The sequence below is a fragment of the Phycodurus eques genome, chromosome 11, assembly GCF_024500275.1.
Source record: "Phycodurus eques isolate BA_2022a chromosome 11, UOR_Pequ_1.1, whole genome shotgun sequence".
Lineage (NCBI taxonomy): Eukaryota > Metazoa > Chordata > Actinopteri > Syngnathiformes > Syngnathidae > Phycodurus > Phycodurus eques.
The window spans coordinates 7,231,583-7,519,940 of NC_084535.1; the positions used below are offsets into that span (position 1 = coordinate 7,231,583).

At 41.2% G+C, this 288,358-nt stretch overlaps 11 protein-coding genes across 30 annotated transcripts; 8 read left to right on the forward strand and 3 right to left on the reverse strand.

Annotated features, from left to right (window-relative positions):
• The first annotated feature begins 3,626 nt into the window (after positions 1–3,626).
• adam12b (ADAM metallopeptidase domain 12b) lies at positions 3,627–68,898 on the forward strand. 2 transcript variants are annotated; one of them, XM_061690513.1, is made up of 23 exons: positions 3,627–4,083; positions 12,251–12,363; positions 14,948–15,021; positions 32,023–32,101; positions 35,228–35,304; positions 37,514–37,703; positions 39,173–39,238; positions 39,995–40,066; positions 40,225–40,394; positions 40,996–41,080; positions 42,698–42,846; positions 51,818–51,995; positions 55,100–55,189; positions 56,098–56,293; positions 56,377–56,485; positions 57,022–57,220; positions 57,883–57,960; positions 59,286–59,394; positions 59,655–59,793; positions 61,337–61,445; positions 62,918–63,178; positions 66,926–67,101; positions 67,886–68,898. In XM_061690513.1, exons 1-23 carry the CDS (start codon positions 3,972–3,974, stop codon positions 67,935–67,937), a joined length of 2,883 nt encoding a protein of 960 aa, XP_061546497.1. In that variant the 5' UTR covers positions 3,627–3,971; the 3' UTR covers positions 67,938–68,898. The 2 variants fall into 2 exon arrangements, with proteins under 2 accessions (XP_061546497.1, XP_061546498.1); XM_061690514.1 differs by lacking the exons at positions 3,627–4,083; positions 12,251–12,363; positions 14,948–15,021 and adding an exon at positions 24,143–24,302.
• Positions 68,899–70,260: 1,362 nt separating this feature from the next.
• On the forward strand, positions 70,261–80,126 carry LOC133409514 (putative pre-mRNA-splicing factor ATP-dependent RNA helicase DHX32). Of its 3 annotated transcripts, none has more exons than XM_061689620.1 (11): positions 70,261–70,928; positions 71,448–71,641; positions 72,364–72,745; positions 72,911–73,147; positions 73,987–74,080; positions 74,534–74,761; positions 75,636–75,827; positions 75,909–76,049; positions 76,756–76,946; positions 77,984–78,174; positions 78,928–80,126. In XM_061689620.1, the coding sequence occupies exons 1-11, from the start codon at positions 70,665–70,667 to the stop codon at positions 79,088–79,090; spliced, it is 2,277 nt and encodes a 758-aa protein (XP_061545604.1). In that variant the 5' UTR covers positions 70,261–70,664; the 3' UTR covers positions 79,091–80,126. The 3 variants fall into 3 exon arrangements, with proteins under 3 accessions (XP_061545604.1, XP_061545605.1, XP_061545607.1); XM_061689621.1 differs by having other exon boundaries at positions 71,487–71,641; XM_061689623.1 differs by having other exon boundaries at positions 70,262–70,928; positions 74,534–74,683.
• Positions 75,448–93,924, reverse strand: edrf1 (erythroid differentiation regulatory factor 1). Of its 3 annotated transcripts, none has more exons than XM_061689619.1 (26): positions 93,563–93,924; positions 92,740–92,951; positions 92,354–92,420; positions 92,152–92,277; positions 91,916–92,040; positions 91,690–91,828; positions 90,929–91,030; positions 90,739–90,860; positions 90,301–90,412; positions 90,086–90,233; positions 89,905–90,016; positions 89,719–89,830; positions 86,653–86,940; positions 86,449–86,520; positions 85,367–85,514; positions 85,096–85,287; positions 84,819–85,019; positions 83,799–84,014; positions 83,502–83,731; positions 83,264–83,422; positions 83,050–83,199; positions 82,606–82,759; positions 82,408–82,518; positions 81,553–81,710; positions 81,304–81,480; positions 75,448–76,936 (listed from the first exon to the last, which is right to left on the reverse strand). In XM_061689619.1, the coding sequence occupies exons 1-25, from the start codon at positions 93,638–93,640 to the stop codon at positions 81,331–81,333; spliced, it is 3,684 nt and encodes a 1,227-aa protein (XP_061545603.1). In that variant the 5' UTR covers positions 93,641–93,924; the 3' UTR covers positions 75,448–76,936; positions 81,304–81,330. The 3 variants fall into 3 exon arrangements, with proteins under 3 accessions (XP_061545603.1, XP_061545602.1, XP_061545600.1); XM_061689618.1 differs by lacking the exon at positions 75,448–76,936 and adding an exon at positions 77,287–78,230; XM_061689616.1 differs by lacking the exon at positions 75,448–76,936 and adding an exon at positions 77,287–78,230 and having other exon boundaries at positions 82,408–82,523.
• Positions 93,925–94,541: 617 nt separating this feature from the next.
• Positions 94,542–97,006, forward strand: si:ch1073-143l10.2 (uncharacterized protein LOC565165 homolog). Of its 2 annotated transcripts, XM_061690426.1 has the most exons (6): positions 94,542–94,750; positions 94,827–94,884; positions 94,965–95,043; positions 95,116–95,189; positions 95,987–96,238; positions 96,299–97,006. In XM_061690426.1, the coding sequence occupies exons 1-6, from the start codon at positions 94,663–94,665 to the stop codon at positions 96,375–96,377; spliced, it is 630 nt and encodes a 209-aa protein (XP_061546410.1). In that variant the 5' UTR covers positions 94,542–94,662; the 3' UTR covers positions 96,378–97,006. The 2 variants fall into 2 exon arrangements, with proteins under 2 accessions (XP_061546410.1, XP_061546409.1); XM_061690425.1 differs by having other exon boundaries at positions 94,542–94,884.
• A 314-nt stretch (positions 97,007–97,320) lies between these two features.
• On the forward strand, positions 97,321–99,416 carry tex36 (testis expressed 36). Its single transcript, XM_061690818.1, has 4 exons — positions 97,321–97,371; positions 98,419–98,559; positions 98,916–98,990; positions 99,084–99,416. The coding sequence occupies exons 1-4, from the start codon at positions 97,321–97,323 to the stop codon at positions 99,384–99,386; spliced, it is 570 nt and encodes a 189-aa protein (XP_061546802.1). The 3' UTR covers positions 99,387–99,416.
• A 7,904-nt stretch (positions 99,417–107,320) lies between these two features.
• ctbp2a (C-terminal binding protein 2a) lies at positions 107,321–157,897 on the forward strand. Of its 6 annotated transcripts, XM_061689987.1 has the most exons (11): positions 107,321–107,640; positions 124,316–124,456; positions 149,468–149,622; positions 151,131–151,275; positions 151,824–152,030; positions 152,995–153,209; positions 153,526–153,656; positions 154,028–154,155; positions 154,799–154,916; positions 156,515–156,593; positions 157,346–157,428. In XM_061689987.1, exons 2-10 carry the CDS (start codon positions 124,399–124,401, stop codon positions 156,579–156,581), a joined length of 1,224 nt encoding a protein of 407 aa, XP_061545971.1. In that variant the 5' UTR covers positions 107,321–107,640; positions 124,316–124,398; the 3' UTR covers positions 156,582–156,593; positions 157,346–157,428. The 6 variants fall into 6 exon arrangements, with proteins under 6 accessions (XP_061545971.1, XP_061545969.1, XP_061545968.1 ...); XM_061689985.1 differs by lacking the exon at positions 156,515–156,593 and having other exon boundaries at positions 157,346–157,897; XM_061689984.1 differs by lacking the exons at positions 107,321–107,640; positions 124,316–124,456 and adding an exon at positions 128,949–131,436.
• A 1,212-nt stretch (positions 157,898–159,109) lies between these two features.
• Positions 159,110–177,619, reverse strand: zranb1b (zinc finger, RAN-binding domain containing 1b). Of its 2 annotated transcripts, none has more exons than XM_061690476.1 (10): positions 177,302–177,619; positions 173,966–174,960; positions 168,487–168,674; positions 167,503–167,656; positions 166,395–166,466; positions 164,531–164,729; positions 162,844–162,964; positions 162,528–162,657; positions 160,918–161,147; positions 159,110–160,709 (listed from the first exon to the last, which is right to left on the reverse strand). In XM_061690476.1, exons 2-10 carry the CDS (start codon positions 174,894–174,896, stop codon positions 160,491–160,493), a joined length of 2,244 nt encoding a protein of 747 aa, XP_061546460.1. In that variant the 5' UTR covers positions 174,897–174,960; positions 177,302–177,619; the 3' UTR covers positions 159,110–160,490. The 2 variants fall into 2 exon arrangements, with proteins under 2 accessions (XP_061546460.1, XP_061546459.1); XM_061690475.1 differs by having other exon boundaries at positions 173,966–174,977.
• A 1,133-nt stretch (positions 177,620–178,752) lies between these two features.
• abraxas2 (abraxas 2, BRISC complex subunit) lies at positions 178,753–187,708 on the reverse strand. Of its 2 annotated transcripts, none has more exons than XM_061690466.1 (9): positions 187,614–187,708; positions 185,812–185,902; positions 185,628–185,664; positions 184,382–184,448; positions 184,054–184,244; positions 183,377–183,499; positions 182,787–182,871; positions 182,586–182,703; positions 178,753–182,136 (listed from the first exon to the last, which is right to left on the reverse strand). In XM_061690466.1, exons 1-9 carry the CDS (start codon positions 187,683–187,685, stop codon positions 181,598–181,600), a joined length of 1,323 nt encoding a protein of 440 aa, XP_061546450.1. In that variant the 5' UTR covers positions 187,686–187,708; the 3' UTR covers positions 178,753–181,597. The 2 variants fall into 2 exon arrangements, with proteins under 2 accessions (XP_061546450.1, XP_061546451.1); XM_061690467.1 differs by lacking the exon at positions 187,614–187,708 and adding an exon at positions 187,158–187,607 and having other exon boundaries at positions 185,628–185,704.
• On the forward strand, positions 187,672–192,467 carry eef1akmt2 (EEF1A lysine methyltransferase 2). 6 transcript variants are annotated; one of them, XM_061690470.1, is made up of 7 exons: positions 187,789–187,810; positions 188,205–188,270; positions 188,651–188,764; positions 189,307–189,421; positions 189,597–189,704; positions 191,037–191,247; positions 192,303–192,467. In XM_061690470.1, the coding sequence occupies exons 4-7, from the start codon at positions 189,323–189,325 to the stop codon at positions 192,398–192,400; spliced, it is 516 nt and encodes a 171-aa protein (XP_061546454.1). In that variant the 5' UTR covers positions 187,789–187,810; positions 188,205–188,270; positions 188,651–188,764; positions 189,307–189,322; the 3' UTR covers positions 192,401–192,467. The 6 variants fall into 6 exon arrangements, with proteins under 6 accessions (XP_061546452.1, XP_061546454.1, XP_061546453.1 ...); XM_061690468.1 differs by lacking the exon at positions 188,651–188,764 and having other exon boundaries at positions 187,672–187,889; XM_061690469.1 differs by lacking the exon at positions 188,651–188,764 and having other exon boundaries at positions 187,798–187,810.
• Positions 192,468–199,027: 6,560 nt separating this feature from the next.
• LOC133409713 (protein FAM53B-like) lies at positions 199,028–236,184 on the forward strand. 2 transcript variants are annotated; one of them, XM_061690109.1, is made up of 5 exons: positions 199,028–199,255; positions 216,980–217,225; positions 220,720–220,774; positions 224,170–224,999; positions 235,267–236,184. In XM_061690109.1, exons 2-5 carry the CDS (start codon positions 217,145–217,147, stop codon positions 235,585–235,587), a joined length of 1,287 nt encoding a protein of 428 aa, XP_061546093.1. In that variant the 5' UTR covers positions 199,028–199,255; positions 216,980–217,144; the 3' UTR covers positions 235,588–236,184. The 2 variants fall into 2 exon arrangements, with proteins under 2 accessions (XP_061546093.1, XP_061546094.1); XM_061690110.1 differs by lacking the exons at positions 199,028–199,255; positions 220,720–220,774 and having other exon boundaries at positions 217,145–217,225.
• Positions 236,185–277,434: 41,250 nt separating this feature from the next.
• nkx1.2la (NK1 transcription factor related 2-like,a) lies at positions 277,435–280,627 on the forward strand. Its single transcript, XM_061690670.1, has 2 exons — positions 277,435–277,630; positions 280,023–280,627. Exons 1-2 carry the CDS (start codon positions 277,435–277,437, stop codon positions 280,625–280,627), a joined length of 801 nt encoding a protein of 266 aa, XP_061546654.1.
• Positions 280,628–288,358: the final 7,731 nt, after the last annotated feature.

Consider the following 288,358-nt stretch of genomic DNA (forward strand, 5'->3'; position numbering starts at 1 on the left):
ACGGCCACGCGCCGTGCTCTGACATGGCAGATGTTTGCGGCGGGGGGCATCGCGGAGGGGGAATGACGCCATGTCGGTTGCTTCCAGATAATGAGACACGCAGTCATTCTCGAGAAGAAGGCCTGCCGGGCTGTGGCGTCACGCACCTTCCTCCTCATATTATCGTCATCGTGTGGATGCTGTCTACTGAGGCCTCTTGACTGGCTCTCCAGCTGACTCACATGGCCCGAAGTGCTGGGCGAGAGGGGAAGTGGGGGGTGGGGGGCTGATCTAACGCAGACCATTAGATTCATGCCGAGCTGCTGATTGCAAAGTGTTTGCTCGTTATCACCCCTACGTTATCATCTCCACATCTGTCCTCGCGAATACTGCGGCACACTGATGCCCCACCTCAAACGCCCACCCTCCCACTCCCAACCTCCATTAGAGTCAACTCTGTTTACCACATGCAAAGTATACAGTGGTGTAAAACTCATTTGAAGTGGGCCTAAGTGATGAAACGCGGATTTACAGACTCTGGGGGCAAATACGGACAATCAAAACTGCTGAAAAGGTTTTCGGTATCCCCCTACCCACCCTTGAGGACTTGCATTTGCCAGAACTAAGACAAGAGCGTGCAAAATTCTCTCAGACCCTCCACATCCCGGTCACCAGCTCCTTCCCTCAGGTAGGCGCTACTGATTAATGCAAACGAGAACAAGCAGACATTCCAACACCTTCTTCCCTCTTGCAATCAACTTCTTAAACAGCTAACCTACAATTCCATTGCAACATGCTGCAATTTTTTATTTTTTTTGTCTTGAGTTTGTTGTCACAGTTCTGTCGGGCCAATTATACATACTCGTGCACTCAGTGTAGTAGTCTCGCCACACTGCACTATTTACATATCTGTTATTGACCAATACTGGCCACTCGTGCCAGAGTAGCATGTGCACGTCTTGCACACTGACTGAGGAGCATCTGCAACATTTGCACAATCAACATCGTCCCAGATTATCGCGCCACTAGTTACTTTAAACTGCATAAACTCCTTGAAGTCTCGGCGCCCTTTGCACAATGGTCATTGCACCGGACTGTTGCTATATTAGTCATTCAAACTGCTCAAAGTGCTAGAGGACACGGCATCTTTTTGCACAATTGTCAAAAAAATAAAAAATAATAATAAAATTGTACCGGCATTACCAGATAACTACCAACCCTTTATTGCTCAGTGACTGTTTTTCTCAATGTCTTTGTCTCAAAAGTGTTCTGTCAATTGACTGACTGTTGTCGTACTAGAGCGGCTCTAACTACCTGAGACATATTCCTTGTGTGTTTTTTGGACATACTTGGCAAATAAAGATGATACAGTACTCGTGCACACATCTGTGTCTTTCGTGTTTACAGCCTGTAAACCAGGGGAGTCCAAACATCTTCTTTCAATGTGGAGATAAAGTGTTAAAACAGTTTTTTCACCATTTCACCAGTTTTGGCGTGGCTACAATGAGGCCCAATGATGAACTTGGGCCCTAACATGAGTTGCCCCTTCCCCACTTTTTTAAGGACCCGAGTGCCTTCGATTCATCAATGGTTATCCGGCACCCTGAAAAGTACGCAGGCGTGGCCGCTTTAGAGCGCCTCGTTGTAGGTCAGGGGTGTCAAATTCATTTTTGTCTCGGGCGCATTCTAGTTATGATTTCCCTCACAGGGCCATTAGAACAGTGAAATGTTTAATCACCAAATCATATTATTACCATTACACAACAAACTTGAGGGATAACTAGTTTTGAAATCAGAAGACAAGGATAATAGTTTGTTCAAGTATTGTTTAAGTTACTGTAGAAGAAGGGGTTGGTAACAGAAAAATGCAAGATCTCAACATTGTTTATTATTATGACAATTTGGAATTTGGGTACAGATTTGAGCAAAAATAACGGAAGTTGAGGGGCATGATTTGCTTTCGCGGGCCACATAAAATGATGCGGCGGGCAGCATCTGGCCCCGGGCCTTGAGTTTGACACCCATGTTGTCGGCGGTGTGTGCCCACACGTCATGCAGATAAAGACGGAAGAGTGAGCCGGTAGGATTTCTTTTTAAGTTGAACTTGACACCCAGTGTATGGACGGGGGTTTTGCACTGACGCTGTCACTTTGGAGTGGCTCGTTGTCACGGCGTGGAAAAGCCCCGCGACGACCCGGCGGGATGTATTCCAGCCATCAGAGGCTTTAAGCGGATACATTTTCTCTGGTCAAAGATGTTATGTGTAGTCATAAGAAAGATACTAGACGAAGTCGCTTCCATTTTTTCAGGTCGAAGTCGTGGTATTTGATTGTTATTTGACAGTTGAGCAGACACGCCAACAGTTTTTGAGAGTGGAGAGAATGGCTTGATTTTTCACGAATATGAAGCCTCATTTTATATTCTTTTTGCATTATGTTGCCCCAAGACTGAAAGTGTATGATTTTTTTTAGACAATAATGAGTGCAAATTGTAAAGTTAAAAATACATGTAAGTAGGCCTGTTTTGTTAAAAAATAAATAGCTGCAATGCTTTGTTGCAGAACTTAATTTTTTATTTGTTTTTAATATTTGTATATTCTAACTAATTCTAATTGTATTTGTAATTGTATTTAATGTTTCACATTTACATTTTAGGTTTTTAAGTTTTATTTTAAATTGTATTTTTACTGTTTTAATGTTGATACAGATTTAAATTTTATTAGGATAGAATTTTTAATCATAAGTGTTAGATTTGCGGCACGGTGTTCGACTGGTTAGAGCGTCTGCCTCACAGTTCTGAGGACCAGGGTTCAATCCCTCGCCCTGCTTGTGTGGTTCTCCCCGTGCCTGTGTGGGGTTTCTCCGGGAACTCCGGTTTCTTCCCACATCCCAAAAACATGCATTGTCGTTTAATTGACAACTCTAAATTGACCGTAGGGGTGAATGTGAGTGCAAATGATTGTTTGTTTGTATGTTGTTTTTTTTACAAAAAGTATGAAATTATGATGATGATTGGCTGGCGACCAGTGCAGGGTGTACCCCGCCTCCTGCCCGATGATAGGTGGGATAGGCTCCAGCACGCCCGCGACCCTAGTGAGGAGAAGCGGCTCAGAAAATGGATGGATGGATGGAAGTGTCAGATTTAATTTTATTATAGTAATTTTAATTCTGATTGTAAATATAATAATAATAATAATAATTGAACTTCTAATTGTATTTTTACTGTTTTAATATAACATTTGGATATTTTTTAATGAAATTTTCAATTAGATTTTAATTTTATTAAGATACAAATTTTAAGTATAAATGTCATGTAATTTTCGTATTTGATTCTGTTATAGTAATTTTCAATCTAATAGTGCTAATAACAATAATAATAATTCATAATGTAATTTATTAAATGAACATTTTATCATTTACTCATTAGTTTTATCTTTTCACTATTATTTCAATTTAAGTGTAATGTTTCAATTATTTGTATTCTTTTATATTTATTCTAATGTTGGATTTAATATTTTTAATCTAATTTTAAATTTAGTACTTAGTACTACAGTTTTTAGTACTGACAGGCACTAGGACCCCGCGGGCTCCTCAGCGCACATGGCTCAACGTAGCCTGCTTGCTGTGTTTGCTGTCTGCCGGCGAGTCGTCTGCTTCGCTATTCTCCTCACCGACATCCTGGCTTTCATTCGCTGTTGCTGTTCGCTGCCGTTCCAGCTGTCATGTCTTCAGGGCTCCAGCAACACTCCCCCACGGATACACTAAGCTAACACATGTTTCCCCACCACCAGACTTGAGCGCGTCATTCGTGTGGCGGAGTCAGGAAAACTTTCCCCTCCGCTGCTCGGTGACAGCTTCGCGTTTTGGGGAGTCTGGCTGGTTTAAAGAAGCTTTTCACGTTCCCGCTTTCTACTTTTACCTTGGAACGCTTCCCCAATCTCGCTTTTGTGTCGGCTCAAGTCACAAGTGGGGAGTTTCCACCCGTTTTTCACCATGAGAAGCTGGCGGCGGAGGAAGAACTCTGGCTTTCTCGTCTTCGCTGTCATCTGGTGCCTGACCTCGGCAATCGCTAACGTTGACACCGCGATTTACAACACTCTGGAGGGTAAGTGAAAGCCGCATACCTGTCAGAGCCATTCATTAATTTTTGTGCTACCATTTATTGATTGTTTGTTTATTTGTATGGTTGTTGGTTAGGTTGGTGTGTGATAGATTGATATTGTTCAGAATTAAGATTGATATTGTTCAGAATTAGACTTCCGTGTTTGGAAAACCCCTTAAAATATGAATTATCAATTAAAGAAAAATTATCAAAATGGGAAAATACTCTACTCAACTGCACACAATCTAATGCCAATTTCCCAACCCTCACTGAGCCAACACATTTTTCTTTTACGTTAAAATATTCTCACAGCAAACCACCAACCAAAAATGTTTACAAAAAGTATGAAATTCTGATGATCTCGTCTCGATTTACTAAAAAATTTGCTTAGTGTGGAATCTGGGCCTGTTTAGTTGAACACCAAAGATGGACTTGGAAAATAGACACACAGAGATCTTATTCAACAGCTCTTCTATCTAGTAAAATCACATTTAATTGTGCCTGTCACTATACGTCGTCGCATATGACCAAAGGTAGATTTTATGTATATAGAAAATAAATAATTTTTTCGCCCAATTAAGTGCAATTGGATAACAGTCGTTGGGTATCACTGATCAAATGATATCCAATACAAGAGCTGTATCCAAAACGATGCCTTTACACAAACAATAATGCTCCGTTTGGATTCACAATACTGCATATATATTTTGTATTGTTACAGTTGCAGTTTGCAGTTGTGTAGAAATGCAATGGATCTTATTAAGACTGGTTTCTAATATTTTGGCTGCATTTTGGTAGCAACCATATTGATTATTTAATTGCATTTATATTACATTCCAACATGATCGAGAATGCTATCCAGATGTTTAACGCTCGCATCATCATCTCAGTGGTGTCGTTAAAACTTTCACTCACAGGAGGAGTCAATCCAAGTATGAATGCGGTGAGAAGTAAAAATAGTGTGAAGAGTGAAGTAGGGCAGCACGAGGATTCTTTGATATCAGCGGGATAGCAACTCCGCCGCCTGTGTGGATTGTTTGTCGTGGCTTTCTTCCAATTTCCACCTAAGCCACAACATTAGGTACTAACGAGCTCCAATGCAATAGTAACTTTTTGACCTTATTTGACAGTATAGCTAAACCTAAAAAAAAGTGCGTTTACAAGCTGACACAGGAACTCAGTGGTCTATGTCCAAGTAGACGAGCCAGACGAGCGAGTCAGATTTGCAATGAGAGCCAACGTTGGGCTGTTGCCATGCGCTGACTGATTCGTGCCCAAATCCAGGCCGAGTGCAGTTTAGTAGTTCAGCAACCCAAACATGGCCAAACGCCTGAAATCTAGTCAAGAAAACATCAGAATGTGCATCGAAATGGGAAACCCACCTGGACCGAGTTGAGAACCTAAGTTAGCGATGAAAACATCCATTTTGTATATGTTGTCCTCAAAAAGGTCGCGGGTGAACTGGAGCGCATGCTGGTTGACTTTAGGCAAGATGTGGGGTACACCCTGGACTGTTCGCCAGCCAATCACAGGACACATTGTGTTTAGACTTCAGTGAACCTACCCTGCATGGTTTTGGAATGTGAGAGGAAGCTGAAGTACCCACACAAAACCCACGAAAGCTCAGGGAGAACATGCAAACTCGCCGAGATTCGAACCTAGGACCTTAGATATGTAAGGCAGACCTGCTAACCACTTACCCACTCTATGCTGCCCCCCCTGAAACCAGCACCAGGGAAAATAAATCTGAAACAAGTGAAAGTAATCCAAGCCACCTTTACACAGTTAGAGCTATATGGATTTTTGTCAGGTTGTAATAACTTGCCAGTGACATGATTTTTGTCAGAAATACTCCAAAGATCAAGCATTAGTCTCAAAAGAGCCACTGCTGACCCTGTCCCTTCGACTGGAGGGCCAATGCCCAGTATGGCTCGTTGCCACCTCTTGAGTCCCGAGTCAGAAAAAAGCCAGCGCCAACTGTGATTGCGCACACAAGCCTGTTAAAAAAAAAAAAAAAAAAAAAAAAAAGCATTGCTTTTCATTCATAGACCCAGCACTTCATTACCAAGCTGCCATATTACGCTTTCTATTCGTGTTGCATCACCAGATGCAATATAGTTAAAGGGTTTTTAGTTGTGAGGGATGGGCATTTGATTACATCCCCTTGATATGCAAGGATGGAAAAAAAACCATCAATTAATTGAAGAGTTGTTTTTTGGTTATTTTCGATGGATGGAAGAATAATCATGTCCATTAAGATGGCAAACTAGATGGGGGGGCGGGGGGGGGAACATTACATTTTGGTCAGTATCTAGACAAAACTATCGTTCAAGTCACTATATGGCATCAATGGAACCATCCAGAATCATAATGACACCGCCCGTCGACCACTGTGAACCAGGAAGTAGCCTGCCAAGTGAAAAACAAGCACAAATGCATCACTTTTGTATCACTTTTGTTAACAGTCGGGCCTTGGCGGAGGTCTGCGCTCTATTGGGTGACTTTCAAGTTGGATATGGTCATTAAAACAGTGCTGAAAAAACAAAATCTAACGGTGACCTAAGACTCTTGCGCACTAATGTATCGTCCATGAAACTGTCGTGATTAAATCAAGATAAGTGCGCCCCCCCCAACAAACAAACAAACAAAAAAAAAACAATTGTGCTGTGTTGGTGGAATTAAAAAGACTCATGCAACATTCAATACTAGACTGTTGAACTCATTAAAAAGGGAGATAAAACAAACATTTGTGAGTGTTTAAATCAAGTTTTATCAGTTTTGGCATCGACAATAAAACAGCACAGAAAGTGCAAATAACTTTACAAGTTGTATTTTTAAACTCAGATGAATGTCTCTCCTCGTGCATATCAACGGCTTGTCTGGGGGGGGTTCTGATCTAATTTTTGAGCCGGGAAAGCTCAATAAATAATTAGCGAGACGACCAAATGACCTGGATTAGATTTGTGGATCTGGTCTGGTCCCGTCTGCCGCGTCAGACGGCATTCATTAGAAAGATTAGCGCGCCTGTGTTGGCCAAACAAAGCAAAGGCGACGAGAGCGAGACATCCCTCTCCTTTTCTTGCATCTCCCCCGCGGGAGCGCAGCCCACCTTTCAGCGGCGTGTCGTTCCCCCCCTACCCGGGATGTAAGTCACACATCTCGCTGATGAATGGCTGCCATCCGGGTTAAAACAAGGGACATCTGCTAAAGTCATTTAGGAAATGACCTCGCCGTGGTTTGTCATTCAAAGCCTGCCGGGTGGCCTGTCTCTTGACATTTTGAGGACAGGCTGGCATTGATTTGTCTTCCTCTGTGAGGCATCATTGGTCATCGCGGCCATCGGTGCGATTCAGCGTCTTCCTCCTTGGCCTCGGGAAGGTACGCCACAGATACGCTGATGTTACCAGACGTCAGCCTGGATGTGCGATACGTGTTGATCCATCTGGAAGGATGCTTGCCACATGTCATGAGTACTGACTGCATCTGGAAGACAGACAGTAGACCATGCCCCCCTGGAGTGTTTGATTGATGGGGGTGTAGATACACTTCCTAGATCTGCTTCAAACAGGTGCTAAAGGCAGTTACCAATCTCCATTAAGTACGTAATTACCTCCACCCAAGGGGGTACGGTTTTCGTTTGTATCTTGGCAGGATTACGCGAAAACTACTTAACAGGCAATGTCTGAGAAAAGAAGAGATTCAATTTACGGCTAAAGATGCAAGCGGCTGTGTAATGCTTTATTAACTAGCCAGGCACAAATTGCACAAAATAAGAGGTTAGGTTTTTAAATGCAGTTAGTTTAATGGCAGAATAAAGCAAAACGGAAACTTTGGAACAATGTTTTGATCGCCGTTGATCCATTAAGTAGTTAGTTTGCAAGTCAGTCGGTCAGTCAGTCAGTTAGTAAATTAGTTAGTTGTCGACTGGTGTCACATGGGCACAGGATTGATTGACTGATGTAGTTTGTTTTGATTGCTGTTAATCAGTTAGTTAATTAGTTGACAAGTTAGATCAATTTCAGAATTATGTAGAAACTACACAAGGATTTTCACGAAACTTGAACAGTGGTGTTGAGTTGGTTAATGACCTAGTTAGTTAGCAGAGTTATGTAAAAACTACTAAACCGATTTTCAAGTAACTTTGGTCAGTGGTGTCATGCGGGCCAATGAAGAATGTTTTGATTTGTATTGATTGATTGAGTTGTGCAGTGGCCTACCAAGAAAACAAACGTTCGCTGTGTGTGGCAGTTGTCACCCACTTTGTGATGCCCATTAGCACCACCAACAGGACTGGAGTGGAACACTTCACATCTTTTCACATTCCAGCTCGACTCTGATAATTCTTTTGTTTTGTTTTTACATTTTCTGATTGGCTTTTTCCTCCGGTGAAGCTCAGACATTCTAAATACATGTCTGCCTGTTGACAATTGGATTAAAAGGCAGCACAAACATTCCTTTATTCATAAAATCTGTCCCTATTCCCAGCATGCATTCCGAATCATCTGCAAAATTTAATGTTTTGTTGCTTTGGTGATTATCCAGCATCATCATCCCATTTTTCATTGTTCCATTCTTCATTCAAGCGGTTCATTAGTGAGGTTGTGTGAGTAGAAAACACACACAAACAAAAAGGGCCAGATTGATTTGTAAGCGGTGCATACATGCAGTTGTTATTCTTAAATGCGCAATAGGAAAAAAGGGAATAAAGGTTCCATTGTTTGAAGCATTTTGTGACCTTTTTGTCCTTTTGTTTACAATGTCTGTGTGTGTTGCTAAATCTAAAGAGATGTAAATATGTACAAATATTTGTACTTTTTTTTTATAAATATGCAGGAAAATCATGAAATGCACTACTTTAATGCTTTTTAGAACAAGTCAAAGAAAAAAAAAAACATGACATTGGGGAGGTTGTCAACCCCTTATCACTGACTGGGAGGTGACACAACATGTGTAATAAATTCCCACTAATCCCTAAATCCCCCCATTAAATTCCCATCCGGCCAAAATCTATGTGAGACAAGACTAGAATTGACTCCTCGACCGGTCGCTCCCTCTGGATGACACTTGATAAAACCTCCTACAGCGAGTCGTTCCACCTTAAAGGTTATTCCTGTTTGCTAGGGTTCAGGGAAGGGATGGTGGTGCGGGTCCCACAGAGGGGTGGATTAGCACCTTCTCAATTTATCCACTAATTCCACTGATGTGTTGTCACTTGGGAAATAAAATAGGAGAGCGATGACAGATGAAGTGAGCAAGGGGAAAATACTGACACACGTTAATGTTTTTCCTTGGTGGAGGTACTAAGGCTCTTATTAAATAAAGGTCTTTCCTGCAAACACAACTTGATTTGATTTGACTTGAATATTTACTTGTAGTCGAGAATTTGGTTGGATTTTTTACAAAAGTGTCATTTGTAGAAAGTTGACATTGGGATACTATTGTGAAAAAATGTTTCTTTCCTGTTTGAGCTCTTTCGTCAATCTCTTCAATATTTCTTTCTCAGAAATCAGTGAGTGGATGTAATCAGAAAGCGCCATTATTGTCTTTTGTTTACTATTGACTTAAAAGCAATTCAAGGGAACCCTTTTAGTACAATCTTTAACTGCTTATTAGGCCTCGCCTAACTTTTTTTTTTTTTTTAATTAGGTATTCTATTTGTTCCCAATGACTAATAGTGACTTTCCTTTTAAAGCAAGCTTTTATCCATTCAGAGGTTTGTTTTGTTTACGTGCAACACTGAATGTCAGAGCTACTTAACTGTATGCTTTGACATTTTAATTATATTATTACTATTATTATTATTACATTAATTGCATGACTTTAGGGGCACAGGCAAGTCCAACTGTAATTTGATTACTCGATGAGGAATGAGAAGTTTAATTAACAAGCCTGCATGACTTTGCCTTTTTACAACTCCTTTTGTTTAATTAGCCTTCAAACCAAAGCATGTATTTGAGTCACGCTGATGCATTTCCAAACCAACACATCAAATCTAGTTTTAATGTAGGAGCACTTGCTTTATGGATTAATGCGCACTCATTTCCAGCGTTTGAAGTTGATAGAAATGCAGTTACAACTTGCCTTCAAAGAGGATGACACACTTTATTTACAGACATTATCCTGGCTATAAATGAATAAATGACCGCTGGGGAGGAGTTGGATGGTAAACATTGTAAATGTCTAGGCAAGAGTGGGCCACTGAACTCTCGGTGCTCCCCTTCTTCACCCAGCTTGCATGATGGTCGCCACATATTCCCACAAACACTTAACGCTTGCATCCCGGGGGTAAAACAAGCCGTAGCGTGAGACGTTTTTTGTTGTGGAACCTTGAACATCCCACCGCCGTGGGAGGAGAGCTGGAAGACTCGGCGGGGACAGCGGAGGAAATACGATTCCCACATTTGGCTTGAAGACACTGATTTGTCTTAATGTGTTTCATCACACGCTCGCTATATTTACAACTTGCTCATGTAACCTCATTAATAGTAATGGAAGGAAAACACATTTAAAACCTTCTATCTGATCATGTGGAAGGGGAATTTCCATCCTGTGTGCTGTTTCTTAAATGCTGAAGTCTTTCATACAGTAAATGGTGTGAGCATGTATTGCCGATGTAGTTGTGCTACAATTGCCGAGTTCTGTTGGGATACAGTGCATCTCCTCAAAGCTCTTTCTCACTAAACTCAACCAGCACAATTCGTGATGGCTTTAGGTTTCCAATATACACTTATAAGCCTCTTCATAAGGTTCACCTGCACCACCTGATGAGATGAGATTCAGTACAAGCGTTAGATAGCAAAATTTGCACAGAGGTGTTCATTTAATAATGCAGTGGAGCCTCTAAGGTCCAACACAATCCGTGATAAAAGCACGGCCAAACTCCCAAAATGTCTGGATTTCATCCATACAGTTTCTATACAGTGTTACATTGATGTAAAGGTGTGTTATAAAAAACTGCATTTATTCTGTTAAATTTCCTTGAGTAACCTTTTGGATTTAATGCAACATACTTTTGCTTGATTATGTTAAGAAGAAAAACTTCTTTCACTCCCATTACATTGAGCTACATTCAGTTCGTTAGTTTTGTTTTTATGTACAGTATTATAGTTTTTCTGTTTCACCAATTCAATGTAACCGGTGGCGTCGTTTGAGTCAATTTGAGCAATCAAACGGACCCAGGCAGTCATATAACTGCACACAAAGCCTCCGCGGCCCCGCCCCCTGCAATTGCAAAGTTTTTAAAGTGACAAATTTTTCGACGTGACGCACCCCTGGCCTCACATTCAACCTATGTTTACCTTAACGCGAAAAACAACAGCTATGTCCTGCGCACGAAAAACAACAGCTATTTCATGCGCTGTCATATTTATCTGCCTAAAAATGTCCACATTTCAGCCTACAAGAACTCCACTGTGAACTTGTGCTGTTTCGCGAGTGTAAACAAAGAAAGCTAATGTTAGACCATTTCTTATGGCTAAACTTGTCTTAATTTTAATTTAGTTTATAGAGATTTTATTTAGTATTGTTTAAGTTAATGTGATATTCGCAATATCTTAATTTGCACATTCTAGATTTGGGAAAAAAATAAAAATAAATCAGACCTTACTTATCAGTTACTCAGTACTGGAGTAATTTATGGGAGTGCTATTTTTTACTTTAGTCGGATTAATGTAAAGTAATGGTACTCTTACTTGAGTAGAATTTCTGACCACTATACCCACCTTACGAGTTCAATTTGTACTGCTAACCAAGTTTGTAACATCTTAGTTGACATCTTGCGCGAGTCTTGAGTTTTTGTGTAACTTTAAAAACATATTTTTCCCAAAATCTTTTTCGATATGCTAATTGTAAGACCTCAGGTACACTTCGTTATGGGTTCCCTCAGAGGGAATTATATAATAATCGCATCATATTCATCACCCCACACCGCAGGATGATCGGTCAGGATAATCTTTCTGCGATCTTTCTGATAAATCGGGCCTTTTCTGTATTTGATCGCAGGTGAGAGTAAATGCTCCAATTATCGGCCCGATTATCGGCATGTGTGTAGCGTGATTATCCAAGGAGTTTTGAGGCACTGGATTTTGGGTTGCCATATGTTACAACCCCCTCTTTGGTTAAAATTCATCGCTCATTTCGAGGTCATGTGTTGTCACTCTGTGTTTAACAGGAAGTGCCTCTGCCAAGGTCGAGCAGCCACCTCAAGCAGAACGCTATGGGACCACTGTACCTCTGCTGCTTACTGGCCGACACAGCAGACCCCTCAGCCAACTCGAGCCAGGGGTATGTACTCGCAAGGCCAGTTCGACTCAACGAGCTCAATAATAACTAGAACAACACTTGGTGGACATCCATCAAGGCCAATCAGCAGGGGCGTATTTAGTCATTTTGGGCCCAAGGCAGTTCAGAATCGCTATTTATCTCATAACATGACAAAAATCAAATTCAAGTATACCATACTCTCCTGGAATGCTAATTATTAAATATATTCATCTGTGCAGATCACTTTTTATATGATCCTGCAAACTAAAAACAAAAAAAAAGAATAACTAAACAAAGATGAAAACATGTTCCTTTCCAATCTGTTACCTCTGCCAAGAATATACTAGAACAGGGTGTCCATAGATTTTTTAAATTAGAGCTCAAAACGCAGCATTTGTTTGAGTCACGCTGCCGCGCCACAAAAACCAACAATCCAACATGTGTTCTATTGCTTGTTTAATGTGGCAGTGCTTGTTTTTTGGATACATGTGCATCTATTTAGAGCTTTTCAAAACGACAGAAAAGCAGTTATGAGTCATTGCTCAATTTTGACAACAAACTTTATTTAAAGATAAAGCAACTACCAACAACCATTGTTTTTGTCATTTTATTTGTTTTCAGTTTCTTCCCTATAATTGGTTCCCTATAATTGGTTACATCTGGCAAGGAGGTTATAAGCACGAATACACAAAAGCAGAGGGGCTGCGGATCCTCACAAAGTCTTGGCTTAGATTTTTTTTTTCCCCCCAAATTGATAATTAATTACCTTAAAAATGACACATAATCCTTAAATCAAGTTGAAATAGCTTTCAAATACCACATATGTAATAAAAAAGGCAAATTCTTTATTCCTCTGCAAGGTCTAGAAAAATATTTCACTCATTTTATATATATTCTATCAACAATATTTCCTATTTGCCATAATTTTGCCACAAAAAATGGACTCCTCACTTGAATTATGCAGCATAAATCCAGCCTTCGGTGATGATACATATTTGGATTGTTCGGCCCTTGAGAAGGTCTTACCGCGCCTTTCTATTGTCATTCGAGTTGGATATGAGTTTTTGCCTGCAGGCATCATCAGTGTTGCAACCCACATTGTGTCATGTCTTCGCTGAGTCGTGACCACAATTGACAAATGCTTTCCATATGCCCTGTCAAGCAGCCCCTCTTTACTTGAATGCTTGCAGATCTCTGGAAAACAAAAAGTACTTATCAAACACATCTTAAATAAAGTTAGAAGCATGTGTGCGTAGGTGTTGACAACTCCCTAAACATTTTCCCTATTTCAAGGAACTTCCTGTTCCTGCTCGGTGTTCCTCGCAAAAAGTCTGTCAGTGAAGGGAGGGCACGAGTGTTAATTACTCACACTTATCAGCCACTCTGGAAAGATAGAACGAGGAGCGTATTGAAGATGCGACTTAAAGCCTGACGCGGTTGATTAGTCATTCGTTTTTTTAATTACATCAGATAGGTTGAACCACTGCTGACGCATTTTAAGAGGGGAGAAGTTGACCTTTTTTCCAATTAAGCAGCTAATGATTGTCTTATCTCAGAAGGCGAGCACTACTTGGCTGCAACCAGCGTTGGCGCTATTGATTCAGCATCAACTTGTTGAAAAACATAAACTACATTTTGTCTCTGTCGGGCCGAATCCTCTCATCGCCAAATCACTACTATTCAGGAAATTAAAGAAACGGCATATTTCTCGAGTTACCAAAGCACCATCACCACACCGTCACAACTCATCAATGAAGCCAAGATTTGTGATAGGCCACTGCTCGAGTAAAGTGGGGAATAAGCAGTGCCACAAATGCTGGTGCACTTTCAGTTTATTGAACTCCTGACATGACTCACTAGGCCACAGCCCTGAAAGGGGAGCTATACTAAACCCTATTTTTTGTTGTTGCAAGAATACGTTGTATGTGCCCCCTGTGATTGATATTGCATTCGTGGAATAAGAATTAAACAGAAAAAAAAATTCATCAATTTTCATCCATCTCAGAGGGCCGCCATGTTGGGCAATATCTCCCTCTGCTGTCGATGGAAATTAACGTCACGTCTCTCATGCGTCCATTGCGAACGTCATGTGACCAACCCCAGAAACCAGATAGCGGACTCCCCGTGTATGCTGCGATAACTAGCAGGACTACACGTTGACGACATGATGGTTTGAACCCATTTTGTTTAAACCATCACTTCCTTAAAATGACGCCGACACTGATTATGGTCAAGGGTGAGCTGGAGCCTATCCCAGTTGAGTTTGAGTGGGAGGCGGGGTACATCCTGGACTGGTTGCCAGACAATCACAGTCTTGGGACATATCTCATAATCAAATGTTTTATCAATTCAAATTAAGGACCAACTCCATAGATTCTTCTATTTTCAATTCCTTTTCCAATACTTTTGTCCAACCTCGTGGGAAGTGGATGATGTGGAAGCGGTCTTTCTCTTCCTCCATCTCCATTGTGCCTCTTCACATCCTGCTTTGCGTGTGTGTGTCAACGAGAGTTGAAGTCGGACACGTGCGCCGTTGGACCGGCGGGATGGGTGAGATCGGGTTGCCACCTTCACTGCCCTTATCCCCCGTTTATTCTCATTCCAGGATTATCCGGCGACCCTCCGGCTGCTGGTCCGAGCTGAAGGTGAACAGCTAGTCCTACTGCTGGAGAAAAACGAGTGAGTTTTAATGCGATTCATAGTGGTCATCATGGACAGAGGACACATACATCTTTAATCATAAAAAGATGAATGTGCTACTCTCTTTCTGTGCAAGAATGGAAGAGAAGTCCTATAAGTCTGGACTATGATAGAGTATATTCAAGGAGGTACGAAATAATGTATCCCCTTTTGCCCTTTTCAAAGTTCACATTCTCTGAAGGGCCAAAAAAGAGATGAAAGGCGATGAAGAACGCGGTGGAGGAGAAACTCTTGAGGACAAGCTTGTTCTCGCTCTGCCTCTGCTTTGCCTCTCTCTCTGTTCTCATCACTCCCCTCCGGACTGCCGAGAATAACGGTGGACTGTGAAGCGAGGGGCGGGGATCATGTGGAGTTCATAAATATGGTGATGCACACATAAACACGGGGGGTTGGGGGTATGGGAGGCGGCGGAACTGCGAGACAAGAGTGTGCAAAGGCTAGGTTTCATGTCAGGGGAGAGTTACAGTCTCTAAAGCATGATGCATTCATTGATTCATGCCTTGTTTCTGCCAGTGATTCTTATTCAAAGGGAGTGGAAGCATCATATTTTATACTTTTAGTGTTTACACTTGTAATTTGGTTCTTCTGACGAGAAAACATTTGTTGCCTCACACATTTGGTCTTGGTTTACCATTTAAAACAGGACCCAGGTGTTGTAATAACATGTTTGTGAAATTCTCTGGTCAGTATCCCCAAAGGATCAAGAATAATGGTGCACGTTCCACACCCTTATTGAATGTCCCAGTCAAATGAAAATAAATAAGTCTTCTAAATTTACATAAACGCACTACACAGAAGAGTTGTTAATAACCCTGCAAAATGCTTATAAAATTGTCAAGTAAATACAGTTGAAACCAGAATTTTGCATACACTATTTAAAAAGACACAAACTCACTTTCTGACATGAAAACAGATTTAAATCTTTTCTGTTTTAGGTCAAGTAGGATTACCAAAATTAACGCAAGTATAATCAGGCAAAAAGGCAAGGCAAATTTATTTATATCTAGGGTTGGACATCGAGACTCGAGAAGCGATCGGAAGTGGGACTAACATTCCGGTTCTCCTTCAATCTTTCAAATTAAAAGATTTTGGTTCCCAGTTTTGATGCCTACGGTCCGCTAACCCCGAAGAAGAAAGTGGTGAAGAACGCGTACGAAGACGTGCTTGTGCCCAACGGCAGTGGCGAACAAAAGTATGTCTTGACTATGGTAAAATAAGTGACCAGTCAATTCAGTGAAAAACTTTGATTAAGATTATATTGTGCAAAGGAGGCCACAGCCTACACCGCGCGAAACTTCAGTGAAGTCAATTGGGTGAGTGAAACAATAAAATACGTCTATGCCAACATTGAGCCAGCTAACAAATTAATCGGTGGGTTGCACTCTTGCACTGATGGTTTTTAGCGTTCATTTTAGTCTTCAAACCAACGTAAGAGCTGATGACAGACACAAAAATAAAATATAAATTACCATACTCGAAAGAAAGTACAAACAGTTGCATTAGAAGCTTAACATTGAGCTAAAATTTCACCAAAGGTCAAACCAGCAACTTCACATCACATTGACGAAGTTCACAAAAACGTCTCACAGTATGCCAAACACTAACCTTGTGTCTCATCGGTGGGTAGGTAAAGCAATCAACGTATTACAGAGCATTTGGTTCCATTCATTACTCTCTTTCTTGCGTCTCGTTTTACTTTTCTTTTTATCAGTGTCGTGTGAAGTTATTTTTCGTGCCAAAATGCTGAGTTCCAGTGCGAACCCTTCAAAATAAAAATCTATATGCTTAAAAAGCGAAGTCAAGTTAAAACTTACACTTATAAACATTTTGATGTGATAAAACAGTGGCAAATAACTATTTTAACAATGCTATATTTAAATTTTAGCTGAAACAATAATGAATGAATATTAAGTCAATTGGGTTAGTTCCACACACATTGCCTTTTAGTTTATAGGTTTGATATTGATCCTGGTTATAAAGAACCCTGAGTCAAATGTTCATTTTAGTTTGTGCTGCAGGTAAAGAGAATGGATGTTCATAATTTGGACACCGTTTATATAAACCACGCAAACCTTTTTGACCCATCCCCCTAAAAGAATTGGAATCGAGAATCATTTAGAACTGGAATCGAAATGAGGAACCAGAATCGGGACCGGAATTGCTCAAATTCAAACGATGCCCAACCCTATGTATATCCCACCCGGCCGTTGTGGGGCTTTTCCACGGCACAAAAATGAGCAACGAGGGGCTCTAAACCAATCACGCCATCCAAAAGCCCCAGTCATCACGCTGACTGTCAAGTTGCAAAATGGTCAAACCCCAAGTGGACGGCCTTCGTGACATATTGCGCTATTTTTCGCAATTGTCTTTACGTTGTGTTTTGAATTGTCAAACATACTTTTCTCTCTCCCTCAACCCGGACTTATGACAGGCAAACAAAATGCCTTGGCATCCGCAGCAAAGTCAACAGAGACTTGGAACAACACCCGTGTGTTGGCACCAAAACGGAAGCCATCAAGGTCCACAACATTCCCGGCACGGTGGATTTGTGAGGTTGTCTGGCAAGCGCTTGGCTAAATCTGGAAAGCAACAGTGAGAGATAAGGAAAACCTGGCTATAGATAGACAAGCAGGCCAAGCGTGTGACAGGAAAAGACAACAACTCAACATGGAGGTACACGGGAAGCTGCAATTGTTAGCAGAAGAAGAGTTATACTTATGGGACTGCTCAACAAACTGAGACATCACAGGAACGAACCAGTTTATTGTTTTGTTATTAAAAAAACAAACAAAAAGAGACCATTTTACACACTGTTTATCTCATTTGACAATTTCTGAATCAATGATGTTGCTGCAGACTGGAAATAATACATTTCTGAGCACACTCCGGGAGAGAGTGGCATTGTCGGCTGAGTGTTTTTGTATAGGCCGTGCATCTTCTTTCCCTTTGAAAACACACAGAGGATGTTGCTATGGGGTGTTCTGTCAGCAATATAATGATGTTGTTGCGATGTTGCCATGTGTTTCAAACGGGCCTTTTCCTCTTCTCTTTCCTGCTGCAGAAGAATGAAAGGAAATGTTGTCAATGGGAAGTTAGGTTTTTCTGCACAAGGCTGATCAGAGTACCAACAAACGTATTGAGCTTTGTGTTTAAAGCAGAAAAGTGTGTTGGAATAAGGACAAAATAGGATGGAGAGGACTGCTGATGACGGTGTGCGTTTTAGCTTAATGTTGGAAACGGATTAACTACATTAAACCCGTCAACGGTTTTCACTTTTTGACGTGTTGTCCTGCAGGTATTTTTAACACTTTGTAGCTAAACAACCAATGGGACCTTTGCATTCTAAAGGCAATGTTTTTTGGTTACACACAATGCCCACTCCAGTTCGTGTCAATTGGTGAAACTTGGTGTCGGGGGCTCACTTTTTCTTCTTTCAAGGAGGCACTAATTAGTGAAATTTCAGAAGAAGAGTCATGTTGGGTACCTCTAAAATACAATGGAACCTCGATTTAACGGACTTTGGATTTAACAGACAGAAAATAGTGTCCAGTTGGAACTCAAAATTCCCCACTCCCAGACGTTGGTAGAAAAAAAAAATTCATACATTGTAAAGCTTTATTATATTTATCTACAATAATTTTGTATTGTACTGGGTGTTTTTAGGCCAAGAAAAAAGTACCTAAAAATAATTTTGTGCTGTGTTGGTGTTTTTAGGCCACGGAAAAAAGTGTTACAATTTAAATGAAAATTGGATTTAGCGAACGACTCCTCACTCCTATTAGTCCATGAAATCCTTAAAGGTTCCACTGTACATATATATATATATATATATATATATATATATATATTTCTTTTTACCAGGATGTAGTCGATCAGCATTACACGAATAAGAGTAAGTCACATCCATACGTTTTGCAGTGCAGACTTATATATCAGGCCGGTGGAATAACCTGCAGAAATATTCATACTGACAAAGTGTGTCAGCCAGTCCAGTTGCTTTGTTTTGTAGCTCTGCCAACAAGGAAAAAAAATACAAGACACCACCGCCCTTGCAAACACTCCTGCAAAGTATCAAGACAAGGATTAAAAATACCATAATATTTCACAATGGGTGTCCATAGCTGTCATTGAAGACGGACTGAGGTCAGAGACCACCTGTTCTGAGTGGGCTGCACCAATGGAGCGATATCACAGGACACATCTGGCCTGGCGACAAACGGAGCGGATGGGAATGGCAGCGTGCACAAGGACCTCGGGCTGGTGACGGATGACTCACAGCTGATCCTGCGGTCACTGCAGGCCGCGGTAAGAATAGGGAGTCACTCGGTGGAAGTGGGTTTGCCAGGTGTGTGCAGTTCCTTTTGACGTTATGGAAATCATCTAATTTCGTTGCACAATTTCTAACCACAGTACCGTAAATCATACTCCATCCACCTATTTTCTGTAGCGCTTTTCCTTACTTGGGTCATGGGTGAACTGCACCCATTCCCAGGTGACTTTGAGTGAGAGGTGAGGTACACCCTGAACTGTTTGATAGACTCATTTTGTGTGACTCATTTGGTGTGAAGTCTGACACTGGAAAAGCAGAACATGCATCTGTGTCCTGGCTGATCAGTAAAATATTGCTATAGACTATAATTTTTGTACTGAATAGTCGTTTAGGATTGTGTACATGCTTGAAGCATGGTGTTGATGCTCTATGATTCTCTCCATTTTAAAGTCTTTGCCGCCATCTTGTAGCATCTATACATCCAATTGCAAACTACTTTTGGGGGGCCTCAATTATTCTGAGTTTGCGGGGGTTCATTGTACTATTTTCTCTCATCAGTTCTTTCATTTTCTCTTTTACAACTGGAGAAAGGACAGCAATTGAGAGTATTGTTACAAATGCTGGCTTTTGAAGTTCTTTTCCTCTTTGGCTCGGAGGACACGACGTCCACAATTTCCAAAAACAATTTGAAATGTGGACTCGTCGGACCACAGAACACTTTTCCACTTTGCATCAGTCCATCTTAGATGAGCTCGGGCCCAGAGAAGCCGGCGGCATTTCTGGGTGTTGGCTTTTGCTTCGCATAGTAGAGTTTCAAGTTGCACTTACGGATGTAGTGCCGAAATGTATTTACTGACATTGGTTTTCTGAAGTGTTCCTAAGCCCATGTGGTGATATCCTTTCAACATTGATGTCGGTTTTTGATGCAGTGCCGCCTGAGGGATCGAAGGGCACGGGCATTCACTGTTGGCTTTCGGCTTTGCCGCTTACATGCAGTGATTTCTCCAGATTCTAAGAACCTCTTGATGATATTATGGACCGTAGATGATGAAATCCCTAAATTCCTTGCAATTGTACGTTGAGAAACATTGTCTTTAAACTGTTCGACTATTTGCTCACGCACTTGTGCACAAAGAGGTGAACCTCGCCCCATCTTTTCTTGTGAATGACTGAGCAATTTAGGGAAGCTCCTTTTATAACCAATCATGGCACCCACCTGTTCCCAATTAGCCTGTTCACCTGTGGGATGTTCCAAACAGGTGTTTGATGAGCATTCCTCGACTTTCTCAGTCTTTTTTGCCACTTGTCCCATCTTTTTTGGAATGTGTTGCAGCCATAAAATTCCAAGTGAATGATTCTTTGATTATCAGTTTGAACATTAAATATCTTGCCTTTGTAGTGTATTCAATTAAATATAGGTTGAACATGATTTGCAAATCATTGTATTCTGTTTATATGTATGTTTAACACAGCTTGATTGGAATTGGGGTTGTAAGTTAAAACATGGTTAAGGTGTATGGGAGGGTTAAAGCTATCAAAACATATTTTGAATGTAGTCTCGCTACATAATAGCTTTTCACCTATTGGGTCTGGAACGTATCACCCCACAATAAATAGGGGTTCACTGAATTTCAAATGCGATCAAATGTGCAATTGTCCGGCATTGCTGAATGGATTTTGTTCACCCTTTTAGATTCTGTTGTATTCTACATTGACACTGGCCATCCAAGCCCTGTTTAATAGCATGAACATTAGCAGTGTACAATGATTTTCACATCACAGCCTGTAAGAACCTGCAAATGGGGGCACATCCTCGCTTGAAAGTCCTTAAAAAGCCGCCGGCGCCTGACTTGAGATTTACTCAGCATGATGCGAGTGCTGGTGAGAAGAAAATCCATTATTCGCAGTGGTGTTTTGGAGGCAGCGGAGTGCGAGGCTTCAGATGTTGATGGTGCATAATATCATCCCTGGCGTCATTTATTGACACGAGACAGGAACACATCCTGCCGAGCAAGGCACATGAGAAATTATATTACCTTTTCTGCAGACAAAGATTTCTCAAGATAATAAAATGCACATGTGCGTTGTGCATTTAGAAGTTATTATGTGACAGGATCCAGCCATTAGTGTACTTTCTGTCTTGAGAGATGACAGAGAAGCATCTTGAAGTACCCTTACAAAACGTGTAAGGCTTTTAATAAACCCAAATAAGTAATATCTCTCAATGTACAGATTGCTTTGTGTGTGATACACAGTCTCTTCTCTCTTTTTTTTGTACATTTTATATTTGCAGATGGCACATTTCTGGTGCTCTCATGAGAAATAAAAAATATTCTCACTCTGGCAGTCCTGCTCAGCAGTGGTTTTGCTCACGCCTTTGGACAGTTTAGTATTCAGTGAACCTAAAATGCATGTTTTTAGAATGCTGCCATCCAAAAATAAATATTTTTTTAGAGGGGAAGTAAAAATAAACAACAAACATAATGTGGTTGAAAAAGTGTGCATATACCCTGCTATATCCGGAGATGTGGCTGTGTTCAGAATTAACCAGTCATATTCAAACTCACAACAGTGGCATAACCAAGAACTGGACGTCCCTCCAAAATTGATGAAAGGACGAGAAGCAAACTGGTCTGGGATGCTGCAGGAATTTCTGGCAAGTACTGGCTGTTTTGTCCAACAATCTCCCATCTTCTTCATAAGTCTAGCTTTATGGGGGAGGGTGGCAAGACGGAAGCCTTATCGTACGAAGAAAAAAATAACACACTCCCAAAACCATGTGGGGAAATGTGTTATGGTCCAATGAAACCACGAACATTTTGGCCATACTAATTCCAAAAGCCGTTCTGTCAGTCCATCCTGCAGAGTTTTAAATGTGGTTTCCTGTTTCAGACTCATTCACATGGCGAGCATCTGATATAATACGCAAACTTGACATTAGTCTGCAGTCTCCCCGCTTGATTAGGTTAATCAGTCAACACGAGGCCCGCATGTATCGCTGCGCTACGTGCACGTAAGAGGAAGCATGTGTTCAAAATGAGACCATCTGTGTTGCCGTGGAAACAAAAGTGGGGAGGAAGTGTGCTTCATGATATCACAGACAGGACGATTTTGGTCGGTTGCTGAAGTTGATAACTGATGATAATTAATGGCAGCTTGTTTAACCATCAAAGACTGATGGTGTGGATACACAATCAGGTTGACTGTTTTTAAAATGTAATTAAAACAGTGTTATAGATAGAAAATGTAAAAAGATAAATATGTATAAAATATGACAAAATAGACTGAAATTTCTAATAATATACCAAAATATAAATAGTTTTTGTATCTACAAAAATGTTGAGTTTGTATGGCAAGGCATAATCTTTCATTTTTAGGTTAAGAAAACCCAAAAAGTCTGCTGATTGAAATGTAAAAAGACAGGATTCAAATCTAACATTGAATAAATGTTGCAAACAATTTACAATGATCTATACAACAAATATTAATCAACTATGATTTGAAAAGTAATACATAATACAAAAGTAATACATAAATCTTATATATTTACATACAATAGTTTTATCATTTCATATAAAATTTATCAACAAAAAAGGAGAAATGGGAAAATAAGGAAATATATTTTTTTACTTTTGGATTAAAAACTTTGCAGACTTGCTTTTCAACACTTTTACTATAAAACATAATGTAACATTTAGGATTATATAAAAATATTGCATAAATCAAACAAATATAGCAATTGTATATGGATAAATGTAGCCAAAAATGTCATTTATTGCCTTCCAAGGGGATTCACTGTTTGTCCGCAGTACAAACTAGCAACACAAATCCTCCAATGTTTTAAACCACAATACAGCAACCTGGCGCCCCTTTGTCTAAAGACGATAAAACGTTATCGCACTACATTTCCCTCTAATATCCCAGACATTTGCAAATGTAATGTCATGAAGACATTTTACCTGTGGCTCATCTGATAATTGACATTATCTCCTCATAAGCCGGCAGCCATTATGGCTCATGTTCCACCGCATTAGCATCGGCGACAGATCGTTCACCCGCATCCTCGTGTCAAAAAGATACATCAGCACCAAGCAAAGTTTCCATCGCCGTCATCTTTGCGAGTTAATGAGGCGAGCAAGCGACAGATTGTATGCTATTAGACTCCGCGCGGCGTCCATGAAAGTGTTAAGAGCGGGGTTTAATGGCGCGAGGTATTTTTTTCTTTTTTTCCCGCTCTTTTAAGAGGAGGGGAGGAACACTTGGTGTGTTCTGGGACGGGTTAACTGATGGGCAGTCATATGAAAGCAGTTAAATTTATTTCTTTGTAGAACATTTTCTTAATGTTGCCTCCAAGTACTACGAGTTCATATTATCATTAATATCATAAATAAAAGTCGATTCAAAAATAGGTCGACACAAAATTTCTCAGTCGAAGCTCTGCCAAAAAAAAAACAATGTTCCGCCTGGAACCATGGAACATTGAATGCCCGTGACCTGCGATCCCTCAGACGGCACTGCATCAAAAACCGACATTATTTGCTAAAAACAATCAAGTTTATCAGTTTGAGCGTTAAATATCTTGTCTTTGTAGTGTATTCAATTAAATATAGGTTGAACATGATTTGAAAATCATGGTATTCTGTTTTTATTTAGTTTTAACACAACGTCCCAACTTCATTGGAATTGGGTTTGTATTTAAGAAATGTGGAAAGAGAAAAAGCGAAAATAGCTGGAAAAATAAGAAAACTAAATAATATTGTTGCAGAACAACAAATGGGTGAATGCTCTTTAGCGTTCACAGAAGGAATTTCTCCAGTCAAATTGTGTTATGGATACCATAAATACTGTCGTTATGCAGTCATAAAGCTGTAATTCCCTTCACAGACAACCTCAGGGCTATAAGATACCATTGCCAGCGGCTAATTTAGCACCACACACAGATGATGATGAGGGATGACCTGGATTCAAGTACAAAGTTTGGTTCTTTTAGGTGAGCACCTTCTCAAAACTGTTCCCTTTTAAAGGTCATTTTGGTAATATGACATAATGCCTTTTGAGCAATAGAAAAATCTTTTCATTCCCACGCCACGCTTTAACGCCAGGTTATGGCTCGTTCTCGTTCAGCTGAGCTGCAAGATCACCGCTGTTAAAAACAGGCTTAGTAACGTCCACGACTTCACAGGAATTAGCTGGCGTCCAAACTCAAGTGGACTTTTATTGGACATATAAAACAGTCTTTAATCTTGTTGTTTGCGCTTGTAGCCACACTAACACTAGTGTGTCAGTTCTTAGCTGGTATAAAAAAGAATTGAAAAAATAAAAGAGCTTGCTGATTGTCCCCCCCAAAAAAAGATATATGAGGTTTAATAATAATGTCAGCATGTTTTTATAGCGGTTATAAGATCTGCCTCACAGGAGATCCAGGTTTGAATCTCTGTGGAAATTTTTCTGTGAGGCGTCGTCTTGTTTCGGATACTCCCACAACAAAAATTAAAATTGTTCCTTGGCTCCAGCTCCACAGTCAAACTAATCAACACAAGCCCTATTGAAGAAAAAAGAAAAGTAACGCTCCTGAATTTGGTAAATGACGGTGGTACAGTAGGTAGGTTGTCAAAGGTTGTATTCATCCATCATGCTTGATAGTTCCTACACAAAAACCACCACTACCCTCGCTACGAGCATCCTCTTTTTTATGATCACCCTAGTGTTGGCTATAGCTCCTTTTTATGTTTTACAAAGCACAGTACGCCTCAATCTCGGCTATTCAGTTGCAGCCTCCGTGAGGTTAATACTGTACTAGCTCTTGCTATTCCTACCCACTCTAAAAACGCCTTTGAGTTTGTTTTTTGAAGGTTTGAAGCGGAGAGATACAAAGTTCACTTTGAAACGATATTGTCACCAGATGATGAGTCATTGTTTGTGTCAGTTTTCTAGCACAAAAAGACAGATTTTCTTTGCCTGGCCTTTCATTTTACTATGTGAAGAAGTCCATCGCCTTGGAGTGAATGTGCTGAAAGTGTTTTTACTCTGAATGCAAAATAGAAAATCTCTCATAAACAGGTTTTGGGTCATGTGGTGCATTTGAATGTGAAGTGGCATTCCTCGTCTTTCATAATATCTTTAAACATGTACTTTCTTTTACTGGATTCTGCCAGTTAATCTAGAAAAAGAACAAGCTGTTATTCTTGAGACTTTTAAGACCCAGTTTTATATCATTAGGGAGCTTGTGTCGGTCATTATGTGAATGGGTTCAGCCTTCCAGCCAGTGTGTTCGTTTGAGCATTTATATCGGCAAATTTTAGCCCACTATCTCATTGATCTGTGTATAACTCTGCCAGTGGTAATGTCAAACAGTCCCATGGTCGATTGAGTGGGTATGTGGAAATTTGGCAATGGCACAACATTCGCTCGATGGCCTAAGTGAGGTTGAGAGTTTATATATATATATATATATATATATATATATATATATATATACACATATGCAGCTAATGTGGCCAATATGATATTTCCATGCCCCACCAACACACTAAATAACTGGAGTCTGTTGTATATTGTTAGCTCGCTAATAGCATAATTGCCCAATTCAAATTTTAGTGTTTTTGGAAAACAAGTAAAAACACAAAAAATTCAACAAACAGGTGTCCAGTTGCCCTGATTCAGCCTATGCAGATTACTATGACCTGGATGAATGGGAATCTACACGTTTTTCTTTTTTAAATACACAGCATGTAATGCTCTTGTTTTATGTTTAGTTTGACAGTATACTTCAATTTGGAGTGGCAATTAACAGCTAGAAGTCTTTTTTTAATTGTTTACTATCTGCTAAAATGTTGCTTGTTGTGAAGCGAGTCGAGTTCACATGTAGGTTTGCTAGCAAGTCAAAGCAAAAAAAAAAACGTCCAAACAACGCCTCGTATCTCAAACAACTCATAGGTTGGGTCACTGTATTTACTCTAAGCCGAAATTCACTCGTTAACACTCCCTGGAAAGGTAGAAAAAAATGGCCTCTGTCACCATTCAACATGAAATTGGGTAGACATGTCCATCATAACAGGACGCATAAAAAAGTCTCAGGGCCCATGCCTGAAATTGTAAGTCACCCATTTTGGTTTGAAGCAGCAATTTCAGGCAAATTCCAGGGCTTGACCTTTGACAAATTCACCCAAGTGAGCCCCACTTGGAAACATATATCCAAGACAGATGGGCGAAGTTTTCTTTGTCTACACCGTTTAACGTGGGTGGAGCTTGGCCTCAAAGTTTGTTGACCATTTCAAGGATTCACCATGTAAAAGTGGGTAAAAGGGCCCCTTTGTCACTGCTTGCCGCTTTAATTGAGACCCATTCGCGGCTCTCCTCTTTTTAACTGCTGAGCCCAGCACAACTTTTTTGCTAACCAAAACAGCAGCACCCAATGAAGCATGTTAACAGTCTCATATGAATTACAGTTCACCTAAACCTACAAAGTAAATGTCTGGTCGCCTATACAGTTGAATAAATAAACGCACCAGGCCACTTTATGAGGCTATACAGTAGTTGGTAAAGGGGAACAAAATATTAGCATAGGTTTACATGTGACTGTACCCAAGAGAGGCACAAATGAAGAAAGCTGACAAGAGAAGAAGAGAAGTCAAGCACTGCAGTCCTGAGGATTTTGCTCTTTTCATCTGTGTCTTTGTACACCAGTAGAAATTGAGACGCTGAGCTGTATGTAAATCAATTTGGAACGCGGCCGCATATGGAAATAGAATTAGCGTTGTTGAGCCCACCTCTTTATTTCCTCTCTCTGCCTGTCTAGTAGTACCAGCAGTAGTAATAGTGGTCTTCTTCCAACTGGGGCCTCCAGCTACTACAGTATAGAAAGGCTTTGGGTTGCACTGGTGGTGGAGGGGAAGCGATTAAAAGAAAATCACCGCAGTTAGCAGTTCGTCTTCAAAGGAAGCGTGCACGAGCAGCCACGCTTCTTGCCAATGGTTTCACACTTGAGGGGCTTTACGCGGTGGTGAATTATTACACAGTCACATGTCCAGTATGTAAATGAGGCTAAGATCTACACTGAACACTACTGTTTGAAGAGGTGGCAAAAGTACTAACACTGTGTCTTAAGTTAATGTAGAGATGCACGTGGGTCATATAATATGGCATATTTGTCATATTTGAGCATTTTTTGCAGGCACATTACCCGTCAGTCATTTTTGGAGCTAACAACATCAAATAATTCTCAAAAATAAAGCCATGAATGGGGACATTCTTGCTTCTCCGAATCTGTTGCCCTCGTTTTTTGTGCTTCCTTTTTCACGTTCCTCCATGTCTCTGCTGTCCCTGTTTTTCATTTCCGGCTTGTAAGACCCCAAGGTCTCGATCAACCAAGATCTCAAGCGCGCTTCACTGTACCTCTCTCTATTTACGTCTTTCTTTATGTCGTGTCATATCCGCGGAGATTGAAAAAAGTAACAAGCCTATTTTGACAAGGTAAGGGGTAGAAAGTACAGATACCTAAAAATATGTGCTTAAGAACAGTATTTGTACTCTACTACGCTCTACCCCCTGACTGTATGAAATGTGATCATGTCAAAAAGTGTTTACACAGTTGTAACAAAGCAAATAATCGCATCCGTGGTGACTTTTTGTGAATCGTGATGTCATTTCAGATACAACACATAACAAGTTACAAGGTCATGAGACTCACAAAGCAAGAACTATTTTGTATGGTGCTGCGTAATGAGTTTTCTGCTGCATCCTTGTCAGCGTGATCCCCCACATTGGGATTGTCCATATATCTCTGCCTGGCATTCACACAGAGCGTCGTTGGACGTACACTCTGACTGTCAAGGAATTATGGGCAAGAAATGGGGAAAAGGAACATGTAAGAGAGATGCTGTGGCTAGGAAGTTGAAAGGTCAGGAATAGAATCACAACATTGCTTTTTTTTTTTTTTTTTTTTCCAGCGTTGGTCTGGGTGACATTGACCTGACACTTCGGGAGATGTTGATATGCAGCTTTACTAGTCGACAAGATATTAGTCTGCACAAACACTGCTATTTTTGTAATAGATTTTTTTCATAATGTGCATTTTGGAAGTTAACAATCTGATAATCAAGACCTGGTGCCAAACAAGGAGGTAGTCTCTTCATATAACGACTAGCAAATATCAAGCATGATTGATGAATACAACCTCTATGACAACATCCCTCCTTTATCACCTGTAATTGCAAAATTAAGGAAGTACAATCCCTTTTTGAAACGCTCATTTCATCTTTTACAACCTGAAAAATGACAGCAAGTGTGAGTTTTGTAACAAATTGTTTTATGGACAAACACCCACAGACAATTTAGTCTTTAATTAACCTTCTTGGAATGCGGGAGGAAGGCGGACTCCCCAGAGAAAACACACGCCACACAAGGTGCACATGTAAACTCAACACAGGAAGGCCCACGAGCCAAGATTCAAACCCAGAACCCAGCAACACCCACCTTTCTAACATTCAGCACGTGTTATTCCCTTTTTCCTCAATTCGTCATTGTTGTTATTGTACCTTTTGCAGGCTTCTGACAAGCAAAATGGCCTCATGATTGGGAGTTATAGTGCTACCTTTTACTTCAAATAGCCATTTTCTTGTGGACTAACAACGTTTGTATGGGCGTAAATCATCCGGGATATAGTTTTATGAGGCGCTTAAGTTTATTTTGATCGATGGTTTGTGAGTTTCTACATAAACAGGAGATCGTTTTGAAGGAAAATAAGTGTTTGTTACCCTCGCTATTAAGAGCATCTCATTCATCACAATTAACCCTGCGCGACCATTAGCGCATCCTTAATTAGGCCGCCATGTCTGGAGATTCACAACGCTCGCACTCAATCGATGTGCTCCGGCTCGAGCAATTACTGGAGCGTTGCAAAGGCAAAAGTGATCATAAAAGTAAAGTCGAGGTAGTCAATAAGCAGGGAAGGTGCACAATATTTCAATACAATAGAAATAAAATAATTTGAGTCTGAGACTAAATTCCTCAACGAGATCCATCCATTTTTCTTTAGCGCTTGTCCTCATTAGGATTGCAACTTGCAGAAGTGCTGCAGCCTATTAGAGCTGGCTTTGGAAGCGAGGTGGTCAACACAATGGGGACCATTAAAAACGAGATCCTTGCAGGGAGGATGGTGGTGGATTTTGTTGAAGAAATACCTACAACTATTAACATACCACCTTAAATTGCCATTTTAGAGAGGCGACACACTTGTGACTGGATGATACAATTTTTTTTTCAGACCGAGTACACGTACTAATAATAGTGTAAGGTTTAATAATAATGTCATGTGATGAAAATGTTTCATGTTAATCAAGTATTGTTCAAAACACCAAACGTTTATTGAACATGGCATGAGTTTAACTCAGATATTAGACTTTTCCAAAAATTTAAATTTAATGAAAAAAAAAAATATATATTTGTCTATTGTGTTTGTATATTCATGATTGATGCTAATTTCGCATTTCACATTGTATTAGCTTTAAGATAGAAGACTTTTATTTTGTTTTGTTAAATACACAACATGCACTTCTCATTATTTTGTGTTAGCTTTGCAACTGTCAGTGACAATCAGCAGCTTGAAACAAGAACATATGACCTCTTTTTGAAGAATTATTTGCTAGCTGCCAAACTGCACACCACACGCTCAGGGAGAGCAGAATCGTAATCTCAGGCTATTAAAGTGGTACCAGCGTCTCAGTATCAGAAATTTTTTATGAGTATAGACATACAGTAGCTCGTCTGCCTCTCAATTCTGAGGTTCTGGGTTTGAGCCTCGGCACTGGCCTTCCTGTGTGGAGTTTGCATGTTCCTTCTCATGCTTGCGTGGGTTTTTGCTGGATACTAGACAAACAAGTGTTCACACTCACTTTCCCAACTATAGATAATTTAGATAATTTCTCCAGTGAACTTAACATGCATGTTTTTTAACTGTAGGAGGAAACAAGAGTACTGTGAGGCAGACGTGCTAACCACTACGGCACCGTTCTGCCCCGTCAAAAACTGTGGTCAGATAAAGATCAACTGGCGTGCTATTGCCAAGTAGTTGATTACAGGCAGCTTCCAGAAGATCAAAACCCGTGGCTTTAATACACGATGTATGGTCATGCCACTCGGATCTAAGCTGGCTTTCCCAAACATGCTTTTGCTTGGAATTACAGTGCACGTGCCGCTAATCCAATATGGAGCGCAACGCACATCCTCGCTTGCCCTCATGGCAACAACATCATAGTTTTACATTCTAAAAAAGGATCGCTGAAAAAAAACACAATATTGCGGGGGAACATGGTATACCAAATATTGTACATAAATCTTGTTCCAGACGCAAACTACTACCTTAATCAAAACTGTACAAATAATGTTTAAGTAACTTTTAAAATTCTGAACTGTCAAATAAATGTAAAAATAAGGTAACCATTGTAAAAACAAAACACAAAGTTTTGAGGGGAGGCTGAAACAGATTAATGGCATTTCCATTCATTTCAATGAGGAAGGATGATTTGAGATACGAGTCAGTACAAATTAAACATGGATCTCAAGGCACCACTGTAATTCATTTTTCATACTTAAAGTTCAGTTTTTTTTTAAATTTAATTTCTAAAAACTGTTTGTGTACAAATATGTTGGTATCTGGAACACAACCAAGTAAATTTGTTATTTTCCCGTTTCTGAAAATTTGTCTGTGAGCGAGCTTTTGATTTATTTATTTATTATTTTTTTTTTTGGGGGGGGGCAAGTGCAATATAACAGTGATGCTAATTTACAAAATTACCGCTCCCCACACCACAAGTTGCTGGCGTTGGCCTGGCAGTAGAGGGAGGTGTGGTGTCCACTAGCTCATTTGCATGAGACCAGACCGCCCCCTCAAAACAAACTAATTTTATATGAACTATAAGGAAGAGTTTGTTTTATATTGTGACAATATCACAATATGTCTCCTTTGAAAGACTGACTCATTCAAAGTTGAACAATATGTGAATTCATAATATTTTCGGGTCATTAGGGACAGATGTGTGAGGATTTAAAGGTTTAATATCAATCCGTGTTATAAGAGCATAAATTGTATTTATTGCATGCGACAAATGTTGAATTCTACTGCAGTCAAACATTTTGGGGAAAAGGGATTTTCTGGGGGGAAAAAAAAAATACACTTTTCGCAGCGTCCTTGCAAACTGTGTTAGTGACAGCATGATGGGACTCATTCCCTCGGACTGTCATTTCAGGCGAACGCTGCGGAAATCCCCTCTCTGCACGTCTCCCATGATTGCTGTGCAAAAGTCACATTTTTATAGTTTGAAGCTTTTTTTCTTCATGCTGCACCATGGCAGTTTTGGACAAATGACTTTTTATAGTGTAACTCGCCTTGGGAAATCAATATATTTTCATCGTACATCATGCGCGACTGCAGACACACACGCGCGCACACACACAAATACGCTGAGATCATCCCGCCTGACATCCACATGAGGCAGCTGAACAAGTTGTCCAACACTTAGGGTGGGGCTCCTTATGGAGTAAAAAAACAAAACAAAAAAAGCACACACACGAAATAATTACCTCAACAGAGATTGGTGATGTTCTAATCATGGAAGACATTCACATTAATCCCTTAAATCCTCACCGAATCTACTCTTGAACATCTAAGAATGAATTCTCCACATTCCTAATCCCATCCTGTCTTTTCACAGGCGTCTTTTCGCCAGCCATTACACAGAGACGCACTACCAGAACGATGGACGTGTTGTCACCGGTGCGCACAACTCGACGGTACGACGCCAAACCTGCAAACACGAAACACGTGTAACACTTGAATGACGTCCCAATCAGATTTCAATGGGGGTCGTTTGTCCCAGAATGTTTTTTATCACTGGAAAGTGACCCAGTGCGTACGTGCGTGGGAGCGTGTGGCTGTAGTGGAGCACACCATTTATCCAGTGGCCTACTTGTTGATAAGCTGTTTTTTTTTCCCTCTGCATTCTGAATTCAGCAAATGTTGCCATCAGGGTGTTATTATGGAATCTCCCCTATTAACAGCTGACCCATTCCTAGCTGCTAGTTTCATGACCTCTGCTAAGGATGCTATGTTTGTTTGACCATAGTTTATGTAAGGCCTGCATATATATATGCCAAACAAGTGAACTTTAAACTGCGTCTGGTGTGTGCTAACTCCCATTTCACCTGAGTTGGAATGTGATTGGTTAATTCTGAACACAGCCACATCTCAGTTATATGTTACATTAGTTATATGTATATGTCAGCTATACTTGTAACCAAATTATTTCACTTATTTTTACTTTGCCTCTCGAAAAGACTGACAGAACATTTTCAATTGAGTTGTACAGGTTATAGGTTACATTAATGGTGGAAAAAGTTTTGAAATGATTTATCTTGCTCTCATTTCTTATATCACACAAACCTGGCATTTCAGCTGGGCTGTGCAGACTTTTTATATCCACTGCAAATGGAAATTATTGTGCTTTCTTCTAAATTTACTCGCACATTTTCATACTCAGCGTGAAATCTGGGCCTGCTTAGTTGAACCCATAGTTGATATACTCACAGGAAGACAACAAATGTCAAGATGATAGATGAACAAGCCATTTTTGTCATATAAAAACAGTAAAAACAAAAATCCATATTTTTTTTTGACAGTGATGTGGCTCGCTGACACTTTTTTATTTAAAAAAAAAAAAAAAAAAAAATCTATCCTGCAGTTACCGCTATGCTATCAATAGTGACAATAGCCAAACTGTGTCTCACAGTGTAATTAATATTTAATCATTTATTGCTCACCAAATAGCAAAGATGTGCTTAATATTTGGCAACCAGTGCATCAATTACTTAGGACAATCTTTATACATTGTTCACAAATTTATCAATGACTGCTCCAGTGTAGTACTGTCATGACATCAGATTATTATTATATGATTAAAGGTTGCTTTTGGTGCTTGAAACTCATGAACATGTCATACGTTATTTTTTTAAGGCTAGGAATGGGCTTGCCTTTTGAGGTTAAATGGTTTAAAAGATGCCAAGACACAGCTGTCACAGTTTTTATAAATTCAGCAAGGCAAGCAATTTCTATTAAGTGACAGGAGACACATTTTGAAACATAAAATGTATGTGGTTGCCTTGAATTTCTTAGATAGTGTTGAGTGTGTTATGTGTTATTTTGTGTAACAAGAGCTGCAAACTGCTTGAAACTTTTTGAATTTGACCTCGTAAAAGTTATAACCCTGAATAAATGATTTGCACACATCCTGTAAATTATAATCCATTAATGTACTGTAAACAGAGGGGGTGAGGGGCAGACACGCTCACATAAGTTATTAATTATTTTTAGTTTTAGTGGTTGTTTTTTTCCACTTAAAAATATTTGCCAAAGATGATCTAATGTAGGTCACACATAGCTCTGAGAATTCTATTTTTTATAAAGGCGTGTAATTAAACGCCATTGCATCAGCATCTGGGTCTTGAAAGGCTTGCTGCTACTCCACTAGCTGCACAACGCAATGATGATATCCAGCATCCTCACTAATAACTTTGGATTTAAACAGACCAGTACCCGACTAAAATGCATCCTCGTTCAGCTCGACATTACATTTTAGTCCAGTGGTATTTGACATAAGTGCCCCAAATTACGGGTTTTTCAAGTTACTTGTTGCTTGGTTGAGTCCAGTAGGTACAGTAATTACACATCCCATCCATCCATCCATTTTCTACACCGCTTATCCTCACTAGGGTCGTGAAGCCAGTTTATTGTATTTATTTCAACCGGGAAAATGTATTTGGTATACATACAGATTGAGTTACAAGCGTCATCATGCAACGAATTACACTCTTTGGTCAAGGCACCACTGTATATTTCTATGGCAAGTGTGCTAATATCTTTGTGTATATGGGTCATTTTGCTCAATAACGGTAACGGCATGGCACACTGAAGTTTCTTTTAAAAATCGATTAATTTTACTGATATGAGTATTTGAATTACTGGCAGTAGTTACCATTCAAATGGTAATAATTGTTTCTAAGAAAAAAATATTGTAAAGTAATACTTTTCAAACTTTGAATGCCAAAATGTCTTTACCGTTATGTGTCCGAAATGAAGTTTCATAATTTGCAGCATGTTTTCTGACGATGCCAATTACATTTTTGGATATATCAGATTTTTTGCTTAATATGCCTTTTCCATGAAAACTAACACAAATTCATCTTAGTGTCTTTCAGAGTTCCTTTATTTTTGTTTCTCTTACGAACGGTCCATCTTTGTCACTCAAGCTGTCTTTGCCGTTAATGCCGCTGTAGCCCGCCTCATTATGTTGTTGCAATACACCAGAGGGATCTGTGAGCAGCCATTTTGCATTCACACAATAGCAGACAGCAAAATAAATGGTGTGATTTCTCAGATATTTTTGGACTTGTTAAAGTGTCAGGACTATTGCATGTCTTTACTGTTATTATGATTTTATAAAGACAAGAGTCTAATGGGATTGATGAGTAGTTAGGATCATTTATGCACTTGTAGCGACACAGTCTGAAGGGCAGCACATAATATGTGCAACTCACAATTTTTACAAAGCGTTTTATGTCTTTACCGTTATGGACTTTTGTCTTTACCATTATGGAAGAAGTCTATTTCAGTGGGCCACCACCATTTTCTCTGTCAGTAAGGATTTCCTTTACTATGAATGCCTAAAATTTTAAATAATCAATAACCTTTGGAAAGTAGGATTTTAAGCATGGCTGTTTCAGCATGGGAGAAATTATAAATATATATATATATATATATATATATAAAAGCAAGGCAGTATAAAAAAATTTTTTTGTGTATTTACCGCTACTGATTCAATTATATGAAAATGACCCAAGAAAACATGTTTTTTTTTTTTTTAGAAGAACTGCTACTATCACGGGGAGGTGCAGGCGCATCCCAACTCTGACGTCACCCTCAGCGCCTGCTCGGGCCTTCGGTAAGAAACGTGATCAAGATTTTTGCATTCAGCGCTGCCCCTATCCCCGCTATTCGCCTCCTCACTGTTTATACTTAAGCTATTACTAAGCTCTGTAGGATGGAGGAAATGTCACAGTTTATTGTGTTTATCCACAGAGGCATTGGCCGGCATCATTTGTGCACTAATTGCCATCTCGATGTCGCTAATAATTACCCGTGGTTGGAATATTCCTGATTCGGGGCCTCAGCAAAATGTCTGAGAGGTGACGTGGCTGGTCCTCCACATTATTCAAGAGTAAAGTTGTGGATTTGGCTGCCCCAGTCAGGCTACAGCATCAGTGAAACAGACCACAATCGGGTGATAAAATAAATAAGATGTGACCTGACTGGTCTATCAATACCATAGACCAATAAAGCAACATACAGAACTATTGCAGTCTTTATTCATCCATTTTCTGTACTGCTTATCCTCACTAGCGTCGCATGCGTGCCTGAACCTATCCCAGCTATCTTTGGACAAGAGGCAGGGTACACCCTGAACTGGTCGCCAGCCAATCACAGGGCACATATAAACAAAAACAACAACAAAATATTTACCTACCATGCATGTTTTGGGAATGTGGGAGGAAACCGGAGTACCCATATAAAAACCCACGCAGCCGCGGGAAGAACATTATTGGGGTCTTTTTGTTGTTTCTTTTTGAGGTTTTGTTTGTTTGTCACCTGCTTGATCCAGTAACACAATAGACCTCCAAAGTAGAGTACATAACAATTGGGCTCTTTTTGTTTTTTGCTCCTTTTGGGGTGTTGTTTACAGCGGCACAATGGCCGACTGGTTAGCACATCTGCCTCACAATTCTGAGGACCAGGGTTCAAATCCCGGCCCCGCCTGTGTGGAGATTGCATGTTCTCCCCGTGCCTGCGTGGATTTTCTCCAGGCACTCCGGTTTCCTCCCACATCCCAAAAACATGCGTCGTAGGTTGATTGAAGACTTTAAATTGCCCTTAGGTGTCAATGTGTGCGCGAATGGTTGTTTGTTGATATGTGCCCTGCGATTGGCTGGCGACCAGTTCAGGGTGTACCCCGCCTCTCGCCCGTAGATAGCTGGGATAGGCTCCAGCAAGCCCGCGACCCATGTGAGGATAAAGCGGTACGGAAAATGGATGGATGGATGGATGGGGTGTTGTTTACAATATTTAAGGCCACTGTGGTGAAAATGAAACATGAATGGGAAGCACAACATTTTTTCCTGATTAGAATGGCTTTTGCACAAATGCAAGCACTCACTTAAATAAGAGGAGACCTGGCTGGTCCAAACAATTAAAGTAGCTTACGGAAATACTTTTTTTTTTTTTTTTTTTTTTTTTTTTGCTCCTTTCCTGGGATGTTGTTTACTTCAATCCACATCATAACTGACACCAACAATAACTGCGCTATCACTAACACATAAAGTAAGGATGTGATCTGGCTGGTCGCCAGCTGGATGTCAATTCACTCAACCATTAAAGTGGAGTACAGAATTTAGAAAGTAAGTGATCATGATATAATGTAGAGTTGATAATGGTTCCGAAAGTCACAATAATAAACTATTGGGAGTCATTGTTTTGCTCCAGGGCTCCTTCCTATAGTGCAGGTCATTTATTTCAAGTTAATGTGTTTGACAATGTGTGTCCTGGCTGTTCCGTCAACATTACAGACAACTAAAGTAGCTGTTAAACATATTTACTTATTTAACTTTGGCTGTAAGCTGCTTTAGCAAGAGGGAAATGTCACATCTCATTGTGTTTCTCCACAGAGGTACTGTCCGCTCATTTATGCCCTAATTGGCGTCTCCATTTCGCTAATGATGAATATTCCCGATTTTTAGCTTCAGCAGAAATGTATGCACCGCCCCACTTAATTAAACACGTTTTTCCATGATGGCCATAAGATCGTTAAAGGCGTTACTATTCTGTGCTGAGATGGGATGTCACTTTCAAGAAGAATTTCACATTTAGTCTGGCTAAACGTGAAGTGAATAGCCATTTACAGTGTTGAATGAGATTTTCCACAGCATCCATTTTGACATAAATAGTAGAACGCATACAGGTATTATGCACAAAATACCAAACCGAAAATCCATGAAACTTTGTTGGGGGTCGCAAGGAAGAACCCATATTCTGAACAATCAAAATGGTACCAGTAGGCTGTGCTCTATTATTGCTATTTCCACTGCTTATCTTCGCAGAGGCTTCATTGTGCTTGAAAACAAGTCGTTCGTCATCGAGCCGACGTCCGGCAAAGGCCCGGACGTCCACTTCATCTACCGAGCGGAGGAACTGCGTCTGACCCCGGGGGACTGCGGTCACGGCTTCAACATGTCCTCCGTGGCCCTGGAAAACTACCTGAAAAGCCCCGCCCAGGCCTTCCACCTGAGGGTGAGATGACAAAAAGTGCATCCATGCAGCGGTGACCTTGCTGATGTTAACCTCAGTGTGAATGGTTGTTCGACCAAAGATGTACAAACTGGCTTTTGGAGACGTTCCCAGAAAGTGTTGTCATGTGGGGCTTTGTCATCAGAGTCCAAAATGGCAGCCCCCGTGCAGAGTTTTTGCCAAAGGTGTGCAATGGAGCAGGTGCAGCGGCCATATGTCCGTTTGATCCCAAATATTTACAAACAGGCAGTGCAAGTTTACATGCTACGATGTTGTAATAATACAATACCTGTACTTTACAAGAGCATCAAGTTTTTTTCCGACAAACTAAATACACAGTTATTACCCACCAAGTGGAATGTGTTCAAATGCAGCAGCAACAAAAAAAGCAGTTACAGTATTTCCATAGACAGCATGACTCAATTTGTCATCCACTTAGAGAAGCAACTTCGAATAGATACCTCCTTCTCAAACAGTAGACCAGTAATGTAGGTACCAATTTGGATTCCTTCATTTGTGTTTTTGTCCAAATATAATTGGATTCATGATACTGATAAACCATCAAAACAGCTGGTGTCTTGGCATGCTAAAAAATAAAATAAAATCTAGAATAATAAATTTTAGTATATGTTTTACAATAATATATTGTATTTTTTTCATTTTAATCATTTGATGTATTGGTAAAAAAACACTTTTAATTATTCTTATTATTATTGGTATTATTAATAATAATAATAATCATATATTTCTTTTTTAATTGTGAACAGCAAGAATACTACTATTGTGCATACTATTAGGATGAATAAGAATATAAAAAATATTAGTTTATCATATTATATTGTGTTGTAATGCATCTTATTGTATTATTATTGTTTGTAAAATATGAGTTTTGTTATTTTTACAATTATCAATTAGTCATGATTTTTTATATTCATTATATTGATGAGCATAATAACAATACTACAACAATTATGAACAGTATGGATTTACATAATAATTAACAATAGTAGCAATAGTTGTACATATGTTAAAAATCATATGTAATTTATTTTTTAATAATTTGACGTTTGTAGAGATGTAAGCATTATTATTGTTGTTATTTAAATTTTTTTATTAACTGTAATATTAATTATGTGTCTGTTAGTCTAATAATGCATATGTATTCTATATTATTTGTTTATCATCATTTATATTGTAAGAATTTAAAATATTTGTAAAAATTAAGAATACGAGCTTTATTTTTTATATGAATTGTAATGGTAATTATTATGTCAATACTACTACTACTACCAATAATAACGGTGTATTTGTGTAAATAAAGGCTGACAAATGAATTGATTTTTGTTGATTATATAAAGTGTTCTACTGTTTGGATCTACCTAAACACCTTGTACATGAAGACCTGACACTCAAATGAGATGATATGCTAATTTTTAAACCACCTTTTTTTTTTTATTATTATTATTTCTCAGCACAAAAGGGACGCGCAGAAAACCACCAAATATGTGGAGCTGATCATCGTTGCAGACAACCGAGAGGTAAAGCCACCCGCCTCGCTTCCATTCATCAACGGCACAATGAAGAGAGCAGGAAAAGGGGGATGTGACGGGTGGATGCTGGTGGTGGTGGCGGGATGGGGGGGGGGGGGGGGGGGGTTAGTTATATTAAGGATAGAGCTGCAGATATAGGTCAGTGTGCAACAAGCTGTGTGTTTTACTGCCGGCGGCTTGACAGGAAATGACTCCCCAGTGGAGTGAGCAGACAGGAAAACAGGAAAAAGATCTACGCTGGGTTTCCTCCTGCTTCTGCTAATGTCAGCAAGCCCAAAGGACTCAAGACCATCAACAATCGGGACAAACTAGAAGAGAGATGGCGACATCTGACCTCGCAAATGCTCTGGTGGATGAATGGATAAAAATTCCCACGCATTCACGCCGATGTCTTGTACAAATGGAAAGGAGTGACCAACTTTGTATTTTGACTTTTCGCTTCCTCTATATATGAGTTACAAGTGTCCCAGTATTATACTGTATGTGTTGGATTTATTTATTTTTCCCACCAAATAGTCCTTCTGTTTAGTTAGTGAAAATAACTTAGGTAATACAAAGTAAAAACAAATTCAATTTTAAAACATTTATTTCCATTCGTCTACTTAATTTAATGAATTGAAAAACATTGTTTTTTTAAAAAAATATATTTTTCATTAACAAAACGTTTTAAAATGTTACTTTTGGTCATTTAGTTTCCAGTTCTCCGTATCAATAATGTGTTTTTGTTCTCTCTTTTTTGTCTAGTTTCAAAAACACGGGAGTGACGTGGAGAGGGTGAAACAGAGACTTGCAGAAATCGCTAATTATGTGGACAAGGTAAAGACTCCATAGACAGAACAGAAATATGAGCAGATGCCATATTAACTACGTACATAAACTAGACCAACGGCTTTTATGTTATGGCCTCGAAGATTAAAAGCTACTCTTGTGTCTCTTTTATTTTTGTTTTTTTTTAATTTGCTTCTTCCATTCAGTTTTACAGAGCGCTGAACATCCGTGTGGCCTTGGTCGGTCTGGAGGTGTGGAGCGACCACGACAAATGTCCCATCACGCAGGATCCCTTCACCACCCTTCACGAGTTCCTAGACTGGCGCAAAGTCAAGCTGCTTCCCAAGAAACCTCACGACAACGCTCAGCTCATAAGGTGGACGATGATTTGTCATTTTGTCAAATATTGGCACCCCAGGGGTGTCAATATTTTTTTAGCCATGACTGTGTATTCTTTATCCTCTGCGACGGATGACTAGTAATAGTGTTGTACAGATGAGCTCAGGGAGGAGTTGGCATGTTTCTATCAACAGTTGATCTGAGTGTCTTATACTGCCCCCCATGTGGCCAAGGCGGGCACACTTGCAGGAGCAGCACAATGGCAATTAACTGATTCAGTGTGACTAAAACTTAGTACTGGCATTACTGTATGTTTTTATAACATACAATATTATGGAGTGCTACTTTTCGTATTCAAGACACATTACTGGACAACAATTTTTGTCAATTTTTGGGGAAGGCTGGAACTGATCAGTGGCATTTCCAATTCATGTCAGTGGGAAAAGATGATTCGATTTGATTTCTCAAGGCACCGCTGTTATCGAAGCCTTTAAACACAAGTTCTCACATACAGAGAAGCTGCTGCAATCTCGCATTTGAAGCCTTTGTGTGCACCACTGCAATAGTCCTGGAGATCCTTCAAGCTATAATCTCCCTTTTTAAATAATTGATGATTTAATCCTTCTGTCCTTCTGCAGCGGGGTCTACTTCCAGGGCACCACCATTGGCATGGCGCCCATCATGAGCATGTGCACGGCCGAGCAGTCTGGAGGCATCGTCATGGTGAGCCGTGACACCTTACTGCCTCCTCGTCCTCTATGTCGCATTGCATTCATCTAAAGAGGTGTTGACTCTTCGCCGCAAGGGCGTTCGTGCACATTCTGACACGACGACGTATGTAATGATGTTATTTTGTCAAAGGCCCGTGGCCAGCCAGTGTAACGACCTTGGCAGTCGCGTGGTCGTTCAATTTGTGCTGAGGTGTTTTTACACCCCAAAAAAAAAAAAATATGGTAAATGGCCAGTGTCAGCGCGCTCGTTGCGATCACGACATATTTTCTACGCAAGCTTCGTATAAAAACAAGCTGCCAGCGTGGTCCCGGCTGTCCGCTCGCGAGATAGTCATGCCAGATAGCAAAGTGGTTATCTGCTCAATGCCATTAGGCACCGGCCCAGATGGACCTGCCCTCCCGTTAATAGATGTGTCTTCTCCGGGCAGAGCCTTCTCCAGATGTTTGCCATCCCCATTACTTTACTCGTGGCAGATGGCTGCTGTGAAGATTAAAAGGCTACGAAGCCATCAGTGGCTGATCACAGGAGAGGAAAAATACTTATTGAACCCCAGAAAACACAGTTATTTGGTAAATTTTAGTTTAGTGCATTGAAATTGCCTGTCAGAGCTTTACTATGTTGTTTACTCTTTCAAGGTTTATTTCAGAGTCCACTAAAAGGTAATTGAGTTGAACGCCCACCTCCACTTGGGTCAAACTTATCTGTCCCTGTGTTAGCACTTCCTGATGGCACAATACCATATTTAATTCTGAGGGGTGGGTTCAATTGTGATTAAAAATGGAGGGAAATCATGTACAGTTTACGCCCGCTATTGACAGGCTATAGGGAACGAGCTGGTGTGTAATTAATTGTTAGTGATTGACAACTCCCTAAAAAAAGGTTTCTAATTGCCTATAGATGCTACAAGATTGCACAAAAGCAATACAGGGCTGTGTCTGAGAACCAAAAATAGTGAATAGGTGAGTTTTCCAGTGCCTAATGGAGGACAGGTTCCCAAAAATACATTTCAAAAAGATGAATTAGCGAATATGTAAGGGAAAACTGTAGTGTCATGTTAGGAATACATTCGAATAGTACCATTTACATTCTGGACAAGGGGGAGATTGTTCCATTGTGACAAAAAAAAAACAAAAGTAAATCCCTCGACCTGCATTTTTATACGGCTTTGCAATTGAATCGGCAAGTAGAATGTCACTAAATAGACTGCACACCTCTGCCAAGATTCACAGGACAGTATCACTTTTCCAGTAATGCCTCAGGGGTCAATTGTGATCCCTCTGATGTTGTGGAAGCTTTCTACAGACCACGGCTTGTGCTTTAAGATGAGAGTACACAAATGTCAAGAAAAACCTACTAGACCAGCTGAACTTCATTTGGGGTTAATCAGAGGTACATTAAGGTGGCAGGTGTGTGCTGACGCCGATTTAACGTGCGCTTGAATGTGATTGGTTAATTCCAAACACAGCCACATAACCACTTATAAGAGGGCATTAGTACAATCACATTATCTTTTTGTGTTGAACTGTTGAGGTTATATGTCACATTATGGGTATGTTATTCTTTATTCTGTATTCTTATCATACATTTTTGTTTTTGCGTCCGTTGTAGGATCACTCCGAGAACCCGCTGGGTGCCGCCGTGACGTTGGCTCACGAGCTGGGCCACAATTTTGGCATGAATCACGACACGCCGGAGCGCGGCTGCGGCTGCAAGATGACGGTGGATCGCGGCGGCTGCATCATGACGCCCTCCACGGGGTGAGACAGAACATTTTGGTCCTCCGAGGAGGGCCGTACTGAATTCAAATACAAATTTTTATTATTATATATTGCGAGCATTTGTGGGTTAAATGTTCTTCTGAGGAAAAACAGAGCCAAGATTTTAACCCAGAACCTCAAAACTGTGAGGCAGAAATGCTAACCACTCGTCTACCGTGTTGCCTTCAATTTTTAACCATTCCCCTTTTTTTAAGCAATATCATTCTGTCTCAAAGAAAATATTGTTGTTTTTGAATGACATAGCGGTGGTTAAAATGAAATTAGCCACTGGTGCAATTCAAGGTAAGCAGAGCTGCATAGAGTTGTGTCAGAAGCACAGATTAGTGTGAGCCAACAGCATTATTTTCTGTTGAGCGGCACTTGATTGCTCAGTGAAGTTGTCAAGGCAGTGCACAGCACGGGAGATATTTGTTTTTGATGAGGCGTCCATGCGCCACATACACACAGTATAGTGTATGAACTGCAGCTTACCCGCCTTAAAGTACTTTCATTACGGGCACTTACTTTTTTACCCCCTTCCAAACTCTGTGCTCTGCTCCAGCAAGTAGAAGTCAGCAGCCGGCCGGGGCGCTGTTACAAAATCCAGCCTAATGGGTATCATACTCACAAAAGGCACACTTGCAATTGGCCCTGTGGAAAATGGGGCGAAATGATGGGTGGATCACTTGCACGAGATGCTTGGCCCGTAAAACGGCTTGACAAGAAAATCTCTTTATAAGTTGTGCTATATTTTTCGGGGGGAAAAAATACATAATATATCTCATTTAACAAGCTATATGGAGTCAGACAAGCTCATTTTCACTTGTAAATGATGCTGCAGATTCATTCTGTAATTTCTCTTATCGCGAGGCAACCACACAGGGCACACACACCTACACACACACAGAAGACACAACACACACACACACGCGCACACACACACACACACACACACACACTGTGGCCTGAGACAGAAGCAGCTGCTCCAGTATTCCGCCCACATCGTCTGGGTCGTCGAGATAACATTGTGACCGCGAGCGATGGACTCTCATGTTAGTAAACAGCAAAGCTGATAAGGTGAGTCCAGACGCAAAGAACAGATTATTATTTTTTTTACTCCGCTCGCTCGTTCTGATGCCGGTTTTGCCCGGGCGGCATTCCACTCCACTGCCAAAACGAGCCAGAGAATCCACTGGATCCATTGGATTTTATTGGAGCAAATATTATAATACAGTGGAATTTCAGTTTTCATATGTTCTAGTTTTTGTATGACTTGGTTATTTGAAGTTTTTTTATTTTTCATCTACATTTTTTTCTGGTTTTCGTTCGGCGGATTCCACAATGCAATGCAATCCTGTCAAAAGACAGACCTTAAAATAAACCAAAATAAAAAGCACGCAGTATAATCAAGTATTTTACCATACTTTATTTCACATTGTTTTTGTATGTAAAGCTATAGTTATTCTCTATTGAATATCTTCTTCTTTTCCTTTCGGCTTGTCCCTTTCGGGATCGCCACAGCGCGTCATCCTTTTCCATGTAAGCCTATCTCCTGCATCCTCCTCTCGAACGCCAACTGCCCTCATGTCTTCCCTCACGACATCCATCAACCTTCTCTTTGGTCTTCCTTTAGCTCTCTTGCCTGGCAGCTCCAGCCTCATCATCCTTCTACCAATATACTCACTATTTCTCCTCTGGACGTGTCCAAACCATCGAAGTCTGCTCTCTCTAACTTTTTCTAACTTTTCTCTAACCTCACCACTGTTTTATAAACTTTGCCCTTCATCCTAGCAGAGACTCTAGCAGAGACTGTAACATAACACACCTGACACCTTCCTCCACCCGTTCCAACCTGCTTGGACTCGTTCCTTCACTTCCTGACCACACTCACCATTGATCTGGACGGTTGACTCCAAGTATTTAAAGTCATCCACCCTTGATATCTCTTCTCTCTGTAGCCTCACTCTTCCCCCACCACCCCTCTCATTCATGCCCATATATTCTGTCTTACTTCGGCTAATCTTCACTCCACTGCTTTCCAGTGCATGCCTCCATCTTTCCAACTGTTCCTCCACCTGCTCCCTCCTTTCACTGCAGATCACAATGTCATCTGCAAACATCATGGTCCACGGGGATTCCATTCTAACCACATTTGTCAGCCTATCCATCACCACTGCAAACAGGAAGGGGCTCAGGGCTGATCCCTGATGCAGTCCCACCTCCACCTTAAATTCGTCTGACACACCTACAGCACACCTCACCGCTGTTGTGCTGCCCTCGTCCTGTATTATTCTAACATACTTCTCTGCCACTCCAGACTTCCGCATGCAGTACTACAGTTCCTCTCTTGGTACTCTGTCATAGGGTTTCTCTAGAACTACAAAGACACAATGTAGCGCTTTCTGACCTTCTCTGTACCTTTTCCATCAACATCCTCAAGGCAAATAATGCATCTGTGAGGTTCCACCACCAAGTCTCCTTCTCTCCTTTCCTGCCAGAAGATACACCAAGTACTCTCCCGCCTGCCTCGCTGATCACCTTTGCTGCAGTGGTCCAGTCTTCTGGAAGCTCCTCCTGTCCACCGAGAGCCTGTCTCACCTCTTCCCGAAAAGCTGCACAACATTCGTCCACATGGTTCTCTGCTCTGCCTTTGTCTTCCTAATCTTCCTCCCCACCACCAGAGTCATCTTACACACCACCATCCTATGCTGCCTAGCCACACTCTCCCCGACCACAACCTTACAATCGGTAACCTCCTTCAGATTACATCATCTGCACAAGATGTAATCCACCTGCGTGCTTCTACCTCCGCTCTTGTAGGTCACCCTATGTTCCTGCCTCTTCTGGAGAAAAGTGTTCACTACAGCCATTTGCATCCTTTTTGCAAAGTCTACCACCATCTGTCCCTCCAAGTTCCTTTCCTGGATGTCGTACTTACCCATCACTTCTTCATGACCCCTATTTCCTTCACCAACATGTCCATTACAATCTGCACCAATCACGACTTTCTCTCTGTCTGGGATGATCAGAACTACTTCGTCTAGCTCCTTCCAGAATTTCTCTTTCACCTCAAGGTCACATCCTACCTGTGCGGCATAGCCACTAATCACATTATACATAACACCCTCAATTTCAAGTTTCAGCCTCATCACTCGATCTGATACTCTTTTCACCTCCAAGACAAAATATTAGCGTCAAAATCACTGTTCTGCATGACATTCTTTTTACAGAATTGTGTTTCTTTGTTCTTTTTCTGGGCAAGACTTTAGCCCCATTAGCACGAAATACGCTGGCTACAGATTATTTCCGTCTTGTGAGAACAATTGAGTTCATTCTTTAAGTTTCAACAACACAGTTCCTGCGAAACAAAGTTAGTTGCCTTGTGGGCAAATCATTTAACAATGCCGCAAAATATAATTTACCTCACGATGAACAATAAATGCCACGGATAAACTTAAAGTACCTATTTGAGCAGGACTTATGTCTACTTCATCAGGACAAGTGAAGTCATGCGTGGCATTTGGTGGAAATGACAATATCTAAACACGGCAGCGTGAGTCACAGTGCTGATAAATTATGCAAAGAAATCATAGCTCTCTAAATTCTATTTTCGAAAGAGTTTATCTGTGACTATGAGGTGATACAGTATATGTTGCAGTCTGGTTCTGCTCCCGCTACAATTTTCTACCAGGGTGGTGTTGTTTTTTTTCCCTCTCACTTTAAACTTGCACACGGGAGAGAGGACGGTCTTGCATCTAAATGATGTGATTATCCGTGGCGCTGCCGGTTGCAATCAGGATGACGGCGACGTGCGGAGATCTGCAGAGAGGTGCTTTCACGCCTCGGCACACAGAGCGGACGAGCCAAACGTGGAAGCGAGGCTTGTATTTATCTCTGAAGCAGTGTACACACATACTGATAATCAGACCAAATTGGAGCGTTTTATTGCCCTTGCGATCAAAGTCCTCAAAGGCCTGATTATCAGATGTCCCCGAAAGATTATTCTAGGTGATTGTCCAGTGGACAATCCAGTGGTGTGTTGAATGATTTTTATTTTTTTTTCCTCCCCTGTCCGATCTGCTCAGAAAACGTTAGGGCTGATGATCATAAATGTTAAATCTTTTCAGTACTTAATTGCAAATCTTTGTGTGTGTGGTCAACACTAAGTTGGGCCGGGATTGGTTGTGACGAGAAACAGAATGATAGCCAAGAAAGTGGCATAGACACATGCCGACAGTCGGGTCGAATTTAGTTATTTTCCCTTCCTTGTGATCAAAGTCACCAAAGGTACAATTTTCTGATGTCTCTATAAGATTATGCCGAGTAATAATCTTGTGTTGTGGTGTGTAATCACAGATCAGCTCAGAAAACAGTCAGGGCCAACAATTGTAAATGTTAAACCTGTTCAATATTTACGACTGCAAATCCTTTTGTGTGTGGTCAACACGATTTACATACTCATTGATTGTGAGGTGAAATAGAAAGATAGCCAATCAGGAAGCTTAAACTCGCACTTTTACCAGACACACATAGAAGAGAAACTGTTGGATTGGTAGTTACCAGATGAGACAATAGCTTCTTCTATTTCCTCTTCTGCCACTATTATTTCTTCTTTGTATTTTCCGGCAGTTTGGATCCCCTGTAGCACTATGCTGCCTCTAACAGGTCAGTTTTGTTACTGCAACATACATCATTTAATGTGTGGTGTGCTGTGTTGGTCATCTGTAGTACACCACACACTATAAGAGCAGTAAGAACACACTTGGCGATGTTTTTCCTGGTCATGTGTGGGGCCTTTCTAATGTAAAAAATCGGTATGTGTGTACCACGCTTTAGTCTGTGGTGAACTAGAAAGAAAGGAAACAAATGAGTGTACCTTCATCACAGGCCTTTATGAAAGCAATGACTGAAGCAGACATTTATTAGACTTCAAGAGTTGCAGTACTGTGCAAAAATATGTCAAAGTGAGCTGAAGCAAGATGATGTATGTAATTCCCCGAAGACATCCTGGTGTTGGCACAATGTGTCCTTTCTTTTAATCACCGAAACCCCCCAATGTTGTCGTAGTATAACATTTGCTAAAAGGTCAGCCATGTCTCCCCTTGTTAGCTGAGACTAAATATTTGTCACTCCGCAGCACAGTCACCGGGAAAAAAAACACTTTCACTCTCATCCATGTGAAGCCTGAAGCTGTCAGTCAAGTGACATCCATTTTCTGAACCGCTTCTCTTCACTAGGGTCGCGGGCGTGCTGGAGCCTATCCCAGCTATCATCAGGCAGGAGGCGGGGTACACCCTGAACTGGTTGCCAGCCAATCGCAGGGCACATACAAACAAACAACCATTCGCACTCACACTCACACCTACGAACAATTTAGAGTCTCCAATTAATGCATGTTTTGGGGATGTGGGAGGAAACCGGAGTGCCCGGAGAAAACCCACGCAGGCACGGGGAGAACATGCATACTCCACACAGGCGGGGCCGGGGATTGAACCCCGCTCCTCAGAACTGTGAGGCTGACGCTCTAACCAGTCGTCCACCGTGCCGCCCAGTCAAGTGACAGCGAGCTTTTATTTTGGGTCTCTTTAAAAATGAGATGTAGAAGTTTTAAGAACTTTCAGTGAGATTGCAGCGTTGGAGTCTAGTTGTGGAATTCCTGACGCAGCAGTGTCTAAACCTTTGCCCACCAAAGTTTGTAAACAGGACAATCTAAGGATACAGGGGACACTATTGAACGTATTAAAACCAATGCAACATATGCTAGCGAAACAATTATATGTTGTACCTTGACCTAGGAGCCGTCGCTAGGCTGTTTTTGTGTTGTTGTTTTTTTATCTTATGTTGCGGGTGCTAGATGGTGGCAGTGAACTTCACAACAAGCACAATCCACTAAGTGACCAAGCAAAAAAACGGGTAGCTGATTTCCTTTGTATGCCACGCTAACGAGCATGATTATGGTTTGATGACGTGATTGCTGAACTTGTTAAAATTTAGTTGTCTTTATGGCTGGTGTCTTCGGACACAAGTTAAATAGATGTATATTATTTATTTATACAAATATGATATGTGAACACAACAAAACCTAAAAATTTGCTATTGTCATCTTTTGGGGCTCTGTGGGAACACTTTTTTTTTTTTATTTTTTTTATAAAAGACGTAGATGTTTAAAGTCCCCTTCACCATTCACCCGAGCGAGGAGAAAGAGCTCTTACCTGTTTTGTCGAATGCGGAAGTAGATTACGCATATACCGAATTCTTCCAAAAAGTGCTTTCTTCAAGCTGTTCATTGCGATTCCCAGTTGAAGGTTACTGTAAAACTCAACATAAAACAAAGATACATACACATTGTGTATTTAAAACAACATAACAAATGAAAATCTACTCGGTTAATGCTAAGACAAAATGGGAAACGCCATAAACGTATATAGTGACAGGCAGAACAATTAAAGGCTCTTCCGCAAGATGACAAAAGGTAAATTATCCTGTGTATGCACCTGTGGCCATTCATACAACAGAACAATAGCTTTGCATTCAACTGCACAAGCCAAGATTTTACACTGAGTACATTTTTGAGATTCTCATTTTTTCATTTTATTCTGTGTACAGTACTTACACTACTGTGGGGTGGTCTGCCGTGAGATTGTTCCAAGGTGTGGCATGGCGGCAGTGTTCAGGCTTTGCTTTGACCATCACACTGTAATAACTTCTTCTGATCTCATCTCCTCCGAAGTTGAAATAGTAAGAGTCTAAGCCCCAACACAGTGGTGAGGATCCTTCTCAGCTGACTCTGGGCGAGAGGCAGGGTACACCCTGAACTGGTCGCCAGCCAATCACAGAGTACATATAAACAAACAACCATTCGCACCCACATTCACACCCACGGGCAATTAAGAGTCTTCAATTAACCTACCGTGCATGGGTTTGGAATGTGGGAGGAAACCCGAGTACCAGGAGAAAACCCACGCAGGCACGGGGAGAACATGCAAACTCCACACAGGCGAGGCCGGATTTGAACCCGGGTCCTCAGAACTGTGAGGCGGATGTGCTAACTAATTTTCCACCATTTGTTTGTTTGTTCTTTTTTTTTTAACAAGGTTTGGTCTGAATGCTTGTCGAAGAAAATACACCAGCATTATATAAGGGTTCTTTGTTGTTTTGGTGTCGATGATTAGATTAATAAATAATAAATCAATCAAAACAGAATTTGGTGCATTGAAAGAAGACTTTTAATGATTTTAAAGAGCATTTGTTCTTGCCTTATGTTTCACAGACTAAATCCATCTAGTCAAGCAGACATGTAAACAAAAGCCACTCACTGAAAATTCCAAGAGTGGTATTTAATTAACATTATTCTTCTCACTTGATGAGCATTCCAAAGCAATCCTCACATCTTGATCAATAAAGCCGAATGAGAGCAGGATGGAGCACCGAAACGTTACCCCGCCAACCTTTCCTAAGGCGTGAGATATTATCTTCAACTGTGTTTTATTTTCACTTTGACTGAAAAAAGGGGGCTGGCTAATTAAAACGCGCCTAATTGTTGTGCACAGCCAAATTAGTTCCGCTCTGACAAACTATACACCTGGAGACGCTGCGGGGCTTCAAGCCAATATTATCCAAGGAAGTCAACACTTTCTGCTTGGCTCACTTTCTCTACCTGGTGGCCTCAGCTGTCAAAATAAACGTGTGCAATGTGGATTCACTCCAAACTGAGCCCATCTTGGAATACATTTTTCGGAAGGGTCCATTTCTTGAGCAACGGTGGGTTGACCAGTGCTGTAGAGTCTTGCCTTTTTATGTGAGCTACTGGCTTAAAATACATTTCCAGCTGTCCCTATTTTGATTTGATTAGATTTTTTGATTTGATTTGAAAATCCAATGACTGCCAAGTAGGTCTGACTCAAGTGAGACTAATGCAGAAACACAAGCCATATCGCGGTGAAAGAATACATGTTGACTGAATCGCGTACATTTTTCCACTGATCCTATACTTGAGTTGTTTTGAAATAAAGAGGAAACAGAAATCAAGGCAGGGATGGTTTTGAAATCCTGGCTGGACTTCTTTGTAGGTCCCTAAAGAGGACGCTATTCATTAGTGGCAAATGCAACAAAAAAAAATAACAATAATAATAAAATGAATACTACCTTTTTTCAACATTCAACTGTCTATAAATGATCCATCTCTGCGTAATGATTTGTTCCTATCCATTTCTGGCCATCAGTTGGTTGCAGAATTTGTTAAATGGAAACAAATGTTATGATGGACTTGGGTTTGCTGTTTTCTTTTCTCATGTATCGTGTCCATCAATTTTCCGGTACTGCTTATAGTCACTCGGGTTGTGGGCGTGCTAGAGCCTATCCCAGCTGACTCTGGGCGAGAGGTGGGGTACAACCTGAACTGCTCGCCATAATGCAATACAGTGAACCCCAGTTTATCGCGGGGGAAACCGTAGACCCAAACACAATAGGTTAAAGTCAGCGACATTTTTTCGTCATATACAGTCGTTTTACCTCTCACACATTCTTTAAATGCATTTAAACTAATTAAAAACACTTCTTAAACACATTGTAAACATTAAGTATATTTAAAATACAAAAAAATGCATAAAATATAAAGAAAATACTGTACATATTGTGAAGGAAATAAGCAAGTTTTTCAGTAAGTACAAGAGTTTAAGTTCCCCCCAAAAATCTGCAAATTTGTAAACGGTGAACCATGAACTTATAGGAGTTAACTATATAATATAGAAACTCCATCGCTAAAACAAACGATCGAACACCGTGTGTAATGCACAAAGAGATTGCTCACAGTGAAATTTAATGGGTTGTTTTGGATTCATGAACATTAAAAATGTGCTGTATTGGACTGCAGCTCACACGAATAGTAATAACATATTGAATTCTGCATCATCAGTCTTCCTCTTTCCTAAACGGTCATCAACCTTGTCTCAACTCCTCCCGCCCCTGCTAGATATCCGTTCCCAACGGTGTTCAGCACGTGCAGCAAGAAGGACCTCGCAGCCAGTCTGGAGAAAGGCGTGGGCATGTGTCTGTACAACATGCCAGAGGTCAAGGTGCTCTACGGGGGCCAGAAGTGCGGCAACGGCTACGTAGAGGAAGGGGAGGAGTGTGACTGCGGAGAGCTTGAGGTAAGTTCGAACACTGTGCCAGTTTCAATATTTATTCGGGGAAACAGTCAAGTATGACAGTGAACCCCCGTTTATCGCGAGGGGATACATTCCAGACACTGAAAAATCTGCTCGCTTCAAGCTGTTTATTTGTCACTCCCAGTTCAAGATTATTGGAAAAGTGAATACAGAAACAAGAGGAAAAATAAACATTGTATATCTAAAGGCCCAAATGGTCAACCAAACCATATAATGTCATCTAACGAAAGTTAACTTTGGTAGCTTAATGTGGAATGCCATAGACTGGCTAACGTCGCGCTAATTATAAACCTTAAACAAACAAGAAAAGTAAAACAACTGAGCTGTCATATATATTATAAAATCAGCTTTACCACTGTATAATAAAACTGAAAGTAAAAATACTTAACTTTCATAGAAGTATACAGACAGGTTAACCATTTTATACTAAAACAAAAATAAGTTAAATGTGTCAACTGTATACAAGTACAAAGACAAGACATAATTTTTACAAAAGTCTGTTAGGTCCCTGCTATTATGTAATGCTAAACGCTGTAGACAGCCTAACAGAAATTAGCATAGGTGTTACGGTAATTCTGAAAAATAAAAAAAGTAAAACTACTTACCTGCCATACAATTATAAAGTCACGTTTACTTCTCTATAATAAAACAATAATAAGTAAAATGACCTAACTGTATACAAGTATAAAGACAAGCCATATAATTTCCTCTAACGAAAGACCGTTAGTTTCATGCTATTTAATTTATAATGCGAAATGCCGTAAACGGGCCAATGGAAATTAGCATCGATGTCATATATCATCTCAAACTTTTACTGTTTAATGTCAACTTTTTAAAGTTTCCCCTCACTTTTACACTGTCATTGTGACTTCATGTTAATGTATATATATTTTTTTAAAAACATCTAAAAGCACAGCTCGCCACTCGACTTGTCCTTTCCAAGTAGTTTCCTTCCATCGCACCTTCTGCGTGCCCCACCGCCTGGTGCTCAGTCAATGGTGTGACAGGCTATCGCGCGGGTGTCATTTCCCAGTCACAGGAACATTCATCAAGTCGCTCTCCGGTGGTGTGACAAAGAGCAAATGTTTGATCGGGTCCGGGCTGAAATAAACGCGTGATGCGTGAATCCATCACACACACACACACACACACAGATTTACACACACTGCAGGGCACCTAGTCGACGTATGACTGCAGCCGCTCGTCTCTTAGGATGGCGTCTCGGGCACATATGACAAAGGCTTCAGTCAATCATTGATCATCATTGCGTTTTTGCTTTTTTAAAAATGAACTGCCCCCCTCCCCCCCCCCCCACTACCCCGTAAAGCGCGGACCTCCCTCGAGGCCGAACAGTTCTAATTTCGATCCGCACCTCCAAAGACGCACGGCTGCTGGTCATTAGCGGTCATGCATTATTCACTCAAGAAATGGAGTGTCCAAAAATGCCTTGAGGATTCTTCCTCTACTCGCATAAGGCAACCAGAATATTAGAAACACCTCCAATGAGATATAGTGCAGTTCACAATAATCAAGGTTTTTGACAGTGCCATTAAAAAATTGCATTATAATCTTCATAGAGGCAGAATTTCAGATGTAATGCGTTTGTGCAGATACTGTATAGCTAATGTAGCTTATGAGGGTATTTCACAAATTTTGTTGGGTTTAGCATCCAGTCATAATGGTGGCACACTGTTTTTTTTTTTTTTTTTTTTTTTATTTTGATTTTTTTAATGTAGAAAAAAAAGTGTAGTTTAAAGGTGTAACATGATTTTTTTTCAAATTGTAAATAAATTTGAATTTTACAAGATATCGCAGAGATCTTGCACAAGATTCTGAGCTATCCGAGGTCATGCCAAGACTGTTCGTGCACTGAAAATAGTGTGTAACCCGAGGTAATATTTCTTTTCAAAAATTGTTCGTAAACCAGGTCATTCGTAAACCGAGGTTCCACTCTCTGAGTAAATTGCGTTCCGAGCTTGGTCACGGAATGACATACACTCATCTGTCAAGGCACTGCTCTTTTTCCAATGGGAAAAATTGTCGACAGTCTGGTCAAGTGTAATTTGTGCGTCATGTCACTGCCTCTTTGATGTGGAGACAAACTCTCACGAGGAGATGAAAGCCGCCTTTCATGTCCTCTCTAAAGAAAAAGGCTTCTGTCATGGCTGAGAGAAAAACAGTCTACCTCCTCTCAGCTGTCAGACTGCAACACTTCTCTCCGTTGCCTCCGAGACCCACCAAACATCCACACTTAGACCACTAAAAATCGAGTTAATTCTTTCGCGTGACGGTGGAGTGCATGACTTGGAGAAATAAAGCTGATGTGTTTTGGCATCTAATAAAAGATAAAAAGCAGCACTACTCCCCTCTCGGGTTCTCCTTGGAGTGGGGGTTGGTCGTGTCACCGTGGAGAATCTTTTCCTTGAAAAATCCCATTCACCGTAGACCAAGTCAGTTTATGTCACATCATACTTGAAGATCCCCAGAGAGAGGGAGGCCCGCTACACCCAATTTAGGTCTTCTTCAACCCCCACAAGGGCTCCACAAGTCCCAAATCCAAAACATATGAGACCCCATGTAGTTGTAAAGGTAAGATCCCGAGAAATTGCCATCTTTTCTCTTAACAAGAGACGGTCCTCCAGTATGGAGATCAGGTCCAGGCTTCAGGTTTTTGGACAAGTTTCACAAAAAGTAATGTTTTGATGGACCTGTTTAAAAAAAAAAAAAAAAAAACATTGATTTATCTTGGTCTCTATTTTTATATCATAAAAACCCAGCATTTGAATAGGGGTGTGTAGACTTTTTATATCCACTGTATGTCCAGTCCACGCTATAATTTTATTTTGGTTGCTTCACAAAGGTACGGTGTTGGAAATGGAAGCAAGAAATTAAGTGTTGTTTTTTTGCCACTCTCTGGACAGTCTACCTTGATTTTAAACCAGGCTTGTCTTTTAACGCTGAGTGCTTGGTCTTTTTGTGCTTCATCAAGCATCAGCGACAAACCGATATTACAAGTAGGACGGCTGATATTGTCTTTTAAATGCAGCTATCCTTCAGCTTGTGGTCTTTCCGCTTCCTCCCCTAAGGAATGTTTGAATCCGTGCTGCAACGCCACCACGTGCACACTGAAAGGAGATGCCGTGTGTGCCCACGGACAGTGCTGTGAAGACTGCCAGGTAACGTTTACGCTTGAACTCACTTGCTTGACGTTGACAAATGCTGCTCTCTAAAGTGGGTGCACACATACAGATTTTTTTATATATATAATTTGAGGGTTTAGGTTCACAAAGCAAATTTCAACACATGAAATGTTAGTAAATAACTAATATAACATTAATCAAGATGGTGTTTTAGTCATTGTTCATGCGTTTGTATGAAATGGTAAATTTTGAAATTCATAATTATATTTCAGCATTAAAAATCTATTTGGGTTAGAGAGCTTCTAAATATTGGCGTATTAAGCATTACAAAAGATTTGTATTAACCTTACATTGGACTGGGATCTACCACAGTGATTCCCAATCACTGTGCCATGGCGAGAGCATAAGGTGTCAATGTAAAATTTGCGTAAATTGAGACAAGATCATCATTATTTCCGTATACTGTGTAGTGTTGTTGTTTAAGCCTATTCTCTGTTATTTGCTGTTTTGTGGTCATGAGAAATCAATAGAAATGTTGCTTTGGCATCATCTCGTAGCATCTTAGTGCCAAAGAACTATGTTGAAGTGAGTTGGGGGCTAAATTTATACAAAGGTAGTGCTTTGCTGCCGTCTTGTGACAAGTACAGACAATTGTAGACGTTTTTGGGTGGGGGGATGATTACTTTTTGCTATTCGTTGCAGGACTCTGTCCCAATCCCCCATATGCAATGTAACACTTTTTGTGCCATTTTTGTTTGACGTGTGTGTGACATTTTTCTGATGTAAAATATGTTCGTTGGTTGTTTAAAGGTGGGGAAAACACCGGTCTATTACATTTGCTAAGCATTGTTTAATCATAGTATGCCATATATGTGAAAGACTGAACAACGAATTGCAGCCCTCCTCAGTCTCATGTCCAAAGCTCTCATGTTTCATTTTTCCAGCTCAAACCAGCAGGCACCATGTGTCGCGAGTCCGGCAACTCCTGCGACCTGCCAGAGTTCTGCACTGGCGCCGACCCTCACTGCCCGGCCAACGTTTATCTCCATGACGGCCACGCCTGTCACGTCGTGGAGGGCTACTGCTACAACGGCATCTGTCAGACGCACGAGCAGCAGTGCATCACCCTATGGGGTCCAGGTCGGTTTATTTTTTTGTACTTCGGACTTTGAACACTGCTCTTCATGTCAGTTATTTTTGAACCCGTGCCGTCTTGTGTGCAGGAGCCAAGCCAGCCCCGGGGATCTGCTTTGAGCGAGTCAACTCCGCAGGGGATCCTTACGGGAACTGTGGGAAGGATTCCAAAGGCTCCTTTGCCAAATGCGATGCAAGGTGGGGGCTCTGCAGCTGCACAGGTGGGGTTAGAGCAGGGCTGGACAAACGATCTTTGTGCTCAAGGGCCGCATTGATTTTGAAAACAGACAAGTGGGGGTCAGGGTTGTGTGGTGATGTTGCTGGCAAAAGTGAAGGACCCCAGCACAGGGAAGCAGGGAGGCAAGGCAGTAGTTTTCCAGAAACACTAAGCAAGCAAGACACATGAAAAAATCTAAATACTGAATTAACCCAGCTCCCAGGGAACTAAGTACAGTGGACCGCCGCTAGCGAATATCCGAGGATAATTGATGTCCATTATAATTGCATTGGAATATATATATGTGTGTGTGTATTTGGGGATTTTTTTAAGCCAAAAATGTTTTGAATAAGTGGGTATAAACCACCAATAAGTGTTTTGGAGGTTGGTACCCCCAATGTAAAAAAGCACGGCATCTCAGCAGTTTTTCAGCAGCTTGTGATGGACAAGATGTATTTCCCTACATCCATATCTAAATAGTAGTTTTGTTTTTGTCTTATGTGTTTGCTATATCCAGGGATGCAAAGTGTGGTAAAATCCAGTGCCAGGGCGGCGCCAACCGGCCAGTGATTGGCACCAACGCCGTTTCCATCGAAACCAACATCCCACTCCAGGTGGGGGGTCGCATCCTATGTCGAGGGACGCATGTTTACCTGGGAGATGACATGCCAGATCCCGGTCTTGTTCTGGCTGGCACCAAATGTGGAGACGGGAGGGTGAGTTAGCATGAAATGCAAAGAAGTATTCCAAATTATTTTTATTCTAAAGATTGTACAGTGAACCCCTGATTATACATTCCAGACCCACCCGCAATAGTTGAAAACCTCTCCCACAGACTTTAAACACATTTAAAGTAATTAAAACCTACTAAACCTATTGAAACACTTTTCAAAGTATTAAAGCACCTGTTCTCACTCTCTCGTTGTCAAGAAATAGTAGCCGTATCGTATAACATCACTTTGAGGAAATGAAGACTCACTCGCACAGAGGCGAAGCGTGCTTGCTTCAAGTTGTTTATTTATCACTCACAGTTAAAGTTTAATCCAAAACTGACACATTAAACAAAATAGAATTACACTTTGTGAATGTATTCACTAAAATGTTCAACCAAACCATGTAATTTCGTCTAATGCATGTCCACTAGCTTAATGCTAACATATGATGTGAAATGCCATTGACGGGCTAACGGAAATGAGTATCGATGTTACGGTACTTATAAAACTTCAAACAGCTGCTACTTTAAGACACGCAAGGAGCAGCAACACATACAAACGGCATACAACAATACTCCCAGCCATATGCGCTCTCTGTGAAAAATAACCGCAATTTAACGGGGGTTCAACCAAAATGCTTCAATCTGTGTTCCCCCTCTTGACAGGTGTGTCTGAATCGCCAATGCCAGAACGTCAGCGTCTTCGGCGTGCACGAGTGCTCGGGAAAGTGCAACGGACGTGGGGTGAGTGCAAACTAGCGGGAAACTCAATATTTGGGGCCGCAGCCTGTCTTACACTCTGACTGACTCTTGAGCAAATTGTCAGTTTAATCAGTTTGGGGTTGCTGGGCAAATTAGAAGCATGTTGAGCCAACTTTATACCCTCCTTGTTTTCGTCTTTTTCCTGTTTGAATGGGTTCAGGGAATTAAATCATGATAGTTTGTCAAAGCAAAAACATTTTTAAAACAGTTTTATAAAACCAGTTTCTTAACATGAGATTTTATTGTTTTTTTATGTATTACAGTGCTATTTTTCTTTATTAAAAAAAATAATATAAATGTTTTTGTAAGCCAAGGTGCCACTGTATATTTGAGCAGATTTTGACTTAATGCTCACGTGTCACATTCTTGTTAGCATTCGCTCGACAACTGTAGGAGGAGCCATGCTTAGATTGGCTCTGGTCATCAAGACATAAAACTGCCGCTCATCAAACCTCCCTCGTTGTGCATTTTAACCTCGCTAACCCAGAGCAACATCCAGCATCCATCCAGTGTGCAGCTGCACAACTCCCCCTCAGTCCCTCAGTTACCTCCCTGCTCCTCCTTCCAACATCACGATGACAGCTCACTCGGGAATCCTCTTGGATCGGTGGGAAGTCCCCTCTCGGTTACAAGGGCTGGACTCCCTTTTGCACATGTTTTTTCTATCATTTGACTTACAGCCACATTTGTTCACTCCAAGCTATGTTTTTTTAAATTGTACATTTTTGTGAATGACACATAATTAACTGTCATACCACTTTTTGGCACCCTGATTTTGGCAACTGCATGGAACCATAAAGGGGAAAATTGCAGTGTTAATGTTAGCATGGATTGAATATAGCCTCACTTCACTAATCCCTCAAACATGGCCATTCATACTTGCATACAATTGTGCGTGGTTGTGATAGTGAGAGAGAACGCATTTCCGGCTTCAACAAAATAGCAGCGCAAGGACAACTAAGGTAGCATTAGCACTGTAAACAAGCTGCTGTTAGCCACAGCTGCTTCATTGGTAGCATGAACTATTTGTGATGGAGTGTCAATATAACTCTAATTGTTATCAGGTTGGTGTTTTATTTTATAATCAGTTAAAAATCAAAAAGAGGTGATAAACTTATCTGTCAAGCAGAAGTGAGGGGGGGGGTGCAAACCCTTTATGTGTTTTTAATAAGTTTAAATGTGTTTAAAGCATGTGGGAGGGGTCAAAGTATAAAAGCAAATAATGTCTCTATATCCCAGATTATCCCCATCCCCCACAATAAACGGGGGTTCACATGTGTAACACATTGTTATGTCCACCGTTGCAGGTGTGCAACAACAAGAAGAACTGCCACTGCGAAGCACACTGGGCGCCCCCATTCTGCGAAGGGGCCGGCTTCGGCGGAAGCATCGACAGCGGGCCGACAAGATTGGCAGGTAGCTTGATGCAATGATTTCATTTCTAGGCCGCAGCTGTTATGTTTTACATCTTTTTCCTCGCTGTTCCGCTATGATTTTCCTGGAATAACACAACTCCCAATTGCCCTCGGCTGTGAATTACACCGCGCAGTCTTTCCGAAGAATATGACTCACAGTGAAAAGACGACCCGCTTTTAACACTCTGCGCGTGTCTTCTCTTCGTCGTGTGGCCGTAGACGTGTGTGCATTAATGTGTGTGTTGTCGTATGTGGCGTCAGCCGACGGCGTGCTGCTCATCGTGGCCGTCCTGGTGACCATGAGTGGCCTGCTGCTGGCCAGCGGCCTCGTCTTCCTCAAGAGGAAGACGCTGCTGCGACTGCTCTTCACCCACAGGAAGAGCACCTTGGAGAAGCTCAGGTGATCCCATAAAAACAAAACAGGAGAGAAGGTTGTCTCTATCTACTGTGCTTACTTGGTTTTGGCAGTTTTGCAGCATATTTAAGAATATTTAAATCTAATAATTGCGATTGGCTGGCAACCAGTTCAGGGTGTACCCCGCCTCCTGCTTATTGATAGCTGAGATAGGTTCCAGTACTCCCGCGAGCCTTGTGAGGATAAGTGGCTCAGAAAATGGATGGATGGCTGGATAAATCTAATAATGAATACATAAATGTAAATATGTCTTTTGTTAAATTATATACTAATATATATACAGTCAGTCACAGAATAAAAATTGTCAGACCACTTTTTTCTTCAATTTCATTTCATTTTAATGTCTGGTACCATTAAAGGTATATTACCTGAAGAATACAATGAACATGACAAAATATAGCTGATTCCATAATGCTTTATTTCCTATTTGACATGCTTAAGCTTTATTATATTCCAAGTGATGTTGGTTACTATCAAGAAAACCATGTAAAATGGATATCATCTCTTAAATTATACCTTTGTTGTCATTATTATATTTGTCCAAACAAATGTATATTTAGTTGTACCAGGTACTAAAAATGAACAAAACACTGAAGAAACAAGGGTGGTCTAATATATTTTCCTTTGACTGTATATAACTTACAGTATTATGTTACATCTATAAAAATACACAGACATTCACCTAATGTATTTTATTATATTACATATGTTTTTAGCCAAATAGCATAAGTGTGCAAGTCATTTTTAACTTACTTACCAAGTCAATAAAAAATACGAACATACTTGCTTAAAGGTTTTTCTTGTTTTCTGAAAACATTCAAATGTGACTATACTATTAAGCTAACAATGGAGTAATGTGCACATAAAACAGAAGATGTTTTATATATATATTTATATATATATTTATATTTCTATACAATTTTACAAATGCAGCACTAGACTTCATAATATTTTAGTTTTTGTTTAAATAATACTTAACGATAATTACGTAAACATTTCTGAAGTAAATATATTCTATATATTTTATATTTATTTACATATCATTTAATAAATAATTTCAATATTGATAATACCTAGATCAGACGAAAGGGTTTTATACAAATGTTACAAAATTTAATGTTTTACTCATAACATTCAAATAAAAATACATGTTTAACAACAATAATAAAAATGCACAGTTGTTAGTGCCCGTGCTAATTTGAAAAACATTTGAATTAATTACATTTCATAAATAAAATATAATGACACTGAAGTTATTATTAATGATTTATTTACTTTGTTTTATTAAAGTTACTTGTAGTAGCTTACCTGCACAAGTTAATGTTTCTTTCAAGACTGAAATAATTCCATTTCACAATTGTTAAGGGAGTCCTGAAACTAAAAAAAAAAAAAAAAAGAAACTTTTAACCTACTGTTGCTTTAATCATAAAAATGCTGTATTTCCCACAATAGAGTTGCATTCATAACATAGCATAACATAGTATAAAGTATGTTGATCATGTGTTATGGCCTTTTGCTGCACTTACAGATCCATCGAGGCCAAGAGACCCACCAGCCCTGCCAGGACCCAGTCCATGTGCAGACCGTTCCCACAACGTAAACCTCCTCCTAAACCCTGTGGAGCCAGCATTTACAAGGTGAGTCTTTCTCATCCGATCCATTTCGGATCGTGCGCTTTGTTGACCCGCTGACGTGGAAGTGTTTCATTGATTCAGCCTCCCTTAAAAAGAAATCATAATGAAGTTGACAGAGACACATTCCATTAAGATGAGCTCCTAAAAGCTTCTTTAATTGTGAGCCACCAGAGGTGATGGATGTTGGCAGCAGACAATGAAAACACGTTTCGATAACGACACGCAGAATTTGTTATGGACGGCTCTGGGATGTGTTAGCTGATGTGTGTATGTGTGTGTGTGTGTGTGTTCATTGGTGTGTTCTGGAACCGAGCTGCAACTTTTTCGAAAGTCACCTTTAATGTTGTAAACTTTTATGACATCCACTAGTTCACATAAGTGGAGTTGTGTGTACCCAACTTCATGATGTCATCTTAGATCATTTGACTTTTGAAGACAGGCTGGAACTTTTTTTTTTTTTTTTTTTTTTTTTTTTTTATTTTTTTTTAAATAAATACATCCAATTGCAGTCCAGTTCTTTCATCTCCAAGTTGCCGTGGTGATGTACTGGAAATTTTACACGAAAGCCCAAATGAGGATCTGACATTTTTATCATCAGGCCTGCTAAATCTGGCAAAGTATCAAAGTACCACAACACACACACGCACACACACACACACACACATTTTGACTGTGGCACACATCAACAAACAACTATTCGCACTCACATTCACACCTAGGGGCAATTTAGAGACTTCAATGAACCTACCATACATGTTTTTGGGAGGTGGGAGGAAACCGGAGTGCCCACGCAGGCACGGGGAGAAAATGCAAACTCCACACAGGCGGGGCCGGGGATTGAACCCCAGTCCTCAGAACTATGAGGCAGACGCTCTAACCAGTCGGCCACCGTGCCGCCTATGAGAATGGAATGATAGGAATTTCAATATGAGTGAATGGCACCCAGACTTTTAACCTGAAGGGAGGGGAAAACGTAGGAGCTATCGTAGGAGAAACTGTCGAGTTTAGATTTTAGTGTGCATTTGGTGCCAATGAGAACTTCTGTGTTGTCACTGTTCAGTTTAAGAGAGTTTGCGCTGAGTTTGATTCAGACAAGCATGTGATGAGGGAGGAGAGTGGAAATAAGTTGTTTGGTTTGCACGAAAGGGAGAGCCGGGTGTCATCTGCAAAGCAATGGAGATGAATATTTAATTTATGAAACATGAGGCAGAGGGGGTGGCGGTGTTTATGATGCAGTTCCGGAGCCCCAGGACGGAGTCCTGCAGCACACCTATTGTAACTGGTGAGCGGTCAGATGTGAAGGACTTCAGATGCCCACATTCTGGGCTCTGCGTCCACATGTAGAAGTTAGCAGCAATTAATAGTTTATGCTTTACATTTAAAGCAGTTTCCATCCCATGCACAGCAAAAAAGGATCTTTAGTTTCAAAATATGACGTGTCAATCACAAAACTGATGTTACGCTTCTCTGCCTAGCCGTCCCTCCTGAGTGCCGAGCCCCTGCTCCCGGCGCACAAGTTCCACTCGCACAGCCTGCGCCGCCTGCCGCTCTACCAGCCGCTGCACATCAGCCAGCCCATGCCCGTGTCGCTCAGCGTAGGCCAGCCCACCCTGCCTCCTCTGCCCGCCCGACACAGGCTGCCTCCGGCCCAGCGCCATGACAGCACTCCGTCGCCGCCCGGCGTGCCGCCTTTCTTCAGTCTGCCCCGCCAGCCCGTGTCCTACCGACTGGGCCAGGTATGTTTACAAGAACGAATTGCTTGTATTCCTGCTAGATTTTTTTTTTTTTTTTTTTTAACCAATCATTTTTTAATGCTTTTTATAGTATAGTTACTCACTGTAATACCCTCGCATGTGGGAAAGAAGAGGCACAGGCGCTGTTTGAATGCAGGGAGAACAGTAAAACACAGTGATCACAGTGATGGCCACAGCTCACGCCCAGGCACTCACACGCAGACTTGCAGATGTCACATACCACCCCACCAGGCCCCGCCTCTTAAAGGCTTATGCATACACAGACATAATAATACTTATGGTATTTTCTATCCATTTTCCTGACTTTTTATATCCAAATGAATGTACAAATACTTTTACAATGTGTTTTAAGTGTGTTTAACAAGTTTAGATGTGTTTAAAGCGTGGAAGTGATACAACATTTTATTTTTTATTTTTTTAATTATATGGTCTATCGCTATATCATGGAATTGTATTTATTGTGAGTGACTCTGGGACGTAATTCCGCTCCAGAAACACGTTCACTGTATGCTGCAAACTTTGTGCATATTTTATACAGTATGAGTGATGATTTTCTGGAAGGCAACATTAAAATCATGTCTTCGGAAGAGCCTAAAAATGTGACTGTTCCAAATTAGACTTTTTATTTCCAATTTTTTAGGCCATAGTTGCCAATTCGGCAGAGGATCCCTCGAGAAAAATGCTGTTATTTGTGTCCGGGTTGCATTTTAGCTGTATGGGGGGAAAAACAGGAAGAGCTCTCTTGATGCTGCATTTGGGGACGTGTGAAATGTGAGGATGATTCAAAACAGACCACAGAGGCATAAAAGATTCACTCCGACCTTTTATTAATTCTCATTTTTCTCTTTTAAATCAGTACACCACAACTAAGTCAATATGCATGGACGTGACCAAACACAATTTTTCATAATACAGGATGTCCTGATATGGAAACACTGGGGGAGGAAAAGCGAGTGCCCGTAAAGACAGTTAAAAGCACAAAAACCCGTGGAGGCAGCAGTTCAAACTCTACGCTGTGTATTTGGCACATAGGTACATTACACAACACTATTTTCCAGTCCCCTTTAAGTTCTCCTTTGAATGTGACTCAACTCCTCCGTTGCCAATTCTAGATGGAGACCAAGGAAATCAATCAAATTAAAGAATGCAGTAACCCAGAAAGTGCGCATTGCTGCTCTGCATTCTGCGTGCTTGCCCAACAAGCGAATGCACCTTCCTGCTGATAACAACCCCTCGTCCCCTTCCTCCCCCTCCTCACCAGGTTTGCCGAATCAGCCATATTGGAAGCAGCAGAGAGAATAAATCACCGCCGACTGCTTCAGTCGTTGTCCCAAAGTGTAATTCACTTAGTGTGTCAAGTTTAGGACTTTTGTATCGCGAGCACGGTGATGATGTGAAACCTATGCTCTCGAGCGTTTGATGATGATTTCCCAAGACGCACCGCACCGAGGCGAGCCGACTAAATGCGCATTTAAGCCATCTGAAAGGCGGCTGTCTGCCTCCTGAGAAAGAATGCCGTGTCAAAACAAGGCGCAGGTCGCAGATTGGTCGGATTCTAATCAAGCAGAGAGACGCCGTGTCACACATTCGATAAGAAATTCAATAAAAAGGGCAGCGAGGGCGAACCGAGCGGCAACCCTCAAAGGAAAATGTGTTTAGCCGCTTATTGTGAGATGTGACGCCGCCGCTGTCACTGCTAATATTTTGGATTCGGAAAGGCTTCTTTAAAGGCCAATCACGTCTTTGTGCAGAACAGTCGCTGCCTTGCCAGCACGTTCTGTTGGTGCAACAGCAACGTATTGCATCAACACCGGAAAAAAGAAGAACATTTTCTAGACTAGGCTTTTAGCCTCTCAAAAAAAATATATATATTTTTTTAAATAAGAATAGCACTGCAATATTGTACTTCATGAAAACATACAGGGATGACAATGAAATAGAATATAAAAATAATTAAACAGTATTTGCCACAAATTTTGCTTCAATTCAGTGGACATTGTGCTGCTCCCTATGGTGCGTGCGTCTTGGCCACCTGGGGGCAGTATAATACAGACAGTCACACAAAGAACAGTTACACAACTGACTCACTAAGCTGCATTTTTCACAAAGGAAAAATAATGTTTTTTAGCATTACGATATACTGACTTTACGAGGGATGTCAATTAATCGTGGTAAAATATGATGCAGTCCCTCTAATGTTTTCTTTTCGCTTTCAATTTTCCACATTCAAGGCAACTTTTAAAGCCTCGTCGTTGATGTTGTTGTTGGATGGCGCTCTGCTCTCCAGGGAGCCGTGTAGTCAACGTGGCCGCTCTTGTTTCTGGCTGCTAAATCACATCGGGATGAGGATTCTTGATTCGCTTTTCTTTGTAGTGATCGGTATTCTTTGTGACAGCAGTGCGCCGCAGACCACACATTTTTGCGACAGTGTGGGCGAGCGAGTGTCTGTTATAAAGCAGGTGAGCTGCCGCCGCCGCTCGCTCTCGGGCTCTTCATCAGCCACGCTGGTGAATGAAGAGCAGCCCTCTGGGAAGTGTCACCTCTTTGCCAACATTAACTCATTGTGTCCAAAAGGCTGCACCATTTGTCACTTTTACAACAGAGCTCATACGTCTTGATCACGTCGCCCGCGCCGCGCCACCATCCTTCACGCTGAATTAAGACCACCACCACTCCAACCTGCCAGGGGCTTTGTGGGTGTTCATTTGCATATCGATGTTCTACTCGTACACAATTTCAAATCAAATGAAATATCCATTAGTTTTTATATATATATATATATATATATATATATATATATATATATATATATATATATATTATTTTCCCTTTTTTTTTAACCTGTTCTCCATTATTCACTGAAAATCTCTTCTATTCACTGTTTTAGTGCCATTTGGTGCCATTTTGGTGCTGAAGTGAGGTGAGGAGACAAAAGTTGTCCTTTGTCATCATCTTTTGGCATCTTAAGGCAATTGCAGTAAAGTATAAACTTTTTGGGGGGTTATCAATTACTGGCAGATATACACTATTAGTAGCAGGGTTTCACTGAAATGAAAAAACAATGAAGGGCTGTTTATTACGGGGGATATATCTGCATCGGCACGTATCTGGGCGTGAGCGGTGGCACACAGCAGCATGCTCATTGTGTTTTTGTTTTTGTTTTCCAGAAATCATAATGTAAAAACCCATTTAAAAAAATAAAAATAAAAAAAAATCGCTTAACCCTTGCATTTTGACTCCTGTATTTCCAGAGTTACTTCAGAAATAGAAAATTGATTTTGTCCAATTACTCCCAAATTTCTACCACGTATTTTAGACACTCAATTGCGAGGAATGTGCCTTTTCATTACCGTGTGAGGGTGGAACGTGGCAGCAAAATCTGATAACTCCCAATAATAGACAAAACTTTAAAATATCAGTTTCCCTGAGCAACGCAAATTTTGGTAGGCATGTTTATCATGAGTCGACCCACAAAAAAGTCTTATGCCCGGATAGAAGCAGGAAATCAGCCATTTTGATTCAAGGCGGCCATTTCAGGGTCATTTCCATGCTTCCTTCACAAGTGAACTCGAGAGTGTATTTTACTGCTACCAAATTTGAACCTCATATCCTAGACTTCATTCAAAATAATTTGAGTTTTCATCATTGTGTGTGGCCAGATTCTGGCACTGACTCGCCAACTCAACTCCGCAAGGTCACATCTTCACCAAACTTCTTGGTCACCCGCAGGACTTCGACAAGCCGAGTCCCCCCCAGAAGCCGCTTCCCGCCGACCCGCTGGGCCGAAAAGCTCGCCTGGGTCACGGGGCCTCCGTGTCGGGCCTTCACGTCCCCGGGAGAGGACCGCTGCCCATCCCGATCCCCACTGTGCCCAAGCCGCCACCCGCCATCCCGTTCCCCTTCAGGTCGGTCCGGACCTCATCACTCAATTTTTATTGGACGCCATCGTTCATTATCTCGGTGGTTCTTGAACTTTTCACTCAAAGTGCCTCTTCAAAAAAAGTATATTTAACACGGCAAGTCAATATAGGAAAATGAGAAGCTGTACTTAAATAGTGATTCAATTAAAAGTTTTTGCACATAAATGATCTGAAAATTGTACCTACATAAATGTTTGATAACAAACCATTCGACAAGATCAAATGCATGTATTGTATTAAAAAAGTGAAATACAACTCAACTGTACTCAAAAAGATTATGAATGAAATAAAATTGACTCGAGCAAAAACACATTTTTGCTATAGTTATAGTTTGCTTTCATTTGTTTTGGGAACAGAAAATACAGTTTGAATTAGTTTGTTTCTTTTCAAACGTCCATGCATCCATCCATTGTCTGTACCGCTTTATCCTCACAAGGGTCGCGGGCGTGCTGGACCCTATCCCAGCTATCTTCAGGCGAGAGGCGGCGCTCTTGTTTTGAACATTTATAGTGGTCATGATAAGTCTACACACCCCTGTTCAAATGTCAGGTTAAAAAAATCTTTTTAATGTGGCCTATAACCTGCACAACGCAATTGGGAAAATATTTTTGAGTTTTATCTTTTTTTTTACTAATATTATCTATATTTTACATCTTTATTATTTCTCATATATATATTGTTATATTGTGTGTAAATGATCTGATTATTTTCTTTATTTTTTCCATTATTTCCGATCTAATGAAGACTTGATTTGTGTTGTCGGTTTCAGACCCGCACCAGTGTTGCCCTACAGACCACCAAAGACCCCCAAAGACTGCTGAGCACATCTCCCAGACAGAGGGAGTCTCTCTCGCTCTCGCTCTCTCTCTTTCTCTCTCTCTCTCTCTCTCTCTCTCTCTCTCTCTCTCTCTCTCTCTCTCTCTCTCTCTCTCTCTCTCTCTCTCTCTCGCATACTTTTATTTGCACTAATTCATCACTAAGGCTCAGCTGGACTGGTCATTAGGCCCTAGACTGGACACCAAGTATGTAAAAAGAGCGGCGGAACGTTTGCTTGTGACACTTTTTTGGACATTTGAAAGCAAAAAACAAAAAAATGAACACTGGCGTCACGCCGGTGGTGCTTTCTAACTTAAAGGTGCTCTATCTTGTCCTCGCTCAGGTACCAATGGACTATTTATTATTTTATTTGTGCACGCTCTTCCGAAACCAGGAAGGTTGGACGTTCATGGAGAAGGTGTTTTATACATTTAGGAAGCAAAATGTATGTGTTTTAAAACATCAAGATGCAAGGACAAAAGGGAACTAAGTGAGTTTGTCCTCCTTAATTAAACAAAATCTGTTTGTTCTGTGTAAATTCAGCAAAAAACAACAACATGGCAATTCATGGACTGGTTGGTTTAAAAAGAAAAATGAAGATATTGGATAATCTTCATGTTGAATTTCTTCTTAGTCACAAACTTATCAATACATAATGACACCAATTATTTTGGAGTTTACAGCCACGCGTGATGATGTCATCAGCACATTTTTCTGTCCAGCGAACTGTTGGTTTTGTGTCTGGAGCATTGCGCTTTGGATTTTTGTACAATTTGTGCTTTACCGCAATGTGTTTTCTCCTTAGCCTCCCTTTTGCTTATTCCATCAGCGTGTTCAGTGACACGTGCGAGTAGGCAAGGTCATAGTGCGGAATACTTGTGCAACTTTTGTCTTTATGCCGTTTGTACATCCTAAATGTATTCTTTTCTTCGCATAAAGGCAACAAAAGCCATGTAAGGACCACTGGTTAAGTGTTTAGCTTGTCTTTTTCTAGTAGGGGAAAAAAAGAACTCTGAGCTAGGTTTTTTTTTTTTAACGCGTGGTATTTATTTGCCATGCGGCAACTCGGCCATCTTTGGTCAGTTCAAATGGGTGCTACATGCCTCGCTATAAGGCAAAGAGAAGCACGTGACTACTTCCAGCCAATCAGCAAGGACAAGTTATACATGATCATCACCTCTCCTTTGTGATTGACTTGAAGTCACATGGTACAAATGACATTTCTATACTGACTATGGTGTGTGCGTGCAAGTTCTATAGAAAGCCTTTGTAGTCTGAGGAACATTAGCATTCTATCCCACACTGCCACCTTCTGCAAAACGTGAGTTATTACAAATCTCATCACATTTAAAAAAAAATAGCCATCATTAATGTTTGAATGCGTGAACATGAGGAGTATATGAAATGACATAACAAATGACAGAAATCTCACAAAATGACATTTCTATTGGGTTAAATGAAACATGTACACAACAATTATATCTATAAAGGTATCCCCCCCCCCCCCCCCCCCCCCCAAAAAAAAAAAAAAACTACCAATTGCAAGTTGCATGTCCTTTTAAGTTCTATTATCATTGAAGTGATTGTTTTATTACCAACATAACCATATATTGTAATATTGGAAACTAATACTTTTGTATAAACACACTCAAAACATTACAGAATAAACAGAAAAGCATGCTATGATATATAAAAAATTTTTTGTAAAAGATACTGTTTATGTAAGGACAACATACCGTGCATTTATATATCAACCAGTGGTGGGTGCTTGTGCTCGGCCTGGCCTTCTCTGCTGGGTTAAACACGATTATAAACACTAGCTTACATTAACAACCTCAATTCTAAAATTTGCACAATGAAATTATGTATTTACAACAATCTAGACTCTTCATTTCCTAGTGTTTTTTGTTTTTTTCAGTCCAGTCAGGTTTCAGCCTCTGTGGCGCCATGTCTTCAAGTCTTTGAGAAGCAGTCGTGCTGACCTCTTAAACGATGTAAGCAACGGGACTGTTTCTTTAACCAATCAAATTTCAACTTCGTCATCGAGTGCCAGCGACGTCAACATTTTTTGCAGGGGCGCCTCCGGACATTTTTTGGGGTGGCCGAAGGGGCATTCGTCCATGAGCGGTGGGGGTGGCCACAACTCATCGTCGCCGGCGCTTGAATATTGTATACTATTGATGGTTTATATAATTATGTGATAGTGGTGGTATTAAATGTTGGATTAAGTCTGATAAGTCCCCACTGAAGGCGCAGCTACCAAATTCAAGGCCCACCACAATATCAACGACTACTGTACAATTATACTAAATCTAGATAGTCCCTCTTCGTTCCTATATTACAAGGGCAACCTCTTTATACGTTGACTTACATTGACAAACATACATGAGAATAATAATAATAACTGGAAGAAAAACGTCTCACGTAATGGCACGAGTGTGTGCTTGTCTCTCAGTATCAACACAAATAACACAACAGGATGTGAAGGCTTGGGTCCGTGTCGTCACACAAATTAACAGTTGATACAGAATTTTGTTTTGTAAATATCCACCACCCCCACCCTCTGAGTCTCATTGTGTTGTTACACTAGCGTGTGTGTGTGTGTGTGTGTGTGTGTGTGTCATTTGTTGATGACGACACTTGTATGGGATTAGTGGCCGCATGACAACACTGGGCCAGTCGCCCGGTTAGTCTTTCTTTCCATAGCTGTACAGTTTTCCACTGGTGTGTCGATGAGATCCGAAGCGGCCGGTCCGATGGCGCTGGACACTTTGAGCGTACAGGACTCCTTTGAAGGCTCGGACAAGGAAGAATATGACGGCGTTTTGGAGCTGAACCAGTTCGACGGACTGCCGTACTCGTCCAGATTTTACACGCTGCTGAAGGAAAGGAAACATCTTTCAATCTGGAACATCAAGAGGGACTTCATGGACGCGCTGGTCAAAGAACAAGTCGTCATTGTCGCAGCTGCTACTGCAACTGGAAGGAGCTCTCAAGTGAGTACTTAGCAGATCGCTGAAGTCAACACTACCACTACTACGGTGAACCCCCGATTAATCGTTTGTGTCCCGCTATATCGCAAATTTTAAAGTGATATATCACGTCCGAATTTAGAGTTCCACACCTTCGGTGTCGTAGCTTACCACGTGCCACAACTATAATGCTCCATGATTCTAATTACAGTATCATTTATGCTCATTTGCATTAGCTCGTCGAAGGCGTTTTGTATTATATGTTAGCATTAATCTAGCAGCCTTTCGTTAGCAAAACTTGTATAATTTGGTTGAACTTCTCTTGTGTTTTAGCAGCTAGTTTTACAGTAAACTTCAACTAGGAGTGACAAATAGACATCTTGAGAGAGTAAAACCAGGCACTAGGGAATACGTATTCCAAATAAAAATAATAAAGATTTTCATATAGTCTCTCAACATCACAGATTGTGGTCGATCTGGAGCGTAACCTCCATGATAAACGCCGGTTTAAAGTATTGTGGCGTCATCTGCGCCGTCTTCCAGATTCCCGAGTGGTGTACCGAATTCTGCCTGTCGCTCCAGTTCCGGCACGGCACGGTGGCGTGCAGTCAGACGCAGGCGCAGCAGGCAGTGGACTTGGCCTTGAGGGTGGCCGACGAGATGGACGTCAACATTGGTCACGAGGTCGGCTACAGGATCCCCCTGCAGACGTGCTGCGCCGACGACACCGTCCTCAGGTGGGCGCGAATAAAAAACGCCATCGCGGGGGGAACAGAAACATTAGGCGAGACCACACTGAACCAATCACCTCATGAGATCTTACTTGTGCCTTCAAGCCATCCTGTAGGGGCACAGTGGAGCAGTGGGTCCAAGGTGGCGCATTTGTTATTTGGACTAGAATATTCCTACACTGGTCATGGGTTATCAAATCTAGTCTGCATTCTCAACCACAGTTCCATCTAACCAGAGAAATGTTGGAGGAAAACAGGCTTCAGGCGCAGGTTTTCAGGAACCTGGCAGCCCGCTTGTGGTCTCCTCTCTAAGGATTTTGCTGGGGGATCTGATGGTTGCAGGTTTGAGACCATCTGCAGAGCAAAACCAGATGACCCAGGACAGACTGAAATATGGACAATGGGGACTGGCAGCTTTGCTTCCAGGGATGGCCATGGTGCACTTGAGCAAGGCGCAAAACAGACATGTCTCTTCCCTCATTCCATATCTTTGACCAGCAGCAGGTTTTTGAATGCTGTCAGACCCTTTACTGGAACACTAGGATTAGGATTTCCTCATTTAGGGTGGCTTTATACCTTGCTCAAGGAAACCTGAACATAGCTCAGGAACCAGACAGGTCTCTTCCCTAGATTTGAATCTTTAGCCAGCAGCAGGTTTTCAACCTACTACTGTCTAATTCTCAGGCCAAGACCAATAACTGACTCTTCTGCTGCTTCAATCATGGCAGGTACTGTACAGATGACACCCTCCTGAGAGAGATGATGTCAGACCCTCTGCTGGAGCGCTACGCTGTGGTGGTGGTGGACCAGGTGCACCAGAGGACTGTGGCCACTGACATTCTCCAGGGCCTGCTGAAAAACATAACCCTGCAGAGGCCGGACCTCCGCGTGGTCCTCCTCACCGCGACAAGGCTCAGTCCCAAACATCTGTCTCTCTTCTCCGGAACCACGGGGCCACCACCCGTGATCGACCTGGACAGTCGGACCGCAGGGGAGGTGGTCTACAGCGATACAGGCGAAAGCTACTTCTGCTCAGCGCTGCGTCTGGTCCTGGAAATCCACCGCTCTGAGGAGGATGGGGACGTGGTCGTATTTCTGGTCACCAGTCAGGTAAAATCATGTAATCAATTCTCATCACTCTAGAAAAGTGACTCTCAAAGTGTTTTTTTTTTCTTACGGTCTTACTTGGAGAGCTAAGTATTTTTGGAGCTGGCGTATGGTGTAAAATGTTTCAGAACCACTGCTCTTGAACAAATCTCATTTCCTCGCTACCAGGAGATAGAACTGGCTCTTGACATCCTGCATCATGAAAGCCTGAGCTTCCCCCCTAACCTGGGAAGATTCCTGCCCATCGCCGTGCACCCTGACCAGTCTGGAACCCTCACCACCCTGGGCGAGAATGACCCAAGTCGGACACGAAGGGTTTTGCTCACCGCCAGCCCAAATGAGGACTTCTTTTGGGCTGTCAACTCAGTTAACTTTGTCATCGATGTGGGCTTGGAGAAAAGATACGTAAGTTGGGAGCAAATTTTCTAGAGGCGCAAACAATCTTCATCCAAATTATCCACTCAAATTAAGTGGAACACACAAGTGTTCCGAGTGTGCAGTATGCTCAACCACAGCATTTTGGGGCAGGAATACTGTAGAGTTCACTGGAATCAATATACAGCTTTGGAATGTCCCATCGCCAATGCAATGAATTTGGGGAATTGAGTTTTAAAGTTGTGTAGGTGAGTTTAAAACACCTGCAAAATAATTCCACAAGCAGACTAAATGGATTGAAAATTTTGCTTTTCGGTTTTCCGTGTACTGGGCGCATCGTGTTGATCCTTGGCTTTAGTTTGCATTTTAATTGGGGCACAAGTCACGCCTTTAGCCTTTTTTACACTAGTTATCTAAGACATCTTTTTGTAAATGACTGTATGGGGGAGGCGGCACGGTGGACGACTGGTTAGAGCGTCAGCTTCACAGTTCTGAGGACCCGGGTTCAATCCCCGGCCCCGCCTGTGTGGAGTTTGCATGTTCTCCCCGTGCCTGCGTGGGTTTTCTCCGGGTACTCCGATTTCCTCCCACATCCCAAAAACATGCATGAATTGGAGACTCTAAATTGCCCGTAGGTGTGAATATAAGTGCAAATGGTTGTTTGTTTGTATGTGCCCTGCGATTGGCTGGCAACCAGTTCAGGGTGTACCCCGCCTCCTGCCCAATGATAGCTGGGATAGGCTCCAGCATGCCCGCGACCCTAGTGAGGAGAAGCGGCTCAGAAAATGGATGGATGGATGGATGGATGGGGGAGCCTGGGAGCCAACAAAAAAATATTCCTTACTATGCCTCAAAGTGTAACGTTGCAGGTTTACAACCCGAGGATCCGAACAAACACCGTCACAATTCAGCCGATCAGCGCCAGTCAAGCGAGGAGCCGCAAACAGCTTGTTGGTCCAACAGGTGAGAAGTCGACAAAGTTATACAACATACAAATAGTGGCCCCCACTTGAACAGACAAAATAAATGGCTCCTCTGAATAGATTTTTTTTCCCCTTCAGAAAAAATAAGGTTAGTATTGCTGACTGTCTCAGATTATACACGTTATTGTTCACACGCATCAAAAACTGCTGAGCCCATTTGAACTGTTTGCTAACCAAAACAGCAGCACTGACACATGCAAACAGTGTTTCAGATGAATTAAAGTGTGTTCATGAGATGGGTATTAGTGCAACCTACTGTATCAATAAAGTTGTTTACTATTATCAAAAGATGCATTCTCACAAAGACCTCCCCTGTGATGGACTCCCCACAATGGCAGTTGTGTCACACCGCAGGCCACTTTATGAGTAAATACAGTAGTTAAGAAGCTGCAAACATGTCTGAATGTAGGCTTGTTGTTTTTTTTTCTTGTAGGGAAGTGTTTCTGCATTTATCCCGAGGACAGACAGCTTCCGGACGACATTCGCCCGCACATCGTGGAGTCCGACGTGACCTCCACGGTGCTCTTTTTGAAAAGGATGGAGATCGCCGGCTTGGGCCAATGTGATTTCATCGACAAGCCAGGCAAGATGACACAAAGGAGCACAGAAAAGTTCCCTGTACATTCCAACCCATTAGGGAAGCTGGTGAGCCGTGCATCAGGTGACTTGACAGCCTTCTCCCTGGCAGCTGCCTGCTTGTGTTGGCCAGCTTTTGTGTCATAGATTCATTAAGCAGCGACCCCCAAACACACACACACCCTCACAACAACAACAACACTGAGCCTCCCATTAGCTGATCACTGCATGCTACCGCGTACATGAGAGCATCCAAGGTAAAACTGTCTCATGGCAAACATGTTTACAATACAAACGGATTAGAAAATCTCTTCTTTTTTTTCTATCATAGCAAATGAAATGTTGAGCCGTGATGTGTGCCAGATGTAGTCCAGGATTATAAAATCTAAATCTGCAGCTGCCTTTTTTTGTGTCTCCACCAGTAAAGAATTGCCCTAGTGGGTCACCACTGAGGATTACAGTGTGCACATCCTAAAAAAGCAGGATAATCACAGGCAATTGTTGTGTACTTTTATGGGAAAAAAACAACCACTTGGGTAGTTTACATGGCAAGAAAACAGTACAGAACTGCTATGTGATACGCATATTTTTACTTCTGTTAAACTGAACTGCAAAGGCAAATCATTTGTGATTATTCTAGATGATGTGATATATTAAAAAAAAAAAAAAAAGCTAATTCTGGTGCCAATTGCATCTGCTATTCTTGACAACCTGCCCCGCACAACAGACAAAGGACAGCAAGTCAGCATGAAAAGCAAACAAAAACGCTCCTCCAAAAAAACTTATTTTAATGTATTTTTTTTTTTTCTTCCCCCTCAAATGATGAAGTCATAAGTAAGCGAGCACTTTCCCACACAGCAGAGAAAGGACAGGCAGACTCTGCAGGAAAATCTAACTTTCAATTACATTTGATGGAAGGATATATGGATGAATACATCCATAGTCTCTCTTTGTCCCAGATCCAGAGGGTCTGATGCAGGCCTTGGAGGAACTGGACTACCTGGCCGCCCTGGATGACGACGGCAACCTGTCTGAGATCGGCATCATCATGTCGGAGTTCCCTGTGCAGCCTCAGCTGGCCAAGGCTCTGCTGGCCTCCTGCGAGTTCGACTGCGTCAGCGAGCTGCTCATCATCGCCGCCATGCTCACAGGTGAAATAGTTGCTTTATCAGCAAATCTTTCTAAATAATAATGTTTTTAAAAAAAAAAAAAAAAATTCCTCCCACTTACAGCTCCAACATGCTTCAAGCTTCCTGCGGATGACTTAAAGACGGACGTGTCTCGACGTCACGCTAAGTTCCAGCACCCCGAAGGAGATCACTTTACCCTCATCAACATTTTCACGGCGTTCAAACGTTGTCGACAGGACCCGCGTGAGTTCAGTAGACTCGCTCAATCGATTGTATATTACAGCATAATAACTGAAATAATCAACCCGTTCTTTTCCACTACTGTGTCACATTTCTTCACACTGCTGTCGTAGGCATTGGTGGCTGGCCAACAGAGGGCGCTAGGGCGCTGCCCTACCACTCACTAAAAGGAAATTAAATACAAATTCTATTAAAAAGAATTATTTTGAAATATGTTTATGTATTTTAAGATGAGCAGGAACACTATTAACAATGGTTAAAGTTGTTTTGCTTCTGTGTTGTCTGATTTGTGATGTGTTTCCACCCTACGGCTCAACCTTGAGTTCTTGAAAAACTGCCACAGATTCATGTCGTTTCAATTCATTTCTATGGGAAATTTGATTGATTATATGGGAAAACTGAGTTATCACAGAACGAATTAAACTCGTAAGTCAAGGTACCGCTGTATGCCGATAACGATTTGATACATGGACCAAAAAGTAAAAAATAAGGCTGTAATTGGCCGGCTATTGAGAACAAATGCGAAAGAAAATGGATGGACAGATACTATTTAGAAATTGTGTACTGTAATTCGAGTGTCGGACAGTAACTGGAAAGATGCTTATCCCAGGTGATGTGGCGACAGAAGCGGGATCAACAGGAGAGAGCGCCAATCAGCAAGGGTTATACTGTGAATGGCTTACGGAATGGTTTTCTTTCTTGGGGTCAGGTTACGACGTGGACAAGTGGTGTAGCGACTTCCACCTGGACCGTGGGGCTTTAACGGCGGCAGACATCCTTCACGTCGACATGGCCGACACGCTGGCGAGGATCGAGCTGCCCGTGTCGGCGCCCGCCTTCAGCTCACGGGCTAACAGCGTCAACGTCAGGAGAGCTCTGCTGGCCGGCTTCTTCATGCAGGTTAGATAGACGACGAAAGAAAATGGATCAAATAATCTTGCAGTTGTCTCAAGGTGAAGCAGCATGTGGTTATTCTTCTACAGTATGTTGTATGTGGTGTTGCTTGAGGAAGCAGGAGTCAATTGGTGTTTGTAATAAAATTTAAATATAAACAAAAGTAAAACCATATTTGACTACAACCAAACTGTAATTTAAAAAAGAAAAGTTAAATTAAAAAAAGTAATATTAACAAAAATGTAAATTACATGAAAAGAAACATTTTATTAAAATGAAATTACAACAAAAAATGGAAAACCAAATCAAAATCACAACAAATAAGAGATACTATTACATGGAAAAATATTAATGAAATGATAAAAAAAGTAAATGAAAACAATGTAAATGAGAAGAAATTACAATAACAAAATGCAACAAAAAAGTAAATTAAACCAAAAATAATATACAGAAAAATAAAATACAAATGTTAATAAATCCATAAAAATGGGAAAATAACATTCAATAAGAAATATAATTCCAAAAAAATCAAAACCAAATTAAACAAAACATAAAGTAACACCAAAATAAAACAAAATTAGCTGAAATATACAATGAAAGTTATAACAAGATAAGTCAACAAAAAAATGAAACCTAAAATGTAAATTAAAATTTCAACATCAAAAAATCTACAGGAACACAATCAATGAATAAAATTAAAACATTACAAAAAACAAATTAGTCAATTAAACCTCATGTGGTGTTAATGTTATTGTTACTCAGCCAGTATTCATGGGTCATTTCAAAATCAGTACTATTATAATGAATTACATTATATGACATCAAAATTGATTTCAATTTTGTATCCATTTTGGTCCTGCTTTGAATCTCTGCTCGGGACTTCCTGTTTGGACTTTGCATGTTCTCACTGCGCTTGCGCAGATTTTCTTTGAGGACTTCCAGCTTCCCCCACGTTGCAAAAACAATCTCGTCAGGTTCATTGTACACTCTAAATTGTCCATAGGTGTGAATGTATTAATTAATGAATCAAATTTTCCCACCAGGTGGCGCGTGATGTGGACGGCTCGGGCAACTTCTTGATTCTGACCAACAAGCATGTGGCGCAGATCCACTGGCCGTCGGGTTACTGCGTCAAGAGTCTGACGGCGGAGCCCGTGGAGTGGCTGCTGTTCCACGAGCACTCCTTCTCACTGGACAACTGTCTCCGCATCGTCACACCAATCGCACCAGAAGAGTGAGTGATGGAGCCGTTTCTCCCTGTCCTTTCGCTGCAGTGTGTGGCAGCAGAACCTGTTTTTAAATGAATTTATTTGTGGGCGCAAAAAGGAAAAACTTCTTTTTTTTTTTCTTTTTTTTTTTTTACATTTAATACAGATGAGTGAGATTTTTACTAAGAATTGTGGGGTCAAATTCCATCCCAATCCAACTTTATTTGTGAAAGCACTTTAAAAGCAAAGAAGTTCATATAAAACACAAAGGTAGGTAAATAAATAAAATGAAAGGACACTAATGTCAGTCATAAAAAAGAGCCATAAAATGAATAGGAATAAAACAAATTTAAAGAATGCATTAAGTCAACATGTCACTGGGTTTCAATAGCCAAGGAGAAGAGATGCGTATCAAGATTTAAGAATATGTCTTGTTTGCATGTCTGATGTGCTAATGCAGCACATCTGCCTAGTAACAAGTGTGTCGTAACCATGGGGGAAAAAAATCTATTGTTTGTGTTGTGGCAGATGTTAATTTTTTTAAGTTATCACAAAGACTAATTTGTCCTATTTTGGGGGGCTTACAAGTAATCAGACGATGTGGTTTTTCTTTGGCTGCATGACAATGACAAGTATGGATTTCGTTACTATGACGACTGGGTGTAGAGCTATTGAAGAGGCAAGCAAGTGGCTTGTATTTGTGGGAGGAGCCTAATTTAGAGTTCAAGTGACTGGGAATAACTAATAAAACTACAAATGTCTATCCTCTGTCTTTTTAGGTTCATTCAGATGGTGCCACAGTATTTCTTCTCCAATCTGCCACAGAGTGAGAGCAAAGTTCTCCTGCAGAATATTCTGGACAGTTCAGCATCTCGCTGCGGTGACAAGAAAGCAACCAACTCCCAGCAAGCGACCACACACGACCGCTGCCTTGTTCAGTGACTGGTGGTCTTTTTTTGAGTGATTTTAAAACTCCCATGTGTTCTTGTACATCCATAAAAGCAAAAACAAAAAATAGCTGTCCTGTCCTAGTGTCACTCTAAATATTAGATTACTTTTACAGTTGCAAACTAATATAAAGACTGAAATGTACATGTTATTGATGGATTTAAATAAAACAGGAAGCCACATTGTCCTTGATGGTCACATGTCGCAGTACAACCCCAATTCCAATGTAACATTAAATATCTTGTCTTTGTAGTGTATTCAATTAAATATAGGTTGAACATGATTTGCAAATCATTGTATTCTGTTTTTATTTGTGTTTAACACAACGTCCCAACTTCATTAGAATTGGGGTTGTAGATAGTTCAAACATGTTTATTTCCATAGCACACACAGCAAACATGCCCAATATCAACACATTTGTACACAGTTGCAGTGTTTTGGTTTTGAGGAAGCAACATGAAAAAAAATTCCTCAGCAACAAAGTTTGGCTATCAAAAATAAGCAAAGTCATTATTGATTGAGCACTGAAGGCCTCAATAGCCCCTTTTACACTGCATGTTCCGTATAAAACGGCGCAAATTAAGTGATATTCCACCTTTGGGAGTTAGCACCCTGTTGTGTCGAAAGTCATTTTCCCTAAAAAGTACTGTTTACATCACACTGATGTCATGCATGTCATTTATCCGACTGCGGGATGCCCGCAATATCACACCTTCGCTGGGCTCTGTGTGAAAGGCAACAGCTCTTCTTATGGCTCCGATGCACTAAAATGGCTCATATACGTATCGCACAAAATCTGGCAGGAAATGACACCTATAAATCGGTATCTCCCACGGTTAGTCATGTACTTTTTGTGTTTTGAGCTATTTCTGTACAGTGGTGCCTTGCGATAAGCGTGACTCCACCTACGAGTCGAGATACTAGCCGTCGTTTGACCCTTTTTTTTTTTTTTTTTGCTTTGACTTGCGAGCATATACTTGAGATAAGAGCACTGTATGGTGGCAGTGAACTCGACACACTTTACAATAAGCAGCAATTTGGCAAAATATGAACAATTGTTCAAAAGAGAGGCTTCAAGCTATTTAATGCCACCCGACGAAGCTTACTGTTAAACTAAACATTAAACTAAACCTTGTGTATTTAAAACACCCAAACAACCGCCTAAAGTAAGGGCTGTGCTTGCTAACGCTAAGGAGCATCTATATTGTGGTGTTTTAACCCTTTAAGCGCTTGAGGTCCAGGTAGGACACACCCTGCTGCAAAGAGATAAGGGCTGCCTACAACAGTGGGATTCCTAATAACACCTTAATGAACAGTATGGCCGTCTGCTCCCAGGTGGCCAATACGAACGGGCGCAGCATTTAATTGATGCGGTGTGACAAAAACATTTAATTCTTTTGAATTGTAAATATCTCTATGTTTTTATAAAGTACAATAATAGGGCATTCTATTTTTCCTGATTAAAATATAAATGACAATTTTTGTTGTTTTGGGGCGTGATGCTGGAACGGATGAACGGTTTTCCATTCATTTCAATGGGAAAAGATGACTGGTTTGAGTTACGATCGTGGTCACGGGACAAATAAACTCTTATCTTAAGGCACCACTGTACTACTTGTGAAACCAAAATATATTACATGACTCATTGGATCGTTGGTACAATCGCATACACTATTCACAAAAAGATAAAAATATTCATTCAGCTTTCGGGCAAAGATTCTGGATGAACGTAAAATGCACGAATAGCGAATGACGCCCATTAGAAAATATATATGTTTTTTTTTTGTTCAACCCAAAGGAATTATTGGATAAACCCCCAATAAGTGTTTTGTGGATAACACCCCCCCCCCAAAAAAAAAACAAAGAAAAAAGATAAAAAAATAAACTAAACAAATTTTAAAGAAAATGGAAAATATCCACAAATAGGTGAATCCGCAGGTGCCGAACAGGTGAACTTAATTTGACCTTTTGTAAACTTTTGAATGCACGTGCCCAACTTTTTGCATAACCTGCTGTTCTCCAGCAAGGAGCTAAATGTCAAAATTCACAAAAAGGTATGAGATCTGATTTGAATTTTATCCTGAAAGCTGAATATGCCCAACTTTTTTGGGAGTTGTGCATAACCACCATATATGTAGAAACTTGAAACACAAGTCTACCATCTTCAAAAAGGTGCAAGTAGCTTTTCAGTCTATTTTTCGTAATACCTTATAAAGTGCCGTCATGATACCATGTCAGTGCCGTAGTCTTCTGCGTTGGGCGTAAGCTGCTGCAGTAGCTCGGCGTAGAGGTGAACGCGGGCGAGCAAAGGCGTGCTCTTGTCGCAGCGGAGCAGCTTGGAGTAAACGTTCTTGTAGCTTTGCAGCAGCTCTTCGTCCTTTTTGCTGCACATCAAGAAATTGTGAGGCTCTCTGCGTGTGTAATAGGTTTTTGTTTTGTTTTCCCGGGGTCCTCACCTGGGTTTGCGCTTGGTTTTCAGCATGAGTTTGATGAGCTGCAGGAGCAGGTCGGAGAAGCGCGACTCGAACAGAGCGGTCAGTTTGGTCACCTCCTGGAGGTTGAGTCCTCCTGATGCGAGGCAGCCCGAAGATGCCGGAAGAGCTGCGTCGCTTCTCTGAAAAATCACAAGAGACAGAAGAGAGGTTAGCAGCACCACCTAGTGTCCAAAGTGGACACACAATGGAAATTTTCATTTTTAACAGAGTATATTCAAATAGAGCGTTACCCTGACTTATGAGTTTAAGTTGTTCAGACACCAACTCCATTCTCACATACCAAATAAATGTTCCCCATTTAAATTAACAGAAATGCCGTTAATCTGTTCCAGCCCTCCCCACCCAAAAAAAAACACCATTTTTTGTTATATTTTCAATGAAGAACTATAGAACGGTGTTAAAAAAATAAAAGAGAATGTAAGTAAATAAACTTGTTTCATATGTAGTATTTGTGTGTGCTCAAGTTTTCTTTTCACCCCACTCAACTGGAATTAAAAGTTTGGCTCGCAACACAAAGCATTGTCGCTTGCCTCATTGCAACAACCATACTTGCCCTTAGTTCTGCAGAATATGAGGCAAGGTGAGGGCTAGCTCACTTGGCAAGTAACAGGCTGGGATATTATTCTTGATCCGTGGTGTAATTTGACATCTCACAGACATGTTATTAAGACACCTGGAAACTGTTTCAAAAAGTGGGGGGAAAAGCTGGGGGGGAAATATGCTTCCTTTAGTGTTCTGTGCTGGCTGTGTATAATTCTACTTTTAGAATATGCCACCAGACCATCAGTAAACAAGCCAGTGGGAACTCCTACACACCTCTTTCTGCTCCTCCAGCAGCTCTTTGTGAATAATCTGGAAGGCACAGCGAGTCTCCGCCATGATCTCCAGAGCTGCAGTCAGGCTCTTCTGCTTGGCCGTGCTGCTGTTCTGAGCTGCGGCGAGACACAAAACACGATGAGGTTATTTACAATAGCACGATCCAGCGGCAAGACTGCAGGCTGCAGTGGAGCGCACCTGCCATGGTGAACTCTGCGAAGGCCACCCTCTCCAGTAATGCGCGGAGCAGCTCGCACGGCGCATCTTTGAGACTGAGGAACAAATACACGGCCTTGCTGTAGTGGAGCTCCGCCAGGCTCCGGTGGTGCTTCCTCAAGCGCTCGTCCCCCACCTGGTACACGTTTACGCACGTTAACTTTGGTGTAGTGCAGCGCGAGTTGCCAAATTTCAAAGTGGGAAACTTTCCATGGGGAATTGACAGCAATTTATGGGCATCAACCAGGAATTTACAAAATTGATGGTTAGCTCTTAATAAGCAACAGCACAACCCAAATGAGGAAAAGCCCCACTAAAAAAAAAAAGGATGGATGGGCCTTAATGGTTTGTATATGTATTAACTGTATTTGTTAGTAATGCCCATACAGTATTTGGTTGAGGGAAGTCGTTGCCACCGTTTCCCACCTGGTTGCGGAAGCAGCTGTGGTACATGGAGGCCAGGCGGTGGTGGATGGTGGCCGCTCTGTACTGGTACAGCGGCTGGCGGGCAGACTCTGTGTGGAGGTCGCAATACTTGAGCGACTTCATCATGGCCTCAGTCACCTCCCGCTCGATCTAGAAATGTTATTTTATTAGAACTATATGGCTGGCCGTCTGATGAACGATCGTTAGATGATACCTGTTCCGGAGCCTTCCTGGACAGCGGCGCATAGTCTTGCAGAAGCGTTGCCAGTGTGAAATATGTAGTGGATAGCTCCCAGTTAACACTGTCCCACACTGGCTGGTGATTCTCTCGGCATGACAATGACCTCATCGCACGCAGGTAGTAGTCTATTGCCTGGTATTTGAAAAAAGACGACGGATGTGCAGAAATGCATTTCAAGCAGGGTACACATAGCGCAGGAGTTCAGCGTCACCTTGTGGTAGTAGAGAGCCTCCTCGGGGGAGAACTCCCCTCTGCTGTCATTCACGGAGACGACGCCAGAGTGGCCCTGGGCGCAGATCCTCATCAGTTTTCCCATGTTGCACAGCAGCAGCGCTTTGTTGGTGCTGTCCCCGATGGCTTCAAAGTCCTTCATGCCTTTCTCGAAAAAGGCAAAGCTCTTTTTCCACATCTCCTGCTCGGCGATGGACACCGACATCTTCTCTGCGAGAGTAGAGACGACCGCCGATTCGATGCGGGAACTTTGTTTCCGGTTAATTTTAAGTCTTACCTTGCTCCGTCTGCATGGCTGCCGCTTGGTTCATGTAGTAGACGCCCATCTCGTTGCGGATGTTCCCCAGCCGTTTGAGCAGTTGAGCCAGTTGATCCGGCGCCTCCTCCTTCAAGGCGTGGGAGACGAGCAGCTCGTAGGCGGCCTCGTAACACTTGCTGCTCACAAACAGCTGGTACTCGGGGTCCGTGGCCAGGTCGGTCGCCATGTTGAAGGCTAAGGGGTTACAAGTGTAATTGTGAGTCCTGAATAGCTGCAGTTGGCTAGTCACAAATTCACCTATTTGCGCTTTTTTCCGCGGCGCTTATCCTCAGCTATTTGCTGAAAAACTTGTGTGTGTGTGTTTTTGTGCTTTTTCTGTAACGCCGCAAGATGCCACAAGATTGTGCCTAGGCCCTGAAAAACAGGAAAGTATTCCAATGCTCCCGCACTATTTAATTTTTTACAATGTGTTTAAATTTACATTTACAATGTGTTTAAAAAGTGTTTTTTTTAATGAGTTAATAAATGTGTTTAAATCATGATGGAGGTTTTTTTTTTCCTTTTTGCGGGTGGGTCTGGAACACATCCATGCAAAACGACAATAGGGTTCACTACAATTTGTATCAATGATGTATGTTGAAGTTACACACCTCGACTGAGAGACGATCTTTGTATGTCGGGGAGGAGCCAAGTTTAGCCCGGGTTGTTTGCAGCATGTTTGTGCTCTGTCAAGCAGGTACGAACAAATGACGGAGGTCTCGTTATTGCTTGACAATTGCTATTTTTACAGGTTGCGAAGGTAAAATTCCGGGGCTTTTTTTGCTTAATCTAATCATTAGCAAGCCATTTATTTTGAAGGGAAATGTTGTAAGATGAGTTTGAAATGATATTAAAGTGTAGTGGGGGTCATAGTGTGGGGTGTAACTATGGTTTAAACTGATAAAATACGCAATTATAAAAAAAATGTACGTGAGCCAATTACTAATATTTGTATTGTACTAGTCTGGCAACACATTAGATTGCGATTTTGTTGCCGACCTTGGCAGCTGCTCTCCCTGTGCAGGCTGTGTAAGATCTCCTGGTCCTCTTTGGTCTGGTAGCTGTACTCCTCCTGGTATGCAGCCCTGTTATTGGAATTCTGGGCCAACATCAGCTGGATGTCCCCGCACAGAGAAAGGCCGTGGCTGTGGAACAGCAGCACCTGCGGGTGTAGCGCACCGCCAATGGAACAATAGGCACCTGGACGGAAAAGAGGAAGGAGAAAGGATGGCAAAATGATGGCAATCGACTTCTGGAGTTTGGTTAACAATCTTACCGTAGCTTTGCAGAGACAGTTTGATATAGCGCAAAGCTCGGCCGTATTTCAGCAGGTTGGTGGCGGCGTCGGACAGCACGTAGTACGCCTTGGAGGCCTTGAGGAAAAGCTGCAGCTTCATCTGGTGCTGCCACGTGCCGGGAATCATGCCCGAGCGCGTCGGATGCTTCTGGTCCGCCTGCAAGAGCCCCACTGAGACAGACAACGTTAGAACCTTAAGTTTCGATTATCTCTGCAGCTTTACTGTGGCAATTCCAGATAAGATGGTGACCTCCTTCAAGGAGAGGAGAGATGCCTTTCTCCGCGTCGCAGCTTCTGCCAGCGCTCCCGTCTTCGTACTTGAGAGGGATGGGTGTATTGGGGTCCACGGCTGGGAGGTCACTCTCCTTCTTGATGCTGCTATCTACTGCCTTCAGCCCCTATGCAGAGTCACACAGCCATTTAAAACAGACAGTCATAAAAACACACCATTTTCCCTCAAATACTTCAACATTCTCAATATTATTACGTACAAATACATCATTTTACACTTGACACTACGTGAGTCCCGGGATACATGTCTGGAAACAATGAGTCCCTGCAGCTTAACATCCGGAGAACATATATAGTAATCTTCCGCTATATGATGGTTGTTGCTTCGCGGTCTTGCTATATTGCAGATTTTTATTTGTACGTTTGTACAGTATTTTTGTGTTATCATTCCCTCTTGCTTTCTCCCAATTTATTACGTTTCAGCCTGCCAGGGTGGCAAATTTTTTAGGACGATATCTTTTCCCACAAGCTTTCACGATAAACAATAGTATCGTTGATGTATTTTTATTTTTATTTTTTTAAATGGAACTGATATAACAATATTATAGTGCATAATAATTCAAGTACATCCTTTTTAAGAACAATTAACTTTCAATTCTAAAGAACATTGACCATTGGCAATGTAATGTAGAACTATAAATAAAATATCTGACATAAATCAGAGTGAGGCTCTGTTCGCAAAAACTGCACTTAAACAAACATTAAACATTTAGCACATAGTTATAGAGTCATTAACCCACTAAAGAGACCCAAAATATGTCTTAAAGCCTGGCAAATATGAATGTATAATAATTTTTTTTAAATAAATAAAACACACCATGTATGTACTCGGAAGCATTTGGGCTTTGTCACCGTTTTTAAATCAGATGCCATACATATTAATATCACTGTTATTTTTTAGTCTTCGTTTTTAATTATCCGCATTTACGCCATTCGCAACCGACACAGTGCCTCAAATTAATTGAGACGCTCAAATTCATTGAGGCACTGCATCCCTAAAGTAATCACGTTAAAGAAAATGTAAATATCCCACAGACTTGCCTTTAATACGTAGTTGAGGACATGTCTGCATCGCTCCTCTTTGTCTTGTGAGACAGGGAAAGCACAACCTGGCTGCAGAGACAAAAAAAAAAAAAAAAAAAAACATTTAACTAACAGATAATGAAAACGCAAACACACACACAAACAAAATAAATAAATTAAATTTAAAACAATAAAAATAAAACTTTTAAAAAAAACACCCACTCGGATCAGCTGAGTGGATTTGTATTTCTCCGGGACAGACAGCTCTCCCACAGAGCGGATGACAGCCACAGCTTTACTGTCGTCCCGTGTGCGGCTGTTACTGTCTGAACTGCTGTCGTCGCTCTCCTCCTCCGCCTCCAGGTCCTCGTCATCCTCTTCGCGGTCATCATTACTGTAGCTGTCCTCTGAGCCGCACGCCCGGAACGACTCCCCTCCGTCGTCGTCGTCCTCCTGAGGCTCATCTAGCTGGAAAAGCTCTGACAGCATGTAGTGGGCCGAGGCGATGATCTGCGTGTGTGGAGAGGGAGAGATCAGGACTGACTTGTGGACTTGAAACCGAGAGAAAGAAAGTGGTTCCGTGACCTGTAAATTTCATTTGTTCTGCGACCAAGCTTGTAAGTCAATTTACTCGTACAGTGGTGGCTTGAGATACAAGTGACCCGACTTATGAGTTTTTCGAGGTATAAGCCGTCGTTCGGACGACTTTTTTGCCTTCAAATATCAAACATTTGAGCTACAGCGCTATATGGTGGCAGTGAACTCAACTCATTTCACCACAAGCAGCAGTTTGGTTAAAAACAAACAAAAAAAAGATTCTTTTTAAAGCTCATCAAGCTTTTTGTTTCCACTCCCATTTAAAGTTTACTGTCAAACTAAACATAAAAACAAAGAGAATTACACATTATGTAACTAAAACAACACCATAGCTTTGTCCGAATAAAGTCCGTTTGGCATAATGCAAAAAAAAATTAAAGCTGGAAAATGCCATAAACATAACAGATATTTTAAAAGAAACGGTGGAGAAAAACACATGTAGAGAGACCATATAACAATACTCAGGCATATAATCTTTGCCCTTTGCGAAATATGACTTGTATTACTGCAGTTTACTGAGTCAGCTGTGAGACTCTTCTTCATGTGTGTCACCATGTCTGCAATATTCTGCCCCCAAGTGGCCGAGCCACAAACACCAGAAGGAGCAGCACAATTGAATTGAAAAAAAAGTGACAAAAACTGTGTAATACTTTACATTCAATGTAATAGGGTCAATGACATGACACACATATTTTTTTCCCCCGATTCCATTATATTTACTTTATGACATCTATCACTTTGTTCTATAAAACATTTTTTTTTTCAAAAGAATTTCAGTAAATATAAAAAAAATTCATTATTTTATGTTGGCCTCTCAAGCTCTTAAGATGTCAGGTGGTGCAACTGCAAGTGAGTAGACTAAGAAAACTATTAAAAATCTTATTTTTATCGTGAAGTCCAAATAAAACACTCTGGCATTATTTTACATTTTTAGTCTTTTAGAGCATGTTTTTCCCCCTAATATCCAAACTTTTAAAGCTGTTAAAATAATTGTAAAGAAAAAAAAAAAGTCCAGCAATTTCCATTTCCTAAATGTGAGGGTGGTGCAGCCATAAACAATTGACCAGAGGACGTCAAGTGGCCTCTTTGGACTAAACCTGAAAGGTTTGTAGATCTCTGTCAAATACCGATTAAAAATAACTACTGTACTTTCAACTTATATGTAGGCTGGTACACTTTCTGTGTCAGGTGGTACAACCAAAGTAAAACTAGAACTGCACTATTTGCATATCTGTTGTTGACCAATACTGGTCACTCATGCCAGAGTAGCATCTGCCCCATTTGCACACCGACTGAGGAGTATCTGCTACATTTTCACAATCAACATTGTCCCAGATTATCGCGCTGCTCGTCACTTTAAACCTTGAAGTCTCGGCGCCCTTTGCACAATGGTCATTGCACCGGACTATTGCGAGATTAGTCATTCAAAGTGCTCTAAGTGCTGGAGGACTCTGCATCTTTTTGCACAATTGTCCCAAAAAAAAAAAAAAATAAATAAAAATTTAAAAATATTTTTTTTGTTTTTAATTGTACCGGCATTACCAGATAACTAGCAACCCGTTATTGCTCAGTGACTGTTTTTCTCAATGTCTTTATGTCTCAAAAGTGTTCTCTGTAAATTCTTCTCTGTTGTCGTACTAGAGCGGCTCCAACTACTTTCTGGCAAATAAAGATGATTCTGATTCTGATACATTGCAAAAAGAAGAGAGGAAATACATCTCAACAGAACAATTCATTTTCCAGTTATTATATTATAATGTTCACATTCTTAAATGGGAATTTGTCATTTTATGATTTCTTGTGTTTTACAGTTATCAGAGAAGGAAGAGAGAGGGGAAAAATTGTGAAGCCCCTCATCAGCCAACTGTCTCAAGAAGAGAAGGAAAAACTGAGGCGACAGTGGAAGAAAGATCAGAAAAAGCCCAGGGACAGGAAAAGTCCCATTGAGGAAATCTTGAATTTCACACCACACTCAGTACATCCCACAGTCAAGCTTGAACCTAACTCTCCCAACAAAGATGATATTGTCAGTGAAGATACACTTTAGACATCCTCAGCACCACCAAGAAAAGCACACAGTAGATAAAAGTTAAAAATATTGTTGAAAAAAAAAGAATCATTAAAACAGCGAGAAAAGTTATTCAATGAATGAAACTTGTTCAAACACATTGTTCTGGACCCAAAAATATGCATTACATCTACAGTAGCCTACATTGAAACTACTTTTTAAAAATAAAATTTTATAAGCTTTATTTGTCATTGACACAATAATATCATCAGTGTATGTTTTTATAAAGTACAATATTATAGAATTTCTTTTTTTGACAAAAAAAAGAAATCATTGCAATTTCTTTTGGGGGGGGGGACAGATTAATGGCATTTCCACTTATTTCAATGCGGAAAGATGATTTGAGTTGCAAGTATTTGAGTTACAAGTGTGGTCACGCAACCAATTAAACTTGTATGTAAAGGCAAATCTATTTTTCCCAACAGAATGAATTGAAAAGCTATAAATCCAATACAGCACCCCCCAAAAATTATGTAAAGAAAATAGCACTGCATTGTATAAAACATAATAAATGAGAAGGTAATGAAATAAAAGGGTATTAGAATTCACTGAAATGGCTATGTATCTAAAGTTGGGGGTACTTGTAACACGTTGCCACAACATATGATAGAAAGAAACCATACCTGGGGATGCCTGTCCTGATCCAGAAGTTTGATGCAGTTTAAAAGCAGAGTTCGTATTGTGCCGTAGTGCTTTCTGTTTTCTCTGGCCTTGATCATCAGGTTGCATGCCACTCTGAAGCACAAAACAAACCAGTTAGCGCCATTTTTTTGCCTTTGTCTATTTAACAATGGAAGACATTTTCCTACTTGTAAAGCAACACGGCCACAGGAAGCGTGAAGGGATTGTGGCTTTTCTCCTCTTCGGCCTCCTCGCACAGTGTCGTAAGATCATAAAGCTTCACAATGTCACTCCCGCTAGCTAATGACACATGACAGGAGATTGTTAAAAACGTGAGAACATTTTAAATGCAAGTCTCTGCTGTGCTACCTTTGAAAAGCCAGTAGGTGTGACCCTCTTTGGTGCAGTTGGACTTGAGAAAAGAGAGGATGTTCTGAGCGATGTCTTTCACCACCCTGGTGGAAAAAGTCGAGTTCTCCAGATGTGGGATGTCCTCTGTTTTTATCATCTCGTATTTCTGCAGCGTGCGCGTTGAAAATGTAACAAGGGCAGGATGTCAAAGAGACACAAATTCAGATGTTTACCTGAACAATACCGTTGACGTGAAAGCACATGACCAATTCGGGAACGTTACACATCAGATTGTCGAGCCAGTAATCGATACCCGTCAGGATATTTATGGGTTTATTGTTGTCCCTGGAAAAAAATAACAGAAGCGAGACATTAAGACATGTAGAAACAGCTTCAACATGAATTTGATGGCACACTGGCTTGAATTAAAAGACTCTTGTTAGCTGAAGTTATTGTACAGATTGGTGTGTTAGTGTGTATAATGGAGATATGTTAAGCATTTTTTTTTTTTATTTAAAACCATTTAAAGTCTTGAGATGCTTTTGTCAAAATTCCCCAAGGATCAAGAATTACAGTACACTTTTCAGTGCTGATGTTCGAGCCCCTGACCTCAGAACAGCTAAACACTACTCCGTCGTGCTGCACTTTGACCAACATTCCAAAATTCCAACCTGAGTTTGAGGCTGACTGCCGGGTAGCGGCCCCCTCCAAAGATCGGCATGTTGGAGCCAACCAACATATGGATGTCCTCAAAGGTCCACATGATGTTTCGCACAAAGTCGTTCCTTAGACCCTGTGAAGTACAATAAAGAAGTTAAACTGATGATTTCAATCAAATCTGCTGAGACAGAATGAACTTACCTGACTATTTTCTCCTTCATTAAAGAGTGCTGGGAGGTTTTGCTCTTGGGGCACCGACGTCACCTGGCCTAGAGCGAATTTGCTGTCCATGGGCACACGTTCCTAAAAGGGTTTTTAGTCGTTTAAAAGTCACCTTTTGTTCTGGCTTACAGTGAACCCCCGTTTATCGCAGGGGATACATTCCCCATGCGCAATAAGTGAATATCTGTTAAAAAGATTTTTTACACTGTAACTCCTCCCACAAACTTTACACACACTTTAAACACATTTTAACACACACACACAAAAAATAATTTCAAGCAAAGTGTATAGAAAATGTAACTATTTTGTGTCTGTACTGTACATGTTTTTGTGTGCAGGCCAAAACCATGTCTAACATAAAAGTATTGATTTGTTGCCATTTTCTGGCATCTTGGTGCAAAGGAACTGTGTTAAAGTGAGCTGAGGAGCATCACTTGGTGTTTTGCCACCATCTTGTGGCATCTTGGCTCCAAGGACCTATGTTAAAGGTGAGTTGAGGAGCTTCATGTAGTGCTTTGCCACCATCTTGTGGCAGCTTGGTGCCAAGAAACTACATTGAGGTGAGTTGAGAAGCTTCATGTAGTGCGTTGACACCATTTTGTGACATCTATAGGCAATCATAAACCTTTTTGGGGGGCATCAGTTGTTAGCACATTTTTATTTGGCAGGGTTCAGTCCCGAGCAATGTATCGCGCCAATGAAGAAACACAATTTAGTAATGTCAATCATCGCTAAGCGACCTGTTTACAAGCAGCCGTCTCGTCAGCATCAGAGCCGGTGAAGGTGGTGGGCCATGACGAGCCGAATTCCTGCGCCCCACATTGCTCGTCGTCGTTCAGGTTGTCCGCAACAGGTTCGGCTGCACAGTCCCCATTAATACTACAAGGAACACAAAAATTTGAGTATAAAATGAACCGCAGGATGAGATGGAAAATTATTTTTGTTTGAGTGATTAGAAGAACTTGCCTGTAGTAGAGGAACTTGGACAGGATGGCTTTCTGATACCATTGCTCTTTGCTTTTCTTTTTTCTCTGCCACTTCTGATCCATGAGCCGCTGGTAAAAGTCCTTTAACCACGTCCAATCTCCCGTCTGCAACGTAGACACGAATGATACAGGGTGTCCAAAATACATTTATTCACTAATTGACTGCCAATTACCCATACTGTTTGTTTGTTTGTTTGTTTTGTTTGAATGTGGCACCTGAGAGGATCTCATGAAGAGCTCTTGGATGTCCAGATCGTCCAAAAGGAGGGTACGACCTATGCGGTGAACGGCCATGCTGACGTGCGACTTGCTGTAGGGGATTTTCAACAGCTTCTTGATGTTCTGTCAGATACGACTGTCAGTATTAACGGCACATTTAAAGAGACGCGTACAAAAATGCGTGGTCTTTTCCACGAACCTCAGAGTCTGATACGACGTCGACGTCATCGCCGATGCAGTCGATAAATTCATACGCCATCCCAAAACTGCAAAAAAGCATTTCAGTCACATATTTTACATGACCAAACAAAATGTCACAAGTGGGCACACACTTAATTTTGTAACTTATGCCATCTAGTGGAAGAGCATTTAATTGTTCTGCCTGTCACTATGTCACTACTGTAGATTATTGACCAAAGATACATTATTTGTAGTAAATACATTTCTTAAAATTAATTTCTAGTGGCAGCCCATCACAGTTTTGAGGTTTGTGGTTCGAATCTCGGTGCGGAGGCCGAGATTCTGGTACCTGTCAGGTGTGAGGCAGCAAGCTAACCTCTAGTCCACCATAAAGACATTTGATACCTTGAAAACGGCTTGCCCTTGCTGCTGGAGCCCAACACGGTGGTGCCAGCGGTGCCCAGCTGGGAGTTCTCTCTCAGCCAGTTGGCAGGGGGCAGCTTGAGGTCGGTCTTCTCCTGTAGCAGGGCATACGTGCTGGGAGGTGGGGCGGCGCAGTACTTGACCACAGCACGGCTCTTGATTTCGCTGCTGCTGCCTGAGCACATGGCCGAGTCCTTCACAAGCATCAAGAAAGTGTGTGTGTTGAATTAAGCCATGTCAAACACATACTATGTGTTCAGAATCACTCCCGAAACACTACATAGGGCTCTCAATGTACCCCACAAACCATTTAGAAAAGAAGTGACCAACCGATGGTAACTAGAGAAGCAATAAATCCCATGATGCATTGCACTGATACAGAAAAGCTAAGGAAAAATGGCTAACAGAGACAATCAAACACATTTCAACTAAACTATTTCTAGAGCACTTTTAAAAAAATGCTGTAACAAAGTGCTGTACATAATAAAGATCGAACAAAAATGATTGATTTCTTTTTTTAAAATAAACTCCCTCTTCTGTGTCTTAGACCAAACTGCCACAGTCCTGGTGTTACACATCACAATGCATAAAGGGGTTTGTTTGTATCAATTTTGTGAAATACACTCTTCTTAAAACAATGTTACTACAGTGTATTTATTACCGAAGGTCCACAACTGACTGTGATGCTCTATGTCCGTCTAGTGTTCGAAAACTATTCATAGTATATAGTCTATTTTATATAGTCTATCTTTAGTCCTATGACGTGAGTGAATGATTCTATCCATAGCAGACATTTTCTACTTACATCCTTGTCGTCTCCTGTGGAGATGTTTTCTTCCTGGACATGGTCCCCAGGTTCTCTGTACTCATCTGACGCGCTCATAGTAGACACAAAAGAAAACCTAGACAGGTTTTTCAACGGCGCTGCCAACACACTTTAATCGATGTAGCTAAAGTTGGTCACGTCTCTTAGCTTAGCATGCTGAGCTCCTCCACTGCCACTCGGGACCAGGCTGGTTGTAAAGCGACATACGAGACCACGGGAACAAGGTTAACGCTGATGGAAACTATTTCGTTTCACGCTGTCAAACTTACGAAAGTGCAGTCGCCACATTATGAACTGTTGGGCTTCTCCTCCTCCTCCTCCCCCTAAGCGACCAGTCGGTGTCGCGTCTCATGACAACACAGGACTTCCGCTTTCTCCCAAAATGTTCTTTCACGTACGTTTTCGAAATGTAAAATAATTATAACAATGAAAAATGAAATTATATGTTAGTAAATAATATTTTATGGCACGTTAAATATTAATACAATTGTTCAACACGAGTACGTGAACCCGGAAGTACTGCTTTACCCCTCGTTCTAGCAAGGTTAAGAATATTCTCCATACTTCTGGAAAGAACTGGGTGGAAGATATGTCATTATATTTTTATTTTACTTACAGTTTAAAAACCATGCCTTATCACAAGATGTATTAAATTATTCTTCTACCACTGCTGGCCAACGGAAGGAGAAAATAACATCCGTTTACTCTTTACCATGCACATAAAAAAACAAAATCCCACACGCAAAATATAACAAACTTCCATCCATCCATTTTCTACCGCTTACAACAAACTTGATGCCGTGAAATATTATATAACGACATTCTATGTAGGATTACAGTGTTAAAATACTAAAATGATAAAATCATTAAACGATTATTTTAGCCAGTTGCTGATTGGCTGAAGGGGGGATAACACGGTTCCAGTTGTGGGCGTGGCATTCATCAGCTGACAGCAGCATTTAAACAATCAGCTGTTGTTTGACCGTCCGCCACACAATCGGGCGTGGAAGATTAAGAAAAGAAAAAAAAACTCCATTTAGTGAGCCAGAAAGGGAAATTCAATGTTTTTGTGAACTGACATGGAGCGCTGGAAGAGTCATGTGCGTGCTCGACTGCAACTCAGAGACCAAGCAGAGAAACTTCCTTACCAAGGCGTCTATACAACCTGTACGATTCTTCTTTTTTACATTTGAAGTATTCTATCCATCTACTTGCCTTAAGTCACAATTGTCAATCGTTTTAGTGTCTCAGTTGGAAGAACGCTTTGAAGTTCGCCAGCAGTTTTTAGTCCAGGCAACAAGGTTAGAAACGTCAACTCTTATTTTGATGGTCACCTTTACCCGAATTGTTGGACAAATAAAATGTCAAAATTACCTTACAGCTCAGAAGGTGGAGTTAAAGTTGAGAACGTCAGATTACTTCAACTCAGCCTTAGAGAAAGTGAGCATCTTGCTGAAAAGGTAAGAAGAGAATAAACCTTTGAACTTCTGGAGTGTCTTCATGGTCAGTCCTTGGGTTTTGCGTCTCCTCAGCTGTCGCAGACAGTCTCCGACTTGTCCACTGTCCTGTATCTGAAAGATGCTGAGCTGCAGCACTGGCAGTCACGGTAAGAATGACCTCAGCCAGGGAAATTGTGGCGTTTGATGGTGTGTAACTCACCATGTCCTGGTTGTAACCTTTCAACTCCCTGCATCTATGGATTAAATATTTAACTTGATTGGATACATTATTAGTTGCAGTTGCAAAACAGATTCCTGTGATACCTCACATGTAATTTAATAATGGTTGCTTGTTGAGTTTGATAGTGTGCAACTTCCCGTGTAGTGATTTTTGACTTCCTTGCAAGTATGGGTTAAACATTTTTATTTCATATGCCGTCTCAATAAAATCAGAAAAATAGTTGTGGTCCCAGAAGACTCCTGCGTTACCACGCGTGTAATTATTTGATGGTTCTGACTTTATGGAAGTTGTGTATGGGAAGTTGTGTTTGTCCCTTGCGGCACCCACAGGAAGCTGTATTTGTTGAGTTTGCTTGTGTACAACTTCCCATGCACTGGTTGTAATGTTTCAACTTCCTACAGTATCTAAGTATAAGTACAGTTTAAACATCTAAGACCCTTGCATACCTGAAGACCCCTGTAATTTTTAAAAGGGTCTAATGTGAAATTGTTTGTTGAGTTTGGCAGCATGCAACTTCCTGTTTATTGGTTGTAACTTTTCAACATCTTACTTTTCAGGTAGGGTTTAAACTTCTAAATGCTTTGGGTAACTTTTAATAAAATCAGAAAAATCAGCCGCGGTCCCAAACCAGACCTCTGCGGAACACCACCTGTGAATTTTAGATGGTTCTGCCCTTATGTTTAAAGTAAGCCGAATCACCAATTCTTTATCGTTCCAATTCAGTGTGTCCCACCACCGCCAAGAGGCTCTCACTCTGGCTAAAGCAAGAAATGACCTAAAGGCAACCATTAACCAACATGAGTACACCATTGAGCGTCAGACTAAAGAGCTGGCCGCCCTGCACCTGGAGCAGAGAAGCCTGAAGGAGGCGCTGTCACAGGCTTGGCGCGAGAAGGAGGATCTCCTGCGGCGGTGGATGGAGGAGAAGAAGGAAGAGGCAGACAGGCTGAATAAGTACAACGACGCACAGGAGAGGTACACAAGCAAAGTAGTCATTCAGACTGTTTCTCAGACTCATCGGATGTTTTTCTCCAGGTGGCAGCGTGTGGCCAGGCACCTGAGGAAGCACCTATACAGGAAGAAAGACAGTGAGCCCATCGTGAGCAGCTCCTAAGAGTGACATTAAAATGTATTTCGCGTGCTCATAATGGTTGACAGCAGCATGGTCTGCCTCACAGTCGAGAGGTCCCTGGTTTGAATCTTACCTCGGGCCTTCCAGTTTGGAGTTTGCATGTTCTCCACATGCAAGTTAGGTTCATAGAAGACTCCTCATTTAGGCTTATGAAGGAGTTCAAGTCAGATCAACAACTTATATCAGACGGGTATAACAGTCTATGGCTTTGACTGCACTGATGATTCAGTAAGACGTCTTACCTCATCTAAGTGCCTTGTTTCACCTTATTACACGTGATGATGTCACAGTATATTACCCACAGTCAGCCTATTTTGCAAGGGTCTCTCTGTTATTATGATTTTTTTTTTATCAAAATGCTATTTTCCAGGTAATCTGTCATTTGTGCCATTTATTGATTTACCACAGGCTAATATAATTTGAGTAACATGATTTATCACCTTTTAACTTGCTTAAAGTGACTGAGAAAATAAGATTATTTTTAATCCCTTGGTTGTAATGTATCTGTAAAGAAAATTAACTTTTAAACATGTTTTAAAAACATATTTGCTAATAAACTTCTCAATGTTTGTGTAAAATATAATAAGCTACTGTTTGGATAATTGTAGAAATAAAGCCACTGATTTGCTAATTTAATGTTATTCTGTCTTGTCTAGTGTCTGTTAAGTCATATCTCAGTTCATTGCAATTCTTCTAATCACTTTATATCTTTGAAAAAGCACAAAGTAGTGATTTGTAGTCTTAATTTTTTTTCCCCCTTTTGCATTCCAGTTCCTTAACTTGGTGGCCAACTGAGAGCACACATCACGTTGGTTGTTGAATACAGTTTCCATAGTCACCAGTGTTTTCATGAGCTGTTAAGTTGGTCTACGTGTGTGCACCTGTGCCGTTTTGCAGTGAAACTACTCTTTCAAACTGTGCCAGCATGGTAAAAGGTGGCAAGTGTTATAAACCCATGAGCAATGATGGCAAATGGGTAAGATAACTTATTTTATTTAAAATTATACCTTGTAAGCTCATAAGACACTTACCTGTGTGATCCAATTGGATACAAAAATTTATAATAGTATGCATTTTACTGAAAGGTGTTGTACAACAGCTACTGAAAATCATTGTTAAAATGTGAATTTAGACTATGACTATAAAACTAGTATATACATTTCATTATTTTAGCATCTATAATTTCAAGTTTCACTATGCAAAATAATATTTATCAATAGATGTTTCGGGGTGTATTATAATCAATAAACTTTTTATACTTGTGGATTGCTGGAGTTACATCCATAATGAGAGTTTTGTACCTAGCATTTTTATACTTATCTCGTTCTGTTGCCTTACACTTTTTATCCTGCATAATAATCCGTGTGAAATACAGTGAACTCCTATTTATCGTGGGGGATACGTTCCAGACACGACAACAGGTGAAATTCAAGAGCTAGAGAGACCATATAATTTTTTTTAAATAGTTTGAGCCTTTAAATACCCTACCACACTCTGTAAACACACATTAACATGCCATTTAAACACAATGTAAACACAGTTGAACCCAAAAAGAAATTAAAACATATTAGAAATGCATAATGGAATTTAAAAAAATATATTTTATAGTTTAAGCCTTTACATAAGCCTCAGACACGCACTAATTTTTTTAAATGGAGTGTAAAATTTTTTCAAAAGATAAAATTTAAATGTTTAATAGAAAATTCTGCAATTTAGCGGTGCTGCGATAGGTGATAATCAGTGATATACATTTCTTTAAATCATAGGTGATAATCAGTGATATACATTTCTTTAAATCCCTCCAAGATGCTTTTCGTAGTTTTTTTGTTTGTGCTTTTTTTTTTTTTGCTGCTAGTGTATATGCTGCTGTGACAACATGAAATTTCCCTCATGGGATGAAAGAAGACTAAAGTATTATCTCTATTTACGTAAATACCAAGGACGAATATTGTTGCTGTATTTGTTGCAAAATAATTAGATGGTGCATGTGTACCTAATGTTGTGGTGTGTGGTAATTCCTCAGTTTCCACATCCAGACGCCCCGAGCAACGAGGGGAGGGACCGGGAGTTGTCCACGAGCACCGGGAGAACGCTGACTCAGGTTCCAGCGCAGTTGCCGCAAGCTTTTGACTTTGAACGCTTTACCAAGATGAGAACGGACCAGGTACTGTATGTGCATCAGGAACAATCCAACCTCATCTAGTCATTGCTTCAAATCCTGTTAGCGGGAAGAAGGTTTAGGATGTTGTTTTGTGTTTTGAAGAAGAATAGCATCGTTTTGCAAAAAAACACAATAAAACATACTAAAAGAGCTGGTTTTATAAAGTATGATTATGTGCGTACTAGTGTGGTATTTGTGTTTTGGATGTGTGCCTTTAGGGGGTGTGGCCAAATGAGTGATGAGAGAAGTTGGCCGGTTATTTCACTGTGAGCATCTGGGTGTGAGATGTGGCCTACAGCAGCTCCTCGAGAGCGTTTTCATTTCGTATTTGTGTGTTTGACTGTCTTCCTGTTTTACAGAAATCCAGGACGTATCCAGTCTCGCAGCATGACAACAAACTATCCTTCAAAGACAATGTCATTGTCTTTGACGACGTGAGTATCTGTGCATCACCAACTCGATCTAGGAAATCATGTTTCGTCAAGACTTTTCTCCTTGCGATCAAACTTCGCGTTTCATTACATCAGGGCGCAGGGCGCAAAAAATGTCCCTTGGAGATCAATCAGCACAAGTCTCATTTCTGCCTGTGCCACCACGGGATCAAACGCACCACTGAGAGTAGCTCGGTCTACGGGGCTGACTTCGCAACGCAACCCACTGTGGAACCCCCCAGGTTCCGGCGCTTCACGCGTGACCACCGGAGGAAGTGCTCGGAGGCGACTCTGGACGGAGGAGACTTCATGTGGTTTGGACAAGACAGCTATGATGACGTCGACAGCATGGAAGTGCTAGGCTTTGCAAATCTCAATGCGGCTTCCAGGCCTCTGTAATTTGGTTACCTGGGCCTTCAAGACTTAATACACCTCTTAATACCACCACTATCATGTCACAATTTCGAAACCAATAATGTAGAATAATGCAACATAATTCGCAACTGTGACACATACTGTACATCACCTAAAGCAGTTCAGAATCAATATCAAATAACATTACAATGTAAATAAAACGCAGAACATCATAAGTCACCAGAGATGTTCATTATTAAATGTACAGTGAAACCCTACTATTTCACGGGGTGTGGGTCCAAACCCTGCCAAAAATAGCGAAAATCTGCGAGTAAATGATGCCCCCTTAATAGGTTTATAATTGCCTTTAGATGTCACAAGATGGTGGCAAAACTCTGCTTTTGTCCAAGTGAAGGTCCTTAACTCCCTTCAACATCATTCCTTGGCACCAGATGCAACAAGACAGCAGCAAAAATGTGAATTTCTTTGGTCTGAGCACAAAAATGGCAAATAGGTGAGTTTTTCAGAAAATTACAGAGCATAGGTTAAAAAAAATTTGTGACTAAATTTAGGAATGCCAGGTTTACTGTATTATTGTGTGCAGATCGCTCCGGATGTGTTTTGCTAGTCGAAATTGGCTGTAACAATTTTTGCTCTGTCCAACCAATCAGGAAGGAAAAATGCTTTCATAAAGGACTGGCACTCTGAGCCCATGAAGATTAATTTGAAATCTCATTGATTAAAGAAACAGTCCACTTGCTAGTATAGTTTGTTATTTAGGCAGCATTATTGATTATGAAGGCCATAGGCAGATAAGACTGACACGGCAGGACATAAAAGCTGATTCATGATTGGACAAAACAAAAATCTCCACATTCACATACTGGAAGCAGTGCAGCCCATGAGGCATAGTATGAAATGAAAAGAATAAGAATGTTGGGGATGAATTAATACATCTTCACGGAACAAATATTAGAATGGAGGTTGTAAATGTAGGTCAGTGCTTGTGATAGTGTTTAAGCCTTGGCGGCCCTGACCAACCGCCACTGGTAAGATGCTTCTTACCCTGTTCAGGGTCACGGGGGGGGGGCTGCAGCCTCTTCCATTAAATGTACCGAGGGCATTTTGCACATTACACAACGTCAACAACCTATAAAGAACTGAATAATAAAAATCTGTGGGTATGAGTAACATTTGCGAAGAAAGAAATGGACATTTCTGCCCCCATTTCCCTTGTGTGGCTGCTGGGTCAATATATGTGTATAATATTTAAAATATTGTGTATATATGGTGAAGTGTTTTCCAAAAAAATTGAATAAATGTATAAGAAATAGAAAACAGCAAAAATAAGTTTTTTCAACATTTAACATTTTTATTATTATTTTAAAATGTTCAATGTGACAGGCGGCACAGTGGTAATTTAGTTGTAAAATTGCTAAATTGCATCAATCCAGGATTCCTTGATGTGTATTGCTCATTTATGGTCAGTAGTTCAGTACAGTGCATCATACTGAGGGGTGTTTCGAATATTTTAATGACCTTATTTAGCTACATGAAAAGGGGGCAAAATCAGAGAGACAAAGCTCTCAATATGATGCAGTGTAGTTCTACACCTCTGCATAATATAAATTAAGATTTTGAAACATTATGCATGCACACACTAAATCACAGTTAACTTTTCTTTTTTTTTGCACACATCCATGCATTTAACAAAATCAAGAAATGCACCCATCCCAAAGCAGTTCAAATGCTCACCAGCAGAGGGTATCAGCTCAGTTGTCAGAGCTCTGATAGACTTGTTTCAAATGACTAATTGGGGTTTTTTTAGTAAGAGAAAGCCAGGTAGTCAATGTCCTCTTCATCAATACAAATCAGAGCACGTGACATGAACAAAGCTATTTCCATAGAGGAGGCGAGTGGGGTCGAATGGAAGAGAAGCACTCACTCTCCCACACCAAAAGCTGAGGTTTTTCCCTTCGGAGTGCTGTCAGAGCAGCTGCTACTACTCAAGTCTTCATTGAGGAGAAGCTTGCAAGAATTAATTAGCTGTGGTTTTACATTTGCAAAAAATGGGACTCACATTGTCTTAATTCAGCAAGATGAGATTTCAACTGTAACCTATCATACAACTAAAAAGACATCAATCGCTTCATAAATTAAATAAATCAATGCAAAAAACAAATATTTAAAACGCTTAATAATCTTTGATAAGTTGTTGGTTTGATGTTATTACTGGATATGAGTAAGTTTAGCTAAAAATAATAATTACCATAGTCCTATAGGTTTAGGTAGTCCACACAAGCAGGCTGGAATGGGCTTTTGAGGCTAGCTATGTTTATTTGTTTCAAACATCCATCCATCCATTTTCTGAGCCGCTTATCCTCACAAGGGTCACGGGAGTGCTGGAGCCTATCCCAGATATCTTCGGGCAGGAGGCGGGGTCCACCCTGAACTGGTTGACAGCCAATCGCAGGGCACATATAAACAAATAACCATTTGCACTCACATTCACACCTACGGGCAATTTAGAGTCTTCAATCAACCTACCACGCATATTTTTGGGATGTGGGAGGAAACCGGAGTGCCCGGGGAAAACCCACGCAGGCACAGGGGAGAACATGCAAACTCCACACAGGCGAGGGCCGGGGATTGAACCCCGGTCCTCAGAACTGTGAGGCAGACACTCTAACCAGTCGACCTTAATTTCTTCAGTCAAATTTGACTGTTTTTGGCAGATCACTTAAATTAACTAATACCACCCTCCTTTTCTTCCTATTTTGCCTTGTGTTTTTTAAAAGCCCAAGTTTTGACGTGTATTGCTTGCCCACAAGGGCTAACGGCAGTGCTACTGCTACTGGCAAGAGTGTCTGGCTCTTGCTGTTGTCGGTTAAGCACATTCGGTGTCTCTACTGAAAGGTCCGCTTCCTTTTCCGCGCAACACGCCAACAAGTTCGTTTTACTGCCGCCTCCTGAATCATGTCTGCATATGCGCTATAGGATGGAATAGCCCATTGCATGAGAAGGGAAGGGGGAGCTCTCAAAACAAAACATTTTGATGCCTTTTAAGCTTGCCAATTAAGACAAAATGATCATTAATTGCTTTAAATCAAAACAAAACTTTTAAAATCGTTTTTTTATGAGGTGTTTGAGGCCCCCTGAAAATCTCAGGGCCTCAGGCAATTTGGTGTTTGCCAAATGGTAAGCCCATCCCTGGTACAGAGCGTGTGTACTTTTGCCACCTCTTATCGTTTGCAGTGATGTAGAAATCTCCAGCGCATCACTGAGAGCCGTCTAATATTTTGCCCCTTTCACACAACTAAACACAACTAAATAAGGCAGCCAAAACATTCTAAAATCCTCAACGCAAGCTGCAAACATCACGAAAGGAGGGCTTTTAATACCTAACAAGGCGCCATAGGAGAGCACATGAGATTATGAGTGTGTGTGTGTGGTGTGTGCCGTGCATGATGTCAAGAGGCAAAATGGCAAGCTTATGTCAACACGTTTGCCTTGTTGAATATCAAACCTCCTCCCAAGGACACGAGGCTGTACAAGCCGGTAAACAAGCACGGGGAGCACTAAAGCTTTGCACCTCATGAATATGAAAGGAGACCGGGCTCTAAATCCACACACTCTTCGCTCTCTCCATTCTTAGCGTTCGATGTGATTTATTCGCAGGTGTGTGTGTGTGTGTGTGTGTGTCTTTGATGTGTTGAGCGGAGAGCTTTTGCACCTGTTTGGGGAGGAGGAGAGGCAAAATTGCAAGAGGCGGATTTGCATTATAAGCTAAAAGAAAAGAAGAGAAGGCCAAAGCTAGCTTTTGTCCACATTATGGAGATGCCACTGTATGATGATATGAACTAATTATTTCATTTCCTTTGTTCAACCAGGTAAGGCAATTGAGAACAGTTTCTGGTTTACGATGCCGACCTGGAGTTAATTTAGGGTTCAGTGTCTTGCCCGAGGATACTTCAACAGCAGACAGTCAGAGCTAGGATTCAAACCGCCGACCCTTCAGTCAGGGGACGACACGCTCTAACAGCTGAGCCACAGTTGCCCTATGAGTGAATGTGTTTGTTTATTATTCTGCCATTTGAAAGTAATATGTCACCAATAGTGTCCAAACTAGTGACAAGTGAAACCTTGAATATCTTTTCCAGTGTTAAAGAAAAATCTGCGACCTGTGAGGATTTGTGACCCCAGGGAGCGATGTCACCACAGCAAAGAAGAATACTTATGTTAACAGCATAAACTAAATTTTTCCATACCACCGGAATGCCGACCGACCTTTAAAATAATAATAACAATACTAATTCCTTCATCAAATTGTAGCTTTTCAGGCATATTTGTTTAAAAACATTTTTTCCCTTCAATAACCATAAACATTGACACCTTGAGTACCCCAATTTACAAGTTTTTTGAATGACCAGCCGTCGGTGGGTTGATGCACTTTCACCCGTTTATTGAACGGTACAAACAGTCAACACACAACTACAAAATGAGAACACTCGCAAGGAGCTGCTGCAGGACACAACTCGATGGTAACACGAAACCGGATCCAACTTGTGACGTCGTCACACACGAGGCCAAGCCCCTTAAGGGCATACATCCAACACATGAATATTACAGTATGTACAACTCAATTAAATTCTATTTATATAGCACTTTAAAAACAGGTTACGAGCTTCGTCACACAACAAATTAACCTCTTAAGTCAAGGTACAACTATACTTGGATTTTTTCCCGTCTAAAAATTGCCTAATGTCACTTTTTCTATGCGGTACATATATTGAGGTAACAAGTGCGAGGTGTTGCACCCTTGTTCCAGTGATATTCCAAATCTAAGAATGTGACGATTTTATTCCCAGCGAACAAGATAACATCCCGACAACATGCCGCCACGCCACACCTTGAGTCTTTCTCGTTCGTCGTCGCCTGAAAATCTCAAAAGACCTTCGACGAGCCTCCGAAACGCCGATCCTTGCAATGACTCGCATACTTGGCTCGTTGTGTTTTGTTTTCTAACATCCCAACTCGGTGTGCTGTATGCTAATTAGTGTGTAGGTGGCAGCCATAATTACATTAGGCCCGTTATAAACAAAGACTATACAAGCTGCACTCTATCAAGAATGCCACCTGAGAGTTTGAAGGATGGATGCACTTGTCATGCATAGTTGAAAGAAATGAACTCCTATAAATTCAGTTTGAAGCCTCTAAATTATATACAACCGATTCATCAAGTAGTTTAATTTGGTATTAAATAATTAGCATATTAGTATTATATAATCTGACGCTAATAATAAATGAAAATCTGTTAGTTGATAACTATGAAATAACAGCAGTATACATAAATGGTAATGTATAAATATTTGACAATTTATTCATTACTTGCTCTCAATTAATGAAAAAAGTTAGCTTCTTGTGTAACTTTAGTCGATATTATCTATGATATAACATTGCAGTATATATTAAAAGGTATAAATATTTAACAATTTATTCCTTACTTGCTCTGAATTAATAAATGAAAAACAGGTTTTCGTAGAAGTGCTTTTATGTTTGATTAATGAAAAATATAAATATTTATAAGAAACGAATGATAATGATAACACAAAAGTAATAATCATCACATTGAAAATAATTGTTAAAAAAATAAACTAAAATAAAAAAAATAACAATATTGATGATGACAATAATAAAGACCATGCTAAAACAAGAATAATATAACAAAACAACTAATTATACTCATACAGATAGAATACAACTAAATAATAACACAATGAAAATAAATAAGAACAACAATAATTTAATTCAAATAGAAAATAGTGAATAATATGAATACAAAATAAAAAAAATTGTAGTACATACAGAATCATAGCAATAGTGATTGCACTACAAATTAGTATTTGATATCCTGTAAAAAAAATAATATACAAAAAAATATAAATATGTATATAATTTAAATAATGTATACATTATTGTGTTGATTAATGTACTGTTTGCCTTTTTCAGCTAAAAACTAAAACTAAAAATGAATTGAGAGCTAACCTTTCAATCTCTGTTTTTTTGTCAATACCTCATTACTGGCATGAAAAACATTTTAGCTTAAACCAAAAGGTCATTTAAAGTTTGGGAGACTTGCTTAAAGCAGAGTGCACCATAACAACAACCCGTCTTCAGAAATTAACATAACCCTCTGCCCCCCATAAGCAAGGTGCAGCATTAGCAGGCGGCGAGCATGCGGCTCTCTGCCGGTGTGCGTTCAAGTGCCTCAGATTTAGCAGCACACATCATGATCTTACACTCTGAAGTCCAAGAATTATGTTGCATTTTAAAAAGGTCAAATACCAGGAGAAATTGTGAGAGGAGAATGAACATCTATTGCTGCAGAAATGCCGTAAATGTTTGCACATCGCTAATCTCCTGTGTGCTCACACCATCAGAGTAATGACAACAAGATAAATATGTGATAAAATGTGTGTTGGTTTAAAATTTTGCAAAAGAGCGCAAGGTATCTGGTATCTTTTGTCATTTGGATTAAAATGCACATAGCTGTTACAAAATATTATTTATTTGTTTTGTCAGGTGTTTTCAAAGGCTTGGTAGTTTTTCTTCATTTTAGTTTTATTTCGCAGTGCGATTATTTTGTCCAATCAGATTTCAACCTCTTTATGCTGCCATGTCAATTTAATCTGCCCAAGGCCTTCAAAATCTGTAGTGCTGGCCAATGTAACTTAAACTATACTAGCAATGGGACTGTTTCTTCAATCATTCAGATTTACAAATTTGTCCTCACAGGGCCAGAGAGCTGGCCCATGATAACGTCAGCATTTTTCCGTCATGTGCAAATGAAGTTCGACTAGCAAAACACATCTGTAGCGATCTGCACACATGAATATATTTAATAATCAACATCTCGTTTGAGTGTGATAAATTTTATTATATTTTCAATGTTGTTGTTGTTTTTGGTAATTTTATTCGATAAATATTGATTCTGAACCGGTCAACATGATGTATAGTACGTGGCAGAGTTGCGTGTTGTTACATTGTATTTTGTATAGTATTGATGGTTTTTAGAATAGTGACATGATAGTGCAGGTATTAGGAGGTGGATTTCGTCTGAAGTCCCAAATGAAGGCACAGGTACCAAACCTCGTACCAATACAAGGTGTGTCGGGTAGGTTTCAGGGCTGGTGTCACAAAAGATATATTTCAAACCCAAACTACAAATTTGGAGTTGTCCGTCAGACGATCATCCAGCATGTCTACAAAAAGATCATGTGGTGTTTTCTTCGTTCAGTGTGTGAGAAGAGATAAGAGTTGTGGCTTTGAACTGCTTGCTGCTTCACCATGAAAACAACAACAAAAAAATGTTGACAGAGTGTAGCGAAACTTTGCATACATTTAGTTTTCAATCGCCTCCGAATCCTATGAACGTGTGATTTTCGACGCCGTAATCGAGGAACATTTTCATCTTTGACAAAACCACAGAAAAGCTCATCTGAATTAAACATTTAAAAAACAAGGTGGTAAAGGGATTTTCCAACAATGTCATCGGAAAAAAACAAGAATTATCTCGCACGAAAGAATGAGACGACACAATTTGTGCCGACCTCCGGAAATCCGGCACAAAAACATGGCGGCCGGTTTTCTGGCTTTAGTAACATACCTATTAAATACAACACGTGTAATTGTCTTTGTTTTTATGTTTAGTGTGACAGTAAACAACTTGAAGTCTCTTTTTTAGACTATTTGACTATTTGCCAAACTGAGTTGAATTTAGTTGACTGCTACCGCACAGCGTTCGTACTTTAAGCGTTTGCTAGTTTTTATGCTAGTTGCCGAATAATTACATGACCGGCAATTGACTGTACAATACTATAGAAAAAGAAAAGTGTGTTTGAATGTGTGCGTGCGTGTGTTTTACGAGTGAGCAAATGGCTCCGCCTCATTCACAAAGCGACGGAGGAGGAGGAAGGAGGGGGGGGCGAAAAAAAAGGAAAGTGATACGCACCTCTCAATCCTGGCAGGAGGGACGGAAGAAGAAGAAGAAGAAGGGCATGATAGTGTTTACGTTGCATTTAAGTCAACAACGGGACACATTCCAGGCTGCGTTGAAGCGCCAACAACGGCGGTGGGAATCGGGATTAAGTTTGTGTTGACATTCCTTCCAAAAAAAAGAAGAAGAAAAAAAAAAGTGGATTATGATCCAAATCCGAGGCGATTTGATTTGAAATGCGTGGAGCCTGCGATGCTGCTTCTGAATACGACGCTTTCGCTGTCACTCGGCATTCACCGCGAGGTAGGAATTGAGTTGATATGTTGTGATTAGAGCGAACAAACATGTTAATATGGCTACCATATGTGTACGTATTTACCACCGCCGTGTCGAAATACGGCGAGGATATGCCCAACTACTCCGTGTGGCGTTCACTTCCTCACCAGCGTGACACCGAATGTTGTCACAAGTGGGTTTAAAACACACACGCAAGTAAAAGTTAGCTTGGAACTTAATGTTCCCACAGCTACCGTGAAACTAATGAGCGACTCAATCATGCATATGAGCACCTGCACATGGATCTATAAAGAAGATAATCCCTACAGTTCTAGCGGTTGTAACTGGGCAACTCTTTGCATTCTTATTTTTATTGCTGCATTTTGGAGGTTCCAGTGGAAGAAAGCTTCAAGTGCAAGAGGAAGAGGAGGAGGGAGGCTGTGCTATTGTCTGGACACTTAGAGGGGAGGAGATTGAGGCTGCATGCAGATGTGCTGCTGGCAAAGGACATCTGCTGTCTCCCCTTCTGGGCATTGTTACAAGACGGCTGGAATTTAGCGCATATGTTCGCATGAGAAAGTCAAAATGTAAAAGTTGTTGTTTTTTTTCGGGTGGGGGGGGGGGGGGGGGGTCACGCACAGACAATGACTTTGTTTCAGACTGACCTGCGAAAATAACAGAAAACCTTATATAGTGGTCCCCTGCATATTTGTGATTCACAACTCATGGATTATTATTTTAGGGTATAAAAGTATAATGGGTAGTAGTAGTAGAATATATAAAATTATTGCTTTGGCGGCCTCTTGGTGCCAAGAAACTATGTTGAAGTGATTTGAGGAATTTCGTTAAAATGAAAGTATTGCTTTGCTGCCATCTTGTGGCACCTTGGTGCCAAGGAACGATGTTAAAGTGAGTTGAGGAGCTTCATTTAAATGCCAATCGTGCTTTGTTCCATTTATAAGCTATTATAAACCTTTTTTTGGGTGGGGGTGTCAGATATTCAGTTTTTCACTATTCGCAGCAGGACTCGGTCCCTATCCTGGGGTCTGGGAAGCATATTTGCAGTTGACTATCCACAATTTCACCTCGTCAAATTTTTTTCTGTTGGACTTATCCTGTGCTATTTGCTTAAAAACTAAAAATTCTTGTTTTTGTTATGCTCTGAAACTCCCACAAAATGCCTTCAAACCTGTCTATATAGGAAAGTAGTAAAATAGTTGGTGTCAAGGAAGTAGGTGGAAGGAATGCCTCTCGACTGAGAGACAAGCTTTGTGTGTCGGGGAGGAGCTAAATTTAGCATGGGTTGTTAGCGGAAGACGTTACGAAGGAGTATTCGCTGAAAGTGAATGAACACGTGCACTTCCAGTGCATATTTTCAAAATCTAATGTTTTGTAAGCCATTTATTTTTAAGAGTAATGTAACATGAGCTTGAAATTATATCAAAGTGTTTCGGGATCCTAGTTTGTAGTATATTTAGGGTAAAAATAGGCAATTGGCAATTATATGCATTTGGAGAAGTATACTTTTGCTATTTTGTCACTTTTTTTTCTATTCGTGGCAGGGCTCAGACCCTATCTGCCACAGATATCAGGGGATTACAATTCAGTAAACCCTGATGACTCGCAAAAATCATCTGCTGTAACATAACTGCCTGTGCTTTTGGTTGTTATTAGATATATTTTCTACTACAAATTGAATTTGAAATTTGAAGTAATGGAAAATAGTGTGCAAGCAAATATTTTAGCACAACTATTGTCCACTTCAGATTAAGAAAGGGTTTGTTGAAAATGAAAGCTTCTGACGCATAAGGCCTCCCTTTTCAAGGACTGAAACAGGTAGCAAATGTAGTTGTTCACACACAACCTGAACTCTAGAGCTCCAATTGAACTCCATTGCTAACCAGAACAGCACGTAAACAGTCATAAAGTCTTACGGCAGGATGTGAAAGCGTTCCCTGCGCATTATTAAAGATGATCATACGTTATGTGGCAAAGAAGTCTTCAACAGTGATTAGCCTTCCGATAGACTGACAAACGATCGCTCCACACTGTTATCAATGTTGATGCACACTACAAGCCTCCTAACCATCCATCCATCTTCTTTCCCACTTATTCTCACCAACCTTTAAACCTAATTTTCCTGGGCAAAATTACTGTGTACACTAGTGGCATTGCTGCACATGAAAACGCATTTGGAGGCTGTCAAGTGCTCTCCAATTCTACAGGTGGCGATATAACCCGTAATCATGATGTAATTTCTAGCCAATCAGAAAGAAATGGTACAATAACGACAGTGGTTAACTGAGGAAACAGGAAATCGTAGTTTATAACAGTGGAGTGTAATTCTGTTGATGTACAGTTAAAATAACAATAAAAACATAGGTTTTAGGGCAGTAATGCACACGGTGACATTATACAAAGTAGGAATGTACCAAAGTAAAAGAAATAGCCATTTGGAAAGTCTTCACCAGGTTTACTAGGTTTTTATGAGGATGTAACTGCACGATCAAATAGGAAAAAACACAATATTGACCAATGTTCTCTCCCCTCTGCTGTCACATATCTAATTCGCCACCGCTCAGTGGGATTTTCCCAGCCGTCTTCAGTCCGGCTTGCAGCACCGATCCCTTCCCCTCATCTGCCGTCCTCCACTCCGGCGGGAGTTGAACTTCCTCTGGCGTCCCCGCGGTGTACTTGTGTTCCGATATGAAAGCTGCAAACACATCACATGCCACTTCACAATGGATGTGGTGGCTCCTGTCAAGCCTTTTGATGTATCAAAGGAAGGAAAACACCATGGGAAAATGCAAAATCAAAGAGTGCTTTATGGACAACAGTACTGTGAAAGGCCTCTTGATTAATTAATCAATCGGGCGGTGAGCAAGACAACTTAAGTTCTCCCATCAGTCCTACGATTTCGGAAGATCATATGCATCCAACTTTGTTTTGAAAATGCCTCAGTGTACTGTACATGAAAGGTCTACACAGGAATGCTTGGACCAGTTTGTTGTGCAAGCACACAGAACCCTGACCTCAACCCCATAAAACATGTTTGAAAGATAATCCTTGACCTTTGATGCTAGCGCAGAGATGATGTAAACTAGTGTGTAGCTTTGGCTTATCCAAGGATGGTCACTGATAGTGTAGTGGTTCAGTTGCCTGACTCCCTTCCAAGCAGCATGGGTTTAGTTCTCTGTCAATGATGTTGTGAAAGTTGTCTGTCCATGACCATGAACAAGATAAACGGCATTGAAAACGAATGCATGATCCAAGGATGAATGGATTCACTTTTGATCATGATACAGATCCTGTATCCTACTGCTGATCCAAATTCGAATTGTTTGTTCTTGGTGGAGATTGTTGTAGTTTCATTTGCCAGTGGAGAAGGTTATGTTTTCATCTAAGACTGGATGTTTGTTTGTTACCAACATAATTAAAAAAGTTGACAACAAATTTGGATGGCATTTTGTATGATCCAACCACAAATTGATCAACATTTAATCATGATCCCGATTCCCGGGGCTGATCCAATTTGGGGATGCTCGTCCTTCATGGAGATTGTTGTAGTTACCAATGAAGAAGGTTAAGTTTTCACCTACGACTGGATGTTTGTTACCAACATAACTCAAAAAGTTGACCACAGATGGTATTTGGTATGATCTGAGGACAAATTGATCAACTTTTAATCGTGATCCAAATTCCTTGGTGCTCATTCAAATTAGGGTTGTTTGGAGCTGTCAAATGTCAAATGGAGCTGTCAAATTAGGGTTGTTTGGAGCTGTCAAATGTCTCTGCTTTCATTTGTAATACTGCAAGTACTGCAGCCATTCATCCAGTAAAGCCTGTTCCGAGTGACACGGACCATTTAACGACATTCTCAATGCTTTAGCAGTTAGAAGAGGATTTCACTGTGAGCTTTGTCGTCTCAATAGCTGTACTGTGCACACTTTTACACCTCTGAGCCGCCGCGCTATCTTCACATTTCAAGCGTAAGACACTTCAAACATTTCTGTGTGCTGAATGGATTTGGCGCGCTTGACAAATGCTCAGCGGCTGTCTTTTTTTTTAAAAAAAATCTCGTTTTCCTGGCTGTGAAGTTTGGGCTGGATGGATGTGGCCAGCAGCAGGTGTTTGATTCTCTTCGATGATAAAAGACAGGATGCTGTGATCCTCACGTCTTTGTGGGCGCCGGCAGTCTCTGTCGGCGTGTATGAGCCAAAATATTCAAGGGAAAATATTCATCCTGGCTAAGTGAAGCCATTTTGTCGACAGCTGAAGCACGCTGCATTTCAGAATTCCACAAAATTTCATGCATAGTAAAAAGGCTAACTGTCTTATCTGGTAACTACATTGTGGTTGCAAGCTCTTATTTGTGGTGATTTTTATTGTGGTGAATGACTTGAGAGACACTTTACACAAACACTCAACACAGCGCAAGGTTCTGGTCGTTTCTGAATTGTCTATTGTGTCGTATCACGTCACAATCACAGAGTCCATCGCTTTGCCGGACATGGTGTCGACTGCACAAATAAAGATTTGCAATCGAAAACATCGAACAGGTTTAACATTTACGATTGTTGGCCCGACTGTTATCTGAGCAAATCGGGGAAGGAAAATCACTTGGTATGTGCGTACACCATTTAGGGTGTCATTTGGCATTAGAGGTACATTGTACTGAAAACCACATTAGTGATGTGTAGTATAATAACCACTAAAACTGATAAATGTGGTGTATATATAATCTTTTAATTTATGTTTTACATTCATGCCATTGTGATTACTTTTACCCATTAAAGGTCCTACTTTCCGGTTTTCTGGAATGCGGCATTACACGGAAGCAATAACTGTGTCGTGTTCAGTGTCCCTTTGAGAGCCATTTCCCAAAATTTGCACTTACAGGCTTCAAGACACCGGCAGTTTTCTGTTTTCATTTAGAATCACTGAAGCATAATTGCCTCCATAAAGGCTCAAGATTTTTGATCACTCTCAGTCTAACAGCAACTAATAGCGAACTTGTGAATTAACATTTCTGCACAAGGACTTGTGGTGATGGGGTGTGGATATTTACTCTTCCTGGTATTTATGACAGTAGGAGTTTGCTCAAACCACTTAATAACCTCCCACGCGCGCCTCGTTAACGGCGAGCCATTTCCCTCTAAAGTGCTGCTAATGGCTTGCATTAACATTGAGGCCGGCCGCGGACGAGATGGAAACGAAGGGACGCTCCACCTGAATGCAGCTCGCGCTCTTACTGAGTGAGGGGAGAGGCATTCTGAGCGTTGTGAGGAAACCGTTAATGCTGACAGCTCATAATGTACTCAGGGATGAATGTTTCCTACTGGAGGAGTCAGACACATGGAGACTAACTCATAGGCTGAATGCTTCCGAAGATCACAGCACACTTTTTATTTATTTATTTATTTATTTATTTTTTATATATAAAAGATTCACCTACAGAATCTAATGACATTACAGTACAAAGGTCAGTTTTGATCAATTTAACAAGATATCTTTTGTTGTGGTTGCTCTACTACACTGCATCATCCTATAAGTTTTTTTTTTCCTCATACTCCTAGAATGTAGCTAAATATCTGTCCATGCATTCAATTTCTATTGTGCTTGTCCTTATTTGGGTTGTGGGTGAGCTGGATTCTGTCTGACTTTGAGCAACGAACAACCATTCACACTTCCATTCACATCTATGGACAACTTAAGTCATAAATGAACCCAACAAACAAGCCTGTTTTTGAAATGTGGGAAGAAAATCCATGCTAGCACAGGGGGAATACGCAAATTTAACACAGGAGAGCCTGATCTAAAATTTCAACCCGGAACCTCTCGAGTGTGAGGCGGACATGCTAACCACTATAAGTAACCAAAATATTAAGGTTTCATTGCCTAGCAACAAGCAAAGGTGCATTGAAGGGCGCTACATTTACTCCGTTACGTTTACTTTTGTCATTTTTTGGTTAAACTGTCCTTGTCAGAGTAGTTTTTATGCAATATTTTTTTTACTTTTACAAGAGTTTGTCAACGCTACTTTTACTCCATTACATGGAGCTACATAACCCTTGCTACATTTCTTCTTATTAATCTGTTATTGCTTGCGCGATCTATCCATTTTGGTCTCACTGAATACTTAATTATTTTAAGGACAAATTTTTACTTAAGTCATATTATTCTGAAGGAGCAGTACTCTTTCTTGAGTACAATTTGTGGCTACTCTGCCCACCTCTAGTAACAGGTGGTGGAACGTGCTGTACATGTGGCATCAAAAGGAAAAAGAATAAAGCAATTCTGTTCATGTATGTTGCATTTTGCGAAGTTCAAGCATTTATTGTTCTTTGTATAATGCCCAACATTGCAAGTCAAAGAGAAATACATCAAACTGAATCCCAGTATGTTGTGGTTGCTAGCCCGCTTTTAAAATACCACTGATTACTCTGTGTCCAATTTGAGCGTTATTTTATGCATATACTTTTTGTTAAGGCAAAAATAACATAGGTTGTGTGGGTGGCCAGTGAGTGCTGAAAGCATTTGCATACATATTGTTTAATTCACTCCCTTGTTATGTGTTTTGTTCCTTCCTTTCTGCCCACTCTCTCGTGTCTGAGCCTCTCAGGAGAGAGGTGGCATGAGGAGGTGGAGGAAGAGGAGGAGGAAGGCTCTCATTGTCTCGGCAAGAGTTTCTATTTCAGCACAGCTGACATGTACTTGTGTCAGGCGGATGCATCCTGCTGATGCTAAGGGAAGCTGTAAACTGAAAGAGATGTCGAAGAAGCTGAAGCAAGGCCCGGCCTCTGTTTGCCTCTCGGCTGCACGAGCATCATTTCATTCACTCGCTCTGCTTTATACTGCTGATGGAGAGAAAGTATTTTTTGACGTGGGGTGATACTGACATTTGAACACGGTTGAGGTGATCAAAAGTAAGCATAACATATTTTCAGACATCCCTTACAACTCAAGCACTTTCGCTCCCGCTTATAATTATTTCCCTGAGAGAGCAGCCACTTAAACTCTCTGACAACATGAATAAACTTAAGACTGCTTATCTAGTCCCAGTATTTGAAAAGATCTTAGAAAAGTATTTAACAAATAAAAATTACAAATGGCATTTGGAGCTGAAGTTCTTACGTATTTCAAGCAGTAACAAACCAAGCCATTTGATTTCCATGTTAAACTAACTAAACTTGTCTATGGTAGCAATAAATATCCTTTTATTGGCAACTTTAACACGACATCCAATGTGTCGTAAAGTCGGAGATCTGACATTGCCATGGCATTGACAGAGACACTGTAGCCTCTTAAATTTTTTTATACAGGGAATCCTCGGTTCACGATGGAGTTCCGTTCCCACAGCAACGATGTAACCCAAATTTGTATGTAAGTCGGAACATGTCATCATCTATCACTTCATGAATGTACCCGTTCTTTTTTACTCTGTGAAACCTATCCTCAGGTGTTGGCTGAAAAACTCATTTCTTTTTTGTTTTTGTTTTTTGCTCTTTCAATAATTCTCTAAGATGTCACAAGATGGCCCCATAGCCATGACTAATAGGAAAGTAATATTTAGTGTGAAAATATAAAATATAAAATATTTAGTGTGGAAGTGGTACATCTTTACTGAGGAACTGTTTAACCTGGGTTGTTAGTAGAAGTTACGGAAAGTCTTTGCTGCATGTGCATGCATTCATCTGTAAACAGTTGATTTAATATTTGTTAATTTCAGTGGTGCCTTGAAATAGGAGTTTAATTAATTCCATGACCACAATGGTAACTCAGAGCACTTGAAATCCCTCTAATCTGTTAAAGCCTTCCCCAAAAAGAAACAAAAACTATTGTAATGTGTATTTTAATGAAGAAAGATAGCACTCAGTAATACTGTAATTCATAAAACATACAATAATGACATAATTAAATAGAAGTGTTTTTGTCACACTGCATCAATTCAATGGCCATTATGCTGCTCCTTTTAATGTGCACCTTGGCCACCAGGGGACAGTACAAGATTGACGGATAGGTATACTGCTCATTGAGACGTCTCAACGTCACTCTCTGAATATCAATACGGCACTAATATTAGTCCTACGCATTAAATAAATATATGACTGAGTAATGTTATTGGTTGTTTTGTTTGTTTTCAATCCATTGCTTGAAATTGGGCGGCACGGTGGCTGACTGGTTAGAGCGTCAGCCTCACAGTTCTGAGGACCCGGGTTCAATCCCCGGCCCCGCCTGTGTGGAGTTTGCATGTTCTCGCCGTGCCTGGGTGGGTTTTCTCTGGGCACTCCGGTTTCCTTCCACATCCCAAAAACATGCATTAATTGGAGACTCTAAATTGCCCGTAGGCATGACTGTGAGTGAGAATGGTTGTTTGTTTCTATGTGCCCTGCGATTGGCTGGCAACCAGTTCAGGGTGTACCCCGCCTCCTGCCCAATGACAGCTGGGATAGGCCCCAGCACGCCCGCGACCCTAGTGAGGAGAAGTGGCTCAGAAGATGGATGGATGGATGCTTGAAATTGCAAAATATACAATATTTAGCGTTAGCATTGAGCTAGCGGTCTGAAAGGCTAAACTGTGTGGTGGTTTTAAAATACACAAGGAATAATTATCTTGGTTTTATGCTTAGTTTTAGAGTAAAGTTTAACTGGGAGTGGCAGTTAAGCAGCTTGAAGACTCGTTTTTGAATAATTGTTCTCTCATTGTATCTGACAAACTGCTGCTTGTTGTGAAGTGAGTTGAGTCACTGGCGCCATGAAGTGCTTGTATCGCAAGTCCTAACAAAAAAACAGTCGAACGATGGCCTGTGTCTCTAAAAAAGTTTTTCACTATTTGTGGCAGGACTCAGTCCTGACTCTGTAAACCCCGCTCTGCATTATAAAAAGGTACAGTGGTCCGCCATTGTTGTTTTGGCCGTGAGCTTTCAGTTTAAAACGTGAAATTTAAAAATATTTTCAGGATCCGAAACACTGTTGTCATTTCAACGAATGCCCAAAACTACACAATTTTCTCCATTTAATAATGGTCTTGTCTCTATTGTCCTTGAGTGAGTTTTTGACCAGTGCTAGGTTCATTGAAGACCAGTGCTAGGTTCATTGAAGACTCTAAATTGTCCATAAGTGTGAAAGTGTTTGTCTATACATACGCTACGATTGGCTGGCAACCAGTCCTGGGTGTTCCCCAAGGTCAGCTGGGATAGGCGTCAGCGCACCCGTGAAGTGACCCATTTGAGGACAAGCAGAACAGCAAATGAATGGATGGCTTGTAAATGAGGCAGTACTAGAAAGTGAGGTCGGTGGATTCAGAGGTTCTTCAAATTCAGCTGTCATCACCGCAACTTTCCCTTTTAAAATGCCACAGTTCATCCTTGCGGTCAGCTTGAGTCTCTCTCCTTAGCAGTCTTTTTTTTTTTTTTTTTTTATGTAGTCCAAGGGCCTCTTTGCTTTGCATAAACGCTGGCACGCGTCCAACAAGGAAAGATGGCAGACGTCCAAGGAAGTGTTTGACTCCTGAACTACACTGTTAGGTCCACGGTTGATTGAAATGACATTTAGGGACTGAACATGGTACAGTACACGACTGCGTGCATACATTTCCTATCACTCATCACGAATAGTATGATATTAAACAGCACAATCATCTCATTTTTGTTGACAAAGTGGGCGACGGCCCGATGATTTTATTTGATGATGTTTTATCGCCTTAGCTATCTGCGTTATGAATATGCGTATTGGCGGTAGGCTTCATTTTTTGATTCTCATTACCATCACAGCGGGACGGTCGTCGTTTTCAGCTCGTCAGCGTGTTCGCACAAAGACGCGTTTGATTTTGCAGACGTTTGAAGATGTTTGATCCCTGATCCTGAACAAAAAGGATTTGGTTGGGTTAATGTTGCACTGATCGTAGGAGAAGCCTTCCGCTCAGTGTCGTCAGGGGGGGGAACAAAATATAGTTTTCAGACAGTAAGTTGTGCTTGCTGTTCTTTGATTTGCAGCTGACTCATGGGTAATATTATTTTAATTGATCATCTTAATAGGATTTGTTTTAGTACAAGTGCAGGAATGGGATGGTATAGGTTTTCTCTGGCTCACTACTGCTCTAGAATCTCCAAACACGTAATTATATTCTGTTGTCAAAGTAAGAACAGTGTTGATTTTTATCTGACTCAATAAGGCCCATGGCTTATGCAGAACCGTTCCAATGTGTCTTTTGTCAAAATACCCAAAGGATCAAGAATTATAGAACACTTTACAACAAATTTTCAAGCCTCCCACGTTTTGAGAGGGCGGTCCTGTCTCATGAAAACGAGCGACCGCTCACCCCGCCCGCTCTATTGCTGCGCCAACAGTGAGTACGGCTTTTGTTACCATGATGACCTGGGGTGGACCTTGGAGACTGAACGAGGCAAGCGGCTTCTGCTGTGCATCAAACAAAACTCAAAGCAGCTCTGCTTACCTTTTGGCTTCAACATGATGGTATAGTCTGGCCGTGGCTTGATGGTGTCGGAGGAGGAGGACTGATGATTAACGCGGCGTGGGGGGGGGGCGGGGTATTATTTAATTTAGCAGGATTGGGATGACATAATTCGCAACATTCTGAATGCCTCATTCACAGACAAATACAAAAAATAGGCAACTCCCAAAAGATTTATTTTGTTGTTTAATTTCACATTTGTTGGGTGGGCAGGCACTGAAAAGGCCAAACTATTCGGGTGGGGATGGATTCATGAGGGCCGCAGACATATTTAAGTTGCCCCTAATTATAACCAGCTCATACTATTTATTCATGTGTCAGTTTGCCTTTTTGAAACCACAATATATGGTGAAACTTGCAACATGCCCATGCCTACTAGCTGGATTGTCTATTTACCAAGCGACAGTCTTTCATCTCTCTATTTTGGCACCGACGGATATCCTTCACTTCATGTCGGTGGCGTTTACACTCCCGCCTCATTTTCTTGCATCTCACGTTGTCAGACTATCCAGAGGGGGAAGAATAAGAAAGTGTTTTTACTTCACTGTGCACTGCAAGGTGAAATGATGATAAACTTGAACTTTTCAGGTCCTCTAAGCCCAAGGCGAGGTCTGAACCACCGGAACGTTTCAAAGAACTCCCAGAACACATTTATTTTCATTCTTTTTTTCTCCATTGCTTACGCCTCATCGCTGACCTTTCTCTTGCCCGCTACTGAACTCTATCTCAGCCATATTTTTCTCTCAATTGTAGTTAAGCTGTCTTTGCCCTTGTCTCTTTTTTTCCCCCAGTGTTGTGTCTGTGTCTCATTCGCAGGTGGTCTAGCCGTATGTGGACGCTTCTTTTGTTTGGTCTCTGGTGAATATAAGCCTCTGGCCTTGGAGAGTTATGTATGACTGATAGACGCATAATTCTTTGCTTAAACTGCTTTTCCTCTCAGAGCATAGATACAAGTGAGTTTCTGTCTTACAGTTGTCGTTAAAAGTGAAGCATGTGACACTTGGAAATGATTCTCCATGAAAATTTAGTGGGGGGTGGGGGAAACACTCATGCTCCCCATTTCCCTCACAAATGATCTGCTCGTCCACATTCGTAAAATCAACAGTTATGTTGCCGTTGTGTCATGGTGAAACTAAACCAGAATTTGTATTCATTGAAACACAAATTGCTCTCTGAGTGTTAATTAAGTTTCCCTATCATGTTTTCGGCTCTCCAGACATGTCAACTAGTGAACCGATACTCATTCAACATGAACGCCAGCCCCTCTAATCGTGACCTCTTAATTTGCCGCTGAAGAGCTTTTATAATTGTTGCATATGCATCAGGTGCTCACACGCTAATTCGGCGGAAAAGATCATTAAGTTCAACGATTTAAATTGACGCTCGCGACCCTCTCTGCACAAAAATAAGGCAAGCTAATCAGCCAGGAATTATTCAGAGAGAATACTTTGAACATGTCTAATTATGCATTATTGGAAGATTAACTGTATTTTTATTCCTCATCGTGAAACACGTTGTTGTGATACTTTGGCTTGGTTATTCTATTCTCAGCTTTTGGTTTAATTCTTTCTATCGCTCTACTGTAGAGTATTTATATGGAAGCATTTTGCATGAATGGCATGTGACGAAGTGTCTGGCATTTGGATTTTTGGCACAAATTATGCTCTCCACGACTTTAGTAAGCTCAGGAATAAAATAAAATACAAATTATGAAAATAAAATATGATTTTTTTTTCTGTTGAATGAATCAATATGTAAATTTTGTTGTCTGTGTGGTGTATTTCATTTACATGGAAAAAGGACCTAAGGACAAGCAAGAATGCTAAACACCGGCTAATTCAGTTATTATTTAGACATACTTCTATTTATTATTCTTATATGTACGTATTTATTTTCAAATGGTCTTACTTTTTACATTGAGATTGACTGTTTAATATATATATTTTTCATCAAATATTTTACTATATTCACATATTTTTATTTAAATTGACAGAGATTAGTGCTGACAGACCTGCCCCTCTCGTAGCAGACTCATGACAATACAGGAAAATCTTGGTTGCTTTGGCAGAGAGCTTCATTCGAATGCCATATGTTAACTAACTGGGTCATCACGTATTGCCAAACCATGCAAGCGCATCAGCTTTTTGAACCCAAGCAACAACTCAGTGTTGAGTTCTAAAATATTGCAATATTGCCTTTTATTTAATCCCAATAAATAGCGCTGTGTCGTAAGGCTTCGTCAGTCCGTGTTATTAAATGATGCTGTGGAGAAAGTAAATTGCCAATTACTCCGGTTGAGATTTTAATGGCAGGACTTTGCTCGAGTTCATTATAAGTAAAGAGCTGTATGGGGAGAAGGAGGGCCATGAGCCTCGATGAGTTTGTCTGCAGCGTGCGATAATGTCGCCATTATGCGTCTTGTCTGTGACTTATGCATTATTGTAAAATGTGCATTAACCCGAGTCAGCAGTTAAATGTGCCGGATTCTACAGCCGTTTAGAGTTGATGTGAAGAGGAGTCAGAGTAGGCTAGAAAGTCAGAAGGAGGGACATAAAGGATCTCGTAAGTTTGTTGTTTGTTGATGTGATCGATCATAATGAGGTCATGTAGTGTTGTCGCTATATCTTGAAGCCTAAATGGGCTGCAGAAGAAATGTATTTCTCAGGACACTTTTTTTTAATAGTTGTCTATTAGCGGTTTCAAAGCGTGTCCCTGCTGACGTGCGCTGCTTCTACTAACAACATGACTGTGAACAGAGAGGAGCTACCAGTAGTTAGAAGAAAGGAGCCAGCAATAACAGAGTCAATCACGCTGAATATTTTCAAGGAGATGGTGCCCATTTATAAGTTGGAAAAGCAGTGATTTATGCTGGAAACGTTTGACCTGATGTTTGTGCTTCCAAGCTGCAAATATTTTGCTGAGGTCGCTTGCCTCACCTGCGCCACTCTTCATGAGAAAAGACGGTGCGTGAGCTGGAGGGAGTGCAGCGTTACTTTTCCACAACAACCAAGCCATGTAGTTTGACATTTATCATGTCAAATTGTTGAGTATTTAAAATGTCAATTTATTAAGGATCATGTTTACATACATGTTTTGACAAAAATATTTTTCCATGATGAAGCACTTATTTTCACATCATATGTAAAGGGAAAAAAACAAATATTTCTTTCTATTATTTCTGTGGAAGATGCAAGTGAATGATCAGAAAAAGCAGGTTCATAGCTTGTTTGGTATCAAACAAGCAAGGCCCATCCATCCATTCATTTTCTGAGCTGCTTATCCTCACAAGGGTTGCGGGAGTGCTGGAGCCTATCCCAGCTATCATCGGCAGGAGGCGGGGTACACCCTGAACTGGTTGCCAGCCAATCGCAGGGCACATAGAGACAGAGAATCATTCGCACTCACATTCACATCTCCAATCAACCTACCATGCATGTTTTTGGAATGTGGGAGGTAACCGGAGTGCCCGTAGAAAACCCACCCAGGCACGGGGAGAACATGCAAACTCCACACAGGCGGGGCCGGGGATGGAACCCCGGTCCTCAAAACTGTGAGGCAGACGTTCTAACCAGTCACCCACTGTGCCGCCCAAGCAAGCCCCAAAAGGAAAAAAATAAATAAATATAACTTGTTTGGAATAATGCAAATTACTTCACATATGTTGTAGCTGTTTAGACAAATGTGACGCTAATGCCAATGTTAACATGAAGACAATCAGGCTAGAGTTTCTGCTCCTCTTTTACTCACCTTATCATCCATCTGTTCCACCGGATTCTGCCCATTTAACTCATTCACTGCCAGCCTTCCCAGTTAACATGGATATTTGACTTCTAAAGCTGTCAATGGCAGTGAATGTGTTAAACAAGAAATTCAATGCTGTATTGTTACAGCTGAGGTGTTCTGAAAGTGATGTAACGGACAGATGTTGCAACGACGAACTCTTACGATTGTCAGCTGCAGATAAGAGAGGACTGGAAGAAGAATAAGCAGAAGGAAGAAGGTATAAATCATCCGTTTGAACGACAGCTTTACGGGCCCCTTGGAGCCCCCCAACTCGCTCGTTTAATGAGCAGCGAACAAAGTAAAAGCGGCCTCGCCTCACCGCCTCCTCTTTTTTCTGCTACATTGCACTTTTTGATGTATAAATCATCAACTCTTAAGGAGTCGCTCTGTGATGCTGCTGGTGCACTATTCTTTTGCAACATTGTTGACTAGGGTAACCTCCCTGCCATACATGATGAATTGCCGAGTGTCAACACTGTGCCGAGAGATTGAGGCTAATCATTATCACACTACAGTATATATGCGCTACATAAAGTCAGTGTCAGTGTGAGGTTATCATTGTTGTGAGAACCACAAACAACCTGGAATGTAAAGCTCGAATTGCTACATGTTTCTCGTCACTTTATTTTATGTTGCTCATTGTCTGGGAAAGAACCGTACTGATATTGGACAATATCTAACCAAAGATGTTTTGCAAAGATGCTGCGGCAGACTGTCTGAAGCAAAGTGCGTTTCCTCATTGTGAAAAGAAATACACAAAGGAAACACTTCAATCACTCATCACAAGTCTCAATGAATTAAATATTAATCTTTATCGATTACATAATGTAAGTTGTTGGGATCAAAGTAATGGGATAACGATTAATTGCAACCCAAATCATTAGGATTGGATTAAAAATATAACTGCGATAAATTAGATCATATTATGCAATTTCTGCTTACTTGCTCAACTCATTGTCTGTATGCATTCAACGTTTAAAAAAGATAAATAAATGGAACGCTTAAATCACACATCTGAGATGTCGAAGACTGACATGAATGAAAAATTTACGTAGTATAATTTGTTGGGTACAGAATAATAATCAATGGAAACAAATCATTCATCCTACTGTAACTAGGCCTGAAACGGTTTAGCACTACTTCTCAGAACACATGGACTTCTGATTTCAGTTGCCTCTGTCACTAACTTCACTTTTTTGACAGAAAGCTGACAGGCAAAGCAAATGACCGCAGTGCTGAATGCAGGATAACTTCTGCAATGCCGTCCTCCTATAATGTCTCAGCAATTGGCCGCATAAAATTCCATTACTATCCCATCATATTGCTTTGCTGTGCCTCACCACTAAACGTCCCAATTAGAATAGTGGTTAAAGATGTCATGATAGCGTTGTAGTGAGCCAGAATACAGCCTTCAGGAAATGAGTCGTGGAGAAAAACACGCAGGAGGAAGAAGAATGACACTCTACTCATCCTGCCGTGTTATTCACTCCCTTCCTCTTCCACCCTTTATATGTCTTTATTCTGCTGATGCAACCACATCCTATCTGCTGACTAACTGACCCACATTCCGTCTTTGTTTGTGTGTGTGTGTGTGTTTGTGTGTGTATTTGTGTGCTTTCCTCTCCATCTGCCTTTTTCGCCCTGAAGACATCGAAGCCTCCCGTAGGCCTCAGCGGGAACCAATTAGAAGATTGCTCTTTAGAGGCCCATCACTCATTGAACGTAATTTATCAGGAAAATGCCTCGTTTACTCCGTCGTACCACTCACGCACACTATTATTTTCTCTCTGCTTCCTCGAGCTCTCCATTCAATCTGTGGAACTTGGCTCCAGAACTAGGGGCATTTATTTTTCTTTTAATCGCAAAAATAATGCTCTCTAAGACTCCCTCTAATGGAAAGACACCACTCAGAGATGTTTGTCAGTTTTATATACAGTAGAACCGCTATCGAACGACTAATAGGGACGGGAGGTCGTTTTTTCATGGCTTAAAATGTCTTGTACAGTGCAAAAATGTTTGAAAATTTCACATTTTATCCAAACTTGCCACGTCGGTGTGCTTGGTCATGGTGACATTGTTGACGTACAGTAGTCATCATAGGCAAGTCGTGAGCCGCGAGAAATTAGTGTGCTTCCTAGTTCCAAATCTGTTGCCAAAGGCGAATGGCACATAGTGTTACTTCAGCGGGGTACATACATACCAATTTATAATTTTTTTTTTTTTACATCTTAACTGATTTTTAAAAAAAATCATTCTTAACACACCCCCACACTACAGGATAATCGCTCAGGATAATCATTTATACTCTGAGACATCTGACAATCATGCTTTTGTTGACTTTGATTGGAAAGGAAGGCGGGGGGAATGTTCAAATTTGTTGCAAGACTAGTGACTGTTATGCGTGTACAGCGCTTTCGTTGACCCTTAATTATTTTCCTTTTTTAGGTGCAGAACATCACTAAGCCAAAAGACTGAGGATTGGACAACATTGGATGTGACGGTGGTGAAGAGCGCGAGACATTAAAAGCATGGCTCTGACCGACAAACACAAAGTGAAACGCCAGCGACTAGACAAAATTTGTGAGGGTGAGAAAGATTTTAACCTTTTTTTTTCTCCGCTCTTCCTTTTCTTGCTTTCCAATGGTATGCCACCAGAGGAATACATCGGAACAACAGTTATGGTACATATACAGCATCCTAAAAAACTTGAAGTATGCTCATTGGCACACACCAGAAGGTGCTGCACAATGAATTAAATGAAATCCTGATGCACAAACTTGTTTCATTTTTTACATTCCATTTTATTTCACTACTGTATGTTTTTAAAAATAAATTAATATACTGCAGAATGCTATATTTCTTATTTTAAACATGTTCCCAAATATTTTTGTTTGTGTTTTATGGGGAACTGTAATGAATTAAAGGCATTTCCATTCATTTCAATGGGGAAAGATGATTTGAGATGCAAATAGCTGTCAAATCAGTAATTATTTCACAGCAGTACATATTGAAGACACACACAAGTAATTATTATATTTAACTCTTTTATAGTCATAGTGTCATACAAGTGTTCCGTCTGTTGTGCCTTTGATAAGATGCCAGGAAGAGTCGGACCGCAATAAGGGAAATGTGGCAAACACCTGTCATGAGCATCACTTCCCTCCTCCCTCCTTATGTCCGCTCCATCTGTTTTCCCAGCATGCATTTTGGCCGCAGCGCCACTGCCTACCATTGCCCACCATTGCATATATCCAGAGCTAAGGGACTGGTCGTTGATTATCATATTTACAAAAGTGCGAGAGTTTGTCGTTGTGATTTCAACAGTGACGATGAGACCTCGTAATGTGTCGTCATCAATCATATGATGCACTGTTCTTTGGGGTTAAACCTACTTAACATAAGGTAATATAGTAATGGCAACAAATTGTAATCTGATGTAATAAAAGATGGCATCGGCTTCAATAAAGACTCTAAATTGTCGATAGGTGTGAATGTGACTGTGAATGGTTGAATGTCTACGCAGTATATGCCCTGTGCCCGAGAGCCTGATAAGGACATGTGGGATAGTAAATGGATGCATTATAAAAGAAAATTCACTCTAAATATGGTAGTAATTATTTAATATTTTGAAAAAAAAGTGGGTGAAAAAGACTATTCAATGGTGTACATCACCTCTCTCCCAAAGTCAGCTGGTATAGGCTCCAACCCACCCATGACCCTAATGAGGATAAGCGCTATAGAAATTGGATGGATGTTTTTGTTTTTTTTTCATCCTTCCTCCCTCTTCCTCATCCTCACATTGGCATCCAGCACTGCTATGAGGTCACCAGAGCGAGATCTGGTTCTGATACCACAACCACTACCCACCCTCCCCCCACGGGCTTTTTCCAGGCTCTGGACCAAAATCCACTCTCCACCCCTCACCCCACCCCCCTTCTTCCTTTTTTTCAAAACCTGCTTTGTAAAACAGCAGGGAGGAGCTCTGAAAACACACACAGTGTTGTGTCGCAATCGTGCAGCTAATTTGGGTGTGTGCTTCACTTCTGTGCTTAGGTTCCTGCATAAATCTTCTTAAGTTTTGCAAAATAACCTCCTTAGTATTACATTGACCTGTTGCCTCGATGGGTTGAGCTCGAGGCTGCACCCCCCGGGGAGCTGGATTATGTGTGGAAAAACTGACTTGAAGGAAGATATATAGAGTCGATTCGCTTTTGCTGCTACCGCCACAACTTTACTATTTACTAGAAACCTGGCGAGAGCGTGTATTCAGGAAGGGCATTTGCATTAGCAAAATAATCATTCATATTAATAGGGTTATGTTGCAGTCACTGTCACTCTCGAAGGCATCCTGGAGTTCACTATAGGGAGCAGCAACCAGCAGAGGGCACAATTACTGTACATCCTAATACAGTAGTTGTGGGTGGTGTTCATTCACTAAACTGCTGAGAGAACAGGCGTCTATTAGGTGTAAGATGTTTTTTAAAGAGGGATTTTTTTTACAGGAAAAAAATGCATTTTTATAATAACATAAAAAAAAAAGCCAAATAGTTTGATTGTGTTTTCCTCAATATCGGGTTTAAATAATATATATACTTAACTGCAAAGAGTACCATGCATTTCCTAAGGCATTTATTATGAGGGCTTTATTTGAATTTTTAAAAATTATTAGTTTTATTCTAATTTTATATATTTTTATACAAATGAATAATGATAATTAAAATATGATACATTGCAATGTAATCTATTCAACTGCAGAGGGTACCAGACGTCTATTAGGGATATGGCATTTCTCATGGGTCTTTATTTGTACAACTGCATTTGTATGTAGGCATGATTACACATAAGGTATGATTACTATTATTGTTATATCTGCCGCTGAAAGCTTGCTCTCTCTAGTTTTCCCCCCCCCCCTTACAATGTTTCTGTACACTAAAAATCATGATAGCTTTGATTTATATGGAATCCTACTCCTTGCCACATCTGCTTTTCCGGCAGTGTATGTTTTGGTAAAGACATCTTCCGCAACACATGGTGATATTAGTCATAGTAAAGGTAAATAAGGATGTACCTTGACTAACAAGTTTTCCAAGTTTCGTTGATTTTTTTTTGTTTTGTTTTTGTTGCAAGACAAAGTCTTAGTTATGAGCAAGGTTCAGATGTATCGCCACTCGAATGAAATGGGCAAAAGAATGGAGCTATTGAGGTACTGCAATGCCCTCGCATGTGGGCAAGGAGAGCCACAGTCGCCGATGCACTTTCAGCCGTTTATTGAATGGCACAAACAGTCAAACACACAAATGCAGAGAGAAGGCTCGCAAAGAGCTGGTTTAGGCCACAACTCACTCAACCCGTGTGTGAAGGGTGCTTTGTGACAAATGCGGTATAGAATATTGTTACGCTATTCAAGTGTGTGATTGTCACCAGCTTCAATCACACATTTTATATCGTCTATACAGATGCTTTCAAAGACAATTACTGTATCATGGGAGTCGCATACATGGCGGTTAATGCTGTTAAATATGTATTACAATCCAGCTGACGACATTATTTTCCACAGTCAACACTGTTACTATCATCCCATTTCCATTTGGTGGCTCCTGCCCCTCGCTGCTGCATAAGTCAAATGAGTGTTTAACATTCAGAGCATGCTTTTGTTCCGTGACAGCATAGGAGACACTTGTATTTCTTTCCCTAGCAGCATTGTATTCGCTTTAAGTCAGCAGGTCATTTTTATTCATGTATGCATGGCTCGCCAAGGCCGAGGCTTTAACCGCGGCTCGAACAATAAGGAGATGTTAAAGGTTTCAAACTAAATGCAATGTCTTTAATATTGTACATATTTGTATTGATTAAATCTGTCCACATTATTTATAAATCTAAATGGAGTTCATGGACAGTCTCTAATAACACAACCTTGTCTGCTAAATAAAATGTAAGCTTATTTTCTTTTCTTTTTCTTCACATAGGTGACAAATGTCTCTTCTCGCTTTTCATGTTTTCATGCATTAATAGCCACTCTTGAGTTAAGATTTGATGCTCATATATAATAAGAATATTTAGAAGAGTATAATGAAAGAATACTGTAATCCATGGTACCATGTAATGCCATGACAGGTGCTGCAGCATCATGGACACAATGGGATGTTTAAACTGTAACGTGCCTCTCTTGTTTGTTTGTTTTTTTCCCCCAAGCCGGAGGTTATTGGTGCTTTGGATTAACAGCTAAAACACATGAGCACCCTGCCCCCCATACACTGCAATGCCTCATTGTTTTAGTTTTGTACGCAGATTATAGAGCAACTCTAAGTGCAAAAGATGTACAAAATACAATTTACAACATACATACATTCAAATGTATCATCCTTCTATTAATGAGCAGTAATACTCACAGGTTATGAATTTAGCCAGCCCTTTTGTAAATTTCATCGACCGTTTAACCCATTTCTTATGCACAGGCGAGCCCTAAATAACTCATAGTAAAGCAGTGAACATGAGCTACAGAGACACTGGGGTTGCTTCCGGACCGGACGGGCAGCAGTTGCGTGAAGTCTTTACAGCTAGCATGAGGCCCGGAGGATTAGTGTCCAATCAGTGTGGATTTGACATTTACTGACAGCGCATGGGATTTAGCGGAGGGAACCGTATTTCATTCGATAACGCCGTAAGTGAGCGCCCTCCCTCCGCTGGGAAAGCAGACTGCTGAAACCTGTTGGAGGCACATCATCAGCGTCAGGTAGGTGACATTTCAGAGGTGGGCGAGGGGTCTCTGAGGCGGGTGGACTCTGGATTATTGGCCCCATCAGTTGCCGTCGCAGTTACCACGTACAGTCATTTCTGGTTCACGTGACGTCACAGTGCAAAGAGGAATTAAACAGGCTTTTTTGTCATAATCCTTCGTAGCAATCGGCAGAACGAGTAAAATGTACCAAAGAAGGCAGGGATAAATCCTATTGGATTAGTACAAACCCGTCCCTACATCTAACCCAACCTAGCTCCTCCTTTCTTGTTTTTTTTTTTTTTTTTTTTTAATCGACATTTCGTGGCTCAATCATGTACCCTGTCTCAGCGTAGACTTGTAGGTTGTGTGCAGTGTTTGTGTGTTTCGTGGTGTTTATGTGCGGTGTCCTCTTTCCAAACCAGCATACCCGGAGATTAATTATTCAAGGACTATCAGCTGGAGCACGGACATACAATATTACAAGTGGATATCAGGTGGAACTGCAAAACTCTGCTTCGTCTTCTTTTCTGCTGGTTCCTTAACTGCCTCAATCTGTTGCGTCTTTTGGTGCTAATACACACTAAGACTTGAACCAGACAAGAGAACTGCTACAAGTGGAATACCTTGCTTTTGTGTGGTACTTCTTCTGTTTTTCATCTTTTTTCTCAAATGCTCGTCACCAACAAACAGTTAAGTCTCGGTCGCTCCCACAGTTGGGATACTTTAGGTGGAAATGAGGGTCAGTGGGACAGGACTGAGAGTGTCTACGAGCAGCAGGCAAGAGTAGCTGGCCGGCGGAGCTCTCTGTCATACGGTGAGGTGGGAGGAGGGTGGTACGAGCCTGCCGCAGGGGTGCGTCCTCCTGACCTGGATTTGAAGCGGGACCCATATTCCTACCAAGACTACAGACAGGTTTACCCAGGGGGTCTGAGGAAAGGTTCTGTGCCAGACCTGAACCCCTACGAACAAGCAGCCATGGCTCACAGAGGATCCATTCCGCACCAAGATTACTACCCTCACGATCCGGCCATGACTCCTCGTGCACCTGAGGGCTTTTATCGCCCTGAGCACCAGGCTCCACCACCTCACCCTCATCCGCTCAGTAGGTCAGGCTCTCATTTTGGCCTGGCACCCGTGGCTCGTGCTGGGTGGGATCAAGCTCAGGGCGGGAGAGGAGGACCTCAAGCCCCGCCGTCAAATTTACCTCCTCCTCCGTCTACTCCGACTCACGAACTGAATCGGGCTTACAGAGAATCTGGTGTTACCAAGATGATGCCTGACAGTCAGCGCAGACCGTCTAGGGATACGTCTCCTGCTCACTACAGCATGGAACATGCATCTCCTCGCTATGCAAATGAGCCTCCACCTCTAGCCGGTCAGTCTGTCTATACTGATGTTAACGGTCGTCCGCTGGACCCGCAACAGCAGGCTGCTACTTGCCTAGTAGTAGATCCTTCCAATCAGGGTATGATAATGAGGCAGGAGACAGCCTCCCCCTATACAATCCAGCAACAGCAACAATTGCACCAGCAACAACAAATACAACAGCAGCAACTGCAGCAGCAACACCTGCAACAGCAACAACTGCAGCAACAGCAACTTCAGCAGCAACAACACCAGCAGCAGCAGCTGCAACAGCACTTGCAACAGTCTTTGCCGCCTCCCAACACCATGCTCATCCCCGAGCCTAAACTTCCCGTGGCAGCTTCACTTCCTCCTCCTTCGCCCGCCCCCGTGCAGCCCACCGCAGTCGCCCAAGTTGCACCTGCTCCTTTGCAGGCAGCGCCAACTCCGGCCCCTCCAATTCCTCAACCTCCCGTTCCTCTTCCCGCCCCTCCGCCCACGGTCCCACAGACACCTTTACCTGTGGATCCCAAGAGGACAGTCGATCCTGAGTTTCTTGCCCTGTTGCGAAATGAGGGTATCTCTGAGAGCACCATCTCCTCACTTATCCAGCAGGGATTTGACTCCACCAGCATGCTGGCTGTCATGGAGGATAATGATGTACGCACAGTGGCGCCCAACCTCGGGCAGGCGCGTGTACTTTCTCGCGTGGTCCACAACTGCAAGCGGCCCGCTGAAGCGCCGCCGGCTCCCTCTCAGCCTCAGACACCCGTGCGAGGGCGTTCTAATAGTTTCAGCCATCGCTCGGATGTCTATCACCAGCAGCAGCACCACCACCAACCTCTACATCCGCCTCAGGCGTTGAATGTCGACCCTCACCTAATCCCCCCGCAGACACCTGGGGCCATGCAGACCATCTCACCAAGGATGGGGGAGGTAATAGGCAGAAGGCCCAGTAGCGCACCCTCTCAGCACCTCCTGGAAGCCTCCGGAGGTTACCCAGGCCAACCACCTCGTTCCCCAGGGCCGTATGTAGGAGCCATGATGCCCGTTCAGTCAAGACCAATGTCTGCATATTCATCAGGGTTGACCATGCAAGGGTTGCCTATGCAGGGTATGCAGATCATGTCACAGCAGATGACTGGATCAATGCCTGCTATAGCTGGTTCCATTCACCCCATACCAGGTATGCCCCAGCAGATGCCCGTCTCCATGCCAGCTTTACCTCAACCGCCACAGCAGGTACCGAAAGCATACTCTACCAATTACACGGTGCCCATGGAGCTGATGAAGAGGGACCGGAGCGTGTTGCCGTTTTCTCCCATGCATAGCCCTCACCCAAATCCTCAACTGATACGAAAGGGTGGAGGACAAGCAGCAGATAATGCCCTGGCTCCCGTGGGAGGCCCCATTCAAGGACAAGGCGCGATGGTTGCTAACCAGAAGCTAAGTCGCCGCACCGGTCCACCAGTCATCGTGTCCACTATGGCATCTCCAGACACAAGTAAATGTTTATTCACTATTTTCCAACCTCAGTTATTTGTCTTGATCCTGCTTTGAGTTGCCAGTTTATTCCCTTGCCTATTTTTTACATAAATGTCTGTGGTCCTCAAGTGTTTCTGATGTCTGACTAGTTTCGCAAAAGGCTCATTTGTAAGTATTTTATTTTCTTTGTACAAACTCCTTCATTCATGTGTGCATTTTCAGCCCAGTATGTTGGATGATATCTTTAATTCATTGGGTCTTTGAGGCATTAGTTTGTTAATTTGCATTTGTTATGGTCTGCATTCGTTTGCCACAGACTCCTAGCAAGGGTTTATTTCTCAGTTCACCCTCATTAGTGTGTAACATTGTCAATAACTGAACAGTACAGGCTGCTTTTATACAACCGTACTGTATAATCTGCTCCAGCAATGAGGACATTGCACAATTGCTGATGTAGTATCACTTTTAAATGCAGAAGTGCCGCCCCCCCCCCCCCAAGCTCATGCTGTTGTAAACATGCATGTCTTATTCCATTATGATAATGACATGCTTCAGAGTAGCCTGGAAAGGCTTTCCGGCCACGAGCTAAACAACCTACCTACAGTCGGCCAACTTGGTCCACACTGACATGCTTCTCATAGAGTAATGTTGGGTGTGTCTCGTTCTTCTTGATCAGATTCAATATTAATATCCAGGTTGCTTGTTTAGGTTGCAACATCAGTATATTTTAGTCATGAACGATAACGACTTGGTCTCGCAGCATCGTTGCACCAATAAAATCTAATTACTGTGCTGATGGCCGACGTGTGACTGTGTCATTTTCTCTCTGCACGCCATACTGACAAGACAGAGGGTAGGTTTAATCCTTTTGGATCCTCCATTTCCACTGTTGCACTGATCCACAAATACTGTTATTCTGTCCTCTTCTGTCAGACTGCACACAGCCAGGAGGTTGACATTGAGGCACTGCAACAGATTTCTTAATGAAGCAGATTTTATTGTCTCTGTGATTATAAAGTGTAAGAGAGAGAGGGTATTAAGAGACTCTGGACCTTCGTTCAATGAATTGCTGGTGTCATTAGCACAGATTTTTACATGCATACATAATAATCAGCAAACAAGTGCTTTTTTGCACGTGGAAGATATTTGTTGTTTTGGTCATTTTGTTCGTGTTAGTGGACTTGGAGGTACAGCTCTACATTGGCAACATTTGCGTCTGGTTTGGTAATTGCATTGTTTGACTTTTTCAAACAAAAGGCATTGCTGAATTCACATAAGCACAACTTAATGGATCACAGTCATCCTTGTTTCATCTTGTGAGGATTTTCTCATTTTTACACCTACAGCGGAACATCTAAGGCCAAACATTTTTTTTCCATAAGAAATGAAAATAGAAATACAGTTATCCCACAGTTATATTCGGGGTTCACCATTCTTGGATTCAAATTAACGTTTTTTATTTTTCTGTGGAACCCAACCCCAGCTATTTGCTGAAAAACCTTTTGGGGGTTAGAAAAGCCCTGTCTAAATAGAAACGTGTCATGGAAGTATGTTGATTTTGTATTTTAGGGAGGAGCTACATTTAATCTGGGTTGTTAGTAGAAGATACAGAGTTTTCACTATTTCGCTATATGTGCATCTACACGTGAAATTCTGATGTATTTTATTTTTTTTAAATAATCTTCAAGTCATTTGTAAAAATTAGTTTGAAATTATGTTCGGGGGTTTTGGAATTATCGGTTGTGTTATATTTATGGTTTAAACCAGTGGTTCTCAAACTTTTTTTCTCAGAGTACTGTTGAAAGTATCATGACTAACATGAAAATACAGTAGTGTAGTTGGGCTAGTTTGGTGTTCATCAAAAATGAGAGAGAGATTTTATTCCTAAACAGTATATTTAATATTATTGTAAGCCACTATGACCTACCTACCTACACATAAACAAAAAAAAAATCTGTACTTGACTAATTCAATTAAAATGTATCTTTAGAATACAATGCTAAAAAGTTAAATACAACTGATCTGTACTTGCATCGTGGCTCTTTTGCGTACCACAAGAGGGAGCCCGTGTACCCCTTGTGGTACGAGTACCACACTTTGAGAATCACTGACTTCAACTACTAATATCGGCAGTTTTAGAACATTTTACGAGGGGCTTTAAATGTTTTCGCTATTCGAGGCAGAGAGGTTTTTTTTATCGGTAAGTATTTTTTAAATTCTTTATTGTCATCCAAGTGTGAATGGGAGTTAACCCTTTATAATAGTAAAACATAAAACAACACAGTCCACATTAACTTTAATAACCCACTCATTATCTGATGCTGTGTGGAATACCCTTGAGCAAGACCCCGCCTCCATATGACTAACCAGCACTGGCTTCCCATCCCCCACACGCGCATGCTGGCCATATTTCATACAGTGGGCTTTCCACTTCTTTACTTCCACCCCTCGGAAGTGTGCTGGTTCCCGTCAGGCTCGGCGGTCCAATGCCAACACAGGTCAGTCCCGCTCTGCGTGACACACTAGCTGTGCTTTCCTGTAGCGTGATGATGGGGGGGAAGGGTCGGTGAATATTAGTTCTGGAGATGGCAGATTATGTATTAACCAGGGGAGCAGGTCAAAGCTGCAGGCAGTTGTTGCGCTGAGTGAGGGATTAGGCAACGAAAGGGAAGGGGGGGCAGGGACAGATATTGTCCTGCTACTGACTGATGATTGACAGTTGCAGGCAGGGGGAGGGAAGGAGGCGTTGACAGCTGTCAGTCAACCTTGGACTCTGTACACAAGCGGAGAGATTTATTAGATTTTGTGCAAACCTTGGCCTGAATCTGGGTTGACAGTCATTTAGTATTGTGTTTGTTGTACATCTATTTGTCACACACATACTGCGATACATATTTACTTCCGTTTGACCTGAGAGGATCCCCGACACTGGATTACATTTGCATGATTTCAGCTCACAGCCACCGGTGTAGCCAAGACAAAATTTGAATCACGGTACAGAGGAGATGACTGAAATGTTCTTTCTAAAGACTGGCTATACAGGCCTTAAATTTAACGTATTGTTAATATTTATCTGATGTTTTACTTGAAATAAGTAAATCCAATTTTAGTGTCTCATACAGATTTTAGTCAGGCACCACCGTGGACGAGTGCTTACCACGTTTATGCGGTATCTCTCCTCTGCATGTTCTCTCTGTGCTTGTGTGGGTTTTCTACAGGTACCCCATTTTCCTCCCAAATTCCAAAAGCATGATCTTCGGTTCATTGAAGACTCTGAATTATCCCCTTGGTGTGAATTTGAGTGTTAATGTTTGTTTGGTTAGACGTCATGTGCCCAGCGATTGGCTGACGACCTGTTCAAAAACGTCTCGCAGATGGGATGGGCAGCCACTCACCCATGACTGGGATGTGGATAAGCGGTATAGAAAATGAATGGATGGTGGGACATACCGGTACTATTCGAAATTACATACTGAGAACTCTCAGCTTCTCCACAAATTCAACTCTTACAATGGAGTGCTTTTTCAAAATAATACCTTTTTGAGTCTTCAGAGCCCTCATTAGTCTCATTTTAAAATGAGAAATGGCAGAAACCAGCTGTATGGAGTCGTTAAATTCATACAGACTGAAATAATTTGGCACCACGTTGTTGGCTTGTCACATGACACATCAGTCCATCCATTCACACAATGTAAATATTTGCCTGAAAGTGAGCAAAAGTGCCCATCGACAATACAACATTGCTGTAGTTTAGTAGTATAACTGCATGTTTAAAACCTGGTAACTTTCAACATAAATGAGTTTGACAATTTAGACACCCTCAAGGTTTACATGGACATAAAACCATTGGAAGCATGACTGAAAAAATATTGACTATGCATGCCAGAGCTTGTGTGACGTATAGTAGTAATTATTTAACAGCTGTAATATTAAACTTCTGTCCAACAGCCTCGTATGGGGCAAGCTGCTAGTTAAAATACCGGCCACAACAAACATGCTTTAATTATCCCGCTTATACTTTTGGGGTGGAAGTTTTCCAGTATCGTTACCTGAAGACGTTGAAAGCAACTATGGCTCCTCCCCTTTGGCTCTCTCCAGCCTGCATGTCGACTGATGTTTGTGTGTGTGTGTGTGTGTGTGCGTGTTGGCAAGTGGCACAGAGGTCCTCTCCCCCACCAGCTGTTCCCCTTGATATCAGGCAGTATCATTTCCTCTTTCCCTAATGAAAGGATGAAGTGCGCAAGGATTTCATCCATGCGTCGCTCCACTTCTCCTTCTCACTCTTGCTTGTCTTCTTTTGGTGAAACTGATCCCAGGCCATCTTTGTTCAACATGAAATCATTGCACTATGAGTGTGTGGTGGTTAAGGGGTAATGAAAGAAATATGTCTCCGAACAAACGTCATACCCGACGAGATACTTTACATTCATTGCTGTGGTTTTTTTTTTTCTGTCTGTCTGCTGGAAGATGAGGACGACTCAAGCTAAAAAGACCACGAAATGGAGAAGGGCCTGCTTCAGATTGATTGGCTGGTTTAACATGCATGAGAGACTTTATAAAGCCACATTTTCGCCAAGTACAATTCAGTACACATGTTTTTGTGTTTAACCAGTAACTCATCCATACTGTCCCACTTTTTGGCTGCCTCTTGTTAGGCCCAAACCAATGTTGCAGTACAAACTGGCAGCTGTCAGAGTGTGAAACGCCCAGCCCTCCAAATTAACGTTAAAAACAAATGTTTCCTCTGTGAAATGTAACTCTTTTTACTCAAAACTGGACATTTAATGAAAATATTACAATATCCAAAATACACTTCAGCTACTGCCAGTTGGCCAGTCCCCCCATAAGTGGCTTAAATATGTTAATCGCAATTTAAATTTTTTTAAAAAAAAAAGCTTTTAATTTGGAAGGTGTTGCAAAGTTTCTTGTACAAATGGTAAACAATTGTGAAACAGCCATCCATCCATTTTCTATCGCGCTTGCCCTCACTAGGGTCGGGGGTGAGCTTGAGGCATCCCAGCTTAGTAAAGAAGCACGGTACACCTTGGATCTGTTGCCAGTCAGTCGCAGCGCAAATACTGTATACACAAACAAACACTCACGCTTACATCTATGGACAATTTAGTCTTCAACATGCATGTTGTTGGAATGTGGGAGGAAGCCGGAATGCCCCGAGAAAACCCACGCAAGTACAGGGAGAACATGCAAACGCCACACAGTAATGCCCGAGCCGAGATTCAAACGCAGAACCTCTCGACTGTGAGACAGTCTCGCTAACCACTTGAACACCATGCTGCCCAATTTGGACACAAAAAATATGGCTGGAAAGGGCTGTAGTATGCAGTAGCTGGACGTATTACAAAAGCTAAACAAACAATACAACAATGCTTCGCCATTGTAACTGTATTTGAGTTGTGACCGACAAGTGCACACCAAAATTGAACACTTCAGCGTGTCCTCCATTTTTAGGGTTTTCCAGGATAGTCTTTTAGCAGTACTGATCAAGGCACGAAAGAGCAGAGAAAATATTTGCATGTGAGTTTTATTGTGTGCTCTGTTTGTATGCGTTGCTGCTCGGTGCATTTTAAAGTATCTGTTGTTAGGTTTATAATTACCGTAACATTGAAGCTTATATCCGTTATCCTGTCTATGGCGATTTGTATTATATGATAGCAGTAAGCTATCCAACTTTCATTAGTATAATGTTTGGTTCAAAATGTTGGTTTTTACATATAAAATGTTTCCTTGTCTTTTGTTTTACAGTTTTACAGTAATCTTTAACTGGGAGTGACAAATAAACAGCTTGAAGCAAGCACACGTTGTCTCTTATTTGGAGAACTGCGTGCATGGTCTTCGTTTCCTCAAAGTAATGCGATCGTTTCCCAGTTATTGAAGACAAGAGAGTGAAAACAGGCGCTAAGGAATACTTAGTGTGTTCTAATAGGTTTAAATTTGTTTAAAGAGGGGTGTGAGGGGTAAAACTATATATTAAAAAAAAAAAAATTATGTGGTCTCTGTATCACAAATTTTCACCTATCGCAGTGGTTCTGGAACGTTTGACAGTAAACAGGTGTTCACTGTGCAGATGTGGGTCTTTCCATGTGTGCATATTTGTCCATAATTCACTATTTAGGCAGTCATGAGGGGTGCAATAAGTAACACAGTCCCTCATTTACTGCATATTCAGCCACGCACACTCTTGCTAACTTGCTTTCTCACATCCTTTCTGCAGCAAAGTAGTGCAGTTGGCTGACAGACGAAAAACTAGAGTGATGGTGTCACACAGACGAGTAATGAATAAGAGAGAGAGAATTTATGTGCTGACATCGACCCCTCCTAGCTCCCCCCCAACTTTAACATCTGTCGTTCCCTTGCAGCTGTGCGATCTCTCTTTCATTCCTTCTTTTTTTCACCGCTGCTCTCGTCTTCTTGTCCCCTTGGACAAAATGGTGTTTGTACTTTAGTCGTTCAATTGGGGGGGGGGGGCAGATGAGATGATGGATTTTTGGGGTGGGATTATACAGTTGACCTTTCTCTCTGTCTGTTGTTCCCTTGTTATGAATGAGGTCTTGTTTTTCTTAACTACAGGCTAGCTCGGCGTTGGACTCTGGTTGCATGTTGTAACCAAAGATCCACAATGAAACACCTTAGACTCTCCTTTTCAGCTTGTATGAAGCATTACTTGTCGTGCTTGTTTTTTGCATGCTAAGAGGTGTTCCTAATATTTTACAATGCTAAATTGTTAATCATAAGTGAGCATTAATATCTTAATAAAGGCGCGATCAGTTTACGACAGAGTTGCATTCCTATTGTGGCGACGTAACCCAAGTTTATGAAATCGGAACCAGTGACCAATGCCTATGCAGTCGTGAATCAAGCCCAAAATATGACAACAGAGACCTCAGACTGTTGAACAACCGAAATTGCACATCAAGCAAAAATGGGAAAGAATTTGTCCTACAAAGCTTTAACAATATCTCACCTAATTTCCTAATTGCTTATTGAGTGTTGTTAAAAGGAAAGGTGATGTGCCAGATTCTTTGTAACTTGTTGCAAGCATCAAATTTAAAATTAGCGAATATTTGCAAAAAAAAACTAACATCAGATTAAACAATAAATATCTTGTCTCTGTCATGTATTCCGTTGAATATAGGTTGAAAAGGGATTTGCAAATCATTGTATTCTGTTTTTATTTACATTTTATACAACGTTCCAACTTAATTGGAATTGGAGTTTGTACTGCAGGGGTTGTATTCAATTCCCTGTTAATTTACTGAATGGCGTGCACCTGGAGGTCTAACATATTAACCTTCATTAGATCAATCCAATTAAAGGTGTCAATCACAGTAGCGTAGTAGTGGTAGTAACCACGTTAATCTGTCACTCACTATTCCCCATTTCTAAAGTCTTTGAATGCAAGGGATTTAAAGGTGTTAGTCTTCATATATCCTACTTGCTCAAGTGTGTGTGTGTGTGTGTGTTTGCATATGTGTATCCTCTTTCGTGTGTTTTCCTGCCTACATCTTTTGGCAAACAACAAGTATTGATGTGACCGTGAATGTCACCGCGAATCCCAAGTGTGGACGAGCTGGACTGGCTTTATGCCCGCCCAGACGTGTCTTGTTAGTTGTGGTAGGAAATAAGACACTGCACCTCTGATTTATCCAGCTTTCAAAACACTTTTTCTCATAAAGAACTCATTGAAAATAGATATCAGTTTTAGGTTTGCCATTATGTAACCTTTATTACACGTGCAACACGTTTTCAAGTAACATTTTAGCATTCTAAGTACGACGCCTTACCATTATTAATGGTACAACTTAAAAATGTTAAAACAAGGCGTAATGCAGATGTTGAGATGCCCGTCCCATGGGGGACGTATTACTACTTAAAATAGTAATGCAATAGTAATACACTGTCTTAACCAAGGTAGGTTCCAAATTGTACGTCAGCCTTACTTAAATTTTGGTTCGGCTCAAGATAAAGTTGCAAATTCAGAATTGCTTTGCCCGCTTTGGTGGAGGTCTGACGATAAGGTTTAATTTTCTTTGCTTCTGGTTTACAGTGAAACCCCGCTATTTTGCAGTTCATCATTTTTTATATTTTTTTACAGTATAACGTGCCAATTTAGAGTTGTTGGCCGTCAGTGTTGTACCACGTTGTGTCGCAACATACAGGGCAACTCTGCTGTATGGAGATGCACTGTCAATAAGAGCAAGAAGAAGAGGCAGAGAAGGTCTCCAACTGAGCTCTAGTAATAGTCGTCATCCCTTCACAGCAGGAAGCAATACTGTTGTATGCTCTGTTTGTATCTGTTGATGCTCTGTGTTGGTTTAAAGTAGCAGTTGCTTGAAGATTTTTTTTTTTTTTTTTTTAAACTACCGTAACATCTATACTAATTTCTGTTAGCCTGTTTATGGCATTTTGCATTATGTTAGCACTAATGTAGGGGACTTTTTATTGGACAACTTTATGTGGTTGGGTTAAACATTTTCGTGTTTATATATATATAGTGTTTAATTCTCTTTTATTTTACAGTTAACTTTAATTGGGCGTGACAAGCAGCTTGAAGCAAACACGCTTTGCCTCTTATTTGGAGGCATTTGCGAGCAAGAGTCGTTTCATTTCCTTCAAGTAATGTTATGATATTCTCCCATTTCTTAACAGCGAGAGAGTGATCACAGGGGCTAAGAAATAATTTGGTGTGTTTCAATACATTTAAATCTGTTCAAATGCATTTCAAGCGTGTGTTAGGGATAAAACTATAAAAATATGTATTTATATCATATGGCGTCTCTAAATGGGTGGCTCTGGAACGTATCCCCCACGATAAACGGGGATTCACTGTATTGTACACCCAAGTGTGACTTTCAGTCCACATGTTTGATTCCCCTCTTCCTCAATTCACTGTTGTTGTGGGTGTGCCTTCTCCAGAAGGAACGTTCTTCAGGCTTCTTCTATGGCTAGAATGACATTATGATTCAGTTATGACTATAGCGCAACCTGTTATTTTGGTATGCACTTGACACTGTGATTATGAGAGCTTTATCTCAAGGTGCTGTTGAAGGAACATAATGATTTGATTATATATATACATATATATATATATATATATATATATATACACACTTTTTGTTTAATTCTAACCTTGTATGTAGCTTTAATTCTGGATTTTTGTTGAATAACATTGAGAGGCGAAAATAAGAGTGATATCACACCGAACAACTTGAGATTGTGTATGCAAAAAGGTCTGGCACTGTTAAAGGACCCTGAAGGCCACATCATCACTAATAAAAATGGGAGGGAGGGAGTTTAACCACCCCCCCCCCCCCCCCTCCCCAAAAAAAGGGGAAAAAAAGGGAACAAGGAGAGGCGACACTCGCTGCGACTGGTCCTCCTCCAGCATTTTTTTCCCTCCCTTCTCTTCTATTTGGGCTTTTCTATCCTATCCTCTCCCCCCACACTCCTTTCTCTCGCTCTCTTGCTCTCTCTCTCTCTCTTTTGCTCTCTCTCTCTCGCTTTCTCTCTCTCTCTCTCGCTCTGTGGCTGGCAACAAAAGGCTGCCTGGCGTCTGAGTGAAAAGACCAAAAACCTGCCGCCTCCAAGATGGTGGTGGGTGGGTGGGGGGAGTAGAGGGAGGTGCAAGTGAGCTGGAGGAGGCGAGGAAGAAGAGGAGCGGGCAGAGAAGTGCTCGCTGCTGCTGGCTCAAGACAAATAGAAATCCATTTTTTTTGGGGGGGGGGGTTCCCTTTCAGTGGAGATTAAAAGGAGCGCTGCTTTTTTTTTTTTTTTTTTTTTTTTTTTTTTTTTTTTTTTTTAAGCCATCCGTTCTCCATCCCTTCCCTTCCCGTCCTCGAGGAAATAAAAGACATGGCTCTTCAGGGGGTGAGGTGACCAAGGAGGAGGAAACATTTGGAAACAAGCTGTGGGAACCTGAGAGAGGAAGGAGGAAGAGGAGGAGGAGAAGTGCATCCCAGGGTGAACTGTGAAAGAATCCCCTAAAACGTTTTTTTCTTTTTTCTTTTTTTTTTCTTTATTATAATTAATACCCTCACCAACACATTTTTGGGACCATGTGCAGCTCCTGATTGAAAGAATGTGGCGACAGCATTTCCCAGGCAAGAAGCACGCCTCTTTTGTGCAAGCGCGTGCATGCGTGGATAAAAATACAAAATCTCGTAGATCCAATGAAGGAGGCGGTGGTGTCTAATGAGCCTCCTTAATGTATTTGCAATGAAGTGTGTCATGTGTGTGTTGTGTGTGTGTGTGTGTGTGTGTGTGTGTGTTTGAGAGCGCTGCACTGCTGCAACAAGGAAGGGGAGGGTGGGAGGGAACGGTGATGGTGTTAGTAAAGGTTGTCATGTGTCATCATCTGCAGGCCAGAGACAAATGTGTGTGTTTGTGTGTGAGTGTGCGTTTGTGTGTGTGTGTTAATAAGCATCATCTTGGCGGAAAACTGGGTTTAACATCGTCCCAGCGCGCGTTTGGTTTTGCAAAAACATCAGCAATTACGGCTTATTTATTTTTAATTGTTGTATTGTTTTATTATTTTAGCTTGGATCCTTTGGCCCTACTAAATGTATGAGCATATATTTTGAAGTTTGTTATGAGCATTTGTGGACTAAATGTTTCTTTTTGGCTCCTTTTACAGGGTGTACAAGGTTTTATTTTATTTTTTATTGAATTGCTAGTCAGACAGGCTCAAATGCTTTAAAATGATGAATTATATGTGTGTGTGTGTGTGTGTGTGTGTGTGTGGTTTGTTACCAGAATTTAGGTGTACAGTATGTGTGTGTTCCTTACTTGCACTCAACTGCTCTATATGTGTGTGTTTGTGTGTGTGTCATCTGCACTGAAAGATGGTTTTGTATCTCGCAGCCTCACAAGTGATAGTGTTTGACTCCATTCCTGTGTTTGTTACTGATATCACCTTCCCTGTCCACCCCCCCCTCCCCCCATTTTTTTTTTTTTTCCACCACTGTGCGTCTTGTATTAAGTTTGGAGGAAGGAGGAGGAGGCCAGCGGGAGGACAAACAAGGTCTTTGTGTGTCCACATAGTAGAAGATGAGATAGGCTGCTGGTGTAGACTGGGCGCTGATAGGGTCCAGCTGGGGCAAAGGGAGGTTGGGTGGGGGGTGTGGGCTGCCTCAGAGGAGGCAAGTCTGCCAACAAAAAGATTGCACCCCCTCTCCTCCTCCTCTTTTTTTCGCCCGATGCCAAGGGATCGTAAAAGCCACTCCAGAAAGTAGACAGTGCCAGGAACACAGGCCCCCTATTGTAGCCTGTATGTATGCACAAAAGTGAATGTTTTGTATTGTCGCCAGTGGAAATGACTGGTCAGCGTTGGTTATTTGTTTGTGTATGGCTTTGAGTGTGTTTATGAAGCCCTGTATGTAATAGAATCCCCAGTAGTAAATTTGCACTCGTGCTACATGACTAATTGTCACAAACGCATGCCACGCACTGTGTACATAAAAATGCAACAAAAAATCCTTACACTAATGTAGGAAAATCTCAGAGGGTCTTATTTGTGTCTGTTTGTCTATCTGTTTTTTTTATTTTTAGCTAGCAAGCTACTTCCTTGTTTATGAAAGACAACGTAAAACAATGGGAATGTCTTTTTTATTATAGTACAGGGAAATTGTTTTATCATGACTCTAATGGCAAAAAAGGATAATTGCAAAGCGTTTGTGTTCGTTCATTCGTTTGGTGGTTAGCATAGCATAGTATGTCATGGTTTGTGGCGAATTATGTAAAAAAGTAAAAAATAGCGCAAAAATTGCAGTGACTTTTTTTGTTTTTGTCTGTGTTTATTAGTTGTCAGGCTAATTCCTGGTTCAAGGATGGTGATGTAAAATAGCGTAATTATTGATTGATTTGATTATGCGCCAACTGGGAACAGTTCTAGCATGCCTAGACAGGCAAAACTAGAGCGAAAATTACAGAGTGATGGATTTGTATGTATTATATGTATTGAGTGACGTGTTCATGGAGGATGAAGTAATATAACCAGAATGTACGATTTCTTTATTATGGGACAAGGGGAATGGTTCTGTCATGCGTCAAATGGCAAAACTAGAGAAAGAAATTGCAGTGACGTATTTGTGGTTGTCCATTTGTTTGTCAGTTAGTAGGCTACTTCCTGTTTTTTGGAGGACAATGTAAAGCAGCAGGAACAGTTGATCGCGGGGCATGGAACAGTTGACTTAAATTTCAAAAGAGCGAAAAAAGACAACAAAAGTGGAAAATGTCTTCTGGACGTACGAGCACTGTATGGTGGCAGTGACTCAACTCACGTCACAATTAGGAATGCAATTAGTGAAGAGTTCTTCAAAAGAGGCTTAAGATGTTTATCGCTCCTCCCAGTTGATGTCTACTGTCAAACTTAACATAAAACCAAGAGAATTCCCCTTGTGTATTTCAAACAACCACATACCTTAGTCTTCCAGTCCGCTAGCTTGATGCTAACGCTAAATAGCATGTGTGTTAAGCAACGAATTGAACACAAACAGTGCAGCAACGCATGTAGACACAAAATAACAGTTCTCACAGTCACATATTCTTTATCCTCCGCAAAGAATGACTAATGTTAGTGTCATACTGGTGAGCTGAGAGAGGATTTGAGATATTCATGGATCTGTCTTATATTGCCCCCAATTGACCAAGGTGGGCACATCAGTTATTTGATATGCTTTATGATACAAGCCAAAATTTGAGTGCCTTGCTCAAAGATGCAAAAGCAGATCTCAAAACCTTCTGGTCACCAATCCATGTCCTCTAAACCCTTGTGGGATTATTGCTCTCTCTGCTTGTTTGGGAAGACTTTCATATCACTGCACTTGCCACAAAGAACCCCAACTGTGTTCCAGGCCCTCCGCCCCACCTCGAGCTCCCCCTGCCCTACTCACGCTCTCATTCGCCATCGCTGAGGCCCCCGGCTTGGGAGTTGCTAGGTAACCTGAACCAGCTGTTGGTCCTGAGCCCACTGAGCCGCTCTTGGCTCCAGGTCAAGCGCGGAAAAGTTTTCCTGTGAACCCGACGACCGCCGCCATGGCCTTGACATCATCGCGCCATGGAAAATCTTCCTCACTTCCTTTTGTTTTTGCACTTTTATTGTTCCACTAATGGAGGGGCCCGGCGCAGGGGCGTCCATGGCGTGCATCGCGCCACGCTGACTACAGCGGGGAGCGTTTCAGCACCTTTCCCACTCCAGTCGTCAATGGGACGCTTGCAACTCGACCAGTGGAAGTGACATCGCCGTTGAGTAGAAAACTACATCGGGGCATAAACGAGTCCCTAAAGTGAGTCGCTCGTCTGTAGGTGATCTGTCCAGGAGGTCCATTGCCAGAGATTCAAGATTACATTGTATATTCTGTCTAATGTTGGTCACATCAACTGACTCTGTTGTCTCCCCAAGTGTGGCAGTAAATCTAAGCAAGGATTTCACATTGGAGATCAATGCAGCCATTAATCCGGTGTGAAATACAGAAGAAAGATCTCTTTTGAAGGAACACCAATTGGATCACGGGCTTCCCGAGCAGATAGTAAATTGACTGTTTTACGCTCTGTTTAAGGAGTGCTCTTCCAAACCGGAAAATAAAATGAGATTGTAACCCCTTGAAACGAGAAAATGAAGCCACATTTCCACCAGGCGGCTCAATTCAACAGTAAACCCTTATTTGGATTATGTTCCGAGGTACAATAAAAGGGCAACATTGGCATCCAGCCTTTGGTGTTGTTCCTTTTTTGGCACCTGTCTGCTCCTTCCATGAAGAAGACAAGTTGTTTCAGGCATGTTTGGCCATCTTCCCATTGCCATTCTTCCAAGGATGTGACCATTTCATGTCAATAATGACAGGCTTTTACTTTAAAAAGGGTTCTCTTTGACTGAAACTCATGCCATTTTCAAGAAAGGGTTGCGTTTGTGAACATTATTTAACTCAAACAAAACGCATTTTCATCACACAACTTGGCATTATCAAATAGCGGTACGCAAATGTAAGTACTTCGGTCTGACAAAGTAGAATCGTTGCATTCCTAATTGAAATACATTCGTGTATATTGTATCTATTTGTGACTCCAATGGTACAGGGCCAAAATGTTGTAGGGCGTGGCAATAGAAATGCGAAAGAAAAGCACCAATTGTGCTTGGTGGTACACTGAGGACAGATATATCTTATTCTTCTCTTTTTCCACCCCCACCCCTGTCCTTGTCTCTTATTGGAATCCAAAAAAAAGTGTTTTTTCTTTTCTTTTTAGATTGGAACATCTGCAATCCATTTGTGGTTTGGAGATCTCGCTTGCCAGCGCTGGCAAATAGTTTTCATAGCTCCTGGAGAATCATTGAGTTTGCGATTAGTGTTGGCCGGAGGACGCTATCAAGCCTTCGAGCTTGCAGCGGCACATTAAATCCCCGCAGACCTCCAGTGAAGAGGCCGACCTGCTGTCAGATAAAGCGTTATTTACATTCAAGCCAGTTTAAACTGAGGGCTTTTGCGCCTCACTTGTAGACAACGCTGGCTGGCTGTTGGGAAATGATAAAACACTTTTAGTACATTAATGGGGGTTTGGCACAAGCGCTTTGTAATTCTATCCAAAAGATTACCAGCCTTAAATATGCCGCCGTGCAATGTAAACCATCTTCAGTCACGTTGTTACATGTGCTTGCAAATGTGTACTTAAAAGCGAGACGATACTTTTTCACAGTGTGTCTGATTTGGAGTGGAGAGTTTGGGCTCTGGTTTCGTTTTTCTCGCCATCTGGGTTTGTGGTTTGTTCCTAGGGTGGGGCAGATATGGATTTAATAAACCGACAAAGTGTCATCGTGTGAATCGAGACGACCGTTGCTTTTATGCTAAGCATCGTTTGAACAATTGGCATCGGCAAGAGTCATCATAGGAGGACTCCAAAAATGTAATGATTGCCTCGACATTGCTATTTGCTCTTACAGTATATATATTTGCGGTGCTTTTAAAGTTACCCATAATCTTCTGAGTAGAAACAATCTCCCATCGCATAACAGATGTAAAACTTCTCAAGTTCTGCCTGGCCAAAAGCCCGCATTGTTCTTTTCCTCTCATCATCTTGTTTATTGCGGCGACCAATGGAAAATGTAAACATATTTTGTTCCTTCGTTAAAACCTTTTGAAACCTTTTAACTTTGTTGCAGCTTTGTGTCGAAGTGGCGTTCTTTCTCTTATAACGCACTCACGTTGCTATCCCCTGAACCCGACGAGTCAGCACGTCGACTTTACCGCTTTGCAGTGACGGTTATTGCGATCGCGTGCTTTGGCATGAACAACGTGGACGCCTCGCTGAAATCAACAGGTGGCGGGTTCGAGCAGCAAACTAGCGGCGTTGCCCCCAAGCTTGCTGAAATATTTGACCGAAAATCACATTGGTAGCACAGTTACTTGCAAACTATGCAATCCTATGACATATAATAAAATGTACGCTAATCTGAAATGCGGCGAGTTGACAACTGAAAATATATCAATGAATGTCATCGATGAACTATAGGCGACTCCACTGTCATCACTTTAGCGTCGACTACAGAAAATCGGAAGCCGTTCAAACCTCTACCTGCTCACAAGTACAGCATATTATCAAATCCATCCATCCATCCATTTTCTGAGCCGCTTCTCCTCACGAGGGTCGCGGGCGTGCTGGAGCCTATCCCAGCTGTCATCGGGCAGGAACTGGTTGCCAGCCAATCGCAGCATATTATCAAATATTTATTATTATTATTATTTATTTATTTATATATTTTTACCTTCGGGGGGAAAATAATAATAATATCAAAACACAAATAAAGGCTTTGTCTCGAGTAAACACCTTCTCATATATGCCTGGAACTCCCCATGTAACTATTTGAGGGCAATGTGGTCGTCTATTTATTAGTGGAATGTTCCCACTGGGTTTTTTTGGGGTGATTTCCATTACCGTCATAAGGTACGCCTGTCTAGTATTCCCATGGAATGTTTTGCAGCAACCTTCTTGTCTTTCACTGTGCTTTCTATTTTTCACTTATTTTTTGCCAACATTTCCCACGAAGAGCTGTGCGCATTCCAATGTTGTTGATGCATGCAATTCTCTTAATTGGTTGTAGTTTGCTCCTTACCCGGATTATTTTGATATCCAAGCTATTAAGACGCGCACTAACAGCGCCGTCAAGGGGTTAATTATCTCCAGATTTCATCGTGCCTTTACCGCGGCGGCACGTTCCGCCTGAATGTGCTGGAGATAAGCTTTCAGTCACCAATAATCAACAGTTAGTTCCTAAAGGTTTTTTAGCATACTCACAGCACAACTGTATGTGTGTGCGCATGTATGTGTGTGTGTGTTTGTGGTAGCTCTAGTGAATAATAATGCAAACAGAGCCACGTCTCAAGGTCGTTTGTCACTCATTATTCCTTTTATGATATATTTTTATTTTTTATTTTTTTTTTCCTCTTTCTCCCCCCCCTCACGTACAGTACTTGTCATCATGATATCCCGCTCAGGCACTTCGATGAAGTAGCGCTTTTATTAGAAGTGCCACGCAGTCATGTTGTTAACGGTCTGTGATGTAAAAACGTGTCGTTAAAAAGAAAAGAAAATCATCTCTTTATCCGCGGAGTTGTAAAGTGAGTCACAAGGCTGCCATAAAAACATCGTTCGGCGCAGGAGACCGGGAGAGTGATGACAGCAAAGCATTGATATGAAGCAAAACGGGAAGGGAAGCGAGGATGCAGAACATAATTTAAAAAAAAAAAAGTTTTCAGTCAACTATTGAGGGACTATTGAATAGTGTAAACTATTGAGGGCTTTTGGATGTGAATCTGTGAACATTATTGGATCTGTTTCTGTGTTTGTAGCAGTGCTTTATTAGATGTCGACTTGGACCTAAATTGTACATTTGTACCGCTTTCTTCAATTTTGATGATCTTATGCCATTTTCTTTCCTCATAATTTCAATGCCGTTCCAACTATAATTCAATACAGCGGATCTAAAATGTTTACACACCGCTGCTCAAATGCCAGGACAAAATCTTCAGGCTTCTGCTAGAAGAAAAACAACCATTTCAATCAGAGGCACTTTCACAGAAGCTTGGCATTTGGACAGGGGTGTGTAGACTTTTTCATATTCACTGCATAAGATGATTGCTTTGTTGTATAACTCATGGTTTACATACTATAATAGTGAATTACACTTGGTGGGAAGCACTGTGGCTATCCATGACAATATTTTTCCAGTGCAATTGAATCTGGAACATTCAATGTGTAGAACAGTGTAAACCTGGAATAACTACAACAAAACATATTATATCGTTTGAAGTTTTTTCATTCATTCGTCATTATTCGACACGTCATTATACGTAGCTGGCATGGAGAGGAGAAGAAAAAGAGATTAGTAGTAATAAATAAATGATTTTTGGGCCAAGTAAGTGAAATTGGGCAATTTCCTGTTGTACAGCTAATGATCTGTAACGACACACTGGTTGTGTATGACTGTTATAGAGTCATTAAAGCTGCATATATATATATGTGTGTGTGTGTGTGTGTATATATATATATATATATATATATATATATATATATATATAAATATAGGTCACATGATCAAGCGCTTTCTCTCTCACGCGCTCACACGCCGACAAATTGGCCAATGTATGGTGAAGAAGATTCCCTCCATCGGCGAGGAAGCCACTGAATAAAATTCATGTCGTTATCCTGCCCAAATGTTCCAATCACCATGACAACAGGCAGCGGCAACCAGGAAATAATGTGTGGACACCCAGCAGCTTTCCTCGATATTTTTTTTCATTTTCATTTGATTTTATTTTGGGTTATAAACATGAGCTGACCTGATTGGATGATTGAGGTGGTGGCCTCATTGGATGAAAGGGCCTGTTGCTGGGTAACAGAGCAGCTACAGAAACAGTTTTTTTAGTTTGTGTGTCATACAAGTCCAAGCACGGGAACACTTCCTGTTTTCATTTCCCCTCCTCCTCTTCCTCCTCAGCGTGCGAGCGCCTCATATGAATAATTGAACCGGTATGTCTCGGCAGGTATCCGGCCGCAGATCATGAACGGCCCCATGCACCCGCGTCCCCTGGTGGCGCTGCTGGATGGGCGCGACTGCACGGTGGAGATGCCCATCCTCAAGGACCTGGCCACCGTGGCCTTCTGCGACGCGCAGTCCACACAGGAAATACACGAAAAGGTACAATTACACTTAGAGCAAAGTAGGATGTTGCCTCATGTTGTGTTAAGTGGAAAACAAAATGGAGCAATTAAGCTCGCATGTGGGCAAGGAGAACCACACTTCCAAATATGGGCATGTTTGCAGCAGGGCGCTGCCGTCCCGGCAGGCCTTTAAATTTCACACCTCTGTCCCGATATTACAGCATACCCTTACACACAAGTGCTATCCCGCGTTTGTTACACCGCTGATCCTACTTAGGAAGGCGGCATATTGGCGGGGCAACTCTGAACAGCCACTCTGTGCCGGACCTGGAAAAAGGAAGTGTCCAGGGCACTAGTAAGACTCCTACGGTGTCCTAATGCTTACAGAGGGTCCCCCCGCTATAGCGTTATTTGTTGTTGTTGTTTTTTTTACACCGCCGCTTTTATTTTACAGGATACTGACTTACTGTTATGCCCTCGCATGCGGGGAAAGGAGAGCCACAGTCGCCGATGCACCTTTTAGCCGTTCATTGAAATGGCAGGAGAGGAGTCACACGTTCGCCCGAGATCGGCTGTCAGCCACGGCTCACAACCAGACGCTCACACGCAGACTCGCCAACATCACGCGCCACGCCGTATAACTAAAAAAAAATAGATTGCGGATTATCACCTGTTGCGGTTGGGTCAGGAATGTGTCCAAAGCAATAAATGGGTTCCCTTTAGTATATAAGACACAGTTAAGACTGTGTTGTACTGTCCTTCTGCTAAACAGTGGTTAACTTTTTCAACACTTGTATGACAGTTAAGCATCTTACAATGTTACTTAAAACATTGCCAAAAGGTTTTATGACAGCAACTGTTCGACTCCGGAACAGAATTAAAGCACAAAATGAGCTTTATTAACCTTGGCTTAAGCGTCCGGCTCCCCTCCGGCAACCAATAAATTACACAAAAAAAGAAGTTTTTTATGGAAATTCCTAGTGCGATGCTAATCCTCTGCGGAGAAGTTAATTCCATTTGCGGTTAGTTTTGTGAATTTAAGCCTGTTATTTTCAGAAGCGTTCGCGACGCCACCTCGACTTGAATGCGACAAAAACAGCCGATTTGGCAGCTTGTCTTTATTTAAATGCAACAAATGCAACGAGATATTTGCATTTAGATGACGGCAAGCCTAAATTTACTTCCATCCTAGAGAACACCTTAAGAATAATGCTGTTTTTTTTTTTTTTGTGGTCACCTCACATTTCCACTGACGTGACTGATGCTCAACTTTGCGTGTAAGTGACTGGGCGTGAACTGTGGCTGACATCAGCTCCTGCGTGAGTGTTCTCGAGGTTAACTGTTGTCCCGGCATTTAATAAATGGCTGAAGAGGCGACCGTGGCTCTCCTTTCCCAAATGCGAAGGAAGACTGTAAAAATCCATACAAAAACGATTGCTTAAAAAAGTGTGACAGCGGCGGCGAGAGAGATAAACTGCAAACACTGTATGAGAATTACGAAACAAGGCGGCGTTCTGTATTAAATATAAAATGCATGATACGCAGGTGCTGAGCGAGGCGGTGGGAGCCATGATGTATCACACCATCACGCTGACCCGAGAGGACCTGGAGAAGTTCAAGGCGCTACGCATCATCATCCGCATCGGCAGCGGCTACGACAACATCGACATCAAGGCGGCCGGAGAGCTCGGTGAGACGCGGACGTTGGGTTTTGTCCTATCGGATTTCAGCCTCTCTGTGTTGCCATGCCAATGTAATCTGCCCATGGCCTTCAGAATCGGAGTTGCTGACCGATGTACCTTAAACCATATTTGCAACGGGATTGTGTCTTTAACCAATCAGATTTCACATTCTCCCTCACTGGGCCAGATCGCTGGCCCTCGATGATGTCAGCAATTTTCCCACTCCTCTGATTGGTTGGTTTGAGCAATATTTGCTATTGCCTATTTTGACTAGCAACGCGTCTGTAGCAATCTGCGGACCTTCGTACATTTAATCGTCAGCATATCTGGTGACTATAATGTATTTTATTTGTATGTATTTTTTTGTATGTGTTTGCCATGTTATCAAATACAGTGTGATTCTGAACTTCTCCAGATGATGTACGTGGCACAGTTGCGTTTTTGTTGTAGTATTTATGGTTTCTATGACTGTGTGAGTGGCGGTCTCAGTGGTAGCAAAATTCATCTCACACTTTTTGCGAGTTGCTATAAAAGAAATTCATCATTCCTTCTGCAGGCATCGCCGTGTGCAACATTCCCTCGGCGGCCGTGGAGGAGACGGCGGACTCGACGCTCTGTCACATTCTCAACCTGTACAGGAGGAACACCTGGCTCTACCAGGCTCTCCGGGAGGGCACGCGGGTCCAGAGCGTGGAGCAGATCCGAGAGGTGGCGTCGGGGGCGGCCAGGATCCGAGGAGAGACGCTCGGCCTGATCGGATTCGGTGAGCTTAACTACTTCGCGCTTCTTTTGAAATGTTTGGGCAAACAACCTATCCTTTGCATAAAACTTAACTTGGCTGTTTTCGTGCTCACGCCAAAGCAATACAAGTCATAATTTGGCACCATCTTGTGGCCTCTCGGTGTCAAGGAACTATGTTGAAGTGAGTTGAGGTGATTCATATAGACTAAAGTAGTGCTTTCCTACCCCCTTGCGGCATCTATATTTGATTATGAACATTTTGGGGGGGCAAATTGCCGGAGGATTTTCGTGGAGGATCATTTTTCTACGACTACTACTACTACTACTTGCCGGCATGGTGGGCGACTGGTTAGCACATCTGCCTCACTGTTCTGGGGACTGGGGTTCAAATCCCTGCCCCGCCTGTACGCTCCCTGGTCAGTTCATTAGGTACACCTGCGTAATCTAAAATAAGACGCAATACGAGAGCAGTTTTAATGTTTGAAAAAGCGCTTCAATTTTGCATTAATTATTGATTTGTTTTTACCACAAATGGCTATCTGATGGAATAGTATTTCAATAATTTTCCTTTTCTTCGTTTTCAATAAAAGGGAAAAATGTGGAGCTATGTCCTTTTCATTGAACTGATGACAAATCATTAGCCTCGTAGCGTAATTTTTCAAATCATTTTACAATATCAATAAAAAGTACTAATGTGCTTGCTTTCTGGAAATGTTCAAACATGTTTTCGGGAGCTATACAATGAGGCTAATGAAATGAATAAGTTGACAAACTTTAAGGATTGTGTGTGTCTTTTAAAAATCAATAAATAAATCAGTAAAAAAAAATATGAATTAATATTTTAGAAATAAATATTGAAATGATATTAAGTAAGTGTACAAACCAATCGGGTGGCAGCACATTGCCAGAAGGTCGCGACATCCACTGCCTGCGTGGGAAAGCTTTTCCTGTCAGACTTGTGACAGCTTCCGCTGCGCTCCCTTCAGGTCGCGCGGGTCAGGCGGTGTCGATGCGGGCCAAGGCGTTCGGCTTCAACGTGATCTTCTACGACCCGTACCTGCAGGACGGGTTGGAGCGCTCGCTGGGCGTGCAGCGCGTCTACACGCTGCAGGACCTCCTCTACCAGAGCGACTGCGTCTCTCTGCACTGCAACCTGAACGAGCACAACCACCACCTCATCAACGACTTCACCATCAAGCAGGCACGACGCGCGCAAAACACAAGCGCACACACAACACACTTCCTTAGCTGGCTGCATACTCTTAGGAGGATTTTTTATATATATATATATATATACACGTGCTGTGTTCCAATGTCGCGCATCATTCAAAAAAAATGTAAATAAAATTGGAGATGCATGCAAAAAAACGTCCGAGTATTTGGAGATACTTGTACATGCTTTTTACAGACATCTCTGTACATGTAAATGTGAAGCTTGTTGAACGCTTTTTGGGCTAGTTATGCCTTTCCATCACCAAATGTTAACGTGAAAATCAAATCAAATGTTTTCGTTGCAGATGCGTCAAGGTGCGTTCCTGGTGAACGCGGCGCGGGGGGGCCTGGTGGACGAGAAGGCCTTGGCGCAGGCCCTCAAAGAAGGCAGGATACGTGGAGCCGCCTTGGACGTCCACGAGTCGGAACCATTTAGGTCCGTGTTTCCCAACGCACATATTTGAAATCTAAATCTCACGGCACACCACCGAATAAAAGTTAATACACAGGTGAATTATATTGTGGAAAATCATTTATTTCTTGTCACTATGCGTCACTGGCATAGATAGATTAACATTATTTGAATTATATTGTGGAAAAGCATTCATTTTCTGTCACTATACGTCTCTGGCATAGATAAACATTATTTGTAGTGAAAGTAAAATAGGATAATTTCCCACAGCGCACTTGCGGATCTGTCACGACACAATCAGTCACATTTTTACCATTTCCTACACATTTGTAGTTTGAATGGCTTTATTTGATTTATTTATTTTTTTCTGACGTGTCCAATTTTGCTCTTTTTAGCTTTGCTCAAGGTCCCCTGAAGGACGCCCCCAACTTGATCTGCACGCCGCACACCGCCTGGTACAGCGAGCAGGCGTCGCTGGAGATGCGCGAGGCCGCCGCCACGGAAATCCGCCGAGCCATCACGGGTACACCGGACTCAACCGAGCGCGCGCAAACACACGTACGCGGGTGGCAAAAGTACTTGCACTCTGTATGTAAGTTAAAGTACAGATATTTGTGTAGAAATATACCCAGGTAAAAGTCGAAATACTGATTTGTAAGAGATAACTGATTTAAAAGTACGTCGTCTGAAATGGACTTAGTAGGGTTGCATGGTGTACCGTTACTAAAAAAAATAAAAAAAAAAATAAAAAGTATGGCGATACCTCACTGCCAAAAACGATACGATACCACATCTTTTCGTCGCCGGTACTTTTAAGAGTGACTCCCTGAAGGTGATGTGTGAAGTTCGACAGATGCAATACAACAATTTTCCAAATAAGATTGAAAACGTGCACGCTTCAAAATTGACACGGAAAATAGCTTTTTCCGATGTTTCGGGTTTTTGCCTTGGTATCGTTTCAAGTCTATACCAAGGGACTGTACATGTAGTAGTAAAGTCAGAATTTTGGTGTTGTGACAATACTAGTACTTTAAGAACAAAAGTAAAAAGTAATAGAATTTTTACCATCAATTTATACACGGTACAATACCTTTTCAAAAAAAAAAACACAAGATATTTTCCCTCTTTTATGAATTTGCATAGTGCTCATTGTCATGTGTATTTAGGCCGAATCCCCGACAGCCTGCGAAACTGCGTCAACAAAGAGTTCTTCATCACCTCGGCGCCCTGGGGAGTGATGGAGCAGCCGCAACCTCACCCGGAGATCAACGGCGCCGCCTACAGGTGGGAAGACGAGAGCGCGCGTTGGCGCGACAAAGTGCGCCTTGGCGGCAAGGGGCCACGTTTTACAACCGAGGGCCAAACACATTGGAACCTCCAAAGTGGCCCGCCCCAAGAAGTACAACCAAAAATCTGGACTTCAAACCACCATCGCGTGAGATCTCAGCAAACCCCGCGAGACTTTTGCTCACCGCAATATTTCTTGCTTTAATTTTGCCATTTTCCCTCCTGTAATGGGTTAGTTAAAATGTATTTATTTGCTATTTATTTATTTATCTCATTATTCATCGTAAATGATTTTTTAAAATTCTACGCCAGCATGTGTAGTTTAATTCAAATAAATGTAACAATATTTTACATCATTTAGTGTAAATGAACAAAATAATTGATTCATTATTCTTAAATGTATTTAAATGAACTAAATATTAAATGATTTTTTTTATTTAAGTTTGCAATTAACTTCAACTAAATATTAAGTTAATTAAGTTTAAATGTCATTTAATTGAAACAAATTAAATAAAAAAATAATTTCATGTAATTGAGTAACTATATTTAAATTAAGTCAATAAATAATTTAATTTAATTGTGTAATTGATTTTAAATGAACCGAATAAATAAATAAATGTATTTGTGTAATTTGATTTAAAGGAATTGACAAAATGATACATTATTTAATGTAATTGCACAATATAATGTATCCATCCAGATGAACTAAATAAATAAATAAATACATACATTTTGTAATTTCATGTAAATGTCACATTTGGGGTTTGGTCGAAGGCGAGGAAGGCAAAAACATGGAGGACCCAAGTGCAGGGAAGCAGGGAGGCAAAGCAATAGTGCAGGAGTATATAAGAAAATATATATATATTTAATACCGAAAACAAGGATCATGGAAAAGTCTAAATGCTAAATAAACAAAGTGCCAAATCGAAACGCAAAGTAACAAAGAAACACTTGAGCAAACCCAAAACAAGAAGCAAGACATGACTGGTGAAATAACTGAACGACACGACTGGCAACTATGACGTGACACAGACCGTGACAAAGGCACCAGACAACGACGATGAACCGACAAGAACTGAAAGAAACCAGGGAACTAAATACAAACAGATTTGAACACCTGGACAAGACACGAGTGGCTGGAGAGAGCTGATTGGTCGACACAAGGTCGAAGGTTGACGAGAGCAGGTGGACACCAAACAACCAAATGAGCACACGACAAACATGGAACAAAACTAAACACAACCCAAACCCAAACACAGACCATGACAGTAAATGAACAAATAAAAAAATACATTTATTAACATTTTTTAATAAATGCAAATGAAATGATTACACAACAGTGTTTTTTAGGTGCCTTTAAAGGGTGAATAGTTTTACTTTCGTATTCTTTTTTTTTTTAATTGTTCTTTTATGTAGCAACACTTTGACCCTGAAACAAATTCATCTTTACTTCATCATTTCGAGAAATTAGACTTGACATGATGACCAAAAATGTGCTTTGAAATGAGAAGAGCCGGTGTCGGACTTTGGAGGTTCCAGCGTGACTAACGTAACGTATGGCTTGAACAGGACTGAACTGCTTCTCTCGCACACAGCCGAGTGAACCAAACCATGGTACACGCCATAGCAACGGGGGGAATGCAGGACAAATTATATTCCTAATTGTCAAAGCAGGTAAATCAATCATGGTGATGGGAAAAAAAAAAAAAAAAAAAAAAATCCCAAACTTCCCAATAAGCTAACTTAGTGTGTGTTACATTCACCCGTACTGTGTATTGTCCCTCCCCAGCTTCCATACTGACACTCTATTCACTGTATGACTCCCCTTAAATTCACCTTTGGTTTTCCCCAAATTTTTAACTATGTGGACAAACGTATTGCGACAAATGCCCATTACACCTACAGGGAGTGACAATGCTTCAACATCAAACATCAAATGTATATCTAGATGAAAGCTGCTTTTGAATGGCTGACCACTGTTGCAATTGCCACACAACTTTCATAACAAGAATTGTGCGTATAGAAGTTTTGAATAGCCGTCCACTGTCATCTTTGACATTGAGACGTACACTTGTACACTTTTGAACAGCTGTCCGCTGCAGTGACTGATTTCTAAACATGAAGAAAAGCAGCTTTTAAACAGTTGTCCACTGTAGTGACTGATTTCTAAATATTAAGAAAGGCAGCTTTTGTACAACTGTGCACTGCAGTGACTGATGCACAACTTCAACAGCAAGAATTGTACATTGAGAAGAAAGCAGCATGTGTGCAGCTCTTTTGTGTAGTGACTGATATACAACTTTAAGAGCGTGCTTTTGGGCAGCTTTCCACTGTAGTGACTGACGCTCAACTTTGACACTAAGGGCCACGCATAGAGAAGAAGCCTTCTTTTTCTACGAGTGCTTAGAGGGTTTCTGTCTCGGCAGGTTCCCTCCGGGCGTGGTGGGGGGCGTGGCGCCCGGCGGGATCCCCCGGCCTTTGGAGGGGCTGTTGCCCGGCGGAGTGCCCGTCGCCCACACCCTGCCCCCCGGTACCCACGCGTCCCAGGCCACCTCCCCCAACCAGCCCTCCAAACACGGCGACCCCAGCAGAGAGCACATGAGCGAGCCGTGACCAAGCGCCGCCGCCCCGACCCGCTCAAATGCCACAAGCACGGACGGATGCCCGCCGGGCAACGTGTGGCCCCCGCCCCCACTTATCCTGGAGGATCCGACGGAGGACGCGCAGATGAGACTGTCACATTCCTCCTGGACTTGCAGGATGGAATTCCCATCTTCCTCTCCCTCCTCTCGCCCTCCTTCAAGGTTTTCCTTCATTCCAGCAGCAAACGCGTCTGGTGTCGTTTTTGATTTGTTCCTTCTTCTTTCAATGTTGTGTTGCAAGTGTTGTTCTGTTTCTGCAAGTGTTACCACGTGTGATTTTTAGCCGGAGTCGTCCTCATTAAGGGAAAAAAAAAAAAAAAAAATGTAAGACCAAATCATCCATTCAGTAAATTATATTTGCATCATCGTGAACTAGAAAAGGAATAAAAACAAAAGCAACAATTAAATTCAAGCCATTCTCAAGTCATATCTGAATAGACACCGATCTGCATTGTTTCTTTTCTTCCTTTTTTTTCATTTAGTTGATGTGCAGTTTGGTTGTTAAATGTTCTTAAATCATGTGACCACTCCTATTTTTTTTTCTTTTTTTTAGCGTGACTGTGTTTGTTCTTGTACAAGGTGAACATACGGTATAACATTACATGAAGTGCAGCTGGAAACCACCAATAAAAAAAAAAAAAATACATGCTGTCCTGATTGATAAGAGTTGATGGAATGTGTTTTTGTGGAACATTTATTGACATATTAGCTTTCCAGTCTCATTCCATATAAAGATAAAAATCTCCCGAGTATTATTTTAACAATGTTTATTGTTTAGGTTGCAGTTTGCAGTGGGGCAGAGCTGCGCTCCCATCATACTGAGGGATATGTCAAATATTATTTAATAAATATGATTGTTATAGAAATCCCAATTATGAAGACAGAATTTCTCATACAGCTCTTCTACTATGCTATTCGGAACAAAAATATAAACAAAACATCTCATACAGCTCTTCTACTATGCTATTCGGAACAAAAATATAAACAAAACACTTTTGCTGATATAATTTGTATTTATTAATTGCATCTTTTAAATAACGTTTTAATTAAGTGAAGTGTAACAAGGATTTTAAATCACATAATTAGTACCTAATAGTATTTTTATTTACAAAATAGTAGTAAAGAATATTTTTAAAATATATTTTCATTAAACTCTTTCCCCATTAAGTTGATTTATGGCTGAGTTATTTCCAACAAAATTTTATAATTAGGATAAATTGTAATGAATTAGTCACAATTTTAATGGTGATCCCATACATAATCACATAAACGTTTTATAATCATACAATTCTTAATTGAATTTTTTTAGTAATTAAAACATTTATAAAAACAAACCTAGGATTTGAAATATAATTAGCACGTTTTTTTTTTCTTACAATAGTAAAAAGTATTTAAAAGTTTTGCAAAAATACTAATTTATTAAAACAACTATTTTTAGTAATAGATTCTTCCTGTTTTCATAACCTGAAACGTTGCTTAATTTCCAGCAGTACACGCAACCTCCACAAGAGGGCGCAAAACATCTTTTCCAGAGTGAGAAATTGTATGACAAAAGAAGTCACCAGTTAAAACATTGAAAAATGTTTTTATTTTTCTGGTTGTTGTTTTTTGCTCATATTTCTGTTTTTGTGTGTGTTACACTCTTCCATGTATGTACGGTGACGTGATGCTGGGAAAAAAAAAAAAAAAAAGAATCCACAAACCAAATATTACATCATCAATACCAAGCAACACACCACAGGTGGAGGCTCCAAACCGAGGGAAAAGAAAGTTGAGTAAACGGTAACAACAACATGTTAATTACCCGTCTGCTTTGGTTTTGATGTCATTGCTGTGACGAGACATTTTACGACAAATGAGGTGCGTGAGGGTGAACCGGAGAGGCTAAAGAGCTGAAGTGATGCAACGGGAAATGAAAAACGAGAAAAACAAGCACCAAGTTGTAGACATCCCCTTGAGGTACGACAAAAAAAAATAATATCACCGGTAAACTCGACGTCATTGTGATGTCGTTTCTTCAAGATGAACCACAAAAAGAAAAAGCTGAAAAATATACAGATTATAAGCGTTCAAATACAATCATAATAAATATGTCAATAAAAACAAAAGGAATATAGTGAGTCCATTTATTAAAGGGAACGTCTCCCTTTTTTCAAGAGCTTCCTTGACCTCGTTCAAGCGAGTATTCACGTAGAAATGTTGTCGTAAATGTGCAGTGCTTCAGTAGAACTTTGAAAACACAAGAATGGCTTTGTCCATTTTTTGTTATTTTCCAAAATCCACAGTAAATTATGTGCTTTGTTTTTGTACTGAACACATCGATGCTGGTAAGAGTTCATATTAGGATATACGTACTTGTATTTTTGTTTTGTTTTTTAAACAACCACGTGCATAATTATGGAAAGATGTTTGCGCATTTATTCCGTAGCCTGGATATGCATCTTAAGGTACTTGTACTAGTACGCACTTTCTACTCACTAATAAGGCAATTCGGCGCTCTAGTACACTGTGAAAAAAAATATTTTCAGATGCAATTAAAATGTGGTGAACAGACATAATTTTCCCCTCAACTCCTCGAAAGTAAACATTTTAATCATGTGCAATCAATGGACATGTTCAAATTACTTCTTTTTTTTTTTTTTCCCAGTGTTGAACGACCGTCTTACTAGTAATAGCACCTTAGTCATTCTATGAGTGAGCTGATTTGTCTTACTAGTGAGGACAATGAGCATACTAGTACAAGGACCTTAAGCTGGATCTCAAGGAAATGATGACTAAATTCTCAAAGGGCTTTTCCATACGTGCATTTCCATGTCGGAATTCTGTCGTCACATCGGAGAAACAAATCAAAAAGTTGTTTTTGAATTTGTAAACCTTTTTATTCTCCGCGCGCGTCACAGTTTGTCCCAAAGTCCCGACACACCGTCGGTCACTCGTCGTCGTCGTCGTCCTCCTCCTCCCCGTCGGAGAGCGCGGCGCAGGCGCGTATCTGCCGGTAGCCGTCGAGCCACTTCTCCACCATCTGCGTGACGAGCGGGTGGTTGCGCCTGCGCGAGCTCTTCTGCAAGGCCACCAGCACGCCGCCGTCCGTCACGCAGCAGTCCAGCCACGAGCGCAGGAGCTTCTCCTGCTGCTCCTCGTTGCCCATCTGAGGAAACGCACAAAATGGACGACCCCCGTCGGAAGGTCGTTTAGTCGCACAGCGGGACGGTACGGTTCGTTAGGCTAATTGTGTGTCCGCTGCGGGGTTTCTAGGTGTCAGTTTGACTTGGGACCAGAATATTTTCTATGTGGAAGTAGCGTCACGTCCACTTTGGAGGAAATTAGTCTCAAATTCCGTAGTCCGCGGTACTTACTTCCTGCGCCGACAGGAAATGGATGTGCAGCAGCTTGCGGTCGCTGTCGACGAGCGGCAGGAAGGTGACGGTGACGTCGTCGTCCGTGTTGAGGTTGGCGCCGGCGCCGCGATTGTCGAAGCCGTCGTTCTCCATGGCCACCAGGGCGGAGAAGTGGCCGCGCGTGTAGCCCAGCGCGATGGGACTCTTCCAGCAGAAGCTCTGCTCCCACAGCAGAGGCAAGTACACTCCTAACAACACACACACACACACACACACACATTAAAGACGTCATCCGCAACACGCGCCACAAGTCAACATGGAAGCGTCTGAACGTGTTAAACAAGATTTTCTGTCTTCAACTGAACTGGATTCAACTTGATTTCACATTACGGATTTTGAACACATTTGCACATTTTATTTACATCAGACACTTTCATTTCATCTCACGCACACACACACACACACACACACACGGACTGTCGCTTGGGTGGGTGTGTGTGTCTGTGTGTGAGATCCTTCACAATGCTTTCCCACACAAGCCTTTCAACATGTTCAAATAGCTCAAGCGCTTGCGTGTCGTGCGGAGGGGCATCTCAGCTATGTCAGCGACGAGGCGCTCACAAAGGAAGCCTCGCGCTATGTGCACACCAATATGGTGGCTCACATTTTTTTTTTCCTCGTCCCGCTCTGGAATAAAAATAAACATGCCAGTGACGGGGGAGGGGGCGGGGGACAGCTGTTTGAAAGCTGCCAAGTAACAGGTGACACTGTAATTCCATCGGAGTCAATCAGAAGCCTGAAGAAAGTCCTTTCAGGAAAAGGCACAATAATTATTAGGAAGACCTCTGTCAAGGTTCAACTGATTTGAGTGGGACTGTAACACAAAGTCTTCGGGGCCCACAATCAAATTGGGATTTTAGTTATGCAGTTTTTGTGTAATACTGCTAACTTAAAACCAAAAATGGAAAACAAGACAATGGTGAACAATGGGAATCTTATGTTAGTGCGATTTTGAGATGATTTAGACAAAACAAAAAGCAAAACTGGGGGAAAACATGGTTATGTCATACAACTGAGTTTTCAAATTAATTGCTGAAAATGTAAGTTTGGAAAATCGGTATTCTAGTGAGAGTTTTCCAAAAAGTCAGTTTTAAGTGACTTAAAACAGACTTCCGTGAAGTCAAAAGCCCACAATGAAAATTTTAGTTTTAACAATACCTCATGTATACTGGGTCCTACTATAGACCAGTGGTTTAATTCCTAAATAGCATATATTTTTTGTAAGCCAGTGTAACATTATGCAGTTTTAACATTAACACTGTGCTTAAATACACTAAACAATGATTCAATTAAAATGCATTGCACATAAAAGTGAAATAAACCCTGCACCTAAATAAGTGTTTAGTTACAAACAGTTATTCAAGGTTGAGTGCAAATGTATTGTACTTAATACAACGGAAAGTTTCCACTGGTTAGTCCGTAAGTGCCGTAAAATGGCGTTTGAAATGCGATGGTTTCCTGCATTCGTTGCTCAGAACTTTGCCACATACCGCACAGTACCGCTCGAGGGAGCCGCTCGTACTAATTGGTGGAACGCATCCCACACTTGGAGAAGCGCACGTGCTCACCTTGAAAGCGAGTGAACCCAAGCGTTTCCCCACGGAAGCTTTTGTAGTACTTGACTCCGTAGACGATGATGGGCCTCCGAAGTATGTGAGCAAGGACGAAAATGTGGGTCTGCTCCAAGCTGGATCCCGGCTAGGGAGGAAAGGACGACACAAAGATGCCCGGTTTCTTACACAGCAACACACGCAATAACTTAGCCAGGGAGCCGACGTCTGCTGATTGCAAGACGGGAAAACACTCGCAAAGGCACGAACTGATCGGCTCCTTGCACAATTGACAATTTGTCGCGGTTATGAGTCGCTTTGCGGCCGCACGTACCTGACTGGCCAGTGACAGGATGAAGGCCCAGTCTTCCTGCCACTGCTCCTCCCGCAGGGAAAAGTGCAGGCCGAAGCTTTGGGAATACCACGACTCCCACTCCTTCCAGCGCGCGTAGAACCTGGGACAAGAAACACGGCTTCTTTTAAAGGGGACGCATCATGGAACGCTGATTTTTTAATGGCTCCTATAAACCAAAGTTGGGTCTCAGGTGTGCCTGCTTTCATCAAGTGTGAAATTAAACCACCAATTTCCATAAAATTCAGTCTATTGAGCTAACCAGTACATAAGCCGCACCCACACTAACAAAAAAAAAAAAACTCCAGCACTTTCTCCAAAGAGAATATGTGCCGGTGAGTATTGGTGGATGTTCTATTTTGCGTGTTATCTTGTTTATGTTAAAGTAACTGTTGTTTGATGGTTGAAAATGATGCTACCTTCTGTTAGCCTGTCTATAGCGGTTCCCATTGTAAATTAGCATTAAGCTAGCAGACGACACTTTTTTTATTCTTTATTTTATTTTTCATTTTTTAATCTTGGCCTTCTCCTTCCCAAGTCGTCTACGCTCGCATCGTCGCAACTACCTAGCTCCACCCCCTGTTGTCATGGTAACGAAAACCACACTCATTTGCCCAACAGCTGATGACGGCCCCACGTGCCACCTGTATAAGACAGTGCGGCCTCCTTAAAAAGGGCTGATTAAACTTCACATCCCCACAAAATGTACTTAGTTGTGACGTTTGGGGGGAATACTAATAATCCAAAACAGCAAAAGAGAAGAGAGAATATCTCTAGTTTTATGATTGGCAGAGGCAAATATGGTGAGCTGAGGAAACAGGGAATCTTATGTGAGTGCACAATTTTTTTCCCCCCACAAGTAGTAGCAAGTTCACCTCCCCGTAACCCTCTAGCTACGTCCCGGTCGTCACGGTAACAAAAGCCGTACTCGCCACTGGGCCAACAGTATTCAGGGCAAAACACGTGCATCCTCTCAAAACTGATTTCAACCAGACAAGAAATATAATTCTTGATCCTTGGGGTATTTTGACAAAATTTGCTATCATACCTTCCTTCAAATTATAAAAACAACTGCGTGACTCCTTTAAACTCAACATGCTACTAAAATTGGTTCTACAGCTCCAGCAGCCGTTTTCCATTTGGATCAATGTGCCAAGTCAGCAGGGGGTCGTGTGGCACATTTTTAAAACCCAATCGTCCCGTTGAAGTGTAAAACACAAGCAGCAACGTGATGTGGCCGCATGTCACGTTTCAGCTGCTGCTGTCCTTGAAGGCACCACCAAGGGGGCCTTCACACCAGCTGCGGTTGGCGATGTGCTTGGTCCGCTGCCAGGGAAGGTCTCGTTGGTCCACCTTGAGATTCTTGGACCACAGGCAAGAGAAAATTATAGCAGTGTTTCTTTTCTCTTTTTTTTGGGTGGGTTGCCCTAGGAATCCTGAGGCTTGCCAGCAACTTGCTTCTTTTTTTATTGAAGAATTTTTTTACCTCAAGGTCAGGCCTTCCAAGTTCTTCCACACCTAAATTAAACCAAAAATCCCTTTATGGACCCTATTGAGAAAATTGCCTTGTCCTAATTATTCCCACAATGTTGGAAGAAAACACTTGAGGTATGTCTTGATGCTTTTTGTCCATGGAGTGTACATACAACAAACATATTGAGTGGCTCACCAGTGCGAGCAGTCGTGCAGGCTGTCGTGGAGCGTCTTGCGTAGGACCGAGTCCTTGTCGTAGATGCCCCACGTGGCTTGTAGCACCGAGTCCAGCAAGCAGTCCCCGGCCGTGCGGTTCCACAAGGCGTACAGCCGGCTGTCCAGCCTGGTCCCGAGCTCCAGGGACCAGTTGATGATGGGAGACTCCTCCTCCAGCTCTAGATATCACAGTGGATACACAACTGAGAGCAATGTAACAGCTGTGATTTCTACTGCTTTGGTCACACATACTGTAGAGAAAACGGGACTGCCAAGTGATGCTGTTGCCATGGTGATAGCTTGACCAAATCCAATCCCATCCCCAAATTATACCCTAGCCAAATATTTAATTAAAGATTTTTTTTTCTTCAATTTGTTGAATGGATATATTTTAGCTAGATAGTGACAAAAGAATAGTCATACAGCCCTATCCAGTGCACGACATTTATCGTCGATTAGAAAGCTCAAAATTGAGAAGTTGCCAGGACAATTTAGTATGAAAGAAAATAATGCTGTTCCTCAAAATTGTCTGATAAAATGTGAACAATTTCTTTATGTAGAACTTTTTTGTGAGGACAAAAAATAAACACGAGTATGTCATAGTGTAGCCTTGTTACTTTTTAATTGTATTGTTACATAATTGTTTAAACTTTTACATGGTATTATTTCTACATTTCTATCGCATTATTTTACAGTTTTATAGAGTTTTCTGAATATTTGTTTCTGCTTTTTCTTTTATATTTTTATTGTTTTTCATTGTATGTTTTTTTCACCATCATTTTAAATGGTAGTTAAAAAAATAAAAAAACTTTATTCATTTCATTTTTTTGTCATTGCATTGCTTTTTATTTTTTCAAAATTTTTCATACATTTTTTCCATTGTTTTACTTTTTTACATTTGTATTTTTCTGCATTTCTTTAAAGGAGTATTTTAATATTTTATTTTATTTGCATATTTTTAAATTGGATTAGATCCAAATCCCCTTTAACTCACTTTTTGGCCAGGGTATGAATCATTGTGGGCTTAACTGTACAAGCCCCTTTTTTCTTTTTGTGTAGCAAAACAAAGTGAATCCAGTTTCAAATGACACCAGATATTGGATGATACTTGTCAGAACATGCGAGCGACCTGGTGGGAAGAACACAGGCCCTTGTGTTAATGTGCTCTCTTTGATGCATAGCGAGTTTAATTTATTTAATAGCTGACCTTCTCAGTGCGTCATTGTAGCAACAACCTAATAGTAAGCTGCATTTTGTGCATCATAGTGAAACTTATTACTGAGAGGGGGTGGTTTTGCTGCAGAGCACAGAAAGTCATCAAGCGGTTTACAAACCCACGTGATCAGATTTAAATCTTAATCCATTAATCTAAAAAATAAAATAAAAAAGGGGGGTGAGCACTGTGGTCCTTTCTGCCCAAATTTCAGTCAAAAATGACATTGCAAATGCTTGTTATCTGATCTTTATATCGTCCTAGGGACACAACGCATGTGAAGTAAAGCCTTTTATGAGCATGCTAATGTTTATGTGTGAGTGTCTGATAGAAGGTAAAAAGCCTTCAGAAATTGTTGAAACAATTTGGCTGAGCAGGGACTCAAGAAAAGAGTGGCTGGCATGGGAACGATCAAGGAGACAGAGCCCAGTTTTGGCAAGAGAGGAAGTGCGAGTAATAAACCACTGCAAATACTTGGCGTGCTTCCTATTTGTGTGTGTGTGTGTGTGTGTGTGCGCGTGTGTGTGTGCGTGTAGGGGACCACCGTCAACTCGGATCTGGTTTATCTCCCTCAAACAGCAATTTGTGCATGCTATCACTGTTGTAACACCACTGTAAGTTTATATTTTACCTTTTTGCACATCCCGGTCCAAAACCTCATCAAAAAGCTTTTCCTGAACGGCTGGTGGCAAATCCTCAATATCTGAAACAAAAGCAGAACAAAAGATTTTTAATGGTTAGTTTAAAAGGGACATAATATGGAAATTGTACGTTTTAATTGCTTGTATACAAAGCTATTTTTCTGTTCTATTTTTTTATTTTTGACAAAACACTGAAAGTTCAAGCCTTTATTGTCATTGTATACCATGAGTTCAGCGAGACAAGAAATAGGATGTGTAATTCTTGATAATTGGCGTATTTTTAGAAAAGCAGCACAGAGCCTGACACTGGATTCCTTTGGAACTGTTTGAAATTGTGGAAAAAAAGACGAGTAGGGCGATGTAGCGGGTAGCACAACTGCCACACAATTCTGAGGTTCAGGGTTCAAATCCGGCTGCGGCCTTTCTGTGATTGTCCATGTTTACCCTGCTGTTGGCTGGTCCTCCGTGTCGCTCCCCTCACAAGCACAATGAATACATGTTTAAGTCCCGTCAACTGCAGAGAGTGATTCTAAACCCTAGGCTCGGCTCACCCACAACACTAATGAGGATAAGCGGAATGGAAAACTAATGCATGGATGGCTGTCTCCTATATCATGACTGAAATGCTTTTGAAGGCGAACCATCATGTTTTTGTTGCCGTCACAATAACCGCTGGCTTTCTGTCAATGCTCGGGCGGCTCTTGTCAACACAGTAGCCAATTCTTCCACTAAAAGAGAAATGAATGCATTGACTGTGTGCGGCCAAAACAGAGCAAATCTCTGCTCATGGCCGCAAGCCAAGGTCGCCATTGTCCCGCACACACTGCACGACCAATTCTTGGCCCAGGCTAGCACACTAAACCAGACGCTGCGAGTTGAAAAGAGGGTTGATATAAAGACACTAAATATAGATTTTTGAATAGTTTGTATGGTAAGTGTATACTGTACAAGAACAATACTCCAGACAGTATGTCTTCTGGACAGCGTTCATAAAAAGCAGAACAGACAGAAAGGCACAAATTACACAGCCTGTTGTCGTTGTTGTAGCTAAATGCCTGCTAGCGCCAGTTAGCATGCTGTGGTAATGGTGGTGCAGACCTGCGGGCAACGTGAAGGTGACCAGGTCAGTCAGGAAGTAGCAGGTGAAGTCCCCCTTGCGCTGGTGGAGGGAAGCGGCCACCTCGCGGCGGATCTGCTCCGTCAGCTCGGGACACACCATGGCCGGGATGCACTTGGCGGCCTGTTGGGACACCTGCAGGGGGCGCACATGAAGACAGAAAGCTTTGAGACCACAGGTGTCGCAATCCTTATGTTCTACTGTAGTATCTGTTACTTTGAGTGTGTATGGCTTTAAAATGCTGGAGCTGGCCTGGTGCGTCACGTTGGTGTCAGGGAATGAGAGTGTAGTTGGCTGGCTGTTAACTGGCTAAATCGTTAGCCAGTTTGCATGTTGAGTGACTGCGTTAGACGGTTTGTTATCTCTTTTCTTCAGTTTGTTTGCTAAAGCGATTAAAAGTTCACTGGCAACTGTGCCTATCCTTGACCATCTACCACCACCTGTGTTGGTGGTCGTAGACATGCTGTTGTGGCGCACGTTGCACTTTATCTTTCTTATTCATTTTGAAATGATACAGCTTGTGTACCCAATTAAGTAGCCAGTGAATTTTTGTTGAAATAGGTGTGAAGATATTTTCCCAGCATTTTTGGGAGTCTAAAACAACTGTGATTCAGTGTTTCCTGCTAATGTTACTTATCTGAGAGCCAGTGAGGACAAGAACAGGAAAGCATTTGAGAAATGTTCAGGCGACTGGAGGCTTTCAAATATTTTTGCAGGCATACTCCGACGTCTCACTCTTCACTCGGTCGCTGACCGCTCTGAGAGCAAATTGGGCCAGCGAGCGAGCGCGGGAGGCGAGGTGTGCGCTGACAGATAATCTGGGATAACGTTGCCGTCAGAAAGCAAACTGCTATGTGCGCCTCAGGCACGAACACACAAAGACACACACACACGCGTATTATCACAGCGCGGCTTTCTCAGCGCATTTGTGACACACAACGGGCGTCACTCTCTTCTCCGCTGACCTCGGTGAGCAGCACGGCCAGCATGTCCTGCCTCTGGAAGCGGATGGCAAGGTGCACGAGCGTGAAGCCCACGTCGAACGCCGACGGACGGTTGAGCAGGTGCACCTCGTCGGACGACAGCTGCCTCGCGATGTCGCCCCCCGACGTCTTGTAGGACTCTACAGCCGCCAGGTCGCCCTCCACCACGCCTGTTTGGAAAGACAAAAGGAACTTAAAGTGGCATGCATTCGTTCTGTGACCAAGCTCATAATGCAATTTACTTGTATATACCCTAGCGCTCCAAGTACCACCATCATAACCAACATTAAAATACAAAAGCACTGAAGGGCTACATGGTCATCAAAAATGAGATGGCCTTTATTCCTAAAAGTATATTAAATAAACCTGTACTTAAATAATGATTGCACATTAAAACAAATAAAAATAAAACAAATCAAGAAAAAGTGTACCTAAATGCATACAATGCAACTATATTGTACTAAAAAGGCAGGGCTCAGTCCCTATGTTTACACACACTAAAGTGACACACACACACACACGTCAGAGGACAGTGTATTCTGTGTTCAACCACCCCAAAAAAGTTCAGCTCCGATTATATGTAATCGCTGTGGCAGCTACAAGAGCTGGAGGACTTCTATGTCTTTAAAATCAAGGGGAACAACGCTTGACTACTCAATTTAGCCCCTGTGTTAGCATGTTAGCAATGGGAGTAGATGCATTTTCAGCGCTTTGCATTGTTGTGTTTTGTGGCGAAACAAATGCCCCCCGCCCCCCAACCCCACAGAAAATGCCACCCTGAGCAACTGCCCTTGTCGTCCATATCAAAAACCACCACTGGTCCACTGGCCGCCTTCGGCAATCACTTTCCTTATTTAATAACCACTAATGTAACTAATTTAGACCACATTGAATTATCTACAGTTTTGCTGTAGTTAAGACTTACAGTGGGTGTTTGTTTTTTTCTTTTTTATGTTTATTTGTGTTGTTTGGGCAGACACTCACACTGGCAGAGTATATCTGACCGGTACATTTATGCTGCACTTGCATTGATATCTGATATGTATTACATTTTTACCCACATTGGAGGCCTGATCCCCAGGTTTGGATGTCTCATTGCATGATTTTTTTATTTATTTATTTTTTTTAAATGCCACATTAATACAAATGTGCCACTTGAGAAAAAAAAAAAAAAAAAAAGCAGAATTGTGTCACTTGAGCGACTGTACACTAAAGTAAGTGTGGTAAAATGATGATGGTGTGTGTGTGTGTGTGTGTGTGTGTGTTGAGTAGTTAAAGTATGACTAAAGCACTACAGCAAGGTTAAATGAAATGAGTAAATGGGATGATTGGCGGAATGTGAAAGGAGCTGGCTAGTTAAAGTTCCTTGGATACAGCGGCCCAATGTAATGAAACCAAATACAAGCTGTGTATAAAACTGGGGGTGTATTTCGCTAAGTATAATGCAGCGCAGTTGTAGACCACTGAAAACTACAATCACTATGATATGCGAGTTCAATCAAAACCTCACTGATAGTGCCAATCAAAATTTAATTAGATCGTGCATGGCTCTGGAGTTTAATCTGCACTAATCACAGCTGTAATAAACTGTTAAGGCAAGTGAGTCATTTCAGAATGAAATAAAAGCACAACTCAGAAGTTTAAATGATGTATACGGCAGCCATACATCTTGTATGCAGCATACAACAACTATAGCAACCTCTTGACAGTACTATAAACACTGCGGAGCTTTTTTGCTCTCAACACACAACAATGCTCGGCCGCACACAAGGGTTTGTGTGAGTGTGCGGGACAGAGTGGGTGGAAGGACTCGCCGTACCATGTAGAGCTGGACTGCCGCTGCCAGCGATGAGGAGACAAGAGGGAGGAAAAAGCTCCACAAAAGAAGCGCAGTGTGACAAGAGGGGATCACAAAACAGCAGTGGCGTGGGCGTGCCCGTGGCCCCGCCGTCAGCCCTGCGCTCCCACATCCTGTAAGACAATACGCTCACCTAAGGACACTTACTTGCTTCTGTCATTGACAATCCTGTCAGCACAAAGACATGAGTCAGTCACACCACTGGAAAGGAGCTTGGTCAAACAATTTGCCAGGTTGCTCCCATCAGGTATAATGTAGGTGCTGGCTTTTTAAGCCAGTATAAAAGGGGATTGTGTCGCCTTGCACAGTTTCAAGAAACCTGTAGATTGGCCGGTACAGTGCTTATCACAGAAGATATGTTCCAGACCCACCCACCAGCAATCGGTGAAAATCCGCAATGCAAAAAGCTAGGACTGAAACGATTAATCGAATGACTTGATTAATGCGGTTACCAAAAAAACAAAAACAAAAAAAGTTGAAGTAAAATCTCTGCCTCGAAGCTTCGCAGTGATATTTCCACACGGACTAAAATGTTACTGCAGACTCACGTACCGCTCCATGTGGAAATAAATGGACAGGATGGTGGCAAGCCAGGAGGAAAGAGTGAGTAAAAGACAGGATGCCCAAAGTTTTACCTAAGTGCAATTTGTCCACTGCAACTACTAACTAAAGGAACAAACACAACAGCACGTCCATGATCACCAAACAAGGTATCAATATTAGCTAATTTATAATACATGTACGGTACACCACCTAGTTGGAACATATTGTAATGCCCCCACAAGTGGTCAAGGATAGACACAGCGGCCGGTGCACTTGCAATCGCTTTATTAAACAAACACTAATCAAAAAACTAAAACAGAATATAGGCACTGCTACAGCCACAGCTGCTACAGCCACAACTGACACCCAGGCAGTCAACACGCAGACTGGCTAACGGTTTAGCCAGTTAACAAGACAATAATAACTCTTTTTTTTTTTTTTATCGTTTTACCCCTCCCACAGGCCTTAAACACATTTAAACTTAATATATAGTTTTTGTGAACACATTTCAACGCAAAAAAAATAATAATACAATAATGTATAAACATACAACATTAATGCCGGTGTCTGCTATTTGACAGACAAATGTTTTCAACACAACAATATTTCACAGCCCAGGCACTAGTGCTGCTTTGCATGAACCCCTAAAGTTAGAAAATTGACGGCTTCAAGTCTATATATCAAAATATTTGTCAGATAGCTACAAACGGAGCGGGAGTAGTAAGGGTCGGATGTTAAACTTCACAGCCCTGACGTCGCCCCCCTTTTGTTACAGTTCAAATACTAGCTCTGAAGGCAAAAACCTACCTGATCTGTCAAATCCCCCCAACATAACAGCTTTTAGAGGAAATATAAAATGGGCAATGGACATATCTGAGCTGAAAGAGAAGATTGATGCTCTCGGTGGATGAATTGCTGTCATATATACAATAACGGCAACACTGAAAACGGCGAGAAAATGATAGCTTTCAAAGGCATTTCATGTGATATGAAAAGCATGGAAAAGACACCAGGAGACAAGCCAGTACACCAAGAAGTGGAGGGAGCAGTAGCTGAAAATGTATGCATATTAAATTTTATGTATGTTTTTTTTTGTTTTGTTTTTTTTAAATTGCTTAAATTCTTATGCCCTACTAGCAAAAAAATAAATAAATAATAATCACCAAATATTTCAAAGTGACACTTTGACGCCCAGGATAAAGCGCAAATTTATCACCGAGCACTTAAAGATGGATGATGTGTTTTTCATGCGGTGAGTGATGGCAAGTCGCTGCCAGGTGGTCAATAATGCAGGCTCAAAGTCATGACTGTAGCTCAAGACGTATATATTTTTGACCGCAGCTCTACTTGTCACTCTATTTTTAAAGCGACAGGTCCCTTTGGAAGGGTGTTACACGCACATTGTGCATGTGTCACGGTTAATCTCCCTAGCAACAGAGCACAAAGTCATGTGACAGATTGTCTACAACACAATTGGGCTGTGACCCCGTTCCAGGTTTTTGTGCCCTTGGCCATCACTTCTACCAATGGACGAACACGGAAGAACACTGTATTAGCGGCCTATGAGATAAAGGGTGGAAAAAAAACAATCTAGTTTTCCTTAGAATGTTCATCCTCCCACCAGTCTACAGTGTGGGTGGCCGAAAACTCGCTGCTTGTGCAGTCCAGTGTCACTCACTCGCTGGTAGGCATACACAGTGCAATGTTCAGCATCCAAAAAGACAAATTATTATTATGTGGGCTGCTCTATGTAAACAAGGTTGGAACAGCTGCTCCGTATAACAAACATAGATGTTTATCATCATTTATTTGACTTTTTCACAAAATAAAGGCATAATAAGATAATTTTGGGACACTGACTTATGAGTGACCCAACTTATGAGGTTTGCTTGGCGTCGCCCGGACAATTTTTTTGTCTTGGGTCGCAAGCAAAAACTTCAGTTATGAGTGCCAACTAAGGTGGCAGCAACTTTACAACAAGCCAGCAGTTTGGCAATAGCAACAATTATTAGAAAAATAATGCTTGTTTCAAGCTTTTTATTGACACTCCCGGTGACGTTTTCTGTACAACAAAACATAAATCTAAAAAAATTACACGCTGTGCATTTAAGAAACCACATTAACGTCTTACGAAAGTCGCTAGCTCTATGCTACCACAAAATGCAAAACGCCAAAGACGAGCTAATAAAACTAGCATCGAGTAATTCTAAGCTTTTTAACAATTTATATTTGAACACAAGCGGTGGGAACACATGCAGACAGAACATGTCAATACTCAAAGTGCAGTTATATATTCTTAACCCTCTGCGATAAACAACTATTATCGAAGCTTAGTTGAGATGGTCTTGTATGTTTTATTAAGTGTAGTATGTCTGTATGCATTACACGATGGCCAAGGTGTGCACAGCAGAATGAGCAGCACAATGCCCATTGAATCATCATGATGCATTATTTTTTACATTTTTATTCTATTAAATTTTGTTATAACTATTTTTATAAAGTACAATACAGTAGACAGCTATTAAAAACATGTTCCAAAGATTTTTGCTGATGTTCTTCGGAACAGATTAACGGCATTCCCATTCATTTCAATGGGGAAAGAGGATTTGTGATACGAATGTTTTGAGACACGTGCATGGTCGCAGAACAAATCATCTTCATATGTCGAGGCCCCACCGTATATAAAGGTTGTGTAAAAGTCACATTATGACATTGCAGCAAATCTCGGGAGACTTTAGATCAGTGAGCATCTAAAGCAGGGGAAGGAAAACTTTAGTGCTCATGCCCACTTTGAACTTTTAAAATGGACAGAAAACTTAACTCTTAATGTTTTTATGCCTACTAAACCAGGGTTAAAATGTTACTTAAGACGTTGCCTGTACAGTTAATAAAAGTTTTATGACGTTGCAGTTGTCTGTGAGAAATATCCCAATATATTTCCCTGAGTGCTGTGGATCTATACAATACGCAAGTTTTACTTTTTAAATTGAACGAGTGAAATGAATTCCACTTTCTGCGCTATTCTAATTTATTGAGATGCCTTATATACTTCAAACTCACCAACACAGGCGTTAAGGAACAGCCAATCCGTCCTCCTCATTCTGTTCTTAATCTGCTTCAGTTTTTTGAAATCCACCTCGAGCTCCTCTTTACTCCCAACCCCGGCCCCTGACGCCACCTCGATCCTCTGAAACTCCATGTTCACCTCCGACTCGCGTTTGGAGGAAGGCGGTGACCTCCTCTGGCTGGTGCTGCAACCCCCGACCAAACCCACCACGCCGACTCCTTGGCCACCCGCGATGCCCCCGACGCCCCGCATGTTCACCCTGTGGGCGTCGATAAACTTGGACGACGGCTGTTGCCGCTCGGGCTCGGAGGCCAGTTCAATTGGTTCGGCTAGCAGGCTGTGATTGGGCCGCGGGTGGTCGCACACAACGCATTTGAGCGCCTTTGACCAGTTCTCGTAAGTGCAGGCGTTGCAGGTCCAGTGCTGTGCGTGTGTGTTGAGCCTATTGCGGTCATTGTATTCCTCACAGGGGTCCGTGGCGGTGGAGGAGGGTGCGGGGCGGTATCCGGACCCTGAGGTTTGAGGTGACTCTGTGGGGCTGCGTGGCTGCTGCTGTCCTTGATGGCTCGCGTGCTGTTGAGCATGTTGCCTGTGACATAGGCACTGAGTGCAGCGGATGGCGCGGGGCCAGTTCAGGTAGGTGCACATGTGACAGGACCACTTGCTACTGGTCTCAGGGATATCCGCCGTACGGACCCGGGGCCGCGCGCTGGAATCGGGGCAAATGAGCAAAGCGGAGCTCCCCTGGGTGGGGCTGTTGCTGAGGCCCCCGGGGTCCAACGCCGGAGCCCTCTTGAAGGGCTCCTCGGTGATGATGGCGCCTGCGCTGGGCCTTTGCGCGCGGCACATGGTGCACTTGATGGCCGACGGCCAGTTCTCGTAGGTGCAGTATTCACAGGCCCACTTGGCGACCAGCTCGGTCATCGTCGCGCCCACGGCGAGGAGTCTCCCTGCCGTTCGGTGGGGTTCTCAGCTTGGCAGGTCCACTCTGAAGGAAACAGTGCACTGTAAGAAGAGACACATGCAACATTTTTAAGAAAACTGCTTATGCAAGGGACAGTGAATGAGGACTAAATTGAAAAGATTGTGGCATGTTAATCAAATGGTGAGTAGTTTGACAATGGGTGGAAAAGATGGAGGTTTTATGACGACGACGGTGAGTGTACAGTTCGCAGTGGGGATAATCGCCATCAACCAAGTTATCATGTTTATCAAACTGTGAGTAGTTTCAGTGTCGGTGTCAAGAGCACATCCGGGAGGGGGGCATTAGGTCAGCGCAGGGGGGCACATTCTGCCGCTCACTAATCACGCGCGCACACACACAACAATAAGTGTTATGAACAGGTATGCCACATTAGGCATTGGGTAAATGAAACACATGGCTTAGCTTTAATTTATTTTGGGGGGAGGGGGCTGTAAATGAATTGTTGTACAGTGGTTAGTTAACATTTTCTTGATTTAACACATTCAAAGTATTCAATTACATTCAATACATTTCACGTGGGCAATGTGTTTACGATTTGCAATACTCGACCAGCTTATTGTGAGTAGTTTTACTTTATTTTAGTTTTATTTTACACTGGTTAACTTCTTTTTAGAAGTTTAGGATGTTTAAACAATGCCTGCACATTTAATTTATTCACTGCCAGCTTTTTCCAAAGCAGAGTTCTCCATATTGCCAACCATTTAATCTTCAAAACTGTGACAGTATATGCACCAACGTACCTAAAGAAAGAGTACATGCTCTTCTTTTACGGTGACTAACGGCATGAATGAGTTGAACGTCAGTGGCGAAGGCACAAAGTTCTCATTCACACAATCAACTGCTTCATCTTTTCTCAGGATCACACTTTCTACTACCTATCGTGCCACATACTCCCTTAACACCATAAAAATACATAACTGTTCGAGTGTTAGGTGCTTAAACCTGTCCGACTTCCAACGTGTTGGCGTTTCTCTCATAATCAATGTGACAAGCTGAGATTCCCCGCCTAATCTTTATCTTCTACTCATAAACTGTGATCTAAAATCCAATGTAATGCATTGCTGCCATTTACAGGGATCTGCTAGTCGTTACAGTGGTTTACAAACCTGAATTTCACAGACAAAATGGGCTAGACCCTCTATCACGCCTGCCCGTTGAAAACCGCACTTGACGAACATATTCGTCGGTGGCAGTGAACCATTGGATTCCAGTCGAAGAATATAAACGTCCATGGCAGTGAATAAATTAATAAAGGTGTCGTGCTGACGCTGGTGAGTGTATGATCTCCAGCGGGGGTACTACGATGACCATATTATCATTTGTTAATCGCCGAGTATTTTTACTTTATCTCAGTTGTATTTTCTAACGTCTCATCACAATCCTAAACTTTTGTATTGTCTGTACTGTTAATGGTAATTTTAAGCTGTCGACGGTGAGTGTACGATTTGCAGTGGGGGTGGGGGATCTATAATCTGCTCTATAGAGTATCGCATGTTAATCTCTACCAATGCACATCTGCACAATATAAAAAGAGCGTCTGGTGCACACTGCATTTACTAGCACAGTGAAGTTGCTCCTGATGTGGAAGTACTTGATGCCACACAACACAGCAATGCTCAATAACAATCCAGGATAGAAACCTAACACCGACCATAAGCACATACAGTAAAAGTTAATTTATAGATAGCGGGTCAGAGTGGCCTACAGTACCACAGAGGAGGGAGGCTGGTAACGAGACGGGGGGCGAATGAAAGCAGACACCCAGCAGGGAAGACGCGTGACCGCCTAAGACACTGATCCCACGCACTGAAATGCAATTCAGCGCAAAGCCTATTAAAGCCAAATAAAAAAAAAATTAAAGGGGGGGGGGGGGGGGGGGGGGGGGGGGAGTAATAATCCACAGCGCATGCGCATTGCTTACATTCCGTATGTTCAGTGCTGGGAAGTTTGTTTACACGGTGAGAAATTCATCACGAGCGCGACAAAAAGCAACGCCTAGTTTTATTATTATTATTATTAGCAACTCATAACAACAACCTGCCTCGCCCCACTTTTTTCCAAAGGTAGGACGTTGTCGTTTAACAGGTTCACAGGTGACGCGTTAATCGTTTCGTGCTCAAACCCAGGTACGAAACCAACGCGTCAGTGATCGAACTATCGCGAGACTTGTGAGTTTGCGTTCCAAACTCGACGAGATTTGACAGTTTGCCACACAAGTAATTACAGACCAAAGCTAGCTGCTAACACGAATGGGTTATGTTTTTGTTTGTTCTTTTTTTGTTGTTTTTTTTTGCGCTGCGAACGTAAAAACCCGTTGAGTTGAAAACAACGGGAAGCCCCTTACCTCCTTTCGATCCCACTCCCACCCCGAGCCACTCGGGCTTCTCACGTAGCCGACACTAGCCGCATATCGACTCGGTCGGCTGGATGGCGGAGGTCCACATAAGCCACAGGGCGAGAGCCTCCACCCACTCGAGCCCCGTCCCTCCTCGCTTGTCCACGCTTGACTCTTTAAATCATCTTGAGTCCTTTCCGCAGAGCTGAAGGGCTTTTAATGGCGGCGCAGAGTGGGGGAGGAAGCGGGACAAGGGCTAAAAACACACTAGCGAGTGAAGTATGGAGCCCTCGCTCTGGGCCGTGTTGCAGTTGGGGAGGCAGGACCGGGGATTTACTACCTGAATCTGCCGCGCATTGTGATTGGCCGATTTCCGAATATCCTCTCGCGTCGTCCAATCGGAACGGACGTACCTCATTGTCCACGTTAAAGGGAAACGTCAGAGCAAAACAGTGCACTTCAATGTCATCCGGAATAACAACAGCAGTCACGAATTGACTTATTTTTCACCCAAATTGCGGACTAGTTCATTCAGCAGCACAATCGCGTATATTTTTTAGCACAGGCTTGGTTATGTGTGTCTATATGTATTTTGTTGTTGTAGGAATAGCAATTAACCACGTGGTATCGGCTCTGAAGGAATGATGTCATCGTGAAAACACTGCAAGCAGCCTGCAGTAATATATGGCGGCGTGAATGTCTGTCGTAAATATTTGCGTTGAGATGGACTGTTTTATAAAATTTTATGATTATCAATTGGATGCATATGGATACAAGCAAGTATACGAGATCAGCAGCCATATTCATAGTGATTATTAATAATTTTGCAGGATTTTTTTTGTGATGCACGGGGAAAAAAATGAAATCCTCCTAAATTGGATGCATTAAAACGGATTAGACCAACCAAACCATATATACATGTCTCTCATTTAAAAACGCTGACGAGTTCTCACACTAATTATAAAAAAAAATTTTTTTTAACAAGGTAGAAAACAGATATCAGTATGCAACACTTTATTTGTATATATATATATATATATATATATATATGCTAGTGTTTACATTTTCAAATGATCACTTCTAGAGCATTCCTAGGAAATCACAATGTTCCATTCACTGATGATTTTTTTTTTTTTTTTTTTTTTAAGAACAGGCCCGTGGTCTACGTAGTGCATGTGCGATCCTTGCAGGGGCAACCCACAGGCACTATGATGGTCTTAAATGAACCTAGCATGCATGTTTTTGTAATGTAGGGGGATGTCGAAGTACCCGCAGAACGTCGTGTAAACTCCACACAGGAAGGCCGCAGCCGAAATTCAAACCCCAAACCTAAGAAATCAAAATCAAAAGAGTGAGCAAATCACTCACCACCGTGCCGTCCCGGGATTTTTATGGTGCAAAATAATATAATCTCCACAATTTTGACGCATTAAGAGAAAAAACACACCATCCCATCCATATACGTACATGTCTCTCTTTATTAACCCCCTAATGTAAGACACAAACAGTGCTCATTCAAAGATGCCTTTTGTCTTCTTTCAAGTGCACAAATTCAGATAAAAGCCCAAAAAGTACCTCTGCATTGTGCATCAGGAGGGGAGGTGACACTCCCATTCAAGATAAGAAGGGTACAGGGATTATTACCCCATACAATTAAGAGTACATGAGTGTCTATTTGTATAGTGTTTCATCTTAAAAAACAAAACAAAAAAATAAACCTGAGCCCTGCTATTTTTTTTTTAATCATCAAGTTGAGGTTATGCAAGGATAAACAAGTTCATACAGTAGAACCTACATGGTGGAATAGTCCAAACTGTGGTACAATTTCATTTTTCCTACAGCAAAATCAGTAAATATTCTGTGGGGTGGCTAAGGTTTTGTTGATACCCCTCAAAAACCAGTCGACGGGGGGCAAGGGAGGGGACTGTAAGTTTCCCCCCCTTGAAAACCTATCGTCAACGGGGTTGCTGCGGATGGAATTGTTCACATTATTCCTTGGTGACTTGTGGCCTTTTAGGAACAAAACAAAAACTTGAGACAGAAACACATGAGAGGGGTCGCCATTGGGCTTGCCGACTCAGTCCAGTAGCGACGCCCCTGAGCAAAATTTGCTTAAATCATTTTTAACTTTCAGTCAAAATCTCAACAAAATATACCAATGTGCTTGTTAAAAATTGTTGTTTTTCTTTATGTGCATGTCGATTCTTAGTCATCCAGGTCATGATAATTCTGAAAGGTTGAATCAAGGCAACTGGACTCAATTGTTTGTTGAATTTGTTTCCCGAAAACATAAAAAAATTACTTAGGCAATCATGCTATTAGGCCTTCCTGGTCCCATTCTTTAAACGGTGAGCAGTCTTACTTAAGTTTTATTGCAGCGGTTAACTTGCATGTTAACAATTTGACATTAGGGAAAATAATTGGTTGTCATCCATTCCAGGGTGTACCTTGCCCCTTACCCAAATTCAGCTGGGACAGCCTCCAGCTCACCCGTGACCCTAATGAGGACAAATGCTATCGAAAATGGATGGATGAGGGAAATAGTGTTGAAATCGTAACTCGAAAGTCCATCAGCATCCCAAAGGTATTAACTAAGAGGTTCCACTGTGTCTAACTCGCCTTAAAAAGGGGAAAGAGCAATCACCTGAAGGGTTACGAGCACAATTGTCTAACTCTTGCACTAAAGTCAGCTAAATGTTACCCCCGCCCCACTCCACTGTGCATTCAATATTTAATTTAGTTTGTCATCATATGCTCCAGGTGTCCAGGGAAAAGAGTACAACAAATGTCACATTTTTGTACATGACAAGCTTTCGATTATGAAGTCACATTTAAACAGTGCCAGCTCCTGATCAGTGATGCAAGTGATGCCCTGGTTCTCCAGGCAAAATACTTGAGTTCCAAATCGAGTACAACCTGCTGGTGACCGCACTGAACACCCTGCAGGTTCTTTATTGCCCTAAACATATGCGAGTGACTGTTATTTCAGGTCTCTCGCAATCACCGAACAGGTTCCATATGGCTTTGTGGTTAGGATTCCAGTTTCTAACAACAAAGACAGCAGAGTCTCTGTTGCGACAGTACTGTGCTTGTACTTAGCGACTCCTAAGGGAGAAGGGGCAGTTCTTCGGTTGTTATTGTCAGCCAAGAAGGTTAGAACAACACCAAAGCTGGAAGTCAGACATTAAGTTTTGCTGCGCCATAAATGGAAAGCAACATGATTGTCACCATTGTTAAAACTCTCACACACAAGGGTTAAAGAGCCTTCCATTAATGACTTTTGATCGAGAACAAGTGAGCGAGAAGTGAGCTTCAAGTGAATGTAACTCCATGGTCATTAAGAGAAACAAGGAGAAGAGTAAAGTGAAGATGGAAGCCAGGTTGTTGATAGTTTTTTTTGTTTGTTTTTTTAAATGAAGTTTAGTGGGAGTTCTCTGTGTTGCAGCAGTAGAAGGGAACCTCTGAAGCATCCAGTTAGTAAAGCTACAGTACATTGTGTGTGTGTGTGTGTGTGTGCTCTGTGAAGCTCTGTACAATGTACAAAAGCTGAACAGTGGTCAGACAGAACTATGCAAGTGGCAAGACAGGACCTCATTGGTATAGCACAAAGAAAATCATACATTTTAAGTGCAGCGAAGCGCTATACAATTTCAGTGTTTTCTGTTGACATTCGTGTCTAATCCATCTCTCACCAAAAGAAAATATATTTATATATAAAGCACCCATATGTGGCTGATCTATTTGTTATTTACTTACTATATGATTATTTTAGTACTGGATTGCTAACAAACATTACAGTACAAATCCCAAATCAAATGTTACAATTGTGCTTGTAAAAGCAATTCTAGTCTTAAAAAAATGTTTGAAGGCTGATTAATCATCTCCCTTTTGTTTTCTTTGAGAGGTTGTTGTTAAAAAGAAGGCAATAAATAGTGCAAAATTGATGCAAGAGAGGGTGCCAGAGTTAGTGAAATGTGGAAAAAAAGAGAAGAAGCAGGACCTGCCCCTTTTTTGAACATGCTGGTTGGCAGTGGTTACATCCTCATTGCGTGTATAACCCTAAACACCAGACACGTCCAAAATCAAGTACTCAGACAGCGCCCATTCAAAAAAGAAACAGAACATAAAGACCCCCCTTCCAGTGAGCTGACGAGGTTTCCCCTTAAAATGGAGATAAGACAATAAAAACAAAAAATACATTATAGCGGGATGCCAGCTGCACATGCCATTCACTTCAGGACTGGCACTTTTTATGATTGCTTGAGAAGGTGAGTCAGTGTCCCGCGCACACCCGGCGCCGTGTTTCTATGTGGTCTGCGAGCCACGAGCGTCCCCGTCGGGGCCAAGGCCGGACGGCTGACTTCGAGCTAAAAGGCTGCCGGGGGTCACGGGCAGGTGAGGGGCTTCGCTCACCAGGTTCTCATACTCGCTACTGTCCTCATCTTCGTCCTCGTCGTCAAACTCCTGCCCCGCAGCTTGCCTGTCTAACGAGTCCGAGCTCGATCCGTCGCCGTTGCCGAGGTACGGCGAGCTGGGCGCGCTGACGGGATTGGAGGCCAGACCCATGCCGAGGCCCATGGGCAGCGGACCCGGCGTGGGGTGTCCTGGCGATCCCACGGCTTGAGGGCGGGGAAGTAAAGCGGCACTGGTGGGAGAAGGCGAAGAGGACGGGAGCAGAGAGTCGCCGTGGGACAGGAGGTCGGTGTAAGAGGGAGGGTTGGGTGAGATGCTGGGCCGCTCGGGCGCAGAGGGCGTATGGAAAGATATCCTGGAGAGGAGGGCCGACTCGGAAGGTTCTGCGGTATTCTCTGGCGTGGAATCTGGATTCTGGGCTTCACGGAGCCCTGTTGACCACAGAGATACAACTCTTAAAAGCATGCAAAATGCTGATGTCGGCACAGAAATATGTTCATGTTTGAGCGAGAAAGTGCAGTGATTCGCAACCAGTGTGCCACGGCACATAATAGAGCATCAGGTGTGCCGCAAGAAATTATCCAAATTCACTCAAGTGGTCCAAAAATTACTTGTTTTACTATACTGTACATCAGTAAGGTACTTGTAAAAACGCACCACTACGACACACAGATACCAGCTCACCAGCCTGACGTACATCTTCCAGATAAGAGCCAGGAGGAGATAATTTCCTGTAAATGAGCGTGATGAATGGATGAAGGCCCGAGTTTAGATTCGAACCAGGGACCTCTAGGTTGTAAGGCAGAAGTGATAACCACAACATCACCATGCTGCAGTTATATAATACATATTTCTCAAATAAATGACTATAGACACTTACTCTTCTCCTCTTCCGCCGTCTTGCGTTTCCTGAGAGAAATTTGTTCTTTCAGCTGGCTCAGATCATCTTGAATTTTCTCCTTCACGCGTTCACTTTGTTCGACCTCCCCACACACTGCCTGAAAATTAGATGACAGGAGGAGAAATCAAATGAAAAAATATAATAAACAGCTAATTTTATTTGCTCCGGGAGTCTGCTTACCTGCACTTTATCTTGCAGTGCACTGTACACTTGAAATATGGTTCGGATATCTTTCATTACACCATCTTTGTCGAAGAATTCGGCCCTGCAGTGAAGTGGATCGCAATTGACATTCATATCATGAAAGCGGATACAGTAGTCACCTAGTGTATTTGAGCGGATACAGTAGTCACCTAGTGTATTTGAACTGAACAGTACTTTAGTTACATTTTGGCTGCAGTCGAAGTGTAACAAATTCCACTGGCCATTAGTCACGGTCAGTTCACAGAGGGAGTACTGTGCCTCGCCCTCCCTTATAAACTGCACAGCCGGCAGGAGAGGTATTAACTGCGCCCAATTGATTTGTTGAAATGTGTGCATGCGTCCTCTGGTATAGCAACTCACACGACACAATTTGTCACGCTGGTGTTATGGAACTTTACCAGAGAGGAGACCGAGGCTCAGTGTAAATGTGTATAAGTCTTGCATTGGTATGTGCTCAGGTGGAAACAGGTGCTTGCACACACAAACACACATCAGAGGACACTTGTTCAACACCTAACAGTCACCCTGGAAGTGGTGCCGATTGATGTTTGGAATGCAAACATTACCCGTGTTCTTTGATGACCTTGGCGTAGTTGAGCGAGGTGTTGGGCACAGAAGAGACTTTGTACTCCTGCTGGCTGGTGTTGCCGAGGTTGGGGATGGTGAGGGTGATCCTCTGGTTGTACCTCCTGAGTGCATATGACCGCTTAGCACCCCCAGAACCCGACTCATGAAATACCACACTATAATATTTTTTACGGAGGACTCTCAGAAATGGATTGGCTGGCGACCAGTTTGGGGTGTACCGTGCCTCTCGCCCGAAGATAGCTGAGATAGGCTCCAGCACGCCCGCGACCCTTGTGAGGATAAAGCGGTACAGAAAATGGATGGATGGACTCTCAGAAATGCTGTTTGTGTGAAGCCAAAATAAGATATTTGTGGGCTATAGGGACCAAGCCCTGCCACGAATAGAGACTATAAGCGAGTAATTGAGCATTGCATCCCTACACTAAACAATAGTACTGCGATATTACCGCAAACTGGTGTTTAAAACAAAGGATGGAACCTATCCAAGCTGATTTAAGGTTAGAAGCGGGGTACACCCTGCACTGTACATTTGCAGGGCTCATTATTTCTTCTGGGTAAACTTTATTTGAAACAAATGTCTTTTGTATTTAAGTTAATCATCAATAAAACAGAGGCATAACAATAAGGGTCGCTCATCGAACCGGTCCAATAATACCTGCGGTTGGGTCGGAAGAGCACGTACTCCAGCGCGTGCGTGGAGCTGTTGGCCGTGGAGATGAAGCTGAACAGGAGGAAGACGAGGTCGGGCACGCCGAGCAGCTGCGTTAGCTGCTTGTGGACGACCTGCTCCCTAAAAGACATCTGCTGCTGCGTGTTCCGCCGAAACCGGTACCAACCAATCACGTGCTGGGTGAGGAATGAGTGAAATAAAAAGCATTTTGTCCAATTCGATAAGTGCTTGATATGTAATAAACAACTGCATCCATTCAGTTGACAGTTGGCATGAGTAAGTGGAGGAAACAAACATGACGTCATTCACTCACTTTTCGCCTATCTTTTAGAATGCTGTTCAGATGTTCTTCGTTGACTTTGCCAGCGTAGTCATAAAAGCTGGTGAGAGGGGAAAAAACATTTAGATGCCACACTCATCTTTGCTTGCTTGGTGCTGCTACGCAACCTTGCAAGATGGAGCCACCTGCTGCCCTAAAATGGGTACAGAGTCACTAACTGATGTATCAATTTCATTAAAAACGGAATGTATTTATTATTGTAATTAAATCTCAAGAAATCTGGAGATTAAAAGCGCAAATGATATTTTCTGTTTTATTCAACATCAGCATTTTTTAACATGGCACATTATTATCAGACATTGTCATAACAAACACACATAATTGATTAAGAATCTATTACAGTGATTCTAAAACTTTTTACACCTAGTACCACTGCAAAAAATATGTAGCTCTCCAAGTACCACCAAAATGACCAACATTAAAATATTGTATCGTAGGAGGCAAAAACAAGGCAGGTTTTATTCCCAAAAAGTACATTTAATATTATTGTAACTGTAACATTTTCAAGTTTTAACATTAACACTGATGATATTGAATATAAAAAAAATACAAATGTACTTGAATAATGATTCAATTCAAATTAATTGCACATAAACATTAAATAAAAATGTAACAATTCTAACTAAATAAGTGTTTAAAAACAAACAGTTCTTAAAGATTAAATACAAATGTATTTTACTGTAAGTTAAATCCAACTGAACTGTATATTAATATGTACTGTAGTGGATTAGAAAAACGTTTGAGGGGGTGTAGGCATAGCTACAAGCGTCATTCTAATATGTTTGATGGTATTGCATGTTTTAAATGTGGTAAATTTGATTTTTATTTAATTCAGTGATTCTTTTGTGTAGCACTAGAGGGAGCCTGTGTACCACTAGTGGTACTCATACCGCACCGAGAATCACCAATCTATTATGATATGAAATTAACTTTTTCGTCTGTACTATGCCTTCGGGTGGTACGGCGAAGGCATGTGTTATTATGCAAGCATGTGCCATTAGAATCTTACAACAACAACAAAAACAATCAGAATTATTTTAAAATTAGCAATTAGGTAGGATTTGGCCTCCTGAAATGTATGTGTGTTTAACAAAGCTACATTAGTACGAGTTTCACTTTTTGAACTGAGATGACCTGCATGTGCATAATGAAGGTCCGAGCCATACTATACATATTAATAATCAAGTGCAGAGAGAAAACAAAATCTTACAAACCTTACCTAAACAACCGTGCACAGGGGTCATGGTTATGGATTTCTGTTGGGAAAAGAGACATGCGTTTTCCGTTATATTCTGCCTAGAACAGATGGAAAGATAGATAAGTGGATGGGTGGGTAGGGTGGGTAGATGGGTGAGTAGGTGGGAAGAGTTGATACGAAGCAGACAGACAGACATAGTCCTTACCTACGACTTGGATGAGCTCCGCGCTGCTGATCTGCGTGTCACTGATGCTGATGGTCTCCTCTTGCCTTACTTCTCCTAATAGGAAGCCCTCCTGCACAAAGTACACAGCAATTGCAAGAATGCTGAATACTCTCGGGTCAAAACATTTCCAGTGTAAGGATTTGATGGTATCCTCTGAATGGCGCCATTGTACAAGGAGCGATTCGTTTCTGGAATTTTTAGCCATTTGAATGAATTCAGGACACATTTATCAGAGAGAATTAAACATCCACGCAGAATCTGATGCCTATATTTAACTTAGAACCATCCAAAATGTAAAGCACACATTTCCCCTTTGAAAGAAAGGTGTGCTGCAGCATTAGTCACACTCTGTTGACAAAGAGTAGACAGAATGCAGACAGACAACATTGAAGAAGTTATCATCAATCTTTGGAGTTGGTGGCATGTATATTAGCTTGTGACTAATAATTTATTTTCCTATAGTCATTCTACACAAATTAAAGCCAGTTAATATATTTATCCAGCACTTGTCCTCTTTAGCGGTGCCCTTTAGTGTATTACCACACCGTGTCGCAACATGCCATGCTGCACTGATGTCTACCGGAAGAGATGCAGTGAAATTATGGAGAACAATGGGAAGAGAAGATCCCCTACTAAGCTCCAGTAATTGTCATTGTTCCCACAGAGCAGAGAGAATATATACCTGGCAGTAATTTTGTATGCTCCAATTGTATGTGTTGCTAAGTCATGTGTGTTAAAGTAGCCGTTGTTTGATGGTTTATAATTACCTTAACTATTTCTTATTTGCCTGTCTATGTCATTTCACATTTTATATATATATATATATATATATATATATATATATATATATATATATATATATATGTGTGTGTGTGTGTGTGTGTGTAAACTAATTCAGACATGTCCTTAAAGTTATGTTATATGATGTTCTCCCATTTCTTGACATTGAGCAAGAATGAAAACAGGCGTTTAAGAACAGTTTAAAAGGTGTGTTTTAATACCTTTAAAATGTGTTTAAGAAGTGTGGAAGATTTTTTTTTTTTAAATCGTCTCTCTATTTCGCGCATTTTCACATATCGCTGGTGTATGTGGACCAGATAAACGGAGAATTCAATCACTGTATCTTGAACCTGCGACATCCTAACTGTGAAGCAAACGTGCTAACCACTTAAGCACTGTGCTGCCCTAGTAACGACAACTATTACATGAATTCATCAACATGAATACATGCATACAAATATAGAGAGTTCGTGTCGAAGATCTACCACACTGTTAAAATAATTAAGCAACCGTCTCACGGAAGTCAAGTTGACTGACAAACTCACCTGTCATTCGTGGTGGAAACGAGGTGAATTAAAATAGGTTAATCTTTAATCTCATTTATTAATGCACATTTCCACTGGCAGATTACGCTTTTAAAACAGAAACTAGAAACTAAGATACAACACTTGCTAGCCACCAAAGGAGCTAACAGCTGAGTAATTCCTGGAATTTAAAACACCCCACACCCCCAGCACTTCCGAATTGTACAATAACACCAATGAGCAACCGTGATTTAGAATGACTATTTGTCATTTCATTCAGAGTGTAGCCGTAACAAGACTAAATTCACATTTACGCGTACTACTATACAAGCTATAACGACCACATCCGTCGCTACATAGACGACACCAAAACCAGCTAGCCCAGCAAGAGGCTCATGACAGTGGGCAAACAACCCAAACTAATGGCACCGATGAACGACGCCGGTGGGGCAGTACTGCCCGTCGCGGCATACTCACATGATCCGAGTTGCTATTGGCGCTGTGGTAACACACGGAACTAAAAGTATAACCTGAAATGGATGCCGCCATGATGGAAACATCCCTATCAATCCCACTGCCCCCTGCGGTTGAGAAGGCGCTTCAAGGGGCCGCAATGCCTCGCGGGAGATGTAGTCTTCTTTCTCTCTTTTCCAACATGGAAGCTGCCGCAAGAAGTAAGCATGGTTCCGATTCAGAAGAGGACAGAGACTCGAATAATGACTTTGAAACTTCGCAGTTAGGAACCAAGGAATAGTAAGCCATTTGACCATATCGTGACGTGATAAAAAGTTATATCATTTGGTTGCGTTTTATTATTTCTCGCCTCTGCAGCCACTGGTAGCAACAGCGAAGCTACATTTAAGCAGAAACTGTGAAATTATACTATGTTTTATTAAATTAGCGTGTTATTATCAGAACGGGGCCCGATGTTTATTTAGAGGTGTTTACAAGATTTAAGACCAAGAAGATTAAGATTTTAAATTGATTTTGTGACTGCTAAATGTTGACATAATTAAATATGTTATTGATAATATTGTCAAAAACGTTTTTTTTTTTTTTTTTTTGCAGTTGGGAAGATACATATCAAAAAGACCTGGAAACATTCAAAGACATTGGGGACGTGGGTGAGATATGGTACCCGTTTTTATTTATATGTATGTACATACATACCTTTATACCTGTATTCAAATTTCATTTACTGTATTATTATTAATGTTTTAAAATTACTATTTATTTATATTATGAATATATGTATTGCTATTATTACATATATACATTCATCCTATTGCAGTGGTGCCCTGACTTATTAGTTTAGTTCCTTCTATGACCACAGAAAGAAATATTTTGTTAATATAGTCAGTCAGAGGTGCGAAGAATGCAAAGTTGTCAATGTGCTTTCACCATCGTTCCTGTCATACTGTGTTGCATGTTTTTGTTTGCACATTAAGGATAAAAGTCCTGTTTTTGTTTTAATTCCTCATTTAAAAAAAGACATTCCCCCCCATGTTTTTGAGATTGTAGGGTGAAAGCTGCAGCTGGTTACTAGTGTGGACTGAATGGGTGGGGCCCGTCAGCAACATTTTGAGAAAAAACAAAAAGGAACTATGAACTAGCTCATTTTTGGAATGGTGAGCTGAGCACAAAGTTTAGAATTATGAACTGAACTTTGAACTAGTTCGCTTATAAAATGAACTTTCCCAACACTTACATCTTGTATGTCAAGAATATTGTAATTCGGATTACTTGAAAATCGAGGTACCACTGTGTTGTTGTTTTAAAATTATGTTCACCTATAGTGTTTTTAAATCATTACTTGTAAAATTACACCTACAATATATTGACTAAAAAAATGTATGAATTCTTGTAACAATACATTGAAATGAATTTTTGTTCATCTTAAAATTTCAACTTTTTTCTTGTAATCTATTTTTGTAAAATTATGACCATTCTGTCCTAATATTGGAATGGGTAAAATTGAAGAATGTATTCTTAGACTATTACTAAATTTATTGTGAAATGTTTTATTCTTGGAAAATTACCACTTTTCCCCCCTCAGATTATACCTCTCTCTTGTGATTATATAAATGTATTCTCAGAGAATAATGGCTTCCTTCTCATTATTATTATTATTGCGGTTAATGAGTCTGGGTTTTTTTTTTCGTCCTATAAGGTTTGGTAAGGAAAGTATGAGCCGTGTGCTAAGGTGGATGGACAACGCTACTATTCCAGAAAAGGCTGCCATTCTGGACATTGGCACAGGAAATGGAGCCTTTTTAGTTGAACTGGTAATGGAGAAAAACAATTGAATATATATTTAAACATGAATACAAATTGAACAATTCTGTCTGAGAGTAGCAATCAAAACTGAGCAATGTCATTTCTGGTACAGCACATTATTAAAAGAATATTCATTGTGGAATGAGAATTTAGTAAGTAAATGTTTTGTTTTTTTGTCAAAAGGCTAAACATGGATACAAGAATTTAACAGGAATAGATTATTCCCCAGCTTCTGTGGAATTGGCAAAATGTGTTCTTCAGGCAGAGGGCTTGACACATGTCAACGTTAAGGTGGGTTCTATACATTTTCTTCCCCCTTATACATTACTAGCTGTTGCTTCGTTTCCAGAAACATGCATGTTAGGATCATTGAAGACTCTAAATTGTCCACAGGTGTGAATTTGAGTATGAAGGGTTGTTTGTCTCTAGGTTCCCTGCGATTGGCTGGGAACCAGTCCAGGGTGTACCCCACTTTTGCCCCAAAGTCAGCAGGGATGGGGACAAGCGCAAGAGAAAACGGATGGATATGAAACACGTATGGTCCGTCCCAGTTTCCACAGTGGATCTATGCCTGGTCCTGGGTTTGGTTTGAGGAAAACTCTTGCTGTGTTTACACATTGGCCCACTTGAAGATGGCCCTGAAAGTGATGGTGGTTTGCCCACCATTCACATTCAACCACCTCCAAACCTCAAAGCAATGAAAGCACATCTGCGCCGTAGTGGCGGTCCCATAGGGCATGTCTTGTGTGTATATACTGTATATATAACAGCCTTGCATATATGTTCAGTACATGGCACACTTGTGACTGTGTGTGCTTTCCTTGGACAGATAGACTGTCATTGAAGTCAATATTGACGTAAACTGGAGAGGGTTGGGGGGGGGGGGCAGAGCGAGAGAGAGCGAGAGAGCAGTCGGTGACTGAGGCGAAACTGTTAAAGCGCTTTGAGTACCTTCAAGGTAGAAAAGACATTTTATTATTATTTTTTTTGTTTTTTTTTTCCCCCTGCTATTATTGATTCAGTCTTGTAAAATTACCACTGTATTGTTAAATGATGACTTTTGTAAAGTACGATTTTATTCTCATTAAATTACAGCCGTTATTATTATTGCTCTTGTTAACTTTATAATAATTTCTTGTATTATTACAACGAAGTTACATCTTTTTCCTCGCAAAATTGACCTTTTTCTTTTAATATTACAACTTTAGTCTCCCAAGGTAATGACTTTATCCTTGATATTTTTCACATTTATATTTTATTCATTTATATGTATGCAACTTTAAGCTTGTAAAATCATGACTTTTCTCTCCAAATATTATAACTTTATTCTTGTAAAATGAAGATTTATTCCCCCCCCCATCTGTTCTTTATTCTCTATCATTCTTTTAAAATTACCGTTTTGTATTTTTATTTTTATTTTATTCTTTTTTTTTTTTTTTTTTTTTTCCCCTCCAGTGTGGCCCTAATCCACTTCACGATATCAAGCTCTACTCCTATGGTGCTTCTACCCAATTTTACTTTTTCACACTCATATTAAACTCAGGGTATACATTTTTGTCATCCAATCCGTGTGTTAACCTTTATTGCTTTTTTTGTTTTGTTTATTTATTTATTTTTTTAAAGGAGGAGGACTTCTGTCGAGGGGGGCTCGAGGGTTACGACGTGTGCGTCGACAAAGGGACGTTTGACGCCATCAGCCTGAATCCTGACAATACCAGTGAGGTGAAAAGACTTTACGTGGAAGCTTTAAAAGGCTCCCTCAAGGATCAAGGCCTCTTCTTTATTACCTCCTGTAACTGGACTAAAGAACAGCTGCTTGAGAGATTCAATGAAGGTGAAGCTGAAATACCATACTAACCTAATACTATACCACCTAGTCTGTCTCTTGTCGCCTATTCCAGCTGACTTTGGGACTGGTCGCCAGTCAATAGGAGGGCTCATATGCTCAATGCATTAGTGGCTAGTCACTTTCCTCATTGCAATATTTATACAACCTCCAAAAAAATTATATTATTCAAATATCAACAAAGGTGTGTGTATCTTTTACATGTACAATATTAACTCACACATTGATCAAGACTTATTATTGCAAATAATAGTATATTTACTCAAAAGCAAATGCAGTATGACTAATTATTGCCTAGGAGAAACTTTAGAGGTCCATCATTACGAGGTACAATTTCTAAACTGTCAGTTAAATCTCATGTTATTGACAGTTTGCTGCCATTAAATAGTAATAGTCCACTAATGCAGGTTTGCAAACTCCACACAGGAAGGACCGAATGGGATTCGAACCCATAACCTCTTGACTGTGAGGGAGACACACTAACCACTACAAATGTCATGTTATGACAATCGATCTGTAATCCACCAACATCTCCACTAGGTAGAGCAACTCCACAAATTGTGCTTTAATCCATGGCATGCATACATCCAATGGAATATGTTGCGGTCGTCTCCGACCAAGCATTTCAGTTTTTCTGGGTTCTTTGTGAAAGCAAAACACACACACTGTATAACGCTTTACGCGCAAAAGTAGGTTCATTTCACGTTTGGCATTGAAACTTATGGCTGAGTGCATTGAAGCGTAAATATTTACATTCAGGCCCTTTTTGTTGTCTGACCCCCTCATTCCACACACAGCTCCTTGAGTGTGACGGTTAAGCTTCGGGCGACAACTGTCTGAAGTTTGTATTTTGGCAAGTGGCCAGTTGGCTGTCACTTTTTTTTTATATATATCTTTGTAGTCGCACAAGAGTGCCTGCAAGTTTTCTGTCACATTTGATGCTGAAGGTCCCAGGATGTTTAAAAAAAAAAGTTCTTGTTTGACGCCTCTATGCTTGTTGATGTGTGACAAATTACATTTTTTCCCTCTTTGATGTGTCACAGGGTTTGAATTCGTTCAGGATTTGCCGACACCCACTTTCCAGTTTGGAGGCAAGAAGGGAAACAGCGTGACTGCACTGATATTCAAACGAGTACGGTGATGGAGGCAACAGTGTTTTGCACTTTTTTTGTATCTATATGTGCGTAAAATACATTTTTTAAACTAAATGACTCGTCTATTATTAATTTATGAGACTTTACGCTGATCTGATCGGTGTGGTCGGTATCAGCCGATAATTAGCATTTTATGCTGATCGGCTGATCGACTTTCATGTCATAATTCACCGATCCGATCAATGACGTCATCGATCGGCTGCGCACAAGACATTAAACTCCGCGTCGCTGTCACGTATGAATCCAAAAGCTAGTTTAGTTTTAGCCTTGTCACTTGTCTTGTGGTGCAGTACTGTAACTATATGACGGCCAATAAAGTTTTTCCAGTCTTGTCGGTGAAAAAACACGTCGTCGGTGTGGGACTATTTTGCTGTGTCTCAGACAAACAACACCTAAGTTATTTTCAGTCCGTGCACAACTGAAGTACATTGTGGGGAACGTCGTCTAAATGCTTCAACACAAATTTGATCGGGCACCTGAAGAATGTACACAAGGAGGAGCAAGCCGCGTTCAAGCAACGCAGCGTGAAAAAAAATAATAAAGGAAAAGCCAAACGGACGCAAACTCTGGACAACATCCGACCATATAGCCGGGACAGTGAGAAAGTTAGAGTAAGCATGTCATTAACAGTATTTGTTAAAGTCATTTAATTACAGTAAGTTAGCACCCGCGGCATGTTGGAGACTGGTTTCCACATCTGCCTCATAGTTCTGGGGACCGGGGTTCAAATCCCGGCCCCGCCTGTGTGGAGTTTGCATGTTCTCCCTGTGTCGTGCGTGGGTTTTCTCCGGGCATTCCGGTTTCCTCCCACATCCCAAAAACATGCAGGGTAGGTTGATTGGAAACTATAAATTGCCCTAGGTGTGAATGTGTGCGCTAATGATTGTTTGTTTATATGTGCCCTGCGATTGGCTGGCGACCAGTTCAGGGTGTACCCCGCCTCTTGCCCAAAGATAGCTGGGATAGGCTCCTGCACGCCCACGACCCTTGTGAGGATAAAGCGGTACAGAAAATGGATGGATAAATTAGCACCCATTTTTTCTGTCATGTTGTAATGCTAATTTGACCTAAATTTATGTCAGTGGCCAATCCTTGAATGCCCCCTAGAGGTAATTGATGTTTTAACTTTTTTCTAAAATGCTAGAGAATATATTTGAAGATACAGTACTCAGTATAAATTACACAAGTATATACAATAAATTAACAAGTTATACAGTACACAAGTATATACTATAAATGAACAAGTCATGTAAATAGACACATTGCTCCATCTTGAGATCGGTTATCGTTTTTTAAAACTTGCTGCGGTGATCGGCCCCAAAAATCCAGATCGTGTAACGCCTATAATTTATACAATGAGTGGGATGGAATGCTATCTTTTTGCATTGATGGGGCAACTTTCAGTGATCAGTTGTGCAATGAACAGATATTTAAAAGAAATGGGAAATGACACGACATGAAACTTCATAATGCAACACTGCATGACTGCTACTTTCTGGCCTGGTACAAAAAAAAAAAAAAAAGCTGATATTGACTTAAAAGCCAAAATGACACTTATTCCCATTTGCAGTCAAATACATCTCCTAAATCCAATATTTACTTTTTCATAATACAACACTGGATGACTTATTTTTTTTGAGTCATTTCGAGTCATTTCCATAACTTCTATTGAGCAAGGTAGCATTTATCGTTGCTAATACAAACTATACTTAAGGTGTCAACCCTCCCAAAGCCCGGTGCATATTTCCCAATGAGTGTGCCTTTAGGCCAAATTGACTTTCTTTTTGATTTGTAGTTGAATACATCACCTAAAACCAATGTTTACTGCCAACGCTTCATAATACAAAACTGCATGACAGCGACTTTCTGGCCTATTTCCAGTCATTTCCTTTATTTCCACTGTGCAGAGTGACATTTATCGATAATAACTGATCATGGGTTGATAATACGACACGTACAGAGAAGTGTATCGCGCTTTAACCTGGATCGGAACAATCTACAGTAGTCAAACCAGACTTTAGGTGTCAAGCTTGCAAAAGGCTGGTATAAATAGCCTGGCGTGTGTGGCCGTAGTCTCCAAAACACGGTTATCGTCTTAATAAATTGCCAAATGAAGACATTTCTAGTTGAAAACGTCCACTTAAACCCATTCCTAATACTTGTACCCTAAAGTACTTAACCCACTGGTTTGGACACCATTGTTCATAAGACTTCAGAAAGCCCACACCAAAAAACACTAAACACTCAAATGCTCACTGTTTGATCGTTCCATCGTTTTTTTTCCTTAAATTTAATGTGGCCATGATGGGAAAAAAAACAAAAGGTGTTGTTTGCAAAGCTGCTTTGATGTTATAACTTGTTGGCAACAGCTTTTTATCAAGCACCTTTTGCTGTCTATGCATTTTGAATGCAACTGTACTCAACTACTGTCTTCTGTGTAGTACAAAAAAGAAAGAAAATAAGCCATGTTCACTGACAGGCCGTAATGCGTCTCTGGGGGAAAGCTATTAAAATGGATTGTTGGTGGAAAAAAGGAGCACGTCCGATGCTGATCTTTTTTGATCATTTCCAAATGTTTTCACATGGAACCTCTTAGCACTGATGAGCACTTGGCCGGGTGAAGAAATGCTGGTTTGGAATCAAAAGATTCTCATGTCATGTGGCATTAGGAGCCTTTCATTTGTCAAAATAGCCCTCTGTCAACACACGCCCTGGTTTTTACTGTTCAATCGCTCATTTTGGTGTATTTGTGGTGATTGCGAAGTCAAACTGATTTGCCTGCGACAGACCCAGAGGAGAAAACGTGTTTCCTGTTAAAAGGAGCTGAATAAGAAAATGGCATCTTTTTGCATAATGCTCTTTGTAAATCCACAAATGTTTTTATTTGTATTTTATTTATTATTATTATTTTACAGGAACCCCGTGTTTAGTGGGACATTTTTTTCTGTTTTGTCTGTTGTGTTGTGCCACTCAAGATAATGAGCTAGGTAATATTTTGTTCTATGTAGTACTTGAAACTTGCAAAGAAAACTATATTTTTTTACATCTTGGAAATGTTTCATGTGTAAACAATTTCAAAAATGACTGAAAACACTAATTTGCATGCCAGGCCACTAGGTGGCGATACCACTTTTGGCCAGGAGAACCACATGCAACCACATCAGCTGCAGTCTTACATAAAATCATATTTTTGTTTGGGTTAAAAATTCTTCAAGCTAACTATCTTGAGTGGCACAAACGCAAACACAGCCCTGTGTCCTGTCAGTTTGACTGTGACACTCTTGAAATTTGAAGAATTGTATTAAAATTTTCTTCGGCATCAATAAAGTATCTACCTAATCAAAATCATGCCCCTGCTATAAAAGGCGAATGTTTATAGTTGACCATGTCCCAGAAACCTCTTTCTGGGCATCACTTCATAACCTGATGCAAATTGTCTTGCGGGTGTGCCATTCATCTACAAAGCACTGTTATCAATTTGATGAAATGTCATTTTAAGACGTTTGAAGTTGAAAACGCCCCCTAAAACCCGTTTTTAACAACATGGTCCTCATCTAGTCCTTGACCCACGGATTTGGATACCATTGTTCTGTCTTAAGATGGTTAACTGCAACCATCTGTCCAATCAAAAAGGAAAAGGGTCTCGAGCTAATGAGTTAATCAGGGCTCCTAAGAGTCATGATGAAGAGCTGCTGACATAATGACTAAACAAGAGGCCACGAGGCTTGTCTGTCACGGTGGTCATTAATAACTGCCTCACTCTGGGCTCCAAATTGGAAGCTGTACCAGTAGACCAATGGGAGAAACCTTAACCCACACTGTCCGGTGAAAACATACAAGTTTTACAAGAATACCAGATTATTATTTTTTATATATATACAAGGTTCCCAGTGTTCTGCTCCGATGCACATAAGTAGCTTTACAACATTCACAGAAACGTTCCCATGAAGAGGAAATGGTAATCTCAAGCTCAATCAAATGCTCCTTTAATACTTTTTTTTTTTTTTATTGTTTAATACTATTTCCGATCACAGATTATGATTGAATGCTGCCAATATCATATAATGCTGTCATTCTCATGCATCCTGTCATAAAGAATATACATTATAAGACCAGAATATGATGTTTGGCACTGCGCACAAGCCCACATGTTAGCACTTTTTGGCACCAGCTCGAAAACGACACTTATTCCGCTCGTAATGTTAGCCTATAAGCTTGTGGACCCAGTGCATGAATACTACGCTTTCATTTTAACCTCTCAAGTGTGATACTGCAAATATTTATGTCTTTTTTTTCTTTCAGAAACATGTTCGAAGGATTTTTTTAAATCATTCCCAACATGTGGGGAAGTTTTCCACGATAGGAGGTGGGGAACATTTTGGTTAGCTTACCTAAATAAACCAAGTACTGCTATAATATTTCCATACCTTGTACAATGTACATAGAATTGAATGATAAAGACCAATAGAGAAACTGATGTTTGCCTTTAATGTGAAGTGCGCATCCCCAGGCGAGGCGCATAAGGACTTCATGGGAAGTGAATGGGAAAAAATATATATATATATATTTATATATATATATATATATTTTTTTTTTAAACCGGATGAGCTAACATCAGCTACTTTTAAAATGGTTAAAGGGGTGGTTGTGTAGATTGGGAAAATGTGGTGGTACTTTTTATTCTTAGGTGGACACAGCAGTATTGAAACAATAACAAGAATAGCTATGATGTAAATATGTGTGTACTGTATATTTTCAGATTGTTGTATTGGGGTAACTATAACCTAAGTGGATGGACATGTTGATGAGTGTGTGAGCTTTCATTTCACTTTTTTTTTTTTAAATGGAAATAATGTTACATAGATTTAAAAGTTTGAAAAGTAACATCAATAGCTGTGATATAACATATACTGTACTGTATATTTTCAGATTGTTGTGTTGTGTTTACGTGACTGAGCTTATATTAAATTTGTTATTTTTAAAATGGAATCCATCTTAAATAGAAAAGTTACAAGCATAGCTATCACATACAGTGACTATAAAAAGTCTACACACCCCCATTCAAATGCAAGATTTTTGTGATACAAAAAAATAGACCAAGATAAATAATTTCAAATCTTTTTCTCCCATTAATGTGACCTATAACCATTACAAAGCAATTTATATATATACATATATATATATATATATATAACTTTTTAAGAGGGGAAGTAAAAATACTGTTGTTGCACAATTATGAACTATATCTTATAACTGTGTTGTGGCTTTGTTCAGAATTAACAAATCAAATTAAAACTAACGTTAAATGGGAGTGAGCACACACATGCCACCATTTAAAGTGTCTGTGATTGAATGAATTAATGAACATGGTTATTGGTCACTCCACAAGTTGAAAGCAATGGACACAACCACAGGGTAGGGTGGAAAATTCAACATATAAAGTTCAGATTTTCTAGTAGGCTTTTCCAGAAATTTGTATGCTTTCTTGCAGAAACCTGAAGGTTTTGACCACTATTTCAAACTGTTCACAATTCCTTTTACCTTGGCTAAGGCCCCAGTTCTAGCTGAAGAAAAACATTTCAAAGGCATGATGCTGTCACCACCATGCTTCACTGTAGGCATGCTGTTCTTTGGGTGATGAGCAGTGTTGTGCTTGTGCCAGTGTGCCACGTATATCCTTTGGAATTATGGCCAAAACGTTGAACTTTGGTTTCAATGGACAATAAGAAAATCTCCCAAATGTGGGAAAATGGTGTGCTGGCGCCCATTTTACATGGGTTTGACTGTGATTTGTGACACAGCCACATTCCCAGTTATAAGAGGGTGTGCACACTTGTATAACAAGTTTACAACATTATTTGAGTTGTTTCATTTTTATTTCCCCTCTATAACAGATTAAAATCAATTGAGTTGTAAAGGTTTATCTTGGTCAATTATTTTTTTGGGATCACAAAAAGCAGCCATTTGAACCGTGGTGTGTAGACTTTTTATATCCACTGTAACATACAGTACACTACAAAAAACTAGTGGATATAGACTGCTGTTCAAAGGTTTGGGGTCACTTAGAAATAAAATTTTTAAAAGCAGTTTTTAGACACTGAAAGTGGTGGGGGGGCAAATCATTTTATTTTATTTTTTTAAATGACAATTCTAAGTGACCCTGGGACGGTAGTGTACTTATACAGTAAACTGTATACACTTATACAGTAAATTGTCATCAGATTGTGGTGTTAGGGTGATTTATTTTCTTCTTGAACCTCCCCAAAAAAAGTTCAAAGTAAATCCTATAATTCCAAGGCATTGTTTCATTAACATTTGAACGGGATGTGGAAAGAACCATTAAATTCAACTGCAGATACTACAAAAGTGAACTTCTGAGATAATGTTCCTTTTGTGGAGTGGCAAAAGTAGCACTGTGGTATTGTAAATGCCTGAGGGAGGACCACAGTGGCGCGTACCACCTCGGCGGGGGTGTTCCCTATTTTAGCTCACGCCATCTTTTAGTCGTTCGCTGCTCGAAAATCATAACTTAATGTTTGGGTTTGGTTTCCCTACACATTTTTCTAGCGATATAGGGTGTTTGTTTAACGACTCAATTGCAATTCGTTTCCGAATCCACCGCGACTCTGTTCCCGACTCCCCCTTCGTCGACATTATTAGGACGCCCAGCTGAGAGCAAAAATAAACTCGGAGCTCTCAGCTGCTCACAGTTTCGCTTCACTCCTCCGGCGTTTCAGGCTGCATGCCTTGGAAGTTTTTCTAGCTTCTTACCCCTCTCTCCTGTCTTCCCTCCCCAAGAAAGATGTCCTAACTCGGGGAGAAGACGAGCCTCTGCTGGCCAGGTAGTCATGGCATCCATTCTTGTATGTGTGCACGTGTAATCTTGCAGGATTTCGTAATGTTTTTTTTTTTAAAGAGAGTGACAACATTGTTACAAGTTGTGTGTTTTGGCCTCTTTTTGTGCGTAGTATTCGTAATAGAGTAGTTTTAAAAAAAAGAGTTTATGTCTTGGGTGTTCTGTTGTGATTCATTATAATCTGTGTGTTTGTGTGTACGTGCGTGCGTGTTTTTGCATGCATGAGCAACCTGTTGCTGCATGTGGAGTCTGCATTGCATCTGTGTGTGGTCACAATCAAGCTTCATGTGTGTGACACACACACGCTGTGGAAAGCAGTTTTCAGCGTACTAGGACAACGAGCGTACTAGTACATGGACCTACTCCGAATGTTTTTTTCACGACTAGTGCCACTTTTCGCCTCCTCGAATGCAATTAAACCTTTGTTTACCCTAGTAAAGTAATGTGATGCAATACTAGGCCCAACTAGTAGGCATGTGTCACGCACTAGTAGCCTCGTCGAACCTACTGGTAGCACCAAAATACTCAGAAGTAGTTTTGCGTCACTAGAAACATGTAGTTGTACTGCTAGTATGCTGAATGAAATAAAATAAATAGAAAAAAAAGATAGTATAATTATAAAATTGTACTAGTGAACATCTCGCGCTTCACTAGTACTACCAGTAGCACGTAGCCGTAGATGTCAACTAGAGCAAAGTTTTTCCTCAGTAGCAACATGTAGTTGTCCCATTGTTATGCCAACGTTGTCCGACTAATGCGCAGAAATACACACGCATAAACTACATATTGGCTTTGTCCTGTGACAAGGATGAGTCATTTCTACTCCACTGAGAAGGTGACTGCAATCAAGTGCTCCAGAAACAATGCGCTGCCTTGTTTTTCAAGCACTTTCTGTTGTCAGTGCGAAGATGGACAAAAAGGCTCGAGGTCCATTTCAAAGTTGTTATGGCTTGTAAAAACAGAAAAAAAGAAAAATCATACACTGCACCCTAGTACTGATTAACTGGCACATAACAGTCGCTGTCATAAAATCTCAATTAACTGTACAAGCGAGGTTTTAAGTTAAAACTGTCACACGAGTGTAAAAAGAAGTTAGCCAGGAACGTAATTTATATGAAATGTAAAACACTTCAACTTTGACCAGTCGGTGGCTTACTACCTTGTGACTATCAACAGTCAACTACACTGCATTGACTTCATCTTAACTAAGTGTAAAAATGGGGTAACCACTGTCATATTAATACTGCACATAAAAGGAGTAACCCTTTTCAAAACTCAAAAACATGTACCATATATAACAATGTAGTAGCTAACTAGCTAGTGGCTAGCGGCTAACATTACTGTAGTAGTCGATCACACTGTCTGGACTTCACCATTTTAACAGTCATATAAGTCACATTGTACATCAAGTGTAATAATAATTTAGCCTCTATTGTAATATACAACACTCCACCTTTGATAACTAGTGATGACATGCATAGTAGCTCGACAGTCAGTGGCTAACTAGCTAGCAGCCAATAGTTATGAATTACACTGCCTGGAAGTAACATTCTTAACTACTGTCTCATATAAGTGTAAAAACTGGTTAACTACTTAAGTATTAATATGTAAAAACAAAACATCATGTCTTGCATGTCATTCTTAATATGTAAGAATACAAATAGGTTAACCTCTGTAATATGTGGCACCTTACAAGTTTAATTTATTCCATTAGCAACCACGTAACTCAATTCACTTGTGTAGCAAATCAATTTTCCCTGGTAAAATGAAGTAAATTGACATTAATCCATTCCAGTCCCCCCAAAATGCCACAATTGTTTTTCATTGTGTTTTTAATCAATAGAAATAGCACTGTATTAAAGAGAATGTAAGGAAATAACTTGTTTTACTATGTGTAATTTCTGACAAGTGTTTGTCATCTGATTGGGATTCTCGTGTGGCTGAAGCGGTTGTGTCATCATGAGACATTTTGCAAACACGCTAGCTGCAATGACCTTAAACTGATGATTGGACTGTTTCCCTTTCTCATGCCGGCTCGGAAGTGGACTTGTTTTGCCCGTATGTCTTAATGTTGCACGGCGGTCTGCTTGATCCATGTGGACAGGGTCAACACAGAAACTGGTTTTAGCACAAGGGCACCCTAATGGGACATAACTGGAACTGTGGCAGCCCCACGTTCGCGGGGTTCTCTGGCTGCCACGTTCGGTCGAGCGCTCTAGAAAAAGTTGACGTCCGAGAGGGTGAAAGATGTAATCATGTAATCATTACCTTGCCACAGGAGATTACACGGGTTGCCCTCATGGCAAACCTGCTCACACTGGGATGTTCATTTTACACTCGTGGGAAAGAATGCCAAGATTACAGCAGTTTTTCACAATAGTATATGGCCCCTGCTTGCATTTCCTGCTATCATGTCACCTTGCAAACTGATGTTGCAAGCGTTTTTGTGGCAGGTTTTGACTACAGGGTTCCCACGGATGCTTTGAGATTTTTGGAAATGCATTTTCAAGGTTCAAAAAGTGATTGAATACATTTCATGCTTTGTTTTTAAGTTGAAACCACACAATGTATCTATTTTAATGTGCTGTAGTACAGTTGATATTGTGTAATTTGCCAGGACTGAGTAATTTGCCAGGACTTAGTAAACCATCACAAAAGTGCTTGAAATTGACTTTGGTGTGGTTAACCCTTGGACAGTAGAATATTTCCTCCGAAGTCGAACATGGTCAAAAAACAAAAAGGAATACAACATACACAATCTAACGTAACATGAAACCTACCTTTGTGGCTAGCCAATTGGTGGCTAACTAGCTAGTGGCTAGCGGCTAACATTTGCAGTTGACCACACTGTCCGCACTTAGCATTCATAACTGTTGTACAATGTAAATAATACAGCTGTATGATCAAATGAAAGAACAATAATAATACTCCCCTTTGGTGTAACAGGAAGTTAAGGCGAGGCAAGTCAACTTTTTGCATTTGGTTTTACATTCCTTACTGTCGTACAAGTGTAAAAATATGTAGCATCAATGGAGTATCCACCCTTCACTCTGACAACCCGTGGGGGGGTGTGGGGGAGGGGGTTGCTGTCTGTGCCTATGAGGTGAGTCTCTTCACAAAAAAAGTATCAGCTCCCTGTGCGCAGAAAATAAAATGTCCACTCCTTTTGTCATCATCACATTTATCGCTTTTGCCATTACTGTTTTTTTTTTTTTTTTTTTTTTTTTTGTCGGTTAAAAGCCATAACAAAAAAACTAAAAGTACTCACTCTTTGATGATATGTGATTGAGGCATATCATTAAGTGGAATCAACCTTTTTTTACATACTTGTGTAGTATAAAAAATAAAATAAAATCAATTGCGTACTCACCGCCAAATCTGACAATGCCTGGAAGGTGAGTCTCTTCACATAAAGACGAAACACAGCTTGCAATGTGGGAAACATTCCGTTGTTTCCGGTTTCTGTAAGCATGTTAATCCTTTTAAAATGTCAAACTTGATTTCAGCATTATATTATGATATATGTATAATTATATTATAGCAGTACACCAAAAATCAGAAGGTATGTAAAGTGGCGATAAATAGTCGACACACCCATGTTCAAATGCCAAGTTTTTGTGATAATAAATAGAAAATGAAACCAAGATAAAGCATTTCAAAACTTTTGATTAAAGTGACCTGTAACCTGTTCAACTTAATAAAAATATACAGTATATTTTCAAGACTAAAAATAAATAACTGAGATAATGTGCTTGCACGTGTGCAGCCACTCTAATGCAGTATTTTACATTATAAAAATCTCACGGTATACCACCAAACTACAATATCACAAAAAGTATGAATACTGAAATAGTGATGATCCTGTCTCAATTTACTTAACTCAGTGTTGGGGGTGTTTAATTGAACAGAAAGCTAATATATTCACAGAAAGCCATGACTTATTCTGTTGTATGAAAGGCAACATTTGGATACACAGGTTTAGTGTCCCTTCTGCCATCAAATGGAAGAGCATTTAATAGTTCTGCCTTTCACTATATGTCACTGGCATAGCTAGATGAACAAATATATATTTGTAATTAATTATTAATGATTTTCAGACAAATCAAGTGAAATTGGAATTGCCACTCTTATAACTGGGAATGTAGCTGTGTTCAGAATTAACCAATCACAAACTCATGGTAAAGCACACACTTGCAACCATTTAAATATAGTTCAGATGTTCTTGTCATGTTTTATGGTCATGGTTCGGTTCCCATTCTGTACAATAGGGAACAAAATGCAAAAACCCTTATCGTTTATGTAAACAGGAGTAGAGATAATGACATTTAAAATGAAACAGACATGACATCTGCAAGCTGCACTGTGTTTGATTACAGACTCGTCGCGATGCTCGTGACGTGGTGAGCGTGAGGCAGTTACACTTCTTATCCAGTGGGGGCCGGTCAATAGGGGCGCCAGGGTACCGCCCCACCACTGCTGACTCACATTGAAAAGGACGAAAGAGAATGCAGTGAAAGAAAGAAAATAAGATACACTTGTGATATGCAGGGTGGGGCCATGTATAATAAGCAAGATATTGCCGAGGTCAGGTGTCGGATTCCAGCGCCCGAGCCAATTCATGTTAAACGGCAGCCGAGTCGGCCTACGACATTTCCGGCCATGTTCTCCTGCCAGTTGTCTACAGAGTCCCCGAAGAGCATATGAAGGCAGCTGTTCACATCATTGCAGGTGTGTTGATGGCTGTACATCCATCCATCTATCTATCTATCCATCCATCTATCCATCCATCCATCCATCTATCCATCCATCCATCCATTTTCTGAGCCGCTTATCCTCACTAGGGTCGCGGGAGTGCTGGAGCCTATCCCAGCTATCTTCGGGCAGGAGGCGGGTACACCCTGAACTCACATTCACACCTACGGCAATTTAGAGTCTTCAATCAACCTACCACGCATGTTTTTGGGATGTGGGAGGAAACCGGAGTGCCGGAGAAAACCCACGCAGGCACGGGGAGAACATGCAACCCCGGTCCTCAGAACTGTGAGGAAGACGCTCTAACCAGTCGGCCACCGTGCCGCTACTCTAGAATCGTACTCGCTAATAATGAAAGAGCAAAAGATTTATTTTTAATTTATTTATAGCCCCCGGTGAAAACTCCACCAGCCACCACTGTTCTTATCTTTTAGCTAATATGATCTGTGTAAGAACCCTTATGCTCAGTGAGCTGTCTTTTGCTATGACTTTAAGGGGCATTCATGGTTTCACTGGAGTTTACTGTGTGTGAGTCCAAACAAGAAAGCGACACAAACCACACTCGGTGCAGGTTATCACGTTATGTGTCAAGTTGTGTGTGCGTGTGTGTGTGTGCGTGCGTTTGCGCTCTGAAGTTTGCTGAGCCTTTGTGCGCCATTCTGTCAGAGAGGCAGCTGCGTGCTAAGCGAGGCGCTGTGTGTACAACGCACTCAATTCACACACACACACTGACGCACAATCTGAGCCCACCACCATCACCACCCTTCTCCCTTTTTGTCTTTCTGTGTCGTCTGAGTCTGACTATTTTCCTGTTTTTCACTGGCGTGTGTCATTTAGTTTTCTGTTCCCCTCACACTGATGCTCTTTCATGCCTGTGCTGGCCTGAGGCGAAGTGACCAGAGAAGAGTTTGTTAGCCGTGTCTTGCATGCATTTGTATGTGTGTGCGTGTCCTCACGCTATTCTCCATTTCAGAAGTGTTCTTCTTCCTCTGTGACCTGCAGTCATAACTACAAACAGTGAAGCTCAAACTTGTGCGGCTGCAGGGACATTGGAAACAAACACCCCCCTCCAGGGTCTTTTCCTTATGTTTGTTCCAGTTGTGGTGTGTATATGCCCTCCTCGTTACCATGATAGATTTGTGAGTCTGATGTCTCGATGCCCAGCTGGCCTGAAAAGAGAAAAGAAAAAAGGCATTCTCACGTAGACCGGGAGAAGTGCTGTTCCTAACTCTTGTCCGCAAAAATACTCTACAAGATGAAAAGCATTCTGGGGATGCAGTAGTAATGCACAATGTCCCAGTGTTGCATTTGCCATACATCTTAAAATTAAAAAAGGGTTAAAAAAAACAAAAAAAACAACAGCAACAAAAAACAGGGCCATTTTGACAGATTGCTGACATGAAAGTTGGATTTTACGAGCCTGAAAATGCAAACAGTTGAAATGCGTCTCAAAGGGGAAGTACAGGTGGTACTCCGTTTACGATAGTTCCGACATACGAGGTTTTGAGGTTACAAACAAAGCGCGGCATAAGAATACGTAATCAAGCGGCACAAGAAGGCCTGCTCAGTTACTGGTGTACTTCCTGTTTTTCATGCAAATATTTACTATTATGACTTTACTGATTTTTTGCTTCAGTTCAATGGCCATTGTCCTGCTCCCAGTCTATTACAGACATAGAGACGCACACCAAGAAGAGTTTCACAACTGACTCATTTTTTCGCAAAGAATAAAGAATATATACCTGTGATTATTGTTATATTGTCTGTCTCCATGTGTTGATCAACTGTTTGTGTTCAATTATCCATTGCTTAAAGGTTTATTACACTGTGATACCGATGCTATTTGTGAACATCGCGTGGAAGCGAAGAGTTCAGAACATTCTGATTTTGGAAAATTATTTTTAAAACATGAATTTCTCAATTATTATTTGTTTGCCATACGCAGTCAAGCAAATTTAGATAGTTGGTGGTGTGTTTTTTCTAGACAAAGTGCCACCGCCAACTTTTGGCCTTGCATGCACACGGCAGCATTTTGAGCCCTTTTAGCTGGTCCCTGTGAACGGGGGATAGTTTTTTTTTTTTTTTTTTACAACTTCCATTCTTTACTAGGTCGTCGTTGTATAAAGTTTTTTTTTTTTACAACTTCCATTCTTTACTAGGTCGTTGAAGTGTAAGCAGTGATAGGGTGTGTGCATAAAACAGGTGCAGGTGAGCTTAAAGTGTTCTCCGAGGTGCATCGTTTCAGTTGATTGTCCTAATTTACTTATTAGCTATCACGAGGCAGAATGGTGTGTTTGTGTATACAACACTGGAGCTCGCTTGAGCAGCCTTTCCAAATAAAAAAAACTCAGTTGTGAGGCACACAGACTAATTGCACTTGTTGAACATTTAGAACCTGTTCTCCACTGGTTATGCAATTTGTTTTGTGTGCTGCCTGCACCTATACAGTTGACGTCAAACAGCTTTTTCCCCTCAAAGAAAGCAGATATTTAATGTGCAAGATCCTCCCTTGACGCAGGCCCAGACTGGAGAGAAAGAGTCCAGGCTTGACGATACTGCTTTGAATGACGGGGCGGTGGTGGACATGTGTCGGTCCAATGTGGCTCTCCGTGGTTTGGTTGGGATTTGCATGTTGGTAGGTTTTCCATACAACTGCAGGCGTTTGCAACTGCTGAGCTCATCAAAAAGGAGATCAAATCAGTAAATCAGAGATTAACAAAATGCAGGATTAGAGAGGTAGTGTTTAAATTGCAAATACATTTAATACCATTTTATTTTTCCCACAACCAGCAACACAACCTTATCACTTCGGACAATCTTGAGCTCAAGTCTGTCTCTAAAGGACCCCATTTGAAAATGGCCAAAATGAGCCTATATTGCTGCTTCAAAACAGAATGGCCGACTTCCTGTTTATTTTCGGGCATGGGTTCTTGAGTCTTTTGTCCATTTATATACACTCCTACCAAATTTCATGTTTCTAAGTGTAACTTGTTTCGAAGGCTGAATTTTCAAAATGATTCCAGGGGATGCTGGTCAAATAATTTTTGGGTGGTCATGCTTGTGTGCAATAATCTGTCATCATGCACTGGCGCAAACTAAAAATCTACACAATTTAGCATTTTCTATTACATGTGGACAACAACTCTAGGACATGTCTGTCTTTGAAAGACCCCCTGGAAATGCTCAAAATTATGCTAAAATGGCAGCTTTAAAACAAAATGGCTGACTTCCTGTGCCTTTTCAGGCATGGGTTCTTGAGACTTTTGGTGGGTCTACTTGTGATAGACACTCCTACTAAATAACACATTGCTAAGTGAAACTGGCTTTAGGGGGCTGACTTTTATAAAAGTCCTAGTGGTGCTACGGGAAATTGGTGAGTTTCTGAGTATTGTAAAGCCCTCAAAATGGTGATTTGTTTGACCTCAGAGCTTGAAAAAGAACACATCTGTCTTGTCCTTCTCACGATGCTGTGCAGTCGGAGGGTCCTTGGCCGAGCCACCTCGCGAATGAATGAATGGGGTGGTGGATTGCCGCTCATGGGGTTTTTCTTCCCCAAACACGTTCTCGCTTGACACAACCGTGACATACACATCAGCTTATGTAACTAACTACGAGATGATTTTGTTTGTTGCTTGTTGTTTGTGTACAGAACGCTGCAGGCGTGTTGACACTTTCAGAGCTGTGAAATTGAAAGCGGCTGCTGGCCAGCGTGTAAACGTACCCCTGACGGATTTAGGGGCTCTGGTTAGTGTGCACGCAACTGAACAGGCCCTCGTGGATAATGAAGGAAACCACAGGCAGGAAAGGCAAAGATTCATAGCAAGGAGGGAGTTTGTGTAATTAGCAAGGGGGGTACCTGGTATATGGAGAGTCCAGGCATATGAGGGTCACTGCGGTCGGGGCAAAGGAGGCCCCTCGTACCTTCCCGCACTCAAAGTGAAACACCTGATCTCGTGCTTGTCAAGCACGTCAGGGCTTCACTTTGAATAAGCCCTGCTTTGAGACAGGGGTCCTGACCCCCCGAATGCATTTCACACTGCATAGAGGGCCTTGTGTTGTGTTTGCAGCTTGCTGGTCCACCACTACCACTTCGTTTTGTGTAGTAGTTTTCATTGTTGTTCTCTGTTTTGGGTTTGGTTGCCATTGCGAGTCCTCTTAAGTTTTACAGAAGTGATGTTTACTGTAGTAATAGTTTTACCAAGTTTGATTTAGATGGGGGCAAAACGTTTTTCCAAACTTAGTCTCCCATTTTTATGGTCATTTGTCAAGATAATGGTACCGTATATCAGTCAAAACGGCCTTTACATCATTATCAACCGGTTCCTGCAATTTTGCAGTGGTACCTTGACTTGTAAACATGTTTAATTAATTTCACGACCACGCTCGTAATTCAATTTATTGTATTATCAAATCAGTTTTCCCCATTGAAATTAATTAAAATGCCTTGAATCGGTTCCAGCCCCAAAAAACACACCACATTTTAAAAAATTTAACTGGTTTTATAAATGTAATTACTGTCATATAAGGACAAGATGCAAGTCACAACAACAACTGTAGTTTTGTATGTGTGCCTTTAAGGGGCGTGGCCTAGTCAGTGGCAGCATGAGATGGAGTGGATGAGTGTGAGTATTGGTGTGAGTTGTGGTCTACTACAACTCCTTGCGAGTGTTATCATTTTATATATGTGTGTTTGACTCTCACCTTCAATAAACGGCTGAAAGTGTGACTGGCTCTCCTTGCCCACATTTGAGAGCATTATGATACCTTAATTCCTCCATATGTTTTTCAATCCACTCGAGCAGAGGAGAGTCTGAAGCTCACTCCTAACTAAAATTTTGGCTCTCACCACAAAGCAAAAAATCAACCAAGCGATGTCTCGTAATTTTTTTTTTTTTTTTAAGTTGGGGCACTTGTACGTCAAGGTACCACTGTAAGTTTGATGCTGCTCCCTTACATTCCTTATGATCATCCTCAGTCTACTCAATTTAGGGCAATTGATGGTCATTTCGTGTGCTCTCCACTTTGGAATAATAGTGCTAATAGTTGTCACCTTCTCCCCAAACCTTTTACACATACCCAGTTGAGATCAGGAGTATTGTTCATTAATTGGTGCACACCTATCTGCCACATGGGCACTAGCCAAAACAGTGGGAGCCAGAAATACTAATTTCACTCAATAAAATGCATACATTTTCTTATATTCTGTCTATTACCATGTATGTATGTTTTGGGAAATATTTTGGACACAACTGTTAGTATAATGCAGTGAAGTTACGAAATTAACATGGGTGGATGAGACTTAGGTTTACAATCTTGAGTATAGTAAATAGTCTTCCGGATGTGATTACCACAAAGGAAGCCGCATCCTTGCACAGCACAGGGAAGTGTTCCCATTTTTGTCACCTCTTTGTGTTCACTCAGCATTGAGAAGTACAGCTGGACTTTTTAAGGTTGATTTTTAAGCATGTCATTGATTAAGTGACAAGTAAAAATGATCTGGGCCTCATTGTTTGACCGCTTGTGAAGATGGAGTAAGCGTTCCAGGGCCAATGTCCCCCCCGCCTGTGGATACTAAGGGTGATGGTCCGAGCCGTCAATGGTATGTCTTGACCTCTCTAGGAACCATCTTTATGACCTGCACCTCACGGCTTGTGAGTGGGGTGGCTGTGAGTTCATTCTGAATGGATGGTCCACCCTGCAGACTTTCAACTAAATAATGACTCCCACTTGCATGCCGACAAAAAGACCCACTTGTGCCCAAAACCATTCTTTTTGATGCTCTTATTTTGAACTACCAGTGTGTTGCCATAGGAAACAATTAGACTGGTCTGCATATTTTATTCTGGGAACTCTGAAGTGAACATGCCTATATGTATACACGGGAAATACATAAACAACATTATGGGCGGTAACTGTCTAATGTATTGTGGTAAATGTAGCACATTCTGGTACCTATTACATTCTGGTAAGTGTCGAGCACATTCCTGTAACTGTCTCGCACATTCCGGTAACAGCCGAGTACATTCCAGTCACTGTGTAGCACATTACAGTGACGGTAACCCATTACAAAAAATAACACATTTGGTAACCATCTAACACATTTCTGTAACTGTCAAGCATGTTCTGGTCACTGTTGAGCACTTTTCAGAACTGTCTGGGTAACTAACTAACTCTTGTAACTTTCTTGCACATTCTGGGAACTGCAACACAACACAACAGAATCAGAATCATCTTTATTTGCCAAGTATGTTCAAAAAACACACAAGGATTTTGTCTTCGGTATTCCTCTAGCACTTAGAGCAGCAATCTGGTAACATTTTAGTGACCGTGTAAGTATTTCCGGTAATGATCTATCACATTCCGGTAAACATTGCACATATTCCGGTAAGTGTCTAACACACTTGATTAAATGCCTAGCATGTTCCAATAACTAATCATTCCGGTAACTATTTTGTGCGTTCCAGTAATTGCCTAGCATGTTCCGGTTACTGTCTAATGCGTTCCGATTACTGTCTAGTGCGTTCTGGTAACTGCCTTGCACGATGCCGTAACTATTGAGCCCGTTCCGGTAACTGCCTAACATGCTCTAATAACTTTCTAGCACATTCCGTTAAATGTGTAGCACATTCTCGCAAATGTGTAGCACGTTCCACTAACCAACACATTTGAGTAAGTGTCAACCACATTCTGGTAATGTTATAACACATTCTAGCAACAGTCAAAACACATTTGCTGGGCATTGAATGGATTCAATGCCCTCAGAATGAAATGACCTGGATGAATGAGAATATTCATAGGCAGTCTAACACATTCTGTAAAATGTCTAATACACTGCGGTATGTGTCAAGCACTTTCGGGTATCTGTCGAGCACATTCTCGAAAATGTCTAGCACATTCCAGTAACAAACATATTCCGTTAATGGTCAAGCACATTACTGTAAATGTCCAACACAAACTGGAAACTATGTGTCGCACATTCCAGTAACTGTCTAACACAAAATTTGTATGATTTTAAAAGTAGTGATGTGCATCATAATTTTTCCCAAAAAGGTTGGTCATATTCAGAATTATATGTAAATTCTCTAAAGTGCTTTATTAGTCTATAATGGTGTACAGTATTTGTTTTGTCCACTGGCTAAAGCCACTGATCAAAGTCTTGTGCTGAACGCGTCTGGTGTCAAGTATGCAGTAGGTCAAGCCTTTTGTCGATGGACCCTCGTCAGAGAGCTTCAGGGGTCCCCAAATGGGCGTCTATTCATCTGCTTGCACAAATCAGAGTTCGGGCAAGCAGCCACATTATCTTAGCTGCCCTTTCCGGTGCCCTCCCCAGTCACTATCTATTATGAGCCAAGAGCCGCTTGTCTGCACTCTTTCAGATTTGTATACACCGGGTATACAAATCTGACTGGAATTACCACTCGATTTGAATAGGCCAAATTGAATCTGGAACTACCTTGTGGTAGATTTGTTCCCATTTAGTGATGAAACTTCCCGTCAGTTTAGCTCTAATCCGACATGATATAACGCAGAGCAGCTCTGAGATCCTTTTACAAAGCCAGACAAGAAATGTAGTGTGATGTTACTTGATTTAGTTGGTAATACAGGTTACAGTAAGCTTACATGGAAGTGAATGAACCAAGCGTGTGAGGACAGTGTGAAATGAATGGTTACAACAGCCATTGTTTATCTCTTTTGAAACATGCGGTTGGGTTACTTAGAAATCTGACTTTCAAGCGTTGCACTCATGGCTTGGCTTGTCTGGGAACTGTATTTCTTTACGACATGACAGATCAAATGAGAGCATTTGTTAAACCACAGACCTCAGCCAAGGCCAAACACTAATGCCAAATAGTGGTTTCCACGCCTCTCCCCTAGTACAGCGGTATAAGGCCGAGTACCATCCATCCATCCATTTTCTGAGCCGCTTCTCCTCACTAGGGTCACGGGCGTGCTGCAGCCTATCCCAACTATCATCGGGCAGGAGGCGGGGTACACCCTGAACTGGTTGCCAGCCAATCGCAGGGCACATAGAAACAAACAACCATTCGCACTCACAGTCACACCTACGGGCAATTTAGAGTCTCCAATTCATGCATGTTTTTGGGATGTGGGAGGAAACCGGAGTGCCCGGAGAAAACCCACGCAGGCACGGGGAGAACATGCAAACTCCACACAGGCGGGGCCGGGGATTGAACCCCGCTCCTCAGAACTGTGAGGCTGACGCTCTAACCAGTCGGCCACCATGCCTAGTACGAAGAAAAGTTAATTTACGCTGCAGTTATTTGGTGGAAAGTTGTGGTCGAGAATGTTTTACTCCAGTCCTGTAGGTGGCAGTTGTGTTTGTAACAGTGTGACTGACAGCAAGAAGAAGACGTTTGTTGAATTTCGGTGACTGAATGTCTGATTTAGATTTTTTTCTCTCTCCCAGTTTAATTAGTAGGGTTAAAATCTTTCATGGGCATTTGACAAAGCTTCCTTGATCAAATATGAGGGAGAAGTTAAAAGATTATTTATTTATTTATTTAGACCTTCATAGAGTGACTCTCTCACATGGACTTTGTATAAAAGTGTCAATTTAATTTTTAACAATCTTTTGGGTTTTGTCATACAAACGTCCAGAAAAGCCCCCTCTGACAGCTACTTCTGTTTGACCAAGTTTTGTATCCGCTTTGTCCATATTTGGCTAAGACGGCCCCTGTTCTCTGATTGGTTGCCTACTTGTAGGAGACCCACTTGTGAGAAAAGGAAGGCGGCGATCTTTCCTAGATGTAGATAAGGTCAAGAAATTCAAATGACCTGATTTCAGTCCTCTCGGCAGAAAAAACGCCTGGAACTTAGGAATGCATGGACAACTTTAATTCATATTTCACATGTTTACTGAGGCACCATAGAAACAATATTACATCAAAATACTAGAAAAATTTGTTTTGGCAAAATATGTCCCCTTTAATGATGAATGAATTCATTAATTTCTATCTTTTGAATATAATGTTTAAATATATTTTTATCATGGTAAGGAAAGCCATACTCGCATTGGTACAGCTCGTACGAGAGGGGAGGGGGTTACCGCTTTTAGCACTTTAGGCCAACTTCATGACACACTTAGTATGAGAAGTAAGGTAGCTTTACGCTGTGTGGAAAATCTAGATGAGATTGAGAAGTCAGTGCGATTAGTAGCGAAGGAGAGGAGAGTGTCATTGAGAAGCTGATATGATCCGTCGACACTAGAGTATGGGCTCACGACACTTCTTTCACTATCTGGCTCTGGTTTCTCCATTATGGCGAACCGCTTCATTAAGTAAGCATGGCTCGGGGCTTCTGATTCGTACCCTGCCCTCTCCCATGACCCCCTGGTTGCCAGTCACACACACACACACACACACACACACACACACACACACACGCACACACACAGACACACAGACACACACACGGCATGTCCAGTCGCACAAAAGCCACTCGTTGGCCTCGCCCACAACTCGTCAGTCAGTCCTAATCACCCAAAGTAATCATACACCGATCAACAAGAACATTCCTGTTCTTTACTCCCTACAAAAGGGCTAGCACGGTCTTTCTTATCCTGCGCAAGTTGTGCTCCACTGACTTTCTGGGGATAAATAAGGCTAATGGGAGTCTAACTCGTGCTGGTGACTGTACAATACACTCTAGCACGTTCCGGTAACTGTCTAGCACGTCTAGTTACTGTCTAGCACAGAGGTCACTAACTGGATTCAGACCCAGAAGCAGTCGCATACGGACCCACACCTATAGCTAAAAAAAGAAAGGCTATGATTCGAGCCAGTAAATGTCTAACACGTTCAGTTAGCTCTCTAACGTGTTCTCGTAAATGTCTAGCACTCTCCGGTTACTTTCTAGGACACTCCGGTCACTGTATAATACATTCCGGTAACTGTCTTACACATTGTGGTAGCTGTCTAACACATTCGGGTAACTGTCTTACGCATTCCGGTAAATTTCTAGCACACTCTGGTAACTGCGTAGCAGCTGTGTCCAGTCACACAATAGCGATAACCCCTGCACGTAAACACCCCGTTCTCCAACTCTTGCACTAAAAACCACTCGTTGGCCTCGCCCATTACTCAATGTCAGTCCTAATTAGCCTAAGTAATCGCACACCGATCAACAAGAACATTCCCATTCTTTACTCCAAACAAGAAGCCTAACACGGCCCTTCTATTCCTGTGAGAGGCCCAGTTGTGCTCCACTGACTTTCCGGGATAAATGGAGCTAATGGGAATCATATGCCAGGAGTTGGTTTAGGCCTTGCCAAATTAAAACATCTTGAGTGTAGTCATGGGTTTGCTGTAGATGATGGAAAGTAACACAAGCTGGTATGAAATCTGTGTGTGGACTACCCACGAGCGACTAGGCATGTTATAATAGTGCGGCGACCTCCACTTAACATGTTAGCATGTTACACGGGCAAGCCTGCAAAAGCCATTAGCCTGCTGTGTGTCGCTTCCCGAAAGCAGTTGATTGGAGCGCTGCCAAGCGTGCTCTCGAATTGGACGTTGGGCGGTCAGCTAATGAGGGAGGGAAGCACCGGTCCGAGGTCAACGCAGCTATTCCTGACATGGCGAAATGATGAAAGAAGTATACCTGAAAGTGTTTCTTTCATTGAATTCATTTGTAAAATGTTCGTCACGGTAGCCGGAAGGAGAGCCGTACTGGCCGGTAATGTCGGACGCTGGATTCCCCCCCACACCTGATATCTGGAACAATCGGTGTTACGGCTGTAACAAGTTAGTGATTCAGTGATTTCCGTAACAAAATACGGACATCCCGTAACATTTGGCAGCTCTGTTGTTATTGTTGTCCACCAGATCGGACTACTTTCCCCAATTCAAAGCATGTAGCAAAATTTCACACATTTTACCGTTTTCTTTAAGGATGCCTTGCAACTGAAATGATGTGTGTCACTATAAGTGTTAGTCGTTTTCTCGTCCACACTCGTTATACATTATTGTCAATTAGACCTTTCCCCATTCAAAGCATGCACACCTTACGCCATATCGCTACTAAAATATGTGTTGCTGTTCTCTTATATGTAATAAAATGTTATTTTTGTGTAGCTTTGCAATTTTAGGCTAATTTATGGAACATAGATGACCATTCTAAATATATACTTAAAACATTATGTGGGAAATTCAACCTGTATTCATTCAACCAAGTCAAATGAATGAACGAAATACAGTAAAATAACTGAATGGCACATAATGTCCCATCTCTTAAGGGATCACTCCTTTTAGCATACAGGCACAATGTGTGCATGAAACAACCGCACTTCCATATAAACTCTTTCTACCACATCTTTAGCCACGCCGCCATAACCCACGATTAGCCAAATGATTCTGCCATGTTTGCTTCTCCCCATGTTTTGGCTGAGGAAGCAGTTTAAGTGTACGTCAGCTTTTATCTTAAGAAACTACTCATTTGGCTCCTAAAAACAGGGTTTTAATGAATGGAAAAATCTGGAAGCATGTTGTGGAAAAGGACGAAGCACTTGTGGCTGTAGGCATCGTCAAAACATCACATGATGTTAGAAGATTAGCATTCATAGCTGCAGTAGTAGACCTCCAGGGGGACTAGAAGAATCCATGCCAGCCCCCTAGTAAAACACTTTTTTCTTTTCCTTGACTTTGTCACCTATCCACATGACAACATATAGTACACTGTGTGTTTTACTGCCAGAGTTCACATGCAATCGGGCTTCCCATTGCCTTGGAAATAAAAGCAAAGCTCCTTCATAAAATCTCATGAAACTACCCAGCCTGTTATGTAAAAAAACATTGCTAGTCAAATAGCAGACAACATGGAGCGCTTGATTATTTAGCTGTTTTAGTAACATGCTAACTTTGATTAATTCTGCCAAGTAGGAAATGTCTTTGTTTGTTTGTACGCATTAGAAAACTTAAACCAATGTCCGCCAAGGAAAAGAGACATTAAAATTGTGTGTGTTTTGTGTGTCTTGAGCGAGGTTCATTTGTTTATAATGACAACTACTGCAACCCTCAAGACTGGAGTGGAACAGCATTGAGCACAACTTTAAAAAAACATGTGTGTACTGGTGTTCCATTGGTGAAACTAAGTAAAGGGGGTCTTCGGTTTACAAAGGTCACAACATATGAGGTTTTGAGGTCATGTATGGCAATGAACTAGTTGGTCAGCGTTGTAAGAAGGCCAAACGGTGTGATATGGGCAACATAAAACACTGCTGTTCGCTCACTGGTCGACAGAAAATGGTACGGACATGCCAAAAATAAAAACACATCCTAACATCAGCCTGCCCTGTTTCTGTGGACGCAGCAGTAATATACTCCAGTCTCCACTTTGCTGCCCTTTGCCCTCAGTCTCTATCCATCTATACTTTTTCTATACCGTTCATCCAGTCCCTGTTGGAACCTATCATAGCTTACTTTGGGCAAGAGGCAGGGTACACCCTGGACTGGTCACCAGTCAGTTGTAGGGCACTATTATATCTGATCATACATCCATCTATTTAGTGACTACACTGTCTTTTCCTTTTTTAATTAATGGCATTTCAATTCATTTCAACTGGGAAACGTTATTTGACATACAACTGAGTTACAAGATTGGTCATGGAAAGAATTATAATTCTTTGTAATTCAACGTACCACTGTTCTGAGGCTGCTCAACAAAAAGGAAGCAATTTAAAATCATTGCCACTATTGTGCCCTTCGCGAATGGTGTCAAGACTTGTATCATGTTTTCAAAAATGGAATTGCTCAAATCTGCAGTGTGTTCTCTATATATTGTCCCATGTGCCAGCATTGCAGTGGAAGTGTTTTTCTTCCAGTACACAATACTTGCATAGCGATGACATAACACTCCATCCTAAACATAGTAGAGATTAGAGACATCCAAAAATTATAAAAGGCTGTCAGCATTTAGGTGTTTGTCTTTTCTCTCCTGACAGAGAGTGTTCCAAGTGCCAGGGGTGTCCTACCTGCTCTTCGGCTTAGATGGGAGGTGCCAGCTAACTGACTGTCCACCTCGGACACTCCCCCAAGATGGTTGCCTGTGGCCTCCTCCTCCTTCTCTTCCTTTGCCCGATGAGACTTGTGCTGAGTGCTGCGTTACCATGGTGATAATTTTCTCCAAAAGTCTGGAAAAGAAGAAGGGTGTCAATGATGTAAGGCCCAAGACCAGCGAACGACGGCCGGTAAGATACAAGAGTCAGAGCATTTTGCTTCGTTCTCTGCGACACAACCTCCATCGGGAAGTAAGCAGACGTTCATTTGTTATGAAAGTTAGATCCGCAAAACAATAGACTATTTTTCATCATAGTAAAGTTGTTTTGTGTTTTTTTTGTTTATTCTTCTTGTTGTTGTGGGAATGATAAGCTCAGTGTGAGTCTGTAAATTTTTGACAAATTTTCCCTTTTGTCCCTCGTGCGCAAAAAGAAGCCGCCACCCTGTTACAACTTAGTGAACTGTGTGAGAGAGAGATAGCGCACAAGACAGGCGTATGCAGGCAGACCTTCCTCTATGCACGCCACTATCTCTACGAAACCTGTAATACTGGAATTACACTAATTAATAGCACCAAAAATAAAATAAACGTGAATGTGAATCGTTATTTGTCTATATGTTATATTAAATAATATAATACTGATTAAATAAATACATCTAATAATATTCATTACGATCAGCTTTTTAGGGCTGTCACTAGCCTATCGTTATAGTGTATATACCTGTATTATGTCGGGTATTCGAGTAAATGCCGCCCTGCCCCCCAATTAAAAAAAAAATATATATTTTACTACTATATAACTACTAACATGTATTTTATTCCCATTTATGAGGACTTGACTTCTATCCTTAAACTGCATATGTTGGTACTGAGTGTATGCTATAAACTACAGAATTTGAGACAAAAAGCAACCCTTGCTAAACGGTTAGCATTCACAATTAGCTTTAGTACACTAGCGATTACCATTTTAGGTAAAAAAAACAAAAAACACTAACTACCATGCAGCTCACTTATACATCATGTTATATGTACATTAAACATCTAATAGTATCTTAAAAATCACTTACAGACACTCCTCTGGAGTTTTTGGCAATGCATTTCCACTGGCCCAATAGTGCGTCCGTCTCCAACAAATGTCCGTGTGGTAAACATCGACAGTGGCCAAATGGTTCCGGGCGGCGCAAATATGCTTTTATTATTACTTTGTATTGCCTCGAGGCAGAAATTTTTGTGCTGACCAATTTTTGTGGTTTACCGTATTTTCACGACCATAAGGCGCACCGTATTAAAAGGCGCAGGCATGGTAAAACATACGCTAGCTTAAAACATACGGTAGCATGCATCCATGCTAAAACAATGTTTTTAAAAAGGCAGCGGGAGCAAAACTGAGTTCGGTTGTACTTTATTGAAGTATTTAACAATGTACTCATGTTATTTTTTGATCAATCCTCATCCACAAATCCATCAAAGTCCTCATCTTCTGTATCCGAAATGAACAGCCGGGCAAGTTCTCCATCAAACACGCCAGGTTCCCTCTCGTCATTGTCGGAGTCAGTTTCATTGCCGTGCGGCGCCTCAGAAATGATGCCGGCTTTTACGAAAGCTCGAACAACAGTGCAAGCAGACACGTTAGCCCAAGCATCCACAGTCCATTCACGTAACTTGTGGCGTAACTCGCCCGGCACTGCCTCCTAGTCTTAGTAAAGCTGTGTTCGCTATCTGTCATCCATCGCTCCCACGCCGCTCGCAACTTCACTTTGAACGCTCTGTTTACACCGATGTCCAGCAGTTGGAGTTCCTTCGTCAAGCCCCCCGGAATCATGGCAAGCTCCGAGTTATTGCACTCAGTCGAATGGTGACTGTAGAGACGCTTCTCCCGTCTGTTCTTTGCTCATTAATCCATTGTCACATTTCTGTGGGGCCAATTATGTATTATGTATTACTTGTGCACTCACTGTAGTTGTCTCGCCATGCTGCACTATTTGCATATACTGGCCACTCATGCCAGAGTAGCATCTGCTCCATTTGCACACTGATTGAGGAGTATCTGTAACATTTGCACAACCGACATTGTCCCAGATGATCGCACTACTCGTCACTTTAAACCGCATACACTCCTTGAAGTCTCAGCGCCCTTTGCACAATGGTCATTGCACCGGACTATTGCAATATTAGTCGTTCGAACTGCTCTAAGTGCTAGAGGACTCTGCATCTTTTTGCACAATTGTTTTTTGTCAATGTCTTTATGTCCCCAAAGTGTTCTGTAAATTGACTGTTTGTTGTACTAGAGCGGCTCCAACTACCGGAGACAAATTCCTTGTGTGTTTTGGACATACTTGGCAAATAAAGATGATTCTGATTCTGATTCTGATTCTGATTGCTCGAGTTGGTCTTTCAACTCGGACCACCTCGCCCTGTTTCCGCGGAAACTCAGCTTTGTCTTCTTGACTTGGCGAAGCTCGTTTTCCTGCTTCCTCCACTTGCGAACCACGGATTTGTTGATCTTCAATTCTCTCGCGGCTGCTCGATTCCCATGTTCCTCCGCGTAACTGATAGCTTGCAGTTTAAACTGTGCTTCGTAAGCGTGTCTCTTCGTAGGTGCCATTTTCAGGGGTCCTTAGCCAAACCGATGTTGTTTTGCACAATGCACATACTATATACCTACTGGGGGCGTGCCTTTAGCGTCCTCCTTCACGCGCACCCTTCCCCCTTTAACGTCCGCATGTTCTCAGTCACGTCCGCCTTTCCTCTATATAAGCAGTGTGTCGGCAGGAAATGCTTCCAGTCAGTCAAGCGGAAAGTCACACAACATTTACAGATTTTGGAACTCGGTGCACACATAAGTCGCGCCGCATTATAAGGCGCCCTGTCCATTTTGTAAAAAAATTAAGACTTTTAAGTGAGCATTATGGTCGTGAAAATACGCTACTTAGCCGAGTTAGCCGAATTGTTTTCAGAGCCCTAATCAGCTTAATTACAAACACTGTTGTGATGTTTTTTGCAGCGCGGTGGTTAGCTGGTTTTGCAATCACGATGTGGTTGATGGGACGTAAACATGTATTCATTGTGCTTATGAAAGGAGCTACAAGGAGGAGCTGCAAGGCACGAGCGAGTGCCTGAGTAGGTTTTCTCCACGTACTCCAGCTTCTTCCCACATCCCAAAAACTTGCAAGTTAGGTTCATTGAAGACTCAATATTGTCCATAGGTGTGAATGTGAGTGGGAATGGTTGTTTGTCCATATGTGCCCCTAGATCAGATGGCGACCAGTCCAGAGTCTACCTCGCCCCAAAATCTGCTAGAATAGGCTGCAGCTCACCCATGACCAAATAAGGCCAAGCGCTATAGAAAATTTATGTTTTATTATCATTAGCGTGTGACAAGAATATGGCCCGGCCACACTGATTTTATGGTACGATATAACATTTCCATGGCAACTATAGCTGTGTGGCTTGTGTCACAGTTTAACAGGCCACCGGCTTGGAATGCAGCGTAAAATTATCTATTAAAATCCACTGTAATGCTATACAATTTCCTATTAAATTCAAACGTACTTTACAATTGACTGTGACTCTTCAAGATAATAATGTAGTACTGTATACACACAGGGATTAAATGAATACATGCATATTGTGTTATGCATTTGCATATTTTGATTTCTCTGAATATTTATGGCCTCTTTTCAGCGTGAGCTCCACACCATGAGCAGAGGGACGACCCTCTTCTCTTGTGGAACTGCTGGTGAGTTCTCTTGTTTGTATTAATTTTTTTTAACCAGCACGGTGACCAACTGGTTAGCACATCTACTTCACAGTTCTGGGGACCGGGGTTCGAATCCCGGCCCACCTGTGTGGAGTTTGCATGTTCTCCCTGTGCCTGGGTGGGTTTTCTCCGGGCACTCCGGTTTCCTCCCTCATCCCAAAAACATGCGTGGTGGGTTGATTGAAGACTCTAAATTGCCCGTAGGTGTGAATGTGAGTGCGAATGGTTGTTTGTTTCTATGTGTCCTGCGATTGGCTGTTGACCAGTTCAGGGTGTACCCCGCCTCCCCCCCGATGATAGGTGGGATAGGCTCCAGGAGCCCGCGACCCTAGTGAGGATAAGCGGTAAAGAAAATGGATGGATGGATGTCTTCATGTCTTGGAAGTTGCGCAAAACTTCAGATTTTGAACGGAGAGGTCATAAAATATATGCAACAGCATCAACGGATTAACTCTGAGCATATGGCTTTTTCTTGGGCTAGAAGAGAAACAAGCAGACTCACATTCAAAGACTGCAACATCCCTCTCATGTGTTATCAGAGTTGATGTGGACTGTTTACTGTGTAAAACTTCTTTTTACACTTGTATGGCATTTTGGAACGTTTTAAAAACTGACAGTTAAAAATGTTAAAATTTTACAGACAGGGTTTCTAGAATGTTACAATTTTACTTAGAGGGTGTCTGGACTCACATTCGCATCAGGACATGTTTCCAGAGTTAAGGTGGTGGTGTTTTCCTGGGGTCAACTTTATTTTACCCATGTATGATCAAGAATGCTTTTTAAAAATTAGATGCATTAATAACCTTTGCACTAGCTCTTAAAATTAAGACTGAATATATTAAATATCAACAGCGGTTACTTTTCTAACAGTTAATAATTTCACAGTATTACTTACAGGGTGTCTTGACTCACATTATAAGACTGCATAGTGGTGTGGTGTGGTGAGGGCTTTTCAGAATGAAGGTAGATTATTTTTACGTTTTAGAATGGTTAACTTATTTTTAAACTTGTATGAAAGTCAGCAATGTTGAAATTCTGTATTACTTATGGGGTGTCTGTGGATTTTCCAAAATGAAGGCTTATTATCCTTAAAAATAAACCTAAACAGAATCTTTAAATCCACAGTTCAAAAGTCTTAAAAAATGCAAAATGTCTTTAAAAAATAACTGTTAAAAATGTTTTAAACGTCTATTTAAATTTATTATTATTTTTAATATTATCATTATAATATGCAGCCTATATCATCAAGGCCTATTGGTCATATTTAGTGAAGTGGCCTGAAAAAAGGTCATTAAAAGTCTCACATTTGGCTTCCTTAAACCTGCTAATGTATAACCAGCCATTCAGTGCTTTTTTTCAACAGTTTCTTTGATTTCCTGTGGAAATAATAGAAACTATACTAAAAATATAGTTTTCAACGCTGTTTCAAGTGTCCCAGAACAGATCGTGTTCCACCTCAGAGGTTCCACTGTATTTGGCTTTCACTTCCTCTTCCAAGTTTCTCGTGATCAGCATGCACCTGCCTCCACATTACATTGCGCATTACTTTCACGAGAGGTTAACGAGAATACACTTCTGTTAAAAAACAAAAAACAAACAAAAATTCCCATTGTTCTCTTCTTTTTTTCAGATGTTGACATTTAGAGGAGTGTGGTGAGGGCTTTTGGTTGCGTGCCTCGCTCATTCAGGCGTCACAAGACATTTTTGAAGTTGCCTTTTTTGTTGAGTTGTTTTCATGACATTCCTGTCAGGTCATTGCTGCATTTAAATTGTCTGCCAAAAAGAATCCATTTACATGCCACTGTTGGAGAACATGATCCAAAATGGACAGGATTAGGGTGAAAAAAGGTATCTTGTTTGGCTTCGTTACTAAAACCAGCTTGACACTATAACTTTTTACACATACCACGTCAAGAAATATTTACTTTTCCAAATACCACCAGCATGTCCAACAAAAAAATCCAGTAGCATAGTAGGCTAGGTGCTAGTGTTCATCAAAAATGAGACAAAGTAACATTATCCACAGTTTGAAAACCAACACTGCGCTTAAATATAGGGAAAAAACTGTACTTAAATAATGAATTCAATTAAAATGTATTGCACATACAATTAAAACAGAAATTGTACCGAAATAAAAGTTTCAAAACACACAGCTCTTCAAGTTTAAATACAAATGTATTGTACCATAAAGTTAAATACAACTGAACTGTACTAAGGCAGTGATTTTTCCACATACCAATAAAAGGTAGCCTGTGTACTTTGTAAAGCACTACAATAGACCATAAATCATTCCACTCACTGAACCGTGTCGGCCGAAATGCTTGTTTAGTAAGTGTGACGTGTGGTACTCACTGATTCTTATCATGAATAGCTTTCTGGGAACAGAGGTCTCGTGAGTTCAGATAACTATTGTTATTATAGGACAATTCTTGAATAATTTCATTAAACATTGTTGCTTTTGGGCTATATTAAAACCTTGTATCTCAGGACCATCAGAAACACTTATTTCTTTGCAATGAGAGCCATTTATTCTCATCTCGAGCTTCTTTCCGGGAGGCCAGTGGTTTGTTATGGATTGCCTCCTGACTGACTATATACAGGATGCTACCTGCTTAATTGCTTTCAGTCTGTGGTAAAGAAGGAGGAGTCATGCTTTGATTCACTGGAGACCAGTGCAAGGTGTACCCCGCCTCTTGCCCAAAGTCAACTGGGATAGGCTACAGCTCACTTGTGACCCTAACGAGGACAAATGCTATAGAAAATGGATGGATGGAAAGATGTTGTTCACATAATGAAGGATTTGTATTAGCTACAGAGTGCGCTTTAAAGCTCATTGATGAGTTGATCATTTTTGACAGATAAACTGATTCAAAACGGTCCTTATGGCCATTTGTTTACAAGACCATTGTGTTTTTGAAGCCTGAAAATTCTGTCAAATAATCAACAATGAGTTGATTTCGCAAGGGAAAATAAAATCCAGTACCTGGCTGCAACCAGCAGTGGCGCTGTTGATTCAGTCGCAACTAGTTTGCCGTCGAACGAAGTCCAGTATAGTCCAGTAAGGTCGACATCCATGCAGACCTCCGTTATGGTACAACTGCTCTGAAGATAAACAAATCTACTCACTAAAACAAGCATGGAAACAGGAGTACAGAATCTTCCATGCACCCGTCGTCTTGTATGAATATGATATTTTCTGACACCAGTCCTGGAACCTTTATGGCACACCAAGAGTTTCGTGCTTCATTGCCAACTAGTGACCTGGCATTGCATACTACAGTGTGTTTAGTCATTTCTGCATACTTTTGCCAAGTTTTCCCTTGGCTGTTGTGGTGTAAACATATCCTTCGAGTTTATGTTTGTCATGTTTGCAGAGGCAGACAGATGGCTGAACCCAGGGCGAAGCTTCCAGTCAGGTGCCAGTCTCGAGAGCCTGTGGGATGCGATGCCCGAGCCGGGTGCTCGCCCCTGGGCCAAGGAGTTGGGCCCCGCCACGGCCATCACCAGCCTGATCAGAGATCTCAGCCTGGGCGATGCTGCCTTAACCAAAGCCCACCCCTCTGCCCCCGCCACCACCACCTGTCAAGCTCCCACAGCGCCCCCCAGCAAACGCCAGTGTCGCTCTTTGTCCTTCTCCGACGAATTTGGCGGCTTTCGCTCGTCGTGGAGGCCTCAGGGCTCTAGAGTGTGGACGGCAGTGGAGAAGCGAAGGTGCTACAGTGGGGGGAGTGTCCGCGCCGGCGGGGGGCTCTCTGGTGTTCACTGCCCCGCCATGCAGCGCAGCTCCAGCTTCAGTTTTCCTTCTTGCACCAGCATCCCCACAGACGGGCCTTTGGACCTGCCCTTCTTCAACCAGCGACTGCCTGCCCACCCTCACTTCACTGCCTCTCCTGTGTCCCCCACCTCTCCTTCCTCGAAAGCCCCTCAGTCCTTCTGTGGCCACTTCCTGCGACCTCTCTCCCTCTCCCACGAGCAGATCAGCCTGCCCGAACTCCAGAGGGAAGAGGCTTCGGAGGACAGTTCTCCGGATTCCACCCCAGAACTGGGGCGGAGGTCTGGCCAGAGGGGTGACGGTAAGGCGTGCCTTTCTCGGAGCAGGTCGCAGCCCTGTGTGTTGAACGACAAAAAGATCGGGATGAAGCGGCGTAGACCCGAGGATGCACAGGAGCAGAGGCCCTCTCTGGACCTGGCAAAGATGACTCAGGTGAGCTGGAATTGGCCGACATGCACAGACAAAAACGCGCACAGGCAAACATTTGCCAAGGTCTCATGTTGAAACTATTTAAGCAGCAGGCTGGATTTACACTACATTGTTTAAGTGACAGGGTCAAGGTTCGGATCTGCATGTTCTCCCTGTGTTTGCCTAGGCTTTCTGCGGGTACTCTGGCTTCCTGTGAAATCCCAAAATATGCATGTTAAGTTTACTGAAGTCACTAAATCAGGCATATCCAATTTTTTCCACTAGGGCCACATACAGAAAAATGGAAGGAGTAGCTGCTAAAATCAATTCAATATGTTCTAGGTCAGCATGTGCTAAGCAGCTAAACATATTTAAAGAAAAGAAAAGAAAAAAATCAAATTGGTGTTATCAGTAACAAAACGTAGCAAAAAAGAATGATGTTGTTATTGTGACTTTTGGCTTGTCCCAACAGAGGTCGCGAGAGTGAATAACTCACCATTTGTTCGGCAGTTTGTTCATTTTTTTTTTTTTTTTTTTTAAATCTGGGCTTGGAACTGGCAGTTACTGGGTTTTGAGCTACTGACTGGGACCAGAACTCACGCTGTCTGTCTGGAAGCCAACAGCGTGCACCACTATACCACTGGTGCTGTTAGAATTAGTTTGTTATCTAAATTTTAAAAAATTACGTGATAACTTGTTACATGTAAAGTGACACAGTTTCTACGATGAATAAAGTTCTTGTTCGCGCTCAGGTGTTGCCCGCATATTATTGGATATAACATTTTGGCGACAAAGATGGAACTTCACTTTGCGTCGTTCCTCGCCGCTGGTCCCGTGGTACCGCTGGTATGACCTTAAGACTAGTGGTGCTCAAAATAACCGAAGCTAGTGAGGCTAACCAGCTTATTTTCAAACTCTTGGAACAGCGCAGAGGTAAGAAGACTGTGGCCTTGTTTATTTCGGTACTCCACAGAGCATTTTAGTCCGCCGACGGTAGCAGACGTAGGAGTTGAAAGTCCTCTATAAATTGACAGATTGCAAGAAGGAGATGCCAAAAAGACATGATTAGCGATTATTCAACTTCAAACATTAAACGCCGATGCGTAGTAAAGTCGACGAATGTTTTCAACTCCCTAGCCTAGCGTCTTCTGAGCCTGGGGGGTGGTGGGGTGAGAGTGGGTTCCCTTGCTCATGGGCACCTTGACAATAGACAGACTGCAGACTAGCATTAAAAAAAATCTGATACATTCACTAAATCGGTCTAATCAGGCTGAATTTTCACAGCAAATCTTTCCAACTAAACGAACTGAGGTCTTGTTTGTCTGAGGGAGGGAGTGGTGTTTACTCACGAAACATGCCTCATGTTCAGTCATGCTGCCTAACGCCACACTCAAAAAGAACCAGGCTCGGGTTAAGATTTCATCGAGTCTATTGGATAAATCCAAAAGGTTTGGCCCCCTCAACGTCCATATGCTTCTTCACCGTGACGCCCACCCTCTTGCTTGTCATTTCCTGCACCAATCTGGCTTTTATCACAGAGCTACAGCGGCGCCCCCCCCAAAAAAGAAGTGATTATGCACAGAAAGTCATGACAAGACCCAACATATGTTAAGTTTGGCCTCAGAAATCAGTGATTATAAACTAGCACTTGCTACACAAATGGAGGCATACAAGTCTTTTAATGGTATGCACTCTTTGATGCAGAGATATACATCTGTAACAACATCCTTGTCAACTGTTGAAAGACGCTACATACCATTAAGGAAGTCGCTGTGGGGCAGACAGCCAAAGAGATTGTACAATATAGCAGGCAGCTCGTAACTCAATTCATTCGTATATCAAATCGACTACAGTGGTGCCTTGAGATACAAGTCCCCACTGAAGGCCCAGGTATTGAATGCATGGCCCACCAAAGGTAGCAGGGCAATCCCTAAAATTAGATGTTTTCAAGAAGTCCCTCTAACTGGAATACTGTCCGTTCTCTGGTCCGGTTATAGAAAGTGGCATCATCTTATTCCGACACCCTCCCTTTTCCTTTTTTCCAAAGATTTGTGTCACCCTAAGGACCGAGCGAGCGCGAGTTGGACGAACGGTGTTTCCTCTAATCGTGCCAGCTGCTAGGCGGGGAACAAGCCCAGCCCCAACGACACATGCGGCCGTCACGTTGACGTTACCTCTGCTCGCAGGAATGCTCCTGCGTCACATACTAGGCCTGTGCTTTCATAGATGTCTCAGGGATTAACAGACGGACACGTTGGCTATGTTGATGTTAAAAAGGAGGCGGGCTAGGTTTCTGGCGTCAACTAAGTTACCCATGCCATTGGCACTAACACAGCCCCATACCATCACAGATGCTGGCTTTTGAACTTTGCGTACATAACAGTCCGGATGGTTCTTTCCCTCTTTGGCCCGGAGGACACGAAGTCCACAATTTCCAAAAACAATTTGAAATGTGGACTCGTCGGACTACAGAACACTTTTCCACTTTGCATCAGTCCATCTTAGATGAGCTCAGGCCCAGAGAAGCTGGCGGCGTTTCTGGGTGTTGTTGATAAATGGCTTTTGCTTTGCATAGTAGAGTTCCAAGTTGCACTTACGGATGTAGCCCCGAACTGTATTTACTGACATTGGTTTTCTGAAGTGTTCCTGAGCCCATGTGGTGATATCCTTTAAACATTGACGTCGGTTTTTGATGCAGTGCCGCCTGAGGGATCGAAGGTCACGGGCATTCAATGTTGGTTTTCGGCCTTGCCTTTACATGCAGTGATTTCTCCAGATTCTCTGAACCTTTTGATGGTATTATGGACCGTAGATGATGAAATCCCTAAATTCCTTGCAGTTGTACGATGAGGAACATTGCCCTTAAACTGTTTGACTATTTTCTCACGCACTTGTGCACAAAGAGGTGAACCTCGCCCCATCTATGCTTGTGAATGACTGAGCAATTCAGGGAAGCTCCTTTTATACGCAATCATGGCACCCACCTGTTCCCAATTAGCCTGTTCACCTGTGGGATGTTCCAAACAGGTGTTTGATGACCATTCCTCAACTTTCTCATGTTTTTTTGCCACCTGTCCCAGCTTTTTTGGAATGTGTTGCAGCCATAAAATTCTACCTTAATGATTATTTGCTAAAAACAATAAAGTTTATCAGTTTGAACATTGAATATCTTGTCTTTGTAGTGTATTAAATTAAATATAGGTTGAACATGATTTGAAAATCATTGTATTCTGTTTTTATTTATGTTTAACACAACGTCCCAACTTCATTGGAATTGGGGTTGTACAATGCATTTGCATTTAATTTTGTAGAAGTGCTTCTTTTCAGCCATTTATTTAGGTGCATTTTTTGAAATACAAAAATTATGTAGTGTTAGTTTAAAATTTGTAAAGTTACAGTGTCTTATATTAATAATTAAACATACTTAAAATATTTGAATAATTATATTGAATTTGTTCTTGTTTTGGGGCCGTCTTCCGTAGTTGCCCCCATCTTCTTGTCAGTTTTTCAACAGGAAGCTCAGCATGTGGGCGGACTTTGACTCGGGGGACATGAACAGCAGCCCAAGACTTTCCAAAGATTCACAATACATTGACGTTCCCTTGTAGATTAACAAGGCACCCATTTTACTACCAACCTATATGATAGGATTTTTTATTTTTTTTACCACCTCTGTACACCGTCATGAACTTGTTCTAGATTTTATAGGTGTGTTGATGTAAACTGGCTTGCTACAAAGGCGTAATAAGGGTACACTGTGGGAAAGAAATAATCCATCCATCCATTTTCTGAGCCGCTTCTCCTCACTAGGGTCGCGGGCGTGCTGGAGCCTATCCCAGCTAAAGAAATAATAAAATATGAGAAAAAAAAGTCAAGTTTCTGAGACTAAAGTGGTAATCTTATAAGAAAAAAAGTAGTAATTTTACAAGAAAAGTTTTAACAACTAATAAATGATAATACCTGATTTAATAGATGGCAGGTTTCTAAGAGAGAGACACTGTGTACTGTGTCGTGTCAGACAGTTGCGAATTTTGAAATTGAAATCAGTCTTTCATATTGTGAGTTTTCCTCTTTCCCAAAAATTACTTTTGTGGTACAGTATTGTAGGAAATTATTTTTTCAGGTAATAATAATTATCAGTTTTTGAAAGAAAAAAAATCTTGTAACAAGTTCTAGATACATTCTGACTTTATTCTGATAACTGTAACGTAACAGTATTCTTGTTTCTTTTTCAGGTGAAATTACGACTTTATTCCTTCAGCATTGAAACTTTTCCCCTGAAAAATAAGTCTTGCACGCTTTTAACTTTATTCACTTTAGGACTTTATGCTTGTGACATTACAACTTTTTTCACGTAACATTCTGACTTTATTCTCGTAAATTTATGACTTACTTTTTTTTTTTTTTTTTACTTTACAACTTAATTGTCCTAAAATTGCAACTTCATTCATGTAACTTTACAAATTAGTTCTCATAACATTGCAACTTTATTCTCATAGCATTAAGGACTTTATCGCCTTTACATTTGGACTTCTTGGTGACATTTCACCTTAACATTCATGTAACATTACAATGTTATTTTCATACCATTACAACTATATTCTTGGTAACATTCTGACTTTGTTCTTGCAACTTTATGACTTAATTGTCATAACATTGCAACTTCTGTTGAACTTTACTCTCGAAACATTAGGACTTAATTCTCCAAACTTTCTCAACATAAAAACTTTGCTCGAAACATTATAACTTTTCTTGAAAAAAATTATTTATACTTATTCTTGTAACATTACAACTTCAGCCTTAAAATGTTACGACGTAAGTCATAATGATGAATGACCAGAACAAAATATTCTTGTAACATAATTACTTTGTTTCTGCTTACATTAAATATTTATCTCATAACATTACGGAATTCATTGTACTTTTCAGTTCCTTTGTAGAGACACCCATATGAGCAAAAGAGAAACTGTTTGGAAAAGGTCGTGTATTTCAAAGAGGGGGGGGGGGGGGGTTGGGGGGGGGAAACTGAAAGGACATTTTTGATGAGCCACAATCATATGAGCTCAAAGTTTGTCAGGGTTGATTGCAAAATGACATCGTTGCCATCTAGCAAATTTCTTGCAACGTCAAAGATGTTGAGACGCACGTTTGTCGCTGCAGAAGTTTGTGAATTTGTGTGTGTGTGTTGTATGGAAGGTTGAGGAGGGCGCAGTGTGTGGTGTCAGCGGAACACGTAATGTGGCCTTTAGCTTCCTGCAGCACGTCAATGACGACGGCTGTGAATTCTGGGGGTGCATGACATGCTAGTCAGTGATCGCTCAGCATTGTGGGTATTTACGCATGACACCCCCCCCAAATAAATTCCTTGAATTATCTGCCAAGCTGTCTGCCGTGTTGTTTGCATGCCTGGCTGTTTCCCTTCCACCTTGGCCGGCCGCTTGTGTTTTTTCCTCCTCTCGAGTGGCTGTGGAAAGCCGTCAGACGGAGGCCGAGCTTTATCACCAAATTCAAGGCCGCTCGCTGAATGTAATGTCAACGCAGCGTTTGCGGAAGGGGGTATCTGCAGGGTGTGATTTGCTGCCACGTTCAAGTGATTTAAGAGTGGACGCAAGTGAAAAATGGCCTTCTATCTTTGCCTTGGTTAACGAAAAGGTTGTGGAAGGGGGGGACGGCGTGATCTTATTTACGCGATGGTGGAAAAGGACTACTTGAAGCTCCTCAACTCACTTTAACAATTCACTGGCACCGAAATGCCACCAGATGGCACCAAACAAAGCAAAGCTGATATTTGTTTGGGCCTGAGCACAAAAATAGCAGTGTTTTTCAAGGAATAATGGAGGATGGGTTAAAAAAAAAGTCTGCAAATAGGTGAATTTGCAAATGTTGAATTGCCTGCTGCCTATTGCGTTTTTTTTTGTAATCCCTTATAATTGGTTTTTAGAGTATACAGTACTCACATAGTCGCTGATGCACTTTACAGCTGTTTACTGAAAAGAACACTAAAACACTGAGTACACTCACACAGAAGCTGCTGTCAGCCACAGCTCTCACACAGACACTCACACGCAGACTCAACGATCTCACATGCCACCGCACCAGACCCCGCCTCTAAAAGGTACACGCATGTACACAGACTACAATACTGCGGTATTTTCTATACAGTTTATGCATGCAATTAGTTGTTTTGTAATCAACTACGTTAACAATGTGTTTAAAAAGTGTGTTTAAAGCGTGTGGGAGAGGTAATACTATATTGTGTATATAAAAAGTTTTTTTTATATGTTATATGTTTTTTTTATGTTACATGAGCAGCAACGTGGGAAGGCAAAGGCGGCGTGACACGGCTCACCGTGTAAATGCGTTATCTTATTAAATAACAGCCCGTGCTAGGTTCTTTATAAACTGTCCGCTTATCTGCATCATGTCCTCGGTACAACGCAGATGAATGATTGATGCGGAGGTGTGCGGATGTGTCGTCTGCTCGTCAGGAATGAGTTAAAGATTCCTTCCTCGCATGTCTTTTTGTTCTACACTCTGAGGTCTGCTTGTGCTTTTCCTCACACAGTGTTGTTTACTGACCTCATTTCAAGACATTTATCCATTTTGGTGTTTTCGAATGGCCTCCCTTCATTATTTCTTTGCACTTTCACTCAAGCGGATGGTTGTCATCATGCTTAACAGGGGCATGTTTGTTTTAGTGCCATGATAACTTTTTATTTTGGAAGTATTGAAGCTTCTAACACCTACACATTGGTAAATAGCTCCTTTCAAAGGCACAATGAATACATGTTGAAGTCCTATCAAACCCACTGTGGGACGCAAAGCCCTAACCAGCTAAGAACTGTGCTGAACATCATCCATCCATTTTCTACAGTGCTTGTCCTCAATTTGGATCGCTGGTGATCTGGAGCCTATCCTATTGAAGGGCTCTGTACACCCTGGACTGGTCGCCAACCAATCGCAGGGCCCATATAGACAAACAAACATTCACGCGAAAAGTGAAATTTCTGCGTTTTTTTTTTTTTTTTAGCTGTCGCTGGAACCGTTCTGTAAAGCATTTACATTTTCAGCAGCCCTGTAAATACTGTATTTGTTGCATGAATTTAGCTGTGCCCCACCTAAAAAAAATTATTCAAATGTATTTATTCACTTTCATTTATTTTTTTACATTCATTTATCTCATTGAATATTTTTTTAATTGATTTATTGTAAATAAAAATAAAGACACTGATGGTTTAGCGGTACACTCGCCAGACATTGGTGCAGGGAGCGTGGGTTCAGTTCCCACTCAGTGACGGTGTGAATGTGAGTGTGAATGGTTGTCCGTGTCTATATGTGCCCTGTGACTGACTGGCGACCAGTTCAGGGTGTAGTCCGCCTTTCGCCCGAAGTCAGCTGGAATAGGCTCCCGTGACCCTAACCAGGATAAGCGGTGTTGAAAATGGATGGATGGTAAATAAAAATACAAAATAGAATGAACAATTTTAAATACACATTGAACCATGCTGTATTTAATACATCATTAAGTAATAATTGAATTAATAGTAAACAATGACAACAATTTAAATGAATTATGAATATAAGCTATTGTACATCCACGTCTTAACTATTTTTGTTAACCCCATCGACGAATGAAATTGCCCATCTGCAAAAAACAAAAAACCTGTCAATTCTTTTTCATCAACAAATGTGCTTAAACTCCACTTCGTAAAAACCTTGTTTACCAGCTTGTAAGTGACTCGAGCTTGTGAAACTTGACATAATGATTTCCTGCACGTGTGGTATAGTCTTTAAGTGCATCTATGAGTGTATTCCATGTGGGGGTGGTATGAAAAGTTGGGCACAGTACAGAAATGTAACCCCAGCAGACCCTCCCAAATCCCCGGCAGTCCCCAGTGGGTTTTATGGAAAGCACATTGTGACAAAGCAGCTCCCAACCCCCAACCCCCAACCCCCCACCTCCTCTGCTGGGATAATTAGTAGTCAAGTAATACCAGGGGGACTGAACACAGAGAGGGCGTAGAAATTTCACTTTTTCCATTCTGGTGACAGACAGTGAAGGCCTCGCACTCCTCTCGTTATCACCTGAAGTATTCGCTTTTGTTTGTCAGTCGACTAGTGGGAGACTCCCGGTGCATGGCAACAGGGATGTTGTCCGTCCTCAAGTGAAATAAAGACCATCTCCATTCACCTCCGTGCCTCCAAACATCTGCTGCTCCATAGATTATTAATCCCTTCCCTGTACTGCATTGCACATGGCTTCTTTTTTATCTGATAACACTTTATTAGTCAGTTTTTTTCTCAATAGAGAGTGTTACGGGTTCTTGTAAGATGATGTGCGAAAAAAACAAACCTTTACGTTATTCTCGTAAAACTTTAGGTGGATAAGAACTCTTCATATAATTGAGACATTTTATGTAAATCACTCGATTGTGTCCTGCAGCTCTTGCTCACAGCTCCTCTCACTAGCACAATGAATACATACTGGATTTAAGTCCGTCAACTGCACCATGAAACGCAAAGCCCAAACTGACTAAATTACAAAATATGATGACATTTAGTTTGAGGAAGTTGACCACCTCACACGTCAGTGACATCACATCATGGATAATTCGCATTTACATTAACTGAAAAAAAATTATGAACGAGGCACGTCACGTAAATCACCCCCTCGTGTTTTGGCATCTCCTCCTCGTAGCTGCTGTTGCAAGCCCAATGAATACATATTTGTGTGATGCAAAAAAATAAACCCCAAAGCAGCTAAGTTAGAAAATATTACATTTATCTTGAGGAAGATGACCACCTTACACGTCAGTGATGTCACATAACAAATTACTTTGAGTGAATAAAAACTTTTAATATGTTTGTGGAATTTTATGTTAACCACTTGCTCGTGTCTTGCGGCGCTTCCTCATAGGAGCTCCTCTAGCTCGCACAATGAATAGGTTTAATTCTGTCAACTGCATCATGTAACGTAAAATCCAAACGAACTAAATTACAAGATATGATCATATTTAGTGACTACAAACTGTGATATTATTGATTGCCAACATGTCACATAAATTGATTTCTCCTCTTGCCAACACAATTAATATATGTTTTAGTCCAGCAAAATAAAATATGTATAAGGTAACACTCACTCACTCACTCACTTATATTAATTTACGAACAAACTCTAAAATGATTGAGGCATGTCATGTAAATCACCCGCTGGTGTCTTGCAGCGCTTCCTTGTAGCTCGGCTCGTAAATTTAATGAATACGATCAAGTCCGCCAACCGCATCATGTGATGCAAATCGCATAAATGTGACCATTGATTTGTGACTGTGATAGTCTAATTCAAATATTCATCACTATAATCTTCATTACTAACGATGTTAAGATGTTTTTCCCCTTTTCACAGCACTGCATGATTGCTTTGCTTATGTGTAAGAGGAGCTAAGTGTTCATAGATGTCAAGGTCCCTCGGGATAAGGCTTGTTTGCCGCTCGAATGTTTTCAAGGTCAATTGTTTGAACGAAAGCAAAGTCATGTTTGCGAGTCACCTTGACAAAGCAAGAAACAACATAAAGTTTGCAGTTTTCTGCGACTTCACAAGGTTTAGTTTTCTGCGTAGAAGGGCCACGGCTCTGTACGTGTGGTTGCATGTGCAAATTAATCTTTCAATGAAACGCAAGATGCAGCTTTTGGCATCTTAAAGCGAAACCTAATCTCACAAAAAGTGACGGGAAAACCTCAAAAAAGCTACCAAGATATCTGCGGTTGACTGTTCATCTCTCCTCGTTACGTTTTTTTACGTGGTGCCCACGGAGGTTAAAAAAAAAAACTAACGAGCCTATTTTGCCAAAGTAAGGAGTAGAAAGATAGAACAGATATCTGGTCTCAAATGCAGGCAGTAAAAGTAAAAATCTGAAAAATAAACACTCAAGTGAAGTAAAGATACCAGGAAAAATCGACTAAGGTACAGTAATATCAGTACTCCCCGTATACAGTATTAGCTGTTTTTGTCCTCAGGCCAAAGTTAAGTTAGGCTAACCAGTTGTCCACCGTTCCGCATATTTAAATATATTGAGTAAAAATCAAGAAATGTTAATTTTGTCATTACGGGGTGTTGTGTGTGGAATCTTGAGGAAAAAATATGTTTACTCCATTTGGGAATAAGGCTGTAACATAATGTGGAAAAATGCAAAGCTCTGTGAATACTTTCTGAATGTGCGATCCCACCACCACCACTGCGACTTCCACATAATCACATTAACATCATTCTTTTTGTTTTGTATTTTTTTTACAGCAACTCCAGACTTTCCAGAGCTTGAGTTGCCCCGGCTTCTCCTTCTTCGACAGCTGCCAATCCAGCCTGCCCCCGTCGAGCCAGTGCAAATCGGAATTCACCGTTGTTTCCGAGCTTGGCCTGGAACCCCGGCAGGAGGTGACGGGAGATGGCGAGGATTCGTCCGACGAGGAACTGGACAGCGACTCGGCCTGTAGCGTGGGCTCGAGATCCGGTTCGCCTCGGGGTGAAGTCGCCCTCTGGAAGGGTGACCGCGGAGCAACCAGGGACATTTTCCAGCTTGGGGGAGAGCTGGACCTCGATCAGATTGAGAGGAATTGAAGCCAATCTTCAAGGGTTAAGGAACATCTCAACTCATTTGAAAGGGAAAGACGTTGGACTATTAAAGGACGTGGAGGACACATTTGCCTTGAAAATTGGGACTCTAGTTGTTTTTAATTGCTCAGGAGAGTGAACGTGAGGGGTTAGTAGTCTTAAAAAAAAAAAAAAAAAAAAAAACTCAGATCAGCCACCGTCTTCCCACCTGGTGACCTGTCAGACGTTAGCTTAGCTTAGCATCTCTTTCCTATAACTCAAAGTGGATGCAGGGACGACTATGTATACTACGACACACACAACTCTGACTTTGCTGAATGTAGGCTCAATAAGCTTTAAGATATGGTCTGTTTACATGGACACTCCTAATTTGACAATAACTATTATGGATCCGATTCATAGCACAGACGTCTGACAAATAGAAGTCCTAGAGATAGTAATGAAGCAAGATTCTCTAAACAAACGTTCTTGCTGTCCATGTAAACATATCCATTGACTTGCAAATTGTATATTTGAATTAAACTCTTAAATAATTAGTTGTTATATCAATGTTTATTTTTCTATTTCTCTGTTTTTTTTTTTTTTAATGGAGCTGTATAAATGCGGAGCGAGAGCGCGAGGTTCTTGGACATAAAAATAAATCTCCATTTGCCACCAATTGTCTTGTTTTATTTCCTCGGCTAAATGATAGGGAGTGCGGAACATGCAGAGTCAAGAGTATGTTTTGCGAGTTGGAAATGAGGAATAAACACGAGCTTGACAAGCGAGCGTGAACGTGACTGACAGATTGAACGATAAAATGATTTGAAAAAAGTCTTCGTCTACATGGACTAACCGTTAGTCTACAAAAGCACACATCTGCAGGCTGTAAAGTGCATGCCAGACCTCTTAAGTGACATTGTATTCCCAGCTGTAAGAGCATTTTTAGTCAATACAGCGAAAACTGCACCTCCACAAATTTGCTGATTTAATTGAGAACACTGTCGTTTGTTAGTCACTAAAAAAAACTATTTCCTGTTTTTGTTTTCAGGCCAAAGCCATGTCTAATATAATTAAAGTATTGCTTTGGGGCCATCTTGTAGCATTGTAATGCCAAGGAACCTTGTTAAAGTAAGGGGAGAAGCTTCATTTAGTCAGGTCATGGCCTCGTCTACTAGAAATTTAGAAATACTGTGAATGCAATTCGAGGGGAAGGGATTAAACCTGACCGCGAATACTAAAAATCCGTGAATTGACCCTCCCTTATAATTGCTATAAATAAAATCTGAAAAAAATATGCTGGGTTTCCCTGTATTTCTGACATTCAATGCTTAAAATATAACTTTGCTCTTAAACTTTGACTGTCATAATATTGCAACTTTATCTTTGTAAAATAAAACTTTATTCTCGTATGATTATGAGTTTTCACCCCCAACAAAATACATCTGAGATTACCTTTTTTTGTTGAAAAAAACTTTATTGTCACATTACATTTGTTCTGGAAAATAGGCTACTTTTAAATTGCTATGGCATTTAAATGTATATTTAGTTGGCATTAGGGTGATGAGGGGTCCTTGGAAAAATTTATTTTTTGTAAGGCACGGTGTCAAACTTGATGGGGGTGGGAGGGTTTTACAGTAACCCAGTTTAATGTTAAAGGGCGCTGCATTCCAAATCCCTACCTCAGCAAAATCTTTTGTATTTCACAAGGACCAACTGCACGTCAAAAATTTCGCGGGAGTCAATGGGAAAACGTCGATGCACCCTAAACCCAAAGTTGCGTCATAAAATGAGACAATCAGAACTCAACGAATCTATTTTACTCATCGTTAACTGTATACTATTTATCCTACTCCTAGTCTAAAAATAGATATACATAAAATCTTTCACATTTTCATTACAATATTTTCATTATTTAACTTTGTCCTTTTCAATGTCACTCAGCAGCTATGGGGCGGCGGCCTTGTGTCCTCTATTCATCAGCAGTCACTGAATGCTATGATGAGGTGTAACATTTATATGATTTCACAGTCATAACAGCCTGAGGGAAACAATGTGGCCCACGACAAAAATGAGTTTGGCACCCATCACATGGGTGCCAAACTCTAAGGGGTCCCTGGAACCAAAAGGGGTCCCTGAAACCAAAAAGCTCTAGTGCACCCATCACATGATATAACAACCAGACTCGGCCAAGTATTTTCTTGGCTTTCTTATCACATCTCTCTGAAGTCTCTCCAAGAAGCTGTCACCTTGCAAAAGACTTTCTTCTATCGGTTCTTTCTAAGTTGCATTAAAGCCTTATCAAAAGGCACCGGGTGGGAGAGAGGTTGTTTGCAAATAGTTTTTCCGACACGAGGAGGAAAATCCCCGGCTGCACAACAGTGTTTATATCCCAAAACAGGATGTCCCGGACCAGCGGTGGCCTTTCCTTCAACGGCGGACCTTGGAGGAAGGTGAACTCTGACATCTGCGAGCATGAGGTGTTGCCTTACACAAACACGCACCCCTGACACATTGACAAAATAACGCAAGCCCGCCCTGGAAAATTGTTAGCAGTAAGGGGACGTCAGCATGCTCGATCGGTCAACATTAGAGGTGGCAAAAGTACTCAGCCGCTGTACTATGTAGTACAAGTACAGAAAAAAACGACTGGTAAAATTAGTACTGATTTGACTTCTTGATTAAGGTAAATTTACTTACTTAAGTACAAAAATAAAAATGTATTTTTACCAACCTTTATATATACGTAGGTGGCACGGTGGAAGACTGGCTAACACAACTGTCTCACGGTTTTGAGGACCCGGGTTCAAATCTGGCCTCACCTGTGTGGAGTTTGCATGTTCTCCCCGTGCCCGGATGGGTTTTCTCCAGGTACTCTGGTTTCCTCCCACATCTAAAAACATGCACTGTAGGTTAATTGAAGACACTAAGTCATCCGTAGATGTAAATGTGAGTGCAAATGGTTGTGTGTTTATATTTCCTAGGCGATTGGGTGGCGACCAGTTCAGGGTGTACCTCACCTCTCGCCCAGTTAGCTGGGATAGGCTCAAGCATGCCCGCGACCCTAGTTTTTCCATTTTTCAAGCGGTATGGAAAATGGAGGGATGGATGGATGGATTTATATATAGTGGATATAACAAGTCTACATACCCCTGTTCAAAGGCCATATTTTTGTGGAGTAACAAAAAAATTAGACCAAGTTAAGTCACTTTAAACCTTTTCCACATTAATGTGACCTAGAAACGACAACTTAGTTGCACAAGTATACACACCCTTATCACTATAACTTTTTTAGATCGTGTTGTCATCCGCGGAGTTTAAAAACATGACATGCCTATTTTGACAAAGTGAGTACAAAGTACAAATATTGTATCTGTTTTCAAAAGTAGGGAGTAAAAGCATAAAGTCACCAGAAAAAGAAATACTCACTTAAAGATAGAATGGTACCTTGACTTACAAGTGCTCTAACTTGCGGGGTTTTCGTGTTATGAGCCATCTCTTGGTGGATTTTTTGCCTTGTGTTGCAAGCCAAAATTTGAGGACTGAGCTTGAGATACGTCGCCGCTTGAGTTAAATGAAAAAAGGAGAGCAATTAAGTACTGTAATGCCCTCGCATGTGGGCATGTAGCGCCACGGTCTCCGATGTTTTCAGCCGTTTATCAAACTTGGACAACCATTTAAATGCATAAATGGGCATCAACTCATGCCCAGAGGCTCACTCGAAGGCTAACCGGGGAGGTTCCTGATTTGAAATGCAGTGTATATTGCGGTTTACCTATTGCAGATTCAGTGCATTGCTATTTATATATATATATATATATATATATATTCATATCGCGCATAATTCACCATATCACGAGAGTTTGAGTGTATGCTGTAATTTTTTTTTGCTGGTTAAAAAAAACACTTCCTAGCCCAAAACTAAACTGAAAAAAAAACAAAAGAAAAATTTATTAAAACACATATTACAAGGAATAAAATGTACATAGTGAACAGTACTATGGTGAATTACTGTATTTTTAAGAGTTTAAAAGGTACTTAACAGCATAGAAAGTGTTTATAAGCTTAAGGTAGAGGTTATTAGGAGTGTTCGGAAAATGAAGAGTTTGGGGAGGTTCAGACAGCTTTAAAATATGTATAAATAATCAAAACAAAATGTGGTCACTACTTCAGGCCCCCTCGGAACTGTTCTTGGTCGTCCCATGAATGGATTGTGATGTATGAACCATGATGGCTCTTTTATGTCAGAAACCCCCTCCCCACATACACACAAACACACACACACATATACATATATATATATATATATATATATATATATATATATATATATATATATATATATATATACACACACACACACACACACACACACACACGTTTCCTCTGGCAGGAAATGAGCGACTGAGCAAGCCAGAGCGCTAATATCTGAGGCAAAACTTCTATAAATAGGGAGCATTGTAGCTAGCCAACGTAGACAGGAAAGGCTACGTTACACAAATCAACAGCGGCCTGGACGGCCTCGATTACACGCGGGTGGGCAAACATTGTCTGTGTTTTCAAAGCAAACTCTCTTTCACTCCGTCAGCGAAAAAAGCACCGCAACTTCCCTTCAGGGACTTGAGACGAGGTCAAAACGGTGACGTCATTTTCTGTCGGACGACTGCCTTTAAATGCGCTGTGTGGCATCGGAATGATTAAAGAAAAATAATTAAGGAGTTTTTGCTCACATTTTGCATCAATTGAACGCCCATTGACGGCGCTGACGGAAATTTTTAACCCTTCACTATGCTACATGTTATTACCATTACTTGGCATGCCGCCCCCCTACTTTTGCAATTGTTTGTTTGACTGCTTGTCCTGTTCAGTAAAGTTTGAAAGTGCATCGGTGATGGCGACCTTGCTTTTTCAATCTACTCAAGCAAAAACCTGTACACTGGGCAACCGTAAGTCAACTGTACATTCGCACATTAGCCAATTAGCACTTAACATCTGTACTCGTCTTGGTTTGCTGTACAACTTTCTACATATAACACATTCCCAATCCCAGTTTTTCTTTAATGGTCTCAAACCAGTCTCCGTACTGTAAAGGTATTATCGACATTAGGATATGTTAATGTGTGACCAGCAATTGATGAACTTTACGCAGCTTATCTGTCTTTGTGGGTTTTATAGGGACGGATGAAGTTAGACGTCGTAGTTCATGTGTTTCTTATCATTGAATTGCAAACCTTGACTGTTGTCATTCTTTTTTTAAAAACAACATAATCCTTGAATCCAAATGTAATCATCTTCAGACCTCCCTCCATAATACGTGCTTCATGTGGTGGCCTCTGCACTTTGCTTCATAGAATACTGGTGACTTGCCAGGTGCGCGTGCATTATACAAATAAAGTGTCTCAATGGACCTATTGGTGTAGTAAATGTAAAAAAATCTTTTTTTAGCATTTTTCAGCAAATAGCATTCTGAACACAAGCCCTATTGTCCACACTTGTTTTGGCTGATCACAGATGACTGTTTTCAAGCATTTACAGGTAAACAATAAGTGCCTTTTTTCCAACGACTTCCACTTCCAGACATATTTTCACATTTTTTCCTGCTCCAAATTGTGGTTGCTGTGTAACAGAATGGCCAAAATAACTGTTTTTCTCTCTGAATTTCAAATGAAAACACTATCAATCATTTAAGCGAGAAATGGGAAAGAGCATCGTGACAGTGTAAAAAGCCAACTACTTGGTAGCGAAAAATACTTTTTTTTATCTCTTGGTCATGGTTGAACTGGAACCTATCCCATCTGGCTTTGGGCAGGAGGAGGGGAACTCCTTTCATTTTATGGACTCCTAGTTTGCATGTCTGCCTCACAGTTTTGAGTTTCGGAGTTTGAATTTTGGCTTCCGCCTTTTGTGTGAAGTTTGCATGTTCTACCCATGCTTGCGAGGACTTTCTCGGGGAATGTGTTTATGAATGCCTCCAGCTCACCAGCGATCCTGAGGTGAAGCACTATAGATAATGGATAGAAGAAGTTTAGCATGGTAGTTTGTTGGTTTGGGTTTTGTGTCACATAAATGCAGTTGACGGGACTTAAACATCTATTTATTGTGCTGGTGAGAGGATCTACTATACAGTGGGTACGGAAAGTATTCAGACCCCCTTAAATTTTTCACTCTTTGTTATAATGCAGCCCTTTGCTAAAATCATTTGTTAATTTTTTTCCTCATTAATGTACACACAGCACCCCATATTGACAGAAAAGAAAACTGAATTGTTGATTTTTTTGCAGATTTATTAAAAAAGAAAAACTGAAATATCACACTGCCATAAGTATTCAGACCCTTTGCTGTGACACTCATATATTTAACTTGGATGCTGTCCATTTCTTCTGATCATGCTTGAGATGGTTCTACACCTTCATTGGAGTCCAGCTGTGTTTGATTATACTGATTGGACTTGATTAGGAAAGCCACACCCCCTATCTATAGAAGACCTTACAGCTCACAGTGCATGTCAGAGCAAATGAGAATCAGGAGGTCAAAGGAACTCCCTGAAGAGCTCAGAGACAGAATTGTGGCAAGGCACAGATCTGGCCAAAGTTACAAAAACTGCTGCACTTAAGGTCCCTAAGAGCACAGTGGCCTCCGTAATCCTCAAATGGAAGACGTTTTGGGACGATCAGAACCCTTCGTAGAGCTGGCCGGCCAAACTGAGCAATTGGGGGAGAAGAGCAATGGTGAGAGAGGTAAAGAAGAACCCAAAGATAACTAAGGCTGGGCTCCAGAGATGCAGTCAGGAGATGGGAGAAAGTTCTACAAAGTCAACCATCACTGCAGCTCTCCACCAGTCGGGGCTTTATGGCAAAGTGGCCCGACGGAAGCCTCTCCTCAGTGCAAGACACATGAAAGCCTGCAAGGAGTTTTCTAAAAAAAAAAACACCTGAATGACTCCAATATGGTGAGAAATAAGATTCTCCGGTCTGTTTTTTTTTGGCCTTAATTCTAAGCAGTATGTGTGGAGAAAACCAGGCACTGCTCATCTGTTCAGTTCAGTCCCAACAGTGAAGCATGGTGGTGGCAGCAACATGCTGTGGGGCTGTTTTTCAGCTGCAGGGACATGACGACAGGTTGCAATCGAAGGAAATATGAATGCGGCCAAGTACAGGGATATGCTGGACGAAAACCTTCTAAAGCGTGCTCAGGACTTCAGACTGGGCCGAAGGTTCACCTTCCAACAAGACAATGACCCTAAGCACACAGCTAAAATAACAAAGGAGTGGCTTCAGAACAACTCCGTGACTGTTCTCGAATGGCCCAGCCAGAGCCCCAACTTAAACCCAATTGAGCATCTCTGGAGAGACCTGAAAATGGCTGTCCACCAACGTTCACCATCCAACCTGACAGAACTGGAGAGGATCTACAAGGAGGAATGGTGTGAAAAACTTGTTGCATCATTCCCAAAAAGACTCATGGCTTTATTAGCTCAAAAGGATGCTTCTACTAAATACTGAGCAAAGGGTCTGAATACTTAGTTTTTCTTTTTTAATAAATCTGCAAAAATTGCAACAATTCAGTTTTTTCCTGTCAATATGGGGTGCTGTGTGTATATTAATGAGGGAAAAAACTGAACTTAAATGATTTTAGCAAATGGCTGCAATATAACAGAGTGAAACCTTCAAGTTCCTGGGAATTACAATCTCTCAGGACCTGAAGTGGGCGACCAACATCAACTCCGTCCTCAAAAAGGCCCAGCAGAGGATGTACTTCCTGCGGCTTCTGAGAAAGCACGGCCTGTCGCCGGAGCTGCTGAGACAGTTCTACACAGCGGTCATCGAATCAGTCCTGTGTTCTTCCATCACAGTCTGGTTTGGTGCTGCTACAAAAAAGGACAAACCCCGACTGCAACTGACAATCAAAACTGCTGAAAGGATTGTCGGTACCCCCCTACCCACCATTGAGGACTTGCACGCTGCCAGAACTAAGACAAGGGCGTGCAAAATCCTCTCGGACCGTCTGCACCCCGGTCACCAGCACTTCCAGCTCCTTCCCTCAGGTAGGCGCTACCGATCAACGCAAACTAGAACTAGTAGACATTCCAACAGCTTCTTCCCTCTTGCGATCAACTTCTTAAACACCTAATCTATAATTCCATTACAACAAGCTGGAAATTTTTTATTTTTTTTTTGACTTGAGTTCGTTGTCACATTTCTGTGGGGCCACATTTCTGTGGGGCCACGTTTCTGTGGGGCCAATTATGTCTCAACCCTAATGAGGACAAGTGTAATAGAAAATCGATGGATGGTTAATGGATGATGTTCAACATGGTGGTTAACTAGTTCTGGCTTTGCATTGTATAAATGCGGTTGACAATACTTAAACAAGTATGCATTGTCCTTGTGAGAGCAGCTACTATCAAAGCGTCAGCAAATCCGAACAATTGTACTTTTTCAGCTGGGATAATCTCCAGTTAACTGTAACCCTAATAAGGACAAGCACTATAGAAAACAGTACTGTGGATGATTAAAACATTTTGCTGAGGGGAACATTGTGAGCTTTTTAGTCGCTGTCTGGGACAGCTGTCCGGTCTCGCCTCGCCTCCACGTATGCACATAGTAGGTGCTTATGTGCTCTTGGACACAGTGCCGTCAAACAGGTGGCCGGCAGTGTCGCATGTCACTGATTGACTATTCCCCACTCCAAGTTGACAGAGTGCAACCTGACACTTTGTCACCATAGCTCCCCGTGAATGCCATTCCCTCCCCTCTGGCCCAGCGTCGCAGTATGATTTACATCTTTTAAATGTGCCCTAATGCCGGCTTTTGTTCCATGCCAGCCACCCAGAGAATGGGAATCTCAGACCCGCGGAGTCTGAGGGTACATTTGCATGACAACAACTGAAGAAAAACATCAAAACGGCCACATGGACTTCAGTCAGCTGGGATAGGCTCCATCTCATCTGCGACCCAACTGAGAACAAGCGCTATAGAAAATGGAAGGATGGATTACTTTATGTGGTTTAAAATTTAAAGTGTTTTTGATTAATTGTTGATTTATCGGATATATACGCTGTGGCTTAGCCAAAAGTGGCATGATTCTATTCTTTATTGAAATAGGAGTTCAGAACATTCACACAAAGAGATTTTACCATCACAAACTAAAAAATGACACCCCGAAACAGCACTACTAGGGACAAACAAGCTCAAGCACATTGTTTGCGTTGGATAGTGATGGAGCCCTACCACAAATAGTGAAAAGTGATGGAATTGACGCCCCCCTCCCAAAAAAAGGTTCATAATTGCGTAACAATGCCACAAGTTGGTGGCAAAGCATTACTTTTCTATGAGAAAGGGCGATGACCTGTCTAAATGAAGCTCCTTCACTCACTTCAACATAGCTCCTTGGCACTAAGATGTCACAAGATGGCAATAATTCTATACTATATTAGACAAGGCTTGGGTGGGCCTGAGCAAAAAAAACAGAATAGGAAAGTTTTTCAGCGCATAGGAGGAAATAAAATAATGTCTGTCGAGGAACAATATGATTTCAGTAGGCGTTGTAGTGGATTTGCGTCACATAAATGCAAGCATAAATGCAACGTATTCATTGTGCTTGTGAGAGGACCTCCATCTCACTTGTGTCCTTAATGACGATAAACACTATAGAAAATAGACACATGGCTGTTTCTCACCAAAAAGCCAAAAAAAAATCACATTTCAATTGTGTGTGTGTTGAAAATACTGAGAAAGTTATACGACTGTTTGTAATTGGGCTTACAGTATAGTGATTAATATTTGATGTATTTTCTCAGCATTACATTATTTAATGTGAGTGTGAATGGTTGTTTTGCTATATGTGCCCTGCAATTGACCGGCGACCATTCCAGGGTGTAGCCCACAATATGAGAACTGTGAGGCAGACTCGCTAACCACTAGTCCACCACATTCTTAATTTCCATGAATTTACATCGTCTGGATGTCGTATGTTCCAAAAGAGACCCCCCACCCCAAAAGTTGTCAGTTAGGGGAAGTGTTTATTTTTATGGCAGCGGGCAGTTGATCGACTTCACCTGCACGCTTACGTGTCATTAACGTTTGCGAGATAATCCCCGGAAAATGGAAACTCGGGTGTTGTAAATCAGCTTTATGAGGAGCAGATGGCGAGCATGTTTGCTGTTGATGTGCTGTCCTACTCCTTCAAACCCAGTATTTTTGTTATTATTGTTTTTTTTTTCACAGGCCCTGACACTACTGCGCCTGCCAGGCCCACAAAGTGCTCTCCAATTACAGGAAAAAAGGAGTGCCACAGGCCCACAGACGAGTCTATCTCCTGCCAAGCTTTTATTCCATTTTGGAAATGGGTTGTCATGCCTTCCAAACATTTCCCACTCTACAGCAGCCCAGTGTGTGTGTTTGTGTTATGAAACTGGGTTATACAGTGGATGCACATGTGTTGAGAGGAAACACACACACACACACACACGCACGCATACACTGGCACCGAGTGACACACAATGCCCTACTCAAATAGACATGTTGCTTCTGGTTCGCATCCATCCATCAACAACTGTAAGATCTGGGTCGAATAGAGCTGCCTGCCTGCGGGGGACTCCCTCCCTCCCGTCCAGCCGTACTGGAAACTCAAGTTGTACGTTCCAGGCAATAACTGCAGGAAAAGGAAATATCTATTGACAGTGGACCGTCTGAAGTGGAAGGCTTCGTTGGTTGGACAATTTGGAACTTGATCGAAACTTTCCAGGAAACTAGGATCCCAAATTAGGACAAGATTCCAGAACATGAACAAAAACGTTTTGTGCATATACAATTGAGTGATACCAGTGAAAAACGATTTGACACTTCAGGTTCAGTTTCACTCTTTTATTGGTAGCAGTTAGTTTTAGAGAGAGTATCTTCTATTGACCTATAAACTTTGCCCTAACACCGAACTGGATTTTAACTAATTATTAATCCCAGGGGGAAAAAAGACAAATACGTAAAGGTTGTGAAAAATCATTTAGATTTAGCAACCTGATGATGCATCCACTTTATTTATTGAAACGTTTTAGTACAACGGTGCCATGAGATTCGAGTTTAAACCGACTGGTTAGAGCGTCAGCCTCACAGTTCTGAGGACCCGGGTTCAATCCCCGGCCCCGCCTGTGTGGAGTTTGCATGTTCTCACCGTGCCTGCGTGGGTTTTCTCCGGGCACTCCGGTTTCCTCCCACATCTCAAAAACATGCATTAATTGGAGACTCTAAATTGCCCGTAGGTGTGACTGTGAGTGCGAATGGTTGTTTGTATGTATGTGCCCTGCGATTGGCTGGTAACCAGTTCAGGGTGTACCCTGCCTCCTGCCCGATGACAGCTAGGATAGGCTCCAGCACGGCCGCGACCCTATTGAGGAGAAGCGGCTCAGAAAATGGATGGATGGATGGATGGATGAATTGAATGGAAATGCCATTAATTAAAAATCTTTTGCCATTAATTCCCATTCCTTCTTTTACACTGACAGTATATGACCATGCTAAATGTTGCTAAGGGCATTGCCTGTACAGTATATAATTTAAAAGTTTACGGTGGTTAAAATGGTAATATATATTATATTTCTATTATTCTTATGAGAGACACTACAAATGCATGGTTCTAGATACACCATAGCACATGGTATACCACTGGGCATCCTCCAATTGTTTATGACAATAGAAATGTATCATTTAAATTTCTAAAAATAATCAGGTTCCAGTAATCAAGTGAGTGTCTTTTGAGTGACAGTGAATCTATGACAAACAAAATAATAATAATAATAATAATAATTAATAAATAAATAAATCTCATAAATCCATCAAAATTGAAGAACGAGATACCATTTTCGGTGCATACCGAGATCGCAAGTACTGTTACATACACACCAAATTTTAACACAATCCAAATAAAACTGTGATAAAAAAATAAAATTAAATTAAAAAAATTAAAAAAGCTACGATTGGACTTTGAAGCCAATGTAGATATCCCCCAGTGGAATACAATCAACTTGAAAGTGAATCACTGGTATGGACACTAGAAAGTAATGTACTGTACTGTATACATGTACTGTATTTATGAGCATTTAAAGGATGATCACGTATGTGCAAGCAAAGCCAACATGGCTGAGTCAGGCCTCTGGAGATGTAATCAGAGTGAAATCAGAGATTACTCAAAGGCATGGCAGCCATGAGGAAGATGGAGGCAGACAGCTGTCTCCATACCTTTGACCCGCTTGCCTGCTCATGGTTAACTCGACTGAGACGACCCCAACACCGTTACCACCACCTGGGGAGAGAACAGATACTGACTGACCCCTTGGTCTGGAAACCAGTTCAAAGAAGGCTATTTCAATTTGTACTAGTCGGGCGTAATGTTGAGTAGCTGGTGTGGGAGCCCAAACAAAGCAAAACCAACCACTCAGAGATGACACATAAGGAGAAAAAGAAGGGAAATTGGATGACTGGGTAGCCAGAGGCTTCTTTTTTCAGCCCGCATTTAAACGAGTTGGTGAAACTTGGTCGGCACAAGAAGAGAGTCTCTTATTGCCAATTACTTTTCACTGTCTTCATGACCTCGGGAATTGACTGTCACTCACTGTGTGTTAAAAAAACAAAACAAAAAAACACCAACAAAACCTCAGGGATGACTGTTCTCCATCCGCAAGAGATATTACCCTGCTGATTTTAAAGTGGTTAATAGTTAGCATTTGTTCATCGTTTGTGCTGACAGTTTTCTATTTTCAAGCATGTTCTATGATAGAGCTAAAGTGCTCCCTGGAAGCCCGCAGGAGAAATAAACAAGGCTAAGGGGATGGGAAGCAAATCAAATCCAACAATACAGTGAAAAACACACTACAGAGAAAACAAGCAGGATAAGAGTATTAACTCGGTGCTATTACTGTTATTGTGCTAATATTGCATTGTCTGTTACCTTGTGATTTCCATCACAACCGTATGTTTTAGTAACTAGTAACTTGTAGTAACTGCAAAACAAAGTTACACAAATAATTTCTTGATACCTCAATTTGAAAACAATAAAAAGTGGAGCAAAATAATTGTATTTCTATAACACTTGAAAGTTGCATGGATACTTCTGTTTTCAGTTCTAACATTGTCAACAACACCATCACCAGCATGTGTGGGTCAATGGTGTGATGGTTAGCACTCTGGACTTTGAATCCAGCAATCTCAGTACAAATCTCAGTGGAACTGTTAACTTCAACTTCATCGCCATTACAGCTTGTGTGCTACCTAGAGCCAGAGTGAAAATAAAGCAAGACAAGAATACACAAAGTGGTCCTTTTTGAACACATTTTCTCCCAATTTGCTGGATTTTCAATCAAAATTTAGACTTATTTTTACTTTTAGGCACCAGTTCTTGCACCTTGAAACTTCCTTGTAAATGGCAGAGAACCACAGTCAGTTAATTGAACAAGACAAACAGTCAAACACACAAATAAAAATAAAAAGACAAAAAAACTCATAAGGAGGTACTGTAGGCCACAACTCACACACCGACGCTCACACGCCGACTCCAGCACCTGACATCATTCACTGGGCCACGCCCCTTGAAGGCACACATTCAACACACTTTTTCTGTTCATGGTGGGACAACCTCAGGACATTTGCATTATGTATGGATTCCACATTGGAAGTGAGGATAATAATGTTGGGCGGGCGTGCACAGGAAAGGCGCCTGCCTCCGTCACACATCTGTAAACATGTGCAGACGAGAGGGCAGCGCTCAGAGATGTTATCAGCGCAGACATTAAGCTGCTGGCAAGATAACCATAGGACATGAAACTGATAAGTGCGTCCATATTAAATCCGACCCGCATCAACTTGTGACTTCTGCTTAGTAAACAAAAAAAGGAGAGTTGTTATTGGTATTATCAAAGATATGGAGGTTAAAAAAAAGAGAAATTGAGCCAAAAACAAAAACTCTGGAGGTTGAACAAGAACAAAGAGGAAACCTTCTTTTTAAAAATCTTTTTGGCTGTTTCTTTGGATTTTGTGCCTAAAAGAAATGGAATCAGAGTTTATATTTCAAAGAAAAAAATCTATTGATGACAATAGAATTTAAACATAGCTGAACCCATTGCTGAAATCTACCTGATTCATGTGTAGATTTCCTTTCAGAATTAAGAACCGACTTGTGCAACTTTTGACCAAGAACAAAGCAAAACGTTTACCTGGACATTTAAAACACATTGGATGGCAACACTTTGAATTTGAAATCTGAACAAACCTACAAGTGAAAAGCCTCCTAGATTGGATCATGTTCGACTTTAGAGTGTTGAGGCAGCTGCAGCGTTATTATGTAATATAATTATGCTTACGGAATCAAGATAAAAAAAAAGATATGTGCAGTAATGTGAATGAATGTGAGGGAGATCATGAAGGCTGCGCGATGTGATGTGCAAGATTAAAACTGTAATAGAGGTATGATATAATATAATAACAACTACACAAACTGCTTACAAGGGTGATTTTATAAAAAATAAAAAGGTTGAATACAAGCATTTCTTAAAAAAATAAAGGTTTTTGTTTTTTCTGTAATGACAATATCCAAAATGTACTTCAGCTGCTACCAGTTTTCTTGTAAGACAGAAAATCAACCACTTGGCTATGCCACAAGGTTTGATCACATTTGCAGGATTAAATATGATGCCTTTAAACGGGCTTTGTTGTTGCTGTTTACATTCACTTTTTTGTTTTGCTTGCCAAAACATCACAATAGTCTTTGTAATAAGGTTCACAATGATGAGTATTATTATTATTTATTTATCTGGCATTACATTATGTGTTGTCCCTGCAAACGTGTACCCCGCCAAGATCAAGATCCAAACTCTGGACCCTTGACTCTGAGGCAAACATGCTAACCACTGGTACACTGTGCTGCCACATTCAATTTAATACGCGCAATTATTTTTACAAAACACTACAGACGGAAGCTTCTTGTGCAAGAGTTCCCACCAAGCACTAATCTACAATGTAACACAAATCTGTGTGAATGGGTGCAAAAGGCATTGGTGTGGTTGAGAGTCAAGGATGTGTCAAGAGAGTCGTGTTTGATCTGGCTGGAAAGGAGGACCATTAGTCGGCTAAGAAAAGCATTGATAAAGCTATCATGTGTCGAGAACTTTTTTCCCCCAGCGCAACAAAGTCTTTAAGGTACGATGACATAGAAAGCCTCGTCGTCTAAAGAAGGTGACACTGTGATTGAGGCTGACTGTACACACTCATTCGTCTGTGGGCTGTTTCGTGTTTTCACTCCACCTTTACAGCCTCGTCGTCAATGCCAAACGCGAGCCATTGTGTGACAAGTCCCACATGCAGTTGGGAAACTGTTGTCTAGTGCACGGTGACAATAGCCGGTAAGCAAAGACGGCAAGGGTCTTCGCGCAGCGGTGTGCAAAGTATGGTATTTTACTTCCTCTACGAATGAACTAGCTTCTCCGTCTGTTTCGAATATCAAATATGGCCCCAGTGCAGCGTGTCACACAAAAGACACAGTTGCAAACACTGCATGTTTTTGCAAGGATTGGGTGTTTGGGTACCCACCATGTGCGCGACGATCAAAAAATGCCAGGGCATTTTTTTTGGAGACGCACTTCACGCCTGTCTGAGATTTCAACTTCTTTATCATTCGTCCTCCCTTCCTTTGACATACACGCACACATAATAAGGGCGATGCAGGGAGTGTTGGAGGAAGGAACAGAAGCTGTGAGACTCCCTTTGCAGAATATTTTCCCAAGGTGAAAGTCCATACTAAAGTGTTTATCAGAGTCATTTAGAGATGGGCCTAATAAAAACATAGACAAGGAGCACAGTCACCTCGTGGTTAGCACGTCTGCTTCACAGTTTTTAGTTTTGGCCTTTGAATCTTGGCTCAGGCCTTACTGTTTGGAGTTTGCATGTGCTCCTTGTGTTTGCGTGGGTTTTCTTGCTTGACTTGCAGCTCCTCCTCTTAGCTCTTGTCACAAGCACAATGAATACATGCTGTTTAATTAAGCTCATGGGGATTCTTATTAATAGATTTATTTATCAAGCATTCTATCATTTAATGTGAAAGGTTGTTGTTTGGCACATCACGACAGCAGACAAGAACGGTACGATCGAGTGGTTCACAATGCATACCTACACTGTACAATGCTTTCCAAATGCAAGCAATGTGAAAAGAGGAACGAAGTAAAAGAGGAGAAGTCAAGTGAGCGATGGAAGCAAGAATGCAGCAGTGTTATGACTTGAACAACAAACTGTGCACATTTACAAGGCTGGCAGCAGGATTTTCCTGCCAACATCAGCGTGAGACGGCCACACAAGGCATTGTTCAGCCGTCTTCTGATGGTATGTACGCTGATTTTTGAAATTGTGCGTAATGCCGTTCTACTGAAGCCTTTTAAAGACTCTTGGAGGGTTTGGAAAGCCCCACTGCTCACCGGCCGCTCCACCCGGGCTATTATTGCGGGCTCGCTCTCCGGGGACCACCCGCCTAACACAGACGCCGCCTCGGATGGCCTCCACAGGCCTGACGAAAAAAGGGGAAGAGGAAGAGTTGTTTTTTTGACTGTTGTGATTTCTATCCAAACAACCAAACACAAGGCCAGCAGGAGGAGAACGAGGAGGGGGAACACACAGGGCTGGCATACACTTCTTGGCTTGAGCCGTGAGAGAGCAGCTCATTTATTCATACCACTGCTAGACGAGGACACAAAACACACACACACAAACGTCACTTATATTTTGAAGTTACAATAACAGCAGAGGTTATGATGTGAAAACATCCCACCACAAGCTCATTTTTGCGACCTTTACGGGAATCTGAGCTTGCTTTGTGGCTTTCAATATTTAGAATCATAAAAACAATACAACCCCAACTTACAAGTTTTCCAGAAATGTGTAACAAAACACCATAGCTGGGCTATGAAATACCATCTATGTGGCGGTGTATTAATACTTTAGTTTAAAGGAACGGATATTTGAACAGAAACGTTGCAACAACACATTTAGACGTTCAATATAACAACATTCACAGGCATATACTCTTTACACTGTGCGAAAAATGACTAATTTCTGCAGAATACTGAGTCACAGTAGTTGACTGACTCTTCTTCGTTCATCTGGCTGACTGTATTATGCATACAGTCTAAAATACAAGGCACAGGAATGAATTAATCATGATGCACAACATTATTATGTTATTGATATTCAATTATTTTCTCACAGTGGTGTGCACTCAGGGCCTTCTAAGCCTTCTCTGCTGGCCTAAACATTATCAAAAACACTGACCTAACCTGCATTTAAAACTTAGATGAAATTGTATTCATTTATTTCCAACATTCTTTTGTCTTGTGCAGTTTCCAATCGTGGGTGGTTTATTTATTTATTTTGTCCAATCAGATTTCAGCTTCTATGTGTTGTATGTGTTGCCATATGAATATAATCTTCCCAGGGCTGCGGTGATGAGCGAAGGCCCATTTCTGAAATGCACTGGCCGCCATTGTGTTATCGCTGTGTTTTATTTTATTTTATTATAAACTACTACATTACAGTACTAGTTTCCTTGCTGTAAAGCACATTTAAAAACTGTTGTTTGTTTATAGTCACTCCCAGTTGAAGTTTATTGTAAAGCTAAACATAAACAAAGATTTACACATACCGCATGAACTTTCTTATGAAAGTCCCACTAGCTTAATGCTAACGCACAATGCAAAACACTACATTATATACGGGCTAACGAAACTACCATCGATGTTACGGTAATTATAAACCTTTAAACCACTTAAATTTGTACACAAGCGGTAGCAACACATGCAGACAGACCATATAACAATACTCACTCATTTTTCCTGGCACTTTTAGATAAATAGATTAGCCTTTCATTATCCCGTGAAGGAAATTAAATAGTTTTAAGAAAGAGGTTTGTGGCTTTGAGGCAGGCCCAGAGCAATCATGGAAATGACACATGATTGCGCCACATCAACATGTTTATATATTGTACATGCGTGCATACATGGAAGGCCATCTAATCGCACCGAGATCCAATCGCACTGATGTAACTAAACGGGTAAACAAAGAAAGGACTTGTTGGCTGTTCTAAAGCAGTGTCACATCAGTAAAATGTTAACATGTGAACAGGCCTTGTTAAAGGGTGGCCCTGCGCAGAGTACAGGACGTCAGCGAGGGATTGATTGGGTGTCGCGAGAGACGGAGGAAGGACCTTTACGAGCTTTAACTCCACTTTTCTGCATTAGTCACTCTTACAACCCTCCTTTTTTTCCTCCCATCAGCCCACTTCTCTCAACTCATCGTGGGACTGCTGATAAAAACAACAAGGATGCTTTTATGGTTGAGTGAGTAAAACCTCATGAGTACAAAAGAATGCGCCGCCGTAGGAGAAAATGCAATTTCACGGCATCAAAGGCCACTCATTTTTGCCTGGAGATTGGCTTCTTTTTTCACATTGAATGTGCCTTAAATTAATTTTCTCATTTTTACTCATGTCGAAAATGTTCTGACTGACCCCCCTCCAATGTAGCATTCCTCTTCCCTAACATCCATTTGGAACAATTTATTTAAAAAAGTAAAAGTAAAAATATTCATACTGTACTGCACCATACCAACAGCTATTATGTTGAATCAAAATTAAAAGAAAATAATAATACAAGTAATATAGTAAATAAAAAGTAATAATTAAAAAAAATAATTTCCTCTGAAAAACGCACATGAAATACATAAATACATATTATACACATTATAATTGTGAAAATAGACTAAATGATCTGATTTTGTTTTTTTTACGGCTTCTTTCATCGACCATTTTAATCTGGATGTGCATACCACACGGGCCAGAGCGGTGTTTGTCGCTGCCACAAAGAGACCACAAAGTGTTTTCAAATGTCTGTCATATGTCTGCTCCCCCACCCAGAAACCTCGACCACTACAAAGTGCAGCCATATGGACATAAAAAGCCGAATAAAAAAAGCCACAGTGCTCACTTTTTTCATGTTTAGACAGTTGATCTCAAACACTAGTGATCGGCTTTGTGATGAGTGTAAAAGTGCCATTTATCTGGAGAAAATATTTACCAAACAGCTTCCTCTGATTGTCGTTCAGGTCCCAGGACGCGAGACGAGGACACTGAGGAGGGAGGATCATTGGCGTTATTGTTATGCTATCACAAATGTGATTCTAATCAACTTTTTTAGGGAATTTGTTTTGACCAAATTCACTACTATTAATTTTTTTTTCTCCATCACTGACAAAAGTGAGAATAAAGTACTTGGTCTCAATTTAAAATTAATATTAATGTAGTCTTCTCCAGCCCATGAGTCAATTGGAAGCATCAATTTGGGGTGTCAGGCCATACATACTTCCTGGATCTGCAATTACAACCTAATTTGATGAGGTGTTGTTTGGCCAATGAATCAATTGGAGCACTCTTTTGTGGGTCTCTGGCCACAAATCGTGAATATGCTTTCACTATAAGGTTGTCACTATCGTATCTTTTTAGAATTTATTGTCCTATTGATTATTGATCAAATAATTGTATAACAATCACCCCCCCCCCCCCCAAATATATTTTTTTAAACTGCTAACTGACTTCTAACCTTAAACTGCATGTTGGTACTTACTATGGTATAAATTCGGTGAAAAGAATTGGAGACAACAAAATGCTAATAGCTAAACGGTTAGCAATCGCGATTAGCATTAGCGCGCTAGCGGTTACCATTTTAGGTTTAAAAAAAACTACCATTCAGCTCACTCATACATTATGTTATATGTACATTACACATAAACAGTGTCTTACAAATCATTTACAGACGCTCTTCTGTCGTTTTGGCAAAGTTTATCAGCGGCTTAATATTGCGTCCGTCTGCAATAAATGTCCGTGTGAAACATGGGTTCGGGCCGCGCAAACGTTTTTTTTTTTTTGGTCCCGGCAGCGCTTCGAGTTAGAAATTTTGCATCGACCTACATCGACTCAGCCGTGTTGACCATTTGGGGGGAGTCCCCAGTCACAATTCCAAGATTTGCATTGATGCTGGAATTTAATGAGGTCTTATTTGGCTCATGAGTCAATTCGAGCCATCCACTACAATTTGTGTACCATTTCACCTGAAGGGAAATAGAACAACTAGAACGACACTCAGTTGGGTGCAGTCCCTAAGCCAAGGGTGCAAATTCCTAAACACATCACGGTTTGATTGAAAACTCAAGACCTACAAGGCAATGCTGTTCCACGGTAACACCCATTTTCTGGATCTGGGGCCTCACAGTGCTCTCACTTGGCCCTGATGCACGTGGACTGTAACATATCAAAACACAACTTTCTTACTACCAGTAAGCTTGAAAAAGAAACAAAAACGTGCAATTAAGAGCTGGACAAATGCCAATGGAGTGCAACTTTCCAACATCATAGTCTTGTAAACGCTGACTGATGAACATTAACGTCGTAAATCTTAAAGATAATTACTGTTTCATGAAAAAGGAATACTAATTACAATTGTGTTTTGTGAAATCCTTGTCAGCTTATCATTGACTCCTTGACTGGATCGACTCCAGATGTCCTGACCGACCTTGTTTTTACACATGACTTCTTTCTTCCCAGTAGGCCTTTGCACCTTGGAGCAGTTTATTTTTCAGGTGATTGTTGGCAGTGAGTCCAACTCAAGCTGTCAAGCGGGAGGGAGAAAGAACGCCTGATGTGAAAATTGAAGGTTTAAGAGCGCTCGTGCGATCAAATACGTCGCTCTTCCTCCTTTTGTACAATCCCTATGGAGCGGTTTTCCCTCGCTTAGTGCTCGCCACGTGTTTTGTATCACCGCCATGCATCTTTTAAAAGAGTTATTGTGCTTGTCCTCATGTGAATAACAGCCATAGATTTGGCATTGGCCTTACAGTAAAATGGGACGTCACACTCGGGCCATTTTATTAGGCACTACTGAAGAACCCAATGAGGTCAATTGATAACATTTTCTGGTCAAAATAAAATGGCAAGGCACAACTGAATGAGATCCAATACAGTATAAAAGATGCATTGAAACGAATTTCAAACGAACGAAAAACAATGTTTTGAATTTTTATTTGGGCACAGGCACTCTTGGAAGCGCATACCACTACCTGGAGTTCATACGTACGATTTTGAGATGTGTAAAAAAACAAAAACAAACAAAAAAAACTTTTCACAAATAATGTTTGGACTTGATTGGGAAGACTGTTTTAGAAAGTGCATACAGGGAAGTCGAGTTCCTACGCATTGTGCTCTCAACAAACTGCAACTTTATAATCCATAAAGATTTTCCACTGGAATATTTCCATGTGATTTTCGGATTCTTGTGTTCTTCAGCAGTGCATTTTTCTTTATCCCTCGCTATCAGATGGTCAAAATGTTAGGAACCCTAACACTAACACTTCCTTACGTGTTACTACTATCGCCATTCAGCAATGTCTCTGATAGACACGTCCTCTGTAGCAAAGAATAGGCCCGATGTTTACGGCCATTCCAAAGGGGTTATCGACATTACGGGAAGTGCGTGTGTAATGAAGGAAGCCTAACGAACAAGATAAACACACCACACCTTCTACTGTCTTGTCCTGTTAGATCCTGTCTCACTGTATCTGGCAGGCTGCTGCTGCTGTTGTTGCCTCTGGGTCAACACAAGTGACAGTTGCATAAACCTGACTTATAGGCTCCCTATACATAATGTTGAGCTGGAGTGTGTCTGTGGGAAATATTTTTTACCTGATAGAGGGGCGTAACTGGCACTCCCGCTCAAAAGTTGTAACTGCCGGTAGATAAGATGGCGGCAAAGAACTACTTTTCCATTAGACAGGCATGGCCTGAGCCAAAGACTTCAACGGGTATTTTAGCACGTAACAGAGAATAGGTTCAATACACACACACACAAATCAGTGAATAGATGACCCCGTGAGTTGCTAATATAATGGGGGAACACCGTTTTTGTGTAATTAAGAATCTTCCATTCATTGGGGAATGTACTTTCCATTTGTTTCATTTTTGCATTTTGTTCCCTTACTGTAACCAGTGGGATCTAAACCGTCACCTTAAATCCAAGGTACCTACTGTAGCGAACTGTGATTTTTGGTGTACCCTTACAAGCCTACTTGTAAATTTTATAATGTTGAAAGTTCAAGTTTGAAATGTTGACAAAAAAATGAATCCTCAGATCAACGCAGATTATGTTCAATATCTGCTGTATGGTATACAGCGAACCCCCGTTATATCGTGGTTCATCTTTCGCATTGTATCGCATTTTTAAAGTTTCTTTTTAACAGTATATAGGAAAGTACAAATTTAATTTGCTTCACCACACTTCTCACTCCACCGAATTGGAGTTGAACACCTTCAAGTGTAGTACCGCATTGTGCCACAACGGGCCAGGTAGCACTGAGTTCAGGCCCAACTCAGAGATGGTCGCCTAGTAAAGTAAGCTGCAGTAATAGTCGCCCCCACAGAGCAGAAAGAAATATGCCGGTGAATAATGATGTACTGCATGGTTAGCTTGAACATTTTGGAGTTGAAATAAAAAAGAATGTCTTCTCTTTTGTTGTACAGTATATAATGTTCCTCCATGTGTGTTCAAGCAGCAGTTGTTTGAAGGTTTTTAATCACTGAAACATCTACAATCATTTCCGTTAGCCAGTCAATGGCATTTTGTACTATATGTCAGTTTTACTGTAAACTTCAACTGGGCGTGACAAATGAACCGCTCAATGCAAGCACGGTTTGCCTCGTTTTCGGAGAACTGTCTGAGTGAGAGTCGAAGTGATGAATCTATCTTATGAACCCTACGCAAAGTGTTCTACCAAGGGTTATACTGTACCTAATGTTCAAACAGAGCAACTGCAACTGTACAGTTCATGAAGGTCGGCGTTTTTTATCAGCGCGTTGTGGCAGAACCTGAACAAAAGCTGACTCTCGAACTCACAATGCTCCCTCGCAGGTTATTTCTGGCGGCCAAGGATGAAAGACGGGCCACAAAGGAAAGAATGTGGTTCCTGTTGTGGTCTTAGAGGGTCAATGGCGAGTAGATCTGGGGGCGGGGTGTCTGCCTTTCTCACTTTGGGTGGCCCCCAGGGTAAGATGTGGGGGTTGGTTAGCACGAGTCAAGGTCTGAGGAGGGGTGGGTGGGTGGGGGGGGAACGGGTGCCAGAGCTGGACGGGCTCTGAGGGATGTTATGGGAACGGGACGACACAAAGGACGGCACCTTGGTGTCCAGATAAGAGTGTTTGAAGGAGGCTCGGAGTTGAAGTCAGAACTCCAACTGAATCAAAATAGCGAGGGGGAGTCGAGCAGAACTAAAGAAGCCACTAACACGAAAAACGTGCATGAGGAGCATGCGTGCACGCTACATGCAAGTGGCAGTCATATGCCTTGCGTCTTCAGCATCAAGACGTCTTGTGGGAGGGAAGAACCAACCCCGATAGGATTCTGCAGAGCCAGCTCGGCCGGCGCCAAGCACAATACGCAGCGATTGAGGCAGAATTAAAGATAACGAGAGACAACACATGCCTTTCACTCACGGACATGCGCCGCCGGTTTGTCTTTGTGTGTCGCAATAACGTTCACACATTATCTATATTAGTGAGGCGTATTGTTTGAAGAGCTGGGAAAAGAACACAGACAGCACGAAATATACAAAACATTTTCCACCTGCTTTTCATTCTTTCTCAACCTGCTAACCAGTGGCAGATTCTGGTATGTGTAATATGTCCGGCCACACAGCTAAGTGAGATGTTTTTTTTTTAAATTATTTTTTATTCACATAATGACGTAAATTCTCTGTTGGTTTCCTTAATTCTAAATAGTCTTTGCTGTTGCCGTATCATTATCGGTTTAAAATTAATTATCTATTAAGTACAATTTCTTAAAGGGGTCAAGGGGGGTCTTGGCAGTGCCAGCTATAGAGTAGAAGTGACCAAAATGAATCTAGTGAAGTTTTAGGTAACATTTTAACATTATTAACTGCCATATTAGTGTTGAAATAAGTTAACCAGTTTTTAATAAAACTAAAATAAAGTAAAACTACTCACCCTCAGAAGAAACCTGGCACATACATAGTAGAGAGGAAACAAGGTGTTTGTATCATGATTTTGTCACCGAGAGGCGTTTTATAGGTAAAGCTGGAATTAATACATGTATAAGTGTATTTACATGAACATCAGCCTGGTAAAATAATTGCAATTACTTAACTATATTGCTCATTGACGCACTGTCGGCAAGTGGTTAGCATGTCTGCCTCTCAGTTCTAAGATTCTGGGTAAACCAATTTCCTCCATAGGTGTGAGTGTGAATGTTTGTTTGTCCATACGTGCCCTGTGATTGGCTGACAACCAGTCTGGCTTGTACTCTGCCTCTCGCCCAAAGTCAGTTGGGCTTGGCTCCAACTCCACAGCTCACCAACCCAAATGAGGACAAGTGGTATAGAAAATGGAAGGAAAATACTTAGCATTGACATTAACATCTGTGTTCTTGCTGCTCTTATTGTGTGTGGTGTACTCCAGATGGCCGACACAGCAAAGCACACACATAATATCTCTACTCACAATCGCGAGTCTCCTCCCTCATATACCCGATGTCTCGAATTTCACATCACAATCACAGAGTCCGTGGCTCGGTCCAACTCAGTGTTGACCACACACATAAGGGTTTACCATCCTAAATATTGAACAAGTTTAACATTTACGAAAAATACGAAAACACAGCACGCACAACAGGATGTAATCGTTCAGAGACATGCCACAATTTGGCCTTTGCTGACTTTGATTGGAAGGGTGAAAAAAAAAAAAAAGTTCAAATCCAGCCCGATTATCAGTATGTGTTTAACCCACAACAAAACTGAGAAGTGTTGAGCGATATATTTCTTTCCGCTTTAGGCAAAGTCGTCAAGTAGTCTTTTGTACTTTGTGGGTCTGTTCCAACAAAAAAGTGTTCAGTCTCTGGCCGACATCAATGCTCCTCACCAGGAAGGCCTCATCGGGGTGCTGCTGACCCGCTGACGTTCAGAAAAATATGACTAAATAAACAAGAGTTTTTAATTCCTCATGGACACCCTGCAGCATTTGCACACACACACACTGATACCCAATGAGGAGGCACGTCTTTATGTGTGAGTGTCTGCGTGTGCAATAATATGCTCGTCAACCATCCTTCAATTACTGAAATGACCCAGCATGATGATGCCACTAATGTTGAACAAACACAGGTGAAAGGAGTGTGTGTGTGTGCGTGCGTGCGTGTGTGCGTGCGCACGCGTCTGTGTTTGACATGTCAACTGCAAACAGGCCTTCTTTAACTGCAAACAGACCTTCTTAATTGCACACACACACACACACACTTTCTTCAAATGACTAAAGGGGTAAGAGTGAAATAAAGTCCATTACTGTATACAGCCAGCAGATGGCATCATTTTACAAACTTGGTTTTTAATTTACAGTTAGTGCACAAAAAAATGTATTTTTACCGAAAACACAATTTTGGTAAAAAAAATCATATAATTTTGGCTGTATTTATATTTTATAAGGAATTAAAAACTTTTTTTTTTTTACTTTTAGTGAGGTATATTGATGCAACACATAATGTGGGCAAAAGCATGTCATGCGTTTAAACTGAAAACAAATATAAGTGTATGAGTGCCATATTATAAATATATTACTTCTGTATTTTTAAAAATAACGTTATATTGCACAGATATCCTACTAGTCCAAAGAACCTTGAGCTCATAGCGCCCTCTTTTGACAAAAGGCGACATGCACTCAAATGAGATCCAGTAGAAGAGATAACCTTTACCATAAATGGTGCATTTACAAAAATAAAAATGCTAATCCCTAGTAGTTTTTACATTTTGAACAGTATGTCCATTAATGTGGTTGTAATTTATAGTTGTGTGGAACTACAATGCATCATACTGAGAAGTGTTCCCATTTAAAACATTTAGCCACATGATAATGTTTTGTAGCTATACTGTATACAGCCATATAGATGCTCGCTCATAAACTTAAAAAAAAACATTTGGATATTTGCTGATTACACAAAAGCCTGCCATGATTACATTTCAACTGAATTCAATCCAGAAGGCTTTGATTTGATAGGACTGGACGGACGGACGGACGGACAGACGGAGAGACAGACAGACAGACAGATAGATAGATAGATAGATAGATAGATAGATAGATAGATAGATCGATAGATAGACGGGGCCGGGATTTGAAATCCAGTCCTCAGAACTGTGAGGCAAACGTGCTAACCAGTCGTCCGCAGTGCTGCCATCTAAATCTATACTAGATGAAAAAGTACACAGAACTCCCAGCCTCCCTCCTCTCGAACCTTTATTTAGCTGTTTGGCTTGCAATTGACCAGTAAGTTAAAGCTTGCTTGTAATGGATTAATAGCACAGTGTTGATGGGAGGACAATGGCGCTCCACCTGCCCCTCGGCCCCCTCGCCCCCCCTGCATGATTGCTCCCAGAGGGTCTGATCGGTTAACCCCTTACCCTCTCTGTTTGCTTTGGAAAGCGATGGAGCGGAGTCACTGAGCTGTAAATACACACTGACCTGAACTAAGACTCTCATCATCTGTAAACTCATTTAACACCGGGAGGGACGGCCTCCATCCCGGAGTGGAGGTGGAGGTGGTGTCTGTGTGTGTGTGCGTGTGCATGTGTGTGTGTGTGTGTGTGTGTGTGGTGAAGCGTCAAAAGACAGCCCCAATATGATCTCCCCATCAGCCCCATGCAGGCCAGGAGATTGTCCCCAGGGCAAGAATTTATGGAAATGGCCGTAAAACGTGAAGACCTCAGTAATGGGATGTGTCGATAAAGGACCCCCCTCCCACCAGCCCCTCTCGCACAATCTATTGTCGCTTACCGAAGGAGACGAGTGGCCCGGCTGTAAGACAACTCACATCTCATTTTCCCCATAAAGCCTCGGCGAGTCAACAACCATAAAGCTTCTATAAATCATCATCCAGGCACACAAAGAGGCAAAATCGAGCGGGGTATATTCATCACCGCGATGGGAGACTTCATGCTTTTGTGCACTTGAATGGGTCAAATTAGTCCTTTTTTTTGGTGAGTGATTTAAGACTTAATTTCCCTAATTATCCTCAGGGGAGTAATAATGTATATCTATATATTAAACACTTTGAGTGATGGAGCAAAAGTGCATTTTTAAGATGCTTTCATAAGCATAATGGCAAAAGAAGCAGAATTCAAACACAACATACAGAAATAGCACACAGAAATGTCTTCAAGCCTGGTAAACGATACACTGAAAATTTCCTTGAAAATTCAAACCTGGACATTAACCTTATGAAAGGCCTGACTTACGAGAGTGCAAGCTATGGTGGCGCCGAACTTTACAACAAGCAGCAGTTTGGCAGATATTGACCAATTATTCAAAAAAGAGCTAATTATCGTCGCTCCCTGTTGATGTCTCCAGTAAAACTAAACATAAAACAATGAGAATTACACGTGTATTTAACCAAACCACATAACTTTGCCTCACAAATTTCTGCTAGCTTAATGCTAACACACAATTTAAAACGCCACTGATTGGATAACGAAACCAGCATTGATGTAGCGGTGGTTATAACCCTTGAAGTAACAGATATTTGAAAACAAATGATAGGCACGTATTCTTTATCCTCTGCGAAAAACAACTAATATTACTGCGGATTAGTGGCAACAGTCTTAGCGTATTATTGTATCTATGTTACTTGTTTGTGTGACTTTTAAAAACATAGAATAGTTTATCAGTACAAGATTAGTTTATTTTGTCACATAGTTCATCATTTTATTTTTTTGCTCTTATAAAGATGCACTGAATTGACTGTTTGTTGTACTAGAAAGGCTCCAACTACCGGAGACAAATTCCTTGTGTGTTTTGGACATACTTGGCAAATAAAGATGATTCTGATTCTGATTCTGACTTTTGTTCAGGCAATGACAGAAAATTATTATTATTTTTTTTTTTATAAATTACAAAGGTCATTTATAAATACAAAAATGTATTATCTATTAAAATTGATTAACATCAAGTCAAAAAAACATTTTTATTGTATTTGATGATTTGTATGTATATTTAATACTAAAATGAAATGATATTTAATTAAATCTTTTGAATTACATATTTTTTACGTTAAAATGCACTTTTTTATAATTATAAAAATATATATTTTAGTATTGTTTTACTTAAACAAAATAGTCAGATATATCAGGAAATAATAAATGAAATATGATAACTTTTTTCTCCACTTTTTTTCCCTCACCATTTTCTCCAAATACTCCTAATAAATGTCTGGGGGTTCATTAAAAAAAATCAAAAGAAAAAAATCACTAAATCAAAAATATTTTCCAAATTTAAGTAAATAAGCAAAATATTCATTCAAGCTAAATAAAAAAAATAATACAAAAAGTACTGGGAGAAAGAAAAAGGACTATATACTTTCCTGGCGTGAGGTGTAAAAATCAATAAGGTTAATGGGAATGGCGCTCCACTATTAATTCCCTGGAATGTCCACTCATATCTTATTACGAGCCGCTAATAAGCAACGGCCCCTCGGGCAGATGAGCTTCTTTTCAACTCGCCAGAATTATTGATGGAGATCTTGTCAAGTATTTAGTGAAAAATTCTTATGTGCATCGACCTCACTTGAGCTCCACTAGAAGTCTTAACTCAACAGGCTAGCAATCAAAATATTAGAAACTGAACGTGTCAATCAAAATTGAGCATCATTACCTTTGTAAAGTCCAAAATTCAAAACTATTGTATTACGTCACATTAGCCACTGAGAACTAGAGTAGGCTAACTCCATTTCGGTCATTTTTCAGGTTTTATGGCTACAATAAAATCTGGGGCATTTTTATGTATGTAATTTATATGGCCTTCATTACTTCTTCTGGATACTTTTAAAAATTTTTTTTAACAGAAATTATGATTTTCCTCATTTTGCCAAATATAATGATTTTAATGAGAAATAATGATCATTAATCCAAAACTGAGGTAGTATCATCATTGCCAGTTTATAGGTTAGACAGTACCATCTAGGCGTACCGAATGAAGCTTCTGGTGAGGTTTTTACTTGCAGAGTAGCTTTAATCCAGACATCTTTCTTCCTGCTCCTAGACTAGACTCCTCCACATGAGCGACAACACCTGCAGAGCCATATAGCCTAGAGAGGGCGTCCCGTGAAAGACGGCACCACCTCCCCCCGGAGACGGCGGCGGTCCCACACCGTTTTAGTGGCACAGAAGGGCAATAAGCGCTAAAGGAACACAATTATACCGCAATCATTTCCGATTCTCCGCCGGAGTTGTGGGCCGAAACGGTGATGGGATGAAGGTCACAGGGGAGCGAAGGGTGAAATTTGGAATATACACTTAATGGTCACTTTATCAGGAACAATCTAATAAGCCTCAATGCAAGACCAGTATCAAATCTTTTGCCCTTTTGAATAGAATAATGCTCACCATTATGATTGTCATAGTTAAACTAATGTAACATTGTGGTTGTACTGCAGTTCGCAGTGGTCTACAACTATACAAACTGCAGTAGTATAGCTGTTTCTAATTTTTTGATCCACTTCTGACTAATCAACAGATAGAGGAATATCACAATACAATAATCACACATACTGTAATATTCTATAAAATATTCTCATAAAGACGCACTGAAAATTCTAAAATTCACCTCTGAACAGTGGAGTGCATTTTGTACTTTTTTTTAAAGATAAAAAATTAAGGCCATTCAGAAATATGACTCCTGTATATTAATAATAATTAAAATTAATGTAAAAAAAAAATCTAAAATTAAAACCTTGATAGTTATTGGAGTTTTTATGTTTGTGTGACATTTTTTTTCACCTCATCTCGCTCGTACGGAGGTCACAGTTCTCATCGGGTTCCCTTCGCACGGCCTCCATTAGCTGTTACTCCGTCGAGACACACATACACACACAGTAACGGTGCAGAGCTTGTTGGATGAAAAAGAACAATTAAGGCAGAAATGAGGGAGAATCATCAGGGGAAATAGCTGATGAAGACTTTATTGATTAGGGCAGCTCCACTGATCCACATCTCACTGTAGCAATTACCAGCCGCCGCTGAAGGAGGCAGGGGGGGGGGCTCGTCCACAGGGAGCGCAGGGGTTGGGGGGGGGGGGGGGGGGTCTTGTGATAGTCACAGTGCAGGGGCCCAATTTGAAGACCACTACGGGAGGGGACAGGAAGTGAACCTGACCAACAGAAAGAACAAGTAATGACAATGAAAATGTGGAATTCTGTGATTTTTTTTTTTTTTTTTTTTTTTAAGACTTGATCCATTTTATTTATCGCTAGTCCTCATTATAGTGAGCTGGAGTATATCCCAGCTGACTTAGCACGAGAGAAACGGGGTACATCCAGGACTGATTGCCAGTCAACCATAGGGCACATAAAGACAAACAACAATTCACAATCACATTCAAACCTACGCACTATTTAGAGTCTTCATTGAACGGAACATGCATGTGTTTTTGGAATGTGGGAGGAAGCCGGAGTACCCAGAAAAAAAAAAACACACAAGCATGGGGAGAACCTCCAAACTCCACTAGGAAGGCCAGAGCCAGAATTCAAATCCAGAACCAGGGTAGACGTGTAAAGCACTAGTTTACGATGCTGTGCAATGAGACCTTGCATATTTGTGGTTTGGCATTTGCAAAGTCACATATTTACAGATTTTTGTATTTTTTTCTGTCTGAAAGACTCGCTGAGTGGCTGTTTTTGTGCCCAAAGTATTGCATTCTCTCAAGGAACTATGTAGAAATGAGTTGAGGAGCTACATTTAGACAAATGTATTGCTTTTCTGCCACGTTGTACCATCTTGTCACGACGGACAACTATGTTGAAGTGAATTGAGGATCATCATTTCGCCAAAAGTCGTGCTTTGTCACCATTTTGCAGCATCTATAAGCAATTATAAACCTTTCGGGGAGGAGGGCATCAATTACTCAGTTCAGTAAGCGTCAAAGGATTAACTGTTTGTTTTGCTTTTCTTTTTGTGCCACTTCTTCCAAAAGAAGTATCAGCCTCAAGAAATGCTGTTAAAAGAAGAAGAAGAATATACACAGGACATTATGTAACGTGCTAAGGTGTTTGGGTTGCTTTTACGTTTTATAGTAGTCAGCTTCATTAAACACTTATTTGAAATGGGATGCGTGGCACTGTTCTCCTTAAAAATGATTCCTTTTTTAATGTTTTTACATCCCAATATTAGCTGTGGTTAACTCGTTTTAAAAAATCATTAGTTTTTATTTCACATTAAAGAAATGTCTTTAGACACTAGAACAGATTGTGTTGGCCCTGAGGCATTCCAGTATATTTATGATGAGTCTACATTTACATACATGAGGAACAGAAGGGTGCATAGAAGAGGACAACACAATAAATGTATATTCCTCGTGAGAAAAGCAATAAAATGCCAACATCTGAGTCAACATGTTGACAGTACGGTCGGAGCATCTCCCCCCGTTTGCTCAGTTAAGACTGCAGCGTATTTGTATTTAAATCTGCCTGCTGTCCCTTTGAAGAGCCTAGATGTCGTTGGAGGGGACGCTTGGTGGAGGGGAACGCCAAGACGGCGATCAATCGCACGCCGTTAGCTTTGCATTGCAGCGGTTGCACAGCCCGAATGTCGAAAAAGGTCATTGCGGAGGCAACCAAGACGGGAACGCGCATTTTCATTGGCAAGATAGCGGGTTCAAAGGTCAAATGAGACATCTAATTAGAGGTGATGGCCCAAAATTTAATCTGGAATGAGACCTGGTGTTGGGTGACAGAACGATTGGTGCAGAAAATCACATTTTCTGCTTGCTGCTGAATCGATTGGAGCTCAAACTGGGCCCAAAAGAGAGTCAACTAAAGCATGCTTATAAAACTGACCAATTGAAGCGGATGTAGCCATTGTAAATGAACACGTTCTCTCATTTCAAACTTTAAAATGCTTCAAAATTTGGCTTTTCCCTGTGATAACGACAAGAACACTTTTAAATCAACCGCTATGAAAAGATCCCTGTTTGATATCATCGTAACATACTGTGAAATAAATCGGGAAATGAAGGAGTCGGCAGCGATATTCAACGACATATATACTCATATTAAAATGATTACAGTGAAACCCCGGTTTATCATGGGGGATATGTTCCAGGCCTACTCGCAGTTGGTGAAAATTTTCATCCATCCATCCATTGTCTTCCGCTTATCCGAGGTCGGGTCGTAGGGGTCAGCGGCCTGAGCAGGGAAGCCCAGACTTCCCGCTCTCCAGCCACTTCCTCTAGCTCTTCCGAGGGGATCCCAAGGCGTTCCCAGACAAGCCGAGAGATGTAGTCTCCCCAGCGTTTTTTTTTTTTTTTTTTTGTAGTTATGCCGCTCCCACACACTTTAAACACATTTAAAATTGTTAAAACACACCTTTTAAACACACTGAAAATGTATTTAAACTAAAACTAATTGCAGGCATAAAACAAAGAACTATAGAAAACACTGTCGGTATTGTAGTGTCTGCGTACTCTACTTGCATGTGCCTTTGAGAAGCGGGGCCTGGTGGGGTGGCGTGTGATTTCGGCCTCAGCTGTTTCTTCGTGAGAACGCGCTCTGAGTGTGGTTATAGGTTTTACTTTTCTCCCAGCATTCAATAAACACCTAAATATTGCATCGGCGACTATGACTCTCCTTTCCCACATAGCAGGGCATGGCAGTAAGTATTGGTATACTGTAACTATACTGTTCATGTGTGGCGTCTCTCTCACATAACAAAACAACAAAAACAAAAATTGGTTAAGATGTAAAAAACAACAACAGTATAAGTACAAATTGAATATTGAATTGTATTATACTAAATGTATGAAACATATTGACATGCATAATATTATTTGTAAAGTTCTATTGCACATTATTCTAGGTAACTTTCAAGAGGAATTGATCAGGTAGTGTGGGAAAATTACATGGGAACACACACATAATGTATGTAATTTTGTTTTATTTAAAAAAAAAAACCTTCCGTGTTGAGCTTGAAATAAAACTTATGACACTAAAACTACTAAAATAAGCACCAAAATGTCCCCAAAATGAAAGAGAGTGTTAACATTGAGTACTAAAAGTAAGAAGAAGTATTGTAGTATTTGAGATGCATTTTAAACCCCTCAGTTTAAATAGCAGCAGCTGCTAGCACACTTCCCCAGTTTAAAAACCTTGTGCACTATTTGCCAAGGGCACAGAAAGTGAGAGAGGCGGGGAAAAAAAAAGGAGAGTTAACGGTCAATGGAGAAATATAAAGGGACAAACACAATCTGTTGGTGCACTAGATGGAGATGAATGGAGCTTAATCCTTTCGGCTTCCATCACACCTTCCCAGCCCGCGTCATGCCGGCTCCACTCTCCTCCGCAATGATGATAAATACTCCAGCCACTATTTATATTTCCTAATTGTAATTAGCAGGAATTATCAATTACCGTTAGTGCCTAATTGCCCTTCATAAAGACAGCTCTCCAGGTTTAAACGGCTCCATTTAAATAATGTAGCTAATAGCTCACACGCCTTTACATCTTCATTGTTTCCGTGCGCGAGCCGCACCACGGCTTCGCTTGTAATTTAGCACTTCAGAGAGGGGAGGAGTGCAGGTGGCACTGCGCGTGTAATTACTGTTAATGAATTATGATGTGACCTTCTCAGAACAATGCCTAATCAATGCTCGCGGTGAGTGACAGTACGACCGCTGCAGATGCGAGCCATGCAAGCAAGCATCCATGAATAAGAAAAAGTGAGAAAATAAAGCTTCATTTGTACAAAAAAAGCAACATGAATCCACAGAAAAGGGGTAACATTACATTATAAGATAGCCCGCACTGGAAGACATAAAATGAGGATTTTAGGTGCCACATCCAAAGATTGAGCAGATTGGACTTGTGGGGGTGATAGATAACAAATCAGCACTGGGGGATCGCAGTAGTTGATAAGTGGAATGAAGAGGTCACAAAGACAGCTAGGGGCAAGGTCACAGGGTGCCCCCGTTTGTAACCAAGAGGATCAGGGCGAGCTTACTGGGAATTCTACAGGGTGCCATTGTTGGGTAGAAAGAACATGGCTTATCTGAGACCTGTGGCTGACGAGTCGGGTTAAATCTGGCGATGATTTAAAGGAGAAATAGCTCTGGATGTTTCGTCAGTTGGCTCATCACTGTATAATCAACATTGTGTCTAAATGACGGAAGCAAAATGAAATAATATTTCTTGGTGAAAACTTATACCCTGGAAATAGCAATAGCCCTAAAACAGAACCTTGAGGGACACCACACTGGAAGGAGGATGATTAATAAATAAATGTAATTTGTGTGTAAGACGAGTGCATGATCATGTATCATCGACATAATTATTTGGCATCTCTTGAAAACAGTCACATGGAAGACCTGGGGCTTCATTTCTCAAAGAGTGCATAGAACAGGTTCAAAGTTCATTTGTGTAAGACTGAAATTTAGATTGTGTTTAAGTGGAAATTTATTGTAATTTTTTTTTATCAAAAGTGCGGACACTGTCGTACGCACACCAGTAAGTAATGAGTGTTGATAAATCCCACCTGTTCTAAAGGGCCATGCTTGCGCACATCTAGTTTCATTTGCATTGAGAAATGCCTCCACCTGACCATATATGGTAGCAGCAATCCTTTTAAGAATGCGCGGATGGACTACTTACCTTTCAGAATTCATGGCAAAGAGGGCGGAGAAAAGAAATATCTCTGAGATTGACATTGAGGAATTTGTCTGAGAAGCGGAAACAAAACCAAAAAATACTGATTGGAACAATTAATGCAGGTGTTACCAACAAACGGAAAAAATTACGTGGGATAATTTAACAATTGCTGTTACAGTAATTCTGTTAATAATAGTAATTCTGTCAGAGAAAAAGAACATTCTTGGAAATAAAAAAAAAAAAAAAAATGGTTTGACCAAAAACGTGTCACAGCTCACAAAATAATAAAAAGAAAAACATTATCATCAATTATCAGGAGTTCTGTACAAGGTGTTCCCTACCGTAAAAAAACACAATTGACACCCCCCTAAAAAGGTTCATCATTGCCTATACATGCCACAAGATGTCACCAAAGCACTACTTTTGCCTGCATGAAACTTCTCGACTCACTTCAAAATAGTTCATTGGCAGCAAGATGTCACCAGATGGGAGCAAAGTATGACTTTCATTCCTTTGGCCTGAGCACAAAAACAGTCAAGGTTTAAGCGGATAACGGAAGATAGGTTCCCCCAATAAATTCCACATTTGCAAAAGGTGAAACGTGAATAGAAATGCGAGGGTTCAATGTACTTTGGGGGGAATTTTTGCTTGGTGGTGTGCTGTGACATTTTTCAATGTAACAATTGGAATGTAACAATAAATCTGGGGAAAAATGACTGTAACGACTATGAGATGTAAAAGGTTTGGACCCTCTGCTGAGATGTTCACACTGTACTGGAAGTGTCGATGACGTCAGAGCGTGAACTGACCTTTACCTTGCTCTGACAGAGGCGAGGCATGACTGACAGCGTCCCTCAGCGTAATTTACCCCCCGCCCTCCTGCCTCCTTCCACCCCTCTCCATCGGCCATGCGATGCAGTTGACCCTCTGTACAAATCATCGCCCAACTTTCCACATCTGCTGCCTGTCAGCATCTGCCAGGCGCACTCACCCGTCCCGCACATAATGAAAAACTCTCATTACTCGCCTCCACCCAACAGGTACACAAACCGTTAGGACAATTACCGGGCAATGCCACTGACCTTGTTGTCTCTGAGAGTCACACCAGCACGTGTACAACAGTGAGAGGCAGGGAGCATGGTAGCAAAGCCCGCATACGTGGAGCTCCGGCTCAAAAGACGCAAATATTAAGCATACGAAGATCATACATACAATATCAAAATCAGAATCTGTATTTTTTGTGTTGGGCGGCTGTGACTCATTTGGTAGAGCCGGTCGTCCAGCGACCGAGGGATCGACGGTCGGAAACCTGGCTCCGACTGTCTGTTGTCGAAGTGTCCTTGGACAAGACACTGAGCCCTAAATTGTGCCCAGTGGGCCTGGCAGCGGCTTGGATGGCAGCAGCCGCCCATTGCTGTATGAATGTGTGAATGAATGGGTGAATGTGAATGAATGGGCAAATAAAGATGATTCTGATTCTGATTCTGATGTAAGCAGTAAGGGCTTTGGGCACCACGGTGTCGATAAAGTTCACTCCACTTACCATTTATTGGTGATGTGTCCATCCTCCACATACACAAAGACGAGCTGGCCAAACGGAGGCCAGAACACCCACACTCATCGTCAAGATCCAGCCGCGTTATACATGCACTCCCTGGCGAACTGTCATGCACACACTTTCCAGCGATGTGACACGATAAATGGTAAATGGATTGCACTTACATTGCGCTTTATCTACACCATCACCGTGCCCAATGTGCTTTACATTCACCCATTCACACACACATTCATACACCAACGGGCGGCTGTCATGTTATTCAGAGGAACTGTTTCAAATTGTGAAAAAAATGCCTCCTTAAAGAGTTTTGGTGTTTTTACATTTTATTATTAATCGTTAAAAGTGAGCTGAGTGAAGCCAATATTTGACCCAACTCGCTTTCACGTTACAAATTTATGAGTCATCATTAACGATTATTATTATTATTTTTAAATATTTTAATATTATGAGCAGCTAACTTCCTTTTACAGTTAACAAGGGTTGGAACTAATCATTTCACACCAAATAGGACAAGCACTACTCAAGATTTTAAAAATGAGTGATTCAAATGCAATTAATTATACATTCCAAATACACCTTTCCTTTTCCTTTTTCTGGCTAAGTGGAATATTTAGAAATGTAATTGTGGTACAACGCGCAAAGCAACAGACAATAAGTGATAAATTAATCTGGTGTAAGTAAAATGTTCAAGCCAGCAACTTTTGAACAGGGCTCCTCAATAAAAAGGACATTCAAAATCCTATACAACCCGGACCCAAAGATGAAACATGAAGGTGATGAAGCAGCTACAAAGTTTGAGGAATGTGGCACAGAGGGTCAAACAGCCCTCCTTCACAGCCCACCAGACACTTGCCGATCCTTTGTTAGAGCCCCCACTTTACAGCAGGGTTGGGGCAGACAGCGGAGGAGTAAAGAGAGGCACAATGGACACTACAGTCTGCGAATAGAAGTGCAGCTCATCAAGCCTCCTCTGCCATTAGACAAATTATCTGACGTTTAGCAGACTGGGGGCAGCCTCCCTGCCAAGTGATGACTTTACAGCACCTGGAGGGGGGCCTCAGATGGAAGTGTGTCTCCGCGGCTCCCCGCCGTGTGCGGCGCGGGGCCCGCTCCGCCCTCTCTGATGTCCCGTGCTAGGCCGCACAGGCTCTTCCCGCTCTGCGTGAAGACAACCCGAGGCGCTTTACGTCCTCCTTTGTCCCGCTCACATACGCAAACAGATGTCCGGCCATTGGCCATTCTCATAGGAAGTTGTAAACCTCCAGCGTGCGGCCGGCTCCATTCATATGGAGGGCCCAGAGTGGTGCCTGCGCGAGTGCCATACACATGCAAATGTCGACAAGCGTGGCTCCCCCGTGTTGGGGCAAGCTTTAACAAATGTTTGACTATGTAACTGCTCCGGAGCACGCCGGGCCGCCGGGTTATGACCGGCGGGAGCTCCAGGCGGAACACCAATCACAAGTAACACAGGAAGCGCCAGAGGGAAGAAAGAGAGAGAGACAGACAGTGTAAACACCTGACTGACAGAAGTCCAGACCTCAATCTGGACCTCACACACTTAAAAGATGCTAATGCAGAAGTGGGATCCAAAAGAACATTGGTGTTCAACCACTTAAGGAGATTACATACCAAGAAACCCCTTTCAATTCTCATCCTACGATAATGTACTGAACCACAGACAAGACAAAATGAAACATTGTACTGTACTTTATCAGAATCAGTCTGATCGGTTTTCTTCTTTGATAATCAACTGTCTCTGCCCACAAGCCGAATTTAAAACAAAGACTTTAAAGTCACTTTTGCAATACTGCTTTCTTGCAGCAGACACACAGTGACAAACATCACTGTATTTAAAAAAAGAAAAAGAAATAATAATAATAACAATAATAGATGGAAAATGGATGGGCCTATTTATTGACAAATTGATCATGAACAATTTTCTCCATTTATCAGCAGCAGCGCTGTTGATTTAGTCTCAAATTGTTTGCTGTCTAAAGCAGGGTACACATACACCGATTTTTAACATCTTAACCGATAATTAAAGAATTGGTTGGGCACAACCGGCGGTGCCCTCAAACAATAATTAAAATAAAAGCTTGCATGTTCTCGTCACATTCACAATGCTGTTTCCTTGACAACTGCGTCACAAGGAACAGAAAGGACACGGAGAAACGGCAGGAATGAATGCGTAAAACACTGTTGATGCAGCGTAAAATAATTTCCAGTCTGAAGAAAAAAAGGATGACATCAGCTATGGAAATTGAGCTTCAACCACGCTTGGTCATAAATCCTCCTGGCAGAATTATTCTGCTCGGCATCGAAACAGGAGTTCAAAATAATAATTGAACATATTTTTAGGGTTAATTGATTGTTAATTCTCACCATATTTGTTCAATGAAATGTTGCCAAATTAATTCACTATAAAAATTCCCAACTGGAATACAATGTTAGCACAGAAAGTGCAGAATTGTTCGGATAAATTGCATTGATCACATTAAACGTCTGCCACTTGTTGCCAGGCAGAATACACCATTAAAAAGAAAAAAATGTAATATTCTCAAAATCACAATGTCACTTCTTTTTGGAACTGGAACACAAGGCATAGAAAGGACAGGAAGACATGACAGGAATTAAGAAAATTACAACAAAAAACGAACACTATAAGGATTGGAGATGCACATTCATTTTGAAATTACTCTGTAGCAACTATAAATATGTATTGTATATTAAAAAACAGTTTTTTTCCCCCCCTCTCCACCACCTCATCATCGTTTGGAAAAAGAATATAAACTGTGTCCATCCATGCATCCATTTGCCATTCAGCTTATCCTCACACATTCACTTCGACGGACAATTTAGAGTCTTCAATTAACTTACCGTGCATGATTTTGGGATGTGGGAGGAAACCGGAGTACTCGGAGAAACCCCACGCAGGTGAGGCTGGATTTGAACCCGGGTCCTCAGAACTGTGAGGCGGATGTGCACACCAGTCTCCCACCGTTCCACCTGAACTGTGTCTATCAAGAGAAATGGATCTCGTAGGAAGAAATTGAAATCTTTGTCGGTTATGACAAGTTAAATAAAGCTTTGCAATTGCAGTAATTGCTTTGGCCTCCCGCTATCTGAAATAGTGCTCATGGTCACCATCGGTTTGTTTTTATCTGCGTCGGACACCTGCTGGGAATATTGATCCCGCGACGGTTTCACCATTTAGCCATCATCAGGCGTCAGGGTTTTAAACAACCCCTGTGTCACTTTATATTGAATACTAATGGCATCGACTCGGGGAGCTCATTGATTGTGAATATATATCCATCAGCTTAGGTGAGAAAACAATCAGCGCCGACCATTGCGTGCCTGTAATTTGGTTTGCATGGATTCTCATAATTGTTTAAGTTGTTACTGTAAATAACTAATTATTATTATACTACATTATTAGAACAGAACACAACATGTCCTACAGTAAATGTCATATTTGCAGAAAATTCCCATAACATTCATCTGCACTGTCAAAGTGCTATTTGTACTATTGGTTACAAACAGAAGTGCTCTTTAAGTAAACGGGTTATACATTCACTGACCAAAATATTAGGTACACCTGCATCAAGAATTGTGCCTTTAAAATTATTCTCATTATTTCTTTACTAATATTGCAAACATATTATTGGCACACAATACTACATGACTAGTCCTAAATGTTGAATTAACAGATTGATAATAAAAAATATACAGCTATACTTTCAAAAATTGACTTGAGTCAGGAATTGCTTATTAGTCATCATCACTAACCAAAAAAAATAGGTAAATTTTGTGCAAAATATCAGCACTATTCATCATGTACGAGTAATTTTGTGTGCAGGGATTTTTCTCGTCAAAAATGCATATTAGTGTTGTTTAAGCTGTTATTGTAAAGAACTGATATAAACTACTATATACAGTGGATATACATATTAAAATGCCATGTTTTTTAATATAAAAAAGAGACCAAAATAAATCATTTAAAAACGTTTTGTATGATTTATGTAATCTATAACATGTACAATTCAATAAAAAAAAAAAATAGACTAACTTTGACCAACTTGAAATTATATTCTAACTTGAAAAAGTGGGAGTTTTGAGAATGGAAAATAGTTGCCTAGGTGTCCTGAATTAGGTGAATACGTTGGAGGCGGCACGGTGGCCGACTGGTTAGAGCGTCAGCCTCACAGTTTTGAGGACCCGGGTTCAATCCCCGGCCCCGCCTGTGTGGAGTTTGCATGTTTTCCCCGTGCCTGCGTGGGTTTTCTCCGGGCACTCCGGTTTCCTCCCATATCCCAAAAACATGCATGAATTGGAGACTCTAAATTACCCGTAGGCATGACTGTGAGTGCGAATGGTTGTTTGTTTGTATGTGTCCTGCGATTGTCTGGCAACCAGTTCAGGGTGTACCCCGCCTCCTGCCCGATGACAGCTGGGATAGGCTCCAGCACGCCCGCGACCCGAGTGAGGAGAAGCGGCTCAGAAAATGGATGGATGTTAAGCTGGAATGCTTTGAATTTGAATAAAACATAGAACATTTTCTGAATCAGATGTGTACACATTGCCACGAGGTGGTGCTCAAGCACTTTCCCTTTTGCCCTGAACCGAAAAAAGTGCCTTTTTTGATGCAGCCCATATTTTCTTCATTCATTTATATATATATATATATTTTTAAACTCGTTCACCAATTTTACCCTAAAGTGATGCGAAATCTGACAAGCATTTATTTGAGTCATTGGGAGAATTGTACATATACTCCTGGCCTTGCATCATGCCCTCCTCTTTCTTCCTCCAAAAAATCAGTCATTTGAGCAGGGATGTGTTGACTTTTTAAATCCACTGAAGCCTCCCTTCACCTCCATTGTTAATAGTTCTGTTATTGATTATGTTAACAGAAATAAATACATTAGTTGAAAACATACTACAACATACTTTTTCTTAAATGGATGAATCATTTTTGTGATTGGTGCCTTTTTTTTTCCGGTGGGGGGGGGGCGGGGTAGAGCACCTGCCCCCAAAAACATATGTGCACGTGCCTGGTCGGATTAATAATTATAAATTTTTTGGGTTGTTGAATAACGTGTGAAGGCTCTCCAGCTTTCACACAATGAGTTTCTGCAGGGGTCAAAATGCATTGAAAACCCTAATGAAGGTCTCCCCCGCAAAAAGACTCCCAATTTGGTAACTCGGACCTAACCAAGCGCCATCTGTGGCCAATTTACATTGAGCTCGCGCATTTATTGAATTTAATGATATGGGTGATTATCGAGCAATGCCCGTGGCCCATTAGGGGGTCGTGTGAAACACAAAAGTGTTTGCGTGATGTGCGTGGGTTCGGGGAGGGGGGGGGTGTCAGACACTTTAAAGGAGAGCCAACTCGCACCCCTCCTGCAGGACTAGACAGACGAGGGGAGAGCGCAGATGATCCGGTTCGAAGACGCATCCAGACTATGAGAGGACTCTACACGCGCGTGTAATTACGGATCACCTTCCCCCCCCTCCCCATTGTTTTAAGGGTCTATTTTTTTTTTTTTTTTTAAGCATGCTGGATTCTAAGCACTGCGGAGTGACCATGACGTCCACTCACAACAAGATCTCCTTCTCGATCGACGACATCCTCGACCCGAACAAATTCAACAGCAAAAAGGCGGGCGAACTCGCCAAGTTTGGAGTTGCGGACGAGGAGGGGACTAGTTTGGAGACGCACAGCGACGCGGAAGGAGACGACACCGCAGAAGGTATAAAAATAAAATATGTACAAATTAAAACGTCAAAACATATATTTTGTTAAGCAGCAGATTGCATATATCCTGCATTTGGCTGCATTTTGTCATTGAGATGCATGCATTGGTCATGGAGAAATGGCAGAAAATGTAAAAAAAATAAAATAAGAAATAAAAAGTACAACATTATGCTTTTAAAATTAAACACTACTACTTATAATAATAATAATAATTAAAAATAGAAGTCTAAAATATTGCACACACCCGAAAAATCTATTTAAATATAAATATGCTTGTACTAATAATGCTCAGTTTTAATGAATAATAATATTAATTAAACCAGTGTTTCCCAACCTTTATTGAGCCAAAGCACTTTTTCTTTTTTTTTTTACATTGGAAAGAAAACAAATCACTGCACATTATCAAACAAAAATGTCACAAAAAAAATGACGTACAGGTAATTATGTACCTTCTGGAAGAGCATTTAATTGTTCTGCCTGTCACTATACATTAGTGGCATAGATAGTTAATGATATTTCCACATCACACCTAATGATCTCTCACGGCACATGGTTGGGAATCACTGAATTAAACAACAGGTTTACTGTTGTGGTTGTGTTGAAGTGTACTGCAAACGATGCCCAAACATAACATTAGCTTAAGAAGATAGTTCCCTATAAATCACATTTGAACAGTGTCAGAAAACAAGAAAAAAAACAACAACAACAAAATCAACAAACAAGAAGAGTCCAGCTGCTTTGATTCAACCTTTGCAGATTTCTATGACATGGATGACAACGAATCTACACAGACATGAAGAATTTTTTTTTAACAAGCATATTGTTACATACCTTGGACAATATGCTATAAGACTATTAAAAACATCTCTCTGTTGTATCCTGCACCACTCAAACACTAAGTTTGTTAAATAGTTGTGCGTAATCTGGCAACAAGCAAACAAAGACGAGAACAGTATTTACATCGAAAATGGAAGCATGTATCCAATTATCCTGTATATAAAAAAATGGAAAAGAATGTTTTTAAAACTAAATCAGTCATCTTTGTATGACCTTGCCTTAATTTCCACGGTTCGTTCTCTTTCAAGGAAGCCACAAAGGCTTGTATCCCAGAGCCACGCCAGTGTGATTGGCATTGGGGCAGGCAGGCTGAGATAATTGTTTAAATCGTCCCATTGAGGACGCTTTGATCGATATCCCATTACCGCATCCTGCATATCTCCCTGCAGCACCTTGCAGGTACAAACCCGCACACCCCAGCCATGTCTGATCCCACCCTCCCCAAAAAAAAAAAAAAAAAACGCTCGATTCGAACTCCCCCGCCCCACCCCTCTTAAATAGATGACATTTATCGACCCGCGGGCAAATATGAAATCCATTAGCACGTCACGGCCGAGACGGCGTGGCTGGATTTAGGCGGGATTTCTTTCCGCAACATGACATTTGAGGCGCTATCTGCTGCTGATAAATTATTGAAGGATTAGTGGCCGAGTCCCACCACCACCACCACCACTTCAGGAAGACTTTACTTCGGTATGTCCACATTCACATGATAAATAAGAATGGACATTAGTCTAAAAAATATATATATAATAATAATAATTAAAAAAAAAAAACATGACAACAGTTTTGCCTGCAGGAGCTGTCCATTCAGCACTGTCACCCATTGGCCACATTCACCTGAGGCCCAAGTGAAATTATGTATAAAACAAGTTAGTTAAAAGGAGGCGATATAAGTAACATGTCATTAAATGCATCTCATTTCTAACCTATACAAATACAGTACATATTGTAAGCATCTATAATCAGGCAATACAAGATTTTTCCCCACATGGGATCAGTAAACTATTATAATTAAAGTTCTTTTAAAACATGAATTGTACTTTTTTTTTTTTAAGTAACATAGTTTGTAATAGATGTAGTTTTTGGTTGGAAGTCCGAATTTGGCCCATTCTGGCTTGCATGAGTTTTTTTTCCGTTTGCATGTTAAAGGCTCCAAGACGAGTGTGAATGTTGTCTGTCTAGTGGCTGGTGACCAGTCCAGGGTGTACCCCGCCTGCCGCCCGCCCAAAGTCAACTGGGATCGGCTCCAGCTCACCCTAATGAGGAATGGATGGACAAATTCAAATATTTTGAAAAAGCCATCTGCCAATAAAAAGCTTACAGTGAGGCCCATTTTGAATGCTTCACCTATTTAGTGTAGTAGAAACACTTAATATTTACAAAGTTTGCCCTCTTTGAGCAGGGGCACCGTAAGGTGGAGAAAAGCGATTACGAATCGAAATCTCGACTGTGGGGCAGAAGCACTAACCACTAGGTCACCTTGCTCTCGACGTGATATTTATGAAGTTAATTTGCGAGCTCATGTTTTCTCTCCATTTCTTCATTAGAAGACAATGACCAGTCCGCTTCCTCCAATCAGCAGCCGGTTGTGGTCGACCACCTCACGATCACCCCCCCAGCCGAGAGCAGCCGCCGACTACCCGAGGAGCAGGAGCGCACGTCAAAGGAGTCGACGGTCATCCCGCAGGACCCGGCGTCGACGCACAACAAGAGGCGACGGCAAGACCAGAACGGCGCCAAGCCGCGGCGCGCCCGGACGGCCTTCACCTACGAACAGCTGGTGGCGCTAGAGAACAAATTCCGCACCACTCGGTACCTGTCGGTGTGCGAGAGGCTCAATCTGGCACTATCCTTGAGTCTGACGGAAACGCAGGTGAAAATCTGGTTCCAGAACAGGCGCACCAAGTGGAAAAAGCAGAACCCCGGCGCGGACAGCACCTTGCCGCCGGCGCCCAGCCCGCTCATCAGTCCCGGCCAGGCCACGTGCGGCTCGGGCCAGGCCGGCTTCCAGCAGTCCTTCCCCAACCTCAGCTCTGGGAATGTCATCTTTCACACGGCCGCGGCTGCTCCCCTTTCATCCACTGGAGGGCTCCTGCATCCCTTTTTGGCCAATGCATTTGTGCAGCCGTCCTATTTCAATCCCCTCCTATGAGAGACGGACTTGACTCTTCTGCTTATTTGTTGACTGGGTATGCCAAATGTTTGACAAAAATACTTTTTATAGAAGGGGACATATTATCAAACTTTTAAAATTGTTTATATACTCAGAGTTGTCACTGACGACTTTAAATTGTCTATAGGTGAGAACGTGAGAGAGATAGTTAATGGTTGTTTGTACCCTGTGATTGGCTGGTGACCAGTTCAGGGTGTAACCCCGCCTCTTGCCCAAAGTCAGCTGGGATAGGCTCCAGCTCACCCTAATGAGGATAAGCGGTGTAGAAAATGGATGGATAGTTGGGACCCTGGAGTGCCTACTAACCCATCAAGTGTGATATCAAACATCAAAGTATATCTTTTATCAGCTTATGTCTGAAAATGTGTCTGCGAGCGAGCTGGTTTTCTGGTGTACATGGTTAAATTAGCCACTGGTCGCTTCGAACACGCACCATTCATTTGCAGTCTGGACGCGGATGGGAGAAAATCTCCTGCTCTGTAGGGTGTCACAGCGTCTCCAATTCAACACAAAAAGTCGCGAGATTTGTTGCACTCCGCTTTAAAGAAAATAGTGGCTCGAAGGGGCGTAAACTTTGCTAAATATGGGAACACTGAGCTAGCTCCTTCATCGGTTGTCAAGGTAACGAAACCTGTACATTGCATTTGCATGAGACAGAAGCCCCCCCCCCCCCCCCCCCCCCCAAAACACCGTCATTTTTACCAGTGTAACAAATGGGTATTAAGTGTGATGTAATTCTTTATCTTTAGTGTAATTTTGGCTAAATCATGCCAGATACCTTTTATTAAGACACCTGGAGAGTCTTTTGAAAAAATGCATGTTAAAGTTTTTGTCATGGCCTAGGTTGTACCATTAATGTTTGAACCCTATTGTCTGCCCTTAATCTGTTGTCATGGACCAATTTTTTTCCCAAAGCATTGTTGAAAAAAATAATAATAATAAGGATAATGTAACAATTGTCTGTCATTGTGTTTGTTGAAACTCTGTATTCAACAGCGCTTGTAACACAAAGCGCGGCATATTGCAACCAACCAGCTCACAAAATTAGTGTTATTTAAAAAATAAAAATGAAAACGATATCAGTGTTATTTAATTAATAAAAATGAAAACGTTGGTCTGATGCAGAATTGAATCGCTCCACCCTCCTTTTGTACTTGCATCCTGCCACCACATGATGTCAGCATTTCCTTACACCAATCTAATGCAATGACCATTTCAAGCGATATCATAGGTTTTGAGGAGATAGCCTCTTAGATTTGTCAGGTATTTTGGGGGTGCAATTGGTCACATTTGTTTGTGGAAAATATTAGAACATTACAATTTAAAGTTGATCACACATGGTGTGATTAGGCAGTAGATTTATGAAGCAAACCCACCTATTGTACTTCATTTTCTTGCACGTGTGCGTGACTTGCGAGCTGACATCTGCTTAGAAGAATGCTCTTTGATTCACAGTGGTCCAAGGAAGCAGCCTCCATCTTTATCTGCAGAAAGAGAGAATGCATGAGAGCCAGAGGAGTCAATTTTCTCCTGACAACATTTTGACAGTCTGAGAGTTTGACATGCATTTCAATTGTTCAGATGAAGCTTACTCACCGCTGTCAAAACCAAAACAACGTCACTCTGCTCTTTATGTGTTGTTGTGTTAGACTAGGAATGGTTCTGGTGGATTTCCTATTGCACAAACACTCTTAATCAATCAAACTGGGGTTGAGAGAGACCCATGAGTTCCCCCTTAATTCCTTATCTTACCAAACCATTTTGGACAACTTAATAGGAAGGCCCCTTGCATTCTCGTGTACAAAAAAAAAAAAAGAAAAAAGAATGCTGCGATGAGTTTGTTGCCAAAGAATTTGTTATTCCGTTAGCTTCAACCTCAAATTTCTGGATAAATGGGACCCACGGCAACATTTTGGAAAAATTATTTGCGGGATAGTGCAAGTGGAAGTTGTTGTACGTGTGAAAAACTGCAACTTCCAATACTTTTGACCATATGGTGTCTGTTCCTTCCTTCCTTCATTCCCACTTTTCTTCAATCCTTCCTTCCTTCCATCATATTGCTTATCCTGTTGACGTTCTGGGGGAGCTGAAGCCTATCCCAGCTGATTTTGGGCTGAAGGCAGACACTGATCGGGGACATGTCCCCAATCAGACAATCACGTATAGAGACAAACTTTCACACTGTCACTGAGTGGGAACTGAACCCGCGCTAGACTATCAGTGACCCCTGCTGCAGGACTGGCAATAAAGAATTCCACAGATTTGATGGATAAACACATTCCAAATTATGCCCCAATGTTGCGTGACATTGCTTTCATGCATCTGGGCGCGCTGGTGTAGTGAGAAATTCCATCTTGATACGCTGCTTGCTGTATTTTTGCAGTGAAACGAGTGGGCGGACCGAACACAGCATTATGAGGGACTTCCTGGCATGTGAGCACGTGCGTGTGGTATCTTCAGGATTTCTGTCCATGGAGAATAGAATCCTTTCCACTGAGGGTCGCAGGTCAGATTGGAAGGATGGTGGGAGATGGTGGGATAAATGGCGATGCAACACGGCGGGAAGGCTTCGCTAGGATACAGCAGGAAGGACGTGACGACAAGGCTCATGTCATGTTGTGAAATACGATTGCAAACTGGAAGTACATTGAGTTGAAAAAGTCCACGAGATATACCTTCATCTTGTTCCTGGAAGGATATGATATCCAAACATCTGTTTTGTGTTTTATTTTAATTTATTTGGTAGCAATTTTTATCCAGTTTTTGTCTGTTTCCCATCGCTTACCCTCTAAGTTCTCAGTAAGTTTTAGTGGGTGACACGTTAAAAAGGATGCTGAGACCACATCCATTTTTATATTTGTTTGCACACGACTTTTAAGTTTAGTTTCATCTACTGTACCTTAATGTTTTAACAGCGATCCATCCAATCACCAATGAATTCATCATGCAAACCCTTCATCTGATCTCATTCAGTGATAGATCCAAAATCAAAACAACAATGAACCATCTATCCATGGCATTCATCTTTAAGTTAATTTGCTACAGGAGAGGATCAATCAACAATCAATTCATGAGTCAACCAATCTAATCTATCCAGTCATTTATAATCCATTGGTCAGTCCGTGCAACCATCCACTGATTTAGTCACAACCAAAATTGCTGACGAGATTCATCCCTCCATCAATGTAAGTGTTCACAAAATCACGTCAGCGATGCATTCATTTTTATATCCATTCCACCAAATACACAAGTACAAATCAATTCACCATCCAACACATTGTATCCATTTATTCGTCGTGCAACGATCTGTCCAACCAAGCATTGGATCTCATGATCACAAACCGTCATCTATCCACCGAGCTTCATATTGAGAAAATGAACGAATTACAAACCATTCATCTGCCCATCCGATCACACAATAAGCAACTAACCACCATCTTTCTACTCAGCAACGGCTAGTGAAAATCCTGGCATCTGGTTGCCTGGGTAACTGGCACACTCCCCCTGCTGGTGTCTAAAAACACACCAATTAAAACTGAGAGGTTAATTTCTCATGGGAGTCGATGGCCGAGAGACTGTTGCATCTTTTTCCCCCAATCTGACTGGCAGCAGCGGAGTTCATTAACCTGCTAGCGGTTCACTTGGACATAATGTCCTGTAATTACTGCACAGCCTCTTTGTGTGTGTGTGCATGCGTGTGCGCGCATGCACGTGCATGCGTGTTTGACCTCTCTTCCGGCATTGTGGTTTTTGAGTCAGACTCTAAAGAACGGCAATCTTTGCTCTTCTGAGGTATTAGCACAGTCGGCGATTGGAAGCATCAGCTAAACATCTTGTAGAGAATATAAAAGTCCAAAAATGTCTTCAACAATGTCCTCCATTAAAAACAACTCAGAAGAAACTAAACAAAGACGTTCCACATGGGGGATTTAACTGATGACGTCACATGCTACGATGGTTACCAGACAAAACAACTTCCTGCCAAAGTATCGAGAGGAAACACTGCGCCGCGCTCGAGTTCATCCCGAAGTTCAAGAGGATATGAGGATCTGGAATCCCCCCCCCCCTCCCTCTGCCCCCTCATTCGACAAAGTCACATAACTCGCGCTTCCCAAACCACAGTCTTTCCTCGGGAAAATCTGCTTTCAGCAGCTTCTCGCTTCCTGTGCCAGTGATTATGCACTCAGTGTATATGCATGTGTGCGCGTTGGCCTGCGCTGCACACAAAGTCCAAAGATTTGCGAGGCGAGAGCGTCGTCGAGCGGACAAGCTTAATCGAGATCCGACCGAGACATCATTCATACTCAGACGTGCTATTTCCCAAACTGTCTTGAGCGTTTGGTGCTGGGAAGTGGTCCAAGTACTTCCCAGTGTCATGTTAAATCATGCCCGCCTGTCAGGACCCGCTTGTCCTCTATTGAGAAGCTTTTTATTGTCTTGCCAGTGAATATTGTGCCAGTCAAATGAAACTGCTTTATTATTTTTTTAGCTTGAAAAATCATGAAAGGAATATATCAATGACATAAAGAAGGGGAAAGAAGACTGTTGAGAATTGGCGAGCGTTGTCCCCATCGTCTGGAAAATACGAAAGACAAACCCATTCAAAATCTAATCACCAAATGGAAAAATGGATTGTTTTCCTTTTGAGGCCAACATAGGTTTAAGTCACAGTCTACTAGTATGTCTGTAAAAATTCTACACGTCAAAACAACATTACTGAAATGTTCCTTTTTCAATGTCAAAGTAAGAACTATATTGGTTTTGACTGATCTACCAAAGGACAGCCGGGGTGGTACTATACACTATCGGTATGCGTTCTAAGTGCTTTATCAGTCACAATTTAAGGTGATCTTCTTTAGGCTTTCAGGGTTTGTTACTACTATTATTGTAATATAGATGAAAACAAGAACCCTACTGATTGTTAATGCTATCCCACGGAAGACGGTGAGGGCTAAAACAATTAATAATAAGAAGTACAGATTGGATTTAAAATTGGACTTTTTAGAAAGGGAGAATCTCTCTGAATGTTCGGAACTCCTGTTTCAGTGTTGCACTAAGCAGATTAGACATGCTAACCATGACTCCACTGTGCTGTCTAATCAAGAACAAACAGTCCATTCATCCATTTCCTAGAGCGCTAGTCCTCATTAGGGTCGCTATCGGGTGAGCTGGAGCATACTCTAGCTCACTTTGGGAAAGATTCGGGGTAAACCCTGGACTGGGCGTCAGCCAATCGCAAGGCACGTATAAACAAACAACTAGTCACAGTCACAACTGTTGATAAAAGTTTTCAATAAACCCTGAACAAGATTTGAACCCTGAACCACAAGAACAGTTAAGCAGATGAGCTAACCACCAGTCCAACTTACTACTTAATCACCAACCAACTCCACACAATTAATCAGTCTTAATAATCAATTAACTGATTCAAGTTTAATTTGTTTTTCACCTGTTCTTAAGGGATTCCTGTCCTCTTTCAAAACAAGAACCATGTTGCCTTTGAATTTGATCTTACACACAATGGCCAAAGTTAAATCAATGCATTACAGTCACAACTCCATTGGTTGGAACTGATATCTGACGGCAAATGGAGAGTGCACCTAAAGTTAAAAAGGTTTGATTTTGAACGACCTACTACACCAATGTTGCCTGTGTGATAGTTTCATTATGAATACAAAATGGAGATTACTAATAATATGGGAACATTGTCGTTACATGTTGCAGAGAGCATCTGTTAGCAGCTGGAGTCGACAGCGTCTATGATGACAAAGAGAAGAGCGACAGAAACAGCCGGTGTCATGATCCACGTTAAGTACTGCCTAACAAACTGCACTTGTTCTGGTTAATAACTTCATCTAGATGTTGTTCTAATTCCTGCCGCTGAAGGGGATGAGATGGTCTAGTGCAGCCTGCGACTGAATTCTTGAGCCTTGACCCCCTCGAGGACTCCCTGGAAATCTGACTTTCACTTTAAACAGCTGATGAGAAGACCATTACTTCAGCTGCGCCTTTCCCTTGACTGCCATTCTGAAGAAGACTGTTCTTGAGAGATGAACTCCCTGCTATACTGGTGGACGCAGTTCAAACAGAAACAAGCATCTGTGATCTGTGACAAGCACAAGGCATCATTTCTGACGTGTTTTCCCCTTACAGAAAAGAGTTAATATTCCCAACAGATAAACAACAATTTAAACACTCCAATCAAAATTCGGCAACTGGGATCATTGTTTTTTTTAACACTATATCAGCTCCTATGAGTTCGAATTTGATAAAGGTTTTCTGGAAAGATAAGTCTCGAATGTCATACTACACTGGCTTTGTGGATAACATCATCTCTTATCAGTTCAATGGGCATTCAAGAATGAATTTGCTTTTTCTTTGGACTTTGGTGTTTATGTTGCAAGACTTTTTTCTAATAGAAGTTTCAGTTCAAGAAAAATGTCTTACTTGATGGGAACAAGTTCCATGGGATCATAATATGGTAATCAGGAAACATTAATTTATCTCATTTCTTCGCTACTTCCTGCAAGAAAAGAGATGAGGAAAATACATTTTCGCATTAGTATGAGCTCGTTCGAGAAAATCGATCTTGTGTGCAATGGCATTTTTTTTCTCTACACATTTTAAGGGTGTCAATCACACATCAGGCTTCAAAACAGCTACTGTCAGCATCTTGACAAGGTCATAAGATCAACACATTTGCAGAGGAAAAAAGAAAGGAAGGAAAGAAGCACCACCATTCATTTTTGTAAACGAGATCGGTCTCTTGATCGTGTAGAAACCTGCATTTCTATGCCGTTAGACAATACTTGTGAAACTTCACTCCCACGTACAAAATTGAGTCATCCCAGCTAACTACTGCAGAAAAAATAATCTTAAAAGAAGATTAGGAATTGGTGTGAAGACTAGTGATGTTACATTTTTACTCACGGCTCAAACTGCACAAAAATGTACTTGTCAGTCTTTGACTCAGCTGAGCTTGGAGAACATTGTTTCGCAATGATACAAAAGGCAAAATGAGCAGGTGCCTCTGAAGGTTGACTCAGGGTTATTGAAGTTTCGCCACATGTTCTTATAAAGTCCTTCGAGGGCCATACAAAATTCATGAAAAATGTGATGCAACTATGGAACAAATGTTTATTATGTATAGTGAGTATTTGTGGGTTAAATGCTTTTAGGATTTTTAACCCATCTGGGGAATTCCTCTAGGAATACATGGCGCAACACCTTGGAGTAGTGGTTAGTATGTCTGCTTCTCAGTTCTGCAGTTCAGGGTGTAATTCTCAGCTCTTGCATAAGATATTTTGTTTTCTTAAATCTCTTATTAGGTTTTCCTGGTTAATAAAGGTTAAATGGAAAAAAAATAATTTAAGACTAAAGTGTTCATTGGTGTGAATGTGATTGTTAAAACATACTGCATGTGCCACCATGTGTCACCTGCAAACATAATGAGGACCAGCGTGTGAGAATTTTTGTATACAAAGTTTTGGGGCTGTTTATAACAGTTCCTTTGAGGTTTTATTTTTTTCTAGAATATGCAGGGGTGCATCTTGTGAGCGACTGGACTCCCGTCCCTCACAAAAAAAAAAATAAAAAAATCTGTCATCGATGCGGACTTCCCATACATCCTGGAGAGATCGGCTGGGCGTACGTCATTTTCATACTTTAGAGCGAGTTCTTTCTTGAACTCTCTCATGTTTCTCGCCTTCT

What these genes read in the sequence shown, in the direction of transcription:
- tex36 (XM_061690818.1), top strand. Translation starts at nt 97,321, where the DNA reads ATGGTAAAAGGTGGCAAGTGTTATAAACCCATGAGCAATGATGGCAAA. An exon ending in TGAGCAATGATGGCAAATGG is followed by an intron (nt 97,372 to 98,418) that starts GTAAGATAACTT and finishes GTAATTCCTCAG; the next exon opens with TTTCCACATCCAGACGCCCC. An exon ending in ATGTCATTGTCTTTGACGAC is followed by an intron (nt 98,991 to 99,083) that starts GTGAGTATCTGT and finishes TCATTACATCAG; the next exon opens with GGCGCAGGGCGCAAAAAATG.
- zranb1b (XM_061690476.1), bottom strand. Translation starts at nt 174,896, where the DNA reads ATGACCGAGCTGGTCGCCAAGTGGGCCTGTGAATACTGCACCTACGAG. An exon ending in GTTCCTTAACGCCTGTGTTG is followed by an intron (nt 168,675 to 173,965) that starts GTGAGTTTGAAG and finishes CTTTCCAAACAG; the next exon opens with GCGTGGTGGAGGGCGACCTG. An exon ending in CTGCACGACTGCTCGCACTG is followed by an intron (nt 162,965 to 164,530) that starts GTGAGCCACTCA and finishes TTCTTGTCCCAG; the next exon opens with GTTCTACGCGCGCTGGAAGG.
- ctbp2a (XM_061689981.1), top strand. Translation starts at nt 129,258, where the DNA reads ATGCTCGTCACCAACAAACAGTTAAGTCTCGGTCGCTCCCACAGTTGG. An exon ending in CAAGGCGGCCGGAGAGCTCG is followed by an intron (nt 151,276 to 151,823) that starts GTGAGACGCGGA and finishes TTCCTTCTGCAG; the next exon opens with GCATCGCCGTGTGCAACATT. An exon ending in AATCCGCCGAGCCATCACGG is followed by an intron (nt 154,156 to 154,798) that starts GTACACCGGACT and finishes ATGTGTATTTAG; the next exon opens with GCCGAATCCCCGACAGCCTG.
- edrf1 (XM_061689616.1), bottom strand. Translation starts at nt 93,640, where the DNA reads ATGAGCGCGTCAGATGAGTACAGAGAACCTGGGGACCATGTCCAGGAA. An exon ending in AGGCTCTCTACTACCACAAG is followed by an intron (nt 83,423 to 83,501) that starts GTGACGCTGAAC and finishes TTCAAATACCAG; the next exon opens with GCAATAGACTACTACCTGCG. An exon ending in CGCAGAGTTCACCATGGCAG is followed by an intron (nt 82,524 to 82,605) that starts GTGCGCTCCACT and finishes GTCTCGCCGCAG; the next exon opens with CTCAGAACAGCAGCACGGCC.
- si:ch1073-143l10.2 (XM_061690425.1), top strand. Translation starts at nt 94,682, where the DNA reads ATGTGCGTGCTCGACTGCAACTCAGAGACCAAGCAGAGAAACTTCCTT. An exon ending in TTTTTAGTCCAGGCAACAAG is followed by an intron (nt 94,885 to 94,964) that starts GTTAGAAACGTC and finishes ATTACCTTACAG; the next exon opens with CTCAGAAGGTGGAGTTAAAG. An exon ending in GTGAGCATCTTGCTGAAAAG is followed by an intron (nt 95,044 to 95,115) that starts GTAAGAAGAGAA and finishes GCGTCTCCTCAG; the next exon opens with CTGTCGCAGACAGTCTCCGA.
- abraxas2 (XM_061690466.1), bottom strand. Translation starts at nt 187,685, where the DNA reads ATGGCGGCATCCATTTCAGGTTATACTTTTAGTTCCGTGTGTTACCAC. An exon ending in CCCTGTGCACGGTTGTTTAG is followed by an intron (nt 184,449 to 185,627) that starts GTAAGGTTTGTA and finishes CCCTCTCACCAG; the next exon opens with CTTTTATGACTACGCTGGCA. An exon ending in TTCTAAAAGATAGGCGAAAA is followed by an intron (nt 184,245 to 184,381) that starts GTGAGTGAATGA and finishes TTCCTCACCCAG; the next exon opens with CACGTGATTGGTTGGTACCG.
- eef1akmt2 (XM_061690468.1), top strand. Translation starts at nt 187,672, where the DNA reads ATGGATGCCGCCATGATGGAAACATCCCTATCAATCCCACTGCCCCCT. An exon ending in GAGCCTTTTTAGTTGAACTG is followed by an intron (nt 189,422 to 189,596) that starts GTAATGGAGAAA and finishes TTTTGTCAAAAG; the next exon opens with GCTAAACATGGATACAAGAA. An exon ending in TGACACATGTCAACGTTAAG is followed by an intron (nt 189,705 to 191,036) that starts GTGGGTTCTATA and finishes ATTTTTTTAAAG; the next exon opens with GAGGAGGACTTCTGTCGAGG.
- adam12b (XM_061690513.1), top strand. Translation starts at nt 3,972, where the DNA reads ATGAGAAGCTGGCGGCGGAGGAAGAACTCTGGCTTTCTCGTCTTCGCT. An exon ending in TCGTTGCAGACAACCGAGAG is followed by an intron (nt 39,239 to 39,994) that starts GTAAAGCCACCC and finishes TTTTTTGTCTAG; the next exon opens with TTTCAAAAACACGGGAGTGA. An exon ending in GCCATCCCGTTCCCCTTCAG is followed by an intron (nt 67,102 to 67,885) that starts GTCGGTCCGGAC and finishes TGTCGGTTTCAG; the next exon opens with ACCCGCACCAGTGTTGCCCT.
- LOC133409514 (XM_061689620.1), top strand. Translation starts at nt 70,665, where the DNA reads ATGAGATCCGAAGCGGCCGGTCCGATGGCGCTGGACACTTTGAGCGTA. An exon ending in GCTGGTGAGCCGTGCATCAG is followed by an intron (nt 74,762 to 75,635) that starts GTGACTTGACAG and finishes TCTTTGTCCCAG; the next exon opens with ATCCAGAGGGTCTGATGCAG. An exon ending in ACGTTGTCGACAGGACCCGC is followed by an intron (nt 76,050 to 76,755) that starts GTGAGTTCAGTA and finishes TCTTGGGGTCAG; the next exon opens with GTTACGACGTGGACAAGTGG.
- nkx1.2la (XM_061690670.1), top strand. Translation starts at nt 277,435, where the DNA reads ATGCTGGATTCTAAGCACTGCGGAGTGACCATGACGTCCACTCACAAC. An exon ending in AGGAGACGACACCGCAGAAG is followed by an intron (nt 277,631 to 280,022) that starts GTATAAAAATAA and finishes TTTCTTCATTAG; the next exon opens with AAGACAATGACCAGTCCGCT.
- LOC133409713 (XM_061690109.1), top strand. Translation starts at nt 217,145, where the DNA reads ATGGTGATAATTTTCTCCAAAAGTCTGGAAAAGAAGAAGGGTGTCAAT. An exon ending in CTTCTCTTGTGGAACTGCTG is followed by an intron (nt 220,775 to 224,169) that starts GTGAGTTCTCTT and finishes TCATGTTTGCAG; the next exon opens with AGGCAGACAGATGGCTGAAC. An exon ending in ACCTGGCAAAGATGACTCAG is followed by an intron (nt 225,000 to 235,266) that starts GTGAGCTGGAAT and finishes TTTTTTTTACAG; the next exon opens with CAACTCCAGACTTTCCAGAG.